At 45.8% G+C, this 288,358-nt stretch overlaps 1 protein-coding gene across 1 annotated transcript; it reads right to left on the reverse strand.

The window, feature by feature from the left end:
• Window positions 1-44,481: 44,481 nt before the first annotated feature.
• Window positions 44,482-182,572, reverse strand: SH3BP4 (SH3 domain binding protein 4). The gene is made up of 6 exons (XM_043999433.1): window positions 182,316-182,572; window positions 121,801-121,870; window positions 65,291-65,529; window positions 59,048-61,416; window positions 47,860-48,048; window positions 44,482-46,852 (listed from the first exon to the last, which is right to left on the reverse strand). The coding sequence occupies exons 3-6, from the start codon at window positions 65,406-65,408 to the stop codon at window positions 46,628-46,630; spliced, it is 2,901 nt and encodes a 966-aa protein (XP_043855368.1). The 5' UTR covers window positions 65,409-65,529; window positions 121,801-121,870; window positions 182,316-182,572; the 3' UTR covers window positions 44,482-46,627.
• Window positions 182,573-288,358: the final 105,786 nt, after the last annotated feature.

The raw sequence follows: 288,358 nt of genomic DNA on the forward strand, positions 1-288,358 counted from the left end.
AGTCACACCTACCAATGAAGACATTCATAGCATGGGAGGTGGGCTAGGAGGGTGGACAGTGATCTCTGGATAGTCCTTACCTGGAGAAAAAAAAAAGCTATAGGGTCTAGAGTCCAAAGATCTGGATTCAAATTCTGCCTTTGCTAACTGTGTGACTTTGGACAAGTCACCTGGACCCTCCTGGGCCTCAGTTTCCATATCTGTTAAAAAAAGATATTTTTTTCATTACAAATAACTTAGGATGATGACAACGATGGCAATGATAATGATGAAGATGTGAGTCATGACCTAATATGATGAAGTCCATAGTGAGACATCCCATAAGACTTGCTGGAAGAATCAGGAAGAAGAAAAAAAAGATCTTGTCTAAGTGAGAGTCGGTGCCAACATCCTCGTGGAGAATGTTCTAGAACAAGTCACTGAAACATTCAGGGCCTCAGGGGCTTTGTCTAAAATGGGGAAAACCATACCTCATTCCCGGAACGCTTTGGATAGGACCCAGTCGCCAGTTAAGTATGACCTGCGGAGGTCGCTGCTAGTGTGAAGATCTGTGCTACTCATAAACCATTCCCTCTGTTTCATTCATAGCTGTTGCATGCCTTTTAGTGCTAGGAGAACACAAAGGGAAAGGCAGCATGGTACAGTGAAGAGGCAGCCTCAAAGTCATAAAGGCCTGGATTCAAATGCTGCAGCTTTGTGACCCTGGACAAGTCACATAACATCTGGGTGATCTAGGCAGCTAAGTCTGGAACTTACAGAGAAGGTGCCGGCCTGAATCAGTAGGAGTTGCCACACCTGGGAGTCTCCCACACCAATAAAACCCAGTCTTGACCCTCTAAGCCCCCCAGTGCAGGCATTCCTTTCCCCCAGCAGACAGACCTACACTGTAAGGAGTCGGCCATCAGGGGCAGCTAGGTAGCGCAGTGGATAAAGCACCGGCCCTGGATTCAGGAGGACTTGAGTTCAAATCCAACCTCAGATACTTGACACTTACTAGCTGTGTGATCCTGGGCAAGTCACTTAACCCCCATGGCCCTGGAAGAAAATAAAAAAGGAGTCGGTCATCACACAGACCAAGCTGGGGCCCACACTGAGGAGACATTCCCTGGAAAGAAGTCACACAACTTTATCAGATTACAAAATTCCCAATTTAGAGACTTCAGTGAAGTGAAGGCAGCACAATGCAGTGGCGAGCTCACTCAGAGCTGCTGAGCTGGAATCCTCGTTTTGTTACTGACTGACTTTGTGTCAAATCTGGGGCAAAGCACTTACCTTCTCTGGGCCTCAGTGTCCTCATCTGGAAAAAGAAGATAAAAAGAGCAATAGCTCAGAGGGTGGATTTCAGGATCCGCTGAGGTAAGGTACATGAAGCATTTTGCAAAGCCTATTATTTCTTAAATGTTAGATTATCATCTTCTCTGGGCCTCAGTTTCCCCATTAGTTAAAAAACAGGCTGGACTAGATGACTTTGAAAGTCCTTTCCAGCTCTAAGTTGTATGTCCCTGTGATTTTAGTCTTTTTAAAGTCATGCCCTACTTAGGGTAAAACCTATGATTGGCAGAAACAGGTTAATTGGCCAATAATCACACCTGGCTGTTTGCCAGGACCAGGCTGAAGTCATCCCAGCAGTCCCGGAGAGAGATCCCTGGGGCAGCTGTTGCTTTCTACCTGCAAGGTTCTTTGGCCCCCCATCTTGACTTTCCACCAAGGAGCTTGGAGGGTCCCTTCCCCCCACCCCTTTCCTTAGATAATCTGATTTAGCAACTAAGGGAGAATGAGGGAAGTCTATCTGCTGGTTGCCTTTCTACATTGTCACCTGGGACCGAGGTGGTTTTCCGTGTTGGGAGCTTCTTTTTTAAAGGGATTTGAAAGTCTCTGATTAGATCATCCCTTCATTCATCACTTCAGTGCCAAGAGCCCCACCCCAAACCAGAGCCTTCCCATTGAAGCAAATGGCCAGGCCACACATGAACAGATGAAATACTTTTAAAATAAGGTATTGACATCTTTTAGTTTTGACAACATCTAGATTTCCTCCTGCACCCCTTCCTCTTCCCTGTCCCAGAGAGCCATCAATTCTAACAAGCAGACGACCAGCATTGCTTATTATATGCCAGGTACCATGGCCAGTCTTTTTTTCCTTTAGGAATGAAGTTGTAACTGTGGTTGTTGTAATCATCCTCGTCGTTGTTTTGTGGGGGAGGTCTTGAATTCAGATGCTCAAAGACAGAAACTCATTCCTCCCAATTCCTCGGGGACCTCCAGCCCCATCTCAGTCCCCTGCCTTTGGGAAAATGGGTGCTATCTCTCAGAGTTCTGCTGGGATCTCTCTAGGTTTCTCTTAGTACATCCCTCATCTAGGGAGCGGGCAGTTGAAGAGACCTTCAAAGACTCCTAGCTAGAAGCAACAGTCTTCCCCCACTTCCTGCAGTAGACTCCAAGACCCTACTGGGATAACAAGCCTAGGCTTGCCTTGGAGGGGAAGAAGGCCCAAGGCCCCCGTCCTTGCCCTTCCAACTGTTCCTGGCTCCCACAGCTTGCTTGCTGTCTGGTTTTCTTACTGTTTTATGCTGGCTTGATTTCTGCCAGAGCCTTGTGGCCTAAGCTGTGGGTCTTTAGATCAGAAAACCTGGAGGCCAGAAAACCCTGGACCCATTTTTCCAGAGAGGGAAGAAAGGCTGCTTGATAGGGTTTTCTCTCCTGAGGCTGTGCTCCTTTTAAGATCGAAATCGTGTGATCCCATGCTCCTGTGTTCTGGTTTATTTGTGGGCAGTGGAGGAAGGCCGCGCCCTCAGTACTTCCAACCGATCTATATACGGGGAATCCAGTGCTCTCCCCACCACACCAAGGTAGTCAGAAATCTAGACTTGGAAGGTCCCTCAGAGGTCCTGGAGTCCAAGCTTCTCACTTAACTGAGATGGACAAAATCCAGGTTGCTTCAGTGACTTGTCCAAAGTCACATGGTCAAGAATCTAGAGCTTCAAGTATGACTTCATAAACCCCTGGAAAATGGAATATTAATTAATGCACAAATATTAAATACCTACTCTATATTCCAGGAACTAGAACTACAAAAGCAAAAAGAGAGACCTGCTCTCAAGGAACTAACATTCTACTAAGCTGGGATAAATGTGTACAGATAAGTAAACAAAAATCATTGTGGGTAGGGGTACCAGAAACTGAGGGGGAGAACTAGAATGAAGAAAGGCCTCCTATAGCAACTGGCATTTGAGCTGAGTCTTGAAGGGAGGTAGAAGCTCCAAGTAGTGATGAGGAAGGAGGGCATCCAAGGTAGGGGGGACAGCCTATGCAAAAGCATGGAAGGAGGGAAATGGAATGGCATATACTAGGAATTACAAGTAGGTGAATTTGGCTGGGGTGTAGAGACAGCATTGTGTTAGAACCAGCTCAGACAGAGAGAGCTGATTGTTAAATTTTCAGTGTGGGCATTTACACCTCAGAAATCAACAAATGCTATAAATCCTGGAAATTTTGTGGGTTTTGTGGTTTTGTTGATTTCTAGACTTAAGCGAGTAATGGAGAAAATGTTCATAATGCACATTCAACTTGAAAGTGTGTTTTGCATTTTTTGAGAGCTGGTGGTTGAACATTTACCGGCACAACCTTAGACAAACAGAACAAGAAGGAGAATGATATACATGACACAAAAATGGTCCTGGAATGACCGGCTGGAGCCAAAATGGGAAGGACCTCAGTTGCCTAACAGAGGCGATCTGCCTTTCATCATCAAAGTGATAGTGATTCAGGGACAGCTAGGTGGCACAGTGGATAGAGCACCGGCCCTGGAGTCAGGAAGACCTGAGTTCAAATCCAGCCTCAGACACTTAACACTTACTAGCTGTGTGACCCTGGGCAAGTCACTTAACCCCAATTGCCTCCCCCCCCCCAAAAAAAAGTGATAGTGATTCCCTGCAGCTTCTTGAGCAAGGGAGTGACATCAGCAGATGTCAGTGTGGCAGCTGGGTGAAGGATCAATCAGAGCCACTGAGACCAGATACAAGATCATGTGAGAGGCTCCTGAAGTAATAGCTTGGTTGTGTTAAGAGTGGAAAGAGAAAAGATTTGAGAGATTTGGGTGGAAAATAAAAAAGAAAGATCTGGGAATTACCAGCCCTGATTTTTCTTTAATAATCAATAAACATTTATTAAGTACCTACTGTGTGCTGGGCACTGTAATAAGCATTGAGGATACTAAAAGAAGCAAAAGATGGAGCTTACACTGTAATAAGAATATATGTGTCAATAATAATAAACAACTCTCAAGTAACAGTGACCTTGAAGAGGAATTCAAAAGCAGATAGGAACAGATTAGCATCCTTATCTTCTGTCTGACAGCGCTTTTATGAGCCTCAAGAAAGTGAGCTTCAACTTCAATCATTTGGCTCAATGGCCAAAAAAATAAGTAATAGTTTTATCCACCTGTATAAGAGTTCCCTAAATGTTAAATATCAGAGAATAATAGTAGACCTCTCCCAGGACCATCTTTATCTGAACTCCTTGTGAAAAACAGAAAGCACAGGGCAGCTAGACGGTGAAGTGGATAAAGCACAGGCTCTGGATTCAGGAGGACCTGAGTTCAAATCCAGCCTCAGACACTTGGCACTTACTAGTTGTGTGAGCCTGGGCAAGTCATTTAACCCTCATTGCCCCACAAAAACAAAAACAAAAACCAGAAATAACAGGAATAAGAATCACAATAATCCATCAAACAAGCATTTATTCAGTAGCTACTATGTTTCAGGCACTGTGCTAAGTGCTGAGGATACAAAAAGAGGCAAAGAAACCACAACCCCTAGTCTCTGTCCCCAAGGAGCTCAGTCTAATGGAAGAGACATGATGCAAACGACTATGTCTAAACAAGGATAATAATAGTAATAATAGCCAAGCATACAGTGAATTGAAGTTTTCAAATCACTTAAATAGTTGACTTTTATAGATGATGCCATGTCACTGATTTTTGTCCCATGGTTAGGATTTCTTGGACTCTGTAACCTGGACCAGGATGGTATGCAGCCCCTGGCCCCTCTGCCTTCGTAGAATCTCTGTCACAGGCTGAGCTCGTCTGGGGCCTGCACAGTTTTCTAACCTCAGCACAGACCTTTCTTTGGCTAGTTGGTAAGCAGCCTTCCCTTTGGGCTGCACAAAGCGCTCCCTCTCTCTTTGAACCTGGGTTTCTGGAATGCTGGGTGCTCACCAGGAATGCCTCATGCCTTTGGAATGCAGCTCTTTTGACAATAGGCCAGATTCCTCAGTTTCTGAAAAACTCACCATCGGAGGAGTTCAAAGCCTTTCTCTGGAATCCCCTCCGCCCTTACTTGATCTTCACTGCTCTCTGCTATTACTAAGCTATAAAAAGCTAAGCCCCCTGCCCTCCCCTCCTGCTTCATTCCTGACAACCTCATTTTTCTGCTACTAGGTGGGCAAAGGGGGAAACTGAGTTCAGATCAGAAAAGTGTGTATGGAAGAGATAGATCTCTCTCTGCTCTTGATTTCGAGACACCTCCTAATTAAAGAAGTCTAATGTCGATTTATCCCAGGCAACTCACATCAAGGACACAAGGACAACCCCCCCCCACCCCCGCACCATTGGGGAATTGAATAAATAAGTCCCAAACTGAGGAAGCAGATGGGTGGGTTGGTTTCTCTATTTATTTAGGGTGTGACCTGGGAGATGATTGTTTTTAACATAGTTTCTGGAAGAGGGGGAAACCCTCAAAGGGATTTTAATACTACAGTGAAAGGGGAAGGGTGAAAAAAATCTGTTTTCCTGTCCCTGGTGGTTTCAAGAAGATTTACTCTCCTGTTTGTGAAGTTAGTCTGGCCTGTCTACTAGGTTTGCTCTCCCTCTCTCACCACCTCCCACCCCCACCCCCAATGAGTTCCTGCTGGCTGACCTTGGATTGATGTCATCGTTCTAAATTTGTCAAAGCTAGCTTACTAAACAGCAGGCTGAAGTCATAACCAGAGGCTCTAGCCTGAGCTTGTCCCATCAGCTCAAACAAAGAGAAGAGATGCAACAAGGACCCAGAAGTGTTTTCCATTTTTGAAAGGAAAATAGGGGAAAGAGGGAGTAGATTTTGTCAATAGTGATCTCTAAGAAATGCCTTAGATCCACGGGGTCCACTAATGACTTTCAGATAAAGAAAACACTGGGTTGCCAAGATAGTGTGTGGCCCTTAAAACCACACTAGTCAGAATGCCCTGAGAACATCTGATTATCAGAGCACTGAGAATTGTTCTGGATTAAAGTCATAGATTTAAATTTGGGAAAAACATTAAAGATCAGAGCACACTAACATTGAAGATTCAGAGTTGGACCTTAGAGGCTGTCTGGAAGCAGCTGGTGGCTCAGTGGCTAGAGCCCTACACCTGGAGTCAGGAAGACCTGAGTTTAAATCCAGCTTCTGATACTGTGTGACCTTGGGCAAGTCATTTAACCTCTGTATGCCTCAGTTTCTTCGTTTGTAAAATGAAGATAATAATAGTGCCTACTTCCCGATGCCGTTGTGAGGATCAAATGATATATGTATAAAGCACTTTGTAAACCTTAAAGTGCTACATAAAGGCCTGAATATCCCTCTCTACAACTTCTACCCAACACTCCTACTTCTGCCCTACAAGGCCAAGCAGAACAAGTCTTATCTCCTAACTACATAAACACCCTGAAAGAGCCCTTTTGTAACCCCATTTGACAAATGAGGCAACTGAGACAGACTCAAAAAGTTGTGATGATTACATAGCTACCAAGTGTCTGATGCAGGATTTGAAACCCATTCAAATGCCCTTTAAAAAGATATTTACCCTTCAAATCTGCTTCACTTTTGTTTTTGTGGGCCCAGGATCCAGCACATTGCCTTGGCACATGATAAATGCTTGTTGATTGATTAGAGATAAAGAAAAGCATACTCAGTTTTATGTGAACTTTCTCACTGACTTATTGAAGTCAAAACCTGGAAGGGTAGCATTGGAGGAGAGCTAAGATCTGGCCATGGTGGGCATCATGGGACCACTGAACCAGTGAGTGCTTTCTCCAAATCAATCCAAGGTATCAATACCAGCAGGATATTTCCATCCTATTCAGTTCTATACCTTCCTCATTGGTCATTGAGTGCTGCTGTCCAAGGTACCTATTATCGATAACTAATTGTTGATCAGTCATGTCTGATTCTTTGTAACCCCATTTGGGGTTTTCTTGGCAAAGATCCTGGAGTGGTCTGTCTGCCATTTCTTTCTACAGGTCATTTTACAGATGAGGAAACAGAAGCAAACAGGGTTAATTGACTTGTACAGCTAATAAGTATCTGAGGCCTGATTTGAACTCATGAAGATAAATCTTCCTGACTCTAGGCCCAACCTTCTATCTACTCCACCACCTAGCTGCCCTAATAAGCTAATTAGACGGGCTGCATTTCATAGATTGGCAATAGGTACTATTCACCCCCTTAGGTTTCCAAAGTGGCTGGTTTAACCTTGCTGAGAATTTCAAGGAAATAAGAATATTCCAGGGATAATATTAAACTCACACACTCCAGATGTCTTAGCATTTAAATTCATAAAGGAGGATTTGACTGAATTAAAAAGATATAGATATTAATATAATAAAAGCAGGACTCTTTTGTGTCTCCTTCTGTTTTGGAAAAATCTAAGAAAAGATAAAACTGAACAAATTACTGGAGAAACCAGAGTTATAAAAGTCATGGCAACTTCTAGATGGAACTGCTAAAAAATACATACCTTTGTCAGTACCACATGGAATTAAAAAAAACTTGGCCCATGTATTAGGATATAGAGATGTTGCAAATAACTATAAAAAGGCAGAAATAGATGCAGAAAAAGCTTTTGACAGAGTACAATGATCATTTATGTCAAAACTCTATAAAGAATTGGCATAGAAAGACCTTTTAAGAATCATAAAAATATCTAAAACCTAAAACAAGTATTATATTTATTGGGGAAACACTGGATGATTTCTCAATAAATATGGGAGTAAAGCAAGAATGTCCTCCCTCCATTCTGTTATTTTATATAGTCCTCAAAATGTGGGCAATAGAAACAATACAAAGAAAGAAATTAAAGGTATAAGAAAGGCAAAGAGATAAAACTAACTCTATTTGCTGATGCTTTAAAAGTTCTAAGGAGTCGGTAAAGACAGGGATTGAAACAATAACTCCAGAAAAGTTGCAGCTTACAAAATAAGACCATGAAAATGAATCATTTTTCTATATAATAATAACAAAATCTAAGAGATTGAAATATAAAGAGAAGCTTCTTAAAAATGTAAAAAATAGGGGCGGCTAGGTGGCGCAGTGGATAGAGCACCGGCCCTGGAGTCAGGAGTACCTGAGTTCAAATCCGGCCTCGGACACTTAACACTTACTAGCTGTGTGACCCTGGGCAAGTCACTTAACCCCAATTGCCTCACTTAAAAAAAAAATTTTTTTAATGTAAAAAATATGTAAGACATTTAGGGACCAACAAAAGCACAAAAATAATTTTATAAATTTAATTACAAAGTACTCTTTAAATAAATAACAACTTAAATAGCTGGAGGACTACTCTGTGTTCATGGCTGGGCCATGCCAATATAATAAAAATGACAATGGAACCAAAGTTGAAATATACTTTTAATGTTTGCCAATCAAATTATGGAAAGGTACTCTATAGAATCTAATAAAATAATAACAAAATTCACTTGGAGAAAAACATTCTAGAATATCAAGGGAAATGATGCAAAAAGTAGGTACAAAGAAGGAAACAGCACTTATAGACTTCAAAATATAGTATAAAGTAGCCCACCAAGCCCTTCCTGCACAGGTTAAAAATAGATAGATCAATGGAAAAGACTAGACCAGGAAGAATCAGAAATAATATGTCAATGACTTACTGTTCAATAAACCGGATAACAAATTACTTAAGGGGGAAAAATATTTATTTTACAAAAGCTGCCAGGAAAACTGAAAATATCTGGCAAGTGGTGGGCTTCAACCAGTATCTTAGGCCATATACTTCAATAAATTCAAAATGGATACATATAAAACCATCAGCAAGCATTATATGCAATGGAGATAAGTTAGAGGCCTTCCCAATAAGATCAGGGGTGAAACAGAGATGTCCATTATCACCCCTATTATTTAATATTGTCCTAGAAATGTTAGCTTTAGCAATCAGATAAGAAAAAGGAATTAAAGGAATTAGAATAGGCAAGGAAGAAACAAAACTATCACTCTTTGCAGATGATATGATGGTATACTTAAAGAATCCTAGAGTATCAACTCAAAAATTACTTGAAACAATGAACAACTTTAGCAAAGTAGCAGGATATAAAATAAATCCACATAAATCATCAGCATTTCTATACATGACCAACAAAGTCCAGCAGCAAGAGATAGAGAAATTCCATTTAAAGTAAGGGTAGATAATATAAAATACTTGGGAGTCTACTTGCCAAGACAAACCCAGGAACTCTATGAACACAATTACCAAACACTCTTCACAAAAATCAAATCAGATCTAAATAATTGGAAAGATATCAATTGCTTATGGATAGGCAGAGCTAATATAGTAAAAATGACAATTCTACCTAAATTAATTTACTTATTCAGTGCCATACCCATCAGACTACCTAAAAATTATTTTATAGAGCTAGAAAAAATAATAACAAAATTCATCTGGAAAAACAAAAAGTCAAGAATATCAAGGGAAATAATGAAAAAAAAAACGCACTGGAAGGTGGGTTAGCTGTACCAAACCTGGAGCTTTACTATAAAGTGGCAGTCATCAAAACTATCTGGTACTGGCTAAGAAATAGAGTGGAGGATCAATGGAATAGGCTAGGCACAGGAAACACAGTAGTAAATGGCACTAGTAGTGTAGTGTTTGATAAACCCAAAGACTCCAGCTTCTGGGATAGGAACTCAGTATTTGACAAAAACTGCTGGGAAAACTGGAAGATAGTATGGCAGAAATTAGGCATAGACCAACATCTTACACCTTATACTAAAATAAGGTCAAAATGGATACATGATTTAGACATAAGAGGTGATACCATAAGTAAATTAGGAGAGAAAGGAATAGTGTACCTATCAGATCTTTGGAAAGGAGAACAGTTTTTGACCAAACAAGAGATAGAGTATATTATAAAATGCAAAATGGATGATTTTGATTATATTAAATTAAAAAATTTTTGTACAAACAGAAGCAATGCATCCAAAATTGGAAGGGAGGCAGAAAACTAGGAAACAATTTTTGAGGCCAGTGCTTCTAATAAAGGCCTCATCTCTAAAATATATAGGGAATTAAATCAAAATTATAAGAATCCAAGTCATTCCCCAATTGAGAAATGGTCAAAGGATATGAACAGGCAGTTTTCTGATGAAGAAACCAAAGCTATCTATTCCCATATGAAAAAATGCTCTAAATCTCTAGTGATTAGAGAGATGCAAATTAAAACAACTCTGAGGTACCACCTGACACCTATCAGATTGGCTAAAATGACAAAGAAGGAAGATAATAAATGTTGGAGAGGCTGTGGGAAAATTGGAACACTAATGCACTGTTGGTGGAGCTGTGAACTGATCCAACCATTCTGGAAAGCAATTTGGAATTGTGCCCAAAGGGCAATAAAGCTGTGCATACCCTTTGACCCAGCAATCCCACTTTTAGGTCTTTTGCCCAAAGAGATCATGGAAGGGGGAAAGGGACCCACATGTACAAAAATATTTATAGCTGCTCTTTACGTGGTAGCAAGGAATTGGAAGTTGAGGGGATGCCCATCAATTGGGGAATGGCTGGACAAGTTGTGGTATATGAATACAATGGAATACTATTGTGCTGTAAGAAATGATGAGCAGGAAGAGTTCAGAGAAACCTGGAGGGTCTTACATGAGCTGATGATGAGTGAGATGAGCAGAACCAGAAGAACATTGTACACAGTGTCATCAACATTGAGTGTTGACCTACTGTGATGGACTATATTCTTCTCACCAATGCAATGGTACAGAAGAGTTCCAGGGAACTCATGATAGAAGAGGATCTCCAAATCCAAGAAAAAAAAAGAAAGAAAGAACTGTGGAGTATAGATGCTGATTGAACCATATTATTTCTTTTGTTTTGGGTGCTGTTGTTTTTTTTTTTCTATTTTGAGGTTTTGCATTACTGCTCTGATTTTTTCTCTTGTAACAGGATTAATGCAGAAATAGGATTAATGTTATTATGTGTATATATATGTGTATGTATATATCTATATCTATATGTATATGTATAGAGATATATAGATATAACCTATATCAGATTACCTGCTGTCTAGGGGAGGGGGGAGGGAGGGGAGGGAGGGAGAAAAATCTGAAATTGTAAAGCTTGTATAAACAAAAGTTGAGAACTATCTATACATGTAATAGAAAAAATAAAATACCTTATACATTAAAAAAAAATCAATTGAAGTCACTTAACCCCCATTGCCTAAAAAAAAAGAAAAAGAAAAAAGAAAAAATGGGGGCAGCTAGATGGTGCAGTGGTTAAAGTGCTGGCCCTGGATTCAGGAGTACCTGAGTTCAAATCCAGCCTCAGACACTTAACACTTACTAGCTGTATGACCCTGGGAAAGTCACTTAACCCCCATTGCCCCGGGGGGGGGGGAATCAATTGAGATAGGTAGAAGAAAAAATGGGGAGAGAAACAAAAGCAACATAAGAAAATTATGTAAAAATAATCAGAAGCTTGAAAAGGAAGCACAAAGATTGACTGAAGAAAACAATTCCTTTAAAAATTCACTTAGCCAAATGGGAAAGGAGGTGTAAAATCTTACTGAAGAAAACAATGCCTTAAAAATTTGAATTGGACAGATGGAAGCTAATGACTCCATGAGACACCAGGTATAAGTCAAACAGAATCAAAAGAATGAAAAAATAGAAGAAAATGTGAAATACCTCATTGGAAAGACAACTGATGTGGAAAATAGATCCAGGAGAAACAATTTGAGAATTATTGGACTGCCTGAAAGCCATGATCAGAAAAAGAATCTAGACACCATATTCCAGGAAATTATCAAGGAGAACTGCTCTGATATCATAGAATCAGAGGATAAAATCATCATTGAAAGAATCCGCCAGGCACCTCCTAAAAGAGACCCCAAAAGGAAAACTCCAAGGAATATGGTAGCCAAATTACAGAATTATCAGGTGAAGGAGAAAATACTCCAAGCAGCCAGAAAGAAGTAATTTAAATAGCATGGAGCAACAGTCAGGATTGCACGGGACCTATAAGCTTCAACATTAAAGGATCTCAAGGCTTGGAATATGATATTCAGGAAGGCAAAGGAGCTTGGATTGCAACCAAGAATCAACTACCCAGCAAAACTGATCATTTTCTTTCAGGGGAAAAGATGGACATTCAATGAAATAAAGGACTTTCAAGGTTTCCTGATGAAAAGACCAGAACTAAATAGAAAATTCGATCTTAACATGCAAGACTCAAGAGAAGTTTAAAAAGGTAAATGAGTAAAAAAAGTTATTCAATAAGGTTAAACTGTTTACAGCCCTACATGGGAAGATAATACTTATAACTCTTGAGAACTGTATGTCTATTTGGGCAGACAGAAGGAATATGCACAGAGGGTATAAATATAAATTGTCTTTGATGTGATGATATAAAGAAAATTAAGGGGTGAAAAAAGTATTTTATGGGGAAAAGAGGAAAGGGGAGGTGGAATGGAATTAATTACATCATATGAAGATGTGCACAAAACCTATTACAATAGAGGGAAAGAGGGGAGGGGTGGGCATTGTTTCAACCTTACTCTCACTAGATTTGGTTCAAAGAGGGAATAACTTATATGTTCATTTGTATAAAGAAATTTAGCTTATTCTTCAAGGAAGTAAAAGGGTAAGGGGAAAGGGGGAGCAAAGATAGAAGGGAGGGCAGAAGCAGTGGAGAAAAGGGTAAAGAAAAGGGAGGGTAGATATGGGGAGGCAATAAGAAGCAAAACATTAGTGAGGAGGAATAGGGTGAAAGAAGGGGAAAATACAAAGGGGGTAAATATAATGGAGGGAAATAGACAGTAATAATAACTGTGAATGTGAAGGGGATGAACTCTGACATAAAACAGAAGGGAATAACAGGGTGGATCAAATTTATTTTGTGTATATCCATGGCTCCCCATAGAATATAAGCACCTTGAGGCCAGGGATGATTAACTTTTTATCTTTGTATCCCCCTAGCATAGTCCTTGGCAAATCATAGGCTCTTAGATGTGTTTTGATTGATCGATAGAAACCAAATAAGGAGACTTAAGAGTCACTCCTTAAAGCTGCTTCCTGTAAACAAGTTTGTTCAATTTTGTCTTGACCTCTCAGTCTAAGCTCTGTCCTCTTAGGACAGTAGAAAAGAAACTCTTCCGGGGCAGGGATTATCTTGGTTTTGTCCTTCTATTGCCAGCCTGGGTGCCTAGAACAGAGTAAAGGATTCATAAACGCTTGTGGCCTGACTGAGCCTGAGTTCTGAGGCTCATTGCTGTTTGTCCCCATAGGTTTCTTGTCCTGGTCTTCCTGAGAAAGCTATCTGCCCCATGATGACCTTTGCTCAAAATACCAAATACACAGAATCTATTGGTTCCACAAACCAGACCCAAATAACCTGATCCCGGCCCCTCCATCATGCCAAGATTTGCTGACAGGGAGAGAGTATCAGAATTTTTGCCAAGAAAACCCTAAACAGGATCATAAAGAATCATATGTGACTGAAAATGACACATCAACAATAATTTCTCTTTACCTGTCTGAGCCCTCATTTTCCTCATTGGAGAAATGGGAATGCAATTCCATTCCATAAGCAGTTATTCCAAACGTACCTATAATACCTACCTCCTCACAGGGTGTTGGGAAGCTCAAACAAGATCATGTATTTAAAAGAATCCACAAACTCTCAAGAGTCCCAGAAATGTCTGTTCTCATTACTATGCCTCAGCCCTTAGGTAAAGCTGTCTGACCCCAGAGATAATGTATATTGAAAGAGCACAAATACTTTTTCCTCTTTCCCTGCCTCCCCCTCCCCACCTAAGGAGAATCTAATGCAAAAATGCCAAAGTAAAAAAAAATGACATCTTCTGAAACCAATAATAAAAGCCAATAAGAGTAAAGTATGCCTTCCTTTTGAAAAGCCTGCTCCAAATTAAAATATTGGCCGGATATTAAAATGCGAAAAACAGCTCCCACTAAGAGAAAGATGCTTCCAAAGGGGACATTGACATCTTTGATCAAAGGAACTGGAAGGATATTAGGCCTTTGTGAATCATCCTTGGGAGATGCTAATCTCCAGATAGCTGGGGAATGGGGCTGAACTCACAGAAATCACAAATTGATAGGGGAAGATGAATTGGGATTCAGGGATGGGCTATGAGATGTGACTCAAAGATAAGCTCCCTTTAAGAGAAGCAAAAAAAAATTTAATGTTAAAGGGACAGAAAAACATCTGATCTCATAATTGATAGAAAGATGGCAAGAGGGGGAGGGAGAGGGGGGGCATCTGTGTAGCATTACTCCCCTTAGAAAAGTAGAGTCTTAGCAATTTGAGTCTGGTCATTTTGATGGAACAAGCTGGGCTTGACAGGGAGGGAAGCAAGGCAGGTGTGATTGATGAGAGGCAGGGGCCTGGATAAGGGACTGCTCTATACTGTGAGTTAGGAAGAGGGGGTGTCATTTTTCAAATTCTCTACTTTCTCTTAAAGGCACTGAAGTAATTTGTCACGCCCCTATTCTCTGGCGAACAAGGCCACAGTCTTGATTGATGAACATATACAAACAATCATGCCAGCTTCTGACAGCTCCAATAGGGATGGGGGGGAAACCCATAGGAACATTGCTAAATCTTTCACATCGTTGAATGTGATGCAGGCAATTGAGGGCATTTCTGATGTTTTGCTGAAAAGCACTCTCGACTAGAAAGTGACTCAGCAATCGAGTGTTTGGTCCTGTGTTTTTTTCAGCCCATGAAATTTACAGCATCATTTCTAAAGCTGATTTAAAGGGGGCCAGATTGTAATATCGTGGGGAACTGCCAATTGAACTAAAAATTCTGCTTAAAATGAAATCCATTTTTCTTCTTTAAAGGTAAGAAGAACAAAATACTAGGCTATTGTGAATTCAAATATGCACAGCTCAGCTGCTGCTTATATCCCCTAGCCAGACTGAAATTCAGCATTTCCCTGGAAACCATGGACAAGATGACAAAACACCTCCAGCCCCAGCCAGCCCCTGCTGTTGTCCCCTTGTGATGTTATCCTTGGTTACTGAGGAAACACGCGGCCCCCATTCTGGCTCAGAGTGGCAGGGGCGGGGGGGGGGGGGGTGTGGAGTGAAGGGGGAAAAAAGGCTGAAGGGGAATGGACAATGCTAAGAGACCTGTTTGGAAAGAGCAGAGGGTGGGAGACAGCATGCCCTGAATTTGAATCCTGCTTCCCTTTCTTCCTCAGAGACTTGGGCTAGTGAACACATCAAGTATCTTTGATTTTATCAGTGGAACACAAATGTGGGTTGCAATCCTGTTAGAAGATAAATCATAAAGAGTTCTCTGAGTCTCCCAGAGATAAAATGCTTGGCCCCGAGGTCACACGGCTATTGTCCCCAAATGCCCCAAATCATTTAATATGCCAGGCTGCCTCTCCATGACTGTTTTGTAGATGTAGACAATCCAACGCAGAGAGGGCTCACTTAAGCCAGGTTCTATCACTATGGAAGCACTGAGTCCCAATTCAAAGCCAGACTTTCTGATCCTGAGCATAGGGCGCCTTCCAGTATCCCAAAGGTCATTATTCTCTAGGTTTTTATTCCCTGTTATTGAGACAGTAAAACTCTGGGTTACTCTACCTCACTTTTCGTCTTAGTTGGGGTGCTGGAGAGTTCAACTTTAGACTGGTGGGTCAAACCCATTAAGGTGAAACTTAATGAAGACAAATACTGTTTTGTGTTTGGTCCCCCCAAAATCAGTACAGAACGTGGAGCCTCTGAATCAAGAGCAGCCCACCTGGACCTGTCAACCACATTTGCTGAGTTAGTCACCATGGGATGCTCCAGCCTGGGTGACCAAGTGGCACTGAATGGGAATGGGTGTCACAGGTAAGGAAAAGCACTGTACAAAATATGAGAGCATCCAAAGGGGGGCAACTGCAAAGGGGCAAGGACTTCAAGTTTGTGCCCTTGAGAATGCCTTAAAGGAATGGTGGGTTTTTCAGCTGTAAAAGAAAAGGCCGGGGGTGGGGCAGAGATAGGATCTGCCTTGCAGTATCTCAAGGATTGTTGGGTGGAGAGAGAACTGAGAGTTGTTTGGGAGAAGTTGCAGAGAAACAAAGTTGGGCTTGATGTCAGGAAAAAGTTCCCAACAAAGAGCCATTCATATTTGGAATGCGTTGAGAAGGTGGTGAGCTCCCCATCACTGGAGATCTTTGAGATGAGGTTGGGACGTTGTAGGAATGGGACAGACTAGATTGCTTGTCAAGTGCCTATAAACACTGAAATACTAGGGTCACATTGTAGTTCTCTCTAGACCTGTGCTTTCTTCTCTGTAAAATGGGGGTGCTCAGGTAGATGATCTGTACAGTCCCCTCCAGTTCAGTCCTGTGGGACCCACACATGGATGGTAGATTTAAAGATGACATCAAAAAAAGAAAGAAAACCAAATTTTGAAGGAAGAGAATCAACTAGAAAGGCCCTCTAGAGGAAGAGAAACCACCTTTTACAATAACAAGAAAATGAGGCAAAGACGAGGGCATTCACTGGGCAAAGCATTTATGAGAAAGCAACTTCAAACTGATTTTGACAGGAATCAGGGGAGAACAGGGCCGTCAGGGGAAGGGTGTCCTGGTTCATATGTTTGTTTTGTTTTCTTTGAAAACTCCATAACTACAATTTGTTTTATGTAGGGAGTTCCCTCGGTTAGAAACTCCCTCTACCCAGGCAAGTTGGCACCACTTCAACAACTGCATCTCAGAGACTTACCTGGGGCATTGAGAGCTTAAGTGAAAAGCCTATTGTCACACAGCCAGGATGGGTCCGAGGTAAAACCTGAACCCAGGTCTTCCATACCCTTAGTATGATCCCATGTTGTTTCTCCCATGGTTAGATTGAGAAATTACAGTCAAAAATGTCAATACTTCTCAAGCTAATTTAAAGAGTTCATTCAATATGAAAATACTGATATATTATGTTGTAAAACTGGGTACCCATGACTACACTTTTATGGAAAAATAGGCAAGAATAATTATTACAGAGAATACCAGGGCAAGAGGATGAGTGAGGTCAGTTGTCAAAATATACTATATGGGGGCAGCTAGGTGACGCAGTGGATAAAGCACTGGTCTTGGATTCGGGAGGACCTGAGTTCAAATCCAGCCTCATACACTTGACACTTACTAGCTGTGTGACCCTGGGCAAGTCACTTAACCCTCATTGCCTGCAAAAAAAACCCAAAACAAGAAAACAAAATATACTATAAAGCCTGGATTATAAAAACACCTTGATGGCAGAAAATCAAATCAAACAAAGAAATCAATCAGCAGAATACAATAGAGGACCCAGCAACAGAATCCAATGCTCCCCAAAAGGTCAATGTTTGGGAAACCCACACACCACAAACACTGGAAAGGGGAGATTACTATTCAATACAAACTGCTGGGAAAATCAGAGAGCTGAATGAGCTACCAAAGAAATGAGTACAGATCTATGCCTCATGCCATGGACTGCAATAAACTTCTCCCCAGCCCATGTGATTGAAATGGAAAAAAAAAGAAAAAAGAAAGAAAAAATGGAAGAAAAAGTACTCACATTTATCTCAGCTATCGGAGAGACCTGTTTGTCAATAAAACAATCGGAGACCATCGATGGGTTTAAAGATAAAAGGATTCTCTGCAGCTCAAAGCAATTTCCCTGCAGGGGGGGGTACCTGAGATGTGGCTTCAGACCCCCTCCTGCCCCTCCGTGAGTGTTCGTGTTCCAGGTGAAGGCAGAACAAACAGCTCAATGGAAAGGCAGCGGGACTTGGAGAGTGAGGTGGTGGCTCGGATCTCCCTTCCTCATTCTGTCTGGTGTGACCTTGGCCAAAGAGCTGTCGCTTAGAAGACGGATTCACCTTGTTTTGCTTGGGGAGGGAGAAGGAAACTAGGAACTATGGCAATAGTGGTGGGAGTTTGTGGAGAGGTGGGCAAGGATCAGCCAGTACACACAGGGCCAGGCCCGAATTTCCTGAGTTCAAATCTGCCTTTGGACACTTCCTAGCTGTGTGACCCTGGGTAAGTCACTTCACCCTGTTGGCCTCAGTTTTCTCATCTGTCAAATGAGCTGGAGAAGGAAATGGCCAACCCTTCCAGTATCTTTGTCAAGACAACCCCCACTGGGGTCATGGAGAGTTGGACACAACTGAGCACTAATAACAACCATGTGGGCGAGGGGAGCGGCAGAAAGGCTGTTTTGGGCTTCGCATCCTGATAAATGTCCTATCAGTGACAGCTTTCCCAGAGCAGACAGGGCTGCCTGGGGAAGTGGTGAGTTCTCCCAGTCTTCAGGTAGGGCCACTTGTTGAAGACATAGGGCAGCTGTGAACTGAGCCAGATGCTTGCAAGGCTCTGTCCTGCTCTGGGGGTCTGAAATACATCCCAACTCTGACTGCTCACCACTCATCCTTTCCAGGAGATGCAGCTGCCTGGGGAAGACCCTGGCCTATCCTTCAGGCCTAGTTTGCTTCCTGGGCCAGAGCATCTGGGCTCAAATTTGACACCACAGTGTAACCTTGGGCAAATCCCTAAACCTTCCTGGGTCTAATTTCCTCATCTGCAAAATGACAGGGCTGGACGGGGAGACCCCTGAAGTGCCCCCCGGTGTAGGACTGATGACCTATAAGCCTTCCTTTGCACTCTGCCCCCACCTACTCTCCATGCCTTCAGAGGCAGGAAGATGAGTGACCGGAGATGTACCCAGTCTTCACATCTCCCAAAGTGATTTTGCTCGAAGGGATGTCAGTCCAAGTCACAGATGAGGACACTAATTAAGCTCCTTGCCCAAGGTCACACAGACTTTAGTAGACCCTGGCAGAGCCAGGATTCCAATCCAAGTCTCCTGACTCCTTATCCAGGGCTCTCTCCCCTGACCATGGATGCTGAATAACTGACCTCTGATTGGTCCCTGTGGACTCCAAGTGCCTCCTCTCAAGGACAAGTATAGGAAAAGTACAACAGCGACCCCTCACTCTGGTTGGGATCAGAGCCAAGCAGGGGCTCACGACAGAAGCTACTGAAATCCTGACTAAAGACCAGCAGCGCTGGGCTGGCCACACAAGGCCTTCATGCAGAAACGACCCGAGGGGCAGGAGAGCAAGATCCCAGAGGGGAGTTGGAGAGTGGAATGTGGGAGGAAGCAGGAAAGCCTCCCTGTTCATGGGAAAGCACATCTAGCTGGCACCCCCCAGCACCCAGGGGAGCCCCTTCCCATGGACCGCACCCAATTCCATCGTTATCACCCTCTTCATCTCCTCCACCTCAACAGGCCCAGTTACCCACAACACGGAGGAGGAGGGTGTTCTTGACTGCGAACCAAGGCGTGAACCCACAAAGCTGATGTCCTCCTCCTCCAGCTCAGATTTCAGGCTGGGAGGGACCACAGGAGTCATCAGAAAGGCCAGTGAAGGGGCAGCTAGGTGGTGCAGTGGATAGAGCACCAGCCCTGGATTTAGGAGGACCTGAGTTCAAATCCGGTCTCAGACACTTAACACTTACTAGCTGTGTGACCCTGGGCAAGTCACTTAACCCCAATTGCCTCACTAAAAAAAAAGAAAAAAGAAAAAAAAGAAAGACCAGTGAAATAGGCCCAGAGGTGCAAGCAAGTGTCTGAGAATGGGTTCAGATTCAGCCCCCCATCCACTCAACCACACTTCTTTCTTGCAGCTCTCTTGAAGTCTCTGAGACTCAGTTTCCTCATTTGTTAACGGAGATCTACTATATCAATCGGGCCAGACATAGGTTGCCTCTGAAGATAAAGCACCTCCCCCTAAAATGTGCTCAATGTTTGGCATATGGTAGGTATTTAATGAATGTCTGTGGATTAAAATAAGATTCTTTGAAAAGAAAAACAAGATAAAAGTGAGCACTGAAAAGGGGTCCTCAGCCCCTGGTTGGTGGGAGGACATCCAGCGCCCGTCTAAGCCACTAAGGTAAAACTGAGGGATTGACTAGATAGAGGCTTGTAAAAGAAAATGTCTATTTTAAAAGGTAGGTTGGGGGGGGGGGAAGCTAGGTGGCACAGTGGATAAAGCACCGGCCCTGGATTCAGGAGGACCTGAGTTCAAATCCAGCCTCAAACACTTGACACTTACTAGCTGTGTGACCCTGGGCAAGTCACTTAACCCTCATTGTGCCACCAAAAAAAAAAAAAAGTGGGTTGGTGTTTAATAGAGCCAGTTTAAAGAGCATTGAACTCTCTGAGAAAATATCCAAGATTCAGAAGAGATGCCCCACACTCACTGAAGGGCTGGCTCCTTGCCCTCAGCCTGAGCAAACACTGATTCTGATTTTAGTGGTGAAGGCAGAAATCTGATTTTATTTTAATATGTTGCTATGTGACCCATGATAAGAAAGACTCCAGCTCCCATAGATAACACTGTGCTTCAAATGAGAAAATACACGTAAAGCATTTTATACATTCCAAAGCATCCTCATTCTCATGGTCATCACTGTTATTGTTTTTATTATCATTATTTGGATAGGAAGAGGACCAAATGCTCTTAGTACTTCAAACAACTTACCTCTTACACTGCTGCCGTAAAGCTTCTTTTGAGCTAGAAATCAATGACAAAATGACTTCTAGGCTGAATTCAACTCAAGTTGCCCGGCTCGGGACCACTTAAAAGGACTGAGCAATTGAGAGAATGATTGATTTGAGGCTCAAGGAAATGTTTCTTGAATGTGGCCTTTCTCAGATGAAGGTGGAATCTCGTTCATTTTTTAAAGCTTTTCTTATAGATATTAGAAAGTCCTGAAGAAAATAATATTTAATATGGATAAATGTCAAGGCTTATGCTCGACTTAAAAAAAATCAATCTCCCAAGTAAATGATGAGGGAGTCAGGGCTAGAAAGCCACTAATCTGGAAAAAAGAGGGAATTATAGTGAGCTACAAGCTCATTATTAATCAGCTCTCATGTGGCAACAAAGAAATAGAAGGGGAACGTGGGCTTAATTAAGACATGTTATCCAGGACCAAGGGATTGACAGTCCCTTGGTCTTCTGCCCTGAACAGAGAACATCTGGGGCACTGTGCCCATTTCTGAGTGCCTCGTTTTGGGGGGACTTGATAAACTGGGAAGTACCCAGATGGCAAAAGCCAAGAGGCGGTAAATTGTCTTGAGTTCACACCATAAAAATGGGAATGAAGGAGATGGGGAGGCTTCTCCTGAAGAAAGGAAGGCCTGGCTCAGTGGGAGGTTTCCAAAAGATGACCGCCCCTCTGCCGTGGGGCCTCTCCAAGCCTCAGTTTCTTTACCTATAAGATGATGTGGTTGAAGCAGATGGTGTCTGGGGTCCCTTCCAGCTCTGTCTAGATCCCATGATCTGACATCTTCCTCACAAGCAATTGGTAGACTGACCTTGTCTGCCATCATCACCGGGGACACGTCTTGTTTACCACGGCTTACAGAGTGCTGGTCTGGAGCTGGGAAGAGTTGTCTCCCTTACTTCAAACCTGATCTCAGACACTTACCAGCTGTGTGACCTTAGGCAAATCACTTAACCCTGTTTGCCTCAGTTTCCTCATCTGTAAAATGATCTGTAGAAGGAAATGGCCAACCATTTCAACATCTCTGCCAAGACAACCCTGAAGGGGGTCACTGAGAGTCAGACATGACTGAAAACAACTGAACAACAACCAATATTTAGGGTAGACAGATGTTAGCTCTATCATGAGCTAACTTTCACTCACAGTGAAAGGAGCCAACCCTACTAGCCAGAGCACCGGAGATGGAGTCATGCAGATGTGGGTTCAAGTCCTTCCTTGGAAACTTGCAGGTGCGTGACCTTCAGCAAACCACAGCCTCCCTAGGGCTCCATTTTCTCATCTGAATAAGGAGGAACATAATACTCCCTACATTGCAGGGCGGTTGTGAGGCTCGAAGAAAATGATGTCTCTGGGCCAGCCTTAAAGCCTTATACAAAAGATGACTGTTCTTTGAGAGTAATGAGCTGGCTATGCAATCCCCATGCTTTTGTGGGACACTGAACATCCTCCTTTTTCAGGTAGATGTGGGGCTCCCTGAGAAGCTGGCTGAAATGAGACACATGCCAGGAAGTCGCCCTTGTACCCACCCTGATACTAGGGCCTAGTGAAGAATCTCCTGACCCCAAGACAGCTCATCACAAGGTCACACCAGCAGGCAGAAGGCTCGATTGGCCAAAGCAGTCGGCCTCTGGCTGGCCCTGGCCAATAACACAGTGGCCAAGGACTGGGTTTCTCCTTGACCCCATGTCCTGAGTCCTCAGGTGAGTCTGCAAAGGACAAATCCAGCATGACTGCTGATGGATTTTCCTTGTGGTTTTTGTTTCATCTTTCATTTGGCTCTGGATTTTTATTATCCACCTTGGGGTTTGGGTGCTGTGTGACCCTGGACAAGTCCCTTAGACCTCTCTGAGCTTCAGTTTCCCCATCCATGAAATGAAGGGATCAGACTCAATGGCTTCCGAGGTCCCTTCCAGCTCTCGATGCATGTTCTGAAGAAAATGAAGACGTTTTCCTCCCAGGCACAGGCAGACAACTCAGCGAGGGCCTGCAGGTGTTCACAACAGGCTGCAATGATAAAAGGACCAGACTCCTAGCATCCGCTGATGGACGGATTGAGCAGGAGAGGGCCGGGGAGGGAAGGAGACATCAGAGGCTGGAACCTGAAGACATTTCTCTTGGCCTTCCTCTCTCTAAGGACACACACATACCCATACCACACACACACACACACACACACACACACACACACACACACATATATAATCACACATATACCATATAGACACACTTAGACACAGGCACACATATACACACATACTACACACATATGCACACATAAATGCACCATACTTATGTACTCACATACCTATACTTTCACACTTGTATACACACATACCCATATCACACACACGTACACACACATATATAATCACACATATACCATATATACACACTTAGACACCGGCACACATATACACACATACTACACACATATGCACACATAAATGCACCATACTTATGTACTCACATACCTATACTTTCACACATGTATACACACATACACATACCATACACATGCACACATATAATCACACATATACCATATATACACACTTAGACACAGGCACACATATATACCCACATACTACCCACGTATGCACACATAAACGCACCATACTTATGTACTCACATGCCTATATATTCACACATGAATACACACACATACCCATACCACACACACTCACACACATATATAATCACACATACACCATGTAGACACACTTAGACACAGGCACACATATACACCCACATACTACACACATATGCACACATAAACACACCATACTTATGTGCTCACATGCCTATACATTCACACATGAATACACACACATACCCATACCACACATATACACACATATACACCCACCCACATACACCTGTATACATTCACACTTGCATACACCATACACACACCATGCACACATATCACATATACCCACTTAGACACATGCTTACATATACACTCACATGTATACATACACTGACAGCATGCACACACCACACATATGCACATGCCTGTAATTCACACACACATATATACCACACATACACATGCATGCACCATGCACACATACAAAACACACACACACATGCATGCATGCACACAGATCTGAGTGCAGAATGGTCCCATGAAATCTAACTCTGGTTTGGCCCCTAAACTCAGCACTGCAGAGAGAAGGAACAGATGCATCATTAGAAGGGGGGGTGGGCAGGCGGAGATGGTCAGAGAAGTCCTCCCAGCCTCAAGGGCTGCATTTAGACTCTCCAAAGCCTTCCCTGTCTGGGCCTTGCACCTGTTTGCTGCAGGGGCCTCACTCAAAGCCCGGGAAGACTGCGCCTGAAAGGAGACAGTGTCTGTAGAAGCCTTGGCCAAATGCTCTCAACCATCATCATCGATGCTTGCCTTCCCTGGTGCCCCCAGCCCAGCTCTAATGAGTGTGGGGAGATGGAGCTGTGCCCACAGTGACAAACACCCCTCCCTGTGGGCTTCTCCCATCGAAGCCAGCATTCCCTAGAGGCTATGGGGCACCACTGAAATGCAAGTGCTATCTTTTCAGGCGTACATAGAATCCCCCCTTTCCCAGGAATTCCATACTTCACCCCACTTATGGGAAACTCCTAAACATGGTTATTATGAGAGGTCTGGAGCACACCTTCATGACTTGGCATTCTACTTAGTCATTGCTTTGAGAAGCAAGAAGGAACCTTCTGGACCCAGTCCAGCTGTGCTTGGGTCAAGGATTTATCTGGCAGAGATGCAGACTTTTGGATTTGAACTTGGTGGGACTAGTGCTATATAGGAACTGAGCTAAGTTTTGAAACTAATTCTCCATCGCTCCACCCCTGAGACAGAGGTGGTTTAGGGAAAATCACAGCCTAGACATTGAGGGAGATGGTAGTATTTCTTTCTTGCTATACCTTTAAAATAAAGAACCCTTTGTAAAAGCCAGTGCTTATTAAGTGGTCAAATGGAATTGAAGTGCTAGCTGCTGATTTCTAATGATGGAGATGAACACAGCTGATGGGGGCTCAAAAAACAGAGATATCACAACCCTTCAGGACTATTCCAGGGAGCCTGGAGGGGAGATATAACCAGCCTGGCTCTGGGCAAGAGGGCAGATTTCAGCTATAGACCTGACTCAGGTCCAAACGTATTTTGGTGTTGTCCAGTCATTTCCAGTTGTATCTGACTCTTTGTGAACCCATATAGGCTTTTCCTGGCAAAGATACCAGAGAATCTTTGCCATTTCCTTCCCCAGTTCATTTTTGCAGATGAGAAAACTGAGGCAAACAGGGTAAAGTGACTTGCCCAGGGTCACACAACTAGTAAGTGTCTGAGGCCAGATTTGAACTCAGGAAGATGTCTTCCTGACTTCAGACCCCCTGTGCCACCTAGCTGCTCTCTCCCCACCACTCTTTCTCCTTTCCTAACCCCAATTAAAGTCTTCTTTGCTAACTGTCCTGTTCTCCAGCTCACAATTGTCAACCTCTCAGTTCTGAGCCCTCAGCAGCTGGGCTAACAATTTAGAACATAACTGGACCCTGGGGCAATGGCTAATTTAAATGTACAAATTGGATTAGTGGGTTTATCTGGTATGCCTTGAATATTTACTGTCAGCTCTCCATGGACCCCTACTTCAAGTATCGATTAGAATTGGAAGCAGTGGGAAGAAGCTAGGAGGCACATTCAGGCTTGACTATGTATAAGGGGACTTCTAAATAAAGCTTGGTAACAATTAACCCTCCAGAATAGGAACAAGGAGTTGGTGAATTCTTCAATCAATCAGTCAAGTATTCATTAAGTGATGACTTTGTGCCAGGAATTGTGCTAAGACCTGTGGGTAGAGGGGACGACAAAAGCAGCTGTGCTCTAGAGAATCTTGCATTCCAAAAGGAAAGACAACATGCAAAGAAGCAGGCACATGTGGGGTACATATAGGACCTATGGAAGGTGACCTTGGAGGGAAGGAAACGCTGGGTGCTCCCTCTGGGGGATGGCCTCCCTGCCAGTTGGACTCGAGTCAAATCCCTTTTCATCTCTCCACCTCAGTTTCCTCGTCTGTAAAAGAAGAGTTTAGATCTGATCTTCTCAGCTTCCCTTCGAAGTGTGATCCATCCCTCCCCTCCACCCCCTCCCTCTGTTTTTCTCCCAACTCCTCTTTCTTTCCTCTCTCCCCAAACATATAGAACCAAAGGATGCCAGAGGACAGATAGTGACTCCATCATCCCTGACCCAACGGTGTCTGGTGAGTGCTTGGAGACCTTAGGTGATGTAGACCTCAACAAATCACAGCATTTGAGTTGGAAGAGACCTCAGAAGCAGCCAGTCTCACCAGCATCGGCAACATCCCTGACAAGTGCTTGACTGGCCTCTGTAGGTCATCAAAGGTTCTCAGCCCTGTGAGGGGACTCTAAGGCCATGCTTTGTGCTGCTTCCCTATTACTATATAGGGCCCAAAGTCATACAGTGGGAGGTAGTGACTTTCCCCCTCATGGGAGGGATCCAAGCAAAGGTTGGGTGGCCACTCATTGGGAACATGGAGATTCTTGGTCACAGACAGGCTGGACTTCATGGCCTCTGAGGTCCCTTTGAGTCCAGAGTCTGTGAATGTCATCTACTGTAACCTGGATTTGGTGATGTACTTGGATTAGTGATTTAAAAATGATAGGGTTACTCTTCCACTCTCCTTCTCTCATTGTGTTTCTCATTTATCTCCTGGTATGGGGAGGTGAAATTAGATCCCTTGTCAGTTAAGCTTAGTTTAAATTTAGCTGAGATTACTGTGGTTGGACCACAGCCTCTGGGGCTCTATTCCACTCCCATTTCTCTGGCCCTCTAAGGCTTAGGAAGCACTGTGCCCACAACCCCCTGGGAGGGAGGCAAAGCAAGGATGGTTTGCCCTTTTTATAGAGAGGAGGGAGCCAGCAGACAGAGAGATTGGAGCCCAGCTGAAGATGTCAAGTTCTGTCAAGTGCAGGGAAGGATGTCATTCTGGGGCTCAAAGAGGAGATAGGCGCCTTTTCTGAAATTTATAGTTGCCTACAGGACTAAGATGCCAAATGACTTGCCCAGGGTCACTTAGGATATATATATATATATATATATATATATGTATGTATGTATGTATGTGTATATATACACACATATACATATATGTAGATAGATATAGATATAGACATAGACATAGATATAGACATAGATATAGATAGATAATATCAGAGACAGGATTGGAACCAAAATGTTAATAGTTCAGAAGCTAGTTTTCTTACCACTATTCCATGTTGTCTCTCAAGTTCAAAATACAAATAAGAAGAGAAAGGAGAATTCATTGTGAAACTGTGAACTTGTGCTAGGAAGTGTGCTTATTTTAGAAGTGTGTTACATTTAAAATAGAAGTCACAAAATTGCCCTATTTGTGTCCCCTTCTGAATGTCTAGATGGGTTCTTAACAGAGGAGTTGGTGTCCTAAGAAGTCCCTGAGAAGCTGACCAGGACTTGACCCTTGAAACATTCCCATATATTGTGGGCCAAGATAAAACTGGGCCTGGAGAGGCATAAGGTGATTGCCTCCCTTTCCCCTCTTCACACACTCACTCCTCAAAGACCAGTTAGAATTGTTGCAGTCAAGGAAGGTATGGAGCAGACCTAAGGCAATTGAGGTTAATTTTGTCCCTGGGTGGATTGATCTGGGACCCAGCTGTGTATCCTTTGGTCAAGAAAAGTTTAAAAGTAATTTTTAGGACTTTAGTAGACTGCTTTTAACCTCAGGGCCAGCAATTTTCATTGGCTTTTATCTTCCTGAAGTGCTTTATAGAACTGCTTTACTTTTACCTGGAGCTTTTGGAATATTACTTGTAAAAAGACTACTCAGATCCCCAGGGCTCTGCACTAGCTGCTAGCCAGGATAACATGGAAAGAGTGACAAAGGTAGGAAAATCATAGCTTAATTGGCATCACAACCCAATAATTTTATTCCTAGGAATACATGCTAAAAGCCACCACATCTCTAGATGTGTTGTTTCCCCCATTATCATGAAAGCTCAGGGCCAATGAGATGGAGAGATAGTCATTTCCTCATAACTTCTAAATTTCATCACAATAGGAATTATGTATAAGAGATGAAGCAGCCTCCACAACCAAAAATCCTAATAAAGTAAAAATCTAATGAGCAGAGAAAGCTAATCCATAAACCCTAATGTGCTTACTCAGCACCCCATCTCCGGCTTCCCACCATGATTGGGTATGGCTGCACCATCCAATCCATAAGCTTGCAACAGAACTCAAATTGTCTACCCCCATCCTCCACCACAGTACAGGAAACTAAAAGGCAGAAGCTTGCTCTTCTGAGAAAACAATGTGTCAATTTGTGTGTCGAAACAGAATTTAGCCAAAGAACTGAGGAATGGAAAAAATAGAGCAGGACATGTGTGTGTAGCTGCATGCCTGAAGGAAAAAGGTCCAGCTCCAGCTAGAGTCAGTTCTGTCCTCCTACAAGTCACTTGGGGCAGAGGTTTGGATCAGTCAGAAATGATTTGCCCAGTAATGGGAGGAGGCAGAAACAGCTCTGAAGTCTGGTCCCTAGTAAAATAGCCAAAGGAGAAGGAGTCAGAAAGTGAGCAATAAGGGAAGAGAGAATGGAAGACAGCGTACAGATTAGTTTAAAGGATCTAGATATCAATGAGCATATAGTTCAAGACAAAGGGAAATGGACCAGTGCCTGATGAGGCAGAGTATGTTGGGGATTCTCAAGAGATCAAAGAACCACAGCAAGACATTCCCAAATGGTTTATAAAAGAGAAATAAAAATTGTGAAAGCAGAATGTATGGTCCATACAGCAGAAATAATTGGTAGAAAAGAAATACTTGAATTCACAGTGCCAAATCTCACCAAAGAAACAAAAGAGAGGATGATTTGTTGGTAATGCAGATACATGTAAGTGAAGAACATTCTTAGAAAAATAGCAAAAAGTATAGCTTTCAAAGAAAGTTGGCTTTCCACAAAAGCAAAACTTACTCATCTCAGAAACAGGATGGATAAAGACAATTTAAGGTCTCCCAGAAGAATAAAAGTCAATAAATCTGATCATCACAATGCATGAAATAATAAAACAAAACTGCCCAGAACTTCTGAATAAAAAAAAAAAAAACAAAAGTTCCCATCCAAAGAATCAACAGATCATCTCCAGGGGGAAAAACAAACAAATAATCTATGCTACATACTTCAAGATAGATAGTTATTAGATTTAACAGTTCCAATTTCAAACAAGAAGTTGTACAAGTAACCACTAGAAAGACATTCAAGTATAAAGGAAAGGAGATTCAAATAACACAAGACTATCCTGTGCTTACAAGCAACAACAGGAAAGAATGTGTTCCAAAGGGGAAAGGACCTCAAGAAGCAACTAAATGTGACATACTCTGAAAACCTGAGTTTAATCATCGATGAAAAAGATGGATATTAAAAATATGCACTTGGAGGATTTCTAGAAAGAACCAGACTTGAACAGACTATTTGCTTTTCAAACACTCCAGATAATAGAAATATAAGCATAGAAAACAAATATAGCAACCAAACATAATAACAACAAAACAAGAAAGGCAACCAAGAGATTTCTTTCTAAAAAGTACACAAGGAATCAAGGATAAATGTAACAGGTAAATGGAAATGATAGTGCAAAAACAGGCCTGAAACACCACGGGCTAAACCTCACAACACCCCACCTCCAGAAATATCTATGTTTTTGTAGTAGTAATTGAAAGAATGGGAGAGTGAATAAAGAGAAGAGAAGAACAAGATAAAGGGTAATATGCGATATATCTAATCAAGTTAAAGTTTGACAATAACAAAGGACAAACAACAACAAAGCTTAACAAAGGAGCAGAAATCTTGTAGTCTATTAGGAAAAGAGGTTGAGGAAGAGAGCCAGTGGGAAGAGTATTCTTAGAGCAAATTGAGCTAAAATAACTGAAGAGGTAAAGAACAGTCTTTTAAAAGGAAGAGATAAAGAAATACTCATTTGAAAAACAATATTAAAGAGAAATGGGGGTCGTTGAGGAGACAGAAATGGACACCTAAAGCTTACCACTTTAGATGTAAATAGAGTAAATAAACCAATACATTTTTTTTTTAAAGTGACAGATTAGGGGCAGCTAGGTGGCGCAGTGGATAGAGCACTGGCCCTGGAGTCAGGAGGACCTGAGTTCAAATCTGGCCTCAGACACTTAACACATACTAGCTGTGTGACCATGGGCAAGTCACTTAACCCCAATTGCCTCACTTAAAAAAAAAGTGACAGATTAGATAGAAAAACTTACAAGTTATACACCTAAAAAACAAAGATATGCATATAATAAACATGAAAGTTTGGGGGAAAAATTGCTATTCATAAGGTAGATCCCCAAAAGTAGGAATTGCAATCATGCTAAAACATGCAAAAGGAAACATTATCAAAATAACAATTGATTTTTAATAAATTATACTATGCTGAAAGATATCAGCATGTCTTCCAAATATGGCATGTCTTCCAAATGCCTTAGCATCTAAATTCATAAAGGAAAAATTAGGTGAACCACCGAAAAAAAACACCATATAGACAAGAGATTTCAATATCTATTTCTCAGTTTTTGATAAGTCTAAAAGAAACATATACAAAAGAAAAATATAGAGTCCTGAACAAATTTCTGGGTAAATGACATTGCTAAAGAACACATGTATTTCTCAGCACCACATGGGGCTTCTACAAGAATTGACCATATATTAAGGCATGGAGATACTGCAAATAAATGTAAAAAGACATAAATAGTGAACACATCCTCTAAAGATCACAGCTCATTAAAAAGTATAATCAGTTCAGGAAGCATAAACAAAAGACAGACCCAAATGGAGATTTAACACTGAAATGCTAAATAATGAGTGCATCAAATAAAAAGTTACACAATTAATAATTCTGTAGAAGAAAATCATGATGAAACAAAGAAAAAGTTCAGAGATGCAGCTAAAGCAGTTCTCAGGGGGAAAGTATATCCCTACAAATATGCATGAACAAAATAGAGAGAGGCTTAAGGAACTGAAGAAGCAAATAAATAAGCAACGCCAAAATAACCACAAGAGATGTTAAAATTATAGAACAAAAAGCTATTAACCAAAAACCATATAGAAATAATAAATAAAACCAAAAAAGCTGCTAGACAGTTCAATCCAAACTCAATCTTTAAAAAGAGGGCAGAAAATGAAATCAACAAAATAAAAAGAATTAATGGATCCTACTACGCAGAGTTTTATTCTAACAGTAACGAGAAGCAAAAAGGAATAGAGGGATACCTTGAAAAATAGAAAATATACAAATTAAGAGAAAAATACATCATAAATAATCCGAGAAATGGAAATAGAACTTGCTTTAAAGGGGGAAGGGAACAAAACCAACTCCTGGTCCTGATGGTTTGTGGGTGAACTCTAACAAACTTTTAAAGATTGATTAGTACTTATACTAAATGAATTATTTTTTTCAAAATGGGAAAAGAAATCACCCTGACAGAATACTTTTTTTTTTGAGGGGGACAAATATGGTTCTAATACCTAAAGCTGGAAAGAAGAACTACAGATGTTAATGAATGTTGATTCAAAAAAAACATTTTTTAATCCTATCAAAGAGAGTAAGTTCTTGTTAGTTTGTATGGTGCTGGCAGAACATTAAAGCCTCCAGATTTTTTTTTTATAATAACTGTTTCCTCACTATGTCTTACCCTCCCCATCTTCCTATTGTGCAGTTGACATTTGGGACCTAAGAATGGAATTTGCATTTATCTCTACTAAATTTCAGTTAAGTAGATTCAGACTTTCAAGAACCTTCAAGATCTTCACTTTTTCATTCAATTTGTTGGCTGTTCCTCCCAGCTTTCTGTCATGGGTGTATTTTATATGCATCTTATCTCTGCCTTCATTCAAAACACTGATAAACAGGTTGAAGAGCACAGATACAATACAAGACATATCATTGGATCTCCAAGGTCCTGCCCTCCGAGTTGATGTTGATCCATTAACCAGAACTTTTTGAATCTGGTCATTGAACTACTTGTGATTCTACCAAAGTATATTAACATGCAGTCAATATTTCTTCCTGAAACAGTCTTGACTTGGGAGAGCATATTCATTTAAGTAGTCATTGAAATCATGTGCATGGGGTGTTCAAAGAGGATTAGCACCTCTGATGGGAGGGTGGCTGAGTTCTTTTCAAACCTACTCAATCCACCTTTGGTGTCTACCTGATTGACCCAAGTCTCATTCGTGGATCCAAAAAGCTGTAGCATGCATAGCAGCTATAACCTGGTAAAACCATCTTGGCAAATGGGCTCAATAAGGTTGAGGGTAACTGACAAGCCTCAGACCCATCAGTGAGTTAGGTGGGTGTCTACCGCAAGCGTGTGAAGACTTCCCCCAGCAGAATGGGCCAATGAGAACAATTTATTCCAACAGCCATGGAGTTGGCAGAAACAGGCACTATGGAAAACTTACAGCTTGATCAGACATCAAAGAAACCAAGGTCATCCATTGCATCGCCAGTCACCCTAAATTTTGTCTCACCTCTGCATTTCAATGACTCTGAAAGAGAGAGACCGATGACTTTGTGCAACTCTGCCTCACTTGAATCCATTCATGAGCAAGTCATCACCCCATGTTGTTACTGGTTCTCTTCAAAAGGAAAGATCAATGATTACTTACTTATTATATTTTCTTATATATATATATATATATATATATATATATTGATTACATTTACTTACAATGACATAAGAGGAAGAAGTGAATGGGGAACAAGCAGAGAAAACAAAAGCTGATGATGCCTTGGAATGATGAAGTTAAAATTTTCTTATCTTAGTCATAACTAATAATATTTAACTGATTGTCCTAATGTTCAGATGAACATGTTTAACAACTGATTTTGAAAAATAACCATGACTGAAATATCATAGAACAGCAGAGTCAGAAGGAACCTTGAAGATGGTCAAACCCCCTCATTTTTCCAATTGAGGACATTGAGGTCCAGAGCAGATGGATAACTTGCCTCTTAGTGCCACACGCAGCCAGCATGTCAGAACAATTATAACCCGGCTCTCCTGGCCTAAGGGGGGCTTCCTTCCACTCCCTAGAACGAGGATAGTCAAGAAGGAAGACAGAAGGCCTCCAGTAAAATGAGATACTAACAGGGAGCAGTCACTGAATAATGGATATCATTGAAACGCAAAAGATGTGCCCCATCCATCTGCACCAAGGCATTGGGCTCATTTTTTGTTTAGCGACACATGCACCAAGAACCCATAACTGCACAAAGAGAAACCTGGTGGTGGGCTCTGGTTACAGGCGCAGCCTCTGTTGCCAGGCAACCAGCTCCAGCTCATTTATCTCTCCCAGCTGGGGAACAGAACTGGTCCCAGGGCCTTTCCTTGGTAGCAGACTTCCGAAAAGCGATTGCCTGAAGCTTTAATTAAGGTTCAGCGGGAGGTAGCCAAAAATGGGGCAAAAAACTCGGGCAGGAAATGAAGAAAAAGAATGAAGTTGTTAATTGAATATTCTATCACATGGCCACAAGAAAATGGACATGAGGTGTCCAGGAGCCTGAGAGGCAAAAGACATGAGTTCAGATCTGGCCTCTAACAGTAGATGTGTGAACATGAGTGAGTCACAACCTCTGAACTTTGGGGAACTCCCTTACACTGTCTGCTGAGTTAAAGCCGGGTTTGCAATTTGTTTAGCAGAGGGACGGCCCACACTGAAGTTCAGATTGCTTTCAATTAAAAATAAATCTTTAACTCCCGGTCTGTGTTCTAGAGTACTCTGTTGGGTGCTCATGGTACAAAGATGAAGGATCAGGCCTTGTCCTCAAGAAATGTTCACTCAGCTAGAGAGATCTGATGCTAACCTAAGAGTCGACATGGTCATTTCAGTGAGGATTGAGCACTCAGGGTGGGGGGGGGAATGGGGCAGGGGCAGGAGGCCTATGCAGATGAGACCATGAGCCTGTGAGGGAGCAGGGGGCTCTAAGAGGTGGGGGGGGTGGGGAATGGACAGAGAGAGAGAGAGAGAGAGAGAGAGAGAGAGAGAGAGAGAGAGAGAGAGAGAGAGAGAGAACGACATAGAGGTCTTGAACTTGAGTGACTGGAAGAATGGTGGGGCCCTGCCCAGGAAATGGCAGCGTTTGCAGGAGAGGTGGCATTGGACTACCCAAAATGTTGGAACCAGACCACTGAGTATAGGGGAGAGACCACCTCCAAACTGATATTCCTCAAACATCTGATTGAACCGTGTTGCTGCTCTGCCCAAGAAGTGCCTGGGTCCCCTGGCAGGCCCAGTGCCCATCCATCACCTTCAAGCCCTCCAGATTGCAGGAGAATCATCTTGCTCCCTGCATGTATTTCATCTGCTGCCTCCTGACCTGTTCTCAGCACATCAACTGGAGTGTGCTGGATGGAACCCGTCATCCCAAATTCTGGACAGCTCTTGTGTGATTAGGAGAAGCTTCTGCATTGTTTCATGGGTGAGGCTTCCCTGGTGACTTCTGCCAGAGAGGACCGGTAAGAGTCTATGTGGTAATTTGTCAACATATCCTTCCATGGTGATATTTTAGCAAACCCCAAACCATTTAAACAAGCCCTAACCACTTCAGAAAGTTCTAGTAGGTGACTATCTGTTTCACTGCTTGCAAATGAGGCCTTGCCCCACCCACAACAAGAGAAGAAAAATTCTCCCTCTCTTGGCAGAAAGAAAGTCTGGGGGGCAGCTAGGTGGTACCGTGGATAGAGCACCGGCCCTGGAGTCAGGAGGACCTGAGTTCAAATCCAGCCTCAGACACTTAACACTTACTAGCTGTGTGACCCTAAGCAAGTCACTTAACCCCAACTGCCTCACCAAAAGAAAGAAAGAAAGAAAGAAAGAAAGAAAGAAAGAAAGAAAGAAAGAAAGAAAGAAAGAAAGAAAGAAAGAAAGAAAGAAAGAAAGGAAGAAAGGAAGAAAGGAAGAAAGAAAGGAAGAAAGAAAGAAAGAAAGAAAGAAAGAAAGAAAGAAAGAAAGAAAGAAAGAAAGAAAGAAAGAAAGAAAGAAAGAAAGAAAGAAAGAAAGAAAGAAAGGAAGAAAGAAAGAAAGAAAGAAAGTCTGGTCCAGAATTCCTTGAGCACCGGAGCTCACCTCACAGGGAGAAGTGACCTTGACTGGTGAAAAACCAAGCTGACTTGACTTGGTATTTGTAGCAACGCTGGTCCCCTGGCTCTTGGGCATGGGGTGGGGCCCTTCTACTCTGGCCATGGTCCAGTCTAGGGCTTCTTAAACTTTTTCTACTCATGACCCCTTTTGATTACCCACAGTTTAAAAAGCTTTGGTCTAGTTCACAGAGCACAGCTCCTGGGCCCCTTCAGGGCTCCATGGGGTGTCTTTATTCCTCCTCAGGCCTCCCCACCAGCCACAACAGCCTCCTCACCCTAGAGTTCCCTGAATTCCTGTGGCCTCCGAACTTCCGGCCCAGGTCAGCCATGTCTTCATTCCTCTGCCACCTTCTCACCTTCCTTTTATGATTGACTCCCCCCACTAGAAAGTGGGTTCCCTAAGGGCCGGAGACAGCTTCCACTTTTCTTGCACAGGTGGACATCATTTTACTGTGCTTGGTCTATTGCACTTCCCAGATATGGCTTCCTTTTTATTTGTCTTCCCTCCCTCCCTCTCTCTCTGTCTGTCTCTGTCTGTCTCTCTGTCTCTGTGTCTGTCTGTCTCTGTCTCTGTCTCTGTCTCTCTTCTGTCATATTAAAGGTTTGTGGCAACCCTGGGTCAAACAAACCTATCTGTCAGCATCATTTTTCCAACAGCATGTATTCACATCGTGTCTCTGAGTCACATTTGGGTAATTCTTATAATATTTAAAACTTTAAAAATAGATAATTATATCTGTTATGTCCACCTATGATCCATGATCTTTGATGTCACTATAGTCATTGTTTTGGGACACTGTGAACCACACCCATGTGAGACAGTGAACTTAATTGATACACATTGTGGGTGTTCTGACTGGCCCACCTACTGGCCATTCCCAGTCTCCCTCTCCTCGTGCCTCCCTATTCCCTGAGACACAATGATATTGAAACTAGGCCAATTAATAACCTCTGATTAATGGCCTCTGAGTGTTCAAGTGAAAGGAAGAAGCAATTGATCCAGCAAACCTCATTGTTGTCTTATTTTAAGAAACTGCCTCAGCCACCCCCACCTTCAGTAAGCGCCACCATGATCAGTCACGGCCATCATCGAAGCAATGCCCTCCATCAGCAACAAGATGATGACTCCCTGAAGGCCCGGATGATGCCTGGCTTCTTTAATAATAAAGTATTTTAAAATTAAGGTATGTACATTTTTAGACATAACATTATTGCACACTTAATGTACTACAGTGTAGTGTAAATAGAACTTTTATATGCACGGGGATGCCTGCTTCATTGCAATGGCCTGAACTGAATGTGTTATCTCCAAGGTAAGCCTGTGTTTGCATTCCCAGGGCCTGGCGCATGGGGCTGCATTTAATAAATGCTTGTTGACTTGATGCTGGGGGTATCTCTAAGGGACTGGGAGGTTTCTTTTCTAGTGTTGTAGCAGATTGCTTCCCACCATCACTGTTTATTGGGGCAGACCCCAATTCACTCTTAGAAAGGGACATTTATGAAGGGCCTCTAGGGGGCGCAATGGAGAAAGCACCAGCCCTGGATTCAGTAGGACCTGAGTTCAAATATGACCTCAGACACTTGACACTTACTAGCTGTGTGACCCTGGGCAAGTCACTTAACCCTCATCGCCCCACAACAAAAGGGACATTTACTAAGGCATCATAGCTAGTGCAGAGTATCTCCCACAAAAGAGTTTGTGACATACTCTTTTACCTGTATATTTCGAGTCCAGGGGAACATAGAGGCAGGCTTAAAGAACACTTAGGACAAATAGGGTTAAACGCATAGCCCCTGGCTGCTGAGTCTTTTTCTTCCCTTTAAGAAGTGCCCAAAGGGCAGATAGGTGGCGCAGTGGATAGAGCACCAGCCTTGGAGTCAGGAGGACCTGAGTTCAAATCCAGATTCAGGCACTTGACACTTACTAGCTGTGTGATCCCGGGCAAGTCACTTAACCCCAATTGCCTCACCAAAAAAAAAAAAAAAAAAAAAAAAAGTGCCCAAGAACTTCCCTTAGGCACTGTGGAACTTCTGGGATCTGGGTCCAGTCTGTCCTCAGCTCCCTGTATTGAGAGACTATCCCCTGTGCCCATCTCTTAGGCTCCCCAGCTTCCTTCAATATTGGACTCAAGAACCCTTCTCTACATAAGGCTGGGAGCTTTCCCTCCTCACTCCAAGACCGCTGGGCCTCCCATTTCCTTGTATTTACTGCATTTACATGTTTGCTTCATAAGAGGGCCGGGGTGAGGCTAACTGAGCAAATCAAGTTAGGCAACCCCACTTAAAGTGAGTGATAAGCTGCCCTGACCCTCTGCCAAGGTTAAGAACATTTTCAATTAATCAGCACCTAAGATTAAGTATGAAATACTCTTGGATGAGGATCACAGGAAGGACACTCAGACGGGCTCCAAAAACTCAGTCTCACTCTCAACATCTTCTGTCCTCTAGAATCCCAGGTATTTGAGCATCTGACAGAGATCCAGATTCCATCAAGAAGCATCCAAGGATCCTGCCAAACTCCCTAAGAAGAGTGGGAACAGCTTCCATGGGGATAGGGAGGAGGAATCGATTTTGGTCTGGGTCTCCTGTCCCCTTCCCCCTCTACCTTTGGACAGAAAAAGACATTTTTAACTTCAGAGTCTGTAGCATTTTTTGTTTGTTTTGTTTTGTTTTGGTTTTTTTGTGGGGCAATGAGAATTAAGTGACTTGCCCAGGGTCACACAGCTAGTAGGTGTCAAGTGTCTCAGGCCAAATTTGAACTCAGGTCCTCCTGAATCCAGGGCCATGCTTTATCCACTGTGCCACCTAGCTGCCCCTGTCCATAGGATTTTTTTTAAATTTTGATTGGTGTCCTAGCATTGTACCTTAGAACAACAGCTCGTGGTGACATTGTTAGGAGTTGAGGACAGTGTCAGATACTATTAAGTTGTGTGATTCTGAGCAAGTCATTTAGTTTCTATTTGCCTCAGTTTCCTCAACTGGAAAATGAGGATAATAGACCCACTTACTAGGGTTGTTGTAAGGATCAGATGAGATAATAATTGCAAAATATTCTACTTCCTTGCAAGGAATAGCAAAGGATAATAATCATAATCACAATAGCTCTAAGGTTTGCAAAATGTTTTATAGAAATTATCTCATTTGAGCCTCATTATAAACCTGGAGTAGGTGCTATTATCTGTCCCTTATTTTGTTCATCAGGAAACAGAGGCAGAGAGAGCTTCAGTGATTTGCCCAGGGGCACACAGCCAGTAAGTGTCTGAGGCTCGATTTGAACTCAAGTCCACCAGATTTCAGATCCAGTATTCGGCCTGCTAGAGGCTTCATTAGGCAATATTAAAAATGCCATGGCATCAAGGACTTGACCTTGATCTGGTTATGTGCTCCTGGAGTTTTGTTGACTCATAGGTCACCTTTGAAACAGGGATTGATAAAGGAGAAGGTCCAAGAAGAAGAGACAGGATCATGAAGGGCTTTGAGGTCCTGCTGTATGTGGATCAGTCGGAGCCATTGGTGTTGTTTGGCTCAGAGGGCTCCAGTGGGAAGTGAGAGTCATCTTCATCTTTACCAGGTGGTCACTTGGAGTTAGGATTAGACTCTATTTGGCCACAGGGAAGGGAATGGAAGGTTTGGATTTTACCTCAAAATCAGGAAAATATTAAGACTTTAAATGATCCTAACTTAACATTGGCTGCCTGCTGGAGGTCTGCAAGCAAAGCCTAGATGCCCACTTGTCAGGGAGGCCGCAGAGATTCCTGGTTAAGCCTTGGGTCAGACCAGATGACCTTTAAGGTCTCCAAAGGCCAACTCAATTACATCCATTGTTTAGTCCAACATCAAAGCCCCCCCCCCCCCCCCCCCCCCCCCCCGGGCTATCCTTGATGGAATGTTCATTAATCTGTCCCTAGGTCGACACTGGCAAGGTCCAGATGGGAAAAGGAGCAAGCCAATCCAAAGGCAGAATGAAGAAATCAGACCTCAGTGGACTGACAAAAACAGCCGGCCATACAGGAGTTTCTGGTGGAAGGTTGGGCCTCCCCTCCCCCTCTTCTGGCTAGCTGGCAGGGTTTGTGCATCAATGGAGAAGCAGAACATCACAAACATCTTGGAGTTTGCCAGCTCTCTGAAGAGCCTGACAGCACAACCATCTGAAAAGGCACATCCTTATCTGCAAACAGCTTGCACAAGCCATCCATCAGTTGCCTCTTAGATATTATGTAAATATCCCCCAGAATGGAAGTCTGACTTTCCCTTTTTATTAGGAAGCCAGATGAGATTTTTAACTGGGGAAAAAATAAATTGGAGTTTCAAAGGAAAACTTGGTGCAAGGGCAATCCATTCTCAGGATTAGGAATCCTAGGGGGGAACAAAAGTCAACAACTGGTACACAACTGCACCAGCTTCACAGTGTCCTCATTCTTTGGATTCCTTGCCTGCAGCCCAGGGCAGTGACCCTTCTCCTTACTGCACCCACCCACCCCTCAGGAGACAAGGAGGCCAAGGCAATGGATCTGTGCAGCCACTTGGCTGTACTCAGCTCATGATAACACTTTTAGATCTGTTGAGGCCCTTAGAGGACACCTAGTTCAACCCCCTTCTTTTACACAGGAAGAAACTGAGGCCCAGAGGGATCACTTGGGACATCTTTGGAGCTGGATACTCTCATCTCACTTGAAATGATGAGTATTGAAGACCGCAAGGGAGTCTTAGAGGTCTTTGGCGGCCAGATAGCAAAGATGTCTCCCCATCTCTGATGACGGGGTAGGGAAGGGAGGAGGAAAGAGGCTAGATTCTGCAGTGAGAAAGAGGAGTGAAGATTTGTGGTCAAGATTTGGCCATGAAACCCACCTTTGTCACCTGGGAGACTGAGCAAGTCACTTCATTTTGTAGGGTCTCAGTTTCCTCAAATATAAAATGAGAATAGGGGGTTAAATAACCTCTAGCCAACTCTTGATCTGAGATTTTATCACTTTTTCTTTTTGTTGGGATCTCTTGCTTTAGTATCACTTTCATTTTCCACTATACCCTCCCCTTATCCTGCCCACCAACACACACACATAGGAAGCCATTCCTTACAACAAAGAATAAAAAGGGGAGAAAACAGTTCACCACAAGGAATGACCACAAGTCTACAGCAAAAGCAGAGTTCCCTGTCCATGGTCCCCACCTCTATAAGGCAGAAGAGATGTGCATTCTCATAGTTCTTTGGTACCAGGCTTGGTTATTAGGACATATGGTGCTCAGATTTTTCCTCTTTCTGTTTACTGTGTTTCATTCAGCTTTGTGTATCATCTCTTCCTGGTTCCATTTACTTTATTCTGCATCGGTTCCTAATGTTCCCATGCTTCTGTATCTTCATTTTATCTGCCACTGCTTATGACGTATTTCCATTCCATTGCTGCATCACCATTTGTTTAGCCATTCCCACATTGGGGGGATTGGATGACTTCTAAAGGGCCCAAAGCCATGGAGAGCCTCATGGAGGGTGGAGGAAGAAAGAGTCCGGTCTCTGTACGATTACTTGGGTGGGAGTCCAAGAGAGGTATCATTGAAACGTGTGGGGGATGTAGAGGGTAGAGATGTAGCTTCTAAAAGTCACAAGAATCATACCTGAAATAATCTGGAGAAGCAGGTCATAGAAGAGCAGGATCTGATGGCAGACTTAGTGTAAAGAAGTTCACTGACAGATGGGTCACTAGATTTTGTTTTTTCTATCATAACTTTGAAAGAGTTGCAGGGGGCAGCTAGGTGGTGTAGTGGAAAAAACACTGGCCTTGGATTCAGGAGGACCTGAGTTCAAATCTGACCTGACACTTGACACTAGCTGTGTGACTCTAGGCAAGTCACTTAACCCTCATGGCCCTGCCCCCCCCCCAAAAGAAAAAAAGAGTTGCAGTGCATTGGAATGACCAATGGCCTTGTAGAGACCGGGGTTCGAATTCTAGCACTGCTAATTCTTTTTGTGTGTGTGTGTGTGTGTGAGGCAATTGGGGTTAAGTGACTTGCCCAGGGTCACGCAGCTACAAGTGTTAAGTGTCTGAGGCCGGATTTGAACTCAGGTCCTCCTGAATCCAGGGCTGGTGCTCTATCCACCGCGCCACCTAGCTGCCCCTAGCACTGCTAATTCTTAACTGGGTGATCTTTGGATAGTCAGTTTATTCTTCTGTAAAATAGAAGCAATCACCATTGGCACTGCCAACCTCAATGGGCTATAAACCTTAAAGTGCTCAGCCAGTGATAGTGAGTAGGGTCTTAGTAGTGAAATCTCTACAAAGAATCACAAAAGAATGACATATGAGAAAGTGAATTATAGAATTATCTAAGACTAATGGCAGTGTGATGCAGGGAGAGTTATCTGGACATATAGGTCTCTCTGCTCCTGCCTGGCAGAAACGGTCTGTTCCCACTCCTATGAGCCAAGGTAGATGTGCTCTGGGAAGGCTGCCATAGTACAAAGAACCAGGCCTGGAGTCAGGAAGAGCCAGGTTCAAATGTAGCCTCAGATGCTTAATAGCTATATGACCCTGGCAAGTCACTTAACCTTGTTTGCCTCAGTTTCCTCATCTGTAAAATGAGCTGGAGAAGGAACTGGTAAGATACTCCAATCTCTTTGTTAAGAAAACCCCAAGTGGGGTCATAAAGAGTGGACCATGACTGAAACGACTGAACAACAATGGTTAAAGGAAAATGGGGGGAATGCCCTGCCAGGTAAGGGTCCTCACCCAGCCTTTATAACATTCTTCCAAGCCCAGCTCAGAGGCCTCCTTTTCTATACAGCTTATCCCAGTTGTAAATTATTCTGGGGCTAACTTCAAAGGGGTCCATAGTTTATCTCTGGATTCTGTCTCCACCTGGAACTCTCTGGGAAAATTGCTCAAAGAAAGCTTCACTATGACTCATGGCTAGGCTTCCCTAAATGTCCCCAGCTCCCACACAGGCATTCAGCATACAATGTGGGCATTAGATATGAAGCAGCCATTACTTCACATACCACAGATAACGTTCCAGACCCAATGGGCTCATAGGAGGCCATAAACCAATACAGAAACATAAAGCTTTCAAATAGCCCATTTGACTCAGACCCTTCCTGGAAGGTAAAGACACTTTGGGTAAAGACGCTAGATAAACACTTCTTTTCAGCTTGAAGCCCCATGGTCCAAACACAAATGGGGTTGGCAAAGTCATGTGCCGTCTCTTGTCTCACCTCTCTCCCAGAGCACAGTATTCCACATTCTGCTGAAGATCTTTTCTTCTCCCTGGAGTTGCTGAGGGAATTTTCTCCCTCTAGTAGGGTGGTGGTGCCTTACTCTCAATCTCTTGGGAGCTTTCACACCAGGGAACTCTAGAACTCAGGTTATAACACGAGGCTATACCGCAGGTTGGATGAGTCCACTCTCAGGATCCCTAGTTGTTGGCCTGACCTTAGGAAAGGAACAGATGGGCAGAAGGTAATCGAGAAACACACCTCCAGGAACTGCCCCTCAGGGTCACCTAGGCAAGTGTAAACCATGCACATTGTGCTTCTCCTCTAAGTCACCGTTTTCCACAGCTGGGTGGGATAGAAAATAATGGAATTTTAAGTTTGACAGGACATTTGCTAACCAAAAACTGAAAAGACTCTTCACTGCACCAATATCCTTTTTTTTTGAGAGGCAATTGGGGTTAAATGACTTGCCTAGGGTCACACAGCTAGTAATTGTTAAGTGTCTGAGGCAGGATTTGAACTCAGGTACTCCTGAATCCAGGGCAGGTGCTCTATCCACTGCGCCACCTAGCTGCCCCACCAATATACTTTCTAAGAGGTCATTTGGTCTCTGCTTGAAGACCTGCAAAGGAGAGGGAAGCCATCATTTCTTGAGGCAGCCCAGACTGCTTTTGGTCAGTGCTGATTGTTAGCAAATTGGCTCCTGGTACCAAGCTTCAATTTGCCTCTTTTCAGAGCTGCCACTCGAGACCTTTCATGGCTACTCCTTGGCAGGCATCCTCCTCCTCCTGGTATCAAATGAGTTAAACGCTGTCTAGTACTTTGTTATCTTTAAAGTGCTATAGAAACGCTACCTATCATCATCATTTATTGCTGTTGTTGCCATGGGGCCACAGATCTAGAACTAGAAGGGACCTCAGGGACCATTCAGCCCCACCTCCTTATTAAGAGGAGGAAATGGCATCCCATATCAGTGAAGGGACCGAGCCCAGCTTACCCTGGTCATGTTGGAGGTGGGAATTCACCTCATATGCCAGAGCCAGTCACCACTGGGGTAACTGAGAGGAGCTCTTCTCCACGTAAACAGCTTGACCAATGGAGATCATCAGGGGTTTGGAAAAGGTTGGCTTCTTCCATCTGTTGGCTGCAGGGGGAAGTGAACACTGGAGAATTCTAGATTTGCTTTTTCCTAGTCATGTGACAGTAGGTCCATCATTTCCCAACTCTGAACCTCATTTTCCTCCTCTGTAAAATGAGGGGTTGAAAGAGATGATCTCTAAGATACCATTCAGTTGTAGACCCATGGCCCCATGGTAATGACCACTGGCAATGAAGAGTGACCAAGATCTGTCTGCCATCAAACTCTACAGTAGGATTTCTTTTTTAGGTTATAGATATGTACAGGTGAGTCAGTATGTATACATATATTTTAGGTTCATGTATACATACATATATGTGTGTGTATATATACATGTCTTGTACATATGTATGTATATATACATATGTGTCTATCTATATTTACATAGCACCTTGAAGTAGACAGAGGCCTTTACAGGTGTTCTCACTTGATCTCTCATGAGAGAACCATTAAATAAGAAGATCTGAGGGTGCGGGTTTCTGACCCCAATGACTGGATCACAGATGTCAAGTTGCATGGCAGCCATAGGAACAAGGCTGGGAAATGATGGAGGATACAAAGCAGAACAAGAGATGGGATTTTTAGCTCAGATATAGAGTTGGAAAGGAGCCCCAGGGCCAAGTCCAACCTAATCTTACAGATGAAGAAACTGAGGTTCAGGGGGGTGATGTGGCTTCATTGACATCATGTAGAAGATAACAAATCTGAAGATGCAAAGGGCCCAATCCTCTCATTTACAGAGAGGGAAACTGAGCCTTTAGACAAAAAATAACTTGCCCAGGTTTCCACAGGTAGGACTTGGAACTGGAAAGGACTCCAGAGGCCATCTAATTCAATCCCCTTGTTTCAAAGAAGGGGTAACAAAAGCTTAGAGAAGCAGCCACTTGCCTAAGATTGCTGACAGGATTCAAGCCCTAGGTCACCCAGTCTAAATCCAGCACCCCATCAATGTCATACTAAGAATGTGATGGTTGTGGCATCACTCTCAAGGGGAGCTGGAAAAGTGGTTTCTTGGAGAGGCCCTTCCCCTTCCCTCTCCCCAGACCTGACAGCACCTCTGCCTCCCCCCACTTCAGACACAAAGCCACAACTGATTCATTTGAATTTTATTTAGATTTTGGTTTGGTGCAGAAAAAACAACACTCAACAGGTTATAACATTCAAAGAAAAGCTTCTGCAACTTGGTGAAATTTGGTTGTGCTACAAGGTAAGTTGCATAGGAAACTACTCGAAGCCCCTGAGGAAAAGATGTGAGTTTAAGGTGCAAACGGCCATTTTTGTTTTTGTTTTCGTTTTTCTCTTTGGGGAGAAGATGCGAGATGAAGCCCAGGATCCCCTGGGTGGGAGGTGGGGATGGGGGTAGGAGGGAGGCTCTTTTGGGAATGATCAGGGAGAATCAGAGACATCTCTCTCATTTTGATTCGGGGGAAACCAATTCCATCATTTGGAAACATCTGCTTGGCTTACAGCAGAAAAATCCTCCTGGCATGAGTTTGAGGCAGACTTTTCTCAATTGGGATACCAGCTGTTCTGGATTCCCATTGGGGCCCAGCAGAAACACAAGCCAACACCATCAGGGCAGAGATTAAGTGGGAGGGTGGGTGGTCAGGGAGCCAAAGCTTTTCCCTGTGCTTTGACACGAGGGGGATCACTCACTCTCCTCAAATCTGAAACTGGCTCTTCAGCACCCAATGGGTCAGTTATAGGCCAAGTTCTTTCCTAGCCACTATTTACTAGGACACAGACCAGCCACCAAGCTGCACACACGCCCATCCCAGTTTACTTCACAATTCATAAAGGTTTTCTTTTTTTGTTACACAGGTAGGACTTAAGTTTTAAACCTACATTTCAAACATAGACTCAGTTTTTACTGTGTGGGACACCATTTTCCCTTTCTGAAAAAAAATATATATTTCTCACTCAAAATTACATTTCCTTATTGTGCTAAAATACTTTTCACACCCATGATTTCCAAGGACCCACAGGGAAAAGAGAGAAGGGAACTGATGGGATTCTCAAGAGAGTAATGTTAGGTGTTGTTTATTTGGCAAATGGAGTTCCCAAAGCACCCATGGAATTACCATCAAATGGTCCTACTGATTTGGCGCCTAAGAGGGTATTGAAATTAGTGGTGAAATCACCCAGATGCTGCAGCTGGAAACCAGCCAGAGTCTGGAGGGATGTTTTTCTACCAATCATTGTCGACTGATTTTGTGACAAGGTTTTTAAGGACCAGTTTGCCTGTCTAGTCTAGGAGAGAGAGATTCTAGTGGCTTCTCACTGCTGGGTAATCCATGACTGTAAACCATAAAGGGTGTCTGTCTTTTGAGTTTTGAGCTGCACCAAATATAGGACAGGAGTTCCAAGTTAGGTTGGACACTCGCTCCAATGAGTAAGAGGTGGTCTTCTCTTCTCCCAGTTGCTTCTTTCTTGATGGCTAGTAACAACACCCTCTTCTAGACTATTCACAATTACAAGGTCAACTCCGACTCTTCCAGCAGAAGCTCACAAGTGCACTGGTTGATTTGCCCTGCAAGAAATCCCCAAAGGAACAAAACTCCAATGGTACAAAACCCCAAGGAACAGGGCCCGGGGCACTTTCAGATGAGAACAAACCAGTCTTGTGTATGAAGATTTTTCAGAAGCCTTTCCTTCCCCCTCTCAGGACCTCATCAGGACCTCAGAGGCTGGAATCCACTCCATCATGCTGGATTAACAGTCCTATCAGCCTCACAGAGCTGAAATGCAAAACCAAGTAGGGGAGGCAAAAGAGAGAGTGACCTGCAACACTCTTTTTTAAATATATATGTACAGGATCGGAGGAAAACAATGTATATCATAATTTATAAAAAGTCTTTATACATCTGAAAAAAGTCCACATCTTCCCCACCTCATCAGTGGTTTTATTTTTTTCCTTTTGTCTGTTAAAAAATTAGATATTCTGTATGTTTTCTCCAAACATCTATAAAAACATGATTTTTCTTTTTATATTTTACAAATAAAAAGTTTCTTTGATTGGCAACAATATACAAAAGAAAATCTCTTCAGGATGATGCTGGGTTGGAAGAGTAGCAAGGAAGGGAGAGAAGTGGGGTGAGAAAGAGAAGAAAGGGGAGATGCTTAGTCCTTGGCCATGGTACCGGTTTGGAGCGGAGTATTCCAGTCTGCAATGACTGGCTTGCTCTTCATCTTCAGTTCCACCCTGGGCTGAAGGCCATTCATCATAAAGAGAAAGCAGCAGGAGGGATTTGGAAAGCCCACATGTCAGATGGCAAAGTCTTCATGGTCCATGGGGCTGAAGGCAGCTGCCCTCAGTATATCCAAGGAGTTCACTAGGATCAGGGTCCCCGTGAGATGTTTCCAACGCTTAGTGATGGGGTTCTTCATCTTGTCCAAGCCCAGGTGAAGCTCCTGGATGACATCCCGGTAGCTATCTCCAATCTGATTGCTCCATGTCAGTAAGAAGTCATAGGCAGGCTTCCACATGGCCTAGAATGTCAGCCCAAGACAAAGGATGAGAGGGACAAGGTTAGCAGGCAAGAGAACTCTATTATCTCTAATAAAGATAAGTTTACAAAATGTTACCATTTTAGGGATGATGTAGTTGAGAGGTAAGCAACGCAGAAGCAGATGGAAACTTCTAAGCAGAGGGCTGACTAAAGTCAGGTGAAACACTTCCTGATTATCATCACTTTACAAGAGGAAAAAACTCTTTCAACCAAATGATGGTGATTTGACCACAATCGCTTGAAGCTGAGTGCGGTCTTGAATCCAGGTCCTCTGTTTCAAGTCCTCTTTTATCTACACCAAGATGTCTTTAGTCCTAGACTGACCACCTTTAAAATTTAGGGTCAAGTCCACATACAGGAAAATTGGCAACAATCCAGTGATGGATCTTGGAAAAGAGACCTTCTCACCACTGCCATCAAACATAGGGGATTTCTCTGGCGATTCTACAAACCATCACTTATTTCAATGGCACACTTCTGTGGATTCTGGTTTGTTTGTTTTGTTGTTGTGGGGCAATGGGGGTTAAGTGACTTGCCCAGGGTCACACAGCTAGTAAGTTGTCAAGTATCTGAGGCCAGATTTGAACTCAGGTCCTCCTGAATCCAGGGCCATGCTCTATCCACTGCACCACCTAGCTGCCCCTTAATGGCATATTTCTACAGTAAGGCCCAAGTAGGGAACTTAAATTTATCTCAGAGGTGTCTACTTATGTTAAACCCAAAGGCCTGATCTAAATCTGGAGTGAAAACTAGGGTAGGTCATGCTTATAATGTGCCTAGAAGAATCAGTGACTAAGTGAAAAGAGCCATCTTTGAGCCCAAAGAATAAACCCTTAAATACCCACCCTCTACTGGTGAAAGCTGAGCTCAAGAGAAAACCACTCCCATTCACTGGGGCAGCCTAAGTAGCTGTCATCTACTGGAGCATTGTCCCCACATGACGCCTGACTCAGCTGCTCCTGTGTCGATGACAGAGCCCCTCCTTACCTCACTGTCGACCACACCATTCCTGTCCCGATGTGGAGATTCATAAGCGTCCATCTGTTGCTTGGACACTTTGGCGAGCTTTTCAGCCAGTTCCCTCCATCGCTGGGCCACCTCGACTGCAGTGGTCAGGAGCACAAAGTCCTGGATGAGCCTGACCACAAGGCCTTGACAGTCCATCTTCAGTAAGGCCTAGAGAAACAAAAATACAGAGATGAGGCTTTGGGCACTCGAGAGCACCGCACCACATACAGCCATCAGACTTCAGATCCAAGCTAGCCTCACAGGCAGCACAAAAAAGAAATGACATCGCTCTCAGAAAACATAGCTATGGGATTTGGGCTACCCAAGGCAACCACAAGGAGGTCAGGTTGCACAATGGTTAGATCGCAGGACTTGAGAATCAGGCCAGTTCAAATCTGACCTCTGATACTTCCTAGCTGTGTCACCCTGGAAAAGTCACTAACCTCTCAGCCTCAGTTTCCTCATCTCTGAAATGAAGCTAATAATGGCACCTATCCCCAAGACTGATGTGATGAGGGGCAGCTAGATGGTGCAGTGGATAGAGCACAGACCCTGGATTCAGGAGTACCTGAGTTCAAATCCAGCCTCAGACACTTTACACTTACTATAGCTGTGTGACCCTGGGCAAGTCACTTAACACCAACTGCCTCACCCCCCCCCCAAAATAAATAAATTGAAAAAGACTGATGTGAGGATCAAACAAGATAATGTTTGTTAAGTGCTTCACAAACCTTAAAGTGCCACCTAACAGCTAGCTATTATGATTGATGTCAGATGCAATCTTATCTTCAAGGCAGCCCAAAGCAAAATGGGCGACACTGCTCTCTGAAAACACCCTATGAAGAAGGGACTGTCCTCCCAATGTACTCCTTACAATCTGGCCTTACTGAAATAAAGCCTGGCTCTATGACATGCCCTCCATGTGAGCTTGGGCAGGTCACATTATCACTATTATCACCACCCCCATTGCCATTATTACCACCAGCAACATCACCCTGACCCACGGCAGCTGGCATTTTGTGTAGCATTTTCATGTCTTCACAGACCTTTACAAATGATATCTGTTACAGCCACTTCAGTTCTCTAGGTATCACTTGTTTCTTCTGGTTATAGATCAGCAGCAGAGCAGGTCTTTGAACCTGTGCTCTGAAAACACCCAAGAAATAAGGAGACCCCCAATCCAATATTCTTTCCACTGCCTCCCGTCATCAGCATTTTTTACATGTACTGTGCTAAGCACAGGGCATACACAAGCAAAATGGTCTCCCGGTCTTCATGGCACTTACTTCCAAGTGGGCATCTGAATCTGTGCAGGCTATTCTCACTCAGGCCCTCAGGCAGACAAGCTGTCCTTGCCTAGTCCCAGGCTGCCTGGTACAGGAAGATCAGGGTGGGAGCTGGCATGATTTTTGCCTCCCCACCCCCAACTCCCAAAGGGATCAAGAAAATGCTTCTGCATTCCACCTCAAAGATCCAGCCTCAGGCTTTTCTACAGACATTTTATGAGGCAAGAAAAGAGGGTGGGCTTCTGTCTACATTTCTGAACTAGACTGACAAGATGTAATCAGTGTTCTCTGGTCAACTAAAAAAAAAAAAAAACCAACAACAACCCACCATCAAAAGAAAAATAAAACAAAAGCTTTAAATCCATATACATATGTATATACATACATATCCATATATATATATATATATATATATATATAAACTCATTTTGTTGGAGAGGTGGGGTACTATGGATATTAAATTGTGACGACACTGTCAGAAGTAGTTACTCCATTGGTTGATTTTGCTTAACTGACTTTCTAGCACAAGAGGAAGTCTCATTGGGCAAATAGGGGAAGAAGGGAAAAATGTCTAGAAAGGACTGATGTAAATACAAAAAGGTATCAATCAAACTTTCAGAAAAAGAATATGCACAAAATTAAGCTTCTATCATTTGTTGTTTAACACAAATGTGCCAATTTATAATAGAAATCCATTCCCGATTTTCCATATTACTCTTCCTCCTCTTCCTTCATTCATCTATCCTTTTGTTATATCTCTTTGTCTTTTCAGACCCTTTTCTTACCCCCTGGGGGTTCCATTTTGGGTTTTGATTTGAGGTTGGGAGCCATCGTACTCCAACTAGATTGTACCTTTCTCACTGTATCTTCCTTTTTTGGATCTTTTTCAAAAGTAAGAAATTGATCTGGTCCTTATGGGCTGTTTTCTTTTTGCTCAGAGCTCAAAAACAACTTGGTAAGTCTTACATTCATATTAATCCTTCATGACCTGCAAGGCAGGGGGTAATATCTCTATTTTATAGGAGAAAGTTGATGTCCGGAGAAAATAAGCTACTGGTTCAAATGAGGTCATAGGGTTACTTCCTGGCTACCCTTGGCCAAGAATCCACACATCATAATACCCAGTCCTGGCTTTCTCAAGCCACCTTTGCAGTCATGTTTAGAAAATCAGCATGACAGGTCGAAATGTGGAAGCATCCTTTCCAGAGGATCAAAGCCATCCTACCTATGAAATTGCGACCCACACTTTGCCAAGGGTTGGCGTTGTAAGTTTTTGGAAAAAGCAAACTCTGCCCAATGTCTGTGCAGCTGCTTCTGGGACTGAAGCAGGGGAGAAGAATGAGAGCTTTCCAATGGGGTCATCACTTGGAATTCAAACCCCAAAAGGTTCCAAGAAGTGCCAGTTGTTTTGGTAACTGGTGACTGCCCCAACCACCTGGCAGGGGTCCAGGAGCTATGTGCTAAGCCTTGGGAGCTGGGGCAAGCAAGGCCAGGCTCTCACTTCAATGGAGTTGGAGATGAATGGCCAGCTCAGTGCCTGAATGAAGCCATCTTTCATTGGGCAAATCTGGCTCAGCTTCCCCAACACAGCCATGGAGGAGGGAAGCCCTGGGTCCCCAGGCCCTCTGCAGGGGACTTAAAAGCAAAGTTTTTGATGGTGTCTTTTCCCCTTTAAAGTTCGGGAGAAAACAAAAAGGCCCTGGGGACATTATTCATACAAGCTCTTGGTTTAATTCTGTTTCAAAATGTCTGTAAACCTGTGTGTGCAACATTAGCTGAATTTTCCCATAAACCCCATTATTTCTATTATTTCATTACCCTCCCCACCTCCAAGCCCTGAGTAATAAGTAAAAAAAAAAAAGCACATTATTTATGCCCTTGCTGGATTCCTTATTGGCAATGGGATTCAATTCAAATGTCCCAGCTTGGCCTTGAAGTTCTGGCATTTCCCATAAGGTCAACAAGCATCTCCTCCTCCCCTTCTCCAAATACCTGCTCCACATTCCAGGCATCCCCGTGGTATCTAGTGCCATGCACTGCCTGGAACGCAGCCCCCCTTTCCCCCCACCAGACTGATTCTTTTAACCTTCATTCCCAGAGTACCTCTTCCTATGATCATCCACTGACCTCTCCCAGCACAGTAGAGTAAGGAAGGGGGTGGGGAGCCACCAAGTGGAAGTCGGCTTTATCAGACACCCCCAAATCTTCTACCCTACAAACTGTGAAATCACAGGTCTCAGTTTTCAAGCTGTTCACTGCACCCCCTTGGACTTTGGGAAGTCAACCAGAGATGAAGAAAAGATACCCTCCCAAATAAAGGTGCCTCAATATTCCAGTTCAATATTTGTCCACCCACCTCTCATGTTCACTTGCTGATTATGGGAGAACAAGCTGGACGGGTGGGGGAAGTCGCACGACAGGCACAGTGACTGAGCCCCAGATGCTGTCTGGTGCACAAACTGCCTTTTCCAACCCCAACAGTAACCCGATGGTGTAAGGCAGTTAGGACTCATGGCACATGGCCTATTGAACCGTGGATAGTGGGGGCAGGGGGTCACACGACTTAAGGCTCAGCGACCTTCAGGGTCATCTAGCCTCTTTTACAGAGGAGGAAACCATGGTTCCGAGTAGTCACAGAATCTGTGAGCTGGAAGGGAACTTAGCATCCATCAAGTCCAACCCACACCCGACTAGATGGCATGATGGATAGAGCTCTCTAGCTTTGGAGTCAGGAAGGCTTGAGTTCAAATCTTGTTTCAACTATTTATTAGGTATGACACTTTGGGCAAGTCATTTAACCTCTCGTAGCCTGAGTTTCCGCAGCTGTAAAGTCGGGCCAATAATACCTCCTCCACAGAACTATTGCAAAGCTCAAATGAGATAAGACATATGAGGGTCTCCGTAAACTATATAAATCCCTACTATTATGTAGGAAAGGGAAAGACTTTAAGAACTCAGGTAAACATTGAATTGGTCCATTGGTCCGCTGAATTGGAAAGCACTTTGGAACAATGGCCAAAAAGTCCCTAGATCATGTCTCCCCAGCAACCCAATCACTACTTGGTCCATATACCAATGAGATCCAAGGAAGAAGAAGGTGTCTCTCTCTCTCTCTCTCTCTCACACACACACACACACACACACACACACACTCATTTATAGCAGCTCTTTTTCTAAGAGCAAAGAACCAAACTCCAAGGGCCTGCGGCGGGCATGCATATGCTTATCAAATGGCTAAACAAATCACAGTATATGAATAGAAGGCAACACTACTGTGCCATGGGCCATGCTGGAAGGGATACTTTCAGAAAAGCCTGGGAAGACTTGTATGGACTGATACAGAGAGAAGGGAACACAAGTGGGAGAGCAATGACAACAACACTGCAAAGACAAACGACTGAGCACCCTGAGAACTCTGGTCTCTGAAGTCCCCAACCACATGTCCCGAGGACCCATGATGAAGTGTGCTATCTACCTCCTTCCTAACAGGGAGCAAATGGGCCCAGGGTAACTAGAGGAATCTGATTTGCTTGACTCTGCCTGTTTGTTTAGAGGGTTTCTTTCTTTGTTCTTTTGTTTTGTTTTGCAATGGTGGTTGAGGAGGGGGGATAGATGGGAGGGAGAAACAATAGATTTTTGTTAATGAAAAAAATTAATTATAATAAAGAGTTTCTCAAATTTCCATGAGTAAGAAATTCTTCACTGTAACTGATTTGATGATTGGTCATCTAGTTTCTGCTTGATAGCTCTAAGCAGAGGGAGCCCAAGAGCACAGCTAAGTGAGAGAGGTCAGACCCTTGGTTCTCTATCTCCAATCCCTGCACTCCACAGAGCCCCTTCTTACATCAATAGCAAACTGTGACTCATCTTCCAACAAGGGGGATGAGAATCCCTACCCACCCCTCACCATGTCCACACCATGGATCTTGCATAATTCTCTGAAAACACACTGAAAACAAGTAACAGACACCTGTCCAAACACTCCAAGACAAACACAGAGGCAGGTGGGTTCCTGGGCAGGTGTTGTTTTGAGGATCAGAGGGGATCAGCTACAAACAGAAGGCATCACCATAGATACACCAATTGGCCCTCCCGAGAAAGATGAGCCACTTTGTTAGACAAGGTCAGCGCCCTCATCAGCCTACTCAGGGGATCTCCCAAGCAATGTCTTCTCTGGCACAGATCTATCACGACACCTGGATGAAGAGAAACCCTGTGTTGTGTTGCCCATCACAGTCACAGCTCATGAAAAGCTACCTGAGGGGGCGGCTAGGTGGCGCAGTGGATAAAGTGCTGGCCCTGGATTCAGAAGTACCTGAGTTCAAATCTGGGCTCAGACCCTTGACACTTACTAGCTGTGTGACCCTGGGCAAGTCACTTAACCCCCACTGCCCCCCCCACAAAAAAAACTACCCAAGATGCAGACACACCACCACTATTTCTGGTAGTGAAGAGATGAGGAAGAACACTGCCTACCACAGGACAGAGGATGGGCCAGTATGCACACTGAGACACTCATCTGTGGACAGGGCCAATGTGGCAATTTGTTTTGCTTGCCTATTTTATGACACAATGCTGCTTTCTTGCCCTCCCTCCCTTGCTACTTCTTTTTTGTTCTTTCTCCCTTTCATTTTTCCCAGCGAGTGGGGGGAAGGTGGGTGGGAGAAAAAATAAATGCCTGGTAATTGAAAAAAAATTTAAACAAACAAATTTTTAAAAAACCCCAGTGGATCAGGAGTCAGCCAAGCTGGAGTTGAATGTTTAGGGCCCACGGATGCTGGCAAAGAGGGCTCTCAATCTGCCATAACGAACAAATAATCAATCTGTTTGGTAAGTCACGAGCCAAGCTCAGTCTCCTTAATCTCATCTCCATCTTTCAGCCCGAGTAAAATCCAATTATTGGTGTGAAATTGTGCGAGCTCCTGTAACAAAGGTTTGCAAAGCATTACACTTTCCATTCTGCCACGAGTGGGGCTGGTACAAATAGGGCATCGTCTTCAGCTCAAGATATGGGGCCAAAATTCATCGATACTTTATTTAATCACATCACCTCTCCCTGCTTTTCCATCTGAAATAGGAAAAAAGGAAGTCCTGGGAATTGCTAGATGATGCCCCCCCCCCCCAATCTTTGGGATGGTCATTCCTATTTGCAGAAGAATAATGACTCACTGGGATTTTCACACCAATTAGTGGCAATAGAGTGACCTTTAATCTGTACCTCCTGCTGGCTTAATACTGGTCCAGGGGTGGGGCTGGTGGTGACAAAGAAGTCCCTAGGGAAGGAAGGAGGAAGAGAGAGAGACCAGGACAGGCTTTCTGAAAGAGGCAGCAGTGGAATCATGCTTGAAAAGATGGGTAGGAAGTCAAATGACAAAAGGGGGAAATAAGAACATTTCTGTCCCAAGGAGCAGCCTGAACTAAGGCCGAAAGATGGGAGAGGGCAGAGAGAAATGATTATGGGGAGATTTTTTTCTCTGTATGATATGATTTCAATCTGATACAGAGAGACATTATTCCAGTTCGGTTATAAAGGAGAATATGTGGCACAGAATAAGCCAAAATAAGGCTAGAAAAGAAAGGGAAAGTGCTAACTCGATTAACCCTGGACACCAGAGTCAAAAGTGCATACTTTGATTTCTCAGGCAATTGGCAGTCAGTCAAGATTTTTGAAGGAGTGACATTTCCAAATGTATGTGAGGAAGATCAGCACAACGGCAATGTTCAGGAACTGAGAGGAGGCAGGGGCAGAGAAGAGTCTCTCGCCACCCCCCCCCCCCCATATCTAATCCAGGTGGGGACTAGTGAGGACTTCAGTGAGGTTAGTAGTAAGGTCACAGTATGATATCCAAGCCTTTAGGAAGAACCCTTAAGAACTCAGGGATCCTGAGGTTACTGGGTAGAGCTGAATGGCCTCCCTCTGAGGTCCATGCCAGCCTGCTACTAACAGGCATGGGGGCAGGGAGTGGGGATGCAGGAAGGGTTAAGGAGCAAGCCAGGGTGAGGCAGAGGGAGGCAAGGCCGTGAAGTGGAAGGAGCACTCGCTGATCAGAGAAAATAAAATGGATCATTTCAAGGACATAAAATCCAAAGGCATTTTTTGCATGAACAAAATCAATGCAGGTCTGGGTTCTGAGCACTGAACATTGTGTCCTTTTTGCTCAACTGCTTTTGTTCTGCTTTTAAATTCTTCATTAGAAGGGGTGGAGAAGAAAGGGATATGTCAGGAATGATGGTGGTGGAAAAACAGGTGAGATGAATAAAATATAAATTGGAACCAAATCAATGCAAGTAGAATCAGCAAGAAGACACTGAACTGAGAATTTCAAGCATGTTTCTATGATAAACATCTAATAAAGGGAATGGGTAGAAATATAAGAGGCCTTGCCCAATAGATGAATGATTAAAGGATACAGAGAGAAAGTTCTTAAAAGCAGAATAAAAAGTGTTCCAAATCACTAACAATCAGAGAAATGAACCCACCATGGGTGCCTTCTAATGGAAAGCTACTGAGAACTCAGCTGGGAAAAGGTTTATAGCCCCTCATGGTACAAATTCATGTTATCCAACCTCAACCAGGCCACTAGAACACTCACTAGAGCACTCATTAGGGCATGGCAGCCATTCTGTTCCTCCCTAATCGATCCTCTCTTCTCTGCATAGAAGCTATTCTGAATCTTTTCTTCCCTGATCCCCCACGGCTCACCCACCCCTTTGATCCAGTACTTGTCTCGTACTTTATAGAGAAAATTGAGGCCATTCAACATGAGCTCCCTCCTCTTCATCTCAAAACCCTTGGACACCATCTGCTACTCTTTACTTGTTTTTCTTGATCTCTGACAGAGAAAGCCAGTCTTTCTTCATCATTTAATCCCATCTTCTCCAGTAGATTGCAACCTCACCTGTCTACTTCTCTGATCTTCAGTCTCTCCCTATTAGCTCCTTCTCTGATGCTTTTAAATATACCCAAATCCCCAAACCTTTAACAAACAAAACAAATTCACTAGACCCTACCGCCCACTCAAGCTCCTTTCTTTGTTAACTGAACTCTTTGAAAAGACAGTCTACACATGAGTCCTCCACTTGTTTTCCTCTCACTTATTCCTAAATCTTTTACAGTCTGCCTTCAAGCCCCATCACTCAACTGAAATGATTCTCTCCAAACTTACTAACTATATCTCACTTGCCTTATCTGATGGAGTCTTTTCTCAGTCTTCACCTTTTTGGACCTGTTATATCTGCTACTGGTGACCAGTCAGTCAATAAGCATATATAAAGGACCTACTATGTGCCAAGCCCTAAAGATACAAAGGCAAAAGCTAGACTTTTGCGGGGAAAGGGGGAAGGGGTAAGGCAATTGGGGTTAAGTGACTTGCCCAGGGTCACACAGCTAGTAAGTGTCAAGTGTCTGAAGTCGGATTTGAACTCAGGTCCTCCTGAATCCAGGCCCGGTGCTCTATCCACTGTGCCCCCTAGCTGTTCCAAAAGCTAGCCTTAAGAATATAAGTCATTCCCCACTGCTAATTGGCCACTGTCCTAAACCTTAGTCTTGAGAGGTTGTGACTTTTTGACAAAGTCACACAGTCAGTGTGTGTGTCAGAGGACAGGTGTGACCCTAGCTCTTCTTGACTGAGAGGCCCCATTCTGTCCCCTAGGAAACACTGCCTCTGACTTGGCAGTGCTTCTTAATGATACATTTTTATTAATTTCTTGTTTTTACATCACCTGCATTTGCCAGTGTAGCTTTTTCTGGCAAAGAATAACAAATTAAAAATAAACAGTTGAGGGGCAGCTAGATGGTGCAGTGGATAAAGTACCGGTCCTGGAGTCAGGAGGACCTGAGTTCAAATTTGGCCTCAGCCACTTAACACTTACTAGCTGTGTGACCCTGGGCAAGTCACTTAACCCCAACTGCTTCACTTAAAAAAAAATTTAAAAAAAAAATAAACAGTTGAGTAAAATGAACCAACCTATCCAAAAAGTCTGGATTCTCTCCACAGTCCCAGAGAAGAAAGGGGTGGTGACAGAGCAGGGTGGCCCAGGGAGAGGGGACACAGCAAGACAAAGGACTCAAATTCAGCCTTTGCAGGCCTCAGTTTACCCCTTGGTAAAGGAGGAGGTTTGACCAGACAGCCTCTAGGTTCCTTCCACTTTTAGCTCTCAGACGCCCCAAACCACAATCACACTATCTCCTTAATGATCTCTGCTGGCTTTCACAAGGATGTGATAAGGGATGGACATCTCACTATTTTGATTCAAGACAGCTTCCTAATTACTGGATTTGACCCATTACCCATGATCCAAAGGGCCCTCTAGCACCTCCTCAAAATGAGAATGTCTTCGGAGAGCATCCCTCCCTATCCCCAAACAAGGAAACACACCCCATCCTAGACGGCATCTCTAGACTTAAGGAAGCGACACTGACAAGTGAGGAGGGTCCCTTAAATCGGAATCCCCCGACAGCACACCAGCTGAGCCCCAGGTCTACAGCCTGGCCAATGACAGAAGTGTCAGAATGTAAACCCCAGTGATGAAGCGCTCTGATACTGGTTGGTGTTTCAGGGCAGGTCGCCTCTTCCTCCAATCAGTGACCACCATCTTGCAAGAGAAGTTTCTGTTCTCCATACTGGTATATTCGGGGAAAGGAGAAAAAAAATCAAGTCACAGTATTACAACATCCAGATCCAAAAGGAGCTCTGGGAATCCTCAAATACCTTCCCCATTGGAGATAAGGAAACTGAGGCCTAGAAGGGACTCACCTTTCCAAGGATACACAGAGAAGAAAGGCTGGTTCTGGTACCAATTTTCTAGCCACTTACCATGAGCATGAATGAGGAAGATCAGACACATTCACCGTGACTGACGTGCCAGCTCCTTAGAGTCTCAGCTGACTCCATTTTTATCTTTGTAGCACAGGAATTGGCAGTAAGCCAAAAAACAGTTATTAATTGTATGCCAAGCACTGTGCTAATGCTGAGGATACAAAAAGAGGCAAAAGACAGACTCCCTGCCCTAAAGGAGCTCATGATCTAATGACAACAGCAGGTGTTTCAAAAATGTTTGTTGATTGATTGAGGACAGCAGCAGAGTCACGTCCATACTTTTTTCTTTACTTTTTTTTCTTTTTCTTTTTTGGTGAGGCAATCGGGGTTAAGTGACTTGCCCAGGGTCACACAGCTAGTAAGTGTTAAGTGTTTGAGGCTGGATTTGAACTCAGGTCCTCCTGACTCAAAGGCCGGTGCTCTATCCACTGCGCCATCTAGCTGCCCCCAACTATTGTGTTCTTAAAGCCTGACTCTGGTGCACCATGACAGTAACAACTCCCCTTCCTTTCCTTGGTCCTCATTATTAAAACATAAACAACATGTCACAGCAGATAATTGGCTATGGCAGCATTTGAGGAGGTTTTTTAAAAATCAACATGAAGGGATTCAAAACAAAGGCTCCCCACAAGACTGGGCTCCGTATTGCCTTTGAAGTCATGCTGTCTTGTACTCAGAGGCAGAAATCGGGAACCATTTTAAGGTTTAGGCTGAAAATCAACAATCATTCAAGACTATGGCTTCATCAACACTGGCTGTTACTCCCTGCTCATTGTGCATCCATCACTGACATTTCCATATTAATAAGCATGCTAAGCAAGTTATTTTTGGCGTGCCCAAGAGCTGTCAGAATGTCCACAGATGGCCAGTGATGGATCAAACAGCACCCCTGGAAATCTCCATGAAATGGGCATTATTACCACAATTGACTGACTACTCTTTCTTAGGATCTGTTTAAACTAAGACAACCCGTTAAGGGCAGAAAGGGGACTGGCTAAGTCTCAAATGTTTCCTGATGCTTTCCAAGTATACTCAAAGGAATAGGGCGTGCCAAGTACTTACCATCATTAGCTCCTTCTGAAAAGATTTTCTGTCTTTATTCTCAGTGTTGTTACAGTCTTCCTTCAATTTTTCAAGGACAGAGGCCACCCGCTCAGGCTCGCTGTCCAATTCTGCTCGGCAAAAGAAGGTGAGCGGTAGATTCACGTAGCCCAAGGCATCCGCGAATGACCGCCAACTACTGATATTCTCCATGAGCAAGGTCCTTACAGAGGCATAGATATAAGTCAGAAACTTGCAGGGCCTCAGAATTTGTTCCAGAAGCACGCTGGTACTAAGATCCGGCCCAGAAAAAAAGCACGGCCGAATTTTCCCAACAACTAACACATTCTTGGTGTGCACGAGTCCAACCTTCCCCTGGTAATACCCAATATACCATTCCTTTGTCCATAGCTGGCCCTTCAGTTTGATCTTCTCCTCACTGAGCAGGGCTATGACATCTCCTTTCTTATATTCCAACAAATAATGGTTTTTATTCTGTCTCACAACTGTCTTAAGCAATTTTCCAAACTTGAGGCTGGCCACTGGACGCTCTTGAAATGTTGGGTACTTGGTGGTTGCAGCCAGAGGAGACAGGATGATCTTCCCAATCTCATTCTTCTTGAGGAATCTCCTGGGTCCAGAAGGCTTGATGGCACTCTTGGGTGGGGGCTGAGGGGTCTGGACGCAGAACTGGGTGAGAATGGCCTCCTGGTCGTCCTTCACCTGGATCCTCAGGGTGAAGTCTGAGAGGTCGTTGGGGTCGTGGGACGTGATGGGAAAGATCAGGCGGCTTACCTTGCCCAGTTTCATCTGGAACCCCCTGACAACTTTGGCTTGCTCACTGGCTCTGACCTCATAATTGGTCATATTGGAGAACATGCACAGCTTGAGGTCCTGGGGCCTGGACAGAATGAACTGGTGCTTCCCCCAGAGCTGCAAAGCCACTGGAGAAGGACCATGGACCTGCCGTGTGACCTCGCTTACCAGCAGGGTCTTGGGTGCACACTCATGCCCAAAGATTGTGACCACTGTCTTGAAGGAAGGATGGATGTGCTTGGGGCCATATACCCCAACTGTGATTTTTTTATTGATGAAGTCCCAGACGGTAGCAGGGTAGAGGATGTTCTGTGCGTGGGCCACAATAGCTATGTACATGCAAGGTTCCAGGTTCTCCAGGTGAACCTGGATTGTGTCTCCGTAGCTGTACATCCGTGGCACAGGGACGTACGGTCCTTCCTTCATGTCGCTGCGCAAACACTGCAATGCCACGGTGCTCTTACTGACAATGTCCTGTCTTACCTCAGCCGACACTTTCATCTCCAGGATAATGAACGACTTCACCTCCATGTTGCTTAGTTTCACCTCTAACACTGGGCTGACGGTGCTGGATTTGTCACTGTTGAGCTCCAGGGGAGGGTCTAGCAGGGCTTTCATGGAAATCTGTTGCATTTCCCCAGGAGCCACATGACCCTCAGGAACATGGATGGTGATGTTCGTGTCCGGGAGCTGGACAGCTCCGCCTGACGTATCCAGCTTGCACACGATGTTTGTCTCCACGGGCTGAGTCTGACCCCAGCCAGGGTTTTGGCCAAGCAAATCTAAATCGTGACAGGAGCGGGCCAGCTTCCTGTGGTTCAGCCAGGCAGTTCTAAAGTCCTCCCGGCTCTGGAACTGTTCAGGGGTTGGAGATTTCAAGCCACTGAAAAAGTTGGACGACGAAGGGGCTTCCGACTTGGCTTGGAGGACAGAGAGTTCGGATAAACTGTATGAACGTTTGCTTCTAAAAAAGGGGTTATCTCGCTTGACAGGTTGCTCAGCATTGGAGAGTCTGTTGGAGGATGGCAGCTCGTCAAAAATATTGCCAATGCTATTGGTTGTCACAGAGCTGGTTGTGGTAAAAGATGGTGGTGCCTCTGTGTCAAAGAGCAGCAGATCCACTGTTGTTTTGGGAGCCACCTCCTCCAGGGGGGGCATGACAGGCATGTTCCCATTCAGAAATGGGTTCGTTGGCACCCCGTTCCAGAAAGGGTTATTGTTGTGGGCTTTATTCAAACCTTTCTTCTCATCTACCCAGCCTCCTCCCAGCAGCTCCAGCTCCTTTGCTATTTCATCAGGGCTGTCCAGAAGATTATCAATCATCCCACTGTCACTCAATGTTGAGTTGCGGTAGTTGACAGGCTGCACATAGGAGGAAGGAATATAGCCCATCTCTGTGGTGTTGTGTGCATACCACCACTCCCCGCCAGATGTATCCAAAACATACAAGTGGTCTCCTTTGGAGAACTTCAGAGTAGTGAAGTTGGTGGGGCAGTAGTCCTTGATTGCTATCACTTCTTTCGCATTTCCAAAAGGTGTGGGATTGTCCACAAGCAAGGCACTGGGGGAAGGCACTGGAAAAGAATAAATAGAGCCAGTGAGCTATCTGCTCTGGGGACCCCAGGGGAGGGGAGCAAAAAGCCACAGGGAAGCATCAATAAGCAGAGGGACTTGAGTGAAGATCGATGCAAAGAGTGCGCCATATTTGGAATTACACAACATGGGTTCAAATCCTAGCTCTGGCACCATTAATTTGAGTGTCTCTGGGTTAATCATTACTTCTCCCTAGGTCTCAGTTTCCTCATGTCTAAAACACAGGAGACAGGCTAGATATCCTCAAATGTCCTTCTAATTCCAGAGCTACCCTCCCATGAACTCCCATGACAAGTATCCAACCCAAAGGTGCATTCCAAAGAAAAAGACCAGAGCAGGGAGGCAGGAGGGAAAGAGCATGGGACTCAGGTCAGGAAGACCTGGTTCAAATCTTGCCTCCGAAATGTGAGACCACAGGCAAGTCACTACCTCCCTGAGCCTCAGATTCCTCCTATAAAGCGGGTATATGAGTACCCAGAGCACCTCCCTCAGAGGGTTGTTGTGATAATGGATAGCAAAGAAAAAACCACTAACATGCCAAGGTGGAATCGTCTCCTTCCTTTTACTTGTCCCCCCAGTGCCTAGCAAAGTAACTGGCCCTTGATAAATGCTGGTGACTGAGTAGAGATAAAACGGGCTAAAGAAAGGTCAACTCTTATTATTTTGAGAAAACAAGAGGAGGATGGAGAGGATGACTGACCAATGGCTTACCAACAAGGAGGTCTCCACATTGACTCAGCCAACACCATTCAGACTATCAGACACCAGCAGAGTGTGAGCTGGGAGGGCCCTTTGAGATCCCAAGAAATAAGGGAGCCCAGATCCCATCTGGGCCACAGCCTTCATCTTCCTCAACATGAAGAAACTGAGGGACAGAAGTGAAGTGACCTACCAAAGGTTCAACACAAAAGTAAGCATGGTGGATTGAAAAAATCCAGGTCCTTGGACTCCAGGACTCATTTCTCATGAATTCAATTTACTAAGTATTTTTTTTTTTTGGTGGGGCAATGAGGGTTAAAGGGTTAAGTGACTTGCCCAGGGTCACACAGCTAGTAGGTGTGAAGCGTCCGAGGTTGGATTTGAACTCAGGTCCTCCTGAATCCAGGGCCGGTGCTTTATCCACTGTGCCACCTAGCCGCCCCCCTATCAAGCACCTTTTAATGCTATCTTTTTAAGCTAGCAGGTACACAGAAATCCAACTTTCCCCCTGTTCCCAGCCACCACTTACAAAGTATATCTCCCCTTTTTGAGCCAATGAGCTTTGAGCTCACAAAATGGGCTGCACTCCCTTCCCCCAATTCCAGATGCCCGTGTTGTCAGTACTAACAGTAACCATTGTGATAAAAATAAAAACATCTAAGAGTGCAGGTGTTACGGTAAAGCTGTACTTTAATCTTTGGATTCTCTGCTCATGCATGACAGAGGATATCATGAACCAGGAGTAAAGGCCCGGGCCCCAGAAGGAGCGAGACAGACAGTGCGGATGTCTGCGCATGGGCCTGCACATATTAGAGATTTTTCAAGTAGAAAGAGACTGTACATGTAGTTTCTTTTCTCAGCTAGTAAATGTCAAGTGTCTGAGGCTGGATTTGAACTCTGGTCCTCCTGAATCCAGGGCCGGTGCTTTATCCACTGTGCCACCTAGCTGCCCCCATCCCCATCCATTTTTCAGACGTAGAGACTGAGGTTTGGAGATGGCTAAGTGGCATTTAATTTTATATTTTAGTGACCTGATGGGGAAGCTAGGCAGCTTAGTGGATAGGACACCAGGCCTGGAGTCAGGAAGACTCATCTCACTGAGTTCAGATCTGGCCTCAGATACTTCCTAGCTATGTGACCCTGGGCAAGTTATTTACCCCTGTTTGACTCAGTTTCCTCATCTGTCAAATGAGCTGGAGAAGGAAATGGCAAACTGCTCCAGTATCTTTGCAAAGAAACTCCTAAACGAAGCCATGAAGAGTCAGACGTGACAGAAATAACTGAACAACAACAAAAAGTGATTTGATTTTTACCCCTTTCCCTACTTTCTTCCTTGGTTTCCTGAAAGTACTAAAAGGATCCAGTGCCTCAAGCCCATGTATTCCTTTTTGGAATCCTAGATCAAGAACAGGGGGAGCCTTCAAAGCCATCCAATCACCCCATTTTGCAACAAGGTACCAAGGCCCAGGCTGAGATTTGACCTCAGGTGCTCTGACTGCAAGACCAGCCCTCCTCCCACCTAGATCTCCTAGGCAGAGAGGCAAGACAAGAGTAGCCTGTTGGACAGTGCTGAAAGCCCTGAGTTCAAGTCCTTCCTCAGATTTCCACTAGTAAGTGTGACCCCGGGCCAGGTCTGTAACTTTTGGACTTTGATTTTCCAAGGGCTTACGTCATCCCCCTCCTTAGATGGGGGGTTGGGAAGAATGAAGGATTTCAGGTACATACGTTGAAGTTCTCCGCAAACAATAGCTGCATGACAGGGGGAGCCAGCCATTTCACAGGATGCACTTAAGTCTACGGGGAACAGGCACTCAAGGTCAACCTGAAAGAGACCCCTGGGGTCTTCTAGCAAAACTCCCTTGTTAGACAGATGAGGAAACTGAGGGTCAAGAAAGATCAGGTGGTCTGCCCCTTTGATGAAGACTAAGAGCTGGCCAGGCTGGTGTAGGAATGCTAATGTAATCCCAGGGACCAAGGAACAGGTAGGGGCAGGCTGGGAGGCTTCTCCAGCTGGGGAATGCTGCTCTGCAGTGGCCTAAGCCAATGGATGTCTATGCTGAGTACAGCACCAATATGGCGATCCCCAGTGGTAGGGGCAAGGAAGGTGGGGCACTCGGCTGTCATGGAGGGGCCAACTGGCTTAGGAAATAGAGCTGGTCACAGCTTTCTGGCCAGTTAGTGGTGGGATGGGGCCCATGGCTGACTCCTGTGCTTCTAGTCTGGGAGACACAGGGAGACTCTGTGGTTTAAAAATTACAGATATGATTTGATCACATTCCTTTTCTTCCCAAAGAAATAAATGACGAAATGCAGAGAGTCATAAAAAGATGAGATGGAAAGAACAGAGTTTCAGTAAAATTAAACAAAAACACACTTGAAACTTTTTGGGAGTCTTAGCACCATGGATTCTTACTGAGCAGATGGCACAGAGGACAGGTCAATGAACTTGGAGTCTGGAAGACCTGAGATCGAATCCTGCCTCATACACTCTCTGCTCCACCTGGGATAACTCTCAACCTCTACTGACCTCAGTTTCCTCAACTGTAAAATAAGCAGTTTGGAGAACAATCCCACGTTCTCTTGTAGCTTTTGATCATGGACCCTACAACCTCATCTGGGGGCAGGGTAGTACAATGGAGAGTGCTGAGCCCAACGTCATCATCTGTCACAAAAAGGAACACAATGTAGTGGAGGCCAAGGCAATTTCAGTCTGTTTGTTAAAGATGCAAGTCATAGATTCCCCTGCTAAATCTTTTTTCTTCAGCGCCACAAATGATCTCCTGCTATCTCCCAGTCAGGAATATCGACCTGTCCTTCCCTACCACTGGAATTCGGCTGTTTAGACTTCTCCCAGTCAGATCCCTCAGCCCACCTGTCCGTCACCTTGAGTCCTCATGTGATGAGGCAGAGAGTCAACAAGCAATGCCTACTGTGTGCCAGGAACTAGCCTAAGGATATGAACAAAGGGGAAAACAAGTACCTTGTCTCCACCAGCTCACAGTCTAATGGGGGAGACATCATGTAAATAACTTTGTAGGTGCAAGGTAGCCCCAGAAGGAAGGCCCGATCTCCGTATCTATCAACATTCCTTTCCTTATTCTCTTTTGCACTGGGGGCCTACGAAGCAACATGGGGCCCAGTTTCCCCTGAGCTCACCTTTGACATCGTTAAAGCTCGTCTCTGAGAAGCCCTCACTCAGGTCAATCAGAGTGCCCTCAGACTTGCAGCGTGGGAGCCCGTTGGAGTTGGCCGCACGGATCCGCTGAGCCGCCATCTTGAAAGCCTTTCCTTGGTAGGTGCTAGTGCTTCATCTTTCCTCCCCAGGCTCCGGCGGCAGTTGCTATGACATCCGTCCTAGGCAATCCTGGCCTTCCCAGGGCTTTTACAGTGGGCTTCTGTCAGAGAGGGGGAACAAGAGCATGGTCAGGGTGGATCCCTTTGGCAAGGTGCTTGTGCCACACATGGATACAATGGTCATTTAAACAAGAAAAAAACGTACTCCCATCCCCACTTGGAAGATGCTCCGTGGTGGACAAGTCCTCTATTTTTTTCTGGGAAGGGCACTATGAATGGGCAACAGCCGAGCCAGTAGCTCGTGCCAACTTTCTGTTCTTAGATTTTGCCACTGTGTGCCACTGTGTCCAGCCCAAGCACAGTTTTCTTTTGCCTGGTATTCATGCACTCTCTTCCTGGTGGGGCCCCGGCACAGCCCACAATGCCTTTCCCGGGCCACCTGGTCTGCACATTCATCTCAGTCAATGAACAAGATAAATCATTATTTGTTCTGAATATACAGCTGGTTTTGTGGGTCGGGGGCAGGGCGAGGGAGATGTGTGTGTACCCAACAATACAATCATTGTTATTTCATGAATGGCAAATACTGCCTCCCATTCCCCCCACACACACCCCGCGGTGGCTGCCCTGGCTGACTCACAGTCCCAGAGCCTCATTTACGTCTCTGCAGCACAAAAGTGGGCACCACAGACCCAGCTAATGGAGCAACCAGGTCAGAGAAATGGGGGACCCAATTTGCACAGCTCTCTTCTCCCTATATGAGTATTTAGTAAACACCCAAATCTCGACAATAAGCATTCATGTAGACACTGGGCCAGAGTCTAGGGGTACAAAAATACATACTATTTGGCTCCCTTCATGAAGTATCTCACTGGTCTAAACACTGGTGACACAGATATGAAGAAACGTCCCCCATCAGGAAAAGAGGGAGGGTACCAAGGATGTACATGGATGTATTTGAATAAATGCCAAGTAACTGGTGGTGCCTGGCATCAGAAAAAGGGTCACACAAAGCATCCCTTTGAGATGCAGGTGAGGAAAGAGCATTTCAGGCAGGATGGGGGAAGGCACCTTGTAGCAAATATGCATCATTGAGCAAAACCAATTCCTGCATTGACTTGGTTGAAAAAAAGACACGTCTCATTTTCTCTGGCTTATGTTCTTCATGGAGGAGCACAAAGCAACTGTCCTGTTCTCTGGGAATTGGGGGCACTCAATGATGGGTGACAGTACAGTTCCCTGAAGCACACAGGCTGGAAAAAGGCAGGTCTGGAGCCTGCTCTAAAGGAACCTATTTTATGCCACATAAAGTTTCACATGCTCTGGGCATCTCCCACAAACACAGGCACTGCCACCAGACCTGGAAGGCCAGAAGCCTTCTGCTAGGGGTTTCTACTTCTACTCCCAACCCATACCAAAATCTATCAACTGAGTCAGTGTTCAATATTGGGTGGAGGCAGGGTCAACCAGCATTCAAAAGCCTTGGATCCTCTTTTATCTCATTTAAATTAAATATATATATATATATATATATATTTCACTGATGACAAGACCTTCCCAGGAAAGACTTACCCCCTTCCCAATCTTATAAGCTAAGGGCTATGAGGTAGGGGTTTTAGGAGATTGCTTGGGATTCTGGAAGGTTATTAAGAATGCTTCTGGGGTAGCTAGGTGGCACAGTGGGTAGAGCACCAGCCCTGGAGTAAGGAAGACCTGAGTTCAAATCCGGTCGCAGAGACTTGACATTTACTAGCTGTGTGACCCTGGGCAAGTCATTTAACTCCAATTGCCTCACCCAAAACCAAAAACCAACCAAACAAACAAAAAACAAAAAAAAGAATGCTTCCAAACTGTCAAGTGAAGACACCAAAAGATCAGGCCTTGGTGAGGTAAAGGAACCTAGAAAAGCCCTGGCTGTTGAGCCAGAAAAGTGTCACCCACAAATGAGAGCCATGGATTCAAGAAGGGGAAAAGGTGAGTCCTACAAATTGCAGGATTTTTCTATCAATTCCTTTGCCCTCTGACCCTTTCAGGAGATCACGCTTTGCACTCACTCTTATGGACAGCTCCAACTATTTAGAGATGATCTCAAAATAAACATATAAGACCCATCAACGATTGGTGCTTTTGTAGAATTGTCCTCCATCTATGATCAATGGAATAGTCTAGATACAGGAGACACAGTAGTAAATGGCACTAGTAGTGTAGTGTTTGATAAACCCAAAGACTCCAGCTTCTGGGATAGGAACTCAGTATTTGACAAAAACTGCTGGGAAAACTGGAAGATAGTATGGCAGAAATTAGGCATAGACCAACATCTTACACCTTATACTAAAATAAGGTCAAAATGGATACATGATTTAGACATAAGAGGTGATACCATAGGTAAATTAGGAGAGGAAGGAATAGTCTACCTTTCAGATCTTTAGAAAGGAGAACAGTTTATGACCAAACAAGAGATAGAGAATATTATAAAATGCAAAATGGATGATTTTGATGACATTAAATTAAAAAATTTTTGTACAAACAGAAGCAATGCATCCAAAATTAGAAGGGAGGCAGAAAGCTGGGAAACAATTTTTGTGGCCAGTACTTCTGATAAAGGCCTCGTTTCTAAAATATATAGGGAACTAAATCAAATTTATAAGAATCCAAGTCATTCCCCAATTGAGAAATGGTCAAAAGATATGAACAGGCAGTTTTCTGATGAAGAAACCAAGCTATCTATTCCCATATGAAAAAATGCTCTAAATCACTAATGATTAGAGAGATGCACATTAAAACAACTCTGAGGTACCACCTGACACCTATCAGATTGGCTAAAATGACAAAATTGGGAAACTAATGCATTGTTGGTGGAGCTGTGAACTGATCCAACCATTCTGGAGAGCAATTTGGAACTATGCCCAAAGGGCTATGAAGCTGTGCATACCCTTTGACCCAGCAATACCACTTTTGGGTCTTTTCCCCAGAGAGATCATGAAAAAGGGAAAAGGACCCACATATACAAAAATATTTATAGCTGCTCTTTATGTGGTGGCAAGGAATTGGAAGTTGAGGGGATGCCCATCCATTGGGGAATGGCTGGACAAGTTTTGTTATATGAATGTAATGGAATACTATTGTGCTGTAAGAAACAATGAGCAGGAGGAGTTCAGAGAAACCTGGAGGGTCTTGCATGGGCTGATGATGAGTGAGATGAGCAGAACCAGAAGAACATTGTACACAGTATCATCAACATTGAGTGTTGACCTACTGTGATGGACTAGATTCTTCTCACCAATGCAATGGTACAGAAGAGTTCCAGGGGACTCATGATGGAAGAGGATCTCCAAATCCAGGAAAAAAAAAGAACTGTGGAGTATAGATGCTGATTGAAACATACTATTTCGTTTGTTTTTGGTGCTGTTCTTTTTCTATTTTGAGGTTTTTCCTCATTGCTCTGATTTTTCTCTTATAACATGACTAATGCAGAAATATGTTTAATGTTATTTTATTTATATGTAAGTATATATAATATATATATAACCTATATCAGATTACCTGCTGACTAGGGGAGGGGGGAGGGAGAGAAATCTGAAATTGGAAAGCTTGTATGAACAAATGTTGAGAACTATCTTTACATGTAACTGGAAAAAAACAAAATACTTTTATCAGAAAAAAAAAGAATTGTTCTCCATCTACAACAGCTGAGATGGGGGCCTATGGCCAAAAAGTTCATCAGTCTGCAACCAGTCTGGCAATAAGCCTCTCTCCACAGTAAGCAAGACTGATCCTCTAGTGACATCCATGTGATCTGTCAGGGGGCCACGTCTGAATGACATCCCAGCTGTGCAACTCAAAGGCAGAATCTCTGAGGGTCCAATGTGTCATCTCTGTGCCTCACATGACTGGCTTCAATGGAACCAACACACAACTGTACATGGGTGCATGCACACACACGGAGGCACACATGGGCGCACATACACATTTGGTGCAAGGGTGCCCACTCCACTCTATTTGTTTTGCTATTTTTGCAAAGTACCAAGGATAGGTATAATCAGGCTAATGTCCATCCCATGGCAAAACCCTTCATCCATTTCTTAAGAGCAGCCTATCTACACAGAGTATAAAAAGGCATAGTTCTAATTCATAAAATATAAAAGTTTCTGCATAAACAAAAATCAATGCATCTAAAATGGGAAAGGAGAAAATTTCCTGGGGAAAACAAAAATTTCATAGAAATTTCTCTAAAGATCATATGGTTATGAAGAATGTAGTTTTCTAAAAGAGAAAGCTAAGCTGTTAACAATCATATGGAAAAAATACTCCCAATCAATAATTAAAGACAAATTAAAACAACCCTGAGGTTCCACCTCTGACTCATTGGACTGGCAAAGTAGACAATAGAGCGAAACGACAAAGATTGAAGTGGGTTGGGGAAAACAAGCACATTAATGCAATGTTAGAGGGAGCTGTGAATTGGTGCAGCCATTCTGGAGAGAAATGGGGGACTTCATCTTCAGAGTTATTGCACATCCCACTTTGATCCAGCTGTAAGAGTACAAGGCCCCTATCCCAAAGATACTGATCAAAGTAAGAAGAAAAGGGACCCATGAGTTGAAAAACTATTCATTGCAGTGCTTTCTGATGGCAAAGAAGTGGAAACTGAAGGGCTGGTACCCACTCATTGGGGATGGGCCGAACAAAGCAGGGCACAAATAATAGAATCAAAGATGTTTGTTCTCTAAGAAACGGCAAAGGGGCCAACTCTGAGAAACCTGGGAAGACTTATATGAGCTGATGCAGAGTGTAGTAGGCCCAACCAGCAGAACAATAGCTACAATGCCAATGATATTATGCAGACAAGCAAGCTGGAAAGACTCATGAACTCTGACCAGTATAATGACCAGCCAGGGGACAAAGGCCATCCAGGAGCTACTGGACCACCACAGCTCCTCGAGCAGAGGCCCAGTGACCACCTGTAAAGGATGCTCTAGAGAAGGTTCTTTCCCCCACCTACATCCATGTTTTTCCATGTCTCCAATGCCTACAATGTACTTCACTCCCTCCTCACCTCTGCCTCCGGGCTCCTTCAAAACTGCCGAAATGCCGCCTTCTTCATGAAGTCTTTCCTGATCTCACCACTCTGCTAGTTGGCGGCAGTGGAAGAAATGTTGGGCCTGGACTCAGGAAGACCTGAGTCCAAATCCAACTTCAGATGCTACTAGCTGTGTGACCCTGGGCAAGTCACTGCCTCAGTTTCCTCAACTTCAAAATGAGGACGAAAGCACCTGTTCTGTGTTCCCTAATTCTTTGTATTTCTTTTCTATGTACTTGGTTTTGTTTGTTTGTTTGTTTTGTTTTGTTTTGTTTTCCTTTTGGGGCAGGGCAATGAGGGTTAAGTGACTTGCCCAGGGTCACACAGCTAGTAAGTGTCAAGTGTCTGAGGCTGGATTTGAACTCAGGTTCTCCTGAATCCAGGGCTGGTGCTTTATCCACTGCACCACCTAGCTGCCCCCCATGTACTTTTATGTGCATTTTTGTCCCCTCTTATCAATGAAAACCTCTTTGAAAGGAAGAACTGCCCCCATGACCCTAGAATGAACACAGTGCCCAGGACACAGGAGGCATTTAATAAATGCTTACTGACTGGCTCATGAATTGATAAAGGGTCTCACTAGACAGCCACCGAGGTCCCTTCCAACTCGCTTTCTCTGTTTTCCTCTTTTCTCAACACGCATTGCTGCTGTTTGTTTGTTGTCATTTTTTTCCTGAATGCCATGCATTGCCCAGTCCCCACTGCAAATCAGGAAATCATTTTCCCCTAGATGTTTTGATTGGGTCCAATGAGATTTAATCCATGGCAGTCCTGGCTGCAGACGAGGAATCCCTGCAATTATTATCAGGGACATTTGTGTTTCTAAAGGAGTAATAGACCCCCGTTCTTCTCAACAATAAATAACTGAATTGTAACAGCAACATTGTGTGTTGATCAACTGTGAAAGACTTAGCTCTTCTCAGCAATACAATGATTCAAGACAACTCCAAAGGACTCATGATGGAAAATGCTCTCCACATCCAGAAAAAAAGAACTGGATTCTGAATGCAGATTGAACCATACTGTTTCTCTCTATCTTTCTCTGTCTGTCTCTCTCTCTTTTATTTATTAATTGGGGGGGGGGGCTTTCTTTTTTCAGGTTTTTCCTTTTGCTCTAATTCTTCTTCTTTTTTAAATTTTTTTCTCTTTTTTTGGCAAGGCATTTGGGGTTAAGTGACTTGCCCAAGGTCACACAGCTAGTAAGTGTTAAGTATCTGAGGCCGGATTTGAACTCAGGTCCTCCTGACTTCAAGGCGGGTGCTCTATCCACTGCGCCACCTAGCTGCCCCTAATTCTTCTTTCACAACATGACTAATGCAGAAATATGTTTAAAGTGATTGTAACCTATGCTTTCTGTCTTGGGGAAGGAGAAGGAAGGGAAGAAAGGAGAAAAATGTGCAACTCAAAATCTTGTAAAAACAAATATTGCAAACTATCTTTACATGTAACTGGAAAATAAAATACTTTTAAGGTTCAAAAAGTAAATAGCAGGATCAGATGCCTTTGTACACTGAGTTACAGTGAAACAAGGAATGGTATTTAAGAGGATTTGTAAGCCCTTAAAAACAGACAGTTCTCAGGGGTTACCAACATCTGGACAGATAAGCCACAACACTGGCCAACCCCAAAGTCTTAACCACTCAGCACCCAAATGAGGGTGAAATAACATTTCCAAAGAGCTGGTCTTTCAAAAGGCCCAAACAGCTGTTTCTTCACATTGAACATCCCTGTCTTCAAACATCCCTTGTTTCTTTGACTGGAGGGACAGAACAAATTACCTTTCTAGACATGTTTTGTCCTTGGGTCAGTGCTATTCACCCACTCAACAAATGCCAACCTTTTCAATGAGATTAGTATTAATCAGCCCATTTTGTACATAGCTAGGCTGGCTAAATGTAGAGACAGGGCTGTGAGAGAGAAACAGATTTGCCTCTTTCCTAAGATGCAGCCAAAATGGGCTTTCTTTTCACAATGAAGGCTGCAAAGTGAGCTTTCAAATGCCATTAGCCGTCAAGGTGAGAAAGGCCCTTTCCAAGGCTGGGAAAAGTGTGTGTGTGTGTGTGTGTGTGTGTGTGTGTGTGTGTGTGTGTATACACTTGCGTGCGTGCGTGCCAAGCAGCACAATGGCAGTTTGACAATGAGAAAGATGAGGGCAAACCCTTAATGCCCACCTGGGATCTGCAGAATGACAGACTGGAAAGGGGCCTCTGGGGTCTTTTAGTCTCCCAATGTCACCTAATAGAATATTCTCCCAGCATACCTGATAAGTGTGGCCAGCCAGACTCTGCCTGAAAAAGGCCTGCAGGGAAGCAGAAACCACCGCTCCCCAAAAGGGGGTCAGTGGCCTATGACTGAACAACAAACTAGACCAGGAAGTGAGACACCAGAACCCGCTGGTTCGTGTTTTAAAAAGACAGCATCTTTAGGCTCAAACACAGAACCTAAAGGTCTGATGCTAATGCAGGAGCTCTGGTATGAGTGATAGGCTGAATACCCAGGGCATTTCCATCACCTCCTGGTGCAGAGCCAGGTTGAGATCTCCCCACATCTGACCTCCAGAGACATGTCTTTTCCTAGAGATCACCCAGTGCCAGTAAACACAATGCCAACAACTCAATTTTCTCTCTGCCCTCAGCAAGAGTGAGCCAGAGATCCATTTTATTGAGTGCTTATGAGCAAAACATCACTTTAAAAGTTTGGGGGGGGGGAAGTTTGGGGGCAAAATATTTCCAGGTTCCTTCATTAACATCCATCTTGGAGGCATCATGATGGCCTGAGACCTTGAAGGCTTCCTCTAGGGAGAATGATCAAAGTTCTAGTGGGTCACACAAAGTAGGAAGCTGAACCAAGAACTAGTCTAGCTAAGGTCAGAAGGGCTCCCAGTGTCTGGTAAGGAATCTCTTGGCCACAGTAAAGTGGGACATTGCCTTTGGAGGAATTCCCGACCCTGGTAAAAATCAAACCTTCAGATTCAAGTATCTGAGTGTAAGGGGCTAAAATTGACACTGGCCTGCAGAGGGAGGGCCTCTGCAGAGAATACATGGTGTATATAATAACAGAAGGGAAAAAGAAAAACAACAAAATGAAACTGTTCATTTAAAGTCTTTGAGATCTTCTCTACATCAGGAAAAACTGGACTCTGGTTCCTGGCAAAAAAGAGAGAGAACCAGCCTCGCCCCCTCTTCCTCCCACAAGCATAGGTCACTTCCTGACGCCAAAGAAAAAACCCGTGGCTTGCCCTCAAACGCCTTCTCCTCGTGGCAGAGCTTTCCTACAGTAAGTCTCCAGCAGGTGGCGTCATTCCAATTGTTACATGAGTAAGACTGAGAATAAAGTAAAAGCTGAGAAGGTGCCTTGTTGAGATGGTGCACTGTTGAGCATCTCTGCAGATGGGGGCTAAAGGCTCTCAACAAAATGGGGTGGGTACCTCCCACATCTATCACAGCAGAGATGGCTTGTTTCATTTATAAGGCAAGTCTTGTAAGGACTCCAACAAGAAGCAAATCCCTGTTGGTCAAAGCAGTTGTGGAGCCTTCAGCCTTGCTGAGGGCCAGAGCACATGAGCACATAACTCACAATGTACACTGGTGCTATGCCAATGCTTAACTTCTCTTGTAATATAAAGGCAGACTCTGAAGCCTTTTAAAATGATGGGTAAAGGCGCCATCTTTCTCCTTCCCCATTTAAGTCCACAAGTGTAACAATTGGAGTGACACCACCTGCTGGAGAGTTACTGTAGGAAAGCTCTGCCACGAGGAGAAGGCATCTGAGGGCAAACCATGCAGCTTTTCCTTGGCGTCAGGAAGTGACGTTTGCTCGTGGGTACTGTCTATCAAAACTACCAGCCAATTAGCTTGGAGCTGTGTGTGCGTGTGGATGGGATGTTCCCAGTTTCACAGGAGGCTTGTGGGACGAAGAAGGGGCAAGGCTTACTTTCTTGATCTTTGGCGAGGACCTCAGTGGGGAAAGGAGCTGGAGACATTGGCTCCCTGAGACAGACAGCTGAATCTAGGCCTCTTTCTCTCTCTTCTCCAAATTCTTATTCTCCTTAATAAATGCTTAAAAGTCTAAACTCTTGCTAAAACTTATAATTTATTGGTGACCACTCAGATTTTAGACAGACTAGCTAGAATTTTAGCAACCTACACGAGGTTATGCTCCATTTATCTCAATCCCTTATCCACCCCAACACACACATCCAAACAAGTTGCCAAATCTACCTCCACAAAAATCTCCCTTTCATCTCCTTCTCTCCCCCCATCCATCCTCACTTCTCCTAATTACCACCCAGAATAGCTTCCTCTTATTGGTCTGTCTGCCTCCAATGCCCCTCCCCCCACACACACACACTTAGTCTCCACCCAGTTGCCAAAGGGATTTTCCCAAGGCATGGACTGACCATGTCACCACCCACTCAAACTAGAGTGGTTCCTTTACTAAGAGTAAGATCATGTTGTTTTCTCTTTTATTCCATTAAAAAAGTTTCATAATAATGCGTACCAGCACACTATCACATACATATAATTTATAAAATATGCAAATACAGGGTGTCCAAAAATGTCAGTGCAGTGTCGAGCTGTTCAAACTATTAAGGCTTTAATTTGCACTAAGACCTTTGGGACACTAGACACATCATGGGGGCATGCTTAAGTCTTTAGTGATAGGAACATGCTATTGCCGGATTCTTGTTGGATTATCTTCAGGAATGACTTTAAATCAAAATGAAATTGTGTCTTTTAAAAAGAATTTTCCTGAGCGACTGGTCTACATTTCCTTCTTGGGCTGGTGAAACCTACTGAAAAAATGTCCCACATGCCCCCTTTCCCTACTTCAGCACCATGGCCAGCTACCTATAGCCTCAGTAACTCCCCACTCTTATAATCAATCATTAAATATTTATTCTATTACTTGCCAACTAAGTGCCTGGCACTGTGATAGGGACTAGGGACACATATATTATAAATGAGAGAGGGAGGATTGCCATTTGGGACATCAGAACTACAGAAGTTTTTTTCACCCAACCCCCCCAACTTGAGCCTTTAACAGAGCCCCAAGAATCTTTTTCTGATATCTTATCCACCCTATCTCCATTAGAGATTTGTGTCTTATTCCCCCATTAGAGGGTAAGTTTTATGAGGGAAGGGACAGTGTATTAGGTAAACTCAGCATTTCCCTTGCCTAGCACAACCCTTTTTTTTTTACACAGTATATTCAAGGGAGGTAGAAGAGAGGAAAAACAGACTTTTGATTCTACCTTTCTTTTAAGACCCAATCTCAAGGCCCACTGCCTTTATGGTATCTTTAGAGGTGGAGGACCCGAGTTCAAAATCTTGACTCTTCAATCACTAGATGAAAAACTTCTCTAAGCCTCAGTTTCCTCATATGTGAAAGTCTTCCCCAAGTACCCAGGTCACTGTAAAGTCTAGTAGACTTAACCTTGAGTTTTCATTCAACTTATTATATCTAGTTCTCAACTAGATATAAAATTTCCCATTGTTTCTCATTGCTTGGTACCTGGAATTGTAAAATTCTAGTTTTGGGGCTAGAGGAAGAAAACTTAAAAGGTCATTGAATTCAATACTCTCATTTTACAGAAAAAAAAAAATCCAGAAGAGTCAATGACTTGTCTAAGGCCACAGAGCTGGACCAAAGAAAAGAAGGAATCATGGCTCTGATCCCCAATTCATTGTACTCCCAACCCAAAGATGATTGTTAAAGGTAACTTCCAGGAACCTGATGGAATCATAGAAATGCAGAGTTCAAAATTCACAGTCAAGGATGATGGGGACACCAGTGTGGAGACTTCCTGTCCAACATGACATCTTCACAACACATCTATTATGTATAGTTTTAGAGGTTGGGTCTTGCTTTTGGTCAGAAAGCTAGTAAGTAGAAGAGGCAGGTTTTAAACCCAGGTCTTTTTGGACTCCAAGCCCAGCTTGCTACCCACTAGGCAGCACTACCCTACATTATACTAAGCCACATTGCCTCATATGTAAAACCAACTGTGAGTCTTCAACAGAGAAAAACAGTTATAATCAGAGAGGACTAATGGGTAGTTGTCAAACATTTCCAGAGTCTTAGACCTTATGGTTTGGCAAGAACCAGGTGTTGCTCACATAAATCCTCCTGTGAAGTTTTATTCTTGTTTTTAAATTATTTTTAAATCTGACCTGAGATGTTGACTTCAATTCCACAAGCGAGGCATTACTGTGATGCAAAAGGAAGTGTGTGTGTGTTCTCCCCACCCAAATTTCAAAGGTTTCTGAAACCCTGCCTCATTTAGGGAGGTAGTGAGGTCAAGGCCTGGATGAATAGACTGGAAGGGCCCAGGTTCTAGTCCTGCCCTTAATACAGTCTTTCCCACTTTTCTGGTGAGTGTCCTAGTCATTCCTTCCAGCCTCTGAGACAGGCACCTAGGAACATCAATGAAGTATTGAGCTTCCCTTCCAAGGACAATTGGTAGTATGACCTTAGGGCATGATCAGGAAGTTTGAGAACCACTGAAAAAGATGCAGACAATTCTACTCCAAGGAGAAGAGTAAACTCGCAGTTAAAGATAAAAGACATGTAAGAAAATCAGTAGAAAGTCCAATCATCAGACACTGATTAAAGCCCCATGTATCTACATGGCAATAAGAAAAATGCCCTTGTTGCAAGTCACGCATGATCTAAGTTTAGAATTTTTTTCCATTTAAAATAAAATGCAAATAAAATTCCCTTTTTCAAACAAAAATTCTATCAGACCAAATTCAGCTCTGTAGGAACCAGCTGTGACACCCCATGCCATAGCAATTCTGAGATAACAAACCACATTCTTCTCACATAAGATTCAATTGGCTTTAGGAAGTCACAGAATTTCCAAGCGGGAACAGAGCTCAGAGGGGAACTCAATCCATCTGTCACAACCTACCCCATGAGTGGTCATCTACCTTTGCTCAAAGACATTCAAGACAGGTCTCATAGGAAGTTTCCTCTTGCCTCCGACATCATGACTCAGTTTACCTTTCTGTAACTTCCAACTTTTGCATCTGATTCTGCTTTCTGGGACCAAGTAGAAAAAAGTTAATTTCTCCTCCTCTACTTTTAAGACAGCTAATACAGTCAGTTCTCAACATTTCACACATTTAACTTTTGCAACTTCAAGCATTCACAAGAATTTACTAGTAACCTCACTTTCACTTTTGTGTTGGCAACTGCAAACATTTGCAGCTAAGTGCAGCAGAGAAAAAAATAAAGAGGCTTGATGCCTGCAAGTCTGTGGAGTGGCTGATGTTCTACTAGGCACTTCCCTGTTCACCCCACCACTGTAAAAGAGCTGCCCATGCATTCTTCACATATTTTCGCTGTTTGCCTTGAAAACTCAAACTCTGTGTTGTAATTTCGCCCCCAAAGCATACTGCAAGTCCTTTGGGGTCTAAGGTGGTGTAGACTTCCCCAGGCTTGGTGTCTCCCAATAGCAGCAACTAATGTCTCAGGAACCTTTCCCTTGGTTTCAGAGGGTGGCCAAGACAGAGAGGTTTACAGCAGTAAATTATACAGGAGAATGCCCTAACGCTTCCATCTGACATAGCGCAAGGTTAAGAGTCAAGTTTAGAAATGTTTTAATTTTAAAAATTTTATTTATTCTACAATTTTCATGGTATTGTAGATTTCACATGTTATGAAAAGCGAATATTGTCTGAAATCAGTGGGTTTTGGTTTGTTGTTGTTTTTTTTTTTAGTTGAGATGTTACCACAAAAGGACAGAATTCTAGGGAATTACTAGCAAGAAAAATGTTTTACATGTTACCAATTTTATTCTGTATACAGCATTTTATAGGTTATTTCAGGATTGCCAGGTTAGGAAAAGTGAGTATTATCAGAATGAATGTTTAGTTACAAAGAATTATATGGGGGCAGCTAGGTAGCACAGTGGATAGAGCGCCGGCCCTGGAGTCAGGAGGACCTGAGTTCAAATCTGGCCTCAGACACTTGACACTTACTAGCTGTGTGACCCCAGGCAAGTCACTTAACCCTCATTGCCCTACAAAAAAAAAAATATATGCAGAAAAGTGAATTTTCAGGAATCTCTAGTGAAAGATTATATGGTTTGTGGTGGTTGTGGGAACCTAAGCCCCCTAGTCCCCATAGGTTCAATTGATCAACATTTACATGTTTGCCTTTTGAGCTGTTTTCTAGGAACAGGAGGACTGACTGTATGTCTCCCCACCTCCACTGTTGGTCTTTGCAGTGGGTCTTATGCTTTGGGTTTTGGACACTATGCTTCACTTTAAAAAATAAATTTCTATTATAATCTATTTTTTAAAAGAGAAAAAAATATGGTTCAATAAAACTAACCAGCACCTTCTAGAAATGGGACATTATCTCTAATGTTCCATACCCATAGTCCCCCACCCAGGCAAAGAATGGTCGGGAGTGCTTTCTCATATCCCTGGTTTGAGGCCAAGTCATTATCACTTCACAGCAAACAGTTTCAATTGCTTTATTGCCATTTTCATTTACACTGTGATAATCTTTACATATGATGCCGGAAATCATGGACAGGTAATTATATCCAGAGCAGGAAGAGACCTAACTTTTGCTCAAGGGTAAAAAATGGGTGTCAAGGAGGTAAGGAAGGTGACACAGGTAGCAGGCATCAGACACAGCCGACTCACCCTGAAAAGCCCCATTTGCTGGGTCCTGGAATATTCTCAGCCTGTCTCCCCAGCCTGGAACCTCTGCTCCACCTACTGACGTCCTTGGCTTCTTTTAATTTCAACTGAAATCCCATTGTTTACTGGAAGCCTTCCCTAACCCCTCTTAATGGTTTCCTATTTATCCTATATGTATCTTGCTTTGCATATATTTGTTTGCATGCTATCTCCCCCACTAGATTGTAAGCCCACTGAGGATAGGGACTGTCTTTTTTTGTATCCCCATCACTTAGCACAGTGCCTGGCACATAGTAGGTGCTTAATCAATGTACATTGAGTGATGGAGCTTGTGTGAGCCACTAAAACCCCCAGATCTCCCCCGACAAAAACAAAAAACCCCTAAGTGCTGCCCGGCCATACTTCCCTCCATCTCATCCTGCTGGTTGAGTTTCTGAAGCCAAGTATAAGACTTGTACTCATATCAATTATATTTCATCAACTCTCCAATTTTTCAGGGGCCTCCTTCCAAAGAATCTGGAACGGAACGAGATACTCTGGATGTGGTCTGTCCAGGGCATGACTCCTACCTCTGTCAGCCACAAAAACCACTCAAGAACAAGGAACAATAGTCCCACCCTTAAACACAAAAGACCCTTATTTCAGCCCACAGTTGTTACAAGGGCAGTGTCCCCCTGGTGAGAGCCATCCAGCTTGGCAAGTGTCCTCCAATTGTACTTCCTGGTGAGGGACCTCCCCTTGGCTCAGCAGAACAGCAAAGCTGAGATGATGTTTATGTATGAATCGGGTTTTTAAATCACTTGAATACCTATTTAAAGTTTTGGTCAATGCAACCTTTCCCAAGAGGTATAACTGAAAACTAAAAAAGAAAAACACAAAAATAATAATAAACAAGGTCCGGGAAAACAAAATTCCCCAGACCTTCAGGCAGGTAAAGTTGAGACAGCAAAGTCTGCAAGACCTCTGGGCATCAGCCATCTGACTGGCTCCTCCTAAGGCAGGCAGGGAGGTCAGCTGATGGCTCCTTGACACTGAGCTTCTGTGTGCCTGGAGGAGCCATTGTCTAATCAGATGTTTGCTTTGGCTTCCCAGAAGGCAGCCTGAGCTTCCCCCTTCCTGGATCCCAAGGGCACTCATAAAAAGAGGGCTTTGTTCAGGTGGGCTGAGAGGTTAAAGCAGAGCCCGGCCAGAGCAGCTGGACATCTGTGTGAGGACTGCTTATAGAAAGTCCCCGGGAGCCAAAGCAGCTAGAATGTTGAGCACGGGTTCAGGGAAGCCTGGGTTCAAAGCCCACCTCACACACTTGGCAGCTAGGGAACCCTAGGTCAGTTTGCTCATCTCGAACTTGGTGATCTCTAAGGATGCTCCCATTTCTAGAGCCATGAGGCCATTAAAAAAAAACGTTGGTGTCTAGGTCCACAGTTATGTCCTAAGGCGGCCTTTAGAAGTATCAGAGTTGGGGCAGCTAGGTGGCGCAGTGGATAGAGCACTGGCCCTGGAGTCAGGAGGACCTGAGTTCAAATCCAGCCTCAGACACTTAACACTTACTAGCTGTGTGACCCTGGGCAAGTCACTTAACTCCAATTGCCTCACTAAAAAAAAAAAAAAAAGAAGAAGAAGAATTATGGGCATGCTGGAGTTGGCCCAAAAATACTCAGCAGGGGCGGGGGGAGCACGGTGCGCACATTAACACTTTGCAAACTGGACAAATCTACATTCTGGGCTTGGTTTATTGTCTGGACTTAAAGTGATGGAGAAAATGATGACTTAATAATGAAGCTGAAGATTAAAAGAGGGTTCTATATACATTGCCCCAGCACACCTTGGAGTACACTGCTTTATTGTATGTGTGTGTGTGTGTGTGTGTGTGTATATATATAATATAAATGTAATGTATTAATTATATAAATATTATACATTATAAATTATATATAAATATAACACACTACATAGATATTATGTAAACATAATACATTATATAAATATAAATGTGTGTGTTTATGTATACATACGTAGGGTGGGCCAAAAGACACACATATTTAATAACTCCTTTATTTTTTGTTCTTAACTTACAATACCATAGTATCATATCCAGTATATATAGGGAAAGAATTTACTTTATGTGTGAAAAATCAAATCTCATAAATGGCAAAAAATAAGGAAAAAAATCATTTCCCAAAAGTTATTAAAACCTCAGACTCCTCCGTGCCTTCTGGCCCACCCTGTATATAGACACACAGAAGGATGGTCCAAGAGATACCTCACCCCAGAGGCCCACGTTTTATAGTCCAGGACTGGAAGAGAACTCAGATGCCACCATGTCCCATCCTCTCATTTTACAAAAGAGGAGACTGAGGCTGGTCTAGGGCTGGACAGCACCTCAGGGTAATCGATCAATAAATATTTATTAAGCACTTACTATGTGCCAGGAACTGTGGGAAGGGCTGAGAGGTGACCTAGCCCAACTCTCCCCCCCTTTTACAAAGGGGCACCAAAATCCTCCCAACACCTTCCTTTATAGAGGGCAGAAGCTGTGATTTCACACCACCCCAGCTTACATCCGCTTCCCTGCCTGATTTCAGTTCCATAGCAGATGCCCCCCTGCTGGTGCCCCCACCAAGGATCTCTCTGCTAGCTCTCCTCCCCTGCCTCCGGGCTAAGCAGGAATTGTCTTTCTTTTGATTAATGGTATTCCCAGTGCTTGGCACAGTGCCAGGTACATCACAGGTGCTTAATAAATGTTGATTGGACTGGATTGAAAAAAATCCAGCGATGGTGGCTGAACACAACAAGACCAGGGTACAAATACTAGCCACCAACCTTCCGACCTCAAGGTAGACTTTGTTTTCCTTATCAGAAACATGGGCATAATAATGTCAGCAGAGCTTGCTCCCCAGGACGTTAGGACATCCAACTGACATAATGTCTGAAAATATTTTGCAAACCTAAAAATGCAATAGATACATAAACTCCTGCTTTTATGAAGGGTAAACACGGGCAGCCAGTTTGCAGATGCTAATCGAAGTGATTATCTTCACTGGGCTCAGAGCCTCCAGCAAGGATGAGCTCACAGGCCACCCAGTCTGTGGGGCAGGGGAGGGAAATAAAATGAGCTCATTCTAGCTGGGGTTCCCACAGCATTAGTCTCAAAGAAATTCCTTGGGAAGTACATGGTTGAGGATTCAAAGAAGCAAAATGTAAGAGTAGGAGGATGCAAAAGTTCAAAGCCCATTGCAGTTACATAGCTGTGAGACCCTGAGCTAGTCACTTCTCCGTTTTTAAAATAAGGGATTTGGCCATGATCTCTAAAGTCCTGTTTAAAGTTATGTTGACTCAGTTACCCACTGTTCCCAGTCTTGCTGGTCAACCAGTGCAGGGGAAGCTTGGGAAGGGAAGGAGACATCAGGTCTGATCACCTCCTCTTTGTCACATTCCTGCTACCTTGGGAAGTGCCAAGATGCAAGGGCCCAATCTCTTTTTCCAGGATGGACCTGCCTGGATAAAAACTGGCCCCACCTTGAAGCCCCTGCTGAGCTCAGTCACAGTGTTGCTACTTTGATATCATAAAATCCTTTCAATTGTCTTTGTCTTGAGCTTTGCCTCCTTATTCAGGGTGAAAGGCCCAAGGAAGAATTTTCCTTTCAACCATTCCTTCCAGCTCTGACATCCTAAGACTCAAAAGAAACTCATCAGTAAGTAGGATTCAATTATATGAATGAATGAGTGAATGAATAGAAGAAGTGAACATCTCCAGTGTTGGGAAGAGTTCAGACAATCAGAGACAATACAGCCCTGCAGGTAGCTTCCGGTCTAGTATGGGTGGGGGAAAGGAATAAATATTTATGTAGCACCTACTAAGTGCTGGTCTATAGGGCATGCGTACTGAGTACCTTACTGTATGGCAGCGAAACATGGACTATGTATACTAGACAAGAGAAGAAGCTTAACAGCTTCCACTTGCACTGCCTTTGGCGCATCCTTGGCATATCTTGGTCAGATAGGATCACCAACACAGAAGTGCTCCAACGCGCCAAACTTCCGAGCATCTACACGCTACTGAAACAAAGACGGCTACGCTGGCTCAGTCATGGGCACCACATGCAAGACGGGGGCATTCCTAAAGACCTACTCTATGGCGAGTTAGCCTCAGGCCAAAGACCTGCTGGACACCCCCAGCTTCGCTACAGAGATGGGAATAGACACCTGCAACTGGGAGGAGATGGCCAAGGACTGTACCCGATGGAGTTCAGTACTCAGAAGCAGCTTGCCCGCAGCTGAGGTGGGCCTCCAAGCTCTGGAGGAAGAAAAACGAATGAGATGCAGGAACCAATGGGCAACAGAGAGTGCAGTTTTCCGATGCCCTCGTTGCAGAAGGAGCTGCAGCTCTCTTATCAGTCTGCACAGCCACACTGTGGCCTGTGGCTCTTCAAGGCGCTGATCCACGGTCGGTAGTCCTTCGACTGGCAAAAGCCTACAACTACTACTATTAAGTGCTGGGCATTGTGCTGCCTGCTTTACACATATCTCAGTTGATAGTAGCCAACCAAGGAAAAGTTAAAGCACAAAAACCCAAGTACTGATTCGAGAGCCCTGAGGAGCCATGCAGAGACTTCGGGGGATAAGTTGGTAATGGAGGGTTCTGATCATTAGCACCCCTGGAGCTCAGGGGAAGAGGTCCAGACAGACAGACAGACAGGGAAGCCTTCCAGGGAGGAAGCAGGATAGTGAAAGAAAGCAGCGCCAGGAGGATGGGTGGGATTTGTTTAAGTGGCAAGGACTAAGGCAAGGCTTTCCTGGAAGGGGAAACAGAAGGACTGCCCGGGGCCCTGGGAGACAGAAAACAGGCAGGTTTTGCTCTAGCAGAGGATTAGGCAAAGGAGGAGCTAGAAGCCCTGGGCAGGGATTTGGAACTTAAGGTCACAGACCAGACACATCCAGTCAACAACAAAACCAACACCTGCTCGCCAGGCTCAGCAGTAAGAGCTGAGGACACAGAGAGGGAAACAAAACATCCCCTTGCCCTGAAGGAGCTTCCAATCTCTCAGGAGGGGGGCGGGACCTCACCAACCCCCAAAATAAAGAAAGGTTGGGTGGAATGGAATGCTGCACTAGGAAGGACGGGCTTAAATCCTGCCTCAGACACAGGCATCTTATGAGAAAGTACACCCACCTCTAATTAGTACATCTTCCTGAGTTCAAATCCAGTCTCAGACACTTCCTAGCTGTGTGACCCTGCACAAGTCACTTCACCCTGTTTGCCTCAGTTTCCTCATCTGTGGAAAGAGCTAGAAAAGGAAATGACAAACCACTCCAGTATATTTGCCAAAAAAAACCCACCCAAATGGGGTCATGAAGAGTCCAATACAACTGAAACTAAACAAAAAACAAAAGACTAGGGATATAAAAAGAGGTAAGAGACAGTCCCAGCCATCAAAGAGCTTATAATCTGATGGTAGGGTGGCTGCCCACTGAGGAAGTCTGACAACCTCATTTAGGTGATGGGGCTTGAAGCCCACTGTGAAGGGAGACAGGGATTCCAGGAGGTGGAGAGAGTCAAGTGTCTCTCCAAGTGTGGGAAGCACAGCCTGGGCAGATGCACACAGGCAGGAACTGGAATGCTGTCCTTGGCCTAGAACAAAGAGGGAGAAGCTGGCGATATGGTATAATATGCCTGCAAAGATAGGCTGGAGCCAAACTGGGGGAAAAACATAGTTAACTACCCCCAAATTAGAGCTAAATCCCATTTTACAGAGGAGGAAACTAAGGTCCATAGAAGCAACTTGATCTTGTTTTGGTTAAAGGGCCACCACAAATGTGTGAGCAGAGGAGCAACATGATCCCGAGGGTGTTTCAGGAAGATGGTCCTGCAGCACAGGACAGGGAGACCAAGCAAATGCACAGCCTATAGGCAGTCATGCTTCTGAGACTGAGAAGACAGCCCCGAGAATTTGGGCTGGGCCCCGAATTGAGGAAAAGGACTTCTCCAAATAGCAGCTGTACTTTGAAATGCCAGACAGGCCTATGAGAGAATCTACAAAACAGACCCACCATCCGTATGGCTAAATTCTTCTTGAACAGCAAGGTGAGTTGGGTGATGAGGGGCCCGGGGACCATCTATTCCAAACCAGGCCTGGCTCTAATGAAAAGAGGTGAGAAAGCGCATCATTCATTCTGTGGCTTTGCCAGCCGGCATTCTTGTCCAGATGGGTCTTCCTGATTCGTACTTTATTTTTCTTGGGATTCTGTGTGTGTGTTTTCTTTTGCAAAATGGCTTATGTGGAAATGTTCTGCATGACTTCACACATATATATAATGGATCATATTGCTTGCCTTCTAAAGGGGCAGGGGAGTGGCAGGAGGAGGAGAATTTGGAACTCAAAAACATTCTTTAAAGGAATGTTCATTGGGTTTTTTCTTACCAAACAAATTAAAATATTCATAAAAAGAGAATCCGAGCTGGCATGCACATCCCTGCCCAGTGAGGCTATCTGGGCACAGCAGGGCAGTGATAGGAAGTCTTTCTTTACATTAAATCCTCCGTGTGTCTCTGCAGCTTCCAGCCATTGTTCCTGTAGGAAGAAGCCTTTGAACTGGGCAGAAATACAAGAGTGAGGCCATCACCACTGTGGGCACCTGAGGACCAGTGTCAATCCTGGAGAAAGACAAAATCGGGGTCTCTCTATCCTGTCCCTGCACACGGGTCTGCCATTCAGAGACATGCAGACAAAGACCTCTGGGGCTACTTCAGCTGCCCCCTCTTCTTTGAAGGCCCCTCCACTCTCCTGGACTGTAGGCTATGCCTGGTGGTCTTCCTCTATGAGAAAGAGCATTTAGGAGAGAAGATCTGAAAGCCAAATTAGGGGCAGGAGGACGAGGGTCTCAGCCAGGACCAAGGCCTTGATGGTGGGGAATGATCCTTGGGCTGACCACAGTACCAGAGACTCCCAATCCAGCGGCTGGGCCAGGGAAGGGCCGTCAACCCCACACGTTAGTGGGAACAGCGCCTGGGTATGTCATGTGTTCTCAAAGCCTGGGGCAGGGAAGGATTCCAGGCTGTCGGGCTTTGGAAACAGCCACGGGAAAAGCTGGAGAAGCCCAAGATCCTCATGATGTCTGAGGAAGCCACAGTGGGCTGGGGGGAAGGGGTGTCGGGCCCTCTGGGTCTTATGATAAGCCAGAGCTAGGAAACATTTCCAAACACCACCAGCCCTAGACCAAGGACAAGAAGACTCTTGTGTCTAAAGGAGGCACTTGCCTGGCATTGGGGAGGCTCAGGAAAGGCCCAGAGGTTCTGGGGTTCACTTTCCCTCCCATCCCTTTGAAGGGGCAGGATCAGAATCCAAGACACCTGATGCCCACTTCAATCAATCTGCCCCCTTTTTTAAGGGATTAAAAAAACCCCAGGCATTTGTTGGGGCGAGTGAGACGATGTCTGTGGTTAGCCTGGGGTAAACCCAAAGCCAAGGGGAGCCTTCAGTTACAAAATGATCATCCCCTAAATCAGTTATAGGGAATGAGACACAGCTGAAAGTCCGGGGAGTCCCACCCAGGGCAGAAACCTAAAACTAGTGGTACAGACAGAAGAAATAGTACGGGCTTTGGGGTTAGAGAACCCCAGTTCAATCCTGACCCTGACATTATGTGTGTGACCTTGAATGTGTCATTAGCTCCTTTGGGCCTCAGTTTCTCCTCTGTAAAATGACTGGGTGCAGCTAAATGACCTGAGGTCCCTTTCAGCTCTAGGTCAGAACGCAAGGCCTCTTTGAGAAAGGGCCCAAGTCTCAGATACCAAGAAGATGAGGAGGGCTGGAAGCCTGTATAAACACCAACGATGGGGGTGGGGGCGTGGGGGGGAGAGGGGCAGCTAGGTGGCACAGTGGATCGAGTATGACCCTGGATTCAGGAGCACCTGAGTTCAAATCTGGCCTCAGACACTTGACACTTACTAGCTGTGTAACCATGGGCAAGTCATTTAGTCTTCATTGCCCCCCCCCACAAAAAAAACACACAACATCAATGATCAAAAGAGGGCTAGTTTACAACCCATGGAAGGTTGTAAGGAACTGAAGGAAGATGAGGGTGTTCTGCTGTCTCTCTCCACCCCTCCCCAAAGAACCCTGACAATCTCCATCATCTGACCCTGCCTCTCTGGATCCAAAATGCCCTCAGTCTGCTCTCCCACGTCAGAGAACGCTAGGATGTCTGGGCACGGAGTCTGTGGCCCCCCCCCTCCCCCCAGGCCAGCATTTCACCAATAACCATCCATTGTGACGTTCTGGCAGTCACAGTCCGATCTGGGATGGAAAATGTGTCTTCTGCCCAGACCCACCACAATAAACAGCAAACCTTCAAAACAGCTGGTGCTCATCTAGCCAAGGGCTTCTGGAGCCTCACCGCCACCATGGGAACCAGGCGCTGGCATCGGCACGCCCAGCGTATGAGCCGACAGATTACTCTTTGGAGCGTGGAGGAGGAAGCCGCCTCAGGAGCCTTCTAGTCCAACTGCCTCATTTTACAGAGAAGGAAACTGAGGCCCAGGGACCCGAGGAGACTTGACATCAAGAGCCAAGGGATGAGGCCGGGTCCTCCGACTCTAGGTCAGTGCCCGCTCCTCTGCACCACCAGCCCCATCCCTTTACGGGTGAGGAAACCGAGGCACAAGAGAGGGCAAAGGCCTTCCCCAAGACCACAGGTTATGGTAAAAGTAGCAGGCAAGTTTCAGAATCAGGCCCAATGGTTCCAAACCCAGTTCTTTCCCATTTCCCCCTACATTCTCTCTGGCTGGTGGGTGTGCGCTGGCTCAGCCTTTCTAACCATGTGGCCATGAGGAGCTCCTTCGCTGACCGGAGCCCCCATTTTCTCATCCATAAAATAGGAATGGTATGCTTGGTCCCTGCCCCTTCTCACAGGGCCGCTGGGAGATTTAAGTGAGGTCACACAAGCCTTATTCACGTGTGTTGTGAACGTCAGCCCCAACTACTGGCAAATATCTCTGTGTCTCCCTGTGCACAGATGCCATCTCTCCTCCTGGGGCCTTGGGTAAGACACTCCTGTCTCCAGGCTTACGACATCCTCCACTCTGATTTCCTGCCCCGCTGAGAGGATACAATTTCCCCTGTATGTGTCTCGCTTATACTGTTAGCAACATGTTTCATGGCTCCTTTAGACTGGGAGCTGCCTGAAGGCAGGAATGGTTTGGGACCTTTCTCTGTATCCCCATCCTCTGTCACAGTGTCTGCACATCAGAGGCAGTTATGCTTGTTGACTGCAAAATGCAGAGGCCAGAGGGGATCTGTTGTGATGTAGAGAGCTTACTTCCAGAGCTTAAAACCCCAGGATTCTAAGTAAAAATTTTCATGGTTCAGGCCCATCTTCTTGCACCCACGGGAAAGGGAGGCAGCCTGCTGCCTTGGGGAAACCAGCAGAAACCTTGATTTGGAGTCACGGGTCTCACATTCTAATCCTGGCCCTGCTCCTTACTCCCCCAGGGACCTCAGGCAGGTCACCTCCCCTCTAAGGGGAGGATCCCTCCTTTGCAGAAATGGCTTTTTGATTCTCTTCTTCTAGCTCGAAACATTGGAGCTCACCTTCCCCCATTCCCCCCCCCCCACCAGGACAATGAGGGTTAAGTGACTCGCCCAGGGTCACACAGCTGGTAAGTGTCAAGTGTATGAGGTTGGATTTGAATTCAGGTCCTCTTGAATCCAGGGCTGGTGCTTTATCCACTACGCCACCTAGCTGCCCCCTACTTTCCCCCATTCTTTCTGCTCTTTTCTCCCAAATCACTTTATACCATTCTTATGAATACAAGAAAACCTGCATATAGTTACAGGTTCTTGGTTTCCTAGGGATGGCCTGACTGGGCAAAGAGAGCAACACAGAAATCAATGAATAAACATCTATTAAGCACTTCCTATGTGCTGGGCACTGTGCTAAGTACTCAGGATACAAAAAAGGAGCTAAAGACAGTCTCTGTCCTCAAGGAGCTTACAATCTAAGGGGAAACAACACACAGAGATAGACAAAGAAGCTGTAGATGGAATAAATAGGGAAGTTCAGAAGGAAGGGCCTGGGATTAAGTTGTTCAGTTCTTTCAGTGCTGTCTGACTCTGTGACCTCATTTGTGGGTTTCCTGGCAAAGATCCTGGAGTGACTTGACATTTCTTTCTCCAGCCCATTTTACAGGTGAGGAAACTGAGGCAAAGAGACATCCGCTAGAGCAGGGCTTCTTAAACTTTTCCCACTCTCGACCCCTTTTGCCTAAAAGATGTTTACTCAACCACGGGCATATACGTATATAACAAAACATCTAACCCTCTTGCTGCTGCCAAATTTTTCATGCCCCCTCCCATTCAGTTATGTGATTCCATACGGGGTTAAGGCCCAGAGTTTAAGAAGCTTTGCCCTGGAGTCAGGGAGGGTAAATGAAAATTCAACTTAGAAAGCAAACAGCCTCCCTCCACCCTCCCCACTAAGCCCTGCTTCCCTTGTGGCCTTGGCCTCACTCTGACTGCTTTCTGTGCTGCCCAACTTCCCTGGTTTCCCCCTAGGACAAGTGCCCCCCCCCCATTCCTGGTATTCAATCTGTTTCCCAGAAGTTCTCTCCTTAATTTCTTCCCTGATTCCAACTGGTGGTGAAAAATTCCCATCCAAGGCTTGGCCCAGTGCCTGGCAGATAGTGGCCACGGGGTGTTTATTGACTGATTGATCACAGGTGAGATCAAATAGGTGCTTGGGGTATAATCAATCAATAAACATCTATTAAGCACCTCCTCCTAAGTGTCAGGCACTGTGCTAAGACCTGGGGATACAAAAGGTGGTGAGACAGTGCCTCCCCTCGAGAAGCTTACAATCTAATGGGGGACAATAACAAGCAAATATATACAAAGCTCTCTGCAGGAGAAATAGGACATAATTAACAGAGAAAACACTGGAATTAAGAGGGAAGGCTTCCTGTAGAAGGTGGGGTTTTAGTTGGGATTTAAAGGAAGCCGGGAACACAGCGGTCAGAGCTGAGAAAGGAGAGTGTTCTAGGTCTGGAGGACAATGAACATCCCTCCCTCAACCACCAGGAGAGAGACACTGGCATCCATCAATATGCACAAACTAGAGGGATACGGGTCTGGAATGTCCATGATTTCACTGGCCTAGAGAATTTTCAAGAGAGCTGGCTCCTTCCAGCAATAGAGCCCAGGCACTGTCTCCGAAAGGCTTTCAGGCAGAGCATTAGGGACCAGCTCAAGGTCCCCTGGCCAACAGGTGTCAGATATGGGGCCCAAACTCAGGCCTCAGGGAGCTTAGTCCTGTGAGGGAATGGGAAGAGAGGAGGGATGAGTTCTTCCTTAGTTATGCTATGCCCTAACACTTGGTGGCCACTTCCCCTCTCCCAGAAGAAAAGGGAAGAGGGCACAGGTGCCTCCCCCAGCTCAGACGTAGGATGTGGTCTCGGGATCTCGGCTGGCAAAACACCCCTTCGGCTCCTTCCCCTTTGCTAGGCATTCTGAAGACTACCTTTCAAACCCAGTGGGAGGGAGGGGACACTGTCCTTTTTCATCGGAAGGGAATAAAAAGTAGCATGGTGGAGGGGCTGGCGCGTGTTGAACCGGGAGCTCAGTTTGAACCCTGACACTCCCGTCATGCGCAGCCATATGATTCCCATGTTCAGAGGCAAACTCCTCTGGTCTCTGTGTCTGCCGCCCTCAGCACCAAGCCTGTGCTTGGCCCGACTGGTATTTAACAAGTACTTGGGCTTCACAGAGGTGAAAAGTAAGGCCCATCACCAGGGAACCGAAATGCCGGCCAAGCATGGGAAACAAAACCTTGCCCGTTTAAATGGAGCTGAGGAAATCATGCTTTCGGCAAGACTGTGATCACACAGGGAATGAAAAGCCAAAAAGCATCCTTGCGTAAGGGCTTGTGAGTGCCCACGGAGCCTTCTCACCAAGGTCCAATGTAAAGAAATCAGCTGATAATGACTCAGATTTCCCTGTAAGCACAATCTTCTAGGCCTTTTGCTAAGAACTTGTCTGCCAAGACTGAAAAGACTTTCCTTCCTGTACCCACAGGTCAATGCTCCATCTCCCGCCCCCATGCCTTTGCACAGGCTGTGACCCCAGGGCCTGAAATGTGCTCCATTCAGGTCCCACTCCCTAAACAGGACAGAGTATCAGAAGCTTCACAGGACATCTAGTGCAACCCTCTCATTCCTTCACCGATCTTAGATGCCCATTCATCTGTGACAAATGACAGCATATGTAAATGCTGTTATTCCCAGGAGAGGGGAAGCCCCTTGAGGACAAAAACTGCTTGGTTTGCTCATAGTATCTATCCCCAGTCCCTGGAATGCAGAAAGCCTTTCCTGCTTCCACCCCCATGGCCCCAAGACTTAACAATCCCTCCCCCAAAAGGGAAATTAGAAAGTATACAGAAATTCACAAAGTTTGACTTACTAATCCGTGACTTGTGAATACCCTTTCCTTAGAAAGACCATTCCCAAGCATGATCAACATCCTCCCTGACCAAGAGGCTCCTGTAGGGTGCAAGGTAGCTAGAAAGTCTTCCCAGGGTCTGAAGTTGGAGGAGGGAAGAGGGGCCCAGAGGAGAGGGGGGAGGAGGGAGAAGCAAGCAGGAAGCCCGCACACTTTCAGGGAAGAAGAAATCACCCTCACCTTAAACAACATTCACCTGGATGTGCACTTCTTCTGATACTCACAAGGAATGAGTCATCTCCCCTCTGCCTGCAGATATCCTAAGAAGGGGACCCCAACACCTCTGAAGTCACCTCTGGGATGTTCCCAGTGTTTAGTGAGGTTTTCTAGGCATTAAGTCTAGATTGAGGAAGATCAGTGGTGCAGAGACAGAGCACCGGGCTTGGAGTCAGGGAGACTTGGGGAGACCTGAGTTCAAATCCAGCCTTAGAAATTTACTAGCTGTGTGACCCTGGGCAAGTCATTTTACTTCTGTCTCCATTTCCTCAACTGTAAAATGGTTATAATAATAGCATCTGCATCACAGGGTTGCTGTGAGGATCAAATAAGATGATATTTATGAAAGCCCCTATCACGGTACTTGGCACACAGAAGGCATTAAATAAATGCATATTCTTTTCCCTTCCCCTCCCCTTCCCTAAATTGGCCCCTTTGCAACTTCCACCCACTGCTCCTCATCTTGATCTCAGGGTTCAAATTTAATAAATGCTCCACATGATTGAACCTGACACTTTGGGGGGGGGCAGGGCCAATGAGGGTAAATGACTTACCCAGGGTCACACAGCTAGTAAGTGTCAAATGTCTGAGGCTGGATTTGAACTCAGGTCCTCCTGAATCCAGGACTGGTGCTTTATGCACTGTACCACCTAGCTGCCCCTCTGATACTTTTAAATTTAAAATATAGCCATATTCTGTTTTTTGTTTAGCCGAAAGATGACTCAGGCAGTGTGGTACAGTGGAGAGTGCTGGATTTGGGCTCAAAGGCTAAAAGTTCAAATCCCAGCTCTGTCACTTACTGTCTGGTGTGACCTTGGGCAAGTCACTTAATTTCCCTGAGCTCCAATTTGCTCATCTTTAAATTGAGAGAGTTGAACTGGATGGTCTCAAAGGTCCCTTTCAGCTCTAACCCTATGACATCATGGTTCCGTTTTAGAATCTTTGCTCCATAAACTGGCCAAGGCACAATCCTGCTTCCTCTCTTGAGATTTCCTCCACAAAGTTAAAAATGGTTAAATAGATATTACTTGGCTTCTTACTTTAATGGGAAACTATTCACTCCTGGAAAATTCTCATATTTCCCTTCTCCATTCTGCAGCTGGGAAGCTTATGTCATCTCCTTCGGCGTGTCCATTCATCCCTTCCTGGGAGCTTTGTCAACTGCTGTTTATACCCTCAGTGTCATCAGAGACACTGACAAGATGGAGGTCTGAAGTACTGTGGCTACCATCACGCTTAACCCTTTCCTTCCACAGGGTCCCCCACCATGGGGGAAGAACATGAATTCCCCAGAGAATGAGAAGCCTGTGAGGAGTAAAGGGAATATTTAGAAATAATTCTAATGTCCTATTGAAATCCTCTCTTTTTTATCTGCATGTTATGGTGTAGAGGCTAGAGAGCCTGCTTAAGAGCTCCAAAGACCTGGATTCAAGTCCTACCACTGACAAATACTGGAGGTGAGACACTGGGCAAATCCCTTTTCTTACCAGGGCTTTCTTGTGGGAAAGGTGCTAACCTGGACTGGTGGAGGCATTTCTTCACTTGCAGCTTCACCATGCCAATGAAATCAGGCCTAGTCTTCATTCCATTTTTACATGTAAATATGGAAAGTAAATGTAGACTTTCTTTTTGCACAAAGGAAGGTTTCCTGAATGGAAGCCAATGAGTACATAAATGGTTGGGAACTCCTGTTTTACCAGGAAGAACTGAGTTAATTCAGCTTCTGCAAAAGTGCCTGAGCTGAACAAACAAGCAGCCATCAATGGAATGGAGCATGGCAAGGTCATTCAAAAGGCTGTGCTAATATACTAGAAACCTAGAAAGTGTCTATTAATGGGGGGGGGGGGTGGTTAAACTGAACAAGTTCTAGTAGAGGAATGTGATGGACTGTGATGTAGCCTAAGAAATAATAAAGGAGGTCGATTCAGAGAAAATCTAGGAAGACTGGCATGAACTGAAGCCGAGGGAAGTAAGCAGAACCAGGGGACGATTTCTAGAGTAAAAAAAGTTACAAAGAAGCTGATTTAGGCTTGATTTCAGCAAAGATTTCTGAAGCATCATAAATGTCCGAAAGTGAGACAGGCTGCTCTGGGAACTAGCAAGTTGTCTATCATTAGACACGTTCAGACAAAAGCTAGAGGCCTAAATTTGGACCGCTTCCAAAGCCTGCCACAGTTCTGAGAGTCTGCGGCCTGGGCTCTAAGAAGACTTTGTAGCATCTGTGTCCCCTAAGACAAGTGACTTCAGAGCTTTGGCATCAGGTCCTTCAACAGGGAACCAAAGAGGTTGGGCATGACCTTTTTGTATGGCCCCTTCCCATTCAGGCCTGGGAAATGCTCTACATGCCTCCAGTGCCCTGCACCTGATACATGCTGAACAAGCTAGACTTTCCACCTCTGTCTAAATATAGCTCCATTCTCATTAGAAAAGTCTGAGACTGAAAAACTTATGGGGAAAATAAAAAAATCACACATAACCCATCTAACACCACCATACCTCACCCAATGTGTGAGCAGAGGTGTTTTAGGGGTTATTTTTGTATGTCAAAGTAAAACCTGAAGGTGTGGCTTTCTCCTAAAAAGGCTGTACCAAGAAAACTGAGAAAAAAATGGACCCCCAAAAGGGGAGGCAGAATAATAATAACCAGAATGAGCATTTGCACAGCATGCTAAGGTTTACAGAGTGCATTTTGTATTCTAGCTCAATTGATCTTCCCAACTACCCAGCGAGTAGGTGGTGTTATTATGCCCATTTTATACAGACAAGGAAACTAAGGCTTGGAGAGAGGGTAAGTGACCACCCAGGGTCATGCAGCTAAAGTATTTGAGGCAGGAATTCCTGACTCCAAGTCACTATTGGACTCAATGGCTGGAAATGTCCTCCACGCACATGGCTGGGTGAAAACAACAAAGTTGATAGGTGAATATCATCCCAAATACATAAGGGCTGCTTTCATGGCTGTGTGACCTAGATCAAGTCATTTAAGCTCTCTGCCCTCAGTTTCCCCATCTACAAAATGCAGACTGTGGCCCAAATGGCCTCTCAGGATCCTCCCAACTCTTCAGTTATTATCCTTTCATCAAGTCATCAAACCACCCAATGGGTCATTTCACAGAAAGGCAAAATTAGAATGAAACTTATAAGGAAAAGCAAAGGCCACATAATAACACAATTGGGAATTAAACAGGAAAGGGGTCCTGGCAGGGATGAACCTTCTCCCCAGTCCTCTCAGCTGACTCTTCGATGGCCTGCTAAAGCTCCAAGCCAGTCACTATCCCTATTACTCTTGGATGAAGCTTCTCCAGCTTAGCATCCTTCCTGGTCACAACCCAAACAAAATGCCTGGTAGTGGATTAGAACATCAAAAGCCAGCCTTGCTATAATATACAAGTAGCAAATGTTACTAGATCACTACGACAGAATAGTACTACCAAGGCAATATCTCAGACTATTAGGAAGAATCTTTGTCCATTGTTTCCATGGAGCCCCCTAGCCTCACTGAAATGGCTTACCCTCTCTCCAATGGCACAGAATACAAACATCTCATTTTTCCCAGGGACTCTTGTCCATGACCTACCATAAATGCTCCAAGGGGATTCCACCCAACATGTCCTCTAAATAAATCTCTGGACATTTCATGAGTATGACAGTAGGACATGGCCTGCTATTGGTCATGCCTCAATCCTGAAACATGATTGGTCTCATGTCATATAGGGTTGTACATCCATTTATCTTGGTTACACCACTTCTTGCATGCACATAATTCTCCATTGGTGGTACTCTGCATCCTATTTTTACATGCACCATGTCACTCTGCTGCCCTTTGGGTAACATGATGCCTAATCTTTATTCAGTAAAAATTATTGGTCAAATTGGAAGGCAATGAAGTATGGCTAAAAAAAAAAGTAATTAGAATTCATGCCATATCCAACAATAAATTCCACAGAGGTCAATTATCTAAATATAATGAAGATAATAGGTGCTCAAGAATTCCAAAGCATAGCTCCCAGAATAGACTTAATTCTGATTCCATTTGGATCATACAACTTTATGGCTTCTTCCATCTGCTGGGAACTTTTATGAATCAATGTGGCCTCCCCGTCTGGTCTATCTGCACTTTCCATAGATTTAGTTGCCCAAGTAAAGGCAGGTGAGGACCTGATGCCAGGGTAAGTGGAGGGCATGGGTGGGATAGGAAGATAGGCCATGGAAGCAGAATGAACAAACCTTGACAAGTTGATTGGCTGTAGGGGTAGTGAAAGAGAGGGATGATCTGAGGGTTGCTATGGAGTTTGGAGGACAGTATTTCCCTGGATGGGAGGTTAAGAATAAAAGAAAGCTCCATTTTGGACATACTGAGTTCCATATGCATAGGGAACAACCACTTGGAGATGTCTATCAGTTAGTGCCAGAGGCCTGGGGTCCAGGAGACCAAGGATGGTCATAATGGTGTAGGTGTGATGTGATAAGCAGAGTTACCATGGCAGGTAAGAAGATCCCCAAGAGAAAGTGGAGTGGGGGGAAGGGAGATAAATTTAGCCCTTCCGAACTCCAAATCCATGGTTCTAACCACTACTCCATCCTACTGCCATCTCCCATTTACAAGGGAAGGATGGAGGCTCAAAGAGGGTGGTTTGTCCATGGCCACAGACTAGGAGGTAAGAGAGTCAGACTTTGACCCTAGAGCCTCCTCTCTGCCCCTTTTCCAATACCCAATGATGTTTTCTTGGGATTCCCAGGAGCAGGTCTCAGTGCCCTTGACATAACAGGCTCCATACCTTCTATCTCTAGCTTGCTCAGTGTTTGCTGCTAACTTCACTACTTCCTCACAGAGTTACCCCTGGCACAACTACATTTCTGATACACCCAAGCCCTAGCTCAAAGTTTCTTTAACCATGAGTCACCCCCTATATGGAGTCACATAACTGAAGGTAGGGAGGTCACAAAAAATTCGGCAACAGTACAAGGTTATGTATGCCTATTTTATATACTTATATGCCTGGGGTCATGTAAAAATTTCTTTGGCAAAAATGGACTGGAGCTAGAGTTAGCTCTACCTAACCCTGCTTCTTTTGGGAAAAAAAAAAATCGTTCTTGTCTTTCAACAAAGCACGTCAATTTCCATGGCCAGGAAAAAATAAATGAAGTGAAATTTACCAGACTACATGCATCTGGGGGAAGCTGTCACATACCCACTGGATCTGGACCAGGAAGCGCCGGTCATCTCCAAGCCTGACATTGTCCAGATGTGGCTGGCTAGCATCGCCCCATGTAATTCTCCCATCTGGGCCACTCAAGGATAGACAGCTCAGGCTCAAGCAGGCTGGCCACGCTCTCCCCAGCAGTTCTGGCAGAGAGTCTGAAGGCCCGTTGGGCCCTGGAACTAATGTGTCTCGTGCAGAGGGAGGGGGATCCTCTTGGACGGCAGAGCTACACTTAAACTTCCTCTAGTCATCCTCCAAGCTACTTGTTTTCTACCACAGCACAGGGCACAATTAAACAAATAAACCATCTGTCCAGCCTGGGGGGCTGGGAGGGGGCAGAGTTATATAACACTCTGCCCTCTGATAAGTCTTGCCTGCTACTCCCTCAAAGGTCTTGACCCAGAATCCCCTTTGCCAGATCTGTCTCTCCATTCAATCCAACTCCAACCATTTATCAAGTGCTTTAGGATGTAACAAGGCTGTCTTAGTCCCCGGATATATACACACAACCCCCCTCCTCCAAAGGACAAAACTAGCCCCTTGCCCAGTCAGAACAGACACTGAAGTGGGGAGGAATTAGTATACACAATTGGCAGAAAACTAAGTTCATGAAGACTTAAGATAAAAAAAAGATCAGGGAAGGGTTCACATCAGAGATGTCACTTGAACCAGGCCCTGAAGGAAGGCAGTGGATTGTAAAATGTGACGATAAGAAGGGAGTGCATTCTAGGCAGGTGTACGGTCCGTAGAGGCTGTATAAAGATAGGGATGGGAGGTGGAGTTGGAGGGGTGGGGAAAGCCCGGAGGATGGTCCCATGAGACTGAAACGAACAAAAGGGAATAATGCCAAGTGTGATAAGTAGTCTGGTGTTGGGCTGCACATCACTCTGAATGCCAGGCTAAGGTCTTTCTGTCTGATCCACGAGGAAACAGGAAGCTAGTGAAGACTCTTGAGAAGGGGATGGGACTCAGACCTGACCTTTGCTCACACTGTTAAAGTAAGTCTTCTGAACCTGTTCAACTTCTGAAAACAGTTTTTTTTTTTCCCTAAAATAGTTTCCTTGGAATACTATTGTGCCATAAGAAATGATAAAGCGGATGGATTTCAGAAAAACCTGGAAAGAGTTACATGAACTGATGCTGAGTGAAATGAGCAGAACTAAGAGAACATTGTAAACAGTCTCAACATTTTGTGATGGTCAACTTTGATGGCCTTGGCTTTTCCCAGCAACGCAATGGTACAAGACAATGCCAAAAGGGTGGGAAAATGCTCTCCACATTCAGAAAAAGAACTATGGAGTCTGATTGCACACCAAAGCAGATGATTTTCACTTTTGTTGTTGCTTTTTAGTTACTGTTCTTGTTCATTTTTTCTTTCCTTTTGTTCTGATTAATGTAGAAATATGTTTAACAAGACTGTAATGTATAAGCTATATCAAATTGCTTACTGGCTTCAGGAGCAGGGAGGGAAGGGAGGATGGTAGAAAAATTTGGAACTCAAAAAATATCTTTACATGTAATTGAGAAAAATTAAAATAAATAATTTTTTTAAAAACTGTTTTCCTAAAATAGTATTAAAAGCTTGTTAAATCGCTTCAAAATATGAAGCTAAACTAAACTTTTAAGCATCAATTTTAATCAGATTATCAGAACTAGAATGTATTCTAGGTCAGGTTCAATGCCATCCTTGGACAACAGATACATCAGAAAACTCGAAGAGGCCACCACTTTCCAGTAAAGTGACTAACCCAGGACCATATACTAGCAAGTATATGGACCTCTTCCCATCAGGCCTCACAGGAAGGCAAGTACAAATTCCACATTGGGTTATCTTAACTATACTTGTATCAATATTTTCTGTTATTATTATCACAATCGATACAAAGCTATCAGAAAGAATGAAGTGGCCCAGTGGTTCTGGGTCAGAACAGGATAAAGGCAAACCCAGGAGGGCTCCAGCATACAAGAGCCATGGCAACACTAGCCCCTACCTTGCAGGGCCACCACCTGTGGGCCACCTGACCCTGCCAGGCCTTCAAGTTGGCTTCAGTGGGACTTGACTACTAAAGAAAACACCCACACACCAAAAAAAACATTTACAATAACAGAAATAGGCCAAGTGTGTGACACGGAGCTGGGAGACAGAACCAAAAGAGTTATTCCAAGCCCTAAGAACCTGTGAACCCTGTGAAGCAAACAGGCAGAAGGCTTGAGATAAAGCAGCAGAGGGACCAGGCTGCATAAAGTATGAACAAACATGAACAGAACCCAGAGAGATGAGAGGCTTATCCATGACCCAAATAGGAGGAGGCACGATCAGGCAGCTTTTGCCCCAAGAGGACCACCCCTCCCCCATCCCATTTGACTGATGAGTAAACTGAGATCCACCTTGATTAAGTGGCCTGGAATCAGATGAGAGGGACCTGGAAGGGACTGTAGAAGTCACATGGAGCGGATCTGAAATGCAGAGCAGGAGAGGTAATCACCACAGGGAGCCAGACAATGGAGCGCTCAGCCTTCTGGGATGTCTTGGAATCCACGGACAGTGAGTCTGCTACAGCTTATGGACTTAATAGAGAATCTCATTTTTAATAAGCAAAACCCAAAGGATCACAATGCAAACGATGCTGTGACGTTTGGTTAACGCGTGGCTTTTGTGCTAAACAAGTTCATAGAATCCAAGTGAAGAACCTCTCCTTTGGGAGCTTTCAACCTTAAGCAAGTCAGCCCTCCTTGTGCCTCCTGTCCTCAGCTGTAAAAGGAAGGGTTAACCTTGGTAGTATCCAAGCTCCCTTTCAAGAGTCCGCACTGGAGTCGTGTATTGGTAGAAACCTTAAAAACACTGGTTTCAGGGGTCACTAGGTGGCACAGTGGATAGAGCACAGGCCCTGGAGTCAGGAGGACCTGAGTTCAAATCTGACCTCAGACACTTAACACTTACTAGCTGTGTGACCCTGGGCAAGTCACTTAACCCCCACTGCCCCACAAAACAAAACAAAACAAAACAAAAGACAAAAACACTGGTTTCTGCCGACCACTAGCTAGGCACTACCTCTCTGGGCTCGTTTCCTTAGCTGTGGCAGCCATAATGGGGGTGCACTGTCTATTAAGTGAGGTCCTTCTCCAGCTCTGAATTCTATGATGCTATACACTGATGCCTTCCTATATTCACACATATTTTCATCCATGTTCTTATACAAATTCAGCCACAGATGAGAGGGAAGATGACTTTCCATCTCCAAAAGCAGAGGTGGCACTTGGGCTCAATAGTCCCCAAACTAGACAATACAAACTTCATGGCCAGTCCAGCGGATATGGGTAGGGTCAGAGGCTTTTGTCTTGGGGGAAAGGGAGACAAGGAAAAAATCAGAGTAACTCTATTTCCTGAACCACAAATCTGCACTTGCAGGATCAGAGGTCTGGGGCTAAAGAAGACCCTTTGAAAGTATCTCCTTTTCTTGAAATCCACACTCTCCTCAAAAATTCAGGGCATGTGGTCCCCACTGAGGTTCCCTCTGGTGCCCCAGCAGGTGAGGGGACAGAGAGACTCCATGTGGAAGAATCCCAGAATTAGTGGGGATGACCTCTGGAACTAGCTGATTATTTCCTGGAGTGGACTAAATATAGACACACATCTCTACCTTCCCCCGCCAAATCTGGCTAGCCCAGCAAAGGATGGTGGTGACAACGACAACGACAACGACGATGACGACAATGATGATAATTTAAAAATTAAACCTGAGATTTAGATGCTATACGGGAGTGGTCTGGGTGGAAACCCTTCTACCAGTGAAAATGTTGTTCAGTTGTTTCAGTTGTGTCCAACTCTCAGTGACCCTGTTTGGGGTTTTCTTGGCAAGGATACTGGAGAGGTTTGCCCAGGGTCACACAGCTAATCTGAGGCTGGATTTCAATTCAGGTCTTCCTGACCCCAGGCCTGGCAATCTATCCACCGTGCCTGCCCTACCAATGAAGATGCCCTACAACTTACAGTTGACATTAATATGGCACTTTAAGACCTTCAAAACTCTTGGGGGGTGGGGGGATGTGCAGGAGGGGAGAACTATCCAATTGTTCCTCTAAGCCTCTAAAGAGGGAGGATCTCAATACATCTTATCTATGTGTATGTAGACAGAACACTCTCTCTCTCTCTCTCTCTCTCTCTCTCTCTCTCTCTCTCTCTCTCACACACACACACACACACACACACACACACACACACACACACAGGGATGGGGATGGAGGTGGGGAGAGAATACATTGGCAGAGATTCTTCTCTTCCAGACATCACTGTACTTCCTTTTATGAGAATTGATAGAAATCTCACCTCCAAACCCAAGAGGGACAGGGCCCCTGGGGAGCTAATATTCGACTTGGCAGAATTTTTCTCAGTTTCAGGCCTTGGTGACAAAACAGGAAAAGATAAATGAAGCACGGAGAAGCAGAACTCCCAGAGAAAGAGGAAGAGGGCAGTTGGGAAGCTATCAGGAGTCTCCCAATGAGCCATTTGTGAGGATGTGAGGCCAGATACCTGGTGGGCAGAGAGCAAGATGGTCTCTGTTGGAGGAATTCTCAAACAACACCGAGGGATGTCTCCTGCACAAATCATTCCCCCTCGACCTAGAGGAAGAAGAAGGGCAGCACTCCTTTCCTCTTTGAAATCACTCTCCTGCACCAAGTTTTATCACAATTAAGTTCTGGAAAGGACCTCGGGTTGTCATTTTACACGGAGAGGAGGCTGAAGGCCAGAAAGGGGCAGGGATGTGCCCAATGTCACAGAGGCAGGAAAGGGGAGAGCTGGGGTTCAAGCTAAGTTGCCTTTGGACTCCAAATGCAGGATTATCTCTGTCTCTGTCTCACTTCCTCACACACACACACACACACACACACACACACACACACACACACAATCTCCAGAGTTAGTCGCACAGTGTCTGAAAGGTACTGATTGCTACAGAACCTTCAACCACAAGCAAGATTTAATTTGCTTGTCTGTTGCTCTCAGGAGCCTAAGGTTCCCAGGCATCTTCACAGATAGAGCCTGGAGAGTTTATTTCTTCTGCCATGGTTTGTCACCTAGGTATTTTCTACTCTTTGACTGTTAGAACTGTAAAGAATGATGATCTAGGGGCAGTTAGGTGGCGCAGTAGATAAAGCACAGGCCCTGGAGTCAGGAGGATCTGAGTTCAAATCCAGCCTCAGACATTTGACACTTACCAGCTGTGTGACCCTGGTCAAGTCACTTAACCCCAATTGCCTCACCAAAAAAAAAAAAAAGAAGAATGATGATCTACTGCAAATCCTCCCTTTTTCAGATGAGGAAACTGAGGTCAGGAACAATAAATATGCTGTCCTCATGGTCTCATGTTTCTATTCAACCAAGCAGTCCACGAAGTTGACAGAAGCCTGGAATTGTCCTAATTGGAAATCCCCAGACCTCATGGTATGGTGAAGAAAGGAAGCAGAAGACCTGAGTTTGAATCTAAGCCCTGCTCCTTTCTATTTGTGACTTTGGGTCACTTCCTGATCTTACCCTTTGGTTCTTCCTCTACAAGGCACTCTTCTAGCAATGGTCTCTGAGGTCCTTTGGGGGTCTACACCCATGATCTTCAGAGCTCCATAACCTTGGACAAGTTACTTGTCTCTCTGGGCCTGTTTTCTCACTGCAAAATCAGAGGCTTGGTCCAGAAGATCCCTAGTGAAGAACCTCTCTTGTCATGCCCAATGATCATGGAACTAATTGTTCAATGTGCCCACTTCAAGATCACTATCTTGAGTCTGATCCAAGCCTCTGCTACTACAGAAGAGATCCAGCCAGAAAGAAGCAACCTTTCCCAAGGACCATCAACTGAGTGGTGCAGTGAATAAAGCCCTAGCCTCTGTAAACCGAGGGGGTTCAACTGAAGCCCCTTCTAGCTCTAGGTCAATTTGTTTAAACCTACAACCTCAGGAAGTCTTCAAGCAGAAGCTAGATGGCTATCCTTTAAGGTCATTTCGAACCACAAGTGCCCTTGATTCTAAAGGCTTCCCAGTCCCAGCAGGCCTAAGGGTCTCCCTACAAAAGGTTTCAGAGTATCCCTACCAGGTACAGGCATGTTCTCTGTCCTCTGATGGCCTTCCAAACCACCTGGGATTATGGCTCAGCCTGAGTGGAACCTAACAGGGAAATGCAAGCAGGCAAATGGTAGAAGAAGAGGCAGAGGCAAGACCGTGCCATAGGATGACGCTAGCAGCTGGGGCCTGAGTAACTGTTGCCATTTCTGGCCTGCCTGGTTGAACAGGTTCAGACAGGAAAACCATTAGCCCAGCTGGGAAACTGGCCAACCCCCAAAGGCATATATATGACTTGGGAGTGAAAGAAAATGGATGAAGACCCAAGCTGATTCTCTCATTAGGGAGACCCTGTGGATGCACTGCAATCAGATGCAAGATATGTGTGTGTAGAAACAGAAATCAAGTCATGCCTCATTTCTCCAAGAGTAGAGTGAGTCAATTGTCCTGGAAATTCAGACTTACGACGCAGTTAGATAGAGTGGGAAAAGTCAAGGGGATTGAAGCTCATTTGTCATCTGGTCCAACCATCTACATTTTAAAGATCAAGTACCTAGGGGCAGCTAGGTGGCGCAGTGGATAAAGCACCGGCCCTGGATTCAGGAGGACCTGAGTTCAAGTCCAGCCTTAGACACTTGACACTTACTAGCTGTGTGACCCTGGGCAAGTCACTTAACCCTCATTACCCTGCTTAAAAAAAAAAAAGTACAAAAAGGGGAGAAAAGGAAGATAGGTATGGTATTAAAGCAATATTTTTTCCTCCTTAACATTATGAGTCAAATATAGTACATAGCTTTATATGATTTACTAAGTGTGTTGGATATGTTTACAATTAAAAAAAATAAACAACACAACAACCTAAGCAGTCACAAAGGAGAGGAAGAAAGGGAGACAGGAGAGATTTCCTAAAGATCTGCTGCATTTTTAATTTTCTTCATCATTTAAAACAGCTCAAGTTATTAAATATTTGGGTAATGAACAAGGACATTGATGCATAAAGCAGAATTCCATTCTTCTGGCACTGGGTCACAAGAGGTAGCCTCGTCCCCCCTCCCTCCCCCAAAAAAAGATTTGTCATTTGATGCAACCTGGGTTCAAATGCAGATGCTGGTACCTGCAATCTGTGTCACCTTGAATAAGTCACTTCCCTATCTGGGTCTTAGTCTCCTCAATCAAAAAATGGGAGAGGGAGGTTCTGAAAAGATGACCTCAGAGGTTCCATGGAGCTGAAAGTCGGGGACCCCATAAATCTACCCACCAGCTGAAAGAAGTTTTGTCTTTAATACAGAGTTGACCCTTCTGCTAGATCAGCACATAGCTCCCAAACTTTAAGGTTTTAAATAAATGGATTTCCATTTTTTTATGCTCAAGTTTGAAGGTATTTAAGGACTTTATGGAGATCCTGCACACCTGTGGGATAGATACCACATTGAGGGTAACAATGATCCTGTGGGAGACAGGGGGAATGATCATACAAATGGGAAAGGGAAGGCACTAATTAAACAGGAGTCTTCTCTTCCTCCCCTCTTCCCCCACCTTGGAGTATAGAAAGGGAGGCAGAGTATAGACCAACTCAAGGGAGCAGATGCCTTTCTCTCATCACCTCCTGCCTGAACCATGGCAAGAGCCTCCTACTTGATCCAACCCCCTCCATTCTTCCACTCAGCCACCAAGGTGATTTTCCTCAATTCCAAGTCTTGCCACCTCACCTCCTACACAAACTCCAATGGTTCCTCCCACTCTTACCTCGAAGGTCAAATATCAGCACCTCTGTTTCCTATTTAATGACCTTAACCACTAGGCTCCTTCTCACCTAGACTGCCTTCTAGGAATGAAGCAATTTCTTCATCTGCAAAATCAAAGGTTTAGTGCCTAAGACTTCTAAGCTCTGTTTCTTCCAGTTTTCAATCTCCTTGAGTTCTATGATTTCAGGTATGTCTCCCTCACCATCACTAGACTGATTTCCAGGACTTAGACATGAACCCAGGCCCACATGCAGGGCACTCTGGCCTCCTGGTGCCCCACCTGTGACAAGCATCAGCTGAGCTCACCAGAAACCCAAAGTGGTTCGCTACAAAAATACAAACATGGGGCATCTGGTCTTGATCTGCTATCGCAAGTCATAAATTAGCATCCTCTGTGTGAATCACCACATGTTTTTAAGTAGATTCTCTGATGCAGCTGTAGCAGCTGGACCAGAAATGGAATTCAACCTGACGGCTTGGGGGAAGGGGAGCTGGTTCAGTTCAAGCAGAGAGAGCTTTGAAGCCACTTCCCTGATGGTGGAATGACTTCAAATGTGCTTCCATTGGTTGCTGACCAAGCACTGGCAGAACATACCTCTATCCAAGCCCCTGCTGCTACACAGGTGTGGCCCAGAGCCAACGGGCACAACAACACTATTTTACCTTGTTTGGTGTGGGTAGAGAAAGCTCCTGGGGAACCGCCCACTCAAACATCGAAGAATCCTGCTGGGGCCTGGGGGATAGGGAGGGAAAGCGGCAAAAATACAATGAAAAACTCAGCAGCTCACATGATCTAGGCCAACCAGAAGCATGAAGCATGAATCTAGAGTCATAAGCTAAACGAGCTCCACCAAGTACAACGGACAGAGCTCTGACATTTGGCAGTGGGATGCTTAGGGATTTAAATCTGGGGATCGGCAGTAGGTGGCACCACAATGGATAGCGTGCTGAGTCTGGGGCCAGAAAGACCCATCTTTCTGAGTTCAGATCTGGCCTCAGACACTTGCTAGTTGTGTGACCCTGGGCACATCACTTCACCCTATTCACTTCAGTATCCTCATCTGTCAAATGAGGTGGAGAAGGAAATGGCCACCGCTCCAGTGTCTCTGCCCAGAAAATCCCAAATGGGGTCATGAAGAGTTGAACACAACTCAACATCAACAGCACAAAGTCTGGGGATACACTCTTCCTACCTGTGTGCCTGGCAGGGGTTGTCTGAGCTCTCTTAGGTTTTCTGATTTATGAAGTGCCTGTTGAGCTCCAGGCACCATGCCAAGTTCTGGGGAGCTAAGATACAAAAGTGAACTTGTCTCTGCCCTAATGCTGCTTACATTCTGCTGGGGAGAAAACAAGGAACTCAATTTTACCAACATTTATTAGGTGCCTATGGCATGCCAGGCACTGTGCTAAGTGCTAAGGCTAAGAGGACAAAAAAAAATGCAGATTGTCCTGTCCTCAGGGAGCTTGCATTCTACTGGGGTGGAAAAAAACAAGGAGGGTGATCATCAGTTAAACTCCACTTGACAAATTGTTACTGAGTGTCTCTTATATGTCAGGCACTGAGGTAGGTGCCGGGATAGAGACCAAACCTTCCACCCCCAAAGCTACTTTCTTGGAATAAGCAGATTAGCCTGGATGACTTCTGAATACTATTCCACAAGTAGATCTATGGTCTTAAAAATATGCTGGGGGTGGAGAGGAGCCCTGATAAGGGGGGAAATAGCCAACAGTTGGGGCCGCACATGGGAGGAAGCACCTGAGCTGAGTTGTATCAAATGAGCAGAACAAGGCAGGCCAAGGCCTTTCTCTTCCCTTAAAGTCATACCTGCAGGGAGCCGGGAAGAGATAAGCTGCCTACCCCATCTATGCACATCTGCTTGGATAGAATGTAAACTCCCTGAGAGCAGGTCTCTTTGGGTTCTGTTTTGGTGTTCCTGGTGCTCAGCACAAAGCAGGAGGTTAACACATGCCAGTTGATTGATCCTGGTCCAGTGATCTCTATGCCAGGACAAAATGCTGCCTCCAATTTTTTTTTTTTTGGTGGGGCAATGAGGGTTAAGTGACTCACCCAGGATCACACAGCTAGTAAGTGTCTGAAGCCAGATTTGAACTCAGATCCTCCTGAATCCAGGACAGATGCTTTATCCACTGTGCCACCTAGCCGCCCCCATGCTGCCTTCTAAATAATAATTATGAAATAGCTCAAATTCCTTAAAACAACTTCTCTAGCAGATCTAGTTGGGTTCCTACCCATTTATTCTCCGTTTGTGCCCAACCTAGAGCAATCCTCTAGCTGAGAACCCAGCTTTTATTCTGTCATTACATTGACCAAAAGGTCAAACAAGAGTAGAATGAAACCTTTCTATTGCACATATGATTCATGACCAAGGAGCAGTGGGTTTCACAATCTTTAGTGCTTGAACAATGGCCACAGAACTCCACAGCTTTCAGGAACTCATCCTTTCAGCAGCCTCTGGACTCAGTTAAAGGAAGGTAGAGTCACCTAAAGTGACGTCGCAGGACTTGGTTTGATTTCCCATGGCCAGTAGTCATACTTCCTATGGCCAAATGGAACTGATCTTTTTACTTGACAGCCCTTCACACAAGTGAGCACAGCCACCTGTCCTTTCTCTTCCCTCCCTGGACCAAGTCTACTTCAAGGTAAATGTGCTCAGTCCTTTCCACCATCACTTGTGGATGCTGCCCGCGCCCCTTTGGGGTACTCAAAGGCTTTTGCCATTCTGATTGCTTTCTGTTAGATGTGTAAGGGGCTAAAATTCTAGCTATACTATCTAAAATCTAATGAGTGATTGCCAATAAATTAAAAGCTTTAGCAAGAGTATTTATGTGTTTAAGTATTTATTAAAGAGCATTAGGATCAGAGAGAAAGGTAAAAACTATCTATTTCTAAGAGACCCCATCATCCGACCCGCCATAGTGAGGTCAGGAACCAAAAGAGAGAGAAAGGCTCCACCGCGCTGCTCTCCTCCCAGAAATGGGAGGCTCCTCAAGTGGATTGGCTGGTAGTTTTGATAGCACCCACGAGCAAACGTCACTTCCTGACGCCAAGGACCTGACTGCATAGCTTGCCCTCAGACGCTGTCTCCTCATGGCGGAGCTTTCCTACAGTAGTTCTTCAGCAGGTGGCATCATTCCAGTCGTTCCAGATGGTTCCCTGTTCAGCATTCGAACCCTAACCGTCTACCCTCCAAGACCCCAAGTCAGCTTCTCTCATCAGAACCCTCGGCCTCCTGTGTCACTACCCAAACCAACACGAAAGTCTTCCCTATTCCCTTTCAGTCAACAAGTCACTGGAGACGCAATGTGAATCTTATCTTTCCAGCAAGACTCTGAGCCTCCAGAGGACAAGCCCCACTGGCTGATGATTTTTGAAAATCCTTTCTGTTCAAAGACCCCAGATCTTATCAGAACTATCATCTTTCATTGAATTCTTTACATCCTTTCAAGGATTATTCGTACTTTTCATCAGACCCTATATCCAGAGCTTGGAGGAAGGTCAGAGGCCACACTCGCCCCCCCAACACACCTTCAGACTGTCCCACCAGGCCAGAGTAGGAGACATTCTTGAAGAGACCCCATATAATCTGGGATCTCAGGGCAGTGGCATCCTTGCCCAAGACTCTGGGCATTTACTGGCTGCCCCCCCACCTGGAATACTCTTCCTCTTCAATTCCATCTCCCGGCTTTCCTGGCTTCTTCCAAGTCTCTGCTAAACTCTGACTTTGCACAAGAAGCCTTTCTCAGTCCCCCTCAATGCCAGACTTCCCTGTGCTGATTAGCTCCAAATTGCCTTGTACATATCTCGTTTGCACGCTGTCTTGCTCCATTGCGACAGGCGCTCACTTGTGCTTTTATTTTATCCCAGGGCCTAGCACATACTGGGCACTTCATGAAGGGTTATTGCTTTCAAATGTGGACTCTGCATGCTCAGCTATGCTGGAAAGAACTGTGGATTTGGGGTCAAAGGCCCCAGCTGCCAAGTGAGGTGGTTTGATGTGATAACCTCAAGTCTCGGAAAAGCAGCAGCAGAAGCAGCAGTAGCAACAAAAGTCCCTTTCAGCTCTCATGATCTATTGGAGCATTTGGGATGGAGATGCCTCGACTGGTGCATCTTACGAAATGTTCTTTGTGTCGATGCAATTCTTCTTTGCCTTCAGTAAGGCAGGCAGGTCTCCAAAGATGCTATGCACTCTACTCTTTAAAGAAGCAACCAAGGGGCAGCTAGGTGGCGTAGTGGATAAAGCACCGGCCCTGGAGTCAGGAGTACCTGAGTTCAAATCTGGCCTCAGACACTTGACACTTACTAGCTGTGTGACCCTGGGCAAGTCAGTTAACCTCAATTGCCTCACTTTAAAAAAAAAAGAAGAAGAAGAAGCAACCAAAGGGCACCTAGGTGGCACAGTAGATAGAGCACCAGCCCTGGAGTCAGGAAGACCTGAGTTCAAATCCAGTCTCAGACACTTAACACTTACTAGCTGTGTGACCCTGGGTGGGCAAGTCACTTAACCCCAATTGCCTCACGAAGGAAGGAAGGAAGGAAGGAAGGAAGGAAGGAAGGAAGGAAGGAAGGAAGGAAGGAAGGAAGGAAGGAAGGAAGGAAGGAAGGAAGGAAGAAGCAACCAGGGGCAGCTAGGTGGTGCAGTGGATAAAGCACTGGCCCTGGATTCAGGAGGACCTGAGTTAAAATCTGGCCTCAGACACTTGACACTTTCTAGCTGTGTGACTCTGGACAAGTCACTTAACTCTCATCGCTCTGTCCCCCACCCCCACAAAAGAGAAGCAACCAACGTCACATCACCTTGGACTGAAAGGGACCTGAGAGGCTGTCTAGTCTAATCCATCCCTGAAGTAGAATTCTGATCCATTAAAGTCTGTGCATGGGGGGAAAGGAGCTAGTAGGCTATTATTCCTTCACTGGATCCCTCCAATTATTAGGACTTTTCCTTGACAGCTTCTTTGCAATTTCTCCCCATCTCTCCTGAGCAGCTAGGTGGCAGAGTGAATAGAGTCATGAAGACTTATCTTCAGGATTTCAAATCTGGGCTCAGATACGTACTAGCTCTGTAACCCTGAGCAAGTCACTTAACCTTATTTGCCTCAGTTTCTGCATCTGTCAAATAAGCTGGAGAAAGAAATGGCAAACCACTCCAGTATCTCTGCCAAGAAAACCCAAATGAGGTCACCAAGCGTTAGACATGACTGAAAAACAACTGAACAACAACAATGCATCTCTCCTAGCTCAGCACTCTGAGGACAATGGTAAACCAAAAACTTCTTAAAGGCAGGGACTTATGTGAATTCTCCTCAGTGTCCATACTAGAATATAGTGCCTTCTCCAAGTTGGTTGCAACCAGTTATTCCCATCTCCACGGCGCTTACAAAACAAAGAAAAGGTGAATTTTATTCACAACCAACAGTATTTCTAAGGGATTTAGCAGGCAACACAAGCACAGATGTACCAGATGGTGAACACAGATCAATTCTCCCCAGATAGACTAACCCCCCAAACTGTGAAACATCTCACATGGGAGTCAAATGTGGCTGCCCGGAGCCATCGTTTGAAATTTCCTCAGCTCCAGTTCAAGTCTTTAATTCACATCCTGTCCTTACCCCAGTGATGGAAGCTCAATTTAAGATTTAGCAAAGAGAAATAAACACAAGGATCATGAGACATTTCAAACAGCAGACTCCATCAAAAGAAGCAGCTATACTGCAAACAACTGAAACATTCCATTTGGTCCCTGGAGCTGAACGGAGCTGATGGTATCATTTACAGCAGGAAAGGGTTTTGTTCAGTCCCTTACACTAGAACCTTGTTGTCACACTTCACAAGAGTTCATTGTCTTGGATTCCGTCCAGTGGAGTTTAATTACTAAAGTATCAATAAAAAAGACTTCATTTTCAAGTGGTTTCACCTAAAAGATAATCTCACAATGAGGTGCCAAGGAAAGCATTGTACAGAGGCTGGCATCTCATTAATTTCCTCTGTTCCCATCTGGTAACTACAACCACTCCCAAATGTTTATATGGTGTTTGTTCATGGGAGAAAAATTCGGCAAAATCATCACCATCTGTGAATTCTAACATGCAGGAAACCTTCAAACCTCAAATTTGGAAACAAACCAAGGAATCCCCACCTTAATCTGATTCAGGACTCCTTTCTAAGAAGGAATTCAACCACGCCAAGCCAATTCTGATGTATGAAAAATTGTGGGACTTGCCCACATGGTACAATTTTGGGGTTTATTTTCCATTTTTCTGTATTTGGTGGATCAGACCTGTTGATTTCATTAATCCAACTGCCCCAGGAAGCCCCTTCTACCAATGACACCTACATTGCAACCAGACTCCTAATGCTCTATTTTTAATAGACTATGACAGTTCTGTATAGTGCTTAGCCCATAGTGATTGCTTAAGGAATGCTTATACTATGGGATCATTATCAGCTATCATAGCAGAATCACAGAAGAATTCATCTACAGCTAGAAGACACACCCCATTAATTGACAAAATCAACTTCCCAACTTAGGGAAATCAAAGAACTTGCACAAATTTACCAAGTAGGCAAATAGCCAAGGTGTGAGAGATGTAAGCCCAGCACCTTTGACCTGCAATCTAGAGCTGTTTTATGTCACAAAGTCCCAATCTTTTCCTATGGAACCAAACAAAATCTTTCACATTGCAACTTCCATCCTCTGGCTCTGATATTATCAACCAGAGCCAAACAAAAACTGTCTCCCCCCTTCCCAAGTTACAGACCTTCAAATAGGACAAAGACAGCTCACATGTCTTTGTTTTTCATCCAGATTAAACAGACCTAATTCTATCAACCATTTTCCATAAAAGATAGTTTCCAGATACCTACCCACACGTCTCTAGATGTCGACCAGTCAGAATTAAGTACAGTTCTCTGATGCCTTCTCACCAAATCCAGGTACCCTTGGACTATTGATTTGTGAAGTGGGGACACTCAAATCCCATCAGCTCAAAACAGGATCATGGGAAATATTTTAGTCTCCATATCGAACCCCTGCTTGGCACAAAGCAAGCTTGTGGTCATGGCAAGATCTGGGAGTTTTACTTGAAATGCTGTCTAGCCAGATTTTCCACATCCTGTATTTGTGAAATTGATTAAAAAAAACCAACCTGAAACATAGCACTTTACTTATCATTCTGTTAAGAGGCATCTACTATGCCCGTCAGCGGGGGAAGGACTAACAAATTGTAGTACATGAGTGCAATGGAGTATTATTGGGCTGTAAGAAAGGGTTATTAAGAGACAAGGAAGGGGATTGATGCAGGGCAAAGTGAGCAGAGTCCACAGAACGATTTATACAATAACAACATTATAAAGAAAAAAAACACTGAAACACTCAAGAATCTGGACCCAGGCAAGGGTCAGTTGCAATTTCAGAGGGCTGATGAGGAAACTTGCTAGTTGTCTGGTCAGAGGTGGCAGCTCAGGGGGAAGACTAATATGAATTTTGGGACAAGGTCAATGGGGGTATTTATCTTGCTTAACTATGTAGATTTGTTACAAGAACTTTTCTTTTTTGTTTGTTTTCTCCTAATGGTAGAGAGGATTAAGGAGATAGGGAAGGGAAAAAAAAAGAGAGAAAATAAAGTCATCAAGATATCTCTTAGAAGACAGAGAAGGGAAAAGAAGGAAATCTAGAAAAAAGCAAGCTTTGAAAACTACAGTTGAACCTAATTATCTCTACCTGTACACACACACACACACACACACACACACACACACACACAAGTAAACTATGAGAGTTGCTCTTTCCCCATATAATTCTCCTTCTTTCCTAAAATGTGTAAGCAAACATCCATTTTATTTGACATTTGTCACTATATATATATGTATGTATGTATGTATGTATGTATGTATGTATGTATGTATGTATGTATATATATTTCCCCCCTTCCTCCGGGGCAATGGGGGTTAAGTGACTTGCCCAGGGTCACACAGCTAGTGTCAAGTGTCTGAGGCTGGGTTTGAACTCAGGTCCTCCTGAATCCAAGGCCAGTGCCTTATCCACTGCACCACCTAGCTGCCCCACAATATATATTTTTAAGAGAGTAAAGGAAAGCATTAGTAGACTTTTATGAACTGATTCATAGTGACAAAAGAAGAATCAGGAAGGCAGCATGAAGTGTCTACACCATAAATGAAGGAACAACAATATCAACAAAATCCAAACTAAATTCTATTTAAATATAATGAACAAACTTGCCCCAGAATAAAGTTGGGAAAATACTTCTCTGATAACAATGCTGAACAAAACTTGACCTTAGGGCCCCCTCCAGTAGAGAGTGCAGAGTGACCTTACATAACAAAAGTCAGATTTTTAAAAATCAGCATTTGAAGCATTAAATATTGTACAATATAGACATGGAAAAATTATAAAATTATAATAAAATTCTATACCAAATTAAAATTATATTCAAGTCAGTAACTACCAGGCACCTGATCTAGTTTAGCATCATCACAGACCACAGGAGACCTGGAAGGACTTACTGCCCATTCAGAGCAAGGCACAAGATTTGAAATCTTAATCTGGAAGGAGCCTTAGAGGACACTGGGTATGACCCCCTAGTTTTACAGATGAGGAAACTGAAGCTCAGAGAGATTAAGAGCTGCAGTCCTACAGCTAAAAAGTGCTGGAGGCTGGATTTTAATTCAATCTTACTGACCCCAAATTCAGAGCCCCTCACACAACAATGCCTCTCAACAGTTTTATGGAACAATTATTTCACAGGTTTGGAAACAGAGGCCCAGAGAGGTCAGACAAAGAGGTAATACAGGGCAGGGCTGGGGCTAGATCCATCATCCTTCATCCATCATTTTTTTAGACCACACAAGACTGTGGGTAATGCCATGTAGGTTCATGTGCCTATCTGTAAGAAGCCCAGGGTCCTCAGCCCGGAGCCTGGGAGATAAGGTAACCTTCCTTTTTCTGATGTTTTGTCCAAGATCTGAAGTTAGAGACAGGTGACAAACTTGTAGGAGGTTTGAGGAAGAAGCATGAAAAAATATTTCAGACTGCTTCCATTCAGGATGCCATGTTTTGGAAAGACACTGATAAACTATAGAGTAGCTAGGATGGTGAAGGACCTCAAAAACATGCCTCTTCCCCAGCTCAAGAATCCTCCATGGCTCCCTGAATCCTGGAGAATCAAATATCAACTCCTCTTGGAGTTCTTGGCATATCTTGGCATTCGAAGCCTGTCGCCTCCAGCATGTAGATTCTCAATAAATGCTCCATCTTAAGTTTCCCTGGCTTTTTATGTTATTGCCATTCACATCATGGACATTGTGGATGAACCGACTTCTTTGCTAGGAGCCCGTCTCCGGCTGTCCCCTCCTGGGAGTGCCCTCCCTCTGCTATTCCACCTCCTGATGTCCTGAGCTTCCTTCAAGGCCCCTCCCTGCCACGGCTAGTCCGCTCTCACCCTCCTCAAATTTCCTTCCTTTTCTTTGTACCAGTTGTATCCTCTTTGCCCCTCCCCCAGCCCCAGTAGAGTGTAAAGCCTTTGAAAGCACGGGCTGTTATTTTTATCTTGGCATCACTGCACAGAAGTAGGCAGGTAATTAATACTTGGTGGAGTGAACTCAATCAAAGGTCTGCAAGAGGCCTCTGTTCCGTCCCTTGCCAGTGAGTAAGCAGAACCACCTTCTTTCCCCTGCAGGGGGTCATGGCTCTCTCCTCTGTGGAGTAAGGAACTCACCTCCAGTCTACCATTAGTGGATTTTCTCATAATGTGAATAACAATGATGATAAGGAATAATGATGATCACCCTAAATAATAACAGCATTTGCATAACAAAGTACTTTCCATATGACCTCATGGATCCTCCAGACAACCCAGGAGGCAGGTTATCAACATTATCATCCCAGCCAAACAAATGAGAAGACAGAGGCTGAGAGTAAGTGACTTGCCCAAAGTCACACAGCTAGTGAGTGTCCGATACAGGGAGGGCAGGAGCAGCTTCCACATCTGACTTCCCATCCCCAGCAGCTGGCTTGGCGCCAGGTGCACAACAGGTAGTTAACTGTCTAAGGAACTGAAACCATGCACACCCTCTGCGGCCCCGCCTTTGGTGGGGCAGAGAGATCGGGCACAAACTGACAGCTTTGGATCGAAAGGCTGTCATCCAATAGGAAGCCAGGACAGGCTTCTTTTCTAGGGGCCTGATCCCCTGGCCTAGTGCCTCCAGCCCCACGGTCTTACCTCCCGACCAGCCCAGCCCAGCCCCAAATGGCTATTGAGCTTCCAGTGCTGGAGAGGAAAAGGTCCTTGGAGATGCTGTAGCACAACTGAGGCCCCAAGGAAACTGAGGCCCCAAGACGGTCATTTCCTAGAAGTGGCAGAACCCAGCGGGGGACCTCGGGCTCCAGCGACATGGGCCTGGAGGCCAGATGCCTCCCCTGGGCTTCTCCTTCCTTCCTTCCTGCCCACCAGGGCACTCCTGGCCCTTTGTCCAGATGAGGAGCTGGGGCCAGTCCTGCTATTTCCGCCCCCGTGGGCAGTGCACAGGCAGGCACAAGGAGGGGCTTGCACTAAATGACCTGAAGTCTCACTGGAGCTCACTGAGGATCCCGGGAACAGGCAGAAACTGTTGGAGCTGGAGATTTCAACCCAGAAGCTTCATGGCAGCCACCAGCAGCTCCTTGAGGGCAGGGGCTGCATTTGTATCCTCACAGCTTAGCTCAGCACTGGGCACTTAACCCTGACCTCCTTCCCTAACAGATTAAAATACTTAGAAACCCCAAAGTGCCACAGTGACCGAGCACAGTCCTGGACGAAGAAATGCCTCAAGCTCAGCCAGGTTGAAATACTAAAGCTACAGAGCTGGTGGAGTCTGGAAGGTTTTCAGACCCAACTGAAAGGCTGCTCAGGGGCTTCTCCAAGGCCACAGATGCATACGAGGAGCTCTCTGAGGCCCCTACTTTCAGGAGGGTGGAGGAGGGCCAGAGAAGAGACCCAACTCCCCCCAGGCCAATGCCCATTTTAGCCACAGGCAGCCAGGAGCCGAGCTCAAATTCCTGGAGCTTCACTCCTGTGGCTGATGACCTCAGCCAAATTACATTAGGGTTCTGTAATAAGGCAGCTGCCTTGAGATTCTATATTTAACGCGCAGGTTCCCAAGGACGCTTGGCACAGCTTCCCGTGGAGTTCGCAGTGGAGAGTCCAGCCTGACCCAGGCACCAGACCCTCTACTCAGAGTCAGGATGATGGGCCTGGAGGTCCCCAGTGAGTAAAATAAGGCATGAGACCGCAGCCTGTTCCCCCAGGTTGGCACGACTGCCAGGCAGCCTTCCTTTGCAAACCCTAAAACAGAAGACAAGCAAACCACAAACAACACGTCCTTTGTCTCTCCACACAGCGTCTCTGCCTTTCATCTTCCTTTAGCAGGCTGCTTGGCGCTACTCCAAGCAGTGCAATTCAATGAACATTTATTAAGCACCAACTGCATACCAGGCCTGCTAAAGAGACTGAGACAAATGAGATAGTCCCTGCCCCAAAGAAGCTTTCTTTTTTTGGGGGGGAAACATACAAGTAAGTCCATATAACATACAAAGCGTGTCCCAAAAGTCTTAGTGCACCTTTAAGCTTGAATCTTTTCAGAATTGTAAATGTTATACATACAAAAACATGTTGAAAAGGTAAGCAATTGAAAATAATAAAATATTAACACGGATCTTATTGAAGTTCAACATACCCACCACCCCAAGAAATACATTGCTCTACTTTTGAATTTTGTAAAAAGTTTCATCGGCTGTTGTTCGGTGGCTTTAATTAAGATCATACAGAGAATGATGTCTGGTGCATCTTCCACTGACGGACTTCACAAAATCCCGTGCCCAAACAAGAGGACTGACCCACTTCTCTGAGAAAAGGGTCATCCAGAAACCACCATGTATGGAATATCTAATGATAGGGTTCTCCAACGTCTGAAAACTAAAATTTTTAATTCACTATGCAAAATTCCCCCAAAATCCTAAATGAGTATAAAAGACTTAAATAAACTTCCCAGTGTTGCCTTGTGTCAGTTTGTAGCACTTATGCTTCTGAAGTTATGGTTGCTTAGAGCAGTCCCAGACTTGGGGACACCCCATAACCACCCAATAGTTGGGGAGGAGTCGGGGTGCATTCAGCCAACCAAGCAGTGCTTACCAGGCACCTGGTGTCAGGCCCTGAGGTTCTCTTGTGAGAACCACGAGAATGAAAAGGCTGCTTTAGGAGGGAGCCCTGGGGGGGTAACAGGATGGGGAGGACATTCCAGCTCCGAGGAAACAGGGTGTACAAAGGCAGAGACAGTACAAGCCCGAGGCCACTGGCTGGCATGAGGGCCACCACAGGGAGGGAGAGACCTGAGCCTGGAACTAAGCTAGGGACGATTTCTTAAGGGAATGGGTGCCCCTTGAGGGCAGGGTCTCTGGCCTGCTCTATCTTGGTGAACATCGGTTGGATAAAAATGCTTTGAAAGGTCTCCCCAACCTCGTACCCCCAGTTCTCAGTGGAGTTTTAAACTACTAAAGCTTAGAGCTGCTTTGGTACCTTTAGGTCACCTCACTTGGAGTTGCAGAAATGCTGCTACTCTGCCTTGGGAAGGGCAGCTTCCTCCCCGGAAACTCCCTATAAAATGAACTCACAAGTCCTGTCCCATGGAGCCCCTTGTCTCCCTCTCCCTGTCCCCCACAACCTGAAGAAGACAGCCCATTGGCAGAGATCTTAGCATGTCAACCACCTGCCTGAAGGAGAATGACAAAGTCAGGGCATCTTAGCAAGGGGCAGCTGCCCTCCATCCTCAACATGGAACAGGCAAGCACCGCGAGGCTTGGTCTTGGTTGGCCAGAGCCATTGGGCAGGGGGCTGGTCATGTCACCAAAGGCATCTCAGGCCCAGGGGTGCCTGGTCTGTGAGCTTCTCCACAATCAAACCAGACCAGAGCTGTGCAGTCATGGGCACAGGATTGAGTGTTGGGGGGGGGGGGAGGAAGGAGACGACCTGAGCTCTCCATGGCTTTGGACAGTTACTCTTGACCTCAAGCCACCAAAGCCTCCTGGGCATGCTCAGATATGAGGACATGAGGCTGCAAAGTTGGGGCAGCACAGGGCCTGGGGTTTAAATGCCAGCTCTGCTACTTCCTTTCTACTTCGCCTTAGACAAATAGCTCTGCCTTTCTAGGTCTCAGTTTCCTACCCTTAAAAACAGCTCCTAAAATCCATTCCAGTTCTGAAATAAACAAATACATAAATCTGTGACCTATGGCCCTTCAATCCTTGCACATGGCTGCTATAATCAGTTTATTCAAATTTCAATCATTGACATAAGGGTAACTAACATACTTACAGTATGACCCTGGACAAGTCACAAGCTGGCTGAGCCTCAGTTTCCTTTTTTTGCAAAATGGAGTTAAGAAGCAGCACCTTTCTCAGAAGGTTGTTTATGGAACTTAAATGAGAAGAGAGGGAAAGTATATGACATACTTAGAAGCACAATCTCTAGCACACAGAGCTCTCCACCTGACACACAGTTAGAATTTGACAAATGTTTGTTAACTGACTAGTAGGTGTTTAAGTTGGTTATTCACCTCTCTGTATTTTATTCACACTGAAAAGTATTTGGAGGCTGAATGGCACACACACACACACACACACACACACACACACACACACACACACACACACACACAATGAATATTGACATTTAGCCATGGGAGCCTCCTGGAGCACAGACTTGGCCGCAAAGTTTATAAGTCAGAGGGCCTCTGGCAGCAATGGGCTTTGCCTATAGTAGGCATTTGATAAACACTCACTAAGGAGATTTTTTTTGGGGGGGAGTAAACTTTAAAATCTGCTTTTCACAAATGCTTAGAAGTGCTTCTGGGAAAGAAGAGCTTGAAGCTCAGTGGGCGATGTGAAGCATGGAGCCTTAACACTTTCTGACTCCCAGACCATCTTGGGCATCTGTCTGGTGAAGCCTGGGAACCTCTTCCTAAGAACCATATAGTTAAATACATAATAAAATAAAATCTGTAGGGATGGAGTGCCGGTTGTTGAAGCAGGTTTTTTAAGAAGAAAAGAAGAATGTGGCCCCAAGTTAGAAACATCTGCATTAGATATAAAGCAATCATTTCAACTTGGGTTGAAGACCCATGACTTTGCCAGAAGCCCTCCTCCACCCCCATTCCCCGCCCCCCCCAAGAGGGGGAGGTTCACCCAGGTCAATCAAGATGAGGTGCAGATGTCAGGGAATAAGTGCAAGGCCCTCTATGATGCGCCACCCAGTGCCGGGTGTCTCAGAAGAGAAGAGGCAAAGCAGAGCTCATGGAAACAGGAGGCATTTGACCAGGGGTCTAAGACCGGGTAGGATTTCAACAGGCACAAATAGGCAAAGGGGAAAGAGAAGATGGTCCAGACATGAGCCGAGGCCCACAGACAGGCAAGAAGGGTTTCCTTGGGGAACTGTGAGTCGCCCTGCATGGCTGGGGCATAGAGAAGACAGACATGGGGGATTAGTGGAAGGTAAGGCTGGAAAAGTGGGTTAGAGCCAGACTACAAAGGTCAGGACCATCAATAAAACCAGGAAAGCCAAGAAGAGCAGCTCTAAGGTAGAAGACTTTGGTAACAATTGACAACGAATCAGGACACTCTGGTAAAATGGTGGGGGAGGGGGACACATCCGGAAGAACGCAGATGGGTGAGGACGGGGGCCAGGGCTTGATATAGACTTGGGAGAGGAGTCATCTGCTTTGGGGAAGGAAAGGACTTGGGAACAACTACCTGCCAATGTCAACCCAAGGATGGAAAATGGATGTGAACCAAACCGAGAAGGGGCAGTCAAACAAGGAAAATCAGTATAACACAGTGTCATGGACATCAAGGGAAGATGGCGGAGTGGAGGCAGTCCAAAGCTACAGAGCTAGAGACAGACAGACCGACAGACCGACAGACAGAAAGGAAGGAAGGAAGGAAGGAAGGAAGGAAGGAAGGAAGGAAGGAAGGAAGGAAGGAAGGAAGGAAGGAAGGAAGGAAGGAAGGAAGGAAGGGAGGGAAGGAGGGAGGGAGGGAGGGAGGGAGGGAGGGAGGGAGGGAGGAAGGAAGGAAGGAAGGAAGGGAGGGAGGGAGGGAGGGAGGAAGGAGATTGAAGACTGAGGCTGGGCCAAACTTGGGGAGAGCCCAGATGCAGGAGACCTCCCAGAAACTCATCTTAGTCAAGTGACGACAGAAGCCAGCTCGTGCTCCCAAAGAGGTCAAAGATGTGGAAGGCAAATGCATTCTTATCGACTAGGTTCCAATCTGTAAGTTGTTCCCTTTATACCTTTTTTATCTTAATTATGAGCCTAACAATCAACACTCTCTTTCTGCCCCTTCTGCCTCTGCCCCTTTGTCCAGGCTGGTCGCCATACTGGGAGGCCTCTCTGTAGGCTCTTCAGCTACTGTTTGTCCCACTGCTATCACCATTGAGGAACGCTGGGACCCCCAAGTCTGGCAAGGTTAGTAGCAAGTGTGGCCTTTGCCCTGGAAGGCTTAACTATGAAAGCCCAGAAAAGTGACCAGAAGTGGGAGGATAAGAGGAGACTCATCTGGAGACACCCCCCCAATGAACTATCCAACATGCCTAGGTTCCTTCCAAGTGCCTCTCAGGGGCCCCCTCCCACCCCTCTGGTTGTTTCAGCTCTCCCCCTCCCTCTGGACATCACTTTGGAGAGATTATTTCCTTCCCTCTACACTTAGGTATCACCCTGGAAGAACTGAGATCTTTGATAACACAGGGTTTTTTTTTTGTGCGCCCCCCCCACCCCCCCAGGCCCTGAAACACTATATTGTGTGAATGGTGAATTGAGGGATACGAGGCAGAAATAATCTGTGGTCTCAGGAAGCTTATGTTCCATCAACATTCACAGATAATTAGGAGACAAGGTGAGTGCTGGGGCAAAGGAGAGAGGCTTACAGGCAGAAACTGTCCCCTTCCCCCTTGTGACTGTGCCCTCTAATTCAAAACTCATCACTGCCTTAGAAGATAATCTGAGGGGGAGACGGATCTCTGATAAAAGTCCTCAGAGCTTCTAACCTAGCTGGGATAGTCCTAGAGCAAAGACAGACAGTGAGCAGGCCAATGGCTGGAACTGCTGGACCTTACACTTAGCCAACACAGCCTCTGAGACCCCAGGCTCATCTTCATGCCCCATGAAGGCAGCAGAGATGGGCTTCAGGGACAGGTGCCTTGATAGAAGGCTCACCATTTCCCAAAAGCCTTCATGACAGCTCAACTGTGCAGCCAGAGTGGTCTCATAAACTCCTCCACCTCCACTCTGGTTCTCGCTTTATTGTTTTCAAAACTTCTGAATACCCACAATACAAGAAGAACGGCTTTGTCTTGAAACAAAAGGTGCAGCCACATCCACCTGCTGTCAACACAGAAAAAGCCTCCTGTGTCCTTTCTGGGCACCGCAGCAACAGCCCTCTTGGTGGGAACTGGAAAGAAAGGCCTCCAATGTAAACAGATAGGAAGGGGTTTGGCTGGGAACCCGCAGGAGCCAGATCTCTGCCCACACGGCTCACTCCTGCCCTCCTAGTACGTCTGGAGACAGGATGGCAGAGAGCAGATGCTACAGAGGAGGAGTCCTGAGAAAACTGGCAGCCTGGCCAGGCCCCATCACCTCTCCTCCAGGAAAGGTCACCTGGAGCAACAGGATCCAGCCACAACCCACCAAGCCAAGGCGCCATCTTGCTTCTGAGGAACTCCTGCCCTCTCCAGTCCTACATGTCTGACCCTCGCTGGTCTCCTGCCAACAGACCACTATGTGTGTGAGCTTCAAATGGTTTGCCAGAAGTCAATAACCTATTCGACACCCTCTCTGGCTTCCAAATGGTGTCCACATTTTCTCTTACCTGAAGGGGATGGATCGCTTCCCTCCGATGTCAGAGAAGAACGGGGCTGTCCCTGCCTTGGATCCAGAAACTACAAAAAAAGGAAACATTTCATGAAACATGCCCATGTCACTAACAGCCAGAAAGACTTCTTAACTTTCAGAGACAACCTTTATTTCCCCTTTTTTGCTATTCCGGGATAATAAAAAACCAGAAACAAAGTAGATGGACTTCTCTCAGAGAATGGCTGGACAAATTGTTCTACATGGTTGTAATGAGATGATTAATAGGGAACAGATTCTTTTCCCCTGTGAGCCAAGGTCCCAGGTAGCTGTCTCCCTCACTGACACCTAGAGTGAAGAGATGAACTGGAGGAATCCTGTGAAGCTCAAGAAGATGTATTGTAACTGATGCAAAGACTAGGAAGTAGCACCAGGAATACAATGCAAAAGTAAAGATCACAGTGTATAGAGCACCGGCCCTGGAGCCAGGAGTACCTGAGTTCAAATCTGGCCTCAGACACTTAACACTTACTAGCTGTGTGACCCTAGGCAAGTCACTTAACCCCAATTGCCTCACTAAAAAAAAAAAAAAAGTAAAGATCAATAAACCAAAGCAACTATGGCAAGAGATCCTTTACTACAAGCCCCTTTTTAAGTTAAGAGAGAGGGGGCCATGTCCTAAGGGCTAGATGGGTTGCACTGCCACCCTAGGCTGGACAAATGACAAATTCAGAGAATCATAGGGAGACTTGAGTCATTTGGAGAAAATAGAAAGGGAAAGGATAGACCAGGAAAAATGCCCACTAAGATACCTTCCTATCCCAAACCCCCTACTCTCCACCCCAGGCCCAGCCTCTGTAAAATCTGCCCCATGAGACTTCTGTGAGCTGATACTGAGCAGAAACAAGCAAAACTGGAGGAGAAATACATACAGTGTATAGAGCAAGAGGAAAAGACAGTTTGTGTGAATGAATCAAGTGACACTGCTCAACCTTGGCTCCAGAAGACAGATAATAAAACAGATTCTCTTCTGGAGAGAGGAGTGGGGGACCATGAGGGGTGAATGGTGGAGACCGATGAGCCACCTTCCTTCGGCTGTGCTCATCTTATTTAATCTCATTAGATTGGAAGCTCCTGGAGTCTTTTGCCTCTGTTTGTATCCCCAGGGCTCAGTGCTGGAACTGGCATAATGTAGGTGCTAAATATATGTTGACTGAATTGAATTATTAGAGGGGGGGTGGAGATGGGGAGATAGATGCACATTTATTGAGAAGTGATTATATAATAAAGTAGGAAACTGCCCTTCAGAGGCCAGAGGTGTCCCGTAGAGTGTTACAGGTGTTCTCTTCACAGCGTGAGGTCATGTATTATGTATTATTACACTTTATAGAAAAAAGAGAAGGCTAAGGGTCTGAGAAGTTAAATGTCTCCCAGCTAACAAGGGGTCAACCTCTGATTCAAAGCACCCTGCTGACCACAGAGTTCCAACCCAGAATCTCAAGGACCAGCTGACTCCAAGCATTTCCACTAAAACATTTGAAAGTGATCCTTCCCTTCCACCCCAGGCCATGCTGGGAAAAGGCTAGAACTCAGAAGTCTCTAACAAGTGAGAACTGATGAGGCCTTTAGCCACCATCTCCTAGCATTGTACCTATCCTGCCCTGCCCCACCCCCCCCCCAATCAATTCATACTCCAGTCTTTCTACAGGTCTCAGTTCCCAGAACAGTCCAGGGGAAAATCACCAGGCATAGAGTCAAGAAGTCTTGAGTTCAAATCTAGCCTCAGATACTTAACCAGCAGTTAAGTGACCCCTGGGCAAGCTACTTATCCTCCAAAGTTTGTCATAACCATAAAAACCTTACAAAGCACTTTGTAAATCTTAAAGGACTATGGAAGTGCTAGGAGTTATTATTATTAGTTTTCGTTTGATCCTCAGAAGAGCTGTAGCTACTTCTCCCTCCTCAGGAAACTCTGGGAGAATTGGGTCGGCCTAAATCATCCTCTTCTCAGTTACCTCCCCCTCCCCCTCTCCCTCCAAAAGCTGCCAACAAGATCCTTAACCTTTATAGGCACCTGATGATTCATTGTCAGAGAAGGTACATTCAAAATAAATAAATGAATAAACAACGTCCAGTGTCCAGAAATCTCTAGGGTTGGGGAAGGGGTGGTGGTGGTAGTGGAGTGACCTGTTACTGAAGTTTCGTTTAATGAAGACAAATCCAGAATGTCTGGTTTCACAAAAGACAGACAGACAGAACCAAAAAATCGGGGGGGAAGATAGGTAGTCCAAGAACTCAGAGCCAAGGGCAGGTATGAGGGAGGTCTGCGTTGAGTGGTGAGCACCAACAAACCCATAGAGCAGCCCCAGGGGCAGGCTGAGTCCAAAATCTGACCACAGACGGACAACCCCACAGGCTGCACAAGGGAAGCCTTATTCTCTGGGCTGGGTACAGTTTCCTGTGCTCCCAATCCTGCTTGGGGACGGTTATCAGATCCATTACTCGCTGGTTCCACAACAAAGGTGGAGAGAAGGCTGGCTCTTTGCAGAGTCCCCGCCAGGCCCGGGTGTTAAGGGGGCGGGGACTTTGCGAAGGCTCCCTGTTCCCTTCCAAACTTCTCCAGAATTTGGGTAGCAGAGAAGAAAACACTGGACTTTATTATCAGAGGATCGGGTGACACTGTGGATGAAGCCAGAGGACCTGGGTTCAAATTCTGATGACATTTACTAGATATGTCAGTGGGCAAGTCATTTCTCTGGGCCTGCATTTTATTAAATGTTGTACTAGACACCTTTAAAAAACCTAAATCTATGATCTCAGGCATTTGCCCAGAGTCAAAGCATCCGATGGTCTCTGTGTGTTCCTGGTGGACGATATACAAAGTCATGGGCCAGTCCAGGCCGGGCCAGGCCGGGTGGCTGGTTTCACATCAGCTCAGAGGAAGGGGTCCCACAGGGCCTGGGGGGGGGGAGGTGCTTGGGGGGCCCCAGGCCATTTTGACAAAGTTACCGTTGGTATGCTTATGAAATCTGCCCCAGACAAGCTGGAGGGGCTAGAGTAACAGGATGGAACCAACCAGAACGTATGAACTTCACGGGTCCAAGCACTGGGATGAACCCAAGAAGGAAGAACGCCCTAGAGATCAATGTAAAGGCTTACACTTAGGTCCTACAAACACCAACTTCCCAAGTACAAGAATGGGGAAGCAGAACTCTGGGAAAGGGGCCTGAGCATCTTGGTGGCTATGAGGCAGCAGTGACGCTCGGTAACCAAACACACTCAGTCTGGGGACTGAAGGCAACAGGGATGTGTGAGTGGCAGCACTGGGTGTGCCGGAGTCAGAAATCCTCTGGGGTTCTGGGCACCCCCAGGGCCCCAACCGGCTCCGAGTTCCCAGGCTGAAGGGGTCTTGTCGGATGAAGAGGCTCCTGCAGATGATGACAGAGAAGTCCAGGAGTAGAGTGAAACGGAAGAAAACAGGGCTGCCTGGGAGAGGGCGGGGACTTTTTGTTAAAGGGGACCTGAGGCGTCTGCTTGGGCAAGGGCACAGCATCTCATCAGGCTCGCTAAATATCCTGCAATTCTAAAATAATGAAATGGCTGAGAAAATAGAATCCCTTCTTCCAGCCCTTAGGAAAAGGGAGGTGGATTTCCAAGCATTTTTATAATAAAAGGTGATTTTCTTCTAAAAACATAAATAAAAGTAAAGGGGGTCTTATGGAGCTATCCTAGCTGAGGCCTGCCCTGCTTGAGATTCAGAGGACAGTCTATGACCTTTACCCTGATGCGCTGCATTTGCACTGGCCATCAGCAGTGTTTGGAATGTCCTCTCTCCTAGCCTCCATCACCTACTCTCCCCCACCTCCTACAAGACCCAGCTCAAATCTCACCTTCCCTAATCCCCTTAACACTGGGGCCTTTCCTCTGCTAAGTATCTCCTATTTATCCCGTTATGTCTTGTTTGGGTATCTTGTTTTCCTGTTTTCTCTCTACACTGTGATAGTCTTGAGATCAGGGACCCCTCCCCTTTATATCCCCAGCACTTGGCTCACAGAGTGGGTGCTTGAAAACACATGTTGACTCACCCACACAGTCTCTGTGGCTTCCACCCACAGGTAGCATTAGCACCCAAACAAGGCCAAGGGTGCCCTGGATGCCTCATCTATTTCATTCGTGTGGCCGGAGCCTCCCACGTTGTGATTAGCTCATGGAAAGAAATGCCAGAGAACCATCACAATTTATAGGACAAGATGCTCACCTCCTGATGGCCTGTTCACTTCAACAGACTTGAAGGATCTTGGATTTGAGGCCCATAGGAACGAGAACTAAATTCATCTGAATTTCTCTGAGCTCCAATGCCAACACCACAACTTGGTGTCAGAGAGAGTGCCAGGCCTGGAGTCAGGAAGACTCATCTACCCGAGTTCAAATTTGGCTCAGATACTTTCTAGCTGTGTGACCCTGGGCAAGTCACTTAACCCTATTTGCCTCAGTTTCCTCATCTGGAGGAGCAAATGGCAAACCACCCCAGTATCTTGCCAAGAAAACGCCCAGTGAGGTCATGAAGAGTTAGACATGACTGAAAAAAATAACTAAACAACAAAACATGACCTGGCCCTGATTTATCTTTCTAGGTTGTTACACCTTCACTTCCATCTCTCCTAGCCTTGTGTCCAGCCAACAAGTCCTCTCCCTGTTCCTCACACACAATGCTCCACCTCCCCCCTTTGTGCCTTGACAGTGCTGCCCCAAGCCTGGAATGACTCTCCTCCCTCCTCACCTCCTTTAAATATCAGCTCAAGTTCCACACTCTGCTTGAGGTATTTCCCAGTCACAAAAGGATCACAGAGTGAGAGTGCAAAGGCTCTAAGGGGATCTGGGGGCCATCCAGGCATCTCTGTGACTTCCCAGACCTCATCTTGCTTCCTTGGCCACCCGTCCCTCCTATGTGTGGCCTCCAGTGGAAGACAGGATTTATTTTTGCAGTGCCGGTCATCCTCACTTCCTCCCCACTGGCCTTCTCAACTTCAGCTCTTCCCCTTTGGCGTCTGTTTATCTTGCCCAGAACCAGGCCATCTTCACACCATCAATATCCACCCTCCTCAGCCCACCCCCAACCTCCTGGGGTTGTCCCTGCTGGTTAGCACAAGGCCCAGCACAGAGTGAGCATGAGGTGAGGAGAGGGTACACATCCCTAAGATCAAGGATGGCCTGAGCGCATGAATAGATGAGTGGCTGAATTTGGAGACTGGAAAAAAAGGGGTGGGGGTGGGAGTGGGGATCCAATTCTCTGGCCACTGGCATGATCTAAGTGTGATTCATCTAGAAGGAAAAAGGAACTAAATCAATGGCTCCATGACAAATTCAGAAGCCCAATAATAACAACAGACACAACAAATTAATAATAACAATAGCAGCATTTACATAGTGCTTTCAGATTTGCCATTTTACAAACATCCCAACTGTTTCTTCATTTATCTTGTGCCTTTTGTATACTTCTCAAATTCCAGACTGGCTGCCCAGCAAGGGGAGAAGAGATTAAAGGAGGGTTGATTGAAGGCTTCTGATCCACCCTCATCTTCCTTCCCACCCCACCCCCAAGGCATCCCATTCTGATTCCAGCCAGCCTGATTCAGCCATATTGAAAAAGCATCCAGGGAGAAACAGAGAGTGACCCCAGAGGCCAAGCCTGTCAGCACCAGCAAGATGGGGCCAATGGTCTTTTCCTGCAACGTAGCTTAAGAGCGAGCCTCGGCAGGTGCCATGCCTGGGGAATCTCAGTAATGTCAAGTCATCTCACTGACGCCAGACACTCCAGCCTGGGCAGCTACGGTAACCAGAAATGGCCAGACACTATTGGAGTCAGCTGAAAAGGAGTTGGAGGTTGAAAGTCACGCTCATGCAAACACCACACACACACACACACACACACACACACACACACACCAATAATCTTTTAATCTTTGCCCTAAAGGAACCAAGGATTGATTGTGCACTACCCATATCGGCAAGGACACCGGGCACAAGCCAGCAAGGATTGGAGTGTAGGCTAGACTGGACCCAGAAGAAACTTTTACATTTAGCAAAATGGTGGTGGTGGTGGTGGTGGTGGTGATGGTGGTATAGTGGTGGTGGTGGTGATGGTGGTGGTGGTGGTGGTGGTGGTGGTGATGGTGGTGGTGGTGGTGGTGGTGATGGTGGTGGTGGTGGTGATGGTGGTGGTGGTGGTGGTGATGGTGGTGATGGTGGTATAGTGGTGGTGGTGGTGATGGTGGTGGTGGTGGTGGTGGTGGTGGTGGTGGTGGTGGTGGTATAGTGGTGGTGGTGGTGGTGGTGGTGGTGGTGGTGGTGGTGGTGATGGTGGTGGTGGTGGTGGTGGTGATGGTGGTGGTGGTGGTGATGGTGGTGGTGGTGGTGGTGATGGTGGTGATGGTGGTATAGTGGTGGTGGTGGTGATGGTGGTGGTGGTGGTGGTGGTGGTGGTGGTGGTGGTGATGGTGGTGGTGGTGGTGGTGGTGGTGGTGATGGTGGTGGTGGTGGTGGTGATGGTGGTGGTGGTGGTGGTGGTGATGGTGGTGGTGGTGGTGATGGTGGTGGTGGTGGTGGTGATGGTGGTGATGGTGGTATAGTGGTGGTGGTGGTGATGGTGGTGGTGGTGGTGGTGGTGGTGGTGATGGTGGTGGTGGTGGTGGTGGTGGTGATGGTGGTTGATGGTGTGAAGTGTTTTGCAAACCTTAAAGTGTTATGCTAATGCTAGCCGCTATTATTATTATCAAAATGATGGTGGTGATGATGTCGTTCAGTTGGCTGACTCTTCATGACCCCATTTGGAGGTTTTTTTGGCAGAAATACTGGAGTGGTTTGCCATTTCTTTCTCGAGCTCATCTTACAAATGAGGAAACTGAGGCAAGCATGGTTAAATGACTTGCCTAGGGTCACACAGCCAGTACGTATCTAAGGCCAGATTTGAACTCACAAAGATGAGTCTTCCTGACTCCAGGCCTGACGCTCTATACACCACAGCACTTGGACAAATTAAAAATAGCAGCTTTTGCTTTGGAGTCCGAGGGCTTGAGTTCAAATCCTAATGCTGCTACTTTCACTATAGATACCTTGACCAAGTTCCTCTGCCTCCCTTAGCCTCAGTTGCCTTGTCTGTAAAATGAGGGGGTCGAACTAGATGAGCTCTAAAAGTAAGATCGGTCTCTGGGTCTCAGTCTCTTTAAATGTTGGAACTTGAGGGGGACATGAAGGCCCTATGTAAGTATTTAAAGGCTCCCATGAGCAAAAGGGAGTGGACTTGTTCTGTTTGGTCCGGAGGGCAGAAGGAGGAAGCAATGGTGAAGGATGCGGAGAGGCGGATGTAGGCTTGCCCTTTAGAAAAGAACTGCCTAACAATGAGAGCTGTCCAAAGCTGGCACAGTCCCTGAGGGAGGCGAAGGTCACCTCCTCAACTCTGTCTACCCCAGGTCTTCAAGTAGAGGGTGGATGGTCACTCAAAGGCTGGGCTGTTGAGGGGTTTCCTGATGAAGGTTATGGGTTGGACCAGACTCTGGATCCTCCCAAGCTCAGACACTTTGTAGTTGGGCAATGGCATGATCTTTAAAGTCCTTTTAGTCCCCAACACTACAATTCTCTGCTCTGCAAAATCTAGTCTTTGAGACCATGATCTCAACCCCCTGTTCTGAGAGGGAGACACCTTCTGAGTAGTTTTGTTTTTTAAGGGATTACTAAAGACTTGTCCATTCACTCCCTCTCCCTCCATTCCACCAGAAAAGTTGGGCTACCTGGGTCCCTAAGTCCAGTCATGACTCTTGATGGCTTCATGGGACAAGCCTACGCAGAAATATTGGCTGGGGATACACAGTTCTTGGTTGGCAGACACCAAGGTGCCCAGGTCTGCTCTCAATGACACCCTTCCTTCTTTTCATTTCCTTTGCTGGGGGTTCCAGATCACCCCTTAATGACAGCTGCTGATAGGGATGTTTACTTTTGCCTTCTTAATGAGTAACCATCAATTAGACATGAAAGGTGAAGAGACCAAGGCTTACACACTCCTGCTGTTTTGCTTCCAGAGGCATCAGAGTTCAGAGTCAAGCAGAACAGATTGTCCCCTGGACATCTTCCCTCCATTGCTGAGAGATTGGCAAGTGAGACAGAAATACTTCTGACCTCTGAAAAGTCAAGTCAAATAAAACCAGTCATGTCAATGAGCTCTTTTGCTGATGACCCTGGCTTGGCTAGAACCCAGAATACAGGGAATGGAAAATGAAGCACATTCCTGTTTTGTTAAATTCAACATCCTGGGATATTCGGTAGTCATAATGACCCATAATATCGAACCATATGGAATGGATCACTCAATAAAATTTTTGGGAAATATGACAGACAGATGGTTGTAACAACTTGAAAGGAGGGGATTTTCAAAGGGCTCTAACCCTCCCCATGTGGAATTGGTTTCTTTATTTTTCATCATGTACAGTGAACATGGCCACCCACCACTAAGATATCTGCCCCTCTGGGGCTCCCAAGGCAAGAGACAGGTGGATGCTATGGCTCAAAGCCCTCTCATCTCAGGGGCTTCACCCTCAAAGATCAAGCATCCTGAACTTGAAATCTAGCTCCCCTCTCTTTGTAGGTCACACAAAATGCAGCAAACAAAGACCCAATAGCATAGCCCCAAGCACTATGGTTTGGAGCAGAGACTCACATAGGAACCAACATTGAAGAAGATGATGAATCTGTTCTGCTGGTGCACCAGAAAGGCCAATGGGCCTTTCCATCTGCCCTATTCCTATGCTGCCTTTCTGGAGCTTAGCACATTATGCTGAGCATAAGTGATTAATAAATGTCTATCCATCCATCCATCCTTCCAGACAGCCAGCCAGCCAGCCTTCTATCCAACCAGCCAGCTATCTATCCATCATCCATCCATTCAAGAGACTTCCTAGATTCCCTAACATAACTTTCCATTTATTTTGCTTTTCTCTCTTACTTTCTTATTTGCGAGCAAGTTAGAAATTAAGCTACCAGAGGGCAGGAACTATTTCACTGCTATCTTTGTATCTGCAAGGGGTGGCATAGAATAGTTTCTTAATAAATGCTTATTTAATCACATTGCTTTATGTACTATTGGTGTCTCAGTTTCCTCCTTTGTAATGTAAGGAGATGGAGCCAAATAAACTCTAAAGTCTGCTGTCCTGGGTTCCATCCACTTGACTCTTCTTTGCCTTTAAGCAACTAGCCAACTCGATGCATAGGTAGCAGTGCCGCAATCAGGAGGGCTTACTTCCCAATTAATCACCTGTCCCCAAACTCCCAGGAGATACAGCTTTCCTTTACAATGACAGAACAGGGGGTTCTCCCAGGTTTTGGCATGACTTGGACCAGGCAGGGCAGTGCCCTCAAGCTGACAGAGCCCGGGTGCTCACACATCACCTGAATCTAACACCATCTGACAAACGAGAAGAGAAGGTGGGGTGTGGACTGGGCGAGATCTTACATAAACACAAACCCACTAGAATTGAATGCAGGAAATGCAGCAGTCGGTTCTAATATTGGGTTTCTCCAGGAATGTAGCTCATACTCAAAGAATTCAGTTTTGTCCTGGGGCCTCAAGGGCACTCTTGTTTTAGGACTGATTCATTGATATACAACAATATGTAGTAAATCCACCAACAAACGTGTACCTGAAGGCACTGTGGATGGAGGTGGCAGAGACCAACTTAGCTATAAGCTTTAGCTTAGTCTAGGATCTGACAAAAAGTAGGTGCTTAGTAAGTGTTTATTGATTGACCAGAGTTAAGGGGGTGTTCAGGAAGACTAGCACTTCTGCTCACCCACCTTGGGTGTCCACCTGATTCATCCATATCTCCCTGTGGCTCCAAGAGCTGTAGCTTGCTTAGTGGCCACACCCCAGTTTGCAGTGGCCACACCCCAGTAAAACTGTCCCAGCAGACAGGCTAAACCAGGTTGAGAGTAACCAACAGACTCAAACCTGTCAGTGACTTAGGGGGGGGGTATCTACCCCAAGCGTGTGAAGACTTCCCCAGTGAAATGGGCAGATGAAAACATTGTTCCAACAGCCATGATGGACAAACAATATTGACTGACTAATATCCACTGAAGTAAAGAAAAGCTTCCCAATGAAGAAAATTGTTTCTAGGGGGCACAAGCTGGTAACTTCCCCCTCCCTGGAGGTCTTTAAGCAAAGCCTGGATGGCCATTGTTGGGGGTAGTCTAGAGGAGATTCTAACTTGGCTGTGGATTGGTCTGGATATCTCCTGATTAATGTAATGAAGAATACTACAGTTGGAAGCGAATTGTGGCAGGTACCAGGTGGGTCCCAAAGTTTAGTTAAGACAGTCTTTCTATGAATAGGAAATGAGGAGGGATACATAAGGGAATGTATTTGATTTTAAAAATATATCCATTAGAATTTATTTATGTCATTGTTGGTGAAGCTGTGAACTGATCCAACCATTCTGGAGAGCAATTTGGAATTATGCCCAAAGGGCTATAAAGCTGTGCATACCCTTTGACCCAGCAATTCCACTTTTAGGTCTTTTTCCCAAAGAAATCATGGAAGGGGGAAAGGGACCCACATGTACAAAAATATTTATAGCTGCTCTTTACGTGGTAGCAAGGAATTGGAAGTTGAGGGGGTGCCCATCAATTGGGGAATGGCTAGACAAGTTGTGGTATATGAATACAATGGAATACTATTGTGCTGTAAGAAATTATGAGCAGGAGGAGTTCAGAGAAACCTAGAGGGTCTTGCATGAGCTGATGATGAGTGAGATGAGCAGAACCAGAAGAACATTGTACACAGTATCATCAACATTGAGTGTTGACCTACTGTGATGGACTATATTCTTCTCACCAATGCAATGGTACAGAAGAGTTCCAGGGAACTCATGATAGAAGAGGATCTCCAAATGCAAGAAAAAAAAAAAGAACTGTGGAGTATAGATGCTGATTGAACCATACTATTTCTTTTGTTTTGGGTGCTGTTGGCTTTTTTTCTATTTTGAGGTTTTGCATTACTGCTCTGATTTTTTTCTCTTATAACAGGATTAATGCAGAAATAGGATTAATGTTATTATGGGTATATATATGTGTGTGTGTATATATATATACACACATCTATATGTATATGTATATAGATATAACCTATATCAGATTACCCGCTGTCTAGGGGAGGGGGAAGGGAGGGGAGGGAGGGAGAAAAATCTGAAATTGTAAAGCTTGTATAAACAAAAGTTGAGAACTATCTCTACATGTAACGGAAAAAATAAAATACCTTATATGTAAAAAAATATATAAAAGTTATATACCAAAAAAAAAAGCTATATACCAAAAAAAAAAAAAGAATTTATTTATGAAAATTCTTGCCCTCAAGGTGCTTACGGTCTATAAAGGGAGATTGTGAAGGTCCTTGGAGGCTGAACAGAAAAGGGTGAACCAAGTTCAAATCTGGCCTCAGACACTTGACAATTACCAGCTGTGTAACCCTGGCCAAGTTATTTAACCCTCATTGCCCCACCAAAAAAAAAAAAAAAAAGGAAAGAGAGAGAGAGAGAGACAGAGAGAGACAGAGAGAGTGAGAGAGAGAGAGAGAGAGAGAGAGAGAGAGAAAGAAAGAAAGAAAGAAAGAAAGAAAGAAAGAAAGAAAGAAAGAAAGAAAGAAAGAAAGAAAGAAAGAAAGAAAGAAAGAAAGAAAGAAAGAAGGAAAAGGGTGAACTGTTAGGCAAGCAGCAGGGAATCACTGAAGATCCGGGGGAGCTCCCCCATAGAGAGGAAGGGCATTTTGAGAGGATATGAGAAGTAGATTGGAGGAAGGAGGTGGTCCTCAGTCACTCTCAGTTCTAGAGCTTAAGAGGGTCATGGTTTATACAAGCTATAACAAGGGCTCAATCTAAAATGGCAGAAGTGGAAACCAATGCAGGAAGGAGAAACAAAGATGTTTGATGGAAAGGAATTAACAGGAACCAAAAAAAATGGACGCGATAACATGAAATCTAACTTTGAGACCATGAATAGCAATAAATAAGAAATCAATGAATTCCTGGTCAACTTGGTCTAGAACTCTTCATCCCCAGCACTTAGCACAGTTCTGGGAACACAGCAGATGCTTAATTAATGCTTATTGTTGACTTGAAGATGGAGCCAACCCCTCTGGGCTCTCACATGCCACCACCACCACCAGCACCATCATCATCATGATCATCGATGATTTAGACTAATTCCTTCCAGAGGAAAGCACCCCAACATGGGGAGATCATGACAATATCAACTGAAGCCAGCCAACTGTAAGAGGGTAACAATTTGTAACAGGTTTCAGACAGATGGACCTTCAGAAACCTCTCTTAGTTCAAGTTCAAGCTCAGCCTGCCAGGCCAGGCCCCCCAACAACTCTTCACGACCTGACTGAGCAACATCTGCTCTCTACTCAAGGCACTGGGTGAGTGACTTTGTTCCCTAGCATGTTGCAGAGGAAAGACAACTGACTCTGGAGTCTGAGGCTCTGTGTTTGAGTGCCGCCTGTCCCTGCCATTTTGCCTCTTGGAACCTGTATGAACTCTTGTGTTCATACCCATAAAATCACAGGAGGGCATGTAGCTTCTCTACAACTATCTGGGCTCAGAGTTAATTTGCTAAGTGAGTGTCCAGGGTCACACATCCAGCCTGTATCACAGATAACACTTGTACTTTATCATTGGGAGTCTTCATAATCCTGAAGCCATTTCTCTATGCACTAGGCCACATGGTCTCATACTTGGAATGAGACTTATAATGGCCCCGCTGTGGGGCGGCTCAAATAAGAGCATCTGTGTCAGCTCTGCCTCAGTTAATGCTCCCTATACATATCAGATATTGGTAGGATTGGCCATTGTCCTCTTACTGCTTCTATCCCACATACCTGCTCTTGTACAAACCCACCATGACATTCATGGCCTTCTTTGGAAGCCTGCTGGAAACAGCCTCACCCAAGTTACCTTCTCCCACATTACACCATTGGCCCACAGGGAGAATGTGGTCTCCTGGGACCCCTAGACCTTCTTTAGAACCAGTGATGTCACTAACTGCCCCTCCCGACACCATCATGAGATCACAAAAGCATTTACCATCTATTGCTGACATGCAGCATATTTCTATTGGGGGGGGGGCACTACTGATGAAATAAAATTTAAGTGGTCACAGCCCTCAAGAGACATCTGTGATAGACATGTCCCTCGGTCTCAGAGCCCCGGAGACATCTTCATTCTGCAGCTCCCAGCTCCTCAGGCCCCTCTGCCCCTCTGATTGGAGGGCTATGCTGAGAGCGCCCCCCCCACCCCCCCAACTCCATTTCAAGGCAGTCAGCTCTGCCCACCACGCCCTTTCCTTGGGTGCTGTCCTTACCTCCCTCTTCATCCCCCTTTTCAGTTTCCTTGTGGGTGTTTTCTTCCCCAACTCGATTGTAAGTTCCTTGGGGGCAGGGACTCTCTCTTTCATATTTGTAACCTATGCTTAGCACAGTGCTTGGCACACAGTAGATGCTTTATGGATGCTGTTGACTGGCTGAACTCAGAGGAAGGATCATAGAAACAAACTCACCCAGACAGTCCTCGGACCCCACTGCACAAGGGGCAGGATGACAAGAGTCAAATCAAAGGGGCCCTCTTTCTATGGGACAGAATTCCCTTTCTAATAAAGCAACTAATAAAGGGAGGGAGAGAGAGAGAGAGAGAGAGAGAGAGGGAGACAGAAGAGAGACACTCAGAGGGTAACTTCATTAAGCCTGATTTTAGCTTTCACATAAATTTTAAGGGGTTGGGAGCTGGCTGGAAAATTTATACCCCCTGCAATGGCACTGGAGCTTTGCAGAGCTGCCCGCTAACTAACCAAAGATGTAAGAAGAGAAAAATGTGCTACATTTTTGGCGTCCTGCATATCTAAGGAATTTGCTGGGGGCGAGGCGGTTCAGAGGCTTGTTTTTGAGCAAGATTTCTTTCCTCTCACCTCTGTTGGCATGGAAGTGATAGAGATAAATCATCCACCTCAGACTGGGTGATGCCCATGTGGGCACCAAAGAAACCAGAATGCTGAGAAGCCCGGCACTCTGCAACCATGCCTGGAGCAGAACAGCTGGGCCACAGCTGAGCTAGAAAAGGCCCATTGAGTCTCTCCTTCTGATGTTCAGGGACATAGCGATAGATCCCAGTGTTTGCTAAGCTCTTTAGAAGGAGGCATTACATACAGGCTCAAATGCCAGCTGTGTGACGTTGGGCAGTCACATTACTCCTCTTGGTCTCATTTGTCTACCAATAAAATGGGGGGTGGGGTGGAGAATCATCTAATTACCTCTAAGCTCTGATCTTACAGGAATAATGACTTTCCCTTCTAATTAGGAAGGGAAAGAAGGAGGGAGGGGGAGAGGGAGAGAGGGAGGGAGGAAGGGAGGGAGGGAGGGAGGGAGGAAGGAAGGAAGGAAGGAAGGAAGGAAGGAAGGAAGGAAGGAAGGAAGGAAGGAAGGAAGGAAGGAAGGAAGGAAGGAAGGAAGGAAGGAAGGAAGGAAGGAAGGAAGGAAGGAAGGAAGGAAGGAAGGAAGGAAGGAAGGAAGGAAGGAAGGAAGGAAGGAAGGAAGGAAGGAAGGAAGGAAGGAAGGAAGGAAGGAAGGAAGGAGGGAAGCCCAATGTCACCCAATACTGTCATGGTGATGTTCTCTCTGATGTTTGCCCCCCTCTCCCACACATGCAGAGTGAGGGGCAGTGCAGGCAGCTAATTCTGAGACTAAAGATCAGAGCCCTCTTCCTCCATCCCTCAGTCACACAAGGTCAGGAATGCAGGCACCTCAGAAACCAACTAAATGGTCCAATCCCAAGGGGAACAGAAATTCCCTCTATGAAATCCCCATCAAGTGGTCACCATCAGTGGCTTAAAAACCTTCAGTGGAGGGAAACTCACTACCTCCTGAGGCTAGCATTCCACTCTTGTCAAACTCTCAGAATAATGACAATAATTGTTATTATTATAATAATTATAGTTAACATTTATATAGTGCTTTAAGGTTTGCAAAAATTATCTCATTTGATCCTCACAGCAAAGATGGAAGGTAGGTACTAGCTCCATTTTACAGATGAGGAAACTGAGGCAGCTGGTGGTTAAGTGACTTACCCAGGGTGATGCATCCAGCAAGTGTCCAAGGCCAGATTTTGAACTCAGGTCTTCCTGACTCCATCACCCAAGTTCTATTCACTATACTACCTCCCTGCCTATAAAGACAGATTTAGAAAGACGTCTATAAAGTACGACCCACAAGTGAACAAGCTTCTCTGACAAGGCTGATTGGCAGTAGAATAGATGGGATACTAGATTTGGAGTCAGAAAGACAGAATTCACATCCTGTCTCAGTACTTGTCGTATGACCTTGGATGAGTCACTTTTCCTATGTGTCTTAGTGTCCTGATCTGTAAAAGAAGGCTTAGCCACTTCTGGCTCTGCACATATGGTCTCATAATTATTTAGCCTTTGCTTAAAAACTTCCCCGGATGGGGAAGCCTGCCCCTACCTCCCAAGGCCTCTCCTTGTGGATGGCACTATTGGCTTTTACTTACAGGAAGAAGCAGAAAGTTCATCCCTGTGCAATCTTTAGCTACTGCTCCCAGTTGGACCAACTTTGTCCATGATGCTGCTTTCCCCCAGAAATCCTTTTCCTTCTTCCTCTCCCTATTCCTACTCCCAAATTCCCCAAGCTCTAAGACCCACCTGCCCCACAGCCCTTTCCTCATCAGTGTGATTCACAGGGTCCTGCAAAAAGGTCCTCTAGGCTCATCTTGTCCAATTGAGGGTCAGGGTGGGACCGTGACCTCAGTAAAAAGCCAAGCTGGGATTTGAACCCAGGTCTGACTTGACTCTTACAACTTCTCCATGCTGCCTCCCAGCCCACATGTATCCACAGGATCATAAAACTAGATTCAGCAGAAATCATATCGAGTCCCCTTTTCCAGATAAGACAACTGAGTCCTAGAAAAGTTAAGTGAGTAACAACTCAAGTATCAACAGATAGTCAAACCAATAGTAGTGGTGGGCCTGGAGTGAGGAATCTGGCCTTAGACACTTAGTAGCTATGTGACCCTGGGCAAGTCACTTCACCCTATATGCCTCAGTTTCCCTATCTGTTAAATGAGGAGAAGGAAAGGGCAAACCTCTCCAGTATCTCTGCCAAGAAAACCCCAAATGGCATCATGTGAGAGTCAGACACAACTGAAACAGCAAACCAACAGTAAGTGGCAGAGTCTAAAATTAAGCCCAGGTCCTCTGACTCCAAACCCTGTGCTTTTTTTGTTCCACAGACCCCACACTCTCTCTAAACAACCACTTTTCTCTCTCCTGAATCCCTAAAGCCTCCTGACGGGTCCATCCCATGACCCAGCCTTACTTCATGAATCTCACGAGTTGGAGACCAACAATGGCATCTAAAACTGGAACTGGCCAAGTGATTGCTGCCAGCTTAACCCAATTATATTCTCACTTGATAATGAAAAAATGGGTGTAAACCCTCTCCCCCTTCCCAACTAGGCTGTCAACTAGGGACCCTTTAGCCCTCAGAGGGACACAAAGAGATGGCTCTCAATAAATATGTGTATGTGGACACCTGATAAATAAGTCATCTTGATTCTTAAGTTCAATAAGAATAGCTAGCTCTTTTTGTGGTAGCAAAGAATTGGAAATTGAGGGGATGTCCATCCATTGGGCAATGGCTGAACAAGTTGTGGTATATGATGGTGATGGAATATTATTGTGCTGTAAGAAATGATGAGCAGATGGATTTCAGAAAAACCTGGAAAACTTATATGAACTGATGCTGAGTAAAATGAGCAGAACCAAGAGAACATTGTACACAGTATCAACAACATTTTGTCATGATCAATTGTGACAGACTTAACTCTTCTCAGCAATACAATGGTCCAAGACAATGTCAAAAGACTTATGGTAGAAAATACTCTCCACATTCAGAAAAAGAACTATGGAGTCAAATGCAGACTGAAGCATACTATTTTCTTTTTTGTTGTTCTTGTTTATTCTTTCTTGCATTTTTTCTTTTGTTCTGATTAATGTGGAAATATGTTTAACATGATAGTAATGTATAACATATCAAATTGCTTGCTGGCTTCGGGAACAAGGAGGGAAGGGAGGGTGGGAGAAAAATTTAGAACTCAAAAAAATATCTTTACATGTAACTGAGAAAAATTAAAAATAAAAAAGAAATGTTTATTGAATAAAAAAAGAATAGCTAAATAAGCTAAATGGCTAAATAAACATGGTCTTTAATCCCCTAAACTCTGCAGTGAGAGACCATGGGTGTGGAGCGTTGCATTTGCAGTCAGATGTGGCTCATCAGTTGATTGGTTACCTGCTTTTGCCCTTTCTTTGCTCACAGCAGAGTGGATGGGTTGGGATCTGATCTGAAATGAAGGGCAGGTAAAATGTAAAGAGCCTCAATAAATTGAGCTACTTCTGACACTCCCAGCAGATCCTTTTGTTTGCCTCTTTGGCTGCATGTGAACAAGACTCAGTCCCAGCTCTCATCACATCTAGCAGTTCTGATAACTCACTGGCAGCTCCACTTCCCAACCAGAGCCTCCTGGGGAGCCCACCTTCTTCCCACTTGGAGGGCAAGGTATGAATGCAGCCATTGTGTCCCTGGGCAGCTCCACTTCCGGGTTGGCAGAAGAGTCCCCAGTGTTTTCTTTGAGAAACTAGCTCAGCAACCGCCTACAGCTTCCAAATATTCAGTCCAAGAAGCAACAGGCTGTTGAGTTCCAAGAATTACCAGGAACCAGAGCCACCTGTGAGAGACCAATATAACTCCTCATCGGCCCACCTTCCAAGGAAAGCGTTCACCCATATTAAAGTTATAAATCATTCCTGTGTGGGCACTGCGAGAAACATGTGGCCTCTTGGTGGGGCTGTGAAGTGGCTCGAACATTTTGGGGAGCCATGCAGCCTGGGCAACAGGAGGCACTAGACTGTTCATTGCCAACAGTGGTCCCATTACCAGACATACCTCAAGGGAGACAAAGACAGAAGGAAAGGCTCAGCATGAATCGAAATCCTCAGCTCAACCCTTTGTGGTTACAGCAAAAAACTAGAGAAAGGGAGGTGCCCAATGATAGGGGAATGGGGAATTTGGAGAAACATGAGAAGATTTGGATAAACTGAGGCAGAATGAAATACACAGAACCCAACAAGGACACTGTCAGTGAGAACGTCAGCTAGGAAGCCAGACTCTGCTCAATGACTGAGTAGCTCGGCTCTCTTCCTGGGGACCAAAAGAGAAAATGCATCTCCCTCCTTTTCTGCGGAGGTTAGGCACTAGGGGTGTGAAATGCTGAATGATGGTGCCATGATGGTTAATGTTAGTGAACTGCCCCTTTTCCCTTTTCTTACTCTTTGTTACATGGGATGGCTCCACAAGTGCACTAGGGCTGGCACATAATTGGAAATGAAGGTGATGTTAATAACAAAAGATATTCCTTTTCTGTTTTAAAATCACAGGAAAGAAAAATCCATGTTAGGGAGAACAGTTAACAGAATGCCCCGCCTTCTTTCAGACAGAGGCGGGGGCCTTTGGGAACTAAATGCTGCATACATTGTTGGATCTCATCTTGCCTATTTTTAAGTGTTTTGGGGTTGTTACAGGAGTGTTCAATACCCAGAAGAGACTGACGTAACCAACAGACAGCAACCAGAGGCCAAAATGCCCACTGCCTAGCCTTTGCTTGGAGACCCCAGTAAGAGGGAATCCCACTGCCCTCCCCTTCTTCTGCAACTTTTCCTTAGCTCAAGCCCAAGTCAGCCTGTGTCCCCTTCACCTACAACTCCTGCTCCTGCCCTCTTTCTTCACGCCGAGCCCACTGTGACCCTCACCTCAGGGGGAGGAGATGCTGAAATAAGATGCCGCTAGAGCCAGAGAGGCCAAGCCTGGGTGCCAACACTGATCACAGTGGTAGCAGCGAAGCCCAAAAGAACCACACGGCTTTGCGACCCTTGGCTGAGGTGCTGATGACAGCTGCCATGTCCTGGGCATTCCTGAGCCGACAGCTGATAGGGATGGGGTGATGGGAGCACCGGCCATGGCTGGGGCCTCTTGCAAGAAGAATGAGGTGGATGTTATAAAAGTCACAAAGTCTATAAATGGTACTGACATGCCAGGCCAGCTGCACCTTCAGGGAGGAGGGAACACCCTGGCTGTCCCAAAGCCCAAGGCATAGAGCACCTCAGGAGCGACAGACTGCAATGTGCACTGGTGACTGGGGTGGGAGGCGGGCTCTGGGGCTGCTTTGGCATCAGGAGAGCTAGGACCAGAGCCTGCCTCCGACACTTCTATGACAAAGCACCTCCCTCTCTGTGCCTCAGTTTCCTTATCTGTAAAGAAAAGAGGGAATTTGGCTCAATGCTCTCTGAGGAGTGTGTATGCTACACACACACACACACACACACACACACTTCAGAATTCATTTCGGCTGACCTTTCACTTTCTAGATAAGCAAACAGTTCCAGAGAGTTGAAGTGACCAAACTGGAATCTGAACCCAGACCCTCCGACTCCAAGTTCACCTCATCTCATCTGGCCCCTGCTGTTTCCTGCCCTGACCATCACCTGAGCTGCCAACAAGTGAAAGCAGAGAAAGAAGGTAAGGCCTAATCCACTTGGAAAAAAATGTGACTTGCTCATTAAGTCCCATCTATTCCCTAAGGAGGGGGGGGGGGGGATTTGTAAAATTTCAGAGTCCAAGCAATGTTGTACAAAACAATTATTTTGCTTAATCCTCATGATTAAAACTAGCCACCCTCTCAGGGCATCCAGTCCAACCCCTTCATTTGGAAATGAGAAAATATCAAAGGAGCTAGATGATTGGTCCAAAGCAACACGGCCACTAAGGAGGAGACAGAATTAGAACCCATGTCCCCTAGCAGGAGGCAGGACCTATACCTGGTGACCTCCTTCACAGGAAGTCCTTGCACAAACTGGCCACACAGAATTTGCTGATGTTTTTATTTCTGATAATATCTTTAACACAATTGTACACGTGTAACCTGTGTCAGATTGCCGGCTGTCTTGGAGAGGGGGGAGGGAAGGGAGGGAGAAAAATGTGGAACTCAAATCTTACAAAAATGAATGTTGAAAACTATCTTTTAAAAAAGAAAATACTTGGATTCAGGAGTTCCTGAGTTCAAATCCGGCCTCAGACACTTGACACTTACTAGCTGTGTGACCTTGGGCAAGTCACTTAAGCCCCATTGCCCTGCCAAAATAAATAAATAAATAAATAAAAGAAAAAGAAAAAAAGAAAAAATAAAATACTATTATTAAGTGGGAGGAGGTTTTTATTTTCAATTAGGCAATGATCTTCAGAGGGGGGAGGAGAAAAGAACAGTTAAGAGGGAATAGGAAACCCCAATAAGCAGGGAAAAGGGAAGGGAACCTTTGGAGGGAGACCCCAATGAACTACACATCTAAAGTAAAGAGCGAATGCAGGTGACAAACATGCCCAGCTGCTAATAGGAATCTCTGAAAAATCCAGGGGGACATTAAGGCCCATTGTAGGCCCAGGAAACTAAGGAATCCCATTCTTATTTTGAGAAAGGGAAAGACAGTAGGTCCTCACAACTGTAGGTCCCAGACGAGCTTAAGGTCATTTGCCTGTGAATTTCACAATTGAGGAAACTGAGGCTCAGGGAGGTTATAAGATCTTTTATTTAGAGTTCAAAGGGATCTCAGCAGCCTTCTGTTGACAGAGGGGGAAACTGAGGCCCAGAGAGGTAAAATGATTTGTCCATGGTCACATGGTAAGATATGATGCAGTTGAGGGCCAGCTAGGTGGCGCAGTGGATAGAACACCGGCCCTGGAGTCAGGAGGACCTGAGTTCAAATCCAGCCTCAGACACTTAACACTTACTAGCTGTGTGACCCTGGGGAAGTCACTTAACCCCAATTGCCTCACCAACATAAATAAATAAATAAATGAAATGAAATGAAATAAAAAGATGTGATGCAGGCAAGATTTGAACCTATTCCCTTTTGAGGCCAGATCCAGCTGTGTCCTATCACACCACAGAGATCTTAACAAGGGTTTCTCAGTCACCCTCCTAAAACGGTGTTGCTGCCCTCTGACTGGATACTTATGAAGTTGGCATGCTGCTGCTTTTACTCTCCTATTATTAGCAAGCCAAGCGTGCAAAGCCTTTTCCTCCCAACAACCCTTGGATTTGGGTAGTGGAAAAGTCAGTGCCCCTCCCACTTTACAGATGAGAAAACTGAAGCTCCTCAGGGGAAAGTGGTTTGCCCAGGGTCACACAGGTAGGGAGTGGGTCTAGAATCCCACCTTCCTCTGACCTGAAATCCAATTTCTCTGGCTCAAAAAGCATTTGGAAACAATACCACTTGGTTTTCCACTTGACTTTTTTCTCTTAGGAAGAATAAACAAATTTGTTTCTCTAGCATCTTCAGTGACACAATGTTAAAGAAAAGAACAAAAACCTGTTTGGCCACCAGCTAGCTCAAGCTCGCTCGCTCGCTCGCTCTCTCTCTCTCTCTCTCTCTCTCTCTCTCTCTCTCTCTCTCTCTCTCTGTCCCTCTGCCAAAAAAAAAAAAAGTTACCTTCCCTCAAATGCGGTTCCTCAGGTTACACATCCCTTGCCCATCTTACTAGCCAATGTGGAAGCATTTCTACATCCAATTCCTTCCCTCTCTCCTCTCCTGAGCTGCCCTGATGCCTTTGTTTCTGGCACAATTCTTTTGTGACGTAACCAAGTCACAGAATCACCAACTCCTAGGAAGTGCCCTTGGAAGCATCCCATCCAATCCAGTCAGGAATCTCCCTTCCCAACAGCTCAGCCAAGTCAATGGGAAGAAAAGGACACAGCTCCCTCCTGGGGCAGCCCAGTCCACTTGTGGATTCTGCGACACATACTCATGTGTCCTGGTTCTCTTTCCATGGCCAAGAAGAGCAGAACAAATCCCTCTTCCGCAGGCTAAGCCCCAACCACTTGTTCTGCTCTCAAGCATGTTCCCCACCATCATCCCCACCATCGACTCTCTCTTTTTTTTTTCTTTTTAGTGAGGCAATTGGGGTTAAGTGAGTTGCCCAGGGTCACACAGCATTGACTCTCTTCTAAGCCAGGTCAGACGTCTGACATTCTTTCAGGCAATCAGCGTTTGATGGGCAAACCATCTCTTGCATTTAAATCCTTCTTTCCACTCCCACGGCCACCACAGCCACCCTAGTTCAGGTCCCTGGTATTGCCAGCAGGGATGACCACAAGGCTTCTGGCCTTCAAACTGGTTCTCCCTGCCTCTTGTCTCTCCCCACCAAAACCATCCTCCACTCAGCTGCCAAAAGGGATTTTTCTAAAGCCGTTCTTCAAGGTCTGACCCTGTGGTTCCCCTGAATGATAAACTGCAAGGGCTCCCTATTGCCTATAGGATAAAGTACCAACTCTTGGTGATATTTGCTAGGTGGTGCAATGATTAGAGCACTGGCCTCCAATTTTCTGAGGCACTAACCATGCTAAGAAAGTTCTAATAGGAAACTTCAGAAATACTCCTTTAAAAAAAAACTTTTTAAAATTCAGAAAAGAGCATCATGGCTTTGATTAAAAAACAGCCCATTTCCTCTTCATCTTGTCTTCCTCCTTTAATAGTGTCATCTTTTTGATGGTCTTTTGTTTTTTATTTTTTGTGGGGCAATGGGGGTTAAGTGACTTGCCCAGGGTCACGCAGCTAGTTAAGTGTCAAGTGTCTGAGGCTGAATTTGAATTTAGGTACTCCTGAATCCAGGGCCGGTGCTTTATCCACTGCACCCCCTAGCTGCCCCCTAATAGTGTCACCTTAATACTCTTCCCCCTCCCCAGCAAAAAAACAAACACACACAAAACCCACCACCTTCCTCCAGGTGCTGCTCTGCTCACAAGAGGAGATACCAAGTTAAGGGTCTCCCAGGCTCCAGCCTCTTTTGCTACTAATTCCTTCAGTACTCAGGAATGGGAGGTCCTATGTTAATGCACATATTGATGTTTCCTACAGCTTTGCCTCAACTGTGTCTGCTCTCCTCTACTAGAGATTAGTAATCTCTCCTTTCTCCCTCTGCAGCCCCTAAAGCCCATCAAACCTCTAATCCTAAACAACAGGAATCCTGGGGGGACTGCTGAGGATTATGGTTCCGGATGGTGCTGAGATGTCCCAGAAGAGAGGAAGAGACCAAAAGGGATGGGGAGGGGCATGGGGGAACAGGGAGTTCAGCTGGAAGTTAGTGGGAGTCAATAAAAGTTTAGAACACTCACTTAAGGGACTGAGTCAGGGTAAGATGGCCAAAGAACTTTCCAGTCAGTGAGTGGGAATCAGAACCAGCTGGACTTGGGAGGACTTTCTTCAGCAACAGTGAGTAAACCTCAGAACAAAAGTGGAGAAACCAGATGGTAAAGGTTTCTTTGGATTAACCATTAGCAGATTGGAACAACAAAAGGGTCAAGGGAAGAGGAAGGGATTCCAGGGAAGTGACTTGTGAATCACTGAGAAGTGGGGGTGGGAGAGAAATCCAGCTAAAAATAAGTAGTTGAAATCATTGATAATTTCAGTAAAATAGCAGGATATAAAATGAAACCATCAAAGTCATCAGCCCTTCTAAACACTAACAAGCAAAATCCAGCAGGAAGAGATGGAAATGAAAAATTCCATTCAAAATAACCAGAGAATAAATATCTAGGGGTGTGGCTACTAATATCTACACAGCAACTATGAGGATACAACCACAAAACATTCTATAGAAATAGATAAAACTAAATAAAAGGATGGATACTTACTGCTCATGGGTAGGCTGTGCCAACACAGTAAAAAATGAGGATACCCAAATTAATATATAGATTTGGGGTTATATCAACCTATCAAAGGGTAAATTTAGAGAACTAGAATAAAATTAATCAGGAAGAGCAAAAGAATTTTAAGGGGAATAATGAAAAAAGGAGGAATGCTGGGGGCCTAGTCATTAACCTGTGTATACCATCTGACTCAGTAATACAACTAATAAGAGATCAAAAATGGAGGAAAAGGATATACAGAATTTTAGGGATGCCTGTTAATTGGGGGAAAAAAACTGAACAAGTTATGGTTCAGGTGCCTAAAAGATGAAAGGAAAGGGTTTGTAGAAATTTGGATTCAGAGAAATCTGGAGTAGAAGCATCCTCATCCTCCTTGTGGGCAGGAAACATTCTAATTAGGGAAGCAATAATACACATAAATATAAGCAAAGTACGTATGAAAGATAGTTTGAGGAGAGGGCCATGGAAGCTGGGGGAGGGGAGAAGAATCATAAAATGCTTCATGTAGAAGGGAGAGCTTAAGCTAGTCTTGAAACAAGAGACAGATGATCATGGAGGATAAAAACAAAGGGTGTGTGTGAGAGAGACAGAGAGAGAGACAGAGACAGAGAGAGAGAGAGAGAGAGAGAGAGAGAGACAGAGAGAGACAGAGAGAGAGAGAGAGAGAGACAGAGAGAGACAGAGAGAGAGAGAGAGAGAGACAGAGAGAGAGACAGAGAGACAGAGAGAGACAGAGAGAGATGGACCAATGAGTGGCAGGACAGTAATGCGCAAGAAGACTGGATGGTAGGAAGGGGCCAGTTTGGAAAGGGCCTTCAATGTCAAGTAGGTGAGGTTTACATTTTATTTTGGAGGTAAGTAGGAAGCCACTGGAGTTTACTGAGTAGGGGAATGGCGCGGTCAGATCTCTGCTTTATGAAAATCCCTTTGGCGAGGCTGAATGAGAGACTGGAGCCAGGAGGGACTTGGAGGCAGGGACACTGATTAGGAGGTTGTTGCTTGAGTTCTGCCAAGAGGGGATGAGGGAGCCAAGGGCCAGGGGCAGCTATGTGAATGTAGGAGATGTATTTATGAGATACTGTGGAGACTGAAATGACAATGGATTGACTGAATGTGGGATGAATGAGTGGTCAAGAATGATAGTGAAGGGCAGCTAGATGGCGCAGTGGATAGAGCACCGGCCCTGGAGTCAGGAGGACCCGAGTTCAAATCTGGCTTCAGACACTTTAACACTTACTAGCTGTGTGACCCTGGGCAAGTCACTTAACCCCAATTGCCTCACCAAAAGAAAAAAAGAAAGAAAAGAAAAGAAAAGAAAAGAAAAGAAAAGAAAAGAAAAGAAAAGAAAAGAGTGATAGTGAAGCTGTGAGCTTGGTGACTGAGAAGATGGGTGCTCTGGACATAAATATACAAATTCAGGAGAGGGGCAGGTTGGAGGGAGGATTCCCTAGGCTCCCAATCTCTAAGTCATCCTGGACTCCTCATTCTCCCCCTCTCCCCCATTCCCAGTCTACTGCCAGGGACTGTAGGTTTCACCTTTTCCATATCTATCACACCCCCTCCTCCCCTCTGACACTGCCACCACCCTGGCGCAGAGCCTCACACCTGCACTACTGCTCTAGCTGCTGGAGGGTGAGGGTCTCCTGCCTCCAGTCTCTCCTTGCCCCAAATCCATCCTCCAACCCTCACCAAAGTTATTTTCCTAAAACACAGGTCTATGTCACCCCTACTCAGTGACTCCAGGGGTCCCCCAGCTCCTCCAGGATCAAATACGAAATTCTGTTTGCCATTTGAAGCCCTCATAACCCAGCCACCTCCCACCTCTCCAGTCTTCTTATACCTCACATCCCCCCACCATATGCTTTTCTGTCCAGTGACACTGGCCTGTCAACTGTTCCTCAAACAAGACACTCCATCTCTTCATTCTGAGCATCCTCTTGGGCTGTCCGCCCATGCTCACCAAGACCTTTTCTCCTCCACTCCCACTACTGACCTCCCTGCTCTCCTTTTAAGCTCCAACTCAACCCCCTCCCACAGGAAGCCCCCCCCAACCCCTCTTAATTCTAGTGCCTTCCCTCAGTTCACTATTTCCCACTTTTCTTATACAGAACTTGATTTGTATGTATTTGTTTATATACATTCTCCTCCATTAGAATATAAACTCCTTGAGTGCAGGGACTGCCCTTTGCCTCTTTTTGTATCCCCAGCACTTAGCACAGTGGCTGGCACATAGTAGGTACTTAAAAAACAAATGTTGATTAATTAATTAGAGTCGGAGATACCTCCAGCATATCTGATTTGAAATGATCAATAGTCCAATAGTCTGCTAGAAATTTAGGATTGAAACCCAAGAGAAAAGCTAGATCTGGGAATTATCTGCAAAGAGGTGATCATCAAAGCCATGGGATCTGGAGAGGTCCCCAAATGTGGGAGGAGAGAGAGAGGGCCCAGGACAGAGCCTCGAAAGATGGTTGGGACACAGAGGGAGATTCAGCAAAGGACGCTCATTAGGAGTGGTCAGAGAGGTAGGAGAGCCTCAAGAGGGGTGAAGTCGGGGCAGCTAGGTGGCGCAGTGGATAGAGCACCGGCCCTGGAGTCAGGAGGACCTGAGTTCAAATCCGGCCTCAGACACTTGACACTTACTAGCTGTGTGACCCTGGGCAAGTCACTTAACCCCATGGCCCTGAAAAGCGGGGGGGGGGGGGAGAAGAGGGGTGGCATCCAATAATCTCTGCAGAGAAAGATAATCACTGAGAAGAGGGTCCTGAAGTGCAGCTCTCAAACTCTGTCTCTGTCTCTCTCTCTGTGTGTCTCACTGTGTCTCTGAGTCTCTGTGTCACTGTCTCTCTCTGTGTGTCTCACTGTGTCTCTGAGTCTCTGTGTCTCTGTCTCTCTCTGTGTGTCTCACTGTGTCTCTGAGTCTCTGTGTCTCTGTCTCTCTCTGTGTGTCTCACTGTGTCTCTGAGTCTCTGTGTCTCTGTCTCTCTCTGTGTGTCTCACTGTGTCTCTGAGTCTCTGTCTCTGTCTCTCTCTGTGTGTCTCACTGTGTCTCTGAGTCTCTGTGTCTCTGTCTCTGTCTCTCTCTGTGTGTCTCTGAGTCTCTGGTGTCTCTGTCTCTCTCTGTGTCTCACTGTGTCTCTGAGTCTCTGTGTCTCTGTCTCTCTCTGTGTGTCTCACTGTGTCTCTGAGTCTCTGTGTCTCTGTCTCTGTCTCTCTCTGTGTGTCTCACTGTGTCTCTGAGTCTCTGTGTCACTGTCTCTCTGTCTCTGTCTCTCTCTGTGTGTCTCACTGTGTCTCTGAGTCTCTGTGTCACTGTCTCTCTGTGTCTTGTCTCCCCTGTCTCTTATTAACACATGTTTGTTGACTCAAATGTGTGGACCATGCCGAGAGTGACATCAATAGGAGGGATGCACACACACATACCCCATCCTTACTCCACAAAGATGTCAGGGCCCACTTCTCTGCCCCCAAGCTCTGTATGGCAGCCAGCCAAGAAGTCTAATGCTTTTTGCACCTCGCCATGGCTGACCAAGCCACCCAGGCAGGAGCTGACAAGAGGAAGGCTTGGCAAGACTTGGAGAAAGAGTTTCTCTGTCTTTGCCTGTGCTGGGGCTTCTGGAGACAGCGACACATTGGTTGCATGTGCCCCCCCGCCCCCCCCCCATCACATCACTAATCTGGTTCTCCTTTGGCTAAATGATCCCCAGCCAGGATGCAATCAAGGGGTGGGGGGGGGAGAGAGAGGAAATGCCAAGTGTCTGAGACAACTTCTGGCAAGAGTGTCCTCGGCTTACTTTTTCCTCTTGGGTTAGAGTTGCTGGTTTTGAAACACATTCATCTGTAACCACGATTCTCTTCACTGGATGGGAAGCGTTGTTGCTTCATTGTCTTCATGCTTCTTCTCTACATGAAGGGAGTAGATCCAGTTCTTCCCAGTCTTTCCCTCCCTCAGCAGCCCTAAAGGGCTGCCCCCCCCAGTCCTTTTCCACAGTCTTGGAACTGGGAATGTTTGACTTGGAGAAAAAGAGACTGAGAAAGGACAGGAGTGTTCAGACAGGGAAAAGAGGGCTAGCCCTGGGATCACAAGACCTCTGACACTACCTTTGGGCAAGACACCAAATCTCTCTGGGCCTCAGTTTCTTCATCTGTAAAGAAGAGGGCCATGGGACTAGATGTCCTCAGAGGTCCCTCTTCCAGCTCTAGGTCTAAGACCCTATGATCCTGACACAACCTCCCTAGGTCTACAACAGGAAGGGAATGGACTGGCTGCCTCAGATCTTGCCTCCCTCCACCTAGAATCCTCTAGGATTCCATTGTCAAAGAGGGATCCGAATTGTTCCTCTTGGTCCAGAAGGTAGAACTAGGGGCCAGAGGCAGAAATTCTCCATAGTGTGCGGAATACAACTCTCTTTTCATTTTTGTCTCTGCATCGAGAGCACTGCCTCGCACACAGCAGACACTCAATAAATGCTCGTTCAATTTTGCATTTGTTGAACTCACAGAAAGGAAGGTGAAGGCTCAATGGAAGAAAAATCCTCCCAAGAACCCAGAGCTGTTGGGGGCGGGGGTTGCTTCCAGCCCCCTCCTCAGACATCCGCAAGCCGAGGACTGTTTGCCCAGCATGAAGAAGGCACCTCCAAAGGACTGAGAGCTGGGAGCCCCTGGAGAAGGAAGGTCACTTGGCGGCTGCTGGTTAGTGCCAGAATAAGGATGGAGTCTAGGCACCTCTTCCCTCACTCAATGGCCCGAAATCTTCTAAAAGACGGGCAGTCCCGGCTGGAATGGAAGGGGCGAGGGGGAGCAGGTGGCCAGCAGGGCCGAGGGGGCTCAAACAACACTGGGCAGAGCAGGCTTGTTGGCAAGAGTACGAAGAAAAAGGCACAGATGGACTAGACTGTGCTGGGCCTTGAATGCCAAGCCAAAGACCTTAGACTTCATCCCCCAGGGAACAGGAGTCCAGGGGGGCCTTTAAGCAAGGGAAGCTGACCCCCGAGTCCCACAGCATCAGACACCAAACAGGAACACCCACGTTCAGCCTAATTTTAATAGAGAAGGGTTAGTCCCTGGGTCCGAGATCGGATTCCAAGGGTAAGTAGCAAGGGCAGGATTAGCACCAGGGTGCCAACTCTGGAGAGCCAGGCCTTTTCTGCCTTCCAGTGGCCAGAGCTGACTTGAGGGGGACTAACCTGGCCGCCATGTGGAAGATGGAGGAGAGAGAGACCAGGGAGGGAGACTGAAAAGGTAGAAGGTCATTGCAGGGACTTTGTGTGTAAGAGCCATGTCGTGGTCCTTGTCTTCTCAAGGGACGGGCAAGGGCCGTGAAGGAGAAAGAGAATTTGCAACTGGAAAGGTTTTTAAATGAATGCTAAAATGTGGGGGTTTCCATTTAACTGTGAAATATTTGATGAAATAAAAATAAATTTTAAAAAGATCATTGCATGATCAATGCTGGTTCCAGATAATGGCACAGGCTACCACCCACCTCCTGCCAGAGCAGGGACAGATTCAAGATGCAGAAGGAGACACCGATTTTCTTGTTGATGGCCAATATGGGGGTTCGTTTTGTTTATTTGTTACAAAGGGTCTTGCTTTACTCTTGTTTTCTTCTAGTGGGAAAGGTAGGGGGAGAGAAAGGAAATGCTTGTTAATTGGGGGGGAGACATTAAATTTTCCAAAATGCAAAATAAAAAAAGGATTGCGATGAGCTACAAGAAGACTGCCCGTATTTTGCAGCAAAGGGAATTTCTGTACATGGAGGAGCTTGGGGGATGGTTAGAGAGAGCAAACACAGACTACAATGGACCAAATCTAGGCCACGTTTCCCCTGCCAAATGTGTCCCGGAGAACAACAAACAAACTCAGAGGTTCAAAGCTCGGAGATTGAAATGTCTTCGTTACTGTAATTCAGGGAGAGAGAGGGAAAAAAATCACAGATCCTGAGGTGAGAGGACCCTCGAAGGGCCATCTAGTCTACTCCCCCCCTTTTCTGCAGATGAGGTAACTGAGGCACAGAGAGCTTGATGAAGGTCCTTGGCTAAGGCCACCTGGACATCAGTAAGCATAAGAGCCCAGGTGCTGTGGTGCCATGGTCAAGGCTCTGCCTATTGAGCCACATGGCCTCCTCTTTAAAACGGGTGCAGCTGAAAATCAGGGTTTTCAATCAAGATTTCAAACACCTGAGAATGCTCCTCAGCCTCTAGGGAAATTTAGCCACTTTATCGGGGCAGAAACCTCTAGGGGGCAGGAACTATTTCCATTTTGTCTCTGCATATCCAGCATCTAGCAGTGTGAGGCATGGAGCAGGCCCGGAATAAAGGCTTTTTCCTTCCTGCCTCGCCTTCAACCCCTTCTCTTCCTCCTTCCTCCCTCCCTCCCTCCTTCTTCTCCTTTCCTCCCTTCCTCCCTCCTCCCTCCTTTTTCCCTCCCTCCCTCCCTCCTCCCTCCCTCCTCCCTCCCTTCCAGTATGGGACCCCTGAGGCAGGCAAGCTGGGGAAGCCTGGGGACCCCTTCACAGACTCATGTTTTTAACTGCATAAAATACAGAGGATTGCTGAATTTTACTGAAATACAATGATCTCAGAATTTGTAAACATGATGTTCCCAGACCCCAGATTCAGAAGCACTGGTCTAAAGGTTGTCCAGTCCTATGTCATGGGGGTAAGAAAAAGCAGGGGTTTGCGGGCTATTCGGACATATTTTCAGCAGTTAGTAGCTAAGCCTGAGCTAGAGAACAGCAGTGACCACAAATGTGGCTGGAGTGGGAATGGGGGACGGGGGCAGCCTCCCCAGGCAAACCCATCTACTAGGGAGGTCCCAGGGATGTCTGCATCACTGTGAGGGAAAGAACTCTGGGCTCCAGTGAAGGGGTCTAGCTTTGAATTCTGCCTTCAGACATGGGTGAACCCAGACAAATCTCTGAACAAGTCACCTGCTTGTCACTGCTTCCAAAGTCCTGTGGCCTTTCCATCTGCCCTGCCTCTGTCCCATCTGGGAAGCTCGGGGCCTTGGCCACCTGAGGACTTCCAGAACTTGCTTTCTGCCCCACACTTAAACTGTCTTTGACATGGTCTCCCTCCACGTGTGATCTCCTTGACACCAAGAATTGTCTCACACTTTCTGGTTGTTTCCTTGAGCTTAGAAGATAATAATGCCTTCAACTGGGTTTTTCTATAACCTTTCTGCCATTCACTTGCCTCATCTTCAAAATGGGCATAAGATCACCTGTCCTCCCTACCTTGGAGAAACAAATGAGACAGTGATGAGTGTTTCCAAGTCTCGCAGGGCTACTGCCCGGGCCCCCTTCTGGGGCCCTGGGGTTTGTAGTCAGGACTACAGGCTACATGGATGTCCGTTATCATGAGTCCTTCCAAAAGGGCCGATCCTTGAGATGACAGAGAAGGCTCAGGAAGCCAAGGTGAGAGAGGAGAGCAGCAATGCGTGAAATGAACACTCTTTACCTGAACTGGAAAGGAAGAAGAGAAATTCTCAACCAACCTTGTTAATAAGAAAAGACTTTGCCGTGTGTACTCGCACATTTCTTTCGAGACACCTTCCATGCCCAGGGGTGATCTACACTGGATCCAACACCATCCAAACATTTTCTAAGCAAATGGACAGTTGCCTTAGTTTAGTTTTGTTTCGAGGCTTCATGGCCAATCCAAAGTCCCTCTTGCTTTAGGTGTTTACATCTTGGATTACTCATTAAAATACTGGAATCACAACATCAGAGTGAGAGAGAAAGAAGCTCAGTAATTATCTAGTCCAAAACCTACCTGAAAAGGAAAGTAGCCTTCAAGTTCATTCCCCAAACACTTATTAAGCCTCGACTGTATGCCGGCTGGTGTGTGCCCCAGAGACACCAGGACAAAATACACGGTCCCTTCCCAAGGGGAGATCTGCTCTATCGCAGGCAAGCAATAAGCGTTTTTGTTCTTTTCTTTTTTTAAGGTGGTGAGTTAAGCCTTGGATTGGAGTCCATATTCTGCTGTGTGGCCTTGAGCGAGTCACTTAAACTCTCAGGGCCTCAGTATAAGAGTATTTGGACAAGATGCCAAGATCTCTTCCAACTCTAGAACTATATCTCTATGGACACAAATACATAAACATGATGTGAATGGGGAGGAAGGAAAGAAGTGGGGGAAGAGAGGAGAGAACAACAGGGAGTTCAGAGCTGGCTCCACAGAGTCCTGGAATCTAACTTGCAAAGGACATAAGGGGTTCCAGGAAACAAACAAGAGGTGAGGGAGGGGGGCGGCTAGGTGGTGCAGTGGATAAAGCACCGACCCTGCATTCAGGAGTACCTGAGTTCAAATCCGGCCTCAGACACTTGACATTTACTAGCTGTGTGACCCTGGGCAAGTCACTCAACCCCAATTGCCCCGCAAAAAAAAAAAAAAAAAAAAAAAGAGGTGAGGGAGGCACATGTTCTAGGTATGGGGCTAGGCTGGACAGAGGCACAGAGATATAGCTCCCAAAGGTTCCCGGTGGCCCTGTGGCTGATGTTTTGTCACCACAGAGAGGGTGCCCATCAACTAGAAAATGGGGAGGGGGAGAAGGGAACAAGCATTAATTATGTGCCTGCCGTACTGAGCACTTTACAAATGTTCTATCGTTTGAGCCTCATAACTACCCTGTGCAGTAAATACTGTTATTACCCCCATTTTATTTGGGGAGTGTGGTTTATTTAGTATTTTTTTTCCTCAATTACATGTAAAAACAATTTTTAACATACATTTGTTTTTAAAACTTTTGAGTTCCAAATTTTCACCCTTCCCTTACCCCTACTCCATAGAGAAGGCATTATACATGTGTAGTCATGCAAACCATTTCTATGTTAGTCATGTTGTCAAAGAAAACAGACCAAAAAACCTCAAGAAACATAAAGAAAGTAAAAAAAAAAAAACTTCAACTTCTATGGACACCATCAGTTCGTCCTCGGGGATGAATAGCATTTTTCATCATAAGTCCTTCAGAGTTCTCTGGGATCACTGTATTTCTGAGAGGAGGTAAGTCATTCACAGCTGATCGTCTTAGAATATTGCTGTTACTTTGTTCATTGGACATTTCACTATTATGCCCATTTTCTTTTCTTTTTTTCTTTTTTTTCTCCCCCCTGCCTTGGTAAGGCAATTGGGGTTAAGTGACTTGTCCAGGGTCACACAGCTAGTAAGTCTCAAGTGTGTGAGGTGGGATTTGAACTCAGGTCCTCCTGACTCTAGAGCTGGTGCTCTATCCACTGTGCCACCTAGCTGTCTCTTATACCCATTTTATAACTGAGAAAACTGAGGCAAACAAAGGTTAAGTGACTTGCCCCAGGTCACACAGCTAGTAAGTGTCTGAGATTAGACTTGAACTCAAGTCTTCCACCAGGCTTTGTTTTTGTTTTGTTTTGTTCTGGGGGAGGGAGATGGTTTGTGACTCTAATGGGTTATTGAGCAGTAACAAATGACAAATGAGGAATTCATAGAAACAAGGAAGTCTTGGACAGAATTCTACTGAGCCAAATAAACAGAACTAAAAATAAACACCACCATGACAACAATGTGAGTGAAAACCCCACTACATCACAAGAACTGGAAACTGGGACAAGATCTCTGAGAAGTACTCTAGCTGCCATGCATTTGTTAAGCACCTACTGTGTACTAGGCATTCTGGTAGGGGCTGGGGGTACAAGGTAATGCAGCATACCTACTGCTTTCACAGCAGGAGCAGGACACAACTAGGTCAAAGTATGATCTACGATTTCAGATGCAATAATGAAGTTTTTATTTCTTTTTTATTAGAAGGGAGTGGGACAGCTAGGTGGTGCAATGGATAAAGCACCGGCCCTGAATTCAGGAGGACCTGAGTTCAAATCCGGCCTCAGACACTTGACACTGTGTGACCCTGGGCAAGTCACTTAACCCCAATTGCCTCAACAAAAAAAAAAAGAAGAAGAAGAAGAAGAAGAAGAAGAAGGGAATCAGTGTTCAATGAGGAGAAGGAATTGATGTAAAAATGCATCAATAAAACTTTTAAAAATGCATGATGGTCTTGAAAGAAGTGGAGGAATAAGGGTGTGTGATATGGCATACACTGTTAGACTCAATATAATTTAAATTTTGTTAAACTGCCTTTTCCTCTTCTTTCTTAGAAGGGATGGATTACTGGAAGAGGGAGGGATACATATGAAAATGAAGATAATATATGAGCAAAAGATCCAGGTTGTACCACTTGAAGTTATAATAAAACATGGGCAATGATTCCAGCCCAATGGAAAAATGCAGTGTAAATTAAAATGCAATCACTTCACCCCTATCATTATACTAATCGGAACAATTTCAATATAATTGGTTTCTTTTCTAATCCTGTGGATTTTACTTTATGGATTTTGAAACCTGCTTCTGAGAAGGGGAGCACAGGCATGACCAGAGAGTGTCAAAGAAGTCAGACCCAAAAAGGGCTGAGCCCTCGACTTAGACAATCCACAGAAAAGAGAGCAGTTGCTGAGGCGCCCACACTGACACAATCCCAGAGCCCTGAAGTAAGTGGAGACTCAAATTTCCCTCCACTCTCAATACTAAAGACAAGAGTTAAACCACTCAACATAGCACAGGCACACACACTGCTCCAGCAAAAGACTGAACAAGCGCCTCATGTGCCTACCTTGCTGTCCCTTCATTCTCATCGGATCCTCAAAACCACCCCAAGGTGCCTGCATCGCTCCTATCTTGGAGATTCAGATCCGAGGCTCAGGGGATGCTTGGCTCCGAACCACTCATCTTATCACTGTCATTTTTATCTGTATTATTCTCTGCCTCTTCATTGTTGTTGTCCTCCTCCATCCTCCTCACCACCGCCACCAGACAAGGGTTCAACAATCCAAATTTTCTGTACAAGGTGCAGATGGAGACCAAGTCCACTATCAGATTGCCAGCTCTTTTCCTGGCCTGACCCACAAATAGCCGAATAGCCAAGACCTTGGCACCTCTGAGAGGCAAAAAGCCAGATGGCACAGATTATAGTCCAATTTAAAATAATCTGGGGCTAGAATCCACTGAGAAACTGGAAAGCCGCCAGTTGGTGGATGACCATCCAACCTGAATATTTGGTAGCCAAGTTGGCCCTCTCCCCTAATTCTCTAATTTGTGGGCAGAGGAAGCAGCTCAATTTGTTAGAGCCCAAGGCCCATCATCGGCCCTTAAGAGGAAGCCTTGGCAAGCTTTGCCAGGATTTGGTTTATAAAAGGTTTCCCACCCCCACAGCTGCAGGTCTATTTCTACAAAAAATTCTTTGGCTTTCCAAATGCAGATGTCTTTACTAGCAAGGGAGCCTCAGAGAGAGTTCTTCCTTCTTATTCTTAGGGAAGGATGTGTTTCCAAAGAGGGCTTTCTTTGGAATGGAAAGGATCTAGAATCCTAAAACACTCAGCTCTAAACATTCCAAAGTCCTTTCAGACAGAAGGAGCCTGGCTGCTTTTCACTTTTAAGGAGAAAATTTAGAAATCGCTTTCACTGCTGCCTGGCTAGAATTCCCAACCACTGCCAGGAAGTCTGGCCTGGGGTGAGCCCTTCCTTCTCCCTCCTCCAAATGTCCAGTCAGAGGGATCACATTTCTATTGTGCTCTAACATTTGCAAAGTCCTTTACATTCCTTAGGAAAACAATCCCATTTTACAGATGAGGAAATCGAGGCTTACAGAGGGGATACGACTGGCCAAGATCAGGAAATTGACATCAGAGATGGGATTTGAATATTCCAGACCTCACGGTCTCTTCCCCACCACGGCCTGCTACAATCTAGCAGAGGGCACTCGGTACCTTTATTCAAGCACAAACATTTATGAAGTGCTACCAAGGGCTGGCACTGTACAAAGAGCTGGGAGTACAAAGAAAAAGAAAAAGCAGCTGCAGCTCCTCATGAACGAATGAAAAAAGTGCTTCCTAAGCCCGCACAGCCACCTACTTCAACAAGCATCAACATAAATATGATGACAGTGACAATAAATTGGCACTTATCTAATGCTTTGAGCCTTGTGACGGGCTTTACACACATTGTTATTTGGTGCTAGGATTATTCCCATCTTACAGCTGGGAAAACTGAGGCAAGCAGAGGATCAGAGTCCCATAGCAAGGGTGTGAGGCAGGACTCAAACTCAGGTCACCCAGAATACAGGTCCAACACACTGTCCATTGTGCCACCTAGCTGCTTCACAAGAAATATTGACATACAACAGTCTGAAATGTACTAAAGGCAAAGCCTGGTCTAGAAAAAAAATTCCCTAAGAAACATAAAGAAAAAAATCCTTTAATCGGGGTTCTGAAGAAGTTGATTCTGCACTTAGGCTCAAATAATTAATTTAGAAAATTTTTAAATTTACTTTAAAATAGTTACTGGGGGTGGGCAGAAGGTGAAGACTTGGTTTGGGTAAGAGTTCATCTTCAGGTGTGGGGGGAGATTCGGTTTTCGTTGGCCAAAAGCAGGCATACAATCCCCTAAAAGTGTGCACATGACACCAAGCTGTCCTAAGTGTCTGGATGAGCAAATGAGTCTGCCTTTCCCCTCCTACCCCCCACACCAACATAGGCCATCCTCAACAAGTTTGATCGCTGCTCCACAGGTCAGACATGGAGAATAGGTTATCCACTTCTGGACTCCACTCTAAGAGGACTATGGAGGACTGAGAAACAGCCTAGAGCGGTGGAATCAAACTCAAATTGGCCAAGGGGATAGGGTCGGCCTGACAAAGGAGAGGGGATGTCAAAACATAACTACTATGTTAAGTGTTCTACAAACCATTCATAAAGACAAAAGATTGAAAAATTCATAGAGGTTTAATCTAAAAGGAAAAGGAGGAAGTGAAGCTACAACAGCCCTTTTGAAGAATTGTAAGGAAAGATGCTTTTGGTCCATTGGTGAACAGTGAGACAGATTCCAACTCGGCCATAAGACTACAGTAGCCAGAGCCAGCACTGGGGTTAGGAATGTAGAAGTAAAGACTTCTCCTTTAAAAGCTTATGTTCCGGGGGCAGCTAGGTGGCGCAGTGGATAAAGCACCGGCCTTGGATTCAGGAGGACCTGAGTTCAAATCCGGCATCAGACACTTGACACTTACTAGCTGTGTGACCCTGGGCAAGTCACTTAACCCTCATTGCCCCACCAAAAACAAACAAAAGCTTATGTTCCAGTGGGGAAATGACAAAGGGCAAAGTCAGCTTGATGGGGAAGCACTCTGATGCAAAAAGGATACTGGGATGTTGGGTGGGGCTAAAGGTGAGTGGATTGATGCCACCAATCCAGGAACAATGGCAGAGTCGATATGATCAGAACTCATCTTCTACAGTTATAGGAGAGGGGAGAGTGTGGAATGAAGGGTACTTCTGCTATGGCAAGGCAGTGGGGCAAGGAGACAGCCAGGCAAGTAAAGGATGGCAGCTCAGACTCATGGAATAGTGGTCTGCACAGTGGACTCCATAAAGTGGTTGTTGAGGAAGGAACAGCTAGAATAGAGAGAGCACAGTGTTTGGATGGTGGACCTCTCCTGCCAGGGAGACTGTAGCAGGAAATCCTGCACTAGGTGTGAGGTCATGAGCAGCCACTAAGGACCATGATCACTTGGAGACTGATTCAAAGGAAGAACTGCTAAAGTCAGGCAGGAACTTTGGGAAGATGTGAACACTCTTCTTGCCTATACATTGTAACGATTGGAATGACAGCACCTGCTGGATACTTACTGTAGAAGAATTCTGCCCATGAAGTGAAGGTCTTTGAGGGCAAGACCAGGAGTCTTTTCTTTGGGAGGAAGTGACGCGGACTAGTGGGAGGAGGAAGGAAGAGACTGGCGCTGACTCTGGGGCTCTTTCCTGGGGACGCTGGCGGAGAAGGGAGCTAAAAATGTGCTCTCCCTTTAATAGATAGAAATCTAGGCCTTTCTCTCTCTCTTTACCAAATTCTTATTCTCCTTAATAAATGCTTAAAAGTCTAACTCTTGCTAAAGCTTATAATTTATTGGCGACCACTCATTAGATATTTTAGACAGTTTAGCTAGAATTTTAGCCCTTAACAGATGGCTGACCACGAAGAGGAAAGCTAAACCTCAGTCTTCTGATCTTCTGGTTGGGTAAGAAATTTCCCCTCCCTCTCCCTTTAACTGCTAAGTACTGGTGTACTGGCTGTGTTTTCCTTTAAATTTTTTCGAATGGACCTTTTAAACTCCCTAATTATCCTATTTTTGATTTTAGTCTGTTTAACCAGACAAATGGGAGATAAGATCATGTTAATGCTTTGTTTTTGTGGATTTTCTATTTTTCTTTTTATTTTTGTTAAAAGAGCCAGCAACTTACTCACACAAGGAAATATCACTCCCTCTCCCAACCATGCTTTTTCAGAGAAACCTGAAGAGATTCCTGCAGCTTTTCCCAATTCTAACACTAATTGTTGCTCTAATTTTGCATGCCTGGAGGCAATGACCCACCCTCTAGAAGCTTTTAATCCCCTAGCACCTGGAGGCAAAGTGGGGGAAGAGGAATCCAGGCCTGAGTTCAAAATCAAGTCTGATTCAAATTGCTCTGGTCCCTCCCCTCCTCTCCAGACCCCACCCTCTACTCCTCCTATGGCCAAGCCCATAGCTTCCCCTGCCTGGGAAGTCCAGAGATCTGATGCACATGCTCAACTTTTTCTACCTGCATTTGCAGCTTCAGGCTCAGCCCTTCCCTGGCCTGGCTGTGCTTTTGAGACAACCTTAGAAAACCCTTTAAATTCCAGATATACTCGTTTTGTTCATAATTTTGCTAACCTGCTTTTGTCTTTAATTAGTAATCTTATAAAGCATTTGTATGGTGAAAAGACTGACAGACAATATAGAGGGGTTAAAGAAGAAAAACTTAAGCTGAATAAGAATGACAATCAACATAGTTCAAGACTCTGCTTCTTTTGCCATGGAAGGGTATATATTTTACAGAAATGTAGAAGTAAGCAGCAAGGTATTGATATGAGTATTGGGGATTTTAGATATCGGAATCAAGAGTGTTCTGAATTCACTCAGATTATTAATGTCAGTTCAGAGGTTACATAGGATTTCTATGCTATTACATATACATTTTGGAATTAATGGTATAGGTTTATTTTCATAGAGATTTTAATGCTTTTGAGATTGTGTCTTATACTTAGTTTCTAAAACAAGGAGAATATTTGTAAAAGCTTTTTATAGTCATGCAATCAAGTTTATATTTTGTAATACTCTTATTAATATTAAGTTCATATTCATTTAGACTTCCTTAGTTTGAATTTCATTGTCTTTTATTGTTCCATGTGTATTTTCTTCTATTCGTTTATCTATCTAATTTTGAAAAATTGCAAGATGGTTTTGATTTCATAATACAATGTTAATTCTAGGAGTATTGTGCTCCCATAATCTGAGTTGTTTGTTTTTGTTATTTTTTTTCCTCAACTGATTATTTGATCAAACTCTTTAAAGCATTTCCCTGGCAAATTGGTTGCCATGGCAAGTGTAAATTGATTCTAGAAGTATTATTTTTGATAAGCATATTCCAAAAAAAAAAAAAAAAAGAGGGGAACATTTGTAAAAGTTTTCTTTTTTTAAAAAAAGTTTTCTTTGAGATTCTGTTGTGCTTTAACTTATATTTAAATATGTTCTGATTTTTCACAAAAGTAATTGTATACTAAGTACAAAAAAGGGGTATTATTTGAAATTGTTGCATAATTATATATTATATTTTGAGTCAAGATGTATTCACATTTTTTGCAATCATTTATTATCCTCAATTTTAAATCCATATGAGACTTGGATTATGGGAACTTATCATTTAAGACATTAATTGCCTTTATTCTGAGTTATCAGATGCCAGTTGGCCAAGATGCCATCCAATCACAAGAGGAATACATGCAAGAGCAGACACTGAACTGTCACATGAGGGGAGACATGCATGAAGTCAAGGTATGGCCGAGGGAACGGCTTTTGACAAATGTTGAGGTTGGATTCTCTTGGTTTAATATTTTATTCTCTTTTTCCCCACAATATTGTACAGATGGCTGGAAGTATTCATCCCACCCATCTCACTTCTACACCTGGCTTCTATGCTCCCTCCTATATGCCTGATGCCATGGACATCTCAATCCCATGCATCTGATTAAGTCTGACTCAGTTTCTTCCAATATGTTCGGTGGCATGGACATATATTCCATCCACCTATTTTAAGCCTGGCATACTGTATGGGCAGTACATATTGCTCAAGTGTGGGAATGCTCATATCCCATCATTTCTCTGTTCTTTTATGGTAACCCCCATAATTATCTCAGGTGTCATGATAAATAACAGTGTTGAATTTGGCCTTGACACCTGTTACCAATTATATTAGATTTTCTAATTTCTCATAATGGCATGAGGATAATTAGGCAGATGATGCAAAAAGTGATGAAACAAAGATAAAAATTATTTTTAAAAATTAATATCGCAGCAATTGTCTTCTCAAATACCCTCCATAAGGGGGGACTATAGTAATATTATAATTTTAAAGAATGGTTCAATTTTTGTTTTATTATATGTTTCATGTGTAACAACTAAGATTCTGAATTCCCTTAGACATGTTTTTGAAAACTTTCATTGTTTGATTTGATTATTGACAAAGCTATTTTAAAGTTGTGTTAAGCTCAATTTTGTAGGAAATTTCCTGGCTGATTACCAGCATCCACACATCAACCCCTGAAGAGACTTCCATTCCACGACTACACCTAGAGGACATCTGAGAAAAGACTTTCAGAGACTTTAAATGAACAGTTTTGATTTGTTGTTTTTGTTGTTTTTGTTGTTTTTTTCTCTTTCTGTTATAATATACACCATCTGTAACATGTATTCTCTGCAGAGGCCCTCCCTTTGCAAGACTAATGTCAAAGCGTCGGTTCATGAGGACAAAAAAAAAAATCGCCCCTCTGGACAAAACTTTCCTCTCTTCCTTTTCTATATTGTTGTTCACATATTATTAGTTAGCAATAGTTATTATATTGTTTTTACTGTTCCGTCAAGGAAACATTTTGTTTCTTGAGGAACAACAGGGGGGACTGTAACGATTGGAATAATGCCACCTGCTGGATACTTACTGTAGAAGAGTTCTGCCCATGAAGTGAAGGTCTTTGAGGGCAAGACCAGGAGTCTTTTCTTTGGGAGGAAGTGACGCGGACTAGTGGGAGGAGGAAGGAAGAGACTGGCGCTGACTCTGGGGCTCTTTCCTGGGGACGCTGGCGGAGAAGGGAGCTAAAAATGTGCTCTCCCTTTAATAGATAGAAATCTAGGCCTTTCTCTCTCTCTTTACCAAATTCTTATTTTCCTTAATAAATGCTTAAAAGTCTAACTCTTGCTAAAGCTTATAATTTATTGGCGACCACTCATTAGATATTTTAGACAGTTTAGCTAGAATTTTAGCCCTTAACAACATGACAGGAAAAAAAAAGGCAAAGCCTGGCATGACCTGGTGCCTATCCTCGGTGTTGGCAGAACATTCCAGAGTATTCAGCATGAGCACAGGTAGATCCCCTGGCCTGCAAACTCAGAGGGCATTCCAAGTGGGGACAGAAGGCCTCCAGGCTGACACCAGCAGTAATTCCAGTGAGAGAGAAAAGGGAGCTGTCCAAGGAAGTCAGTCTGGCCTCACTGCCCAGGGCACTCAGACTCCAGACTCAAACCAGGCAGGAGAACAAGAGTAGGTAACTCAGGAGAGTTAGGAAAAATATGCCTGGGTGCTCTCAGGATCAGCACAAGGAACAAGAAGGGGCTTTCTGTTAAACCTCAAAGGTGCAAAAGGGTGGAGACTTCTGGATGGGAGTGCTTTATGAGGCAGAGAGCTCATTATTGGGGGGCAGAATCAAGCATAAATGACAGGACCCCTTGTAGAGGCATTGTGGGAGGAATGGACGGGGTTGGTTAGCGGACACCAGTGGGCTTTCCCAACTCAGAATATGTGGGGCTTTAATGACTTCACATGAAATATAAGCACACATAGTACTTAATTCATTACCCTATGAATGAGTATCTCCATTTTGTCATTGTTATTGTTGTTGCTGTTGTTGCTTAGTCTTTTCAGTCATGTTCAACAATTTGAGGCCCCATTTGGGGTTTTCTCCACAGAGATGCTGGAGGGGTTTTCCATTTCCTTCTCCTGCTATTTTGACAGATGAGGAAACTGAGGTAAAGAAGGTACAGTGACTTGCCCAGGGTCACACAGCTAGTGTTTGAAGCCAGTATCCACAGTGCCACCTAACTTCCCTTCCTCTCCATTTCACAGATGAGGAAATCGAGGGTCAGAAAGAGTGGGGGACTTGCCTGCACCTGCACAGCTAGAATGTTGGAGAATCAGAACTTTCCTACTGATAGGAAAGATCCAAGTCCCCACTGGTGCTTCAAAAATCCAGAATCAATATGCAATAACTGTCCTCCAAGAAAAGCTCTTACACATGAGGATGCAGCAGAATACTCTGGAATTCATCAGCCCACAAGACACATTTTTAATAGAATTGTTGTATTAGAAGCCACAGGTAACAGATTACACTGATGTTCTGCCCTCCAGAAATTTTCAGTCTGTGGAGTTAGAATCCTAGTAACTTTTGGTGCATGAAATGGCTTTGGAGGGTGGGAGCTAAGGAGGAAAAAAAGCAATTGAGCTGAATAAATTTGAATGCATTAGTGTGTTATTCAATAGCTTATCCCACCAGTAGGACCAGCCCCAGGCAAACTGAAATCCAGCTCTTCACTTCTCCTCCTCCTTCCAAAGGAGCCCCAATGCCCCTCCCCTCAAGTGACCCACTTCCACCTGCTGCCCCCAGCCCTTGGAGGGCAAGGGAAGGGACATGACCAATCCCAACTGAAGCGTTGGTGACTAGAAGCATTAACCATCATGTTTAATAAGAGACCCTAGGGAGTGGATAACGATTAACCTGGAAAAATAATTCTGCTAGTCCCTTTTGCTGTAACAGGGCAGTAGAGTGAAGTCTTCTTGTCTATAATTTAGAACAACAAGCCAGCAAGCCAAGATTTCTGTTCCATTCCTGATGACTAATAGGAAGTGATGACTAACAGGCCCAGCTCACCATTTTACAGGAGTGTCTTGGGGCAGAGATAGACCAGGGGTCACTGTTTTTTGTTCTCGTGTTATCTGGAAACTACCTGATAGCTGCCAACCCCAACGTGGAATTTACTGGATTTGAGACCTAATGGGCTCGATGACCAAGCAAATCCACAGTAGTCATGCCCATTTATTCCAGAAGAGCAGCACAATAGATCTAATGACAGATGCTTGGGCTCAGAAGGGATGTCAGTAACCATCTAATCCCAATGGTATCTGATCGAGAATTCCTTCTCCAATATCCCGGAGAAGCAGTCATCCCACCTCTAATCCAATAACCTCCAATGAGGATGAATCCCTTACCATCCAAGCAGCCCAGCTCACTTGGGGATAACCTGAAAGTGTGAGGAAGTTCAGCATTCTGTGGGGTGGCCTCATTCACTGTCCCTATATCCCCAGTGCCTGGCAGTGCCTGGCATGAGTAGACACTTAGTAAATGTGCATGTAGCATGACCACAGGCTGGAAAGAAGGCCTTCTGGAAATGGTGACATCAGACTCCAGGTCAAGAACCTTTACTCTAGAAATCCCATTTTCCTTTGGACAGTTCTCATCTTCAGGAAGTTTCTCCTTCCATCCAGTCTAAAAATTGGCAAAGAAGCAGGACCCAAGATAACAGAGTTTGACTGAGCACCAACCTCTTGACTTGTTAAATGGGACAATCTCTGGTGCCCCCCTCAGAGGGCCATGAGAACCAAATCAGAAAAGAGCAGAGTTTCTCATGGACCTGTCAGCTCATTTTCTAAGGGCTCTTGGGAAGCAGCTCTTAATGGACCGAGGTGCCCTAAAAGACACAGTAAGATACCCAACAAAATTATCCAAAGTTGCCCAGGGAGTCAGTCTCTGAGAATGGCTAATCAGATGAACAGACCTTGCCCATTGCTAAGAAGCAAGATAATGGCTGAAGTCTTGGGAAGGCTTTGACACGTCTTAAAGGACCCCTGTGGAAACCCTCAGGCATGTTTCTACAATGGTGAGCTGAAATGGAAGAGGTCTTTTCTCCTCCACCAGAAAGTCTCAGCTTCCAGAGAACCCCATCCCCACCCCCTGAAAAAGAAGCCATCCGCAAACTATAAGAGTTGGTTTGGAAATCCAGTGGGATTTATGGTCTACATTGATGTTCCCGGTCAGGAGTCAGGTTTTGGTTTTGAAGAGTCTAGATCTTTGTATACACCACAGAAGGTGTAGGAATTCCCATGAAGAAAATGCCCTCTATCAATTCAGACTGGCACCTGTTCTGCAACTTAGTCAGAAAATTGTTTGGGACACTGAAAGGTTAAGTAACTGACCCTAATCCACATAGCCTATAGGTGTCAGAGATAGGACTTGAACCCAGATCTTCGTGACTGAGGCCAGCTCTCTAACCATGGTGCCATGACTGCCTCTTATTTGGCCATGAGCACCTGGAAACATCAACCTTGGGGAAGAATCAGCTCTAAGAACAAGTTAAGCCAGTAAGTATGTATTAAATGCCAACAATGTACTGAGTACCAGAGAACAGATAAATATGAGACATTCCTGCCTTCTGGAACTATGGGGAGGCAGGATCTAGGTGTGAATCCTGGCTCTGCCCTTATTAACTGGGTGACCTTGGCTGAGATTCTCCCCAGCTTGTTTTCCTCTCCCTGCCAAATGAGGGAGGTAGATTCAAAAGGCACTAAGGTCTTTTCCAACTTGGATCTATGTGTCTGCCATTGCTGAACCTGGGTTTGAACCCAACACTGCAGCTCCCTCTTAGGCCTCATCTTCCAGTCTGTGCCAATCTCCAACTCTTCTTGATGTGGTTTTCAGTGAGCCTGATATCGTCACTGGGCATGATGGATGACTCTGCAGCTCCCAGCTCCGTGAGATTTCCCTGGAATCAAGTTACCTTGATGTATAATGGACTGCTAACTTCAGGATGTCACTTATTAGGTCACCATAAAAATACTGGAAAAATAGGTGTGCTGTCAAACAAGAATTCCATACTTGGGAGAAAACAAACATTTTGTAAATGGTTTGAAGAAAACAGGATGGTAATTTTTACATAATTGCACATGTAAAGCCTCTATCTGATTGCTTACAGCCTATGGGAGGGCAAAAAGGATAGAATTTGAAACTCAAAAACTTTAAATAAAAATAGTTCATTTTTATAAATAAAAGAATAAAAAATGATTTTTTAAAGTATAAGAACTGAGCTTGATGTTCTCCTGACATCAAAGTTTATTTCTCAAAGACTCAAGTGTTGATTTAAAATATTTGCATAGGGGCAGGAGATGGAGCAGTGGATAGAGCACTGGCCTCAGACACTTAACACTTTACTAGTTGTGTGACCCTGGGCAAGTCACTTAACCCCAATTGCTGCACTAAAAAAAAAAATATATATATATATGCATAGAAATCACTACAGACAACAAAAACAAAACCCAAAAAAGAACCACTACAGAACAGGCAAGAAAAGATCATCTTTGGCTCGAAGAGGAGGAGCTCCTGGGCTTTCAAGCCTTCCCCAGGACACCAGTTCTAGGATTGGGGGGCACCATTTGTCCTTTCATTTATGAAGAATCGACCAAAGACCTCCCTTCCATTAGAAGGACCCTTCAGATCCCTTAGGGCTGCCATGTAAATTACAGGCAGGGCAGGGGCAGGGGGGCTGGCCCTGGGCTTTTATTGATACTGGAAACCCCCTCCCCCAGTGCAGTCTCAGAGTTGTCCAGGGCACTGAAGGATTAAGTGACTTGCCCAGGGTCACACAGCTGGAATGTGTCAGGGATCCAAGGGTTCTTCCCATAGGGCAGGTCTGCCCATGTGATCCCTACTCTTCAGTCAACTCCAAGGGCTCCCTAGCTCCTCCCAGATTAAAGCAAATCCTTTCCTTGGCTTTTCCAGCCCCCCATGAGCTAGCCTGTTCCTCCTTTTCCAGGAGAGGAGAAATAAAGTCACTGGTGAGCCTGGTCTCCTGGCTAGCGTTAAGCACAAGATGTGCCATATTCAGACTCCAGCCATTTTCACTGACTGCACCCCACACCTGGGACTCCTTCCTCTCCCGGCTTCCCTGCAGTCTCACTTTCTGCCGGAAGCTGTGCCCTGTCCCCTTTCATGAGCATTCCATCAGAGGGTACCCCACTTTGTACTGTCCGTGCCTGGTTGCTACACAGTGGTCGGCATGTTGCTTCCCATACTAAAATGGGAGTTCCCGGAGGCTAAGGATTCTCAGCCTTCCTTTCAAGCACTAAGCAAAGTACCCAGAACATAGTAGGTGTTTTAATGCTCTCAGGCCAGAGGGGGTGGGGCCAGCTTCCTAGCTGGCTTTTCTCTAGGACAGGAAGTCTCTTGGCTACTGGTATAGAAGGAAGTTAGAGCAAGCATTCAAATATTTGGAACGACAGGATCAGAGTCAGGACTGGCAGGTCCCTGGGCCTCTCGGACCCTGGCTCCTCCATTTTAGCCAGGGCAAAAAAGTTAATTGTTCAAGGTCACCCAGTACAGGGGCAGCCAGTGGTTGTGAACCCTGCCCCACCCACCTTCATACCTATCCCTTAGGGCTCCCCATCCCCCCATTCCTAATCAGAAAACTATTAAGGCTTTACTAAAAAGTGTAGAAGGCCAAACTTGAACCCAAGTCTTTCATCCATTTCTCAAACTGAAGTTTCTGAGAATTGGAACAATAACAGATCCCCAGCCACCCAGCCACCCAAGGTCCTGCAGCCAGTCCACGTCAGAGAAAGGAGCCTTGAACCCAGACCCCATGATGGCATCCACTCCAGATGAGGCTTACTTCTCCAGACTAAGGAGCCCCTATCGCTCTACTTTGCAGTTATCTTGTGCTTGTCCAAGTGTGAATGGGCCTCCTGAGCCCCAGTAGACTGTGAGCTCTCTCACTTGTATGTGTGCAGCACCAGCAGTGCCTCATCCAGTTGTTGGGTCGCACCAGAGCAGTCATTTCACTGCCAGTCTTAGATAAAACACGCTCACTTCCCAGGTTAGGATTTCCCCATTCAACACGAGAATAAGGGTGTTGTTTCCATAAGAAAAACTGCTCAGAGGCAGCTGCAGTATGTATCTGGGTTCCATGTGTTCCTCAGCCCCGGTCCCTGATGGGATTAGAGCAGGATAAATGCCATTTCACTACGTTTCCCTGCCCATTATTTTTTTTTAAATCCTCACCTAGTACTAGGGCTCTGGATGATGCAAGTCAACCCAAGGAGAAGGGATTTTATCCCAAAGGACATCATGGTAGATGGCTCATGACTGGCATTCAGCAATGAAAGGGGACGTCTCCCAATCAAATGGAGACTGGACAAAAGGGCCATAAGACAGGAGAGTAGTACGGCACCCCCAGACACGTCTCAGGGGGGAATCCATAAACGGGAGCAGTAAAGCCTAGTGGGGTATGTTTGGGTGGGCATCATGACTGGGACAGCACAAAGGGTTTGGTGTCGGAAAAATCACAAGGCCAGGACCACCACTTGCTACCTCTGTGACCTTCTACAAGTCATCTTAATCTCTCTGTAAAATGAGGGCACTAGCAGGTAAGTGGTACAAGGGATAGAGTGCTGGACCTGGGAGTTAGAAAACCAGGAGCTGAAATCCTGCCTGGACACTCCCTGGCTGAGGGAAAGTCGCTTGACCTTGGTATGGGTCTGGGGTAATTCTCCTTGAGGAGCTAAACTAAAGGACTGACATACCTAGGAAGTAAGGGAAATCAGCCCATTAGGTGTGGCTGCTGCCTGAGCGGCCCCAGGGGACAGAGAAAGGTCAGGACCACCACCACTGCATAGTCAAGTGGTCAGTCTCCTCCTCTGTCCCCTCTAAAAGCTTCTGCTTTTCTTCTGTTAGATGACTCTAAGATAACTCCTCCCCTCCAGGAAAAGTCTTTGACTTCTCTTTTGGGCACTTTCTCTAAGCGCCCAAATAAAAGACTTTTATTCTAATTGGATTGTGTGGTTGAGGGTGTAATTCTTTTTTTTTCTTTTTTTTTAAGTGAGGCGATTGGGGTTAAGTGACTTGCCCAGGGTCACACAGCTAGTAAGTGTTAAGTGTCTGAGGCTGGATTTGAACTCAGGTACTCCTGACTCCAGGGCCGGTGCTCTATCCACTGCACCATCTAGCTGCCCCCGAGGGTGTAATTCTTTAAAGAAGAATACCTAAGGACCCCCACCAGCACCTATTTCACTCAACAACCTCTTGCAGACTCAGTTTCCCCATCTGATAATGTAAATAACAAGTGCACCCACCTCACAAGGCTGTTGCGAGACTTGAGTGAGATAACATGCACACAGAATTTTGAAAACCTTAGTCTACAAAATGTTAGCTAAACTCCAGGGTCCCCTCCACTTCTAAATATGTGATGCTAAGTGTGACACTGGTGTCCACCAGACAGCAGGAGACCCCAGAAGGTAGCCTCCAAAATCCCCTAGAGGATTTATTTACGGGAGGAGGTGGACAAGAATCGCACAGGACGGCAAGACATAGAACCATCAAATCTGCATTGGAGAGACAAGGATCCAGTCAATGAAGGCACACGGTGGTCAAAGGGCCAAACACCCTGAAAGGATCCCCCACTTTGTTGGTGGTGGTTAGTTGTTCAGTCCAGTCCATCTCTTTGTGACTCCCGGGCCAAGCCAATACTGCCTATGGGGCTTTCTGCCATTTTCTTCTCCATACCATTTTACAGATGAGGAAACTGAGGCAAGCATTATTAAGTGACTTGCCCAGGGTCACACTACTAGGAAGTGTATGGAGCCAGATTTGCATTCAGGAAGTTGAGTCTTCCTGACTTCAGGATGGGCACAGTATCCACTGCACCGCCCAGCTGACTCCTTTTCTGCTTTCCCTCCCTTTGTTCTCTCCACGAAAAGGAACAAAAACAAACAAACAAAGGAGATTCAACAGTCATTCCACAAAACCGTTAATGGGGAATCTGTTTGGTTTTGTCCAGTGCACAAATAGGCAGAACAACTAAAACTGACAGATACGAGTCCTGCTCTCATCTTATTCATTTGACTGGATCGGACCTGACTCCAGAAAACAACCAGACCCTCTGCCCGGCAGGTTTTAGCAAAAATCCCAGGCCCACCGCTCCCTGCTCTTTTCTTTGGTTGTCCAAGGTCACCGTTCCAATCTAACCCAAAGAGCATTTCTCAGGTACCTACTATGCGCCAAGCACCAGGCTACAGCTGGAGATATAAAGACCAAAAAAACGACAGCCAATCCCTGCCCTAGAGGAGCTTACGTTCCATAAAGCCACCCAGTACTGGAAAGGAGCTCAGATATTATCGACTTCCTCATCTTGCAGAAAGGGAAACCGAGGCTCCAAGCATTGCTCACCCAAAGTCACCTAGATATTAAGTTGTTACCTTAGGGTTTGTGGTTGTTTGCTTTACCAGGGATTTGTTTATGAGCCTATCAGGGGTAGGAGAGGCAATGTAGCCTAGTGAACAGGGTGTGGGACTTAAAAGCCCGGGTTCAAATCGGGCCTCTTGGCATCCTGCCTAGATGACCAGAGGCCCGGAGGCCATTTGGACCCCAAGGATAAAGTTCAGCAGTTGGAGATGTGTGCCTTGAAGCTGTATCCCTACAAAAGTAAAGACTGCACGATTCTCTCATTCTCTCTGCATCTATCTTTTGTAGATTATTCGATTTAAACTCTAAGAGAATAGAAACAACTCCAGATTGTCCAAAGCACAAAAATACCTCTCCCTTCCACATGGCAGGGATTAGGGGCACAGTGCCCCCACAATCTGGAAAATCCATCCAATATTTTTGGCCCTCCCTTAGTACCAGAAAAGTCTGGGTTTTCTTTCTTTTTTCTTTTTCTTTTATGGGATGTTTCCAATACCATATTGTCAAATATGGGTTAAGTACTCAGTTATAGGCTATATGTAGGTCAACGGTAAATAAAAATACTGTATGAAAGAAAAATTTTTTAAAATACAAAATACTACAGTAATTTCTTATGCCAACCCGTGATATATTGAAATCGAGATAGGGAAGGGATAACTGTCGTGTTTTGGGAGGAGGTGGTACCAAGAGATGACAGGCTCACACACACTTACTAAAACTGTGAATTGGTCCAACCAGTCGACAAAGCAATTTGGGATTATTTGATGATGACAATACCTAGCTTTGCTATAGAGCTTTATGGTTTGCAACATACTTTACAAATATGGTCTCATTAGATTCTCACAACAACCCTGGAAAACAGTTGCTATTATCGACCTCATTTGACAAATGAGGAAACTGTGGCTGCCAGGGCTTCAGTGTCTTGCCTGGGGTCACACAGCTCACCCCTAGCCTGACTCCAGGCTCCTGGCACTGGGACATCATCTAGCTGCAAGTTCAAAGGCAGTTTGATTTACATAGAGGATAAAGAGCATTGGAGCCACGGGGTTCCTCCTCCCTCTGACACTTTGATTATTGGGCAAGTCTGTTAACTTCCCACTGCCTCCAAGGCACTCCTTAAAGGGGTGAACTGGAGATCTACACCATTGAAGAGATTTTCCATACCAGAAGTTCCTTACACTAATGAAATCAGTGTGTCCAGCCTAGAATCAGAAAGACTCATCTTCCTGAGATCAAATACGGCCTCAGACATTTATTTGGTTAATGGTGTTTGCCTCAATTTCCTCATTTGTCAAATGAGCTGAAGAAGGAATGACAAAACACTCCAGTATCTTTGCCAACAAAACTCCAAACAGGATCACAAGAGAAATGACTGAACAACAGATTGGAAAAGTCACTACGTGTACATAGACATGATTAACCTGTATTTCCACTGAATACATTTTAAAAAAATCTGAACAGACAAAACAAAGCTCAAAGCTAACTGTACTTACTCTTTGACCTACTAATGGGCATGGAACCACCAAGGAAGTCAAAGAGGGAAGGAAAGCTGCCACATCAGCAAAAACTATAGCAATGCTGCTGACCAGACACCGTTGATGTCCATCCACAGGGGACCAGCTGAACACGTAGAGGTATATGAGTGACTATTGCTGCACCCCAAGACATGAGGAGAAATTTGGGAAGACCCATATATACTGATGCAAGACAAGCAGGCAGAACCTGGGAATGATTTGAATGAAAATGATGACCCCATGATAAAGGAAAGACTTTCTTCTACACGTAGGACCTGAGACCTCTGCTCAGTGTAAGTCATGCCTTCTGTGAGCTGATGGAGAAAACATGGAACACCTCTTGTTAAAGAGGAGGTGGGACTTCTGGGGCGGAGCCAAGATGGCAGAGGAAAGGCAGTGAGCTCTCAAACTCATGACAGGATCGCTCCAAAAAACATCCAAATAACGCCATAGGAAAATGCCTGGAGCAGCAAAACTCACAGAAGAAAGTGCTGAAATCATCTTCTAACCAAGAACAGCTTGGAAGGTCAGAAGGAGGGAGCTGCTGTGCTAATACAGGAGTCGAGCCCAACCCCACAGTCACCCTGACACAGATCCAGTCCCAGGAAGGCCTCACCAGAGAAGGAGACCCCCAGAACCTCTGCATCAGCTGAAGCACCAGTGTCGTCTGGAACTAAGCTCACAGTCTGGTGAGTGGGCTGAGCCCTGGTCAAGGGGGAGACTACAGGGGTCTATGTGCTGGTGCTGAGGCAGAACTTGGATTTTTCACCCCTGCTGAGAACCAGGAGGTAGGCTCAAGTAGCAGTGGCCCAGGTGGGGGAGGGGCACAGTCTTATCAGAGCTAACAACCACAATACACAAAGCTGGTTGATTAGCAAGTTGGTCTGGGGTCATCTACAGACCAGGAACAGGCCAGGTGAGTGAAGAACCTGATCTTCCTTAAATCATACACCTGGGACTTCTGAAGCTTAGGATACTGCCGCCTGGAAACAGTGCCCCACTTTAAGGAGCTAAAAGTCAAGTAAAAGAAAGGCAAGATGAGCCGACAGAGAAAGGTGAGGACCATAGAAAGTTTCCTCAGTAACAAGGAAGACCAAGAGGCACCCTCAGAGGAAGATGTCAACATCAGGGCCCCTATATCTAAAGCTTCCAAGAAAAATATGAAGTGGTCTTAGGCCATAGAGGCACTCAAAAAGAGAAAATATTGCAAGCTGCCAAAAAGAAAGAATTCAAGTACTGTGGAGCCCCAGTCAGGACAGCACAATATCTAGCAGCTTCTACATTAAAGGACCGGAGGGCATGGAATATGATATTCCAGAGGGCAAAGGAACTGGGATTACAACCAAGAATCACCTACCCAGCAAAACTCATAATCTTTCAGAGGAAAAAAATGGGACTTTAATGAAAAGGAGGACTTTCAGGTATTCCTGATGAAAAGACCTGAACTGAATAGCAAATTTGACTTTCAAATACAAGTTCTCTAGAACTATAAAAAATTGGAGTTGGGGCACATACCTGGGATCATACAGTGAGTGACTGTCTTGTGTCTGAGGCTGGGTTTTTCCTGGGATCCCCCTGGGTCCAGGGGTGATGCTTTGTCCACTGTCACCTAGCTGCCCCATGATGACATCTTTAGGGTTAAATTGAGGGGTGAGGGAAATGGACTGGGGGAGGGGGAAGGGCAGAAGTGAAATCCTACAAGAAAGAAACAGGAAAAGACTTATGTAGTGGGGGAAGAGATTGGAGAGGAGCAGGGCAGTAAATGAATTCTACACTCATCAGAAAAGGCTCAAAGACCTTAAACTCTTCAGAGCTGCCTCAAGGAGGGACTAACACACACACACACACACACAAATGGGTTGAGTAATCTATTTAATCTGGGCAGTAAATGCAAAGCCCAACACTCATCAGAATTGGCTCAAAGAACTTAATCTCATTAGAATTGGCTCAAGGAGAGAATAATGTACATACTCAATTGGGTGGAGTAATCTCTCTAACCCCGCAGGAAAATAGGATGAAAAGGAGATAAAGAGAGAGTGGCAAAAGAAGGAAGGGCAGACTGGGGGAGGGGACAGACAGAAGCAAATCACTTTTGAAGAGGGATAGGATGAAAGAAGATGGATAATAGAATAAATATCATGGGGAAGGGAATAGGATGGAAGGGAAACAGTTAACAATAGTAATCATGGGCCTTTTTCCCAAAAAGATCATGGAAAAAGGAAAAGGACACACACGTACAAAAATATTTATAGTTGCTCTTTATGTGGTGGCAAGGAATTGGAAGTTATGGGGATGCCCATCCATTGGGAAATGGCTGGACAAGTTGTGGTATATGAATGTAATGGAATACTATTGTGCTGTAAGAAACGATGAGCAGGAGGAGTGCAGAGAAACCTGGAGGGTCTTTCGTGGGCTGATGATGAGTGACATGAGCAGAACCAGAAGAATATTGTACACAGTATCATCAACATTGTATGTTGATCTACTGTGATGGACTAGATTCTTCTCACCAATGCAATGGTACAGAAGAGTTCCAGGGAACTCATGATGGAAGAGGATCTCCAAATCCAGGAAAAAGAAAAACTAACTGTGGAGTATAGATGCTGATTGAACCATACTATTTCTTTTGTTTTGGGTGCTGTTGTTTTTATATTTTGAGGCTTTTCCTTATTGCTCTGATTTTTCTCTTATAACATGACTAATGCAGAAATGTTTAATATTATATATATAAAACCTATATCAGACTACATGCTGTCTAGGGGAGGGGGGGGGAGGGAGAAAAATCTGAAATTGGAAAGCTTGTATAAGCAAAAGTTGAGAACTATCTTTACATATAACTGGAAAAAAATTAAATACTTTATTTTAAAAAACAATAGTAATCATGGAAAAGGGGGGAAAATTGTACAAAAAATATTTATAGCAACTCTTTGTAGAGGCTAAGAATTGAAAATCAAGGGAATGTCCACCAATTGAGGAATGATGGAAGAAGCTGTGATTGTGGTGGAATGGTCTTGTGCTATAGGAAATGACAAATAGGATGATCCCAGAAAAACCTGGAAAGACTAATGAACATCAATGTATAGTGAAGTGAGCAGAGCTGGGAGGACATCGTGCATAGTGACAGCAGGATTGTTCAATGAGCAATTGTGAATGACTTAACTACTCTCAGCAATGCAATGATTCAAGACCATCCCAAGGAACTAATGAGGAAGCTTACTATCCACCCCCATAGAAAGAACAGATAAAGACACTTGTGGATTGTACATATATAACCTGGTTGCGATCTTGTGGAGGGGGGAGGAAAGGGATCGAGGGAGAAAAATTTGAATTATGAAAATGAATGTTGAAAACTACCCTTACATGTAACTGGAAAAAAAATATTTGTTGCTAAAAAAAAAAGGAGGTGGGCAACTAGACTGACATTTTCAGAGGTGCCCCAGGTGGAGCTTGACTTGACTGCCTTCATGGTACAAAATGGTGTTTGGGGTGGGAACATCCTGAGGTGATGATGATGGGGAGGGAGAAAGAAGAATAAAAGAAGATATACTAAGGAAAAATAGTTCCTGAACTACAAGAGGCTACCAAAATAAAACCCTAGAGGGATAAATCCAAAATAGACTATTTCACCGATTCATACTAGGGCATACATGTCTACCTAGGAAGTGAGTCTAGATGAAGGCTGACTTACAGAAGAGTTGTCCAAAATAGTAATTAGTGTTAGATTCTAGTACCCAGAAGCACAGAGCTAGCCAATAGAGATGCTCAGAGCCTCGCTCATCATTCTATTAATTTTAGTAAGGCAAAAGGGGACCTTATTTTCCCAGCCAACCTCGATATGATCCCAGAGTGGGAAGACACTTCCAAGGTCACTTACACAAACTTGTACCGGAGCAAGACACCATTCCATCCCATTCTTCACAGATGTGACTGTAGCCTCCAACATTTGCCTGCCCCCCTCCCTACCTCCCAGTGGTGAAGCTGTTATCCCCCAGGGAAAGCCCATTTCACTCTGGGATGTCTCTGTTAGGATGCTGTTCCCAACATCGCCTCTCAATTGACCATGGATCAGAATCCAAGAGAAGGTAGTGGGACCCAGTGAGAGGCAAGAAGCAGCTTCGGCTAGAATCCACAGGCACGTGGGGCCTGAGGGGCCTCCTCTGGAACGGTCCCAGTAGGCTCCCAAACCATTACTGCATCATCCAAGCAATTCTCTTCACGCATAAAGACATTACCGGAATTCTTTGGCGCCACAGCCTACACGGATGCAAACCCTAATGAGTGGTAGCAGAGACCAAGGAAGCTTCTAATAAGGAAGTCACTTTGGGCCTTGGGGAATTGGATTCATTGTTCTCACAAACCTTTGAGGCCCTTTTCTAACAGGGCCAAGTAACAATTCAGTAAAGAGGGGGATGCTTAGGCTGTTCCGGACTCTCTAAGGCATTTCCCTGACCTGGGGCAGGGAAGAAGAGAATTAGACACTGGATTCCATTCTCCAACATCCAATTAGTCAAAGAATCTTTGGAATTGAAAGGGATCCTTACAGTAGGACCTAATAACCTTTCTGGTTGGCCAACCTTGGTAGAAGACCTCCCCTGAGAAGGAGTCAATGACCACCTCCAGAGTTAGCCCATTGCGCTTCTGGACAACTCTAATTCTTAGGAAGCATTTCCAGATGTCTAGACTAAATTCTGTGGGAAGCTAGCTGGGGCAGTGGTTAGAGTGCCGTGCCTGGAGTCAGGAAGACCAGAGTTCAAATCTGGCCTTGGACATGAAAGAAATGGCCAACCCCTCCAGTGTCCTTCCTGAGAAAGCCCCAAACGGGGTCACCAGAGTCAGACACAACTCAGCAACAACAGACTACATTAAAAATGTAGCAATACTTCCTCATTCTTCTGACATGGAAGGGATTTCCACTAGGTTTGACTCTACTGAGCTTTCCAGATAACCACAGCTTAACCATTCAAACCCCAAAAACTTTAAAACTTTTGGGATGTAACCTTTCTGGTCACAAGATCTCAAGAGGGAAAGTAAGAATTGCCCAAGGTAACAAAGGTGGAAGGCTCAGGGCCTAATGGGGAAGCTCTCACCTGGGCCCCAGGGGCAATCCTCAACCTTCTTGGGGCCACAGATTCTCTCCTATGAAAGTGAGTTTTGGGGACAAGGTGAAATCTGAGAGCCCTTGATTTGAAAAGATAATGGCGCCATCTATCATCTGAGGAACGTTTAGGGAAGCAGGAAAAGCTTCCCCTGGGAGACAGGCCCTGAGTGGAGCTGTAAAAGAGGGGAGTGATGTGGAGAGGCACAAGAAGCTGAACCGAAAGAGATGTAATGTCACTTTTTTTTTTTTGAGGGTCAATGAGGGTTAAGTGACTTGCCCAGGGTCACACAGCTAGTGTCAAGCGTCTAAGGCTGGATTTGAACTCCTGAATCCAGGGCTGGTGCTTTATCCACTGCGCCACCTAGCTGCCCCGGAATGCCACTTCTAACACTTAGTAGCTTGCTGTGGGCAAGTCAGGTCACTCGATCCCTGCCAGGAAAAGCAAGAAAGGGTTGGGCCTTGATGCCTCTCTAAGAGACCTTCCCGCTCCAAATCTATGATCCAACATATGGAAAGAACACTGTCTCTGAAATCAAAGGACCTGGGTTCAGATCCTGTCTCTGACATTTACTGAATTCCTCATGCTGAACCTCAGTTTCCTCCTCTGTAAGATGAAGGGGCTGGATTAGGTAGCCTCAGAGCTGGTCTCCAGCTCTCTCTCTGATCCTGTGCATCCATTCCAAGACCGGGAAAGCCTAAGAGAAGGTCCTAGCAACTTCAGGCCCATCCACCACACTAAGTCCAGGCCATCTTTCCGAGGCCAGAAAACTGGTCTGCAGTGGAGGCTGAAAGAAAGCAGCATCCCAGCGGCCCCTTAGTGGCCCGGTAACAGGACTGACTGACTGACCAACCAACAGAGGAGTCCTCTCCAGGAACCCCCCCCACACACACACACACACACATACACACACCCTGAAAGCGGAGAGATTAGGGCATTTACACACAATAGCAGCTTGTCTGCACAGACACCAGCTCAGCCAGACCAGGGGAACCTCGGGGCCTCAAATGGTAATTTATCTATTAGGTGCCACTTCCACCATTTCCAAGAGTCAGCCCTGCGGCCCAGTGCAGAGGCAGAAGTGACAGAGAGGCTGCTGAATGAGTGCCCTCTGGCCAGGGACGTCTTCCTTTGGGGGAGATGATGTTTTTTAAATGAATTTCCTCCCTTAGGAAAACAGAGGGCTTGGCTTTTCGGAGAGCAAGCTTTGGAATTCTGGACACCAGCTTTGAATTCGGGTTTGTCACCTACCACCTTGTGAGCCTGGACCAAGCTCTCTGGGCCTCAGTTTCCTCAGTTGTAAAATGAAGGGGTAGGTTAGGTGACCTAGAAGTTCCCTTCCAGATCTAAAGCACTTATTAAACACCTACTGGGTGCCAGGCAGTTACTGATTAATTGACTGACAAATTGAGAAATGCTGTGACAAAGAACGAAGCCTCCCTCGACTAGTCGGCCCACATCCTCCAGCGCCTTTAAAGGGCCAGTCAATGATTTTAACAGGATTTCCCAGAGATTTGAGCAATCACCCCGTATGCACTGTCACAGACTAGCCACTAGCATGGACTCTCCGAAAACTGGAAATAGCCGCAAAAGGAAGACACACACACAGATAAAAACACACACAGATACACACACAGAGAGACACACACACAGACAAAAACACACAGAGACACACACACACAGACAAAAACACAGACAGATACACACAGAGAGACACACACACACAAGCAAGCAAACACGCAGAGACACACACAGAGAGACACACACAGACAGATACACACAGAGACACACACACACACAAGCAAACAAACATGCACAGAGACACACACAGACACCGGGCAGAAGGTCCCAGGACTTAGGAACCTAAGGCCACCTCAGGCTAGGGGTAGCTTCCCTGAGGCGGCCCCCAGCCCGGGCCCCCATCAGGCCTCACAGATCTCCATTGTTCATTTCGTAAACAAGTCAGCCATAAAGCAAACCCATAGGAAGCCAGGTTTTATCAGTCTGCGAGCCAATCTCTAGCTGAGGACTAATTGTTCTCACATTCCTCCCATCAGGAGGCTTAGGGGCCGACACTCAAGGGCAGTTTCAGTGTTTACAATATTCGGACAGCTTCTCTACCCCTCCCCCTACCCTATCCATATTTCTCCATGAGCGGCTGGTGCTGATAACCAGAGATTTGGCCGTCACCCTCTCCCCTCCCAGGGACCCTCATTTTCTGGAAAGCTTTGGCCTTGCCCCCAAATAATGGCCCTTTTAGCCTGCCCCGGCCCGGACCTCCGGTCTTTTTTCCTTCCGTGGAGTGAGCAGCAGGCACTGGTTATGTGTCTGCTGTCTATGCCAACCTCTGGTCCACAGTGTTGCATTTAAGCAGCAGCTTCCCTGGCTAATGCAGCTCCCGATGCTTTCCCAACCATTCATTAAGTTTTTACAGGAGCCTTGGGAAAAGCCTCCTGACCTCTGGGAGTGTAAAAGCAGGCCAGGCCCTCACTAGGAGGGCCCAGAGGGCTAGGTGAGTGCCAATGCAGGGTGCTCCTCTCTCCGAGGCTCAGGGGGTGGGAGGCTGCTCCCCCGCCCCTGCTATCATTTCTTCACTAAGAATTTGATTCAAAGATCAGAGCCAACCAAGGGGGCTTCTCGCATCCACTAGTTTGATGAGCCTGAGAAGTCACTTAAAAGCTCAGGGAGCCTCCGGTTTCTCCTCGGGAATGCCTTAATGCTTAGTTCCCGGGCACTTTAATCCTTTAGAGATGTCAACCGCCATCTGCATGGTCAGTTTAGGGGCCCAGCACAGCAACATATATGTGCCTGCTTCCCAGTACGGGTGTCCGGGATTAGCTGAGCCTTTCAGGAAAGCTGCAGTTTTATTTTGATCGTGACTGGAAGACACTTGTGGAAGGAGGGAAGGCGGGGGAAGAGAAGGATCGTGGCAGCCACAAGCCTAGACCACGAGGCCTCCCAGATGCCTCCCCAGTCTAACACTCTCAGATTCTCCTGGTACCACAAGGTTATAAATGAGAGCCTGTTTAAAAGCACACAGCCCAGTGTTTTCACTAGTAATTCTGTGCGAGTCACCTACTGTCACTTCTCCTCATCAGACCCTTTCTCTCTGGCTGCAAACAGCTCCCTAAAACATGGGTAACTCCCCGCTTCTGGGATGGAGATGCTAACCAGAGAAAAGGCTGGGAGCTTCGGCAGCGGGCGAACACAGGCCACCCACCTCCTCCTCCACCGAACAAGCGTTGGCCCTACTCTAGCTAAAGTTGAAAGCAATTGCGAAAAGCCAAGTCAAGGCGAGCGTCCCAAGCAAGCCGTGAGAAGTAGCTAAAAGCTTGAACTTTGCCAGGGCTCCAGCTCTGTGGCCGTTCGTTTTCTGTCCACGCGAGACCTGGCAAAGGGGCTGCAGGCGCTCTGGTCTGCCCTTCTGCTGGCTCAGCCTTAAGTACAGAAAAGCTATCTATCTCAGGTGGGCAGCCCCCCACCCGCGACGCCGACGCAGGGCAACACAGAAGCCTCGGAGAGTCGAGTGTGACCTGGGAAAGTTCCCAGAGAGCACTTCGGCGCCCAAGCCCTCTCCCCCGGCCCCAGCCAGAGGCTTCCCAACAACGAAAACGTAAACCAGGGTGGCCCTAAGGTAGGCGAGAAGGTGGGAGGTCCTGCTCCGGGGCTAAAGCTGAGTGCAGCGCCGCTCCCAGGGGCACCCAGGGACCTCCATTACCCGCAATTACAACCCAAGCAGCCAAGCAGCAATGCGCCGGGAGCAAAGCGGCAGGAAGCCAGGGCGATGACAAGGAGGTTCCCTGCGTGCCAGTGTGCGTGGGTGCTGCTATGCCCGGGTGCTTGGGTCACTGTCCCTCCCACACGAGAGCCCAGGCCAGAGGGTGTGTGTCTGTTAGTGCTAAGTGTTTGTGTGCCTGTGTGTAAGAGTGCTTGAATGTTACTGTTCGTGTGCGTGTCACAACAACCTTCACTCGGTGCCCGGGAAAATCCCCATGTCCAGTTCGGTGCCTGCTTCTCTTTCCTGGAGCTCACCGGAGCCGGGAATCCTGGCTGGACACCTCCTTCTGGGGACGACATGCCGCAGGCGCCACACTACCGCCACCCACCGAACTAGCACTCCAGCCGGCCGCCAAGGCTCCGGGGCTCGAACGGTGCCCACCTGAGAGCTGGAGAGCACCCTCCTCCGAGCGGCCAGCAGCGTCTACACGAGCAAAAAGTCGGGGCGCGATGGTAAACTAGGCTCCGCGCTGAGCGCTGGCAAACCGGCCCCACGGGGGAAGGCGCGTCAAGGAAACAGGGCGGGATCGGAGCAGGAGGAAAGTGTGGGGAGCCTCGGGAGGGAGAGATGAAAGCAGTGAGGAGTGGGGGGCAAAGAGAGGGAGAAAGTGAGTGTGTGTGTGTCTGTGTGTGTGTGCGTGTGCGCGCGCGCGTGTGCATGGGTACTGCTCGCGGCCAGGGACCGGAGGGTGCTAAGAAATGTCCAGGACTTCCCAGGAGCCGGCTTTGGGCATTTGCAGGCAGCAGCCGGTGATGGGGGGCCCCTAGGGAAAAAGGCAAGTGTCCCCAGCCGGCGGCAACCCCGGGGAAAACCGTGTCGGGTTCCCCCGAGCGCGGCGAGGGCGCCTACCTCGTTCCCATGGTGTCTGCTCCCCAGGGCGGCCGCTGGGGCTGCTGCTTCGGCCAAGGCGCCCGGACGATCGCCGTGAAAGCCACAGCAGCGAGCGAGGCTTTCTTCTGGGGGCGCGTCCCCAAGAGTGTCGGGCCGGGCGAGAAGGGTTCGAGGGGCGCTGCGAGCCAGCGAGTCCCGCTCCGGATCGGAGGGTGGCAGCCCGAACTGGGACGCCTGCTTGCCCTGTGTGGGTGCGCGCTCGCCTGTCTGGGTCCGTCTCTGCTCCGCCGCTGGTCTGGACCCGGCTGGGCTGGGCTGGGGAGGAGCCAGGCGGGCGCGCGGGCGGAGAATAGAAGCCTGGTGGGGGCCGGGGAGGCGGGGCGGCGGGATTCGAATCCGCCCACGTCACGAGGGCCCGCCCCCTCCCCTGGGCCGCGGCTGCGGGGCCGGACTGGGGGGCCCGCCCACCTTCAGGCCTTTGCAATCGGCCCACGAGTGGTGCTCACTCCCATGCCGGCTTGGAAACTCTGTTCCTCTTCCCGGGGGGCGGGGCGGGTGATCTGAAACATTGTTTCTCTTCTTCGACTAGGAGTGTAAACCGGGCCCAGGCCTCTGAGAGGAGAGAGAGCTGAGGACCAACATATTTTGTGAGAGGTCTGGAAATTGGCCCTCGGTGGGAGGCTTCTGGGCGTCCCGGGGACCGCGCCGGAGCTGGAGCGGGCCCCCTCAGGCAAGTCACGGCCCATCTCTGCCCTTCAGTTTCCCTGATGGCAGATGATCCAGTTTCTTGAAAAGAATGGTGACTTTGGAGGCGGCTGCTTGGACCGAGGGGCGCTTGGGTTCAAAACTTAGCTTTGCCCCTAGCTACTACGTGACCTTGGACAAGACTCAAACTCTCTAGGCTTGGTTTCTTAATCTCTAAAATGAGGTGAGACTAAGTGACCTCCGAGGCTTCTTCTAGTTTTAAATTCAAGATGTTACGTAAGGTCCTTTCAGTCTCTGGAGCCCAGAACGCTGAGCAACTGGAAGTTGCAATGGCCAGGTTAAGCTTTAGGTAAAGGAAGAAAACATTCTGCCCTGGGAGGTCCGAAGGGCTTCAAGCTAAGGCCGGAGGACCCCTTGTGGTGTATATTGTAGTGGGCATTCTTTCCTGGTCTGAGTTAGACGAGGTGGCTGCTCAGCATCTTTGCAAACCTAAAATCCAGTGAGTCTGGAATGCATAACGCCTTCCTAACATCCTTGGCTTCATCCCACAAAGATTTTCCATTCCTCTCCCCCACCAGTGCCTGCAACAAATACTAAACAGATTTTCTGAGGGGCCTGTGTAACCAGCAGGCGAACGGATGAAAATAATTTATTCTGAAAACCCTGATTGTATAAACGTGGAGTGGCTATTAATCGCTTAGGGACCACAGGGGATGTGGGGCAGAATAGGGTCCTCCTCTTCCAAGCCCTGTGCTTCTGATCAGTCAACATGGGTGTTTTAAATATTTCCTACCATGTGCCAGGAAGGAGCTAAGGATACAAAGACAAAAACCAACCAGAGCCCCCAATCTCAAGGAGTCTACAGTCTAACTAGCAATGCATTTCCTCTCTCTGGACCTCAGTTTACACCTGTCAAAGAAGGAGAGAGCATTCCATGATTCTAGGGGTGACTTCCAGCTCTGACTTTCTAGGATTCTGCCCTCCTGTATCCTGGCTGGGTTAAGAGGTCAGTGACTGAAATTCTTGAGTGTTCTCTTAATATTTCTCCAGCCCCTCCCCCCCTTCCCTCAACCATTAGGTCCAGATAATAAAAAGAAGCCTGCACTGAGAATTCTAGCCCATTCCTTCCTTGTACTAGTTCAGTTTGGGATGTTGAGAGCTGGAGAGAGCCTTACTTGAGGAGAGAGGGCCTGCTTTCCCAGAGATCTTGCTTAAGAGATGAGGCTGACAAAGGGAAAAAACTTGCCAATAATCACCTAAAGAGAGAATATTAGCCAATAATCTAGAAATCAGTTTTCGATTCTGTTTTCTGGCTAGGTTCTCTCTCTACTACCTTTAGTCTGTTACCCAAACCAAAATTAAACAAAAAATCAACACCACAGAAATACCAGGGAGGGGAGTTGGTGAGCTGTGCCTCCCAGATTCATGTTCCCAGAAAAGTCTTAGTTATAAAATGCTATAAAAATCATTGTAATATACTCTAATAGCATGATAGTTATCTATAAAATATATCACATGGAGAAAACCCAAATGAAATGAGATTATAAGGAAAGATCCCCTGGCCTCTCCTAGCAGGACTGAATTCAAGGGCATTTGTTGACTTGCTATGAAATAACACCCACAAAAAAGCATTTCTCTCAAGAAGTGGAATCAATAACCAGGCAAATACCTGTTTCAGAAGAAGTTATAAAAAACATAAACAAAAGAGCTCTTAGCTAAGGGAGGCATAAAAAGAACCTGGGCTCAAGGGGGGAAAGGGGGGCTCTCCTCACGGAATCCAAACTCACTGAGAGTGAATTAACTCTTAGCCTGAGGGGGAATTTCTAATATAATAAACCTGACTCTTCACCCTGTCTTTTGACAAGTCTGGTCATTTGGAGCCCAGTTGGCCCACCTGGCTCTTTGTAATTGATTGATGGTTTTTGTTCTGTTTTGTTGGGGTTTTTTTTTCCCCTTGGGGAAATCAGCAGGAAGGACAAAATGGAGCTGAATTAAAAGCTTTTTTTTCTGAGTCTTATTTTCTCCCCTGGCTTAAGGCCACCAAGTCTCACTTCATTCATTCCACAAACCTGTTCTGGAGTAGGTGCTGATATCATCGAGAAAATCTGATTCCCTGCCCTCCCCAAACTTCCAATCTAATAGACAGAGGTGAGGCAGGCAGACAAATCGTTACAATCCTCAACAAAGTGGAAAATACTGTAAGGGGCTTTCTACCTCAGAGAACAGGAATCAGACCAACATTATTTTCATCACTCCACTCTGGGTCTCCATAACTTCCCAGGCCAAACACCCCTCTCTGCCTGGCACTGCCCTTCGGGTTAGCCAGTCAGATGACAAATATTTCATAAGTACCTACTATCTGCCCGGCACTGTGTGAGGATCCAAAGAAGGGCAGAAAGGGTCCCTGCCCACAGAAGCTTACATCCTGGTAGGGAAGGCAACATTTAAGTAAATAGCTACACACAAGACACACGGACGTTTGTCTTTTCGTATTGGTAGCCCCAGCACTTAGCACGGAGCAAGGAATTAAAAAATGTCATTAATTCATTCACTTACTTATATGGATTCCAGCAAGGTGCAGACCAAGTTCCTTGGGAGCTCAGGATGGGAAAGGACTGTCCTGGTTGGGGGCATCAAGGTGGAGTTGCTGAAGGAAAATGAATGTTTCAATGAGTTGTCACTTTTTCAGTATCTACTTAATGCCAGGGATGAGGCTGGGACCTGGGGAGAGGGACAGGAGATAAAATACTCTTCTCCTCAGAAAGCTTACATGCCACTGGGAAAGCATGCTATACACCAAGATAAGTAAATATGTATGTGTGTGTATGTATATTTAATGTTGTTTTTCCCTGTAATGTGTAGGCTCCTTGGGAGCAAGGTTTCTTTATTTGGCCCTTCCATATCCAGCGCCTGACCCATGATAGGGCCTTAATAAATGCTCATTGACTGAATAAAGTGAAAGAATTTGGTGGGTGAGAAGGACCAGCCATTGAAGAAGCAGGGAGGGTCAGAAAAAGACAACTTGTATAGGAGACAGCAATGGAGCTGAGCCTGGAAAACAGCCAATGAGGAGAAGGAAGGGCGGCTGGAAGGCATCCTATGAGGTGCCAGGATCAGAGATGGAATAACCAGTCTAGAGATCCCCAAGCCTGAGGTCTGGCTGGTCTATAAGAAAGCTTCCTGAGCCATGGGTCACAACCCCACGTGGGCTCACATAACTGAATGTGGGGTCATGAAAATGTGGCAGTAAATGTGTGATTTGTGTACCTCTTTTCTATACCGATGTCCCAGGGTGGCATGGAAATTTCTTGGGTGAAAAGGGGTTGTGAGTAGAAAAGGTTGAAGAAGCCCTGGACTGTAGAGTGTGTGTGGAGGGAATATGTCCAGTCATATCAGGAGGAAAAGCTAATTAGGTCATAGGATCATGGGGGTTAGAGCAGAAAGGGACCTCGGGCCAGCTAGTCCAACCCCCTCTGACAGATCTCAGATTCTTATAAAATCTCAGCCCAAGGGAGGTGGAGGAATTTGTCCCAATGCATGGAGGGTTATGATATATGGTTAGTAATGTCCTGCAGAATCAAGGTTCCGCCCCCTGGATTGTTTCATCCACTCCAGCATTCCTCCCATGTCAGTCAGCTATCTGCCTCTTGAATAGGTGGGGGCCAGAACATGAAGGGCTTTACGTGTCCAAAAGAGCAGGTTGTATTTGTCCTCGAGGTCATAGGGAGGCACAGACACTTCCTGAGCAGGGGGTGGCCCAATCAGATCCATGCTTTAGGAACCATCAGTCAGGCACCCATATAGAGGCTAGGCCAGTCTTGAAGAGTAGAGAGCTAAATGGAGTGATGCTGTTAGTCCTTCCTGAAGAGGACCATGACATTGGGGTGATGTCATGACTTGCAGTGAATTGGATCTAAGTAAAGGAGGGCTATGCAAGTTCACCAACCTCACTCCTCCAGAACCATCTGGGTCCCTCTCTCTCTCTCTCTCTCTCTCTCTCTCTCTCTCTATATATATATATATATATATATATATATATATATATGTATATATATATATATATATATAGAGAGAGAGAGAGAGAGAGAGAGAGAGAGCGAGGATATAGATATATAGATATCAGGACAACTGGAGATGGCCCTGGATGTTTTAAGGCAATCGGGGTTAAGTGACTGGCCCAGGGTCACACAGCTAGTAAGTGTCTGAGATGAGATTTGAACTCAGGTCCTCTTGACAAGGCCAGTGCTCTATCCACTGTGTCACCTAGCTGCCCCAAATGGAGCCATGAACAGCTTAGGGAATGTTGTCAGTCGCTAAGGTTTCCACAGCAGAGGCAGCTTTACATCAGAAAAACCCCTGGGTATAAGAGGAGAAAGCAGGCCTGCCAATGAACTGCTGTCACTTCCCAGGATGTTGAGCAGCAAGGAATCTTAGAAATGCTCTGGCCTCCCAGCTGATCTCCCACACTGAAACAGGCTTCCTCGATTCATCTCTAGCTCTTGGAATCCTGAAGGGAACCTTCAGGGCTTAACGCCCAATCCCCCCTTCCATGGCTTTCCATAATTGCCCAAGTGGTTGGTGATCGTGTGCCCTTAGGTTACTCTGCTTCAAGCTTCCCAATTTCTGTCCATGTTTTCCCCAGTAGAAAGGAACAGCATGAGGGCCAAGGCTGCTTTGGTTATAAATGAATGTGGATTAATGGATATTGTGTGGAGTCTTTCTCTTGGATTTTTGGGGGGAAGTGAAGTAAAGGGGGATGGAAGGAGGTAAAGCCTTGACATGTATCTCAGACACAGGGAATATGACTCAGCTACTTGTTAACACTTGAAAAGAATCTCCCCCTCAATATACTTGTGTCCTTCCACTCTTTGCCCAGTTTTGTCCATTGAACACTACTGGCCTTGCCCTTCTAGGGGGAGACAGGGAGGCTTCCAGGCCCTCATGACATGGACTTACCTAAAGAAATCAACTTCTATTCTTTTGGTGATTAAAAAATCTCTCCCCCCCCCATATTATATATAATATGTATGATCTATGTATATGTATATAAAATCTCTCTATATATAATTTCTATTCACATTTGTACATATGTATGTGTGTGTGCGTGTATATATACACATATAAATGTGCATGTCTACATGCCAAATAAGAAAGGAAAGCACTGTGGTAGATTCTCTAGTGAAAGGGTGGGCTGCAAAGATGTTGAGAAGGGGGCCACCAAAGTAGGCGCAGGAGCAGGCTCTCTTCCCCTCTGCTTTACAGAGATGGGGGCGGCAGCAATGGTATAGAGCACTGTATACAGTATCTGACTTTTCCATCTGTTGTTCAGCTTTGCTGAGCTGGATTTTTTCCTCTTTAAAAAAACAAAACAAAACAAAACTTTTGTTATTAGAATGGTTTGGGGGAACATGGAGGGATTCACTGGGAAATATAGATGACAAAAATATCAATGAAATTATCATTTCAAAAATAAGAGAGAGGCCACAATATGCTAGGAGGTAGGGTGGGGAGGAGACATGTAGAATGGGAGTGCAGTCTTTTCTTCCCTTAAACTATCCTAGCAAAAATAACTATCCAAAACAGAAACAATTTTATCCAGAACAGACCTGGTTCTGTCCAGCATGGAAGCTGGTTTGCTCCCCACCCCCTGTACCTCCCCAGCAAGAAGTAGCTTTAGCCAGAAGAAGAGCAATGCAGGCAGACCCTGCTTTGTCCAACTCTTTTTAGTTTTATGCCATAAGTAGGGAATCCCTTGTTAAAGAAGGCTACTTTGGGTTGGCAGACACAACATGGCCACTCTTTGGTGGGACAAATGATTCGTTATTAGAATTATGCAGTACTGTGGTGAGCTTAAAAATTAATGGGACAGGGGACGGCTAGGTGGCTCAGTGGATAGAGCACCGGCCCTGGAGTCAGGAGGACCTGAGTTCAAATCCGGCCTCAGACACTTGACACTTACTAGCTGTGTGACCCTGGGCAAGTCACTTAACCCCCATTGCCCCACAAAAAACAAAACAAAACAAAAACAAAAAACAAAACAAAACAAAAAAAAAATTAATGGGACAGAGGGCAGCTAGGTGGTGCAGTCCATGGAGCACCAGCCCTGGAGTCAGGAGGACCTGAGTTCAAATCTGGCCTCAGACACTTGACACTTACTAGCTGTGTGACCCTGGGCAAGTCACTTAACCTTCATTATCCCGGCCAAAAAAAAAAATTTAATGGGACTGACCATTTTTGGTCATTTTTAAGGGTTGCCTAATATATATATATATATATATATATATATATATATATATTTGGATATTGCCTAAATCTTCCTTCTTTCCCTTCCTCTGAAAATGGTTGGGACCCAGTGGCTGTTTTCCCCAGTCTTGATGGGACAGAGGCCAACATTTTATGTGGAGTCTTATCTGTGGAAGCTGATAAAGAAGTTGAACAAGGCCCCCAGCATCTTTAATCAATTCCAAGTATAGGATTCCACTCCCCACACCCACCCCCCTTCTAAAATGTTAATAACTAGTCCTGGAAGCCCTGGCTTCTGTTTACTATTAACAGAGTGATCCTGGAACACACTTTTTCTTTCTCAGATCATCCTCCTTGATGAGTATTAAGATGCTGCAAATGAAAGAAAAGATGGGAAAATGCTGCTTTTTTGGAAATAGTCTGCTCAATTACCCTCTTGCCGCCCCCCCCCCACACACACACACACACTTGCCCCTCAACCCCTGCAAAGGCGGAACTCTCCTTAAACATGCAATCCCAGCTGGAGGTGTGGAGACCAGCAATGCAACAGGGGCCCGGTTTTTCTTTAGTAGTTTTGGGTCTGCCCCAGCCCCACCTCCACATTGTCCAGATCAAGAGGCCTCCTATTTTCCCTTCATTTCCTACCCCCTCCTAACCCTTTCTCCTTCTCCCCAAAGGAGATAGTGCTCAAGGTGAGGGTTTTAGGGGAATGAGGACCAGAGCCTGTCCCCCAGCCACAGAAGTGGAGGCAGTCAAAATGACCTGGAGAGGATTCCCTTTGAAGTCTGCAGGATGTGTGGAAGGAGTTCAGACACATAAACTCACTTGTCATGTTTCTTTTTCGGGAGTTTAATAACTTTCAACTGTAACGATTGGAATAACGCCACCTGCTGGATACTTACTGTAGAAGAGTTCTGCCCATGAAGGGAAGGTCTTTGAGGGCAAGACCAGGAGTCAGGAAGTGACTCGGGCTAGTGGGAGGAGGAAGGAAGAGACTGGCGCTGAGTCTCGCTCTTTTTCCTCTGGACTCTGGCGGAGAGCGGAGCTAGAAATGTGCTCTCCCTTTAATAGATAAGAATCTAGGCCTTTTTCTCTCTCTTTACCAAATTCTTATTCTCCTTAATAAATGCTTAAAAGTCTAACTCTTGCTAAAGCTTATAATTTATTGGTGACCACTCATTAGATATTTTAGACAGTTTAGCTAGAATTTTAGCCCTTAACACAACATTTGGTCATTTGGTCCCACAAATTCCGCTTGCTAAAGGCAATGAACTCTTGAGGGCTGAGTCTGGATTGAAATGGTGCAAACCCCTTCGACTTCTGCTTAACCCTCAGATGCTCCTATTGTCTGCTTTACACGACAGACGGGCCAGGGAAGGGCCTAAGTCTCATGGCATAGGCCTGGGCAGCCCATGGCCTAAAAGAGGCATTTTCTAAGGTTGCCTTGGAATACCACCTGGAATGGCAATGCATTCTGGGAAGGAAGAGCATATGCCAAGACAAATGACAGCAAGTGCAAGAACACTCCCTAACCTCACTTACCCCAATACCCATAGCCATTTTCCTACTGGAAAATCATAGGATCTTAGATTTAGAATTGGAAGGAACCTTGGAAATCATTTGAATCTAACTCCCTCATTTTATTACTAAGGAAATTTAGACCCAGAGAGTTGATGAAATGACTTACCCAAAATCATCTAGCTCTAATACTAATACTAATAATAGAAGTGGTGATGATAGTTACCATTTATAGAGCATTTTTTATGTTCTAGTCACTAAGTGCTTTACAGTTATCTCATTTCATAGTATCTGAGGCAGGATTTGAACTCAGGACTTCCAGCTACCATGCCAAATACTCTACTATGCCACCTGGCAGCAAGGTATGATGTGTAAAATTTAATGTGCGGTTACCTTATTTCTGTCCCAAGTTTGGGGAAAATTAGTTGAGGTTTCTAGTATATTTGTTACTTATAAATTAGAAGCTTTAGGGGGCAGCTAGGTGGCACAGTGGATAGAGCACCGGCCCTGGAGTCAGGAGTACCTGAGTTCAAATCTGGCCTCAGACACTTAACACTTACTAGCTGTGTGACCCTGGGCAAGTCACTTAACCCCAATTGCCTCACTAAAAATAAATAATTTAATTAATTAATTAATTAGAAGCTTTAGCACCGGTTTGGGGCATTAAGCATTTATTAAAGTATATTACATATTAGTAAAAAGGGAACACCTGGGTAAGAAAGTTAAGAAAAGCCCTATCTAGCCTAGAGTTCCAGCCTGGCCTCCTTTTTCTCCCACGCCCTCCACCAAGAATGTGTTCCAGAGACCAACTGAGAGTAGAAGCTTTTTCTGGGTCCGGAGGAGAGGCAGTCCTTACACCCTGCTTCAAGCTAATTGTTTAGCATCACCCAAATCCATGGGTTCACTAGACTTGAGGGCGGTCCCATGTTGAGGTGAGAGTTCACACCCTCCGAGAAAGCACCCTCTTGAGGGCCAGGCAGGTGTGGTTTTAATTGAAATAACTTTAAGTGAGTTAATTAGTGAAATCAGTCAATCCAATCAGTCCCCTTGAGCTGGGGTCTTTGGGCATTCCAAAACCCATTATTTTCTCACAAAGGGAAAACCAGAAGGGGAAAAGAGCCCCAAATTGTGAGACAAAGAAGGGCAGGTGCACCCCCTGTGCCTGTATGTGTGTGTGTGTATGAAAATGATGCCTCATCTTAGAATGTGGGTGCCTCTGGGCCTTTGAGGGCTATGCCAGGGGAATATAAGCTCTGACACATTCTACCATCAATCCATAAGCATTTATTATGCAACTAGTGTGTGCCAGGTATGCTGGTATAACACCTGTTTTCCTCAGCTCTTCTGCAGAGACTGCAGAGACTGTTACTGTATCTTTAAGAGACAAATGGGATGTTGAGAAAAGAACCATTTACCCTCTGCTCTCAAAGAGCTTTGAGTCTAACCCCAGCAATAGATCATCTATTTTCTCAGCACCAGGCTACATAAAGTCTGAAGAGGTTCTTCATCAGTAGATTGGGTATTTTGTGATGAATTCTATGACTGTGGCAACCCAGGAAACAAAGGAAAGTGCAAGATAGCCTCCAGTCATGCATACACTCCTTCTTCTCCTGCAGGGGCCAGAAGGTGCTTTTGTAGTGGAAAGCACCATGGTTCTTGAGTCAAAGGATATGGTTGAAACCCCATTCAGCTTCTTGAATGCAAAGACTGTCTTTTCTCCCTTTTTATATCCAATGTGCACTTAGCACATTGCCTGACACACTGACGGTGCTTAATGTTTATTAAAATGAGAGTTGTACTAAATGGTTTCTGATGTTCTACTCTGTGTCTATGACCCTAAGAATCCCATGTTTTTTAGATAATCTGTAAATATTAATTCTGTTGTCAGTCATCTAAGTATGAGATCCTCAGCAAAGGACCAATGAATAGACATGTTACTTGAAGAACTGAGTTCAAGAAAACTCCATCTTGACCTTCTCATTGTGAAAAACAACAAAAAGTTGATAGCATTTTTAAAAAATTACATACATGTATGTGCATCATTCAGTCAATAAAGATTTATTAAATACCTACTGTGTGCCAGGCACTGTGCTGGGGATATGTACACACCTGTGTGTATGTGTGTGTGTGTGTGTGTGTGTGTGTGTGTGTGTGTTTTTATTGGGCAGCTAGGTCACATAGTGGATAGACCACTTGACTTGGAATCAGGAAGGCTCTTCTTCCTGTATTTAAATCTGACCTAAAATACTTATAAGCTGTGTGACCCTGGGCAAGTCACTTAACCTTGTTTGCCTCAATTCCTCATCTGTAAAATGAGCTGGAGAAGGAAGTGGCAAATCAGTCCAGAGAACCCTAAATGGGGTCATGAAGAGTGGGACATGACTGAAACGACTAAGCAGCAAAGATATATTTATGACTGGCTAGCTGATCAGTTCCAATGGAGTAGTGACCCTAGTTACTTATTCATCATGAGTTGGCCACCTGAGGCCTTAGAAACTCTCCCTCCCTTCCTCCCCCCAGTATCCTTTGGGAATGGCTCATCATTCAACCAGTTTAGATTTCTTCCTTGTGGGGAATCTCTGTGAATTTCTCTAAAATTTCCAAGGCCTTTTCTGTCTTCTCATTTCAAACAATATTGATTGAAAGTTACTGGGAAGGGGGAGGCAGGTGGGGTAGACCTGAGGTAGCTATTCTGGTAGTTATAGATTCCTTCTGTCCTCCCCCAAATGCCAGCACAAGCTTCCTGGTAACAGCTATGCTAAGCTCTAGGACACTATAAAGTCAAGTCCAGCCACCTTCCAGGGCCCTGGAGCTGGGTTGGGGGGAGACTAATGCAAAATATACAATACGTGTGTATGTGTGTAAGAGACACAGACAGACAGACAGACAGAGACAGAGAGAGACAGACACAAAGATCTTACTATATTCCTCCCTGGTGAGAAATTCTTTATAAATTCCTTCCCTTCAAGAGGTGAGAAAAAGCAGCTCATTAAAACCCACCAACATACCGACTGAGTCTGACAGTGTTTTCTCTATCCCCCACCTCTGCAAAGAAAAGAGAAGCTTTTCTGCTTCCTCCTCTGGCTGCCCCATTTCCCCTTCCCTCCCTGTTCTCTGGCTTCTGACCCTACAGTTCTGGTGAAACAAGCCTCTAGAATGTTCACCCATAGTGTCCTTGTCTCTGGCACTGACAACAGTGTCTCCTCAATCCTCATTCCCTGTGACCTCTGCTGCCTCTCACAGAATCTACCCGTTCCCTCCTGGGGAAGATTCTCAGTCCTTTGGATTGCCCAGCATTGTTCTATCCTGCCTTCTGAAGACCCCTTCTCTGACCCCTCTTTCTCCCCCTTTTCATAAAAAGTGACCATGCAAAGGAATCCCTTTGCAGCCTTTGTATGAATCCAGAGAGCTGTCTGGCACAGAGGGCCAGGGCTCAGATGACCATTGACCACTACCAGTCACCTCACCTCTCTTGGCCTCAGTTTCCCTCTCTGTAAAAATGAAAGGGTTGGACTAACTGGCCTCTCAGGCTCCTTCTTGCTCTAAAGCGATGACCCTTCAATATCTTTGGAGCTCAGTTTCTCAGTCTGTAAAATGAAGGAGTTATGCCAGATGGTCCCCAAAGGTCACTTCAGGCTACATACCTGCCCATGCCATATGATGACCTTGTCTTTCTAGGGCACCTCAACATGTCTTCTGGCATCTTCTATCTCTCCTCTGCACGTGTGACCCAGCCCCAAGGTGTGTGGCCAAAAACTAAGGAGACAGACTTTCTTGGGTGGCTTTTGGGACAGTATTATCCCCCCCCCCTTCTATACCTTGCATGTATCATCCACTCTATACCTTGTTTCTCTCTAACCTTGGCAGCTTTTCCAATCATCATTTCCAACAGGCTCGGAGGCATTTCCACCTGGACTGTAGCCATGACCTCAAATTCAATTTCAAAAGCTGAGCTCATCATCTTCCTTTCTTCCTCCTTCCCTGCAGAAATAAAAACCAACCTCTCCCCTCCTTCCTTGCCCCCCGAACCTCCAATTCAGCTGTGTCTCCTTACTTCTCAGAAAGGCCATGGGGTTTAGTGGCTAGGACAATAGGCTGTAACATCAGGAAAACCTAGGTTCAAATCCTGCCTCAGGTGCCTAACAGCTATTTGACCTTGGACAGATCCCTTTACTTCTCTGTGCCTCAGTTTCCTCATCTGTAAAATGGGGGGGGGTGACTCAATGGCCTCTAAGGTCCCTTGCAGTTCTAAATCTATGGTCATATTCTCCCTATTTCTCCAGTTCTCTTGATTATCCTAGTGGCAAGCATCTGTGTCATCCTCCCTCTCTTCCTCTATTCAATCCAGTCCAATCCAATAGACATTTATGAAGTGTCTGCCATGTACCAGGCATTGTGTTAAGTGCTGGGACACAATTCATAAAAAGACAGACAGTTGCTGCCTGCGAGGAGTCTATAATCTGAAGGGGAGACAACCCACAAAAGGGAGCAGGAAGCAGGGAGTTGGGTGGCATGCAAGGGGCATCTGGTACAAGGGCTCCTTTTTCCGTGGAGATGAACCAGGAAGGGCAGCAGAGGCAGAGTCCAGTGTCTGCCCTCAGAAAAGGCAGGCATTGGGAGGAGTTTGGGTGTGCAGCCTTCCAATCAGAAGGGCGAGAAGGCTGAGAAAGGTAATGTCAATCCAGGCTTGAATTAGCAGCTGATGTGGCAATTAAAGGTGATGAGTTTAACCTGGGGGGTGGGGAGGGGCATCTTGTTCAGTGGAGGTGAAGCCAGGCAAGGCAGCAGATTTGGAGTAGAGTGACTAAGCCCCTGCACTTCCTTCTCCCTGCCTCTAGCCCCAGGCCCCTCCTTTCAAACCTGCCTATTGACTCACCCTTAGAACTGCCCCCCTGGACTGTTGAGATGAGCTTCTGGCTCTTCTCCAGTCTCAGCCTGAACATCCCAATCTTCTTACTTTCCTCAGGCCCATCTCTGATCTGGGTACTTCTGGATCACCAGCTAATGTGGTTCTTAGGTGCCCAAAGATTCAGCCACAATCTCCTTCCAAGCCCTCCTCATTCTGTCTGCACTGGGTTCTCCAGTTCTCTCTCCTCTCGATTCTCTAGGTGGGTGTGCTCCTCTAAACAAGACTTGTGAGGGACTCTGAGCAAAACGCAGACTAGGAGTGACATGAGGGAGGGGGAGAAGGGTAAGACCCTTATGGGCAACTGGCTTGAATTTTGTTTCATTGATTCAACATCAATTCCTTCTCCATGTACTGCTTTTTAAAAAATGTCCATTTATTTATAACATTCATTTTATTTTATTTTATTTTATTTTGGTGAGGCAATTGGGGTTAAGTGACTTGCCCAGGGCCACACAGCTAGTAAGTGTTAAGTGTCTGAGGGCAGATTTGAACTCAGGCCCTCCTGAATCCAGGGCCGGTGCTCTATCCACTGCACCACCTAACTGCCCCTATAACATTCATTTTAAAGAATTTTTTAGTTTCAAATTCTCTCCCTCTCCCGGTCCATTTAAAAGGCAAACAATATGATCCCCACTGTATATGGGAAGTCATACAAAACCAATGTCATATTAGCCACCTGTGTGTATTTCTGAAGTGATTACCACATGCAAGGCCCAATGCTGAGGAGGGAGGGTGTGATAGAAAACTAAGGGTCCTGCCTATGGAAAGCTTACATGCTACTCCACAGGTGAATAAGGTACAGGGTAGGGGTTGACAGGGGCCAAGGACTCTAGGAATGGCAGGGGAAGGAGAGAATGTTTGTAGCTAGAAGGAATCAGAGAGGCCTTCATGGAGGGGGTGACAGTTGAGGGGAGCCTTTCGGGGAGAGAAGGATTTCCTTACTTGTAAATATGTGGGATCCCCTCAACAGAATGGAAACTTCTTACAGGCAGGGACTGTTTATGGGATAAGTCAAAGGCTGGCCTGGTGCCCTGAAGCAGAAGAGGAAACTGAGTCCTGTGAAGACAAAAGTGACTAAGAGCCACAAGATCAGGGATTCTGAGCCTTTTCAGACCAGCTCCTCCATTTTACAGAGGCACAGGCTGAGGAAGGCACCCAGGTGGTAAGAGTTAGAGGGAAGATTTGACCCCAGGGAGGTGCTCTGACTCCAGAGTTAGAACACTTTCCTTTCACTCCCAACTTCCCCCGTCCAATTCCAACCTCGGCTTCAAGGCCAAGATCCCAGCATTGGAGCATCAGAGGATGCTGGACCCAGAGCAGGTAGACATTACCCAGGACAATGTGAAGGCTTCCCAGAACTTCTCACTCCTTGGTGCTTCCTCACACCCTGGAATCTCCTAGGAGGGACTGATGCGTTCCTCAGGGGGTCCCTTTTCATATTTTCTCTCCAACTAGACCACCCAAGCTCAGATCATGATCTCTATACCTCCTATGGGCACATAGGGCAATGTGGTCAAGCAAGGCTTTAATCAGACTTTCCTGGTGCGAACACTTCCTCTATCAATGCTGACCTCAGTCTCCCTACTAGTCACTCTTCCAAAGTTGTCATAACTGGCAAATTTCCCCCCACTTTGGACAAACTCAGATGATCCTCTCTGCAAATTTATCTAGGCTGAAACTTGGGCAATAGTCCCCAAACTCCTTCGAGGAGTACAATCAGCCAACAAGCAAGTATTATGCACTTACTGTGTGTCAGGTCTCATGATGGGTACTGGGGAGACCAAAATCACATTGAGGTAGCCCCCACCTTCAAGAACCTTTTGTTCAACTTATATTCCAGTCCTTAAGACCTTCCAAAGCTTGTACTCTGCTTGCTAGTCTTTGGGACCTGGAGGGTCTCCCTGCCATGATGAGGTATCAGAGGAGGATCATGTGATGGCAGGACCATAGAGTTGGGGCCACAAGAGACCTTACAGGGCCCCCCCCTCATTTTGTGGCTTGATGCCCAGAGAGAGAAGTGACGTTCCCTAAGATGACATGAGTAATCAACCAATCCATGGACATTTATTAGGCACCTACTGTGTGCTGGGAAGAGACAGTATTTGAATGCAGGTTTTCCAAATCCAACACGCTTCCCACTAGTGGGAAAACATTTTAAAATCCTCATCAACCTATTAGCCCTCACTCAGTCTCTTTTCTTGGCTAGTGTTCTTAAGTCTTCTCGTCAGGGATCAAATCATCTGTTTCCTTCCTGTCTCTCCCTCTTTCTTGTCCCTGTCTGCCTTACACAGAGTAGACACTTAATAGATACTATGAACTGGCTCAAGTCAATCCCCACCTCCAAATGGTTTTGTTTAGCTGATGATTATGAGGTGACAAAGTGATGTATGGTGGGTTGGTGGAGGGGCATGCTTCTCAATGACTTCCGGAAGGAGGAGACAGTGACAGCCTGGAGTGGCTGCTCATCGACCAAGGACAGCGCTTGATCCAGGCAGCAGCCGCCTTGGCATCTTGCCATCCTGAATGGGACAGCATCACCAGGAAGGGAAAAGGCAAGGTCAGGGAGAGAGCCCAGACAGCCACAGCTCAAGACAGCTTCCAGAGAGGACCAGGGCATCGTCAGTGGGCAGAGCAGAGTGTTTGGAGCTGAAGCTCCTAGCTCCCAACCTTGGTTCTGCCCCTTACTACCTGCATGACAAGCATGGCTCTCTCAAAGGAAGGGTGTTGAAGGAGATGCCTCCAAGGTCCAGTGCAGTTTGAAATCTATTATCCCAAGAGATGAGCTTTCTCATTCCCTAAAAGCTCTTCTGAGATGGGCCACACTTCCTACCAGAGGTTTTTTTTTAATTCCCTCGAATGTCAGGTTCAGCCAGGTGAAACTGAAATATCGCCTCCTTTGCATATAATTTGCATGCAGTTTCCTTATTATCATTGCAGACCAATGAAGACCCTATAGTCTGAATTTATCATCACTTGGGAACTCCTTTTTCTTGGGTTTTCCTTGTGTGGCCGATATCTATTATTCATCCTTTATATTCACACATGACTTTCATATTCCTTGTCTCATTTGGAGAGTTGTACAAGGAGCTCCTGATGACCAAGTAAGACTGAGCACAGGAAGCAGGTCGGAAATACTAAATGCCAGCTGCTGTTATCTGAAGTAACAAGACACCCATTTCAGAGATGAGGTCAGAGATGTGAGGGTCATCTGAGGTCATAGGAACAGTGTTCATACCCTACAGCAGAATCTACCATCTTGGGCAATCTTGGGAAAATCCTTGGGCTTCAGTTTCCTATTGGGTAAAGGGAGGAAGTTGAATTCAAGTCCCTTGGTCCATTCAGGGGTCCTGGGAGAATGGGCAGCTGGACAGCTAAGCTGCTGGTGATGCCTTCGAAGGCTCATGGACAATGGCAGAGGTGCCACAAGGCTGGAGAAAGACAGATTTCCTGGTTTTCCAAAAAGGGAAGAGAACAGAGTCTAGAAAGTTTAATTTAGTGTGAGTTTGACTTCCATTTCTGGGGAAATTCTAGACCAACTTATTAAGAGACATGGTTGGCTGGCATGAAGAAAGGGAAACGGTGATTAGAGGGAGCCAGCCTGGCTTTGTCAGGGATAAGTCATGCCAGGCTTGCCTCATTGCCTTTGTTGGCAGTATTTCTACACCAGAGGGATGAAGGGATTGCTTTGGAGAGAGTTGACCTGTCGGAGTCTTGTTCCACATGCTCTTCTGCTGGAAAAGATGGGCAGATATGGGCTGGACAATAACCCCAGCTCCCGGACTCGGACCTGATTGACCGACTAGTGCAGCTGCTAATGGTTCAGAATCAGTGTGGAGGGACTGTCCCCAGGACGCTGACTTAGCCCTGAGCTGGTTAACATACTGATTGATGACTTAGAGACAGTGTGCTCACCCCATTGGCTGACACTCTGGGTGACAGAATAAGGATCCAAGGCTGGAGTACCATGCTGGATCTACTAAAGTGAAATCCAGTCTGTGTAAATGTAAAGTCTTTTACTTTTACTTGGGTACAAAATAACCCATTTTATAAGGACAGGATGAAGGCAGAATGGATAGATAGCAGGCATTCTGAAAAGGGTCTGGTGGGGGTGCAAAGGAGTCAGTGCATTGCAAACTCAGTGTGAGTCCACAGGGAGATAAGGCAGCAACAAAAGCTAATGGGATCCCCTGGAGAATTGAGACTTTTGGATACAGGGCAGCTGATGTCCCACTGTGCGCTGCCCTGGTCAGACTTCTCTTCACCACAGTTGAAAAACACAGATAAGCAGTCAGGGATGGAGAGGAGGGCAGTCATGCTGATGAGGTCCCAGGCCATTTGTGGATCAATTAAAAGAACTGGGCATGTGTGGGCCAGGGAAGAGAAGACATAAGTGTTCTCAAATATTTGAAGGGCTCCCACATGGAAAAAGGACCAGAGGTGGTCATTGGCCCCAGAGGACAGGAGCGATGTGGGGACGTGGTAGGGAGGTCAGGTTAGACTGGATGTCAGGATGAGGAGAGCTGTCCCCAAGCGGAGTGGTGGCATCCCTCTCTCTGGAAGACTTCTGCCAAGGCTGGACACTTACTTCCTTGGTCAGGGAGCTTCAGAGGGCTTCTTGGTCAGGTCCAGGCTGGGCTCCCCCAGCATTCTTTGGGTGCTGTGCCCGTACCCTTGCTTGGGGCAGTTTACAAAATGCCTTCCTTACAGCCACTCTGTGAGAGGAGAGCTGATATTTTTATCTCCATTGGATAGATGAGTAAAGAGTGGTCCAGAGGTGAGGATGGGAGAGAGATGTTCCCAGGCTCCCACAGCTTGGATCCTGATTAGAATCCAGTGTTTTTCTATGTTCAGGTCTAGGACCCAGGGCCTACCTCCACACCAGGTAGAAAATGGGATGGTGCCTGGGTTCTTCTTCCTTCTGAAACAGATTAAGGGATAATGAATGATTGAGGCTTTAGGGCCTGGCCCTACTGGGACACAATGAGGGTGGGTCCCCTGGGTGGTTCAGAAGTGGGGGTCATCATCTCCAGGTAGGCCACCCCTTTGGCGTCTTTTCTCTCTTTGGTCCCATCAATATCATTTAACAATTATACTGTATTATGGAATTGCTTGTTTTAGCCCATAAATTAAAATTTAAATCAGTAAAAAATGTTTAGTGCCTGTTCACACATACACACAAATATGCTTTTTCCAGCACTGGTTATTTTTTCCTAACTAGAACTTAAATCTGTCTTTGTTTTGAAATGTTAATAATAAGCTTAATTTTACAGAGGGTGAAAATCCCCATCTCTGAGTTATTCAGGCTTAAAAGAAGGAATCCGGAGACATTCCTGGGTCCCTGATTAATGAAGTCTGTCCCCAGAGCTAGGCCCGTTCCAAAAGAACCCAGAACAACTTTCCCTGGCATGCCAAAGAAATGAGTCATTGGGTGGAGGAATTCAGAGCATCACTGCATTTCCATCAGAAAGGTAATTTCAAAGTAAATGCCCAGGCCAGTGGAGCTATCTGGGAATTGCCTCCAGTTGCTCATGGGCCCAAGATGCTTTAGCTTTGCTCTTCAGCCTCCTATGGGAGCCAAGAGTTCTTTACCTTTCTTGGGCCCAGGATGGACCCCTTGGCAGCTTGGAAACAAGCGGAGCCCTCTGCAGAACCATGGGTTTCAAAGTGCAAATAAAAAGCAGTGGATGGCACGGCAAATAACTGCAGTAACCCAAATATTAAACAAAACCTTAATTAAGCCTGCGACCCCCAGTGAGGAACACCTGCATCTATTTCTCCCAGTTCCCAGCACGTTCACAGCTGAGTGTCTGGTCCTCAGGTGTATGCCTGAATACCCCCTCTCCTTACCCTTCTCTGCCTTCCCTTTGAATCTCAGGCCCTTCCTGATTCCCAAAGCAGCTGGACAGTGCAGTGGGTAGAGTACAGCACCAGCAATTAGGAAGGCCTGAGTTTGAATCCTGCCTCAGATACCTTTGAGCTGTGGAATCCTTAACCTCTCTCAGCCTGTTTCCTCATCTGCCAAAGGGGGATAATACCCTGTAGGGTTGTTGTGAGGAGCAGATTAGATTCCGCGTTGTTTTCCCCCAGTAGAATATAAGGTCCTTGAGGGTTTTGTTTTTGTCAAACTAACAGAGACTTGACACAGACCATCCCGTTTGAGCGCCCTGCCTGGCACACGGGGCACTGAATGCTGATCTAACCGAATTGGAGCAAGTTCATCATTCGGCAGCAATGAAACACTCGGGTGACTCGTTCTAGAAATGTTGATGCAGCTGTTTTCTTTTTTAAATATTTATTAATGGACAGTGTCTTATCAGCAAACATCCTCTCCAAATATTTACTCCTCAAGAGTCCCCGGGCAATGAAGAGCATATCCCCCAGCCAGAGGAAAGTCAAGGTGTTAATGACCTCACTATCTTCCCCCCAAACCCAACCTGCTCCTACCTTCCCTCTCACCATAGAGGGCACCACCCTCCTCCCCAGTCCCTCAGGCTCCCAACCTAGGGGTCATCCTGGACTCCTCATTATTGTTTACCCCCAAATCCAATATGGCGCAAAGGCCTGTCCATTTCACCTCTGCACCCTAGCTCCAATATGCCTCCTTTGCTCCTCTGACACTGCCCTGCCCTGCCCTGTGGGGTGGTGCCTCAAGTCTCCCCCCACTCCAATCTATCCTTCACTCAGTTACTAAAGTGAAGATCTGAATGTCCTCGTGGTGGCTCCCTGTCCCTCCAGGAGCAAGTGCAAAATGCTCTGTTTGGCATTCAAAGCTCTCATAAGCCGGCCCCCTCCTCCCTTTCCAGTCTTATACCTTATTCCCTCGCACCTACTTTTCAGCCCAGTGACACCAGCCTCCTGGCTGTTCCATCCCTCAGCCCTGGGAATCTCCAGGCCTGGAATGTTCTCCCTCTTCTCTGACCACTGGCCCTCCTGGCCTCTTTTAAGTCCCAACGACTAGTCCACCTCCTACAGGCAGCCTTCCAGGGCCCCTCCTAACTCCGGGCCTTCCCCCTTTCATTATTTCCTATTTTTCCCCCCACACAGAGCTGGCTTTGGATATGCTTGTTTGCATGCTGTCTCCCCCTTTGAGGACTTTTGGTTCTTTCTGTATCCTCAATTTAGCACAGGGCATCATGCTTAATCGATGTTTATTGCCTGATTAATGACCTCAAAGGACAGAAGCCCTGGGGAAAACCAGCTTTGTGTTGGTTTTAAACATTGCTAATTCAGGTTATTTCACCTTTTCAGAAGAAGCTGCTCTGGGCTCCACTCTGGGGAAACAGGCAAAAACAAAGCCAGTTTCTGTCTGGAGGGAGATGATGTTCCCCTGAGGGAGGACAGTGTACTGTGACAGGTGACCGGTGCCAAGGAGAGGTCAGACCTTTGCTTAGAGGACTAATTAAGAGAGGAAACACTAGCAAGTGGGCAGCTGGGGGTGGTTCCTCAGAGCCTATCCATGGAGCTGAGCCTCCAAGCATCTATTAAGACCTACTTTACGTCAGACCCTGGGTTAAGTGCTGGGGATGTCCCTGTTGTTGAGGAGTTCACAGCCTAATGGGAAGACAACATGCAAACTACTCTTATATGCAAACACAATATAGACAGGCTAAGGTAAAGACAACAACCAACATAGGGAAGGTGCCATGGTTACCGAGCCCTGGATCCTCACAAAAGGTGCGGCATTAGCTGAGACTTGCAGGAAGCCGGAAGAGAAGGCTCCTGCAGGAATGGGTGAGAAGGAAGCTCTTTCCAGGTGGGGGCAGATGCGTAGGGAAGAAGAAGCCTCCAACTGGAGATTGGACAGGAGGCTTGCATGTAGGGAAGGTAAAGGGATGCCATGCAAAGTAAGCCTGCACAGGGAGGATGGAGCCCGATTGTGGAAGTTCATTTCTTTGTTGTGTTAGGGAGCCCCTGAAAGTTCAGTTCTGGGCCTTAGGATCTGCATGGGGGATAGGTTAGGAAGGAAAGAGGCTGGAGGCAGGGAGGTTAGCGGGGAGGCTATTACAAGAGTCTGGGGGAGGGGGTCTAAAGGGCCTGACGTCGGCCTGCTTCTCCTCAGCCCCAGAGAGCAGGTGATGAAAAGTATATTGGGGCAGATTCAGGCTTGGTGTCAGGAAATGTTCTGAGTGAACTATCTCCAAGCAGTCTGTGCAGCCACCTCCCAAGGCAGGAGGTTTTCCCCCATTAGAAGTTGTCATGTGGGGGCTTCATGTCCACTTGTAGGGAATGTGGCTGAAGAGATTCTCATTCACTGCTCACAGGTACTTGGTGTTTCGATTGCACAGGGCACTTACCTGACCAAACCTCCTTTGAGCCTCACCGTACCCCAGGAAAGAGGATGCTGTTATCTCTGCCTTACAGATGAAGAAACTGAGTCTCCAAGAGGGTGATTTGACCAGGGTTGCCCAGCTAGTAAGTGTGAGAAGTGGGCTCAGACTCCAGGTCCTCCTGCTTCCCAGGCCAGAACTCTGCCTGCTCTACTGAACTGCTTCTCTTTTCAGTCAATAAACATTAAACGCCTCCTGTGTGTCAGGTACCGTGCTGAGCTGGATTGGATGACTTCTGGGGGCCCCGACCAAGTCTGAGATTCTCTGCTTTAGTGCAATTGGAGAGAAAGGGGGAGGTTCAAGAGATATGGAGGCTGCACTGTTGGGATTTCACAACCGATGGCATATAGGGAGCTAGTCAGGGGGAAGGGTCAAGGATGATTTCAGGATTGTGAACGTGGATGGCAGACTGATGTATATAGCTGATGTATATAGCACTTTATGGTTTCCAAACACTTTCCTGATATTATCTCCCTTGGGGCAGTTAGGTGGTGCCTTGGATAGAGTAGCCAGGCCTGAAATCAGGAAGACCTGAGTTCAAATTCGGCCTCAGACACTTACTAGCTGTGTGACCCTGGGCAAGTCATTTCACCCTACTTGACTCATTTTCCTCATCTGTAAAATGATCTGGAAAAGGAAATAGCAAAACACCGCAGCATCTTTGCCAGGAAAACCTCCAATGGGGTCATGCTCTTTTCTCACAGAGTTAGACATGACTGAAAAATGACATAACAATAACAACAATTCAATTTAACTCAATATCTGGTGATTCAGAGCAAAGGAAGAATAAGAATTCTCCCGAGCCAAAGCCTCTGAAGTGGCTGCTGTCATTACCCCATAGATAACAGAAACAGACAAGTTTGAAGAAGGGATGGGTCTGCAGGAGAGGCTAAATAATTCTGCTTTGCACACATTGAGTTTATGATTGGCGAAGGGGAGCTTAGGTAGACATGTTTTTCCAACAAGCAGGTGGTGAAGCAAACATCGAGCCCAGGAGGGAGATGGATGGATATGGGGCCATCTGGAGAGGAATCAAAATCAAGCCTCTTGACTGATTTGGGGCCCATTCTGTGTGGTTCTGATATTTAGGAACAATATCCCCAAGTAGAGCCATGTAGGAACAGAGAAGAAAAGGAGATCTGAGCCTCTGTGGGTGTGCGTTTTCCCCCACTCCCAAAGACTGAGGTGAAACCTGGGACTGAAGGGTGTACAATCCCTTCTCTGGGTTCCCTGCGGGATGCTGCCTTTCTCCCCATCTTACTACTGATCCATTTCCTTGTCCTCCCCTTCCTCTTCCCAGCTGTCCCTCTCCCCCACACCTCCCCTTCTTCTCTGCACTCCCATCTCCTCCAACAATCTGTGGTCTCTCTGCTGTCTATTCCCAGCGGACAGCTCCTGGACCACCCCCAATCCCCCATCCTCCTCCTTGGCTTCTGCCACCACCACAGGGCCTCTCATCGTGTGTGGAGGGGTCTCCCTGGAGGATTGGGCCTTATGATTTATTTAAATAGTTAGCATCCAAAATAAGCACCATGAGCTGTTCTTTCTAAGCGGATGTGGCAGCCCGTCAAATGCCTTGAACTGTTTCATCAGCCACTGTGAATGTCTTGTCTTAAAATGTCTCTTTCTCTGCAGGCAGCATCGGGAGAGGTTCCTGATGGGTTTTCTCTTTGCTCGCTTTGGATAATGACGGCCCTTCTGCAAATAGACAAGAAGGGCTTCTCATGGGACAAATACAAGCATTTTGAAGATGCAGTTATCACGTGTATTGATGGGAAAGAGAAGAAAGCAAAATCTCCTTTGTGGCATTTCAAACTACAACTGGGGGTGGCACTTGCACAGGACCTGTAGTCAGGAAGAACTGAGTTCAAATCCAGCCTCAGACACTTACAGCTGTATCATCCTGGGCACTTAGCAGATGCCTGCCTCAGTTTCCCCAAATGTAAAATGGAGATAACAATAGCACCTGAATCCCAGGATTGTTGTGAGGATCAAATGACATAATTTTTGTAAGGCATTTAGCACAAGGCCTGACACATGGCAGACACCATATAAGTGCTTATCCCTTTCACTCCTTACTTTCTTCTTCCCTCTACTGGAAGTCTAAGGCAGAGATTTCAGTTTCCCAAGTGGCTGTTCAAGACAGGCAGAAGCTCTGACCATTTCTGCTTTAGACGTCCAAGAAAATGTCACTGCTTGCCTCACAATTCCATGAAGCCAACAAGGATGAAGCAGTGGTAGTACTCCCTGGGTCCCAGATAGCATTGAGACCCTTTGGTCAAGGTAGAGTCACAGTCTCCACCATCTGTGCACTCCTGGCACCCTTGCTGACCTTCTATGTGCTCCAGAAGTTCTCCTTTCTCTCGATCCCCTTAGTATTTGTCAGCCGGGTAAAGAGTTGAGGCTGGTGCCCAGTTCAGACCAGTTTGGTGTTCTGGCTACGGTTCCAAGATTGAATTAGGATATCATCCAGATAGACGATAACTCCGTGTTCTAATAAGTCCTAGAAAAATAGATTTTATGAACCATGGAAAACCTGCAGGGGCAGCACACACCTGGCAGGCATGACTCAGTATTCTCCCAGAGCAAGGTCACCTCCCACTCCTGGCTCCCTGGATGCAAGAGGTTGTAGGACCTTCAGAGGAGGGGCTGGGTCAGGGTCACTGCCAGGCTGAACTGATTCAGCAAGGGAGGAACTAGTGGCACATTGTGCCAATCAATCAGAGAATCACTGTTGCTTTAGAGCTGAGAGAGACAGTCTGGACCTAAGTCCTTTGTTTGTCCAGATGAGGGAACTTTTGTCCATAGATGTTAAATGACTTGTCCAAGGTCACAGAGCTAGCAAACATCAGGGGAGTGATGGGGACCCAGCTCCTGAGTCCAGCGTCAGCACTCATTCCACCTCCCTCGACTGTCTATGAAATGGATGATGTTTGGAACACGCTTTGTGAGCCCAGGCCCAAATGGTCATGTGAGCGGCTGCCCCCGGTCAGGAGAGGCCACTAACCCCCGTGTCTTTGCCCCTCATATAAGACCAGGGCCCTTGCAGCTTGGATGAGGGCTAAGCCCTTTGCTGATATTCCTGGGGCATGGGAACCTTGGCTCTGGTCAGAGATTGTCATCAGAAGGTCCAGGATAGGGGAAGCGAGTCTCGGTTTGATATGGAAATACAGGGTCCTGGGTAGGCAGGTGGACTTCAGAGGCCACTAAGTCCAATCCCTTCATTTTACAAATGAGGAAACTGAGGCCCAGGACAGTGAAGGGAGTCATCCAAGGTCCTACTGGCAGTAAACATGAGAGACAAGATCTGTCCTCTGATTCCAGAGCCAGGGCTCTGCTCACTGGACCACACTGCCTGGGAGAGGGCTTTCTCGTACCTCACTCACTTGGACTGGATGGCATCAGAGGCAGCTGCCTCTGAGCCTTTGAGGCCTTGCAGACAGACATCCCTGCCAGCTGTGAGATACATAGTGCTCACCTTGGACCTCCTGTGGATGGGCCTCCAGGGGCAGCTTCACCTCAGGAGGTTTGTGATCCAGTCAAGTGAATTATCCCAGAGCCTTGACTCAGCGACTGAGACGTGACAAGGATGCTGCTGGAGCCACTGGCATCCCCAGTGAGCTAGCTCAGGAATCACAGAGATGCCACCCATTGCTCTGCCAGCCCTCCTGGCTATCTCCCCAATGTCCTGGGGACATTGTCTCTTCCCTCGCTGCCCCCTGGCCCTGAGCTGGACCAGGCCTCGGAGCATAGAAGCAGGGCAGCCATCTGCCATCTGCAGAAGCCCCAGACCAGCCAGTCTCATTCCAGTTGTGCTGGTTATGGGGCATCAGTAAAAGAGGACCCTCTTTGCTAGCTGTGTGACCCTGGACAAGTCATTGGAACTCTCTGAACTTGCGTGTCCCTGCCTGCAAATGAGGGTAATACCCCTCCCCCCACCAGGGACCTCATGGGATTGTCCTGAAACTCAAAGGAGAAGATGTCCTTGAGGGCCGTGCCAATGTCTGTCATCGTCACCATTATCATTACCGTCCTGTGTCCTGTCCCCCTCAGCCTGCTGAGTTACAGCAGGTCAGGCCAGACACGCCAAGTTCCCTTCAATGTCAGAGGAAGGAAAGGGCTTTTCTGTCTGGCAAGACAGGGAAGCGTCATTGAGAGGGGACCTGAAGGAAAAAGAGGGATTGGGGAAAAGGCACGCCAGGTGTCAGAAACAGTGTTAGCAAAGGCTCGGAAGTGGGGAAGTAGCAGAAGTAGAATCATAATTCTGCTGCTGTCATGGACTTAAAAGGTCATCTACTGTGGTCCACTCATTTTTCAGACAAAGAGACTGAGGCCCAAGAATTCCCCAACAGGGAGTATAATACGCAGGATCTCCCACCTCCAAACCCAGACTTTTCTCATGGACAGAAGCAGAACAGCCTGAGTTCATAGGATTGCAGTGTGTGGAGGAGAATAGTACAAGAGAAGGCTGAAAAGCCAGTAGTGCAATGGATAGAGCCCCAAGCCTGCAGTCAGGAAGACCTGAATTCAAATCCAGCCCCAGACACCTAGTAGCTGTGTGACCTTGAGCAAATCATTTAATTTCTCCCTGACTTGGTTCCTTCAATTATATCTACCTCACAGGGTTGAGGTTGGCATCCAATGAGAGAATGTTTGTAACATGCCCGGCACCTGGTGGGTACCATATAAATACTTATTCCCCTCTGCCTTTCCCTTTCCCCTTGGAGAGGTCAGATGGCACCAGAAAGCCAAGGAAAGGAGTTGGGAGTTATTAGATTAGAAGTCAGTCAACAAATCACCGAGAAGTTTGGAGCAGGAGGGACAAGCTCTGCTCTGTGATCACTCAATAAAAAAGGCATTAAGGTGCAAAGTCTGGGTTTGCAAACCCTGCCATGTCTCAGTGGGAAGGTTTTTCATGTGACAGTTTATTCAAACACTTAAGTAGCCAAGTCTTAGTGTCTGGGTCCATATTCCAGCTCTAAAGAATGTTGGACCAAGCCAGGAAGAGCCCGGGCCACTGAGCATCCTAGTAGCTAGACGTCACTTGACATCAGTCACAGCCTCTGGGATTTCTGCATATGCCGTTTCTTTGGGATCCACACTCAACAGGGAAAGACCCTTAATGCTCTTGGAGAATGGATATCTTTTGGGGTGGAAAGAGGCCTTGGAGGTCAGGATATTCAAATTCTAGCCTTGGTTCTGCCTCTTACTAACTGAGGCCTCTGCAAATCACCTCACTCAGCTCAGCATCCTGGAAAAGGAGGGATTTTTAACCCATTACCAGGAGCATCCCAGTGCTGTGGCCGGTGGCAGGGCCCCCCTGGGGGAGGAGGAGGTAGGCATGAAGAGACAAGAGAAGGCAGCGATTTGAAATGGAAACAATAGCATGCACGCCTGTGGCCGGTGGGCCAATGAGCACACGGGGTTGTGGCAAAGAGGCTGGCCTCCTCCCCAGTGGAGCTTAAAAGAATAGAACAAGAGCCCCCAGTGATGACGAACAGTCTGAGCAAATGAGAAATTACAGGATCACTGGGCAGGCGGGGGAAATGCGAGCAGACTTGATTAATCCCAGAATTCAAATGGAGCTACCTGCACAGTAATTAACATTTCCAAATTGGTTTGCTGGTTGGAACACGGGAACTAGATGGAGAAAGCCGGTCAGCGAGCCCCAACCTGCCGAGGAGCATCTTTGTAAGGAAAGGAAGGCACCTGGCTCACTGTTTTATCATGGAAAGGCGAGGCCCATCACAGTCACCAGACATTAGCTCCGATCTCTTGGGGTAATATCATAATATAACATAATAATGATAATAGCTGAGATTTAGGAAACCTTTGAAGGTTTGCAAAGTGCTTTAAATGTGCATTATATCATTTGGGCTTCACAACAACCCCAAGAGACGGCGCCCAAGTGATTCCTCCTTCAGTTTTTTTGTGTTTTTTTTTTTTTTTTGGTGGGGCAATGAAGGTTAAGTGACTTGCCTAGGGTCACACAGTTAGTAGGTGTCAAGTGTCTGAGGCTGGATTTGAACTCAGGTACTCCTGAATTCAGGGCCGGTGCTTTATCCACTGTGCCACCTAGCTATCCCCTCCTTCAGTTTTACAGATGAGGAAACTGAGGCTTAGAAAGATTAATCTGCCCAGGGTCACATGGCCATGAGTGTCTTAGGTGGACTTGGAGCCTAGTGGTTCTGTACAGCATAAAGGAGCTGCCTCTGCAGTCCCCAGCCTGCTTTCAAATCCTCCCTCTACTTGTGGGAGATTCAGCAAAGGGCTGCACTTTCCTGGTTCCTGACAGTGTTCTCGGTTCTAAAATCTGCATCTGAGAGCCTGTGATTCCAAGAAGAGCATTGCATTTACTATCATCCCTCCCTCCCTCCCTCCCTCCTTTCCTTTCCTTCCTTCCTTCCTTCCTTCCTTCCTTCCTTCCTTCCTTCCTTCCTTCCTTCCTTCCTTCCTTCCTTCCTACCTTCCTTCCTTCCTCCCTCCCTCCCTCCCTTCTTCCCTCCTTCCTTCCCTCCTTCCTTCCTTCCTTCCTTCCTTCCTTCCTTCCTTCCTTCCTTCCTTCCTTCCTTCCTTCCTTCCTTCCTTCCTTCCTTCCTTCCTTCCTTCCTTCCTTCCTTCCTCCCTTCCTTCCTCCCTTCTCTCCCTGAATTCTTAACATCCGTCATTCATTATGGCACAAAATATACCATTATATTCATAAATCATGGTTTGTTTAGCTTTTACTTCAAGTTGCTAGGTGGCCCAGTGGATAGGGCACAAGGCATAGCATCAGCAAGACTCATTTTCCTGACTTCAAATCCAGCCTCAGACACTTACTAGCTGTGTGACCCTGAGCAAGTCACTTCACCCTGTTGGCCTCAATTTCCTCATCTGTCAAATGAGCTGGAGAAGGACAGAGCTGAGCCCTCTAGTGTCTGCCAAGAAAACCCCAAACTGCGTCAGGAAGAGTTGGACATGAATGAGCAACAACCACAAAGGCAATGAGCACTGGTTTTGTCTCCAGTGTTTTCCTGCTAAAACAGTGCTCAGGATTCTTACGGTAAATGTGGGCAATAGTGGGTTGTCCATTTGAGTTGTTCCTTCCATCTCAGAAAGTGGCTGTCACTCCCTTCCTGCATTTTGGTCTCCTTCATGGGTTGGCTTTTAGAGGGAGTGTGAGCAAGGTGAGACTTGGGGGAGGGCTATGGGACCTGGAGGAGGACAGAGAGAAGTACTGGATAGTCCAGTCTCCTTGATCCTTTATTTCTGTGAAACTGGATATATCAGGATAAAGACTGAGGTGAGCAGGGTCATACATGCACTGTCTTTGGCACCCACTGGAAGCTCTGGGCATATGTTCTCATCACAGAAGGCTGCCATTAAGGCAGAGACCTTGGGCACGAAACAACAGTCTTGTCTCTTGAAGGGGAGGAAGGACCGCGTGGAGGCAGCGAGTGCCCCCCTGCTTTGTGGCCACCACTTTCTCTGGTCTCATCTAGACTGCCTGGTGACCTGTTTTGTGCCCCAGGCTCTTCATCTCCTCCTTCCCAGCCTGGCATTTTTCCATTTTATTGGCTGGACAGAGATGCTGTTGTGTAAGCCCTGGAGAATGGCTTGGACCAACCCTGCATGCTGGGCAGGAGTCCAGGAGGAGATGAGGATATCATTGAAGTAAATTGCCATCCCCTGGTCCAGCAGGTCTTGGGAGAAAGAAGCTGAATCTTACAAACTGCAGAGGTCTGACATAGCCTGGCTGGAGAGCCTGGCACTCACAGAAGCTGTGACAATCTCCTGAGTCCCCCAGCATTTCAAGTCACTCAGTAAGCATTGATTAACTGTTTCCTCTGTGTGTGGCCCTGTTTGTCTCCCCTTTGCATCCATACCAGATATCAGGGCCCCCTGGATGTCCTTCTGAGGGGAGATTGCTGCCCCTTGGAGCTGACCCATCAGACCAAGTACAGAGGGAAAAGTGGGGGTTAGAGTGAAGCACTTGGAAACAGGAAGGCCTGCATTCGAATCCCATCTTTCCCACTTAATGGCAGTGTGACCCTAAATAAGTCACTTAACGTCTCTGGGACTCAGTTTCCTCAACTGTAAAATGAGGGGTTTGACTTGATGACCTCTAAGGTTCTTTCTTTAAATCTGTCCTCCCACAACACTAGGAATTCCCTGAACTGGATTGTTCTGTCTTTCACAGCTGTGACATGTCTCACTTTGCATCTTCCTTATATTGCATGTGGGTTGTTTTGTTGTTGACATTTACGTGGGATATCATTGGTTCGAAGAATTTCCATTGAGGAAATACCCTCCCACCATGTAGATCAGCACATGTTCTGTAACCGGTAGCTGCATAAAGGTGTGTGGGGCATTCAGCAATTGTTACCAACCCTAGCATGTCTCCCGGGGGGTTACGCTAAGTCGCCGGCCTCTGCACTGACTGAATCCTGAAGAGCTGCCATCGACGTCTCTACCCTTCTCTCTCTCCATCTCTCTCACTTTTCTCTCTCCCTTTCTCTCCCCATGGCATAGGAGTTTCTGGAAGATTGGAATTCTTTCAGTTCTGACTTTGCTCAGCACTTAGCACACAGTGGCCGCATAATAAATGCTTAGTGAGACTGAACCTCAGAGAGTTTAAGGGGCTGGTCTATGGTCACACATCCAGTAAATGTCAGAGAGAGGATTAGAACTCAGGTCTTCCTGACTCTGGTCTTGCTATTTGTTATCAGACATACCCAGCAAACACATGCTAGGAAGCTTCCCATTATTCTGAAGTACATTCACTATTGATCGAGTGACATGAGAATGACCTCTAAACATTGGAAAATAAACACAGAATCATGAGGAGCAGGAAACTGTTGTTGAAAGTTCGGAAGGAAATCTGGGGCCAAGGGAGGGTTGGAACTGAGATGTAGCTTTGTGAGAGATGCCAAACTTCCCGTCAAGTTATAGTTCCTGAATTAGAAAAAAAGAAAAAAACAATCACCCATTGGTGGGTCAAAGTGGAAGTAGTGTCAAAGGAAAGCAAACATGAGGTGAGTTCCATTTTTGCCATCATTCAGTGAAATGACTTCCTCATTGCAGTGATGAGTCTGTCTTGCCTTACCTCCAGCTCTCCCAAGGATGTTGTTATTCTAGTTCTTGTATGTCCTTTGTTTTCTCCGATGGTAACAAGGCAGAGAAATTGCATCTGCTCTGGGGTCAGGGGGCTCAGTGGCTGCAGAGCCAACTGAAGACTCCTGCCAACAATGGAATCCACAAAATGTGCCCTTTTAAGAAAAGAGAGTGAGTGTCCCGTAGTGAGCAGTCTAGCAAAGTTGGCTTTTTTACAATTAGAGCAGGAGGAAATAATATTGCCTTCTTGACTCAGGATACCAAAGAACAAGACAAAAAAAATATGAAGTCTCTTATTGGAAATACAAATCCCAGCCTAAATTGACTCTCCATGAGATCACTGATTCGAGTCATCCATTGTGGTTGGACTTCTGACCCAAACACTTTCGAGGTACATTTTCTAGGAGTCACTAAAAGGAGCAGAGTAGAAGGCTGCTGAATTCCTGCAGGGAGGTCAAGGTTTCCTCAAGCTTCGAAGGAGAAATATTAGAGACCCATGGACCTGACTTAAAGATGCTCATTCATTCACTGTCCTTTTTAGCTCTTAGATAGAACAAGATGGATGTCGTAAGGACAAGTAAAGTGTTCCCAGAAAAACATCATCCTGTCCCTTTTAAAAAATTGAATTATGGCATTTCAGAGGAGCTTGTGAAATACACAGAAGCTCTTTGCCCAGTTGAACCAATAATCTCACTCTTTCTACACGGACAAACACCTGGTAGGGAATGGAACAATTCCATCAACCACATATATAACAGCTGGCAATGTGTGCTGGGAACATTGCCCACCTTGTCTAGGTTTCATCCATGTGTTAGGCATTGTGTAGGCAGTCTCTGCCTATGATGAATGCCTGTAATTCCTACCTCCCAATTGCTGGGAGGCTCAAATGAGGCAATGGCTATAAAGCACTTTGTTTTAAGTAAACACTCAGATATGCCAGTGGGTTTGTGATCTCATCAATATGGGCATTCTTTCCAACTATGCAGACAATAGGAGTCCTTCCATTCTTTAGGATTCTTGCCTTTGTTATTGGGGAACAAAGAAAAGGACACTGACCTCGGACATTTATTACAAGGGACTTCGGGCAAATCGTTTCTTCTCCCGGGATCTCAGTTTCCTTTTCTGAAAAATACACTCGATGCTTTCTGAGTTTCCTTCTGGTTCTCAGTCTATGATTATTTGCTACTTCATATGATGGTGGCTTAACCTGTGTTTGCCTTAATCCACCGAAGAAGGAAATGGTAAATGCTGCAGTATCGTTGCCAAGGACAGCATTAGTGTGCAATAGTCCATGGGGTCATGGGGGCAGCTAGGTGGCTCAGTAGATAAAGCACTGGCTCTGCATTCAGAAGAGTCTCAGACACTTGATACTTCTTGCTAGCTGTGTGATCCTGGGAAAGCCACTTAATCCTCATTGCCCTACAAAAAACCACAATCAATCAATCAATCAAATAAATTTATTTAAAAATAATAGTTCACGGGGTCATGAAGAGCTGGACACAACTGAACAACAACAAGGATGGTGGCAAATCACTTTGTTTATCTGGGCCTCAGTTTCCTTACCTGTAAAAATGGATTAGATGGAATTGTTCCCTGAAATCTCTTCTTGGTCTGACTCTGCACCCCTCCAATCCTCCCAGAATTTCACCCAAGGTGCCCAGCCGTCGTCCTGGCCTCTCTCCTTGGTTTCTCTCAATATTATAGAGGTCAAATGGATCCCACACGATGATTACTGACCAGCCTTCCCTGGCACCATGTGACTAGGAGATGTTTCTTTCTCAGGTCAGCTTTGATGATGCCCTTTCCTTTGGTTCTCTTTCCTAATTCTTATTCACGGGGTCAAGCAGCCTGCTAACTGCCATCCTTGATGTGGTTTCCCTCTTTAATTCTTCAGAGACTGTAGAGTTCTAGAATTCACAGAAATGCAAATCTTATAAAGTTAGAAATTGAAATAGAATTGCACACGATGCCTGCCTTTCAATGTACTGATCTCCTAAAAGAACATCAGACTGTGCTTTCATAGCTCAAAGTGATTTAGAAATCACGTGGATCATAGAGTCTTACAATTTAAACCTGGGAGGACATATAGTGGAGATCAAGGCTATGCCTTTTTTTTGACAGATGGGAAAACTGGGGTCTGCAGAGAGGAGGCTGGCTTGCCCCAAATTCCACAGACGGGTTCCAAACAAGGTCCTCTAAATCCAAATAGTGACCTCTTTCCATTGCAGGGACTGGCCGTTTGATTCATGGTGAATAAATGATCTAGATGGATAATGTAGCTGCAAAATGAAGGTTCTGGTCATCGTCACATGGGATCCTCAACCCCCCCACCCCCATGGCTGCCTTCTCTTTGTGCCAGGTCAGGTCAGCAGAAGCCACATTCTGTTACAGACTTGGACCCGTGATCTCCCCTCCAGGTGGCTTCCTGCTCCCTGAATACAGTCTTTGTGTGTGTGTGCATTCCTATTTGTTCCTGTTTATTCAGATCACAGGCTCCTTGTAGACATACAGGAAGCAGCTAGACATGGAAAGAGCCATCATTTTAGAGTCAGGTGTCTGTGTGAAGGGAGATCTCATATCTGAGGGAAAGGAAAAGGGGATGAGATCCTGTGGTCTTACCTGACCTGCCTAAACAAGCAGAAGACCTTGACTTGTTTTTCAATCATGTCCAACTCTTTGGGTCCCCATTTGGAGTTTTCTTTCCTCCTCCAGCTCGTTTGACAGATGAGGAAACTGAGGCAAACCAGGTTAAGTGACTTGCCCAGGGTCACCCAGCTAGTAAGTGTCTGAGGGTGGATTTGAACTCGGGTCCTTTTGACTCCAGTGCTGGTGTTCTATTTATTTACTGCCCACATTCTATCCACTGTGCCACCAACCAACCCTTACATACTAAAATCATAGGAAATGGGAGTGGGGGTGGGGAGTAAAGATACTGATTCTATCATTAGTTCTTAGAGATGTTTGACCAATATTCACCACAATGAAGAAGGCAAAGAGACCGGATGGCAATTCTTCTTCTTCTTCTTCTTCTTCTTCTTCTTCTTCTTCTTCTTCTTCTTCTTCTTCTTCTTCTTCTTCTTCTTCTTCTTCTTCCTTCTTCCTTCTTCCTTCTTCCTTCTTCCTTCTTCCTTTTTCCTTCTTCCTTCTTCCTCCTCCTCCTCCTCCACCACAACCACCACCACCAAATTCTGCCAAACACAGGCACAGCTATCCAGGGAAACCCTGGCTTGGAGAATGAGTTATTTTTTAAAGACATCACAAAGGAGGACATGAAATGAGGAACTGCAGCACTTCACAAAATAGTTGAGTTCAAAATGAGCCTGCAGAAAACTTGGGCCAAGTTTCAGCTAACTAACATCATCTAGAGGGTAGCTAGGTGGCACAGTGGAGAGAGCACCAGGCCTGCAGTAAGGAAGACCTGAGTTCAAGTTTTAACTCAGACACTTCCTAGATGTGTGACCCTGGACAAGTCACTTCACCCTGTTTGTCTCAGTTTCCTCATCTGTCAAATGAGCTGGAGAAGGAAATGGAAAAACGCTCCAGTATCTATGCCAAGAAAACCCTAAATGGGGTCACAAAACATCAGACATGATTGAAACAGTTGAACAACAACATCATTTAAAATGAATCTATAGAGTAAACTGGGAGAAGGGCAACAGACATGTTCGAAATGGAACAGATCTGCTTGTATCTCCAGGGGAAATTTCTTTCCACTGATCTCCTCCCATCTCTCTTGATAGTAAAACTATTCACAAATGTGGCTTCTTACTGACTTTGTCCCTGAGGTCATACACAAGGAATTAATTGGCAATAGCATTTAATGAATAGAAAAAAATTAGTAAGTACTTTATGCAAAGCACTGTCCTATGTGCTGGATATAAAACCAGAAAAACAGGCCAGTCCCTGCTCTCCAGAAGTTCACAGTCTAACAGGGGGAGACAACATGTATAGGAGGCCAGTCAGATGGAAAGGACCAGCAGCAAAGCAGATGGCGATATTTCTTCTGTAATGTCATTTCCGTTTATAAAACCATTTTAGTTTACAGTGTTGAACCATTTGACAACGCCAAGAACTTGGATGGTCATAACTTTTCTTTTATGGATTTTCAGTAGCTGTAGCTACTAAAATGATGATGTCAAGAAGAATGCCTTTACCTAAATAAATGTATCCAGAAGAAATTCATGCTAAAGACAACAGATTTAAAAAGAACTCAGGAATAGTTTTTTTTTCTAATAATAATTTATTTTCCCCCAATTACATTTAAAAACTATTTTAACATTCATTTTTATGTCTTGAGTTCCAAATTCTGTCCCTCCCTCCCTTACTCCACCCCCCCCCCGAGACAGTAAGCAATCTGATATAGGTTATACATGTACAATCATGTCAAACATTTCCATATTAGTCATTTTGTATAAGAAGAGTCAAACAAGAAGGAGGGAGGGAGGGAGAGAGAGAGAGAGAGAGAGAGAGAGAGAGAGAGAGAGAGAGAGAGAGAGAGAGAGGGAGGGAGGGAGGGAGGGAGGGAGGGAGAGAGAGAGAGAGAGAGAGAGAGGGAGGGAGGGAGGGAGGGAGGGAGAGAGAGAGGGAGGGAGGGAGGAAGAAAGAAAGAAAAATAATGTTTCAGTCTGTATTCAGACAATAGTTCTTTCTCTGGTGTTGGATAGCATTTTTCTTCATGAGTCTTTTGGGATTATCTTAGATCATTGTATTTCTGAAAACAGCTAAGTCATTCACAGTTCTTCACCATACAATATTGCTGTTACTGTGTACACTGTTTTCCTGGTTCTGCTCACTTTACTTTCCATTAGTTCATATAAGTCTTTCCAGGTTTTTCTGAAATCATCTTGTTTGTCATATCTCATAGCACAATAATATTTCATTACAGTCACATACCACAACTTATTTAGCCATTCCCCAATTGATGGGCATCCTCTCAATTTCCAATTCTTCTCCACTACAAAAAGAACTGCTAGAAATATTTTTGTACAAATAGGTTCTTCCACCCCCCCCCCTTTTTTAGAAAACTCTTTGGGATACAGATCAAAAGTTATGCACAATTTTATAGCCCTTTAGGCATAGTTTCAAATTGCTCTCCAGAATGATTGGATAAGTTCACAACTCTACCAACAGTGTATTAGTGTCCCACATCCTCCGATGTTTATTCTTTCTCTTTTTTTGTCATATTACTCAATCTGTTAGGTATGAGATGGTACCTCAAAGTTATTTTAATTTACATTTCTCTGATCAATAGTGATTTAGAGCAGTCTTTTCATGACTATAGATAGTTTTGATTTCTTTGTCTAAAAACTGCCTGTTTGTATGCTTTTGGCCATTTATCAGTTGGGGAATGACTAATATTTCTATGTCCTCTACATATTTAGGAATTGAGGCCTTTATCAGGGATACTCGCTATACATTTTCCCCTTTGTTTTCTACTTTTCTCATAATTTTGTTTGCATTGGTTTTGTTTGTGCAAAAACTTTTAAATTTTATATAAAAATTATCCATTTTACATTTTATAATGCTCTCTATATCTTGTTTGGTCCTAAATATTTTTTCCATAGATCTGACAAGTAAAACTATCTCATTTTCTCTGAATTTGCTTATGGTATCATCACTTATGTATAAATCACATACTCATTTTGACTTTACATTGATATATGGTAAGAAATATTGGTCTATACTTAGTTTCTGTAATATTATTTTCCAGTTTTCCCATCAGTTTTTGCCAAATAATGAGTTTTTTATTCCCAAAGTCTGGATCTTTGGGTTTCTCAAATACTAGCTCACTATGGTCATTGACTATTGTGTCTTGTGTACCTAACCTATTCTACTCATCCACCACTCTATTTCTTGCCCAATACCAGATTGATTTTGATAATTACCACTTTGTAATACAGTTTGAGATCTGGTACAGCTAGGCCACCTTCTGTCATATTTCATTAATTCTCTTGATATTTTTGACTTTTGTTCCAGTTGAGTTTTATTATTATTTTTCTAGCTCTATAAAATATTTTTGGTAGTTTGGTACAGTACTAAATAGGTAGATTAATTTAGGTAGAATTTTCATTTTTAATATATTGGCTCAGCCTACCCATGAGCAATTATTATTTTTCTAGTTGTTTAGATCTGACTTTATTTGTGTGAAAAGTGTTTTGTAATTATGTTCATATAGTTTCTGGGTTTGTCTTGACAAATAGACTCCCAAGTATTTTATATTATTTACAGTTATTTTAAATGGAGTTTCTCTTTTTATCTCTTGCAGCTGGGCTTTGTTGGTCACATAAAGAAATTGTGATGATTTATGTGGGTTTATCTTATATCCTGCAATTTGGCTAAAGTGGTTAATTATTTCAAGTAGATTTTTTGTTGATTCTCTAGGGTTCTCTAAGTATACCGTCATATCATCTGCAAAGAGTGATAGTTTTGTTTCCTCATTGCCTATTCTAATTCCTTCCATTTCTTTTTCTTCTCTTATTGCTGTAGCTAACATTTCTTGTACAATATTGAATAAGAGTGGGGATTTTTATTTGGAAGGCTTCTAGCTTATCCCCATTACAGATAATATTTTTAGATGGTTTTAAATAAACATCACTTGTAATTTTAAGGTAAGCTCCATGTATTCCTATGTTCTCTGGTGTTTTTAATAGGAATGGGTGTTGTATTTTGTGAAAGGCCTTTTCTGCATCTATTGAGATATTGATTTTATTTTTAAAGTATTCTTATTGGGGCAGCTAGGCAGCACAGTGGATAAAGCACTGGCCCTGGATTCAGGAGGACCTGAGTTCAAATCTGGCCTCTGACACTTGACACTTGCTAGCTGTATGACCCTGGGCAAGTCAGTTAACCCTCATTGCCCTATCAAAACAACAAAAAAAAAAATTCTTATTTATTTCATCAAATATTTCCCAAATTCATTAAAAAAACATTTAGCATTCATTTAAAAATAATTGCTTCAAATTCTCTCCTCTTCCATACCTCTCCCACCCCTTGAGAAGATAAGCGATATGATATCAATTATACATATGTATGAAGTCATGCAAATCATATGTTTTAATTTTTCATTTTAAAAATATTTTTTATTTATTTCATTAACTATTTCCCAATTACATTTAAAAAGTTAACATTCATTAGGAATCAATTTTCACAGGGAAAATGGCAAATGAGCATCCCAGATGGTCAGTGTGTAGGCCATCTTCCAAGCCTAAATTACTCTCCTCTCCACTTCTGCCTACAGTCACCTGAGGACAGCCATGAATGGATACTGAGAGTCACTGGAGGGGAAACAGCTGTGAGTCTGGTAACCTCTGGTGACTGAGAGATGGCTTGTGAAGAAGAGCCAACCCTGGATACCCAGTGTTAGGCTTATGCTAAGGGATGAAAGGCTTCGGGTCCTGGGTGATGCTTCACCCAAGCAGAGCTACCTGAGAACTCTATGGAGAGAGAAAGGACTTGGATGTGCCACAGCACCAGTGGAAAGTTGCCTTCACCAAATGGGTGACTTACATGTAAGTCTAGTAACAATGGCCAGTGTTTCTACAGTGCTTTCAGGTTTGCTACGGAATTTACATACCTTATATCATGTCCCTCTGTAAAATTATACTCTAAGCTTGAGCCCTTTCTTTCCACAGATGCATGCACATTTATGGGACATCATGCCTCAGGCTTATTTAGGAAATATTTTGCAATTATTATCATTGGGGCAACTAGGTGGTGCAGTAAATAAACAGAACACCAGCACTGGAGTCAAAAGGACCCGAGTTCAAATCCAGCCTCAGACACTCACTAGCTGTGTGACCCTGGGCCAGTCACTTAACCCTATTTGCCTCAGTTTCCTTATCTGTAAAATGAGCTGGAGAAGGAAATGGCAAACCCCTCCAGGATCTTTGCTGAGAAAACTTTCAATGAGATTACAAAGAGTTGGACACAGCTGAAATGACTCAGTGAAAACCTCCTCGTTTTGCCCTTTCAGTAATACCCTTGTTAACAGCTAATTGTGTCTACTGGGTGATTGTTAGGCTGGTCCAGGAATGGATTTACTAAGCACTTACTATGGACAAAGCACTATGCTAAACACTAGTGACATAAGTGGCCAAAGAGAGACAATGCCTCCCTTCGAGGGGCTTCCATCTGAAGGGGAGAAGAAAACACACTAAAAGGACCTGAAAGGGGGTGGGGATAAAGGCCCCTCTGAGGGGCCATGGTTTTGAAGTCCCCAGTGTCCAGACCAGGGCCAGGAGAGTCTGGTTGCCCAGAGCCCCTCCACAAAACGGTGACTCTAGGATGACCTCATCAAGAGAGGAGGGAGCCCCCCGGCAGAGGGATATCCTGGGGTAAAAAGGCCACAGGGGTGGTGGATTGGATGGTCCAGAGGGAGGAGGCCGCAGGGCCAGCGGGAAGTTCCAGGGTGAGAAGTCAGCAAGTCACAGAGTGTTTCCAGTGGAATACAATGCTTCTTATTGGAAATCCCAATTGGTGATGCCTGTGATGACGAACAGAGACAACAGAATGGACGGAAAGAAGTGGGAGTGTGGCTGCTGTGCATTCCTATCAGGAAAGAGAGACCCATCCAAGGAGTGAAAGGCAGATCCTTCAGCAGAGCTGGCAGAGGCGTCCCTCCTTCAGGGCTCACGGCAGGAATGCTGCAAACACTACTTGTCCTGCTTTTCAGGAGCTTCTGGAGCTTTTAGGGAATGAGGAGGGATTTGGGGGAAATCTTAGTGAGGAGGCATTCATGTGATGCCCTCAGCCATGGAATTACCTATGTACAGAAATGTTCTTTTCACTGTATCTCTGGAGCCTGGCTCCTTCCCAATAGGCCATGCAAAGTCTGTGAATCTGTCTCCAAAGCCTCATTCTTCAGGGAAGAATCCTTATAGTGAGACAATATTTAGGAAGCATTTAGCACAGCGCTTGGCTCCTAGGTGGTGCTCAATAAATGCTTATTCCCTTTTCTTTTCTGTATAAGCCATGTCTGACAACAAAGTCACCAAATAGAGACCGAGGGCGCCTCCAACTGGGAGAGGACCTTCCTTTCCTGTTCAGTGCTTTCTTCCACCTGACACACTTTGGGAAGACCTTTCAGACGGTGAAGAACAGAGGGAACAAAGCAATCAGTGTCCCACAGATCGGATTAAATGAGAGAAAAAAAGCAAGGCTAAAAGGAAGCACACTGGTGTGGGTTTATGAGGCCAGCATTAGCAGTGCAGACTCCTGGGGTTACCCCCTGACTGGCGCCCAAGGGACCCAGCCACTCTCTACAGACACCCTGGTTGGGAGGGTGAGTACAAGTTGGGGGAGTGGCCTAGAGGCAGGGGGTGTGACATTTCAAAGCTAAACTCAAGTACTATTTCCTAGGTGAGGCCTTTCTCGATCCCCTAGATGCCAGTGCCCCTCCCCCACCCTAAAAGTACTTTATTGACCTAATTGCCTCTCCTGTTACTGTACTTTAAGAGGCAGGGAGAGAGCAAGAAAAATAGAGAGAAAAAAAAAAGCTTAAATCTTGACTCTGAGTCCACCAGATCTCTATCTGGGATAGTCAGCATTATTCATCATGAGTCCTTTGGCTTTATCATGGATCATTGTCTTGATCAGAATTGCCAAGTGTTGCAACCGGTGATTATCATTTCACCAAGTGATATCATTATGTTACTGTTTACAATGTTCTCCTTGTTCTATTTACTTTACTTTGCCTTAGTTCATAGAAGTCTTGCTTGGTTTTGTGGAAACCATTCTCTTCATCACTTCTTCCAGTGCAATAGTATTCCATCACAATCATATGCCAAGACTTTTAACAAATTATTGCTGATTAGTTGATGGTTCTTTTACAAGGAAAACAAATGGTGACTAACTTTGGGGTTCTATGCCTTCTTATTCTTCCATATATAATCTTTATGAAGCTGGCCAAAGCAATTTGTGGGGGTGTCCTTGTGCATCATGAGAAAACCAAGGCTCCTTGGAAAGACTGAAGGCAAAAGGAAGAGGGGCAGCAGAGGATGAGATGGATAGAGACTACCATGGAGGCAAGGAACATGAGCTTGGACAGAGGTAGGGAGATAGGGGAGCATAGAAGGGCCTGGTGTGCTATGGCCCCTGGGGTCACACAGGTGCATGACTGAACAGCCCCCTTGCTAAAGCCAGCTGTTAAATGGGAATACAGGGGGCTATGCCAGACTGACCCTGCTTCTCCGTGGCTCTGCCCATAAAGGACGACTTCTGGTGGTCCTACCAAGAAAGGTTTCATGTCCAGGTGCCATGACTGACCTGTTTTTGAAGGACCATTCTAGCGACGTTTGCTAAGGCTTAGCCCAGCTGAGCTGAGCGGTGCAGAATTTGATAGCTGAAGCAACTCTGAGACCCGATCTTCTCCATCCCCCACCGCCTCAGGTCTGTTGGCCAACATTCCCTCTGTAAAGGGGGATTCTGCTTAGAGACCATTCACAGAGATACTAGGGAGGTACTGTTTGTTCTCCATTTGGGAACTCTAGGGACCTTAGGTGCAAATGAGTATTGGACCAAAACAAGGGAAGAGATCTCTATAGTTTTCTCAATGACTTGGTTACTGGGCCCCACCGAATTTCATTCTGCGATGTTGACATGATGGCTGGCTTCTAGTATCTGGAAGGGCTGTCTTATAGAAGACACATTTGCCTCGTTCTACTTGGCACTAGCAGAAAGAACAGGGAATTGTGGGTAGAAAGTTCTGGGAGGCAGATTTTGGTTCTATGTAATGAAAAAGCCTAATAATAAGAGCTCTTCAAAGGGGAAGAGCTCTTTAGGGGATGAACTGGCCAACCCTGGAGTTCTGCAAAGGGAGACTGGATGACCAGCTGTCCATTAGGTATGGACTGGATGGTTCTGGGGGTCTGTCTCTTCAAACTGTGGCAGTGTTGAACCAGAATCCTCCTCTCTCAAAAATGAAAAGTATGAGGAGGTTGGAAGGAAGGCAGGAAAGTAGGGAAATGGAATAGCTTCTTTTCTCACTGAGGCTTATACCACTTTATTTTCAAGTCAGAAACTTTAATGGTTTCAATTTAGTTAAATCTAGGCCAGGGAATTAGTTGTGTAGCGATACAGGAAGAACATGGCTGCTTGAGGGATGCACTACTTACTCTCTCGTGACCTTGGCCAGGTTCTTACCACTTTCTTGGTCTCCATTTCTTCCCCTCTAAGATGTGGGGGTTGGACCAGATGTCCCCAAAGAGCCCTTCCAGCTCTCACATGCTGAGGTCCCAGGACACCATAAAAAGTTCACCTGCTGGTCTGTTGTGTGAGTCCCCAAGATTCCAACACTGGGCTAGTATTGGGCATCCTGCCCTGTGATGTTATTTCCTTTTACAACAGATTGGAAAGTTCCTTGCTAAACAGGAAGGTACTTAGTGAAGCTAATGGCTAATAAAAATGAGTAATTATTTCAGGCACATTCACTATTTGTCCTGAAGTTCTAATTGAGTGTGTTATGACCAGTTTGAGACATTAACTTTGGTGAGCCAAGTTTTGTAGTCTGAAAAGACCTCTCTATTTTGGGGGCTGACCTTTCTGGCGACAGGCTGCCTCTGCTCTAGACAGGCCTCTCTTCTCTGGCCTGGTCCCAGTGTTCTTTTCTAAATGGTGCTAGGGGTGGGGGCTCCCTCCTCATAAGGAATCTTCCCAAGTCAGGAGCCATGGAGAGCCTGTGGTTTCTGACTTGATTGGTGCCTCCTTTCCTGTGTCATTAGAGATAGGACACCCATCAGAAATACCCCAGTGAGACCCCATAGAACACCTCTCCCTGGCCCCCTGAGCTGTCCAGATACAGGGAGGGTGGCAGATCCAGGTGACCTACCCATCAAATTGGCAAGATCCTTGGTGTAATGAAGGGGCCACATCCCTGGTGGAAAACCCTCATGTACTTCCTCCTGCCAAGGACTATTAGACCCAAAGACACCCTTCATTGTATCCATCCCCTACCTTTCCCCATCCTGTTTTGGAGACTTTAGTCTTGCTTCTAATAAATAGTCGGGGTTGGTGGGTCGGGAGGCTTCTCCCGTTTGGGAAACGTTGGGTGCTGCCCTACTTCTTTTTTTTTAAAAATCGATTTTTGAGGGTTTTGTTTTTATTTGTTTGTTTGTTTTGCATGGCAATGAGGGTTAAGTGACTTGTCCAGGGTCACACAGCTAGTAAGTATCAAGTGTCTGAGGTCGGATTTGAACTCAGGTTTTCCTGAATCCAGGGCCGGTGCTTTATCCAGTGCGCCACCTAGCTGCTCCCATGCTGCCCTACTTCTTGTGAGGTAGGAGCCATTGAAGGGGCTATTTAGCCTGGAAGAGGCTTGGGCAGGGGAGCAGGGCTGGAGAGGTTTAGAAGGGCTGTCGCATCAAAGAAGCGTTCTCTTTGTGTTCTTTCCTTCTAGATGGCAGATCCAGGAACAAAGGAAGGAAGTTGGAAAGATGAAAATTTAGGTTTGAGGTAAGGAAAAGCATCCTACCCTTGGGAGCAGTCCCCCAAGCACCACCATGGGCTGCCTGGGAGGGAGGGCAGAGAAATGGATGGCCACTTCTCCATGGGGTTCTAGCTCAGGAAGGGACCTTTTCACTCTAAAACTCTGCTTCTGATTAAATTCCATGGAAGGTGTTTAAGATAGGTAACATCCTTGATGTTGAATCCTGTCTGACTCTTCATGACCACATTTTGAGGTTTACCATTTCCTTCTCCAGCTCATTTTACAGATGGGGAAATTGAGGCAAACAGGGTGAAATGACTGGGTCAGGGTCACCCAAGGTAGAAAGTGTCTGAAGCTGGATTTGAACTCAGGAAGAGGAGTCTTCCTAGTTCCAAGCTCGGTGCTCTATCCACTGTGCCACTTTGCTGCCCCTGGAGCAAAGAATTTAAAAAGAAAGGGAAAACCAGTTCAGCAAGATGAACCAATAGAACCGAATCTGATATTATAATCAATGTTCCACATCCGTAGTTCCCTGCTTCTGCAAGAGAGTGAGGGAGCCACTCCCCCCACTCCCCCCCAGGATGTAAAAAGGTGAACGACAGAGCAGAAGCCGGGGAGGGACTGAGGAAGGCAGAGGCTGATGGTTTTCAGGCGGTGCTCATTGGGCAGAGTTTATCAGAGCCCTGGGAGAGGAGGAAAAGCCCTTTATTTCCCAGTCTCTAAACTAGCCCGATCTTCCAGACTTTTAGGAGGCAGCCGCACCATTTGTTGAGCAATACCAATCTATGTGTTCCTGGCTTTGGAGGTGGGGAGGGGGTGTGGAGGAATGCCAAAGGTAAGAGAGAAGAAGCTAGAATTGGGACAAAGGGAGACAAAGTCAGCCAGCTGCTTCCTGCCTCTTTCTACATGGGTCTAAATAGTGGGGGAAGGGGCGGGATGGCTGGGATTTTCTTATTGTGGATTTGAAGGGGATGAGGGATTCTTGTGGTACTGCATTTGGAGCCAGCGCTCCCCACTTGCCTTGTTTCCTCAGGGCATAGGACGGAGGCGTCCCGTGACCGTCTGGGACATTCCTGGGGAGAAGGGAGAAGTCAGGTCATGCCTAACTTCTGGCTTTCCAGAGGGGCAGAGATGATGCCCACAAGAAGGGTTTGGCATCTAAAGTCCTCACATGAACATTTCACCCCAATGGCCCAGCAGTAGCTTCCTTCACCACAGAACGGCCAGAGCTGAGGGCTTCCTGGACCAGCAGTTATCCTCCAGTTTTCTAAGTGTTCCTGGAGAGAGTCAGGACCCCAGTCCCTGAGAACAAAACTTTAAGGAAAAACAACCCCACATTCAATGCTGCACAATCACTGGGTTATTTGCAAATAATAGCAGGAAACAGGAATGTAAATGTTTGCATCTCAAAATAACCCAGCTGTGTGTGTGCGCGTGTGTGTGCGTGTGTGTGCGTGTGTGTGTGTGTGTGTGTGTGTGCTCTCACTCACCTAAATTCATGTGCACCACCCGAGGCTTTCTTTGCATTAGCCACTCTCCTGTTTTGGGGGATGTGGATTTGTGACATTACCCTGCCTGGTCAGGAGCTCAGCTATGGAGTTTTTAGGCAATTTGGATGCAAATAGATGGATTTTATTAACAAAACATTTAAACCTATTATAAGACCATGTTTATGTACATCCACCAGCCTGTTTGAAGGGAGAATAAAAGAGCCTAGTTTGAAAACACCCGCTTGAATCTGGCCAAACACAATTTCTCTAAAATAGACTGATTGTTGGACTAAATGTGGATTTAAACTTTTTATTTCTCAAGTGAGCGTTTGGGTGGCAGGCTTGACTGAAAGAGCAGAGCATAGCCCATGGAACTCAGAGCGGGAAGGAACCTTAGACCTCGCCCAAGAAGATTAGGCTACACGGATGGACTGAATCAAGGAAATGTCATAGAGAAAAATGTAAAGCATTTCATGCGAGCAAAAAGAGTCCGCTGCACAACTACAGGATGGGCTTAGTCAACAAATGAATGGAGAATAAGATCAGGAGGGTTTAGTGTGGTCAACATGTGTCATCATTGAGATATGGCAATGAATCAATTACCATCTATTAAATGCCTGCTGTTACCAGGCACTGCACTATGTATGGGGACAAGACAAAAAGGAGACAGTCTAACCTAGAGGGCCTTACATTTTAGGGGGGGGGGTGCATACATATAATAAGTAAATGCAAAAATGAATTAAGGGGGATCGTAACATCGGGAGGGGGGTCAGGCAGGACCCTGTGTAGGAGGGGACCTTCGGGCTGATCACCATCTGTAAAGTGAAGTCATTGGAGATGATCTCTAAGGTGCCACGTGAGGACCACCAGGACTAGTTCTGGTGGATCTTCTATCTAGACACCAGAGGTAGTAGGTTGAGTGCAAGAGCTGGAGACAGAGGACCTCAAACACTTAGAAGTTGTGTGACCCTGGGTGAGTCATATATCCTCTGTGCACTTCATTTTGGCATCTATAGAAGGAGAGGATTGGGATAGATGGACCCTTATATGTCTTTTTTGTTTTGTTTTGTTTGTTTTTGCAGGGCAATGAGGGTTAAGTGACTTGCCCAGGGTCACACAGTTAGTAAGTGTCAAGTGTCTGAGGTCAAATTTGAACTCAGATCCTCCTAAACCCAGGGCTGGTGCTTTATCCACTGTGCCACCTAGCTGCCCCCTTACATGTTTTATTAATACTCTTCTTTTCCTTCTCCTCCTCCTATCACTCTTCCCTGGTGGTGTCCTGGTAAGTGTTTAACAGCCCGGTTGCTGGGGGAAAACATACCCAGGACACGCTTTTAAGTGTGATCTGCACTATCAATATTTTCTCCATCACTTTCTGAAGTCTAGACCATAAGTAAATCAAGCTGTGATTTGTAGGGTTTTTTAAATCCCAAAGTATAAATGCTGATCACAGTGAAAATCTAAATAATGGCTCTTGCTAACCTATTGAAGCTGGCTGCAGTGTGCCACTCCCTGCCACTCCCCCCATGACACATGGATCAAGTCAAGCAAAATCACCCAACCTGGCTCCAGCCCTGGGAATGGGCCTCTCATTCTAGCCCATCAACACTCTACCCAGAGGCCAGTCTTCTTTCTTCTTCTTCTTCTTCTTCTTCTTCTTCTTCTTCTTCTTCTTCTTCTTCTTCTTCTTCTTCTTCTTCTTCTTCTTCTTCTTCTTCTTCTTCTTCTTCTTCTTCTTCTTCTTCTTCTTCTTCTTCTTCTTCTTCTTCTTCTTCTTCTTCTTCTTCTTCTTCTTCTTCTTCTTCTTCTTCTTCTTCTTCTTTTTTTAGTGAGGCAATTGGGGTTAAGTGACTTGTCCAGGGTCACACAGCTAGTGTCAAGTGTCTGAAGTTGGATTTGAACTCAGATTCTCCTGAATCAAGGGCTGGTGCTCTATCCACTGTGCCACCTAGCTGCCCCTAGAGGCCAATCTTCTGAAGGAGGTTGGTCACTTATTGGGGTTACTAGGCTCACTGTCTGTTTCTGCTTGCTGCCCTCTGCATCAGTTCATAAAAGTATTGTTTCTCTGAATTCCTCATAGCTGTCATTTTCCTTTTGCCAGAGTCTTTGACTCTGGGGTCACTTCTGGCTCAAAATGGAGGTAGAAGACTATACAGTTTTTTTGGGGGCTCTTTTGTATCTATTTTAAAATCTACATTCACAAATCCCCACCCCTTCTCCCTCCTCCTTCTCTCCTCCCCCCAGCAACTGCAGGGTGTTTGGAAATCAGGTTTGGTTGTGATGATTTCTAAAGCAATTAGTGATTAGCGATTAGCTTTCCATCTCTGGTATAAATTGCTTCCCAGAGACATGAAAACTGAACTCTTCTCTGCAAAGGTACATTGAACAGTCCCTAATTAGTTCTCACAATCTTGCAAATGATCTGGAAGAATCTCTTCAACTCGGCACATCTTTTGTAAAAACTAATGAGTTGTCAGCAGTGATTTATGAGGGCCCCCTTAACAGGATGGGAGCTCTGGACTTGACTGCTGTGCATTTTACACTTTGCAAAACCCGTTTTCCTTCCTCACCCTTCTAATTGGGCACCGTCCTCGATGAGCTCCCTTGGCCCTTCCAGCTGTGAATCCTTGAACCCTTGAACCTCTGATTGAGGAGAGGCCAGCTTTATGATCATTTCCTAATCTCTCACTCTGGGGGTTTTAATCTGTTGTCCATGGACCACAAAAGATTTGGGTGATGGGGGAGCATGAATTAGGATGGAGAAAAGAACAACACAATTTCTTCTTTTTTTTTCCTTTTCACTAAAAACAAATGGAAATTTAGCTTCTCCTCCAATGATTCTGAGCTGAAGTCCAGGCTACACCAGGCTGCCCAAGGTGTCCATGACCTAGGTGGAGAAGCCCTGCTCAGGCAAAGAGGAGCACCAGACACCCTGTTTTCTTAGCCTGGGTCAGAGATGACCTGCACAGACATCAAGCCAGGGAGAGGTTTTGAACTCTCTAGGCTTTGATGGAAGCTGGTTTTGGGAGAGGTGCCTAAAGTACTTGAAGTGACATGGCCAGGCTCACACGGCTGATATATGTCAGAGACAAGATTTGTACCCGGGTCTTCTCGTCTTTGAGTTCAGCTCTCCTTCAACTGGGCCATCCATCCTACCTCTCATGTTTCTGTAGGATGGAAATGACAAGAATCTGAGGGCGTGGTCTGAATTATCATGAAGAATATTCTAGCCTGGCTCAGAGTCGGAGGAAGGAATATTGCAGCCTCTCATGGTGGGGGCGGTGTGTGTGGCATAAAATGGTCAATTGTTCTCTCATGCAGAGGGGTGAATAAGTGCCTCTGAGGCACGAGATTTTCTCTTTAATCAACTATCATCTGGGCCCAGGTCTCTGCCAGAGACAGGCAGTAGTTGTCCTTGACCTTGCTTGTCAGATGACTTGGACAAGTGCCTTTCATTTCAGTGGAGAAATGACATTTTTTGTTTGGCTACTGACTTCAGAAATGATCTATCCACCTACCCAACCCACCCATCCTTCTACCCATCCTTTCATCCATCCCTTCCTCCCTTCCCATCCATCCATTCACCCATCCTTCCCTCCCTCCATCCCTCCATCCCCCATCCTTCCATCCATCCCTCCCCCATCCTTCCATCCATCCCTTTCTCCCCCATCATTCCATCCCTCCCTCCATTCTTCCATCCATCTCTCCATCCTTCCATACATCTATACATCCATCTATCTATACGTCCACTCCATCAATTTTATATGAAAGATGAAATCTCTGGATATAGCTTTAGGGAGACTTGGACTTCTTTGCAAAATTGGTTGTTCATTTAAAATGACCAAGTATTCACTGCCCAGAGGGCCAAGAGGGTGAATGGGGTCTGGTCTATTTCTGAGTCTAACCACGGGCATCTCCTCACTGTCCACACGGATCTTCCCCACTTTAGTTCATCCGTGGCAACACTTGTCTGTCTCTGTCGCCTGAGAGAGTGCAAAGTAAAGTACATGGGAATGTATAGTGGAGGAAGTGGATATTCTGCTGCCTCTCCCTCCCTTCCTCCAAGGACTGACACAACTCATCTGAGGTTGTTCAGTGACCCATCACTTTGATTTACTGATCCCTTTTGCCCTTTGCTGGGCAGGCAGTGTGATGAGGTACAAAGGGATAGAGGACCTGGGTTCACCTAGCTCTGCCAGTGATCTTGGGAATGTCACTGTGCCTCAGTTTCCTTATCTGTAAAGTGAGGGAGTCAGGCTAGAGAGTGTCTGAGCTCCCCTTCAGCCAGTGCCATGTGGGCCTGTGGGTCTTATGACAGGCAATAGAGACCAAGTCTGCTTCTTTGCCAGCATAAATTGGGGTGGACTTTCCCTCAGAGAAGTGAGGTGACTTGCCTGTGGTCACACAGCCAGTTAATTGTGGTAATTGCTAACATTTATATAGAACTTTATGGATTACAAAGCACTTTAAAAGCATGATTTCAGGGGCAGCTGGGTGGCACAGTAGATAAAGCACCAGCCATGGATTCAGGAGGACCTGAGTTCAAATCCAGTCTCAGACACTTGACACTGACTAGCTGTGTGACCCTGGGCAAGTCACTTAACCCTCATTGCCCTGAAAAAAACAAACAAAAAACATGATTTCATTTGTTCCCCAAGTCAGTCCTAGTTGGAGATGTTATTATTATCCCCATTTTACGGATAAGGAAATGGAGGCTCAGAGACTTAGTTAAGCAAATGGCTCCATGTCACACAGTGAGTGTCTGGGGCAGGGTTTGAACTCAGATCTCTGTGACTCCTAGTGTAACACTACATCAGTCAGCCTCATTTTGCAGACTGAGGTTATAATCCTGGGCTTGGGAAGATGCACGGTCAGACACATGGATGTGAGGGGAGGAATGGGCTCTTTGTAGGAGTCTTGCCTCTGACCAGGAGCAGAGCCTCCTAATGATGCCTAATTATACCTAAAACTATACCTAAAAGGGGTCTAAGCCCTGGCTATGGCAGAGCTGGCTCTCCTCTGCCAGCCTCAGTCTTCTATTCTGTAAAATGAACCAATGATCTCCTGGGGCCTTCGGTCTTCAGCTGCCACCACAAGTGTATGAATGGCTTGTCTTTGGATGGGCCGTGGAGCTGTGTCGCGTTGGGAAGGAGGCCCGCCCGGCCTCTGAGGGAGGGGAGGCAGCTCAAGTCTCTGCTTTGCTGTAACCACGCCCTTTGCTCCAGAAGTCTCCCCATCTGTCTGTGGCTTGGTCTAGAATTTGTACCATTTTAAGAAAAGCTTTCCTCCATTTCACAGAATTCTAGAGCTAGAGGGTCCCTAAGGGTTATCCAATCCATACGATTTACCGAGCAATCATTGAGTGCAAGGCAGTGTGGTGCAATGGATAGCCCACCGCCTTGGAGTCAAGAGGACGCAGATTCAGGTCTAGACTGGGGCATCAACTGTCTGTTGTCGGGCACTCTTCAGCAGTGGTGAAGGGAGTTACAATACAGGGAGGTCCCCACACTGATGAAATTCCCCACCTCCCCACATCCCGTCTGCCCTGGGAACAAGGGGCAAATGACAGCTCCAAGAACCTTCAAGAGCCCGAAAGTCTGGACTGTGGGAGACGGATAACAACCTGAGGAAAACATCTGTTTGGAGCCTGAGGATCCGAGTTCCAATTCTGGCTCTGCCACTTATTAAGACAAGTCACCTTGGACACATCACTTGGCTTCACTTTCATAGGACCTCAGCTTTCTTATCTGCAAAGCAATCAGGATACACCAGGTGGTCTCGAAATTGCCTTTAAGCTCTTCATCTTGGGTCCTGTGACTTTATATGATAAACAACACAGGTAAGGATACAGGTAGAAGGTGATTGGGGAAAAAAAAGAAAAAAGGAAAGTGAACGACAAAAGGGCATAATAGGAAAAGGTGAGGGAAGAACTTTTAGCTGGGTCGGGGGCGGGGAATAACACTGAAGGCTGACATTCAACTCTGGAAGGTGGGCTCTATACTTACCCCCATTATACAGATGACTTGCCCAGGATCGCATGGTTAAATGTCTGAGGCAGGATTCAAACTCAGGTTATCCTTCAGAAGAAGGGAGCAACAGGTCTGGGCCCTAAAGGGAACTAAGCCTTGAAAGAAAAGGAAGATTCGGATAGGTGCGATAGGTGAAGATGAAGGGCCACACGAGCTCTAGGTGTGAGGGGCAACTTATCGGAAACTAGGACTCAGCATTTCAAGTTGGGGTGACACGTGGTCATCTAGTTTAGCTGGACACGGTGTATGAAGGATAGAAATGGGAGGTCAGGCTGGACAGATGGTCTGGAGCCAATTACTTGTCGTTTGTTGTTGTTGTTCAATCATGGCCCTTGGAATCCCTAATATCTCTCAAGAAAACTCCCCCCACCCATGTCTTTGTATGGATGGGCATAAATGTTCATTGGCACATATGACCACAGGAGGCAATATGGTAAGCTCAAGGGAGCGCTGGAAGACCCAGGGTCAGACACACATGAGCTGTGTGACCCTGAGTGAGCTTGCCCCCCCACCCCTGCCCCAAGAGAATGGAACCACTTTGGGGGCAGGGGCAGTTCACAGACTTTCTTTGTATTCCCAGAGCCTAGTCCTGCACTGGGTGTACACAGTAGGTGCTTAATAAATGCTCACTGAATGGATGAATGAATGAGGAAGGGAGTAAATAAGCTTGGTCCTATTTTCCAGCTTTGACCTTCTAGAGTCCTGTCCTTGGCCTTAGAAGCTCTGTGTGTGTGTGTGTGTGTGTGTGTGTCCCCCTGTCCAGGGGAGGGTGGTAGGAATCAGAGGAGACAGAGGCAGCAGCTTTTTCTCCTCAGCTCCATTATCTTTCAATGATCCCGGCTGCTCTGTGTGATGCGCTTCAAGGTGTTCTCTCAGAGGTCTGTGCTGAAAACAATTGTCCAGATTGCTTCCAGATCGCAGGGAGGTAATGATTTCCAGGAGGGGGGAGAGGGGCAACTCTTTATCTCAGAGGACGGTGACACCACCATTTTCTTGTTGAGTGACTGGGAGATCGAGGGTTTGGGGTTTCGGAGGACTGCTTGTTGGGTAGATTTCATTTTCAACCTGCCGGGATAAGCAGCATTTAAATCCAGCGGGGGACTTACTTTGTACCACTGGGAGCACAGATCAGGAGCACTCGGGGCAGTGGGAGGAGCTCTGGGCTTGGAGTCCGGATCCCAGTTGGAATTCCCCGCTTGTGGGAAGACGTCAGGCAGCTGCAGCCTCACATTCCTCCTAGAGAAAGCAATGGAATTCAATGAGCCAACCCTAGAGGTGCTTCCCAGCTCCAACGCCATGATCCAGTCCAACCCCCTTATTTTATAGAAAAGGAAACTGAGGCGCAAAGTGACTTTGAGAGGACCGACTCCTCTCACTTCAAATCCGGCTATTTAAGAAAAAACAAAACAAAACTTGCTGCCTAGTACAGTGTCCATGAAGTCACATGTCCCTCTCTTTAGCCTCCATTTTCTCATCTGTCAAATGAGGAGATTGAATGTGGTGACTTTCCAGCTTTCCGTCTTTGTCAGGGGGCATCTTACAGGTCAGATCTCTGACCTGTTCAGCTGTGTCCGCAATTCAATCACTAGCCATTATTATTTTTTTTTTGGCTTAGGCCTTTTCTATGGCAAAAGGGCAGGAATGTTCAGGAGATAGAGGGCAATGGGGACATCTAGGTTTTGACACTGGGGACGGGAGGGAAGTCTGTGTGCATTGGTGGGGGCCGGGGTCAGGGGAGGAGAGGCTGGGAGCCCCGAGACAAACTTCCCTGACTCTGAACGTTTTCCAGGAAGTGCCTCTGATCTTTGGCCTTGTGCTTCTGCTACAACATGGTGGGGGGGAAAGCTCTTGGTACCTTCTGAATGCTGGCAGGGCGCTGCCTCCTTTGGGGCCAGTGGGGACAAGGGGGCTGCTGCCCAAGCCAGCTGGCAGTGGTCGTTAAAAGGAGATGACCGCTCCAGGGTGGAGTGAATCAGGTGATTCACATTTTTCCCAAAGTGACCAGAATTCTAACTTGTACAGCTGATTATTTTGGGGCAGGGTAATGAGGGTTAAGTGACTTTCCCAGGGTCACACAGCTAGTAAGTGTCAAGTGTCTGAGGTTGGATTTGAACTCAGGTCCTCCTGAATCCAGGGCTGGTGCTTTATCCACTGTGCCACCTAGCTGCCCCCTGTACAGCTGATTTTAAGATCCTGGATGCCCACTCTTGTGGACCATAGTGCTTATAAAGCCATGTGGTCCAATCCCCTCCTTTCACAATTGGGGGAAACTGGGGCCCAGAGAGGTCAAGATGACTTACTTACTCACTGCCAAGAGCTGGTGATTGCTCAGCTGCTTAAGACATACAGAACACTCACTGTTGCTGAGTCAGCATGGCAGAGTCACCAGAAAACTGGACTCTAAGTCTGGAGGCTGGAGCTCATTTCTCCTCTATGCAACTTATAATAATTGTGTTCTCCTCTCTGGGCTTCCATTTTCTTATCGAGAAATAATAACAAAAATAGTTTATACAAAGCTTTAAGATCTCTCACTTGATTCTTGAACTGTGAAGTAGGTTTGATTATTATGCTCACTTTACAAATGAGGAAACTGAGGCTGAGAGGGGTTAAGAAATTCACCCTGAGTCACACAGCCAGGAAGTGACTAAAGCAGGATTCAAACTCAGCTCTTCCTTCCTCAAAGCCTAGCACTCTACCAACTGCACCCTGTGGCTGACAGGATTGGGAATTGGAAATAATAACACTATATCTTGTGAGAAAATTATTAATAATAGGGGGTTTGGGGGGCAGCTAGGTGGCGCAGTGGATAAAGCACTGGCCCTGGATTCAGGAGGACCTGAGTTCAAACCCAGCTTCAGACACTTGACACTTAACTAGCTGTGTGACCCTGGGCAAGTCACTTAACCCTCATTGTCCCACAAAAAAGAAAAAAAAAGAAAAAAAGAGTAGAGAGTTTGGGGGTTCTATGAGAATCAGAGGGCCTGGCCAAATCTTTCTTTCTTTCTTTCTTTTTTTAGTGAGGCACTTGGGGTTAAGTAACTTGCCCAGGATCACACGGCTAGTAAGTATCAAGTGTCTAAGGTCGGATTTGAACTCAGGTCCTCCTGAATCCAGGGCCAGTGCCTTATCCACTGCGCCACCTAGCTGCCCCTGGCCAGACCTTTCTTGAGGCCATCCCAGAGTCAGGAGAATTTCAGAGGGAATGTGGTTCGAGCCTTGGACTGTGAATAGGGCTTAAAACCACACCTACCTGAAGGGCTCCTACTCTGACTTCAGCTGGACCACCCTCGAACCCAGTAAACCAATAGATTTGAATGACGCTAGCCAATGGGCTTTGAGCAATGCATAAGGGCTGGCTCTCCTCCTGCCCGAAGCAAGCTTACACAGTGACTTGCTCTCTTGGCTCGGAACATGGAGAGAGCAGGCACAGCCCATTTTCTCTCTCCTCCCCTAGACCCTAGCTAGGCTTTCCTATCTTTCAGAGCCATGGGCACTTTCTTTACTGATATTTAATATGCTTTAATAAATGCTTAATGCCCCCAAATTGGTGTAGTAGCCCCTAATTTCTAAGTAACAAATATATAATAAACCCCAGCTATGCTCCCTAAAATTGGGACAATTATAGGGTGACCACATTTAATTTCACTTGCCACAATCTCATGTGGTGGTTGTTGTGTGGGCTCTGCATACTAGAGCACTTAACACACTAGAAATGTGAGCTAAACATTGTCCGTTTAAACCTAAAACAACCTGGTAAACTGGGACTCAGAGCTATTAAGTGACCCCCAAGCATGAAATGTTTATTCATTTATTTATTTATTTATTTGGTGGGACAATAAGGGTTAAGTGACTTGCCCAGGGTCACACAGCTAGTAAGTGTCAAGTGTCTGAGGCTGGATTTGAACTCAGGTCCTCCTGAATCTAGGGTGCTTTATCCACTGCACCACCTAGCTGCCCCCCTTCCCCCTGCATGAAAGAGGGAGCTAGAAAAGACCTCTGTGTATCAGTCTAGTCCTTCCTCGTACAAATGAGGAAACAGAGGCTAAGAAGGAGCGATGACTACAGGAGCTCGTCAATTGATTGGCCGAGGTTTGGGACCCAGGCTCTCTGACTCCCAGTGTCCACTGACACTGGCTCCTTCCTTCGATGGGCAGATGGCCTTTTCTCGGCTTGGTAAACTTCCCATCCTTTGCTTACATGTATGCACATTGTATTTTCTCAGATCTTTGCCTAAATCCAGCCTCGCATAAGTAAAGGCAGGGCTGATTCGTGGTCCTCTCATGCCTGCTGCTCCAGCCTCCAGGCTCCCCCAGCAGCCCAGCCTTTGTCCTGCGGCCGGCTCTTTTGGGGCAGGACCAGGTCCCAGCTGCATTTTGACTTTCTGTTGAGCTCTGCTTTTGAATCAGCTCCTGCCTTTTACTGAGGTGATTTGCCCACCCCGTTCATTTGTTTTAAGCAATCTTTTCGATTTCATTTCAACCGATCCTGGGATGTATTCGTTGTCACAGGCAGGATTTCAAAGGTTCATCCCTTGACCTTTGTTCCAATGAGGGGAAGACAGAGAAAGGATAGTGTGTGTGTCCGTTTTGCCAATAGGCCGAGGCTGCGTGTTCCACAGGCAGGATTGAGCTAGGCTGGGGCTGCTTGGTTGTCAGGGCCAGGACAGTTTGGTCCCTACAAGTCATAGAAAGGACTACCTGTCAGTCATTCAGTCAACAAGCATTTGTTAAAAGCACCTACTATGTGCCAGGCACTTACTAAGTACTGGGGATACAAAGAAAGGCAAAAGCGGGTCCCTGCTCTCATGGGGCTCCCATTCTAATGGGGACACAAGATGCAAACAAATTGGAGCCAAACATTCCCAGATCTTCATGTCATTCCTCACACCCTGGGAAGAAAGCGAACAGATGGTGGTTGAGGTGCGTGAAGAGAGGTAGAGGAAGATGCCGAGGAAGAAGGTGAGCGTCTCTCCCCCCACCCCCATACTGGCCTGGTCAGTCCCACCTGGAGGAATGTGGTCAGCTCAGGGCCCCCAGTTTTGAGATTCTGTTCCTAAACAGGAGACCATTCAGAGAAGGGCACCCAGTCATATGAGGACGGGTTGAAAGAATTGTGTCTTCAGCATGGAAGACTCCAGGTGAGATGACTCCTCCCTTCGGGTATCATAAGCGACGTCACAGGCTCCAGGGAAGAGAGGGACCTGTTCTGCTTGATTCCAAACTTGGGCACAACTAAGAGAGAACAGGTGGGAGAAGTAGAGAGAAAGACACCCCCTCCCCCCACTGGCAAAGATGAAAAGGAAAAATGTTGGAGGCACACTCATACATTGCTGGTGGAGCTGTGAGGTGGTCCAACTATTTTGGAAGGAACTTTGGAAGACACTAAACCGGGAATTACCCTTTGATATAAACCACCAGGCATCTATCCCCAAGGGAACAAAGATGGAGAGGAAAGACTCATGTGTGCAAAAAAAAAATTAAATAAATACAAAATCATCGTAGTGCTTTCTGTTGCCACCAAGACCTGAGGACAAAGAGGGTAGTCATCAGCGGCGAAATGTTTGAACAAACTGCTTCCAGGAAGACTTGAATGAACTGATGCAGAGAAACATAAGCAGAACAGGGAGTCCAATCTGCACAATGGCCACAATTGTGTAAGGAAAATGACGTTGAAAGACTTCTGGGCCGGACCCCTGCAGTGACCAATCTTGGCAAAGATCTTGGAGTGATTTGCCATTTCCTTCTCCAGCTCAATAGACAGACGAAGAAACTGAGGCAAACAGAGTTAAGTGACTTGTCCAGGGTCACACAGCTAGGAAGTGTCTGAGGCCAGATTTGCACTCAGGTCTTCCTGACTCGAGCCCCGTGCTCTATGCACTGAGCCACCTAGTGGCCCTTACCCTAATATGCACTACTAAAAACATGTCAGACTAGTTCAGTTTCACATTCAAGTCCCTTTTCTCTGCTTTGTCTTTCTTTTCTTTTATTTCTTTCTTTTTCTTTTCTTTTTCTTTTTTTGCAGGTCAATGAGGGTTAAGTGACTTGCCCAGGGTCACACAGCTAGTCTTCTTTGTCTTTTGAAATGTTCATGTTTGGTAATAATGATTAAGTTCATAGTAAAGGAAGCTGCAATGAGGCATATTTGAGGCTCAGTATGAGGGGGGAAACCCCAACTTCCCAAATATCCCCAAACAGAATGTATACTTGTCTTCCCTGAAAGAATGGAAACACCTGGAAAGTAGGGATTGCTTTTATTGTCTTGTATTTGGATGCCCAGCCCTCAGTACACAGTAGGTGCTTAATAGTTGCCTATTGATGGATGGGTGAGGTAGTGGGTTATCTTTCACTAGCGTTCATTGAGCACCGTACTTGGCATGCAGTAAGCACTTAATTAACGACTCTCATGGATTGGCCCATTGATTGTTGCCGAGGAGATCCTTCCCCAGGGGTGGCTGAGGTTTCTTCCAGCCCAGAGATTCTGGATCCTGTTACTTTTTGGTTCCCAGACATTATTTGGCCTCTGCGAGTGCGCAGAAAGCAGTGTTAGATGCTGGGGAGCCAGAAATGAAAGAACACCCGAGTGACGCGCCCAAGCCCCTACCCGCCGACCTCGGCTCTGCCGGCCCTGGACTGCGGGGGCCAGTCTTTGCACCCGGTGGTTTCTCAAAAGTCGTGCTCCCTGCCTCGATTCTCTCCCGACTCCAGCCCATTCCCTATTGAGCAGCCAAAGGGATCTTCCTAAAATCCACAGTGGAGTTTGTCACTCCCTTAACCCATAAACTCCAGCGATTCGCGATCACCTCCAGGATTATAAAATCCTCCCTGGCTTGTACAGCGCCCCTCCCCCCCATCGCCTTCCGGAGTCTTACACTGGACCTCCCTCCATAGTGTTTTTTTTTTTTTTTTTTTTTTTTGCGAGGCAATGGGGGTTAAGTGACTTGCCCAGGATCACACGGCTAATATGTGTCAAGTGTCTGAGGCCGGATTTGAACTCAGGTACTCCTGAATCCAGGGCCGGTGCTTTATCCACTGCACCACCTAGCTGCCCCCCCCCCCCATAGTCTTTCCAGTCCAGGATCCGGGATCCAGGGGCATTGGCTTCTGCTCTTCCTGCAGCACCACGCGCTGTCTCCCACCTTTGGCCATTTTCACCGACTGCCCCCCACCCCTGGGCTGCAGCTCTGCCTCCCGGACTGATTCCCTGCGTTCCTTCTAGACTCAGCTCCACTCCCACCATCTGCGAGAAGCCCTCCCTGCCTCCCGCCCCTTCTAGTCCCTTCCCTCTGAGATTGCAGCCCATTTACCCGCAGCTACGCTGTCTGCATGTTGTCTCTGTGAGGAGGGTCAGGTTGGTCTTTTCTGCGTCCTCGCTGCTTAGCCCAGTGCTTTGCTCTAGGCAGTGCTGCCGTGAGCAGCCCCTCAAATTTCACTGGGCGCTTAGCCCTGTTTCCTGCAGAAGCAGCCAGCGAGGGGCCGGCACGCGGGGCCTGGTCACAGTACAAGCGCTTGGGGCATCTTTCCTAAGGTTTCTCACTGCTGCTGCATCAGGTGTGTCTTGGGATTCATGGGGGATCTTTGGATTGCATGACATCCAGTGACCCAAGGCCACACCAGAGTCCAGAGGAAAAGCCGGGTCCTTTGGAAATCCAGGCCCCACTCGCTGTTTAATTAGCTGGTGAGTGTTACCTGGTTGGGGCTGAGGCTGGGGCTGGAGTGACTCACCAAGGCAAGCGTAAGACATCTCTGCAAAGGGAGGGGACGGGCTTTGGGGACCCCCATGTCCCTTTTGGCTCCAAATGCATGATTCTACAAGGGGGCACCCAAACATTCCAGGAAGCGCGGCTTGGCAGCTTGTGACACAGCCCCACAGTCCGGCTCTCCACGTCACTCTGAGGTCTGCATTCTTCCCGACATATGAATGATGTCACAAACGTCATGTTTATGGAGCTCTAATCTGGGGGATTTCTCTTCTCATCTGGTTCTCTTTGGGTCCGAGACGGGAGAGGTCTCTGCCACCTTAGGGAGGTTACGGTGACTTCACGGAGGAATGACTTTGGGGTTCCGCTCTAAGTATTAGTAGGAATTCCCCAGAGGAAGTTGACCACACCCCCGGGCAGGGGGCGTGGCCTGCCGGATCCAGATGGTCGGGTTACCTTGGCCTTCCCACAAGCCCCTTCAAGATCTTGGGAATCTGGGTGGACCGGCCATGCAGAGGGCAGTCCCTTTCCCCCAGGTCTCTCCGGGTGCAGGAGGCGGGGCCAAAGGAAAGTCAGATTCCGATGAGACCTCATGGGGAAAGACATCCGTCTCTGGGGCCGGAAGAAGGGGGTCCAGTTGGAGCACAAAGAACAAGGAGGGGACTGAAACGACCCATGTGGAATGGCCAGGAATGCCAGACTGTGGAGGGCCTTGAATGCCAAGAATCTGAACTTCTCTCAGTAGGCATTGGGAGCCCCTGAGGATTCTTGAGTACGGGAGTAATAGAACGATATATAAGGACAGTTAATCTGCCTTTGGCTGAAGGGTGACTCGAGGGAAGGAAGAGGGAGTAAAGATGGGAAGGCCTATAAAAAGGCTTCTGGGGCAACCAGGTGGTTCAGTGGATAGAGCACCTGCCCTGCCCTGGAGTCAGGAGGACCTCAGTTCAAAAATGGTCTCAGATACTTGAAATGTACCAGATGTGTGACCTTGGGAAAGTCACTTAACCCCGATTGCCCCACCCCCACAAAAAAAGGGTGCCCAGGCAGGTGGTCTTGGGCACTGGTTGTGGGATTAGAGCCCCAGCTTGGACAAGTGCTAAACAAACCATCCGGACCCTGCCTTGGGAATTGATGCTTGTTACCAGCTACTAGAGCCCCAGAATCAGGCTTAACATCAGTAGGACTCCTCTTCCTGAGTTCAAATCCTGCTTTAGATACTTACTAACTGTATGACCCTGGGCAAGTCCCTTATCCCCTTTTGCCTCAGTTTCCACATCTGTAAAATGAGCTGAAGAAGGACAAGGGAAACCACTCCAGTATCTTTGCCAAGAAAGCCCCCAAAGGGGTCACGAAGAGTCAGACATGGCTGAAAACAACTTAAACAGCAGCTAGAGCCAATGATTCTCCCGTCATAATGTCCTCTGCCCCTAGCCCAGCTTCTCCTTCCTGGGGTGGGTCTGGGACATGGGAAACCCAGGAATTTTCAGAGATCGCCTCCTCAGGGCCCAAGGAGCTGAGTTCAAATTCTCATAAAGGCCATGCGAGAGTCTTGGTGCTATTCCTCACCGGCTGTGACTTAGAAAGTCCGAAGTCATTCCATTTGTATTGAAATGGATTTCTTTGCTGCTGGGGACAGCCAAGGAACCAGCCCCTCGATGGCCAGCCCAGCTTCTTATTCGGGCTAAGATTAGCTTTAACTCTGCAGACATTTAGCAGCCGCTTCTATGGGTCAAGCCCTGTTTGAAGCTCTGGGATTATGAAAACCCCATGCAAAGCAGTCCCTGCCCTCCAGAAGCTTATAGTCACTGGGATGATGCAACACCATGAAGCGCTCAGTGCCAGGCACTGTGGTGCTCACCAGTAATACAGAGAAAACTCCTTTTCTGCCCCCTAGGACCTGGTAAGATGTGGGCACGCTCACTTCGGTTCCCTTCCTTTTTTGTTTTTTTTTTTTTTTTTTGCTTGCTAGAAAATCTCTTTATGATGATGAAGTTTGGGATATGAAAAGTTTAATTAAATCTGCACAGCTTGGAAGCAGAAAAACACTGGCCCAATGACCTTTATCCATTTCACGTGGGTATAGGGACTGTTTCAGGTATCATCAGTTCTCCAGGGTTGGAGGCATCCATCAGGACAGACTTTAAAAGGTGACAGCACAGGGACCTACTACCCCCCAAGGCTGGAATATTCATGAACCCCGTCCTTTAGGACCTGTCCCTGCTATCCAGAGTTGTGAGTGGCCCCCTCCTCATTACGTATTTAATTTGTACCTTTCTTGAATTCTCTTTCTTTGGTGTATTTCACCTCCTCAGTAAGAACCACTCACTCTGGAATCAAAGAACTTGGGTTCAAATTCGCTAAAGTTTTTTTTACCTGTGTGGTCCTTCATGCCCCTGGGTCTCAGTTTCCTTTTCTGTAAAGTAGGGAGTTAGACTAGACAGACTCAGAGGTCCCTTTCATCTCTGGGTCTCTGACCCTTTGGTCAGTAGGATGGAATCTCCACAAGGGAAAGAATTGTTTCATTATTGCTTTTGTATCCCCAGCGCTTAGTAGGTGCTTCATAAATAACTCTGAAAACCTTAAAGTGCTATGTAAAGACTGGATATTAGCTATTATTATTATTTTGTGTGTGTGTGTGTGTGAGGCAATTGGGGTTAAGTGACTTGCCCAGGGTCATACAGCTAGTAAGTGTCAAGGATCTGAGGCCAAATTTGAACTCCAAGGCTGGTTCTCTATTCACTGTGCCACCTAGCTGCCCCTATTATTATTATTAATAGGTGCTTGTTGGCTGATGGATGGATGGAAAGATGAAATAGCACCTCACAGTCACTGGAACAAAATCAGGAAGCAGTGGGGACTAGGATATGTTTACTAGAAATCAGTTGGAGAAGTTTCAGAGGGGACACCAAACATGGTGAAGGGCCTTGTGTTTAGGGTGTGAGATGATGTACTGAATCTGTTTAGCTGTAAAAGCTGTAAAAGGCTTGGAGGGACCATGATGGTGATTGTCATCAAGTATCTGAAAGGTCATATGAGTCAAGATGTTGTAGCAGAAGGGGCTCTAGCTCTGGAGGAAGAGATCTGGGTTCAAATCCTGACTCTGCCCCCTTTCCCCAGTTGACTTGGATACGTAGACTTGGGTTGGACAACCTTTAAAGTTTCTTCCATCTCTGTATCTAAGACCCTCTCGGGAGGGGGACTAGACTTTTTTTCTGCTTATTCCTAAGGAGACAAACTTGGAGAAATGGAGGCAGGGTTAGATATTCACATGGTCTGTACAGAGTTGTGGCAATAAATTCTGGGTAACTTAATCATCTTATTAATAAGGCCAGCACAATATTAATAAAAGGATGATCATTTGGCCATTTCTCTTAGACCAAATACAATGCAGGGGGCTCTTTTGGAAGAGGAGTGGCAATCAACTCTGGTTGGTTGGCACAATGGGAGGTGGGCTATATTAAAATGAGGGGCTGAGAGTGAGCTCATAGCATCCTTGGACAGTCTTATCTCTACACCCAGATCAAAGAATTTATCCCGACCCAAACTGAGTAGATGGGCTTGCTCACCTTAGATTAAATTCCTTGTGAGGTTGGGTGGGTTCTGACCTAGAAGGAGGAGAGTTAATTCAATCTCATTATCAGTAATGTCCTTTGGGACATTCTTACCTCTTTACCTTTGGGACATTTTTACCTTTTTTTTTTTTTTTGCAGGGCAATGAGGGTTAAGTGACTTGCCAGGGTCACACAACTAGTAAGTGTCAAGAGTCTTAGGCCGGATTTGAGCTCAGATCCTCCTGAACCCAGGGCCAGTGTCCACTGCACCACCTAGCTGCCCCTGAACGTTTTACTTTTTAAAATCAGGACTTTAGAAGACTCTGGTTCTCCCCAAATTATTAGTGAGTAATCATTATTTCTCTCAGCTATTCCAAAGCAGAGCAGGCAGCCTGGAGCAGGAGGGGGTGGATCTCTCTCCCTGAAGGTCTCCCAGCAGAACTGGGATGATCGTTGTTCAGTGTATTATGGTAAGGATTTGACTTCATGTCTAGGTTAGACATCCCTGCTTTGAGATTCTGGAATTCTGTGTTCTGTTGGTTGGCTTGTTCATTTATCTATCTATCTATCTATCTATTTATTTATTCATTCATTCATTCACTTATTTATTTATTTATTTATTTATCTATGTATCTATCTATCTACCTACCTATTTATTTATTCATTTCTCTCTCTCTCTCTCTCTCTCTCTCTCTCTCTCTCTCTCTATTTATTTAACCATCCTTTCCCCATCCTTCCCAACACCCCCTCCCCCAAGAAATGTCAGTCACTACCTGGGGGGGGGGATTTCCTCAGCAGACTGGAAAGGGAGGGTTAATATTCCCAGAGAAACCTCAGCCCCCGGTACATCTGTCCACATCATTTGAAAGTCTGATCTCAAACATCATGTACCAGTGGGAGAGGTGACTGTGGAAGATGCTGGGGTCTTCTCTCCTCTCCTCTCTCTTCCTGCCAATGAGAACAAAGGAACTGTCAAGGAAAGGCATCAGGGAATTAGCTGCCTTTTCTTACTGGGCTGTGTTAAATCTCCCCAAAACAATGGCTATTTTTAGTCAAATCTTGAAAAATAACCATGTCTTTCGGCCTTAGCTGTTACTACAGTTGGCTTCTGAATTTAGATTCTCAATCATCTGATAATTCAGCGAACATTTATCAGATATCTACTGGGCCAGATTCAGCGTCAAGAAGTCCTGGGTTCATATGTCCTTGGACAACCTCTTGGTTAACCTCTCGGTGGCCCCAGGAAACTCCCCAAACTGCAAAGATGGTTCTAACTTTCAGTGTTAGCAGAGTTTCTTCATCCAGGGAGTTCCTTCAACCACTGAAATCACACAACCCATCTCTGTCCTACTGTGTGCTAAGGCCTGGGGATATGGAGACAAACACAAACAAACCAGGGCCTGTGTTCAAGGAGCTTACTTTTTATGGGAGTAGGGTAGATAATAGAGAAGGAGATGGCAAACCTCTCCAGCATTCTTGCCAAGAAAACCCCAAACGGGGTCACAAAGGGTTGGATGTAACTGAAAACGACTCAGCCAGGAGGAGCAGCAGCAGCAGCAGCAACAAGAAGGTAAATTAGCTTGATACATAGGAGGAGAAGGGAGAGGGTGGGAAAGAGAACCACGAAATGGTCAAGGAATTTGGAGGAGTGAGAAGCACTCATACCTGGGGCATCAGGAGAACCTTCCCTGAGTCGAGCTTTGAAGGAAAAGAAGATCAGGAGGCAGGTCTTTCAGGTATGGGGCAGAGCTTGTACAAACACATGGAGGGTGGAGATGGAATACTCAGGCTAGGGAATGACTAGTAAAGTGGTAGGTTAGGGAAACAGCCAGTTTAGCTGCAACTTGGAATGTGTGAAGAGAAGTGATTGTGAAATAAGGTTGGAAAGTAGGTCGGAGCCAGACTCAGGAGGGCTTTAGCTGCCGGGCTGAGGAGTTTAAAGTTTATTCTGAAGGCCATAGGGAGCTATTGAAGGCTTCTAAGTGAGGTCAGAACCAAGCTTCTGGGAGGTTATTTGGGTAGCTCTGTGGAGAATGGATTTGAAAAAACGGAGACTGGAAACTGGGGGACAAATTATAATACAGAGATTCATAACATTTGGTTGTCTGAAAAAGAGTAAGCGTCAAAAAGAAATCTTTGCCCAAATTGGAGCTGACATCTGCTGAGTATATCATTATATATAAATCAATTGCTTTGTCCACTCATTCTTTCCTTCTGTCCTCAGTCTGGGTGGAATAAATTCTTGTCCTTAGGAGTTTTTATCAGCTAATAGGTAAATGAAATAAAATAAAAATTATAAAGTTTCTTAACTTCTCCTCTTCTAGACACTGTGCTCTCTTGCCACTCCCATGTGCCTCAGTTTCCCCATCTGTAAAATGAGTGGTTAGACTCAATGGCCTCTAATGACTGGCCTTGGATTTCAATTCTATGAACCTAGGCTCTTGTGATATTTCCTCCCTCTGCTTTACTTTTCAGAAAGAGCCCTGGACTGGGAGTCAGGATACCAAAGTTCTAGCTTGGACCAGCTGTGTGATTTGTGTACATCACTCTTATCCCTTTGGGCCTCTGTGAAAGCAAAGAGTTGTCCTAGATGAGGGTTGCTAACCTGGAAGGGGTCTGTGGGTAGATTTTGGCAGTGGAGAATTTCTGTGAGCTTGGTTGAGGAAAAGACATTTATTTTCACTCACCTCTGACTAACATTTCCTTCAGTTATAAATGGGGCAACCAGCAGGACAGTGGGGGCAGGTCCATCTGTAGCTTCCTCTGATGGCTTCCCCAAGTGGTCAAGGGTAAAAGCAAGGTTAGAAACCTCTGGGCTGGATGATCCCTGTGGGGACTTGGGCTCTGAGTATCTGTGACCTTGAAGGTAAGGCTTGTCCTGCCTCCCAAAGTTGCTTGAATTCCCTCTCCTTCCCCCTCCCCCATTTTTCATCTACTCTGTATTTATTTATCTGTGCAGTGTCATTTCTCTCCCCTGGAGTGTAAGTGTCGTGAAGGCAGGGGCTGTTTCATTTTTGTATTGTTTGTACTGCTACATAGCAAGCACTGAATGAATGAATACTTTCTAGATGAATGAACGAATTAGGAAGTGGGTTGGATGGGATGGCATTGAATCGTCTTGTCCCATTCCCTAATTTGACAGGGAAGGACTTGAAGTGGCTTAGTACTCACTCACTCTTGGAATTTGGGGATCAATTCTAGCTCTGCTAAAGACTAGAGCCCAGCTGGGGCCAGAGGGGCCAACAAAGTATTTGAAATGATGGGGAAGAGGGTTGGAATGGAGCTGGGAATAATTGTCCTGATGTTGTGAAGACACTAGCTATATCTCCTAGTCCCATTCTGGGCTATGGCCTGCAAGGCCAAGAGGGAACTGGAACAAGTATGAGGACAAAGGAAGGGACCAAGGAAAAAGGGGAGCAGCTGCCACAGGAAAAGAGGAGAAGAGGCTGGCAGCTGAGCATTCTGACCACCACTGAGTGGAGCTGAGGATTCTGCTCAGGGCTGACTCGTCAATGTCCTATAATCAATCAATCAACAAGAGCCTTCTGTGAGGTGAGCACTGGGCTAAGTGCTGGGCACCTGAAGAAGTGACCAAAATGGCCCCTGCCCACTGGATCTTCCATAGACTCCATCCCCTCAGGACAAATACCCAGCAGGCACGCTGGCTTTCTCCATGGCTCAGAATTTGGGGAATTCCATTTGGTACCTGAGAAAGGCATGTTTAGGATTAGGGGATTAATGTACTGTAACCAGCAATGCAAGGGGCCACAGAGGCCACCATCTAAGTCCAATCCTCCTCATTTTGCATATAGGGAAACTGAGTCCTAGAGAGGTGAAGTGACTTAAGATTGTCAATCTAGAGATGGAAAGGGCCTCACGTGCCACTTAGCCCAAGACCCTCATTTTTACAGGTTAAGAAATGAGTCAGAGAGATTAAATGAATCATCCGAGTTTATCCACGTAGATAGAATTCAGAGATTTTGAACCCAGGTTCTTCTTCAGAGCCAATGCTCTTTCCACTGTTACTAAGGGACAAAATCCCATTTAATACTATGCTCTACTGGGTTGGGGGTAAGTGGTTTGAATCCGTCATCTCAAAAGGTAGAGGCCAAAATTATACAAAGCTTAGACATGTAGATGGATCATGGATTATTGACACTGTTCTTGGCCCACAGCAGGCACTTAATAAATGCTAGTTGATTGCCTGTCTGCCTGGGATACATTAGGTCCTTCCTTCTGTCTCTCAAAATCCTTGGAACAGAAGACTATGTTTTATACTACAAATTGCTGTGTGACCCTGGACCCATATCTAACCCTCTCTGGGGCTCAGCCTTCCAATCTGTAAAATAAAAGTGCAGGCCCAGATGGCTTCTCAGGTCTCTTCCAGATCTAAAACTATATATGCAGGTGAGTTCCGGTTTCCCTTCCTGTTTCCCTGGCACCTCCCTCAAAGCCTGGGGCGGAGTATTTCACTTGATTTACGAAGGGTCCGCATCTCATTTGATCCTGACAATGACGCTGATGAAGCAGGAATGACTTTCTCCGTTTTACAGACGGAGGCTCAGAGAGTTGAGGTCCCTTACCTCAGGTCACACAGCAGAGAAGTGTCAGAGGTGAGATTTGAACCCAGGTCTTCCTGACATAAATGCCAATCATGAGTATTTTGATAACCTCCCTACAGGCTCCAAGAAAAAAGTCTGAGGAAATTCAGGATGGCTTCACTTCCCCAAATCTGTCGAGCTCATTAGTTGCCAAAAATGAAACATGAGGCCCACTGCTAATACATTTATGTATGCCGCTTTTGCACATTTTATCTCTGTTTTAAGGTTGAATTATTTATCCAGGGGCCGGGCACCAGAAACTCCCTTTGAATTATTAGCCAGGATGGGCCGTGTGAGCTCTGCAGGTGTGGCCCCATCCACTTTTCTCCCTACCTGATTTCTTCTTCATTCTGTCCTTTGGAGCCAGGCCCCAGAAGACCTCATTCCCAGGCCGGGCTCATCTTTGGGGTGACTCCTTGTGGGAAGGGGTCTGGCTGCCGCTTTCTGGATCCTTCCAGCTCCTGTGAAGATGCCCAAGCTCTCATTTATGGCTCAGGAATTTCTTTTCTTCCTCCTTTTTCTCCTTCATCTCTTCATAACTGAGTAGCACAGTGTGCCTAGCTCAGTATTGGCTCTGAACCATACTGGACATTGTGACCTCTCTGGAGGGAGATGCTTCCCTGCTCATGGACCTTCCAATGACTACCCATGTAATACAGGCCTAAATTCTCTCTGCTTGGTGTGGCATTCAAGGCTCTCCTTACTCTGGCCCCCACCTACCCTACCAGCCTCATCTTCCACTCCTCTCCTTCACTCAACCTAAGCTTGGATTTAACAACCCTCAAATATACCACGAACATAAGACTGCTAAAATTGGAGTAAAAGGGAAATGCGGGGTTGGAATAGGTTGTGGGGACCTGAGATAATAGCATGCTAGGGCCAGAGCTAGAGGGACCTCAGAAACCACAGAGTCCCACCTCCTCATTTTCTGAAGGAAGAAACTGAGGCCCAGAGAAGCTGAATGACTTTTCTAAGCATCAGGGGTGTGTGTGTGTGTGTGTGTGTGTGTGTGTGTGTGTGTGTGTGTGTGTGTGTGTGTGTGACAGAGACAGAGAAACAGAGACACCGAGAGACTAGAAACGGAGAGAAACAGGTAGAGACAGAGATATAGAGACAAAGAGACAGAAACAAAGAGAGACAGAGACAAACAGAGGGACAGACACAGGACTTGACTGCAGGCCGGCCAGATTCCAGGACCATCCCTCCATGAACTGAGTTGTGCTGCTCTCCTATGGTTTCTCTAAGGGCCCAATATCTGGGGTGGGGGGCAGACACCCCTAGGCCGCCAGCCCTGTAGTACAGGAATGCTTTCCCCTTCTCACTTTGACATTGTTTCTCAACCACCGGCTTCTTTCTTTTCTTTTGGGCTGGGAGGTTGTGCCGCTCAATATGGTTATCTATTAAATAGCCTCTTCCCAGGATTGGGTGGCAGCTCATCGATCCTGTGCACAAACGCACCCTGGGACAGCCAGGTGTGAGCCATCTGAAGGAAGGAAGCCGTACCCGTCAAGGCCATTCCTTTTCATATAAGCAGCGTTTCCTCCTGAAGTCAAGAACGGGCCCAGAAAATAGGCTGTTTGTCATGACAGCTATTTACTTGGGCGCCGCCAGCTGCCGTGGCCATTCCCTTCAAACCCAAACGAGCCTGCTTCATCATGGGCAAGGCAATGAGTCTGAAGGATCCTATTCAGTGCCTGTTTAACACCTGGTAGATGAGGCCCAGACGAGAGCCAGCCATTGTGGATCGAAACCCAGTGTTATGCTGCTCTTGGGAAGCCTCTTCTTAGCCACAGGAGAGGCGTTGGCGCTGACCTCGGACTCTCCCTCCCCGTGTGTACCCCGATGGGTCCCGGCTCTCCCGGCTTTGTCCTTCTCTGAACTCACACATCTCTCCCCTCAGCCCAGGCCACCCACCCTTCTCAGCTGGCCCAGGGCACTGGCCCCTGATAGATCTCCCTTCCCATCATCCCTCCCCTCTCCACATCAGCCTCCTCAAAACTCCAAGGGAGATTCCTAGGACACATCCAACCAACCCCATCAGTCCCTTGATCAAGAACCTCTATTGGGGGCAATCAATTATAGATTAGTCCGGCAGACTAAATTTGCTTTTAGAAAAGGGCATTTACTACGGGGCGTGGTAAGAAAGGCTGGCACAAAGCATCCCCCTAGTCACCTGAGAGCTGAGGTGGAGCGGAATCCCCTCCCCTCTGTTCCCTTATGTAACTTCTGTTGGGCTCCTTGCGCATCCTGACGCTTCCTCTCCTGAGTCTGTCCTAAGGAGACACCGCAGAGTCAGCAAAAGGATAGAGTCCTGAATCACCCGCAGACAGATTATCATCCCCAGCGGGTTTCCCCTGCCGCCCAGTGAGTGCCTGGGCCTTTGCCTTTTGCCACCCACTGGTGTGTGTCCGGGGAATGCTGAGGCAATTTTGTATCAGCCCAAATAAAGTGTAATTAGGAAGAGACACAGAATTACAACACTGGCTCTCCACCCCCCAGCCCCCCACTTTTGAAAGTATCCCAAGGTTTTGGGGATTATCCACTATTACCTTTTCACAATTTCTCCATTACTCTGAGTGATTGAACATTGTTGCCAAAATGAAATCGAAATATATGTTCTAAATGGGTATGAAAGGATTTATTGTGCAATGTAAGGAGCCCTGGTTTTAAAGTCCATGGGATTAGATTAAAGCCCTAGGTCTGACATATATTCACCGTGTGACCTGGGGCAGGAAAGGGAAAGAAGCAAGCATTTCTGTAGTGAGCCAGGCAGTGCACAAAGTGTTTTCTTCCTTCTCCTATTTGTAAATATTGTCTCATTTGACCTTTACAACAATCCAGAGAGGTGTTATTATTATTGTTGTTATTGTTATCCCATCTTACAGTTGAGGAAAACGAAGCAAAGTAAGGTTAAGTGATTTACTCAGGGTCATCCATCTAGTGTTTGAGGTCGAATTTGAACTCAGGGCTTCTTGACTCCATGGTGCTGATGTAGAGAAGATTACTTTTTCTCTCTCCAGTTTTTTCACTGGAAAATGGGGCTGAGACCTGTACCCTCCTCCTCCTTGACCGACTGTAAGGCAAACACCTTGTAAAACTGGAGGCATTATAGAAAGATGAGCTATTAATAATAGTAATAATGGTTAGCGATTATATAGCCCTTTGAGGCTTCCAAAGTGTTTGATATGTGCTAAATCATTCGATGCCCACAATAACCTGGTGAGGTCACTGCTATTATCATCTCCCTTTTATAGATGAGGAAACTGAGACCTAAGTGACTGGCCCAGAGTCACACAGCTAGTAAGTCTCTGAGGCAGGATTTGAATTCAGATCCTGGCAACTCCAAGTTCCATGAGTCACTGTACCACCTAGCTGCCTGATTCGTGTTCCTCCCTTTGCAACCTCTAGAGTTCAGTCAAACTTACCCTACATGAGATTCAATTTCCAGTTTCCATCAGTAAATATCAGTCGACCAACATTTATGAAGTGCCTACTGTATACAAGGCATTGTACTAAGCTCTATACCTTTGCACAGACTATTCTCTGGCTGCCATGACTACTTTAGGGTTTGCCTTAATCCCCCACCCCCCACAGAGCTGTGCAGTTCCTTACTTCAGTGTGTGCTATCTTTCACTCTATAGAATGTTTGCTCCTTGAAGTCAGGAACAGCTTCCTTTGGGTTTTTCTCTTCCTAGGTCCACACACAGAAGTTCTTGTCATAGAGTTGGTGTTTAATAAGTGCTTAAATTATATTCCTTCCTCCCTCCCTCCTCCCCTCCTTCTCTCCCTCCTTCCCTCTCTCCTTCCTTCCTTCCTTCCTTCCTTCCTTCCTTCCTTCCTTCCTTCCTTCCTTCCTTCCTTCCTTCCTTCCTTCCTTCCTTCCTTCCTTCCTTCCTTCCTTCCTTCCTTCCTTCCTTCCCTCCTCCCTTCCTTCCCTCCTCCCTTCCTTCCCTCCTTCCCTCCTTCCCTCCTTCCCTCCTTCCCTCCTTCCTTCCTTCCTTCCTTCCTTCCTTCCTTCCTTCCTTCCTTCCTTCCTTCCTTCCTTCCTTCCTTCCTTCCTTCCTTCCTTCCTTCCTTCCTTCCCTCCTTCCCTCCTTCCTTCCTTCCTTCCCTCCTCCCTTCCTTCCTTTCCTTCCTTCCTTCCTTCCTTCCTTCCTTCCTTCCTTCCTTCCTTCCTTCCTTCCTTCCTTCCTTCCTTCCTTCCTTCCTTCCTTCCTTCCTTCCTTCCTTCCTTCCTTCCTTCCTTCCTTCCTTCCTTCCTTCCTTCCTCTCTCCCTCTCTCCTTTTTCTTTCCTTTCATTATGTCACAGTAATTTCTTGGTGAAAACCCCTCTGCCTCCAGACAGTCCTATCTAATGTCTATTGATTTAAATCGAAGTTATTTTCTCTTTTCATTGAAGTCATCATGGTCAGCTAGCCTTTAGGAATCAATAACTGTCTATGGGAGCCCAGAAATGGGCTATAATGGCTTAAAGCAGATCAGCCTTTTGGAGCTTCCGGAGTTTGGGCTGCATATTTTTCTTGCAATTCTGATGGGGACCTTACAGTCATTCTCAGAAGCTTGGTTTGTTAATATTGGAAAGTCTGAGGTCTTGGGAGGAATAATGATGACCTGCAACCACATGTTTGGAGCTCTCTGCTGCTGGAGCTGCTCAGGCTGCACCCAAGGCAGTGTGTGTGTGTGGGGCTGTAGGGTGTGTGTGTGTGGGGGGGGGCTGTAGGGTATGTATGTGGGGGGGGCTTTAGGGTTTGTGTTGTGTGTGTGTGTGTGTGTGGGGCTGTAGGGTGTGTGTGTGTGTGGGGGGGCTGTAGGGTATGTATGTGGGGGGGCTTTAGGGTTTGTGTTGTGTGTGTGTATGTGGGGCTGTAGGGTGTGTGTGTGTGGGGCTGTAGGGTATGTATGTGGGGGGGGCTTTAGGGTTTGTGTTGTGTGTGTGTGTGTGGGGGGGGCTGTAGGGTGTGTGTGGGGGGCTGTAGGGTGTGTGTGGAAGTGATGAGGACATGTGGCACTGGCCGCTTCTCTCCTGCTCGATGTTGGGCATCCTGGGAGATTCCAGGGGTCTGAGGGTGCTCCCACCCCTCCATCTCATTACCTCTGGGATAATTCGAACTCCTCACCCTGGCCTTCTGGCCCTTTACAAACTGATGCCAATGTCCCTCTCCAGGCATATTCCACATTTTGCCTCAGGGTAGTCCAGAGACACACCCGCTGATCCCGGAGCTCTGTGTTCCATCTTCTGCATCTGACCGCTCTCGCCAGCCTTCCTCCCCCTCCTCCCCCCTCCCCCTCCTCCCCCCCCTCCTCCCCTCCTCCTCCTCCTCCCCTCCTCCTCCTCCTTCACAACCACAGCACTGAATGACCAGCCAAATTCGATGCTTGTTCTTAAACAACCGCCATGAAGATCTTGCAGAGTCCAGACTCCGTCCGCGTTCACATGAAGGTCCTGAAGAGGAATCTCTCTCCTGTTTCTTCTCAAATGAAATCGTGCCTGTAAAGGGCTGGGCTAAGCTCAGTGTGATCAGTGGGTGCCTCGGTGTGCCTTGAGAAGGCAGAAACATCACCGTCATCCTCATTCTCTCTCACCTGGAGTGTTCCAGCAGCCTCCTCATTGGTCTCCCTGCCTCTAATCTTCCCCTCTGTCCATTTAGCTACCAAAGCGAACTTCCTGGAGCTCAGGTCTGACCATGCCCCTCCACTGCTTAAAAAGTTCCTGCGGTGGGGCAGCTAGCTGGTGCAGTGGATAGAGCACCGGCCCTGGAGTCAGGAGGACCTGAGTTCAGATCCGGCCTCAGACACTTAACACTTACTAGCTGTGTGACCCTGGGCAAGTCACTTAACCCCAATTGCCTCACTAAAAAAAAAAAGTTCCTGTGGCTTTCTTTGGACAAAATACAAACGCCTTCCCTTGACCTTTCAAGTCCCTCACAATCCAAGCCTAGCTGACCTTGCTTTTTTAAAATAAAAATTAATAAGGGGGTGTCTTCTTTCCCTTTCCCTATCCTGCTGACTTTCCCCGATTTCTTTTACATGACCCACCTCCACTCACTCTGAAGCGGCCTTTCCCCCTCATACCTGACACTCCCGTCTCCCATCTCCATGAATTTGTACTGCCTCTGAGCAGTACCAGGCACTCTCTCCCTCCTCACCTTCACCTCTTAGATGCCCAGATTCTCTCAAAGCCCAGATCAAATGGCACCTCCTATAGGATGCCTTTCCTAATCCCCTCTGCTTACTGGTGGTGCCTCCCCAACCCCAAATGATGTTTTTTTTTTTTTTTGGTGAGGCAGTTGGGGTTAAGTGACTTGCCCAGGGTCACACGGACAAATTACGTTTTATATTATATATATTTGTATATATGTGTGTATGTATGTGTGTGTGTATATATATATATATATATATATATATATGTATATGTATATGTACACACACACACACACACACACTTAGGCCCTGCTTATCTTTCATATCTTTGTATGCCTGCTCATTGTTTGCCCATTAGAACATTTTGGCCTTTGTATCTCTGGAGCCTTGCACAGTGCCTGTGGGAGCTTAATAAATGCACACTTGCTGGATTGATTGGTGGCACTTTATGGTTTTGAGAGGGACAGTTTCATTCAAAGTAGATGGGGAAGAGCGTGAGCTCCTTTAGTGACTTGTGTGTGGGAGCCCAGGGGCCAGGACTTGGCTGGGCTTTGGTGACCTCGGAGGCTTCAGAAGAGGTGCCGCTACTTCAGGCGGTTGCTCAATGATTCATGTGTCCCTTGGCTGCTAATCTCCCCCAAGTGTCAGTCGTCGTGGGGATGACACCACAGGCTGTGGATTAGCCACAGCTGTTGCCCATCAACAATGCCTTCTCCATGAAGATGGATGGGTGGGCACAGGTGCCTGGGAAGCTGGGGCACAGAAATGGAAGCTGGCGTCAGGCTGGGGGTGCAGGTCCCAGCCTTAATACCTGATCCATCCAAATAACGGGCACCGATGACCTTTATTAACCTCTTAAAGGTGTGCAAAGCGCTGGATGGACATCTCCTTTGGGCCTCCCAATGACAACAATGCCAGGCAGTGGTTGTAGATGATGCAGGTTTTATGATTCCCATTTTCCTGATGAGAAAACTGAGGCCCAGAAAAGTTAAACAACTTGCTGAAAGTTAGACAGGTAGGAAATGTCATAGGTGGGATTTGAACCCAGGTCACTCTTAATTCCAAGTCCAGCATCCTGACTGTTCTGCCAAACTGCCTTTGGACTCGGAATGGACAGAATAATTGTAACACGATAGGATCATGGTTGTACAGTGGGAGGGGGCTGTAGCCCCTTCATTTCACGGATAGGGAAACTGATACCTAAAGAGGGGAGCTGACTTTCAGAAGGTCAGTAGTAAGCCAGGACTCTCATCATTTTAGAGATTGGAAACCAAAGCCCAGAGCATTCAATCGACTTGTCCAAAGTCACACAGGCAGCAAGTGTCTGGGGAAGGATTTGAATCTGGGTCCTCCAAATGGGAAGGAACCATAGAGCTTACCTAGCAGAACTCTCTCGTTTTTTCCTGGGCGTCTCCATAGTAACCCTAGATTCAAAGTTATCCCACTTACGCTTGGACCAGAGATGGAAGGAGCTGGGTGGCTGCATGCTGCTCCTGGGGCACTGCCTCCAGCCGTGCTGCACACAAGCAAATAAGTGCCCTGCCCCTTCTGAGCCCAAGGCTTTAGGACACTGGAAATGTGCAGTAGGCCTACGAGGGTTGCTCCCATGGCCAACACAGATCACAGAATTGGAGAGCTGGCAGCCCCCTCAGGGCAGACTTGTCTAGTCCAATCCTCCAGGAAAGGAGCTCCCCACAATAGAACATCCCCAGTGAGTGGTGGTCTAGCCTCTATTTAAAGACCCCCAAGGAGAGGGACTCACCACCTCTCTTGGCAGCCCAGTTCACTGTGGGACAACTCTGATCACTGGCCTGGGAGAAGGTACCCAGAATGTTGGGTAGACACACCAGTGGAGGAAGATATGGATAAGAATCATGCTGGGTGAGATGACTTATATGGGTGGCGATCTGCACCATTGGAGAGATGGCTTGAATGGATGGGATCCCAGATCCATGGACACAAGTGCTTTTAGGGCTTCATTGATTCCAAGGACTAAAAGCAAACAAAAGGCATCTCCTCAAGCTTCCCTGTATAATAAGGTTTCCCTGCAGAGGTCTGATGGGGCCACGTTCCCATTGGAAATCAAGTCATTGATGTTCTTTCTTTAGCTTTTGCCATGTCATTTGTTCAGTCTCATGGCTATCACCATGAGCAAAGCCTGACACCAGCTTAAATGGCTGAATGCTGCAAGGGCTCCAAGATGGGCAGAGGGTGATGAGGACTAGCTAACTTCAATGAGAAGCCGGGGATTCAGGAAACAAAGCACCTCATTCAAGAGCCCTCCGTGGCCAATGCTGTTGGCAGCTCAGAAATGCAGTCAGCCCAAGCCTGTCTCTTGTCCCAGAGGTGGAACAGAATGATCTATTCTAAGGAACATCCAAAGGATGCAGAGGTTTTGAATATTTATTGAACATTGTGACCTGATTGATGCTGAGCCACAAACCAATTAACATTCATTGCAAGTCATAGTGTTCCAGGGGCTGAGTAGTTTTGCCCTCAGTGACTGGCTGAGGACCCCAAGGCATGGACATAGGTCAGGTGCTCAGTGTCCTTTGTGATTCTTCTTTTGGAGGAGACGTGGCCCATTGCATCAGTTCCAGGATTTCTGGTGCTGCTGATGGGCGGCAATTGATTCTCTTTGGGCCAGGAGGGGAAAAGCAGAAGCACTGGGTGGAATTTACAGGGAAACAGATCTGGGGTCAGCGTGGGAGGAATTCCCTAATGCTTTAAGCCTCCAATGAGGGAAAGGGTAGCTTGGGGAAGCAGTGAGTTTCCCATCATGGGAAACATGATCATGCAGAGAATAGATGACCCCATGCTAGAGAGATCATAGAGAAGTTGATCCTGCGTTGAGTAGCCCAAGACAGGTTTAATGTCCTTTCAACTCAGACTCGTGTTGTGGTTCAGTAGTGTCCAACTCTTCATGATGTTGTAGAACATAGCACTCTAACACTGTGGAATTTTCTTGGCAAAGATACTGGAGTGGCTTTCCATTTCCTTCTCCAGTGGATTAAGGAAAACAGGTAAAGTGACTTGCCCAGGGTCACACAGCTAGAACGTGTTTAAGGTCAGATTTGAATTTGGGTCTTCCTGATTCCAGATCCAGCTTTCTGTTTACTGCACCGCCTCATTGCCTCCTGAAGACTTATGGGAACATAGATTTAGAGCTGAAAGGGACCTCAGAAGTCATGTGGTCCAGACCCACCATTTTACAGATAAGGAAACTGAGTCCCAGAGGAGATAAATGACGACATTATAGTTTTTCAGGTTGAGAACTGGAAGGGATGTAGGAGGACCCTGAGGTCCAGGAATCCTGGATGGACCAAGGGTGTGATGAGTGTGCTCACGCACGCTCCTGGGATGCTTCCTCACCATGAGTGGAAGGGGAGGTTCAGTGGTCATGCACACCTACGGGATCTGTCAGTGCACCTGGCACACCCATGCCCACATGCTGGCACATGTGCCAGGGGATGCCCATTGAGGCTCAGAGAGCTTAGTGACTTGGTCAAGGTCACTCAGGTGCTAAAGAGTGGAACTGACCCTCTAATGTCCAACCCAAGGCTCTGCCCAATGCACCACACTGCTCTCTTCTTTCTGGCTCTTGTCTTCTGTTAAGATAGACTCCATGACTGCAGGTAAGGAAAGATGTGTCTATGGAGAGATTAAATAAGAAATACCAAGCTGTCTCTCTTCTTCTCCCTCACTCCCTCCCTCCTCCTCCTCCTCCTCCTCTCTCTCTCTCTCTCTCTCTCTCTCTCTCTCTCTCTCTCTCTCTCTCTCTCTCTCTCTCTCTCTCTCTCTCCCTCTCCCTCTCTCCCTCTCCCTCTCTCTCTTTATCTCTGTCTCTTTGTCTCTCCTCTCTCTCTCACTCCTTCTCCTTTTAATCATAATGCTTATTCATGAAATTCTGAGGTAAGTGACATGAAGGTTATTAGCAATGGGGCAGAGCTGCCATCTGAACTAATCAAAAGCTCTCATAATGAAGCGGCTCATCCCTGGTGCAAGATCTCCTGCTGGGAGGGAGGGGTCCAGGCCAAGAAGAGTTGGGTTTGTTTTTTAAAGACATTGAATAGAGGACAAGAGGTGAGGAGGGAGAAGGCCCCAGGCAACTTCAGTTTAAAGCTCCTCATTCACTTTCCTTCATTCCTGGGCCCCCCCCCCCCCCCCCCCCCCCCCCCCCCCGCTGTCAGTCACACTTTCCTACAAATGTCTTGAAGGCACTGGAGCGCCTGGGAGGCAGCCGGCTCTGGGCATCGACACAAGGGCTCCCTGCAGAGAAACTTGCTGTGTTTGGGAGGAGAAGGGAAGCTGGCAGGACCAAGGGCAAGCAGGGAGGGAAGGACACATCCTGATACACAGCCTAGGCAGGCACCGGCCAACAGACCTGCCTGGCAGCTGGCATTTGTGAGTGGGCTTCCTGGGCCAGCTGTGAGCCTGAGAAATGGCCTCAGAAATGGCTGCTGGCTGTGCAACTGGCTGATCAGTGCAAAGGGTCTGTGTAAGTGTGCATGTGAGTATGTATGTGTATGTGTTATGTAAGTGTGTGTTATGTGAGTTTGTGTGTGTGTGTGTGTGTGTTTTATGAGTGGGAGTGTAAGTATGTGTATGTGATGGTGAGTGTGTGTTATGTGAGTGCTTCTGCTCCCCAGGACGTCACTGCCATTTCTCACCTATCTTCTCACCCCTTCTCTCATTGGTGAGCTCGTGGAATTTCCAGCTTGAGAAAAGGTCCAGGTCAGTCATTCTTCATTCCTGGGTCAGCTCTCCTTGGAACTCTGAGCGCTCTCCCCACCCCCTTCTGCTTCTCAGCTCCCTTTTATGTGTTGTCTTCTCTCATTAGAATGTAAACTCCTTGAGGGCAGGGACCATCTTTCTTATTTATTGTATTTCTATCCTGATTTTGCTGTATTCATATTTTACAATGGTATAGTATGGAAGAGTTGACTGCATTTCGTGCATTTCAGAGCTCACCCAATACTTGCTGACTTGACATTTGGAACAGGTCACAAGACAGCCATTAAAACCCAGTTCTTACTACAGCATTTCTGAGGAGTAAGGTCTGAGGAGGTCTGCGATTCCCCAGAAAATGGCCGGGTTCCCCTTGCCCGTCAAAGGACTTGTGTTTCCCATGATTTTTGGCTGTTTAGCCCAGAGCAATTGTTGACCCATGATTCTCCTCATTTCTGTTTTTCTACAATTCCACTTTAATAAAGGATTTTATCTGGAAGACCTTCTGTCTTCCAGTCCCCAGGTCTCATTGCCAGACTCCAAGCCGGTCCATTACTCTTTCCCCAAGCTCTGGCTCTGGCATATTTATCCCAAAGAAATGTTAAATCAGGTGCTTCATTATCCCAGGCTCTCTGGAGAGCACATGGCCAACCAGGCTGCTCCCGATTTATGCTTCCCCAGCATTCTGTTTAAGTGACTCGCTCTGAATCTTTAATTTAGTAGCTGAGCTGGGCCCCACTCAGAGAATCTCAGCCCAGTTTTGTCCCTTTTGGTCACCTAACCAAGGCCGCTTTGGAGTCCAATAAAATAGTCAGTCAACAAACATTTATTAAATCCATACTATGTGCTGTGCGAAGTGCTGGGGATCAAAGACAATCCCTGCCCTCAAGGAGCTCACAGTCTAAAGGGGGAGATACACAAAGCAGGGATAAACAGGAGATCATGAAAACAGGGGAAGCCCTGGAATCAAGAGGGGCCGGGAAAAGATTCCTGTCGGAGGTGGGATTTTTCTTGGCACTTAAAGGAAGCTGGGGTTGAGTGCAGGAGGGAGGGCCTCAGGCAAGCGGCAGGGTCGAGAGACGGGGGTCTTGTGTGGGACCCACCAGGAAGCCAATGTTGCTGGATCCAAAAAGGTGGGTGGCATTAGCAGAGAGAGAGAGAAGCCTAAAGTCAGAAGACCCGAGTTCAAATCCACCTCCAGACACGGCTAGCTGTGAACCTGGGCAAGTCAATGGATCTCTGTCTGCTTCAGGCTCCTCCTCATTTGTAAAATGGTTGATAACAAGCTCCCAGAACTGTTGTGAGTATAAAATGAGGCAATATCTGTGCAGTGCTTAGCATTGTGCCTGGCCCAGGGTGGGCAGCTAACAAGTGCTTATTCCCTTCCATACATATACATCATATACATCTACATCTACACATACACATACATATACACATATACATACACATACACACATACACATATCTATACTATCTATATACATATATATTTACTATACATATATACTATCTATCTATTTATCTATCTACCTACCTATCACCTCCTTCCCTCCCAATCTATCATCTCTATCTATCTATCTATCTATCTATCTATCTATCTATCTATCTATCTATCTATCTATCTATCTATCTATCTATCTATCTATCTATCCATCTATCTATCTATCTATCTATCTATCTATCTATCTATCTATCTATCTATCTATCTATCTATCTATCTATCTATCTATCCATCCATCCATCCATCCATCCATCCATCCATCCATCCATCTATCTATCTATCTATCTATCTATCTATCTATCTATCCATCTATTATCTATCTATCCATCCATCTATCCATCCATCTATCTATCCATCCATCCATCTATCTATCTATCTATCTATCTATCTATCTATCTATCTATCTATCTATCCATCCATCCATCCCTTTCTCTCTCTCTCTCTCTCTCTCTCTCTCTCTCTCTCTCTATCCATTTATCCATCTATCCATCTATTATCTATGTATCTATCACAGTAAAAAGCACTGATGGGTCCAGGAGGTGGGAACCTTAATCTCCTCTCTACACTCAGGGGCCACCTCAGATCTTAACCTAAGCATTTATGGAATGGGATGAATCCTGGGGAAGCCTGGCCTTTAAAGAGGAGGGTTTAGGTTCCTTCTTTCACATTCTTTGGTTCTTCTTTATACCCTACCCTGAATCCTGAGAAATATTACTTAAAATTTAGGTTTTGTCTCAAGCTGGGATCTGCCAAAACAGGGAGTAGATGGGGATTTAGTGAGTATTCCAGATCAGATATAGGGCAGCTATTTATTTCTTCCGCACAGAAGCAATGCTAAACACAAAAGATTCATAAGTGTGCATTGACAGAGACTTAGAACAAGACCGGGTGACTTAGTGATTATTTTCATTTCTGCCTTTATTCTGGTCCCATTCCTTGGCTTTATAGACTCCAAAACCATGCATCTATTGCAGCTATTTCATGCTGAAATTGGCTTCAGATCTCAGGATCTCCTTGTCTTGGAAGATCCTGGGACCTGAGACCTGCTCATCCTAGTGTCCCTCTGCCAGGTTAGCCCCCTTCTAAATCCCTCCTGGAGCCTTGATTTTGTGAGGGGGACCAGGAGGACCCATCTTCACTCCCCTCACTGCCCTGTTCTTGATTTTCTAGACTTTGAAATCATATACCTGCACCAGGTACCTTTATTCCCTCTTCACTCTACTCTCCCCTTTTCATCTTTCCACATGTTACTTTCCTCCATTAGAATGAAAGCCTCTTGAGGGTAGGGATTGTTTTTCTTTTTGCTTGTATTTGTATCCCCAGCACTTAGAACAAACTATGGTATACAGTAAGTGCTTAATAAATGCTTCTTTTCTTTTTTCCTCTCTCTCTCCCTACTTTCCTTTCTTTTTCTCCTCCCTCCCTTCCTCCCTCCCTCCCTCCCTCCCTCCCTTCCTTCCTTCCTCCCTTCCTTCCTTCCTTCCTTCCTTCCTTCCTTCCTTCCTTCCTTCCTTCCTTCCTTCCTTCCTTCCTTCCTTCCTTCCTTCCTTCCTTCCTTCCTTCCTTCCTTTCTTCCTTCCTTCTTTCCTCCCTCCCTTCCTTCCTCTCTTCCTTCCTGATCAAACAAAACTCTCTTCCATGTTTGGACTTTTTCCATGCCTATCCATTCCCCTTATCACTGACTTCTCAGAAGGACTAAGAGATTGGCTCATAGACATAAGGAGTACAAAACTCCATTCTTTCACTTTCCATAAGAGCTGGGGGAGTTTATGAAGCAACCTCCTGGAACATGAACGAAATTCAGAAAGAATTTGTGGTTTGCAGGTCTGCTGGGGGTAGGGCAGTGTGGTGGGGAAGGGGATCTGGACCTCAAATCTCTCCCCCCAGGGCTTCAGCAGTCAGTGTAGGGCTGACTGGGGAGGGACCGGACCTCCTCAGCCCCTCTGCTCTTACTGCAGTGAGTCAGGGATGCCCCATGGGGTGGGGGGCGAGTCATGTGTGGTCAATGCCACAGGGCTTGAAGCAGCCATTGTGAGATGCAGGGGGTGAGCCCTGGGTTTGGCCTGGGGCAGTGAGGATGAGCGCTCCATCTGGACTCTGACGACTCGATTGCACCCTTGCTCTGCCGCTGACTGACAACGGGGTGCCCCGTCTCTCTGGGGCTCAGTTTCCTCATCTATAAAAGGAGCCAGGTGATAGAGTAGATGACTTCTCAGGCCTGTTCCACCCACTAAATCTCTAATTTTAGGACCTGAGATTGAAGGCCGACTGCACTAGGTCCCAGCTGTGTGATCTGGGGGGACGTGCTTTCCCTCTCCGGTCCTCAGTGCCTCTGTCAGAAAGGAGAGGCCCTTCGAGAATTCCCAAGGTCCCACACAGTTTTTTGTTTTTTTGTTTTTTTGCAGGGCATTGGGGATTAAGTGACTTGCCCAGGGTCACACAGCTAGTAAGTGTCAAGTGTCTGAGGCTGGATTTGAACTCAGGTCCTCCTCAATCTAGGGCCAGTGCTTTAACCCCTGCACCATCTAGCTGCCCCCCCACCCACAGTTCTAATATTCTAGGGTCCCAGGAGCTTCCTCCAGCGGCTTTCTCCCCTTTCCCAGGACATCCTGTCTTTGGCCTTGTTTTGGAGTAGCCTCTTGCCTAAGGATGTCCCAGGGCTGACCCAAGTCCTCACATTGTTCCCAATTTAGACCACCTGACCGGGCAATAGGAGCCAGTGGGCAGGAAGGAGAGCAAACTCCCAGGCCCTCCTTTAGGAGCCGCCATCCTCAGACCTCTGGGCACAACAACAGCTCACTATGTGACTCCAGGCTGGGAAATCAAACAATTCTGGGCATTTTTGGAGGGCTCAGGCCCCATCTCTGGACCTTCATGTCCTCCCTTGTAGGAGGCAGGAATGCAACAAGGGTCAAGGAGCAGCAGCCTGGCCTCAAAGAAGGGGAGCCCCCTTCCTGGCCCAAATGAGGAGGGTTCAAATTCTGCCTCCTATTCATACCTGACCAGTGACCTTGGGCAAGTCTCTTCAGCTCAGTGGCCAGGAGATAACGGCAGAGAAGGCACTAAGCTGCATTGATCAAGCTCGAGGAACAGCAAGGAAGTCACTGGATAACTGAATACACAGAGGGGAGGGGAGGGGAGTGGACAAAGCCTGGGAAGGTAGAAAGAGCCAGGCTGCTCCTCTGGCTCCCAGAGCTTTGCACGTTGGATGTGTGCTTGCTACTGGATGCCAGAGGTAACCGGAAGCTCCTGGGTTTACTGAACAACAGGGGGTCTGGTCAGACCCGTGTTTTAGGATGCTGGCTTTAGCAGCTGAGCCAAGGTTGGATTGGAGTGGAGGAACAACTGAGGCAGGCAGACCCACCAGCTGCTTCGGCAAGAGTCCAGGTGCGTGGTGGGAGTGGAGAAGCTAAGACATGTTACTAAGGTAGAAATGACAAGAGAACAACAGCTTGGATGTGTGGAGTGAGTGCAAGAGAGGAAGGGAGGACAAGCCTGGGGGACTGGTGGGCTGGCGGTGCCTTTGACCGTCAAAGGGAAGTTGGAGGAAAGAGAATGATTTCGGTTTGGGGTATGTGGGGTTGAAGATGTCTACAAAACACCCAGCTCGAGATGTCCAAAAGGCAGGTGGTGATGTCAAGAGACAGGCTAGGGCTGGACATTTGGGAATCGTCTGCACAGAAATGCTAAGAACAATGCCTGGAACATAGTAAGTGTCTAATAAATGCTGGTTGATTGAGTATACACTTACGGCTTCCTGCGTGTGGGTGTACATGTTTGAGTATACCTATACTTCCACATCTATGTACACATTCCTACGTTTGTGGATCTTCATCTTGTTGAAGTCATTGCCCATGTTCCTCATCCGAATCTGTAAAAGGTAGTCGTCTTCCTCCCCACTCCTCTAGTAGCTCCCCTCCCGTTTCTCTTCCTCCCCTTCCTTTTTCTCCCCCTCTTCCCTCCTCCTGTGATGAGGGATGTGGGGACATAACTGACCTTTTGTTTCTCTCAGGTAGTGCTGAACAGAATGCTTGGCTGGCTATCTACTTGTATAAATGGATATAATTTTGCTTGTGGGAGAGAGTGAGAAATTTAATGAGGACTAGTCAGCACACGGACTTTGGGGGAAATTCTGGCTCAGTACAAAAATACAAATTCATCAAAAACGACTTCTCTAAATTGAGCACATAATTGCCACAATAAGCTGAAGGCTATGAGATGTGGGTTTCTCTATGAATTGTACCAAATCTGATGACCCCTCCTGGGCACACCCAGTTAGGAGGCCATGAGAAAGTTCAGCGGAGTGGGGGGGGTGGAGGGGGGTGGCAGGGGGGGTGCAGGGCACTGAGAGGAATAAAGATGGTGGAGCCTTTTGCTCCTTTGCGGCAGAGAAGGCAGCCCTGAGGATGACTAGTATGCTTCCACAGAAGGGATGAAGAGAGAGAGTCTGAGGAAGAAGACATAAGCACCTTGAAGTCTCCCCACTAGACTGACCAATCTTTGGTCTAGTCAGGACAGTGTAATTTTCTTCCTCCTTCCCTGCTGCTTAGCAACACAGTAGGTTGGAGGGAACATTATACCTCCTTCCTTCTGAGGTTCCTGCCAGATCCGGGGCTCTGAGGAAGTACCCACCCTTTTAAAGGAACAAGGCAGTTTTTAACTGAGGGGGACCTTTTATCTACAGAACCACCTCCTCAATGTTTTGTTTTCCATACGGGGAGACAGGGACAATATCACATATGCAACAGAGCATTGGACTTGGAGATGTAGAAACCTAGGCTGAGATCCTACTTTCGACATACACTAGCTGTGTCTCAGTTTCCTCATCTGTAAAATGAAGGCGTTGGACAAGATGGCTTCTAAGGCTTCTTTGAAGCTCTGAATATATGATCCTATGGGTGGGGGCAGGTATGATCACACGTCCTTCCCTATTACAAGTATCGTGAAGGTAAGTAATGAGTTGACAATTAATAGCTGAAGGTGTCAGTTGATAATTGAAGGTGACAGATGAAGTTGAAGTTGATCCTTAAAGTACTCAGTTGATAATTGCTGAGCAAGAAGCTACTGATAAATTTTAAAGCATCATACTTTTTTTTTTTTGGTGAGGCAATTGGGGTTAAGTGGCTTGCCCAGGGTCACACAGCTGGTAAGTAGCATCATACTTTTTACCCAATAAAAATTCTTATATTTATTTAATATTAAATTTTAATTGCATGGTTATCATAGCATTCCTTCACATGATCACACAAAAACCATTTATCTGGGGCAGCTAGGTGGTGCAGTGGATAGAGTACCAGCCCTGGATTCAGGAGGACCTGAGTTCAAATCTAGCCTCAGACACTTAACACTTACTAGCTATGTGACCCTGGGCAAGTCACTTAACCCTAATTGCCCCGCAAAAAAAAAAGGAAAGAAAAGAAAAAGAAAAACCATTTATCTAATGTTTTACAACTAAAAAGGTCACAGTTTGATTTTTATAACTTGCACACCATCATTGTCCAGAAACTAGGTGCCTAGGATAGTGGGGCAAAAATGTAAGCCTGGAACTGGGACATAGACTCCAAGCCACAGTTTAGATGATTTCAGTCAGTTGGTGATGCTGTTGAGACAAAATACTCAATAGAAAGAAAAAGAAGACAGACATTTCATAACCAAAGGAACAAGTTATATTTTCTTTCCTTTAAGAATATGAGAATGGGGGTTTATTCCATTCCAAAGAAACACAAAAGGCCAGTCCTTCTCAATTGAATCCATCAGTCTCCCCACCCCAATGAATGGAACTAGCCAGAGTCTCTTTGACTGATGTGCAGAATCAATTAATGAAGTGTGGGAAATGATGTGGACAATTCCTAAATATTTCTATTGAATCAATTAGCTCAAGGGGCAATATAGGCACAGAGAGATCTGAAGGATAAAATGAGATGATGCTCCATAGGGAGTGTGTTGGGATTGGGTAAAAACAGCATGCTGGCTCGGAATCTGGTATTGTAATAGCAGGTCATCAAGGTGGCCAAGCAATTCCAGCCAAGCCCTTGAGAAGTAGTTGCTGAGTTGGAAGGAGAGTCTGTCTCCTCCCCACCTTATTCCCTCTTTGATCAGAGGAATACCTGGTGAACTTTGCAAGGTTAGAAGATTCGTGCTTTCCATTGGCGATAAGATAGTTTCAGGAACAGCAGTGGCTGACATAATGGATGGGGGCTAGCAGCAGCATTTGCACCCAGAACCACGTACAATATAGACAAACCAAGTCAAGGTGGCTTTCGGACTTTAGAGGGGCCCTGGCTTTTATACCTGCAAGGAGCTAGACTTCAGGGGAACTTCATGAGGCCCCGAGAAAAGGGAAAAAGGACTTTCACCCTAACAAGAGCTTTAAGTTCCCCCTTTTCAACACTGGGTCTCTAATGTAGAGCCCACTTTCCCTTGGACTTGTGGGAAAATGTATTCCAGATTTTTTAGGGGTAGGGGATATTGTTATACTTTGGTCCTGTGATACCTTCTCAGTAAAGTATATCTAACTGTACCCTCTTATAAAGCTAATTGATGTTAACTGATACTGAGGCAAGTTCAGCTGGTTAATCCAGTTGGGGCTGATGGAGGCTCATTAGTGAAGGTAGTAGAAAGTGGGAAACTCTTCAGGGTGACCTCTACAAACATGACTGGGGTGACCCAAACTCCCTGTGGGAGGGGTAAAGGTGATGAGAATGATCTCCAGGGGAGGCTGCCCAAGTAGGGTCACTTTTAGCCTAGGAATGGAGAAGGAACAAACACTTACTAATCACCTACTGTGTGCCAGGCACTATGCTAAATGTTTTACAAAAATGATCTCATTTAGTAACAGTTTCCCTAAGATGAGTTTACTAATTCTGGTGCAATATTTTCTATTCTTTCCTGGGATTATAGTTTAAGAAAATCAGAGTTTACCAGAGGCATCTGCTGGAACACTTCAGACTTCTTTTGGGATGGACAATCATCACTAATTTAAGTTGCCTTGAACAATGGACAAGGGCTGGTGACCTCATACTTCCTTTCCAACAGTATGTTAAGGAAGTGGCTTTGGTGGGTTTTGAACATTTGGCAGCTCTTCTAATTCTGTCACATTTATGAGTTCAAGAGTCTATAGTAAAAGTGACCATTCATATAGAGGTTTACATTTTGAAAAATGTTTTACTGGCTCAGCTCTGATTAGTGCAAATAATGAATCCCCTGAAGCGACCTCACATTACTGAAATGTATATGATATATTTCCATTGGGCTGGAATCAGTTATTAAAGTGTATCTAACTGTAACTTTAAATAGTCTGAATTCCAATGTCCACAACTACTTCAGGGCATCTGTTATTCACACTAACTGGGACCTTGGTTGTACCTAGGCTATGTTATCTGATCTTCATAACGACCCAATGAAATGGGTGCTATTATTACCCGCATCTCACTGATGAAGAAACCACCAGGGAGTGAGGTTAATCGTCTTGCTCAGGGTCAAACAATAAGTGTCTGAGATAGAATTTGAACTCGGGTCTTCCTGTTTCTGTTTAGGCATGCTATTCATTGTACCACCTTGGTGCCTCAATGACATGGCCATGTTGGGCTGAGGTTTGCTTTCTAGTTTCAAGTGGAGGGCTATTTCTTTTGATATGAAAGCAAATAAACCGGTGTCTCCTTTGGCTAGCTTTTTATCCACTTACATCAATCAGGAAGTCTGAAGCGCCTACATGAATGCTTACCCTAGCTATCATGCACACAGACCACGTTGAGCAATGTGTTCATGGAAGGCTTACTTCCAAATCTGTCTCTGCTGACAAGCTGGCTTCTGTTGGAGTAGCTCTGTCAGGGGACACTGTTTGGTCTTGGGGGAGCTCAAGAATTGTGTGGAGGAGGATTTTTTTCCACCCAAGAAGTAAATCATGTCCTCTCTCCAAATAGGTCTGTGTTTTTAAACTTGTACTCAATTCAGTACCATCCAAAATATGTGTATTAAACATTTGTAACATACCAGGCATGGTGATAAGCCAGTCCCTGCCCTCAACAAGCTTACAATCTAAAGGAAGAAGCAACACACAGAGGGAGGCAAGAAAATGGGCGTGAGATGGGGAAGATGGGACATGATAGGGATATCTGGCATTGGAACCAACAGCAGGTGCCAAGTGGAATCAACTGAGAGTCGAAATCCTGCCCTCTATAAAGAACAGCATTGGGAGGAATTTGGTACTGTCCTCCAAACAGAGGGGACATGAGGCTGAGGGAGGTGGTGTCAGGCAGGGCTTGTGTTAACAGCATGGAGCTGAGATTAGAGGTGATGAGCTTATCCTGGGAGGGGCATCTTGTTCCCAGGCCTTGGATCCAGGCAGGGCAGTGGATGCAGAGTGTAGACATTCTTGCCATGATGATGACTGGATTGAATTCCTATATGCAGACTTTGCTGATGGGCATCTACACTTTTGTTGTACAGTCTGGGGATGGTAGAAGAGGCATCTGGGAAGGGAATCTGGAAGGGAAGTTCTTATCACTCCCAATATTTGCAAAGCTGGAGCAGAGATGGCAGAGTAGGGAGGCAGGACCACAGTTCATGCTGTTTGTGACTGCTGTTAGGGAAATGAATCAGCCCTCCCATGTCTGAAACTTCTCTTCCCTAGGGGGCTGCCCCTGCTTACATCATGGAGTTTCCTGGGACAAAAGGGGGACCGAGGGCCATTCTCCCATCCCCTACTCTAGGGAACCATCCTCTGGAATAGATGGCTTTAAAAAAGGGAATGAGAAGCATTTCATAAGCTGAGTCTGACAGGCAGTCAGTGTCACAGTGGACAGAAAGCAGGAGCTGGAATCAGGAAGAACTGAGTTAAAATCCTGCCTCAGACACTTCCTAGCCATGTGATCTTGGACAAGTCACTTAACCTCTGTCAGCCTCAGTTTGCTTATTTGTAAAATGGAGATCATGATAGCACCCACCTCACAGAGCTTTTGTGAGGACCAAATGAGATCATATTTCTAAAGTCCTTTGTAAACCTTAAATCACTATGTAAATGCTAGCTGCTGTTGTTCTATACAGTGCTCCATACCTGTGGTCCCCTGACTCCCTAAAGAAAAGGAGGTGTGTGGTTGTTTTAATTCTTTGAACTTTGTCCATTATAATCACACAATATTTATATTCTTCTCCTCCCCACTCCCCCCGTCCCATTTATGCTGCTGAAGTCATTGTGTTTACTGATTTCCTGGTTCTTTGGATTTTATTCTGCATCAGTTCATGTAAATCTGTCTAGGTTTCTCTGAATTCTTTGTGTTCATTATGGCAGAGCAATATTTCATTACAGTCATGTACTATATTATATGCTTTTTTCTTCTTGTTTTAGCTTTAATTAAAGTATAAAGACCCTAAAACATTACATGGCAAGTATTTATTATAAAAGTTCTGAGGTAAATTAATTTGGGCAGCTAGGTGGCACTACAATGTATAGCATTTTAGGCCTGGAGTCAGGAAGATTCATCTTCTTGAGTTCAAATCTGACCTCAGACATATACTCAGACGTGTGACCCTGGACAAGTCACTTCACAGTGTTTACCTCCATTTCCTCATCTGTAAAATGAGTTGGAAAAGGAAACCACTCCAGTATCTTTGCCCAAACGGAGTCACAAAAAGTCAGACATGGCTGAAATGACCAAACAATCACCACAAAATTAATTTGAGAATGCTATTCCTTGTCCTGATTTGCTCTTAGCTCCCTCTTTTCAATTCTCTACCTTTGCCTTTCTTTTTCTCCCTCCCTATACTGTTAAATACTGTAAAAGGCAACAAATGGATAGAGCACTGGCCTTGGAGTTGACAGGCCTGGATTCAAGTCCTGACACTGGATCATGGCAGCTGTGTGATCCTGGACAAGTTCCTCAATCTCTCAGTGCTCTAGGCCACTCTCTGAGGCTCTAAACTGCAGGGAAGATGCTGACTTGCTTTGGTAGAAGGACTTTTCTCCTTGGGAGTTCATGATCCCAGCTCAATGACAGGTTCAGACCCTTTCCTTATGCCATTAATTTTTTTTTAAGTTTTGCTTTGAAAGATGTGAGACCTGGGGGAAATAATTCTGATGGACTTTTGTTTTCCCCTTTGAAAAGTGGGAATTATAGGATGCTAGATCCAGAGCTTGAAGGACCTTTCCAGGCCAACCTCCTGATTTTTTAAATGAGGAAACTGAGGCACAAAGATTGAGTCATTTGCCCTTAGTCACACACCCCTTAAATGTCAAAGGTGGGATCTGAGGCTGGATGCTTCAGACCCCAGCTCCAGGACACTGTGTTCTATACAGTGATGCCTCTCTGAATGAGATCATCTGACCTGCTGACTCTGAAAGATGATTGTGAAGATCAACTGTGGTGATATGTATGAAGACACTTCGACAACAGGCAACCATTGTATAGATGTAGCGTATTAGTATTATTAAAATTATCATCATTGTTAGTATTTGCCCATCATTGACGGAGGGGACTCCTGATGTGGAAACACCCTCTACCAAAGAAAATTGGCATTTTGTCAGTAACTTATGTTCTTAGAGAGGTGCCTAGGTCAATGAGCAGTCAAATAATCTGTCTGAGGTCTCACGTCTGGTATATATCAGAGCTGGGATTTAAAGTCAGCACTTTCTGGCTTTTAGGTCACCATATCATGCTTCTTTCATCTTCCTTTTCCTTTTCCTTTTCCTTTTCCTTTTCCTTTTCCTTTTCCTTTTCCTTTTCCTTTTCCTTTCCTTTCCTTTCCTTTCCTTTCCTTTCCTTTCCTTTCCTTTCCTTTCCTTTCCTTTCCTTTCCTTTCCTTTCCTTTCCTTTCCTTTCCTTTCCTTTCCTTTCCTTTCCTTTCCTTTCCTTTCCTTTCCTTTCCTTTCCTTTCCTTTCCTTTCCTTTCCTTTCCTTTCCTTTCCTTTCCTTTCCTTTCCTTTCCTTTCCTTTCCTTTCCTTTCCTCCTCACCCTTCCTTCCTTCCTTCCTTCCTTCCTTCCTTCCTTCCTTCCTTCCTTCCTTCCTTCCTTCCTTCCTTCCTTCCTTCCTTCCTTCCTTCCTTCCTTCTTCTCCCTTGCTCCTCCTCCTCCTTGTTCTCTCCCTCCTTCTCTTCCTTCTCCCTGCCTGCAGTAACCAAATTTTTGCTATTCATCTCTAATTTCTGGTTTGTAGCTGGAGAACAAGAAGCTTTTAAGCCTTCATGGTATTCTTGATTAGGAGAGAGGAATCAGAGCTAGGGTAACTCTGGGGGAAGGTATAGAGCCACACTTTACCTTTCCCTGGTAGTGAAAGTTGGGCAAGTGGCTGCTGAAGCCCCTCTGGTGTGGAATGTCACCAGAGCAGGCTGGTAGTGGAGTACAGTGGGAGTGTGTGTGTGTGTGTGTGTGTGTGTGTGTGTGTGTGTGTGTGTAGCTGTCCAGGGCCCAGTGGCGTGGGGGGGGGGAGGGGGCTCCTGCAAGTGATAAATGTCCATTTTTACTCTCTGCTGGTGGTTTGTTGTGGCTGTTGATTTTGGGGTGGGGAGGAGAAAGGCAGCTGGAATTTAAAAGCAATGCCTACTGAGATGAGCTTCTAGATTCATTAACACTGAGATTCCTGTGAATTCTTCCTGGAGTGAGTCAAAAATGGTCCTAAAATACTTTTCCTTTTAGGGTCAAAAAGTTGGAGACCCATAAGGGAACTTAGTAGTTATGGAACACAAAAAACAAAAACAAAAACAACAACAACAAAGGGGGCAGCTGGGTGGTGCAGTGGATAGAGCACTGGCCCTGGATTCAGGAGGACCCGAGTTCAAATCCGGCCTCAGACACTTGACACTTACTAGCTGTATGACCTTGGGCAAGTCACTTAACCCCCATTGCCCTGGAAAAACAAAACAAAACAAAACACCGACAAGAATTTATGGAGCTCAACCCCCTCCTTTCACAGAGGAGGAAAGACTGAATCCCAGAAAGGTGAAGGGGCTTGCATTTCCATGGACGTGGTGTATCCTGATGCCTCAATGACTAGGCTCCCACCCAACATCCCTTTGGGTTTATTCCGTATCTATGCCATATTTTCTTAACTGTGCACATACTGCTCCCCACCCTCACTCTGAGAACATGAACAAACAGAGTAGTGAAGGAACTGGTCCAGGGTCACACAGAGGATTTGTGTCCCAAGAGACATTTTGATTCAGGGCTTCCTGGCTCCCAATTGCAGCATTCTATATTCGGTGTCGGGCGGCATCTCCCAGCATTCATTGCAATCCTTTAGTTCCAGACTGCTGCCCTCTTACAGCAGAGCCTTACCACCATGTCCGGCAGTAGGGAGCTATTGAAAGCATTCAATCCCTAGCACAGGGGAGGATGGCAAACCCTTTTCTTCCCTTTATGTGGAATTAAATTCTACCTGAGAACTTTTGGTCTTTAGTTTTATTTCTTGCTTTTGCATTTCAGAGAAGGGGATCTCCCTCCTAACCTTAGGCAAGTCTCTTCATGTCTGAGTCTCAGTTCTTTGGTCTATAAAATTGGGCTGATCATCCTTGTCGTACCTACCCCAGAGGGTTTTGTGAGGCTCCGATGAGATACCACTTTTAAATGCTTTGCAAACTTTAGCTGCTATTAACCACTCCTTGTAAAAGAAAAGCATTTCAGCAGAGCCCACAGCACGCCCCCCCCCCCCCCCCCCCCCCCCGCCACGCCACATCGGCAGTCCCCACCTGTCAGTAACTGGTAAGATGAGATGCTTTCTAGTTCAAGCCTGAAGGGCAGGAGGGATGGTTTGAAGACTCCCAGCGTCCAGGGCCAAATCAGGAACCAAGGATCTGGGGACTGTTTTCCAATAAAGGAGCCCAAATAAGCGATTTTGGCTGGTTATTCTGTGGTCGGACAGATCGAGTTCAAGGTCTACACATCCAGTGGTCCATCAGTGTGATGCTTCTCCTCATAGGAAGTCTTTTATTTTCCAGATCCCCTAGAGAGGGTAACTGCAGAATCAGGGATCCAGATATGGAAGGAACTTTAGTGATCATTTTGTGCCACCCCCCTCATTTAACAGACAGGGAAACTGAGGCCCGGAGAAGGGAGGTGATTTGGCCAAGGTCACATAGCTAGCAAATGGCATAGCCAGGATTCAAATTCAGGCCCCAGAATCAGGGTTGGATAATACCTCAGTGGCATCTAGGCAGCTAGGTGGCACAGTGGTCAGAGCATGGAATTAGGAAGACCTGAGTTCAAATTAAGCCTCAGACATTTACTAGCTACATGATTTAGGGTAAGTCATTTTACTTCTCTCTGCCTCAATTTCCTAATCTATAAAAAAGGGGGGGGGGAAGCTAGGTGGTGCAGTGGATAGAGCACGGGCCCTGGATTCAGGAGGACCTGAGTTCAAATATGGCCTCAGACACATAACACTTACTAGCTATGTGACCCTGGGCAAGTCACTTAACCCCAATTGCCTCACCAAAAAAAAGGGGAGGGGGAGCATGATAATAGCACCTACTTCACAGGTTGCTGGGAGGATGAAACAAGTTAAAATGCTTTTTTGCAAACCATAGAAACAATTGTTGTTGTTTGTCCTTTGATTTCAAAGAGGACCAATGACATCATGGGGGTAATGTCTTGACTCACATGGGAATGGAACTGAAGTGAGGCAGAGGTGCACAAAGTCCTTGGCCTCAATCTCTCTTGCAGAGTCATCAAAGTTCAGTGGCAGGACAGAAACCAGGGATGACTAGTGATGTCCCAGGATGCAGCGGATGACCTTGGTGTCTTTGATTCCTGACCATGGCTGCCTTCATGGTCATTGGAAGATATTGTTGTTACCCACCCAATGTGCCGGGGAAGTCTTTGCTTGCTTGGGGCAGACACGCCCGTAACTCACCTACATGTTTCTAATAACCAATACGTAATTGCTATATCTCATCATCATCACCACCACCTTCGTGTCCAACCCCTCCCTGAAATGGATCCTGCCCGAGAATCCCCAGAAAAATGGTCATCCAGCCTTAGAAACTCCCTCCAAGTGAAGGAGGGGGAATCCAGCACCTTCCCAGGTTCAGCACATCCCACTGCTGGACAGCTCTAATGCAGGAGAAGAGTGACTTTCCCAAGGTCACCCAAGCAGAGAGTGGCAGAAGCAGATTTGCACTCAGGCCCTTTGCTTCCCTATCCAGTGCTCTTTCCCCTGTGCTGCACTGTGGGCTTCTGTCACGGCTCCCATGGCTTTCCTCCTCCATATCTGTATTAATCCTCTATTTGAGGCCATTCCTTGAAATCGGTGCTATTTGAGGGAATGGAATGTCCATCAGCAGAGTTGGCTTTGCAGGCGATGGCTTGGCATGCCTCTGAAAGATGCCCTGCTCTGTCCCTTCTCAAATCCTCGGGGACCCTGAAAACCCTGTCTCTGTCCCCTGCATGTGCTGGGAAGCCTTGACTTTGTGTTCTATTGTTCATTTTTGAAAGTACGTGTGGAAATGCCTTCTTTCGATTCACATCACAAAGTAAGTGTGTGGGTGTTTAGCCTGGAGAACACAAGACTGGGGGCTGGGGGTGGGGACAAGCACTGTCTCCCGGTATTTGGACACTGTCATGTGAAAGAAGGATGAGCTTCGTTCTGTTTGACCTCAGAGAGCAGACCCAGGAGCTCGGAGAAATTTCAAGAAGCAAATGAGGGGTGAGAGCTGTCTTATAATAGAATGGGAGGGGGTGGCTGGGGGTCACGTGGCCGGGGTGATGCCAAGGATGCTCTCAGGTGCAGCTGGAGCCAGCTGGCCGCTGAGGTCTCTTGGGGTTCTTCTGGGATGTATTTAACTTAAGAAAGTTTGCTGCCCATTTGAGCTCTGCAGGTGACTGTTCTCAGAGAGAGGAAGGTGACGAAGGCTCTGGACCTGGAGGCTGAGCCCCAGGATGCATTGCCTGTATCTTCTATTGCAAACCTGAGTGCTTTCCCTGTGCCTCAGTTTCCCCCTCTACAAGAAGAGGGTCAGCCTAGAGGAGCTCTCAGGTCCCTTCTGTCTCTAGACTGAAGATCCTGTGACCTTTCTGGGCCTTATTTCCTGCCTCTACATTGAGGGGGTGGGACCATTGACCTCGGAGGTCGGCCTTGGGCTCTAGAGCTCAGATTTTATGAATTGTGGGTTCCTCCCACCCCCACCCTTCCCAGAGCTTACCACCCAGGGTCTGATCAGATGTACACAATCAGTTATAATACCCACTGGGAACCTGATCAGGGCAGAAAAAAGGGCCGTGGAGCATGCTGGGAGAATGCAAAGACAGGAGAGATCATTTCTCACTGGGCAGGAAGGAGGGGACCCGGCAAGGCTGACACTTGAGCTCGGCCTTAAAGGATAGATTGAATTTCAACCGGAAGATACAGAGTGGGGGAGGGGAAGTGCTCTGGGTGATGGAGGGCACAGGGGGCAGGAGGATATGAGAGGTGTTTGTGAGAATGCCAAGAGTCCAGTTTGGCAGGAAAGTGGAGGACTTGGTGGGGGGCAGGGCTGCAAAGGGAGATGGGGGCAGCTAGTGGGAGGGCTTGAATGTCCATCCAAGCAGTGTGGATTTTCTTCAGTGGGCAAGGGAAGCCCCATGAGGCTTCTGGGCTGAGGAAATTAGAGCAGGGAAGAGCTGCCACTGCCAAGGGCATGGTGGCCGGATTGCAGAAAGGTGACGTCAGAGGCAGGGGGGAAGGGGGAAAGACTGGGAGAGGGACTTGGGAAGTGGCACTGACTGGGAGAACAGGTTCCAGGAGCCGGGAAGACTCAGGGGACTCTGAGCTTGGGACCAGACACAACAGAAAACAAACCGACAAGATCCTTACTGACGATGGGATTCTGGGGAGAATCACAGTGCCTAGACATTTGGGAAAGAGAGAAGGAGAGGAAGAGGAGGAGAGGGAGGGGAGGGAGGGGAGCAAAAGAGAAGGGGGGGGGAGACTGAGACACAGAGAGAGGCTGAGAGACAGAGTGAAAGAGGGAGGGAAGAGAGGAGGGGAGCCATGGGGTCACTGATTTTGAAGAGACTTAGAGATCATACCAATTTAACTTTCTCAGTTTACAAATGAGAAAAGTGGCATCAAAAGTGGTTAATGAATTTGGTCAAAATCACATAGGTAATAAGTGTCTGAGCTGGGATTCAAACCCAGCTCCTTTGACTCCCAGTCCAGGCTCTTTCCAAGGCACCAAGATGTTTCAATGGGAGTGGAAGCCATGGAAGTGGCTGGCATTAATGTGCCCTCTCCCTGATTTCCCTATACATGTCCCAGTCAAGGGCACCACATTCTTCCAGTCAGCATCCTCAATGCTCCTGTCTCTTTCATCCGTCACATCCAGAGAAGCTGCTAATTCTATCTTCGCAATATCTCTCATATTCATCCCCTTCTTTTCACTCAAAAGGGCATTGCTTTACCTCAGATATATTAGAAGGAAGGAAGGAAAGAAAAGAGGGAGGGGAGGAGGAAGAGGTGGGAGAGCAAGAAGAGAAAAGAGAGAGAAGAGAAGAAGAAAGGAGGGTGGACTTTGAGGGGTTTGCTCACTTGGAAAGAAAAGAGAAGGAAGAACCAATGAAGGAGACAGAAAAGAATAAAAAAAAATTAGGAGAAGCAGGAAAAATGTGGCATTACAAAAGACAGGAGTCTGACTAGCAATGACAGATACTACAGAGAGGTCAAGTAGGGTGAGGTCCAAAGAAATGGCCATTAGATCTGGTCATTAGGTGGTCACCAGGGATATTTGAAACAGCCATTTCAATCGGTGGGCAAAATGGAAGGAAATAGTGCTCACTTTGGAGTTGGAAGACTTGGATTTGCATCTTGGCTCTGTAATTAACTAATTAATTGATTGATTGATTAATTTTTTGTGGGGCAATGGGGGTTAAGTGACCTGCCCAGGGTCACACAGCTAGTCAAGTGTCTGAGGCCGGATTTGAACTCAGGTACTCCTGAATCCAGGGCTGGTGCTTTATCCACTGCACCACCTAGGCTGTTATTTAACTACCACTGTGACCTCCGGTAACTCCTCAGTTTCCCTGTCTGCAAAATGGGCATAATATTCCCATTACCCACTTTCCAAAAGCAGGAGGAAATTTGAATGGCTGGAGGTATGAGTGGGAAGATAGAGACATTGAATGTAGATTCTATTTTCTCCAGTTTGGCAATGAAAGGGAGCAGAGAAGGGGGTTGGTGACCAGGGTGGTGGCTGTGGTGGAGGAAGGTGTGTCATACATATTTTGGTGTGTCTGCAATGGTGCTGACCTTAAGGGATCTCCCAGGTCTTGCGCCCTCTCTCCTCAACAGTCATCCTTCCCCTAAGGTCCACGGGGCTCTGTCCTGGGGAGACACTTCAAGGTTCCAAGAGAACACCCAAACACTTCAGGGAGTAGACTTGCCTGAAGCTCTGGGAAATCTGCCCATTCCTCTCCCAGACTGGCAGCACACGTGCCCCCTCCCCACTCCCAGCCCCCCAGGAGTGGTCCAGATGTGAGGGAGTTTCCTCTCTCTGGCTGAGCCTTTCATGGGAGGGTATGAGAAAGGCCGTGAGTCACTGGAGCTGATTTCAGGCCTGCTTCCATGACCAGGACCTCCTAGGAGAGAAGAACACAAAAGAAAGGAAAGCGCCCCAGACATATGGCTCCCAGCCTCTGAAAACAATTCCCGTGCACACCCAGTCCCTGGCCAGAGGCCGGGCTCTGTGTTTGCCTGCTTTCTTTTCAAGGAAAACGTTTAAAGACAAGTGACCATGCTCCTCAGCAGCCATTTCAGACCTGCACCAAGGGAGCAGCGGGCAGGGCCAGGAGTCAAGGAAAGGACTTGCCTTTTCCTTCCCTCAATTCCTAGGCTGAGGCCAGGGTCAATACACCAGAGAGGAAGAGAACCGCACAGCATAATTCTGTGTAATAAGCACGCCCACTCAATTCTGGGATTATGTGCGTCCTAGAATCATAGCTACAGAGCCGGAAGGAGACTCAGAGCTCAGCTGGGCCATCTTCCTCATTTTACAGATGAGGAAACTGAGGCACACAGAGGTTAAGTGACTTGCCCAAGGTCACACAGAAGTGTCAGAGGTCAGATTTAAACAAAGGTCCAGAGCTCTTGGATAATTATATGGCTCATGCCCTGAACAGACTGGGAACATTTAAAAATTAAACTTGCCCGTGGATTGTCTAGTAAGATACCAAACATGAAATGTAAATGAAGGAGTAAAGCATTTATTCCTGACAAAATTACAAAGCAAACAGCATGGGCAAAGTCGAGCAAGAGAAGCACTCTCAGCCCTCATCCATGAGTCAGGAAAATGTCCTTGGGGAGACATTTTAGGTTTCATTTCAGCCTGCTGGAATGGAAGCTGGAACCCTTTGGTCTGAGTCCTCCTAGATTCGTCCATCCCTTTCTGCTTGCTAACACCCCAGAAGGACAGCACAGGCATTCCTTAGGCTGAGTCCTTGGAGTGGTCAAAAGTCAAATTGCTGAGACTCCTGGTTCGGAGATGCCCTGCCCAGCTTGGGTATCCAGTTGTACTCTAACTTGGTTCATTGTCCCTTCTCGTGCCAATCTTTGGGTGTCAGCCACTCCTCTCTTCAGCTTTCCACCTATCAGAAGGCTCCTGAATCAGTCAGCATCTACACCCTGGGGTCCTATCCCCGAGGTGCCCCCCACCCCACCCCTGCCCCAGCCCTCTGCCTCATGCAAAATGGAGTTCTGGGAAGTCTCTCCCAATGAGCAATGCTCTCTGGGTCTGAGCATCTTGGGAAATAAAGTCCTGCTGACTTCTCCCCTTCACCATATCTATACCATGAGCAAACTTGACATTGCCGTAGTGTTTTAAGGTTTGTAAAGCGCATTATCCCCCATCACCTAAATCTAACCTCACAGCAGCCTTGTGTGGTTGAGTCAGAGTAGCAGCACAAGTTATGGCTCCTACTTTACCAAAGAGAAACTGAGTCTCAGAGACAGCAAGGGAATTACCTAGGGTCACCAAACTAGACAATATGGGAGGCAGGTATGGAGCCAGGTCTATGCAGAGTCCACCCCCAGACTTCTTTCTAGAATCTGGAATCTTTTCTACATCACACTGCCTCTTGCTTCTTTCCCTTGTTATACCCCTGTAGGTATTGAGGAAGGGGAATTTCATAAAATCATAGACCTAAAACAGGAAGAGACCTCAGAGGCCTTCTGGTCAAACCCTCTCGTTTTATAAATGAGGAAAATGAGGCCCAGTGAGATTGGCAGAGAAGGTCGTTTACTTTCATGGCTTCCAAAGTTTCCTGGGTGCAAATGACTGGATTGGAATGTGGGACCCCAAGCTGCTGACATTTCAAAGCTCATATAAAATTCAAGTCCTGTGAATTACCTTTTGGAAGACCATTGAACAGCGGGCACCTTGTAGGGATCTGACTGTTCATTGAGAAGTGATTATGGGGGCTCCCTTCTGTTTCCTTGGCTTGGACGGTTTCCACAAGAGCTCTCGTGTGCATTACCTCATTTCATCCTCCCAACAGCCCTAAAAGGGGTCGTGTTATCAAGAGCTCCTTTAAATAGAGGCCCAGAATGCAGTTCAAAGTTGGTCTAAAGACTCATTTCCTTGGAGGTGATAGCTGAAGCTGTGCAGGTGGATGGATTTGCCAAGGAAGAGGGAGAAAGGAAGTCAGCCAAAGGGCAGAACTTTGGGAATCATGTATATTCAGGGGAGGGATGGACAGGAGAAAAGTCTTCAGAGGCTATGAAGCAGATGTAGTCGAACACATTCAAGTTCAGTGTCAGGGACTGCTGCCAATCAGGAGCCGAGATAAAACATCTTGGAAATGACGTTGATGCCACTCGGGATATAGAACTGGTTTCCATTCAGCTTTTTACAAGAGCCACAGTCCACTTTTGTGGACAAATAATTGCTTACTAGCGCACAGCTGATTGACGTGTGACTTGTTCTTCTGCTTCTGCTGCGTATTGTTCGGATACACTTACAGGGTTTTTTTTATCACCCTAAAACTGCTGCGGCTGCTCTGCCTCTTGATCCAGAAGGAAACTGGACTTGATGTTGGGCACCTGCTTTCTTTCTTTCTTTCTTTCTTTCTTTCTTTCTTTTTTTTTTTTGGCGAGGCAATGAGGGTTAAGTGACTTGCCCAGGGTTATACAGCTAGTAAGTGTCAAGTGTCTGAGGCTGGATTTGAACTCAGGTCCTCCTGAATCCAAGGCCAGTGCTTTATCCACTGCACCACCTAGCTGCCCCTGGGCACCTGCTTTCAAAGCCTGGCTCTGGCTCTTATCAGCTATGTGACTGTTGGCAAATCACACCCTCCTCTATGGGTCTTAGATTCTTCATCTATAAAATGGGATTGCTCATTGATTGGGGAGTAGCAGAACAAATTATGGTCCATATGTATGGAGGGGCTTACGGCTTTACTCTCTACCTTGAGAGCAGAGATGTAGGAGGTGGAGGCAATTGGTAAAACTTCCTTGACAAAGAATTGTATTGGGTTGATGGACTGGTAGGGCAATCATGCTGTTGGATTACTGGGTGCACACCCCGGTACCTTTCTTTGAAGGCGAAAGGGAATTTGAAAGGATGCAATGACACTGAGGTCTGAACTTGTCCCTCCGTTGTTGCTGATATTATATTTATGAGACTTAGAATAGTCAAACAAGACCTTTGGGACATCAGTCTTTGGGAAATTGTGATTAATGAACTTTTTCAATGCTGGGGGCTTCAGGGGCAGATAGGAAGAAGAGTGGACCATTGTTCTAAGGTCTAGCACTTAGCAGAGGAGAGATCCTTAGATTCTGGTCAGATGAGTGGGGGTATAAAAGAGAGGAAGGGAGGGGAAGAGGAAGGGGAAGGAGAGGGAGAGGCAGAAGGAGGGGGTTAGGGAGGAAGGGAGAGAGGGAGAGAGGGAGAGAGAGACAAAGAGAGACAGAGAGAGAGAGAGACAGAGAGAGAGAGAGACAGAGAGAGAGAGACAGAGAGAAAGACCGAGACAGAAAGACAGATACAGACAGAGAGACAGACAGAGAGAGGCAGAGACAGACATAGAGACAGAGACAGAAACAGACAGACAGAGAGACACAGAAAGGCAGAGAGAGACAGCGAGACAGAGAGAGACACAGAGAGACAGACACAGACACAGAGAGATAAGGTTGAAAGGGTTTTTGCCTTTTGGGGTGACTGGTTCTGGGGATTTAATGGAATGTATAGTCTATGTTCCATACCAGGAAATGCTTCTGCTTTTTTAACTTGTCATTTAACCAAATGAATTGTTGGATAAGTCACCTGTGCTAGCGTGGACCTTTCTGAAGGCCAGCACTCAGGAATGGATGAAGAGGCACCAGTGTGAGGGGATGGAGACAATGAGGGCATTCCTCATTCAATGTAAGGTCCTTGAAAGCTGGGATTTATTGCATTTTTGACTTTGTACCTTCAATGCTTAGTGCAATGCCTGGCACAGCCTAGTCACTTAATAAGTGCTTGCTTATTTATTGATACATATCTCTGGATGATGGAAGATCTCAGAGTGTCTGTCTCTGTCTCTCTCTGTCTGTCCCTCCTTGCACAGGTGATTGACAAATCTGTCATCAGTCTTTGGGGAGCCTGTGTCCTGCTAAAGGTCTCCAGGCCAGTTCTAGGACATGAATCAAGGTAAAGGCTAATCAGGCAGCTGGTCAGTAACTCCTTTAATACCATCTAGTGTTGACAAAGATAGTGAAATAGGATCGTTCCATGAAAAGTGACAAACACAAGAAAGGAATTCAGAGAAATATGGGAAGATTGGTATGAGCTGATGCAGAATGAACCAAATAGAACCACAAGAACACTATGTACAGTGACTACGATGATATGAATAGAGATTACCCTAAATGGCAGCTGAATTCAGCTCGCCTGCAATGGCCAATCTTGGTGCAGAAGACAAGTATGTTGTCAAACCATTTGTCTCTACTGCTTGGTAGAGAAGTAAGACACTATGGTTGTCAGGTGGTGCCCATGTCATCAGATACGGTTGTTGTGTGGGTTCTCTTTGTTAAAGGGATGGTTCTAGGGTGGGGCCGAGGTAAATATTGGGATATAATTGTGGCATAGATAACAAAAAGCATCAATAAAATTGTAAAATAAAGTGAGGCAAGTAAAATTTTTGCTACCTACTTCACAGGAATGTTCTGAGGAGAATACCCTGCATACTTCCATGGGTTAAAGACTGAAGACCCTTTTAATATCCAACCTGAAGGGAGATTTCCCACTTTCTACATAGTCCTTTTTCCCTTCTAGTCACTGGCACTCCTGAGTGGGAATGGAAAAAACTAGAATGGTGGGAAATGAAATCAATGTAACCTCGCCCAGGTAAGAAGTTTGGATATAGTTGGTGGGTGGAACTCAGGTTAGCATTTCCTCAGCCCCAAATCAGGAGGTGTCAGAATCAGCTCAAAACCATTCAGGAGAACCAGTTGTTCAATTTTGAGAGTGAGCATTCGCACCTGGGATGTCAGCAAGCTACAAATCAGGGTTTGGCTTTTGGTTTTATAGATAATTTAGACTTTAGAAATTGATGGAGAAAATGCTAATGATGCATACATATTGATCTAAAAGTCTTCCATGTTGGTAAAACAGTTGCCATCACAACCCTGCTGACCTCTGGGGTCACCCCAGTGCAGGACGCTGGCTGTGTGCTACCTTAGCGGAGCATATTAGCCAATCTGGGAGCCCTTGTTTCACTTCCTCAAATCTGCCTGCTCTGGGGCAGCTTTTGGACCAATGGCAATTGGTTAATTTCTCAAAGCTTTGAATGATGCTGATCATAGGAGGTCGGCAAGGATTGATCCTATGCACTGGGTCTTTCATTATCTACTTTGTCAAGGACAAACAGACTTCTGTCGCTGATGGGAGGCTGTTGTTTTGGGTCAAGCTTCCGAGAGTGCACTGATGGGCCTGAAACATGACTGAAGGAGTCTCTGAAAGCTTCCCTGCTGAGCAGAAGCCCAAATCTGAAAGGACTTTGTATATATTTTGAGTAACATACATGTGCACATTTTATTTCCCTTGCAATAGAATGAAAGCTCATTGAAGGCAGGGACTATTTCATTTTATTTTTTCTTTATATCCCAGGACAGGATCTGGTATACAGTAGAAACATAATAAATGCTGTTGAGTGAATTATTGAGAAGGAGGCAGCATAGTATATTAGATGGATCTAGTCAAGAGCATTGGGTTTTAGGCTTGTCTCTGCCATTAACTTGGTGTGTGGCCATTACATCGAGCCAAAATCTGCCTACTTTTCCCTCCTCCCCCATTGCCCCTGGTGCTGCCCCCAGGTCCAACAGAAAATGTCTAATCCTTCCTCTCAAGACATCCCTTCGACTACCTGAACACGGCCATCAGCCATCATGTGTCCCCCATTGTCACCACCCCACCATCTTCCCCACTGCAGGCTACACCTTGCTGGTTCCTTTAAGTGAGCCTCATAAGACATGGATTGTTGTTAAGATTAAATGGGATAATAATTATAATGCTGAGCACAGTAGCTAACACATAGTAATCACAATATTAATGTTAGTTATGACCACAGTAGAAGGCAAAGACGTGGTCTTCTAGAGCTCTTTCTTATTTGTTTAATGGATTGATTGATCTGAACATAAAAATGAGGAAGAATTCTATTCATTTCATACACAAAGAGGAGTGTGGGATCAAAAGCCAGGAGATTTGAGTCTTGGTCCTGACCTTGCCTCAGATAAGTTGTGACTCTTCCAATAGTTGACCATCCCTCTAGGCCTCTCTTTTTTTGTCTTTAAAACAAAGGGGTGAAATAATCTCTATAGAGGAATAAGAAAACTGGAGGTGGAGGGAAAAATCTTTCCTAAATCCTCCTTACAAGACCCTGTGATCACCAATGAGGTAACTCAGGCACTATGGGCTCCCTCCTCTCTAAATGCACTGGAGGGTGTCTACATAACTGTCTGCACCAAGACAAAAAGTGGGTCATGTGGGCTCAGAGCTTTCTGCCAGCTAAGCATCTTCTAAGTGGAAGTGACAGGCTTCGATGCCTGCAGAACCCATTTGGAGGCACAGCTGCGGACCAATAGTCATGCCTGGCTCTTAGCAAAGCTCTTGACTTCTGGGGCTCCTCTTGAAGGTGAGATGCAGAGCAGCCTCCTTGCCACAGCTGGAGTATGTCCTTAGTTCTGTGGACTTTGCCTTCTACTGTGGTCATAACTAACATTAATATTGTGATTACTATGTGTTAGCTACTGTGCTCAGCATTATAATTATTATCTCATTTAATCTTAACAACAATCCTGGGAGAGGTAGGTGTTACTATTATCCCCATTTTCCAGTTGAGAAAACTGAGGCAGAGTTTAAGTGACTTGCCCAGTGTCACACAGCTAGTAAAGTGTTTGAGGTCAGACTTGAACTCAGGCCTTCATGATTCTAGGTCCAGTGCTCTGCCCTGTAACCACTAACGACTGTTTCCGGAAAACTTAGGGAGCCTTAAAAGGACAATGTTACAGAGGGAATAAACAGCTTTCCCTCTCCTGAGACAGGGAGCCAACCAGCAGTAACTGCAGAAGAATCCAAGCTGTTACAGGCATTTCACAAGTACGTTTTAGCTTTTAATATTCATTTTTCCAATTCTTCAATAATGCATCTGAGCCTCCTTAGGGCGGCTCACTCCACAGGAGCAAATGCATGGGCTCCTCTGTCAAGGCATCTTAGAAGCAAACACTGCCAACAATGAGAATTCCTTGCCTCCTGAGTGACTTGTCTCTGACTTGTCTCTGGCTTGTCTTGCCACTGGATGAAAAATTCATTCCTAATGAACCCAAGGACAGTTTGGGAGATGAAAACCTATTGACTGAAAGCAAGAGCCTGTGACATAGACTTTGGGGGACCCTTGAGGACCTTGAAAAGGAATGTTGAGAATGGGCACCCCATTTTGGCAGTGAATGCATGGGATTTTGACCAGCCACAAAGAGAAGGAAAAAAAAAGATTGGTTGTTATATAGTGTCAAGGATTCTCTGGAGAGCCAGGGTCAGCAAAGAGATAAATAAATCATTAGAGAAAGGTATATTGAGCAGAGCTAAGAGACCATCCAGGCAAACTCTATGTCAAGACCAGACTTGTCTGTAGGATTTGTGTAGGAAATGTCATTGGTAACTGTAACCACACTCTGTGATTTAGCTACGCTGGCTGGTTGCATGATGTTCCATACAAGACTCCATCTCAGTGTTGTCCCTTCCCATGGGCTCTCCTTCTTGCCTAAAATGCTCCAGCTGCTTCCTTCTCTCTCACAGACTCAGCTCAAGTCCTGTCTTTTACAAGAAACTTTTCTTAATTCCTCTAGATGAGAACGCTCTCCCTCCCAGAATGTTTTGTGTCCCTGTTGTTTATACTGTATTTACCTCATTCTGGAGGTCAGCAGAACAGTCTGCACTCACTTGGACTTCAGGGATTTGGAGATTTTACTTACTTTCTGATGCAAGCCAATGCCATACGGCTTGGGACTGAAGTGGGGCTAGAGGGAGAACCCCTCAGAAAAGAAGGGGAGGGAGGGGGCAGGGCGCACAGTAGGTCTGGAGAGGTGATGGACAGCAGAGAGCTGGGCTAGGACAGGCTAGGTGGGCAGTAAGCAGAACCATGGGCATTTTCTTTTGCTCTAGAGAAAGGAAGGCAAGAGGGTAGGGGGTGGTTGAAGAAGCATAGACTAGTCTGACCCATAGAGGCTGATAAACTGAACCATTCTTTTGCCCACCCTTTTGGCTTAACTTTCATAAACATGTCCCATCATTCTCTTTAAAACTATTCAGAAAAAAATACAGAACTAACTCTACTTCTCCTACACTGTTGTGATGAGGGCAGAGATGTGTGTGTCCTTGGGCTTCTCAGCCTCAGTTTTTTCACCTACAAAATGGGGATCATAGTAGCACCTACTTCGGGGGCTGTTACCAGGACCAAATGAGATATTCTACGTGAAGCACTTTGCAAACCTTAAAGTGCTGTACAAGATTGGTTGTTGTTGTTGTTATCATTATTATTATTTTGGGGCAATGAGGGTTAAGTGACTTGCCCAGGGTCACACAGCTAGTAAGTGTCAAGTGTCTGAGGCTGGGTTTGAATTCAGGTCCTCCTGAATCCAGGGCCGGTGCTTTATCCACTGAGCTACCTAGCTGCCCCCAGTTGTTGTTATTATCATCATTATTCCAGGGGAAGCTGGTTCAGAGTTCCCAGCCTCAGCTTTACAAACAAACCTTTAAAAGTACAATCTTTTGGCAGATCTGAGCCTTCTGGCTCTTTATTCCCTAACCTTAAAGTGGATAGTGTACCGGGCCTGAAATAAGGAAGGCTCAGCTTCATGAAATCAAATTCAGACTCAGACACTAAATAGCTCATCTGTAAAATGAGCTGGAGGAATGGTGTATGGGCCAGGGTCTTTGCCAAGAAAAAACCCCCAGAAGGTACTGAAGACTTGGACCTGACTGAAGATGACTGAACAACCACCCTGGGAAAGCCACTTAATGTCTGCTTGGGGATTGTTTAATAACGCCTCCCTCCCGAAGTAGTGGCGAGGATCCAATGAGATGTGTGTGAAAAGTGTTTAGCACAGTGTCTGGCACATAGTAGGCAGTAGAGAAATGCTTATTTCACCCCCATTCCCTTGTGTCTCCCATGAGAATGGAAGCTTCTTGCATCTCTGCTACCCGGAACAGCGTTTGAAGTCAGGTAGATGCTTGATAAATGACATATTTTTGGAGAGCTTTTCAGCTTAATTCAATTAGCAGCAGAGACAGGTGAGATTTGGAGATTTTTGTTTTCGTTTCTAATTTTATTTTACTTGACCTGTGATTTCAGGGCTGTGGGCATTGTATCTAGCACCTTCTCCCAATTCAAATGGTTACCTGCACCACTATTGATGGCCTAAGAGAGTTGTCTGAGGGCACCAGGAGGTGAATATTTGTCTGGGGTCAGTTTGTGTTAGAGTGGGGACTCGAACTCCTACCCCTTGTAACATATATGTTTGAAAAGGCGTTAGTCCTTTGTTTTTGAAGAGGACCAGTGACATCTGGAGTGATGGCTTGACTTGCTTGTGAATTGGATATAAGTGAGGCAGAGTTACTCAAAGTCATCACCCTCATTTTCTCTTCCAGAGTCACTGAAGTCCAGTGGCA

This window comes from Dromiciops gliroides, chromosome 4 (genome assembly GCF_019393635.1).
Source record: "Dromiciops gliroides isolate mDroGli1 chromosome 4, mDroGli1.pri, whole genome shotgun sequence".
Classification (NCBI taxonomy): Eukaryota; Metazoa; Chordata; class Mammalia; order Microbiotheria; family Microbiotheriidae; genus Dromiciops; species Dromiciops gliroides.

What these genes read in the sequence shown, in the direction of transcription:
- SH3BP4 (XM_043999433.1), bottom strand. Translation starts at nt 65,408, where the DNA reads ATGGCGGCTCAGCGGATCCGTGCGGCCAACTCCAACGGGCTCCCACGC. An exon ending in GAGCTTTAACGATGTCAAAG is followed by an intron (nt 61,417 to 65,290) that starts GTGAGCTCAGGG and finishes ATTCTTTTCCAG; the next exon opens with TGCCTTCCCCCAGTGCCTTG. An exon ending in ATGGTGTGGTCGACAGTGAG is followed by an intron (nt 46,853 to 47,859) that starts GTAAGGAGGGGC and finishes CTGACATTCTAG; the next exon opens with GCCATGTGGAAGCCTGCCTA.